General features: G+C 33.6%; 2 protein-coding genes across 3 annotated transcripts; one reads left to right on the top strand and one right to left on the bottom strand.

The window, feature by feature from the left end:
* Positions 1-27,103: 27,103 nt before the first annotated feature.
* On the bottom strand, positions 27,104-98,268 carry LOC129234504 (suppressor of tumorigenicity 7 protein homolog). 2 transcript variants are annotated; one of them, XM_054868504.1, is made up of 15 exons: positions 98,092-98,268; positions 96,109-96,191; positions 90,386-90,572; positions 81,750-81,920; positions 80,806-80,884; positions 75,623-75,677; positions 75,418-75,517; positions 72,892-72,989; positions 60,090-60,204; positions 58,284-58,356; positions 58,100-58,202; positions 47,709-47,859; positions 44,072-44,164; positions 31,807-31,946; positions 27,104-27,271 (listed from the first exon to the last, which is right to left on the bottom strand). In XM_054868504.1, exons 1-15 carry the CDS (start codon positions 98,240-98,242, stop codon positions 27,176-27,178), a joined length of 1,695 nt encoding a protein of 564 aa, XP_054724479.1. In that variant the 5' UTR covers positions 98,243-98,268; the 3' UTR covers positions 27,104-27,175. The 2 variants fall into 2 exon arrangements, with proteins under 2 accessions (XP_054724479.1, XP_054724480.1); XM_054868505.1 differs by having other exon boundaries at positions 90,392-90,572.
* A 7,436-nt stretch (positions 98,269-105,704) lies between these two features.
* On the top strand, positions 105,705-238,728 carry LOC129228557 (activating signal cointegrator 1 complex subunit 2-like). Its single transcript, XM_054863243.1, has 19 exons — positions 105,705-105,821; positions 111,302-111,379; positions 117,378-117,541; positions 121,534-121,605; positions 124,723-124,837; positions 130,265-130,462; positions 170,509-170,732; positions 173,412-173,492; positions 173,831-173,938; positions 179,264-179,350; positions 188,687-188,761; positions 189,653-189,809; positions 197,326-197,472; positions 199,184-199,287; positions 205,866-206,009; positions 221,542-221,767; positions 231,126-231,243; positions 232,958-233,106; positions 238,503-238,728. Exons 1-18 carry the CDS (start codon positions 105,774-105,776, stop codon positions 233,083-233,085), a joined length of 2,274 nt encoding a protein of 757 aa, XP_054719218.1. The 5' UTR covers positions 105,705-105,773; the 3' UTR covers positions 233,086-233,106; positions 238,503-238,728.
* The last annotated feature ends 1,972 nt before the right edge of the window (positions 238,729-240,700 follow it).

Here is a 240,700-nt window from a genome sequence, read left to right as displayed (position 1 = left end):
GCACTTTCTTTAATTCGTTAACTTTTTTCGATTCTTCTTCATAATGTTCTTTCTTTGACATTTTTAAAGAGCGAAATGTCACATGAAACGACACAATGCGGAGTTCCGCACGGGTCGACTAGTACTTGCTTTACTTCGTAAAAGGAAGTAAAAAGAGAATCTGTGGATATATATGAAAGTTTCTCTGAATTACTGTAGGGCAATTAATTCCACAGAAAAGGGGGAAAGGTCTCAGAATTTTAAAATAATCTTTTTCTCACAATTTTGGTATCAATGGAAAGGTAATTATCTAAAGTGTATGGAAAAAACAAAAATATGCAAAAAAAAAGCAAAATTAATTAGAGTTCTGAGGCTTCAAATCAGGTTGTTATGATCGTGTTCTTACGAGTAACTTTTTTATACGACTTAAGAATGGCTGTTTGATACTTGCATTGTTGCATTTTTCAAATATTCTCTCTAAAACATGCTTCTCAGAACTCTCTAGAAGAGTTATATACAAAATAATTGCACTTTAACTGCAAAACTTCATTTTTAGGGATTTTTTCATATAAGGCATTTTTGTAATTCTACGTCCGACACCAAATTGGCTGAAAGTTTATATTATGTAAAACTGAGTGGAGATTTTTACAAAATATTTTGTCTGCAAATAAAGCTTTTATATGCAATTAAAAATAATCATTTAAATTAAATTTCAAAAAACTAGTTATGCTTAAATAAATGGTCAGAAAAATTTCTACGTCCGACACCAATATTTTCCCAACTGAAACTAGGTTTATAAGTATACGAAAATTCCTGGTTAAATGAAATAATTCACACATGCTATTCATGCCTAATTATGTATTTATATTTATATTTTACATAACATAAATTTAAAGAACATATACAAAATATTTTGACTGGGGAAAATATCTGAAGATAAGAAATGAGTCACATATGTTTATCAATAGCGATTAAAGTAGTTATGTATAAAATTATGACTATTAAAGAAGCATTAGGGTTCTCAGTTCAAAAATAACACTCCTCCCTTCCCCAGTTTTCACTTAAAAACTCTCAGGTATTTTTGGTGAACTCACAACAACCCCTGTTTGTGCCTAGAAATGCTCAGTTTTGTTTTCAACAATTTGTAACCAACATCCAAATTTCTTATTATTTGTTAATAAGTTAGATTTTTCTTCATTAAAATTCTACAAATCAATCTTCATTTCTTTTCACCCTAGAGATTGAGTTTTTTGTTGTTCACGTAGAGATTGTAAAAAAAAAAAAAAAAAACTTGACAAAATGCGTCTAATCTCTCTTGTTCTCGTTATAGTATTTTATTTATTTTATGAGTGAAGACTTAAAATACAAATTTCCTGGAATGGTATACAGATATTGATACATTAGGGGTGTCCATCTCCCCAAAAGCAATGAGATCCCTCCTGCCCCCCCCCCCCCCCCCAAATCCCTCAAGAACACCCGCAAGAATAATATTTTGTCCGAAAAACAAAGAAATGTCTTGAAAAACATTCCTTGTAAACAAGTTTTATGACATAACTTAGACCATGACCCTCCCCCCCCCCTCCCTACATTCTTTTTGCATAAAATTTTTAGTTTCAAATTATTTCAATTTTCACAAAATTATTTGATTTTTCACAAAAAAAAATGGAGCCCTGGGAAAAATTCTGCACAGACTTCTGTTATGCATATTTTCCCCTTTTTTATGCTTTAAAATACCATAATATATAATTCCATAAACAAATTAAGAGTTAAACAGCTTTTTAAGATGTTTATTTCATGTCGGATATTGTCTGCTTTGCACATTCTAAGTCCGACACCAACTATTCTACGTCCGACACCAAGGGAAAAAAAATTTTTGTGCTATTTATCCGTAAATTAATTTGGTGAAAAAGGAAAAATTATTCATATTTCAGCTTTACTTTTCAACATTCAAGTAGTCAAAAAATCTGAAAACAGTTCATTGAGCTGAAACTTGGGTTTCTTCAACGTACGTCAATTTTCAGTTTCCCTTTCATCTACGTCCGACACCATGAGGTTTTTCATTTTTAATATTTATAGTTTGAATTTTTTTTCAGAAATTCTATAAGTTTTTGTATTGTTCTTACATACATAAGTATTGAGAAAAAAAAATGGCTCAGTTCATCCATTTTAACTCTGAAAAATATGAACCTTTATTGGTGAATTTCGTGCAAATTCTACGTCCGACACCGTGGAATTGCCCGTAGTATTTAAATTCAAGTTTCTTTTGAGTAGGCTTTTTGGTCGTGTCAGGCTAGCAGGACTGATGTCTATGTTTCTTCCGAGGTTGCTAAATCTTCTGAATGTAGACGAATCGACAAAAAACAATGGATCATTTGCTAAACCCCCCCCCCCCTCCTTTTTTTTTTTTTTTTTTTTTGAAGTCTTGTTGACAGTTTAGAGTGACTGACTCACAAGCGTAACATTTTTAATTTGGATTTTCTTTGCATAATGCTCCAAAGATTGCATCATGGAATCGAATATTAAGCAATTCATATACGAGTGAATGATGCAGGAAAACTCGATTGAAGGGAAAAAGAATAAAGGAGTATTTGTAAAACGTTCAATATTATGAAAATTAATTTGTTTTCGATCAGCTTTTCCATTTATAAATGAAAAATAAATGTTCATGACCTTTCTCCTGTGCAACTGCACAGGGAAAAAAATGTTTGCGTTGAAAGAAAAACAGGACGAGCAATCGAGACAAAAACAATGATTTCAAAACAATAACGATTTCACGAGTCATGTTTTTTTTCAACGTATTAAAAAACGCTTCTGAAATACATTTTGCTTGTAAAATTTAAACCTTTTAAACTGATGATATAATTTTTAATATATAATTCATACATATATACAAAATAATAAGGGCAGAAAATTCAAATTTGTTGACCCGCCAAAAGCGACTAGAGGCGTTTGTGATTTGTTTAAAAAAAAAAAAAAAAAAAATCTAATTCATTTTCAATTTTTTTTAAACTGAAATTTATTGGTTACCAGTGGGACACACGTTTGGACGTTAGCTTTAGAGCTCTTAATTTCAATATTGTATCCTCTGAACCTGTTGTTGTAAATTTATTAAATGCGTTTGAATTTCAAAAAGTAAGGTAACAAGCAGGGCCCCTCGATTAAGATATCGAGGGGCCCTAGGCTAAATACTTTTAGGGAGCTAGCTCCCTTTATTCAAACTTAATAACTTTAGCCGTTGGCTGAAACAATTTTTGCCATAGACTAAAATAATTTCAGCCATTTGGGGGACCTAGGCCAGGGTCTACTTGGCCTATTCAGCAATCAGACCCCGGTAAACAGAGCTCTGACAGTTGTGCAGAATCTCTGTATGAATAAAAATCACGCTGAAGATAACGAAGAAGAGTACGTATGATACAAACGATACCGGTGGATGGAGCTGGGTATCCAGGAGAAAACGTCAGTTAGAAGACGGCTGCGTTAACGGAAACATGTCCTGCCAATGAAACAAGAAATGTGATAAGGTTTTCGTGGGAGGTATTGGACCAGTCACGACCTCGCACCAAGTGATTTCCATCTCTCTGGATCTTTAAAGAAACACGTGGAGGTATGGCATGGAAGAAATCATCGTCCAGAATGTGAAACCACTAGGACTCGACCTAGTGGCCGATGCATCGGCGCCGATGTTTCAACAATTTAGCCATCGGCATCGGCGGCCGATGCTAACTTGCAGGAAACATCGGCCCATCGGCCTTAAAATACATTGAAAAGCCGATGGAATTGGACGATGTTTTTGAAAAAAAAAAGTACCTTTGCTGTTTTACTTTTTAATACAAAGTAAAGAGAGTTATTGTTTTCATATAAAATTGTTTACTTAATTTTCAGTATGAATTTCTATATTAGTCACCCCTGAAAGAGTTTTTAATACTGCATTCAGGTATCAAACAAATTAATTATTGCGTTGTTTCTTGCAGCTGAATGTACGTATATATCTCTCATAAGTCATAACTCAATGATGGTAAGCTGTAGAAGGTTCAATTTTCACATGTGGGGTATGCGTACGTTCCAGTTGCGCACTTCCTTTTTTGTTTTCGATCGGGTGTTCTAAAAAGCCGGTTTACTCATTTTTTGTAGCTATTAATTACTTATTTCAATGCAAAACTAATCTAGCGTCTCAGACTGATAATCATGTAGTGATATATTGCCGAATTGGAGATCATGGAAACAAATATGAGATGGCGAAACCGGTTTCCGTGTCATTTTGGTAGATTCCTGTTGAATCGACGGTAATTTTAATTTTTCAATACTTGTAATATGAATCACAGTAATGCAGTCTTTTCTGTATCGCTTCGGCGGAGTTAGAAGTTTAGGGCCCGTCGAAATACATTTTGGGGCCCTATTTCTCTATCACAGAAGTTGTAAAACATTTATCATAAGCATTTTTGTAACTCCTACGGTGCCCCTATGGTTATGGGGCAACATTTGCTATGTTTTAAACCCGTCATTGCACGTCAAAACAAACTCGGGTGCAAGTTTTAAAAGGTTTTTTCTGATCCATGTTTATGACTATTTTGAACTCTATTTTTTACGACTATTTTTTGAATTTCCGAGAACACTTGCGTGCCCCTCCTCCCACTCCCTCAATTTCTGAAATTAAACTCTAGTTATACTTCTGAACTCTTTAAATTAACACCAACATAATTTAATGTTTTTTAACTATTTTTAGTGTACCTAAATCTATACATTATTACAATATTACTGAAATCTTAGTTATATGTTCAATTAAAAAAAACAAACAAACAAACAAACCAATTGGTTATTAAACAGTCTCTTTGTTTTTCGTCCTTTTTTTTTTTTTTTTTGGCTGTTCTTTCTCTTTCATCATACAGCAGTCAAAAAAAGGAGAAGCATAACTACACCCTATACATATTGTACGTAGTACGATCCAAAAGTTCGGGGACAAGCTGTATAGAACCTTACCCAGAATAATTCACATTACCGGAACACATCCACCTTTAAAAGGTCACCTTGAGGGACTACGTACTTCTGCCAGTGATCATATAACTTTTGGAGACACTCCTGAAAGCCATTTTTCGCAACCTTCTGTGATGAAGCTTTATCTTCTCCTGACGGAAGAAAGCGGTGCCTATACAAATGTTTTTATGCTGGGAACAGGTAAAAGTCACTCGGAGCTAAGTCCGACGAAACGTTATTTGTTTGTCATACCAGAGTATTGACCAATCGAACCGTGCATCCTCAACATGAAAGTCGCCTTCTTCCCCACGATGAAGTTAAAAGCGGCTCTTACAGGAGGTTGCAAAAATGTCTTCCAGGAGTGCTTCTAAAAGCTATACTAACGTTGGCAGAAGTGCATAGTCGTCCGAGGTGACCATTTTGTAGATAGATGTGCTTCGGTAATGTGAACTATTCAGAGTAATGTTTTATACAACTTGTCTTCGAACTTTTAGATCATACTACGTACGTATGTGTTTTCAACTTAATATTTCATAACGTTTTTGAGTGACACAAGTTTACACGCATGATGTCATCACAAGAGAATTTGCGATAATTAACTGAGGAAGCGTTCAAAATGGATATTTCGGTCACCTATATGTTCTTAAGTACATATGCATGTACAAATGTGCCGGTAAACTTGTGAAATTTAAATTCGGTGATCGTAAAATAGAAATTTAGGTCGAAACCTGATTTTTTTTTTTTTTTTTGTGATTATACGATTCCGTATTCGTAGAAAGAAAGTAAAATAAAATGAATCAACGATCCTTTAAATCCCTGATATCCCCCCTTATCAATTTATTTCTATTTGATTTTTTTTTTTTTTTGCCATCGGCCGACGGCATCGGCCATCGGCAATCGGCCATTTGGAGGAAAACAATCGGCCATCGGCCGTCTTTGAACAATCGGCCAACAATCGGCATCGGCCCATCGGCCAAAAAATGCCATCGGTCGAGCCCTAGAAACCACATCAAGATGGCTTGCTGAACCGCATCATTAGTTCTGGACAGTGTTTCTTTCAGGCATTTTGCTCCAGGGGAGGGGGCACTTTAAAAGTTTGGAGGTGTTAAAGACGAATATAAGGAGAGGGTCACCCCCTCCCCCTCTCTCTCTCTCTAAGAAATAAATTCAAAATTACCCACTCTTCAAACAAAAGAGAAACGAACATAGGCATTTCTTTTACAGCCCGCCAACGATGACTCAAAACAGCTCACTATGCCCGTACCCTCCAAACAATAATTGTTATCCAGGTCCAGGATACTTTTGATTTCCAACCAGATTGCAGCATGAGTTCCCACAGAGTACATTTCCTAAGGTCGCAAACCAGACCACACCTACAGGACCTCACCAATGCATTGTTTGGAGTTTACAACTCTTTGATACCACAGGTCCAACCAAGGTTCCAACCATGCTATCACAACAGCAATGAACAGACTAAAGAGGGGGAAAAGAGCTTTTAGCAGTTTGTTGGCAGAGAGGGACCTATCATTGACAGTGCCGAAATGGAGGTCACAGAGGCCGAACCGCTCCCCCCCCCCCCCTCTGCAGATAGATTTCAGAATTTTCTATTACTTCCACATTTTTTTTTTCATTCAAAAACAAGAAAAAAAAAAACTCCTCATGGTAGTGTAAATAGATTTTTTTTCTTCAGTGTGTGTGGGGTGGGATACTTCCCCCCTCCAGGAGAGATACTCGAAAAGAACAGTGGTTCTGAACTGCTGATCTACCAAACGTTTCTTCTTTTACAGGGCTCATAGCAAGTGAGAAGAAATATATAGGAGTTTAACAGGCAAAATATAGGAGTTAGATAGCAAAATATATAGGAGTTTGGTAGAAAAACAATATAGAAAAACAATAGGAATTTCAAAAACGTATAGCATCTAGTATGTTTGGAGCCCTAAAAAAATATAAAAAACAGAGAGCCAGTATCAATGCAATTCCAGAATTCATGAAGTCATAGCAATGAAAACAGAAGTGAGTCACAGAAGTGAGAGCAAATGAATTTTCGTACCCATGGTTACTTATATTAATCCTGCTCGTTTAAGACAACTTTGATTCAATCAAGCAAAATTGTTTGTGCGTGTTTTTTTTTTCTTTTTTTTTTTTTTTAAACGTGGAATTCACCATACAATTTTAGAGAACTTCATTAAATTTTCAGTCAAACGAGATATCATAAGAAGTGTACCGCCAAATGATCCATTCTCTGATTATTTAAAGAATTTTTTCCTAAAACAGTATGAAAAAGTAGTTATAAAATTCAGATTTTAGCTTACGTACTTCGGAAAAAACATCTCTTATTGATTGCTAAAACTAGGTAATAATTAATTTGACATTCTTTTTTCAATGTCATAAATCTACCCATAGTTCTCAATATTGGCACCTCATTGCTTCAATGCTAACACTAACGATGAAAAGTTGAAAAGTCCATTCAACTTCATGTTTCTCTCATCTCACTGGTTTTGTTGGACATATCATGAGAAAATCATTACAAAAAGTGTGCTACACTCTGCCTCCCCATTTTTTCACTATTTACAGAAAAAGAAACTAATTTTTCTAAACGAAGGCAAAGAAAAAAAGATTGCGCTAATGCATCACGTTTTTGGGAAATGGTCAGTCTCATAGGCTTGATTCATTTAAGCGGCAAGTTTGACTCAAATATTCTGCAATTTTTTAATGTTAAGACTGGATTTCACTTCACTTTTGAGGAATTAATTCATTAAAGTGACTGATTCAATTACCTGCCGCTCACTGTAATGGCATTATCCATAACTTACAGTTAATGTGTGTATTTATATGCACGCACATGAATCAAGGGTGAATTTTACCTAATCTGCAAAACGAAAGGGGGTGTTAGAAAGCCTAAGTGGAGCATAGATCCATCTATTATCCTCTCCAATTTGTAACCCTAACGTAGTAGATAAAATAAATTAAGCAAAAAAAAAAACAAATTTCTGAGAAGAACGAATTCTGAAATCTTCGGAAAATCTACATAGAAAAAAAGTACACATTTGAAAAAAGCAGACAAAATCCTATAAAATGACACTTTTTTTACTGAGATAGTTACATTTTTCAGCGAGCAACAAGCTTTGAAAAATTTGAAGTACCCAAATTTGAATTAGTACCAAAATCTGTACGTACCATTTTCGAAAACAATCGTTTGAGCTACAGCCGATCATTTCAACTACATGTAAGATTATATGTGACAAAACTAAAAGCTTTCAAAACCTTTACAGCAGTACACTTAAAGTTAACATGTTATACTATTAAAATTACAAAGTAAACTCATTGAAAGAAAAGGAATTAATTGAATACAAGTTTAAAGTTGCAAGTAAAACCTTCTATTTTGTATATTTCATAAGAATAATCAAACAGAAATTTAGTACAAATGCCAACATTAAAAATGTAAGAATGCACAGTGCAGGAGAGAAAGAAGAAAAATTGATCAAAAGTTTTCGCATTTTTGGGTCGAATTTAACACCTAATGAAGAAAATATAGGAGTTAGTAATAAAATATAGGAATTATAGGAGAATATCTGACAAATTGTGAAAATATAGGAAATATAGGAGATATAGGAGGACTATGAGCCCTGTTTTAAGATCCAAATGATGGAAATAGCTTGGTGCAAGGACGCCCATATAGGGGAGCAGGAAGGGGGGGGGGCTAGAGCCCCCCCCCTAGAAATTAGAACTTGCTCTTGCTTTTAGTACTTTTTTCCTTTCAAAAATGTAAAAACATTTCTTCTCCAGCAATTAATGAATAAGTTATTAAAAATGTCAAATTTTAATGACTCTAATCTGCCCTGAAATGTGCTTCCAAGGGGAAAATATCCTGCTAAACCATGGTTAAAATATCTGAGCCCCCCCCCCTTACAATTTTGCATATGGGTGCCGGTGGACGGTCGGAACTGAGGGTGATTCAATATCCTGTTAGTGGACACTAGAGGTGGGTAATGTCGTTCTTTTTGACAGGGGCGTAGCTAAGGGGGAGTTTGGGGACAAACCCCCCCCCGAAACGTTAGTCTCAAAAAAAAAAAAGAGAAAAAGAAGAGGGAAGAGAAAGAAAAAGAAAAAAAAATCAAAACGACTTTCTTCTGAATAACAAAGGTCAAAAATTCACTTTGTTCCCCCCCCCCCCCCCCCCAATGCCATTGAAAATCTGCTCCATGTGTGACCCTCAAGCATACAGACGCCTCCCTCTACTGAGACAATTTTTTGATAATTGAGTGAAATTTGACACTGTCATAGATTCTGCAAATTGTTAAATATGTTTAATTTTATGAGCCGCGCAGTGGGAATATTGCATACAGTCGAATCTGTATGTTTCGAATTTCACATTAAAGAAAAAATCGAGATAAAGAGGTTTTGAAATACGGGGGCTTTAAGAAACTTTTTATAGAAATTTGAAATATGATGGTGAAAATTTGAAATCGATACTAAAGACAATATGGGCTCTTGATTAAAATTCCTCTTTATTAGTTTTGTTAGGTATTTATTCTATTATTACATTGTCAAGTGCTTTATTGAGAGTTTAAGGAATCATTTTGACAGTAAAAGAAACTTTAAGTATATCTTTTTCAAGAAAAAGTCTTTCATTGCTTTTTGGTCTCTGAGTTTTTTTTTTTTTTTTTGGATTCATTATTTATCCTTTTGAGGTTAGCAATTGCTGCAAATCTAACTTGGCCAGTATTCTACGATTTTCCTTTTTTCATCACTTAAAAAAAACTTATACTTTTTTTTTCACTCTTATCATTTCGGTTTTCTAAGGAATCACAATTTTAAGAAAGAGAGCAACCAAAGAACAGTACTAATCCAAATCACAGAGCGAAATGGTTTTTAACTTGAATGACCTTTAACCATGAACTTGAAATGTTCATCTTGCATGTCAAACCTGTGAATTTAACCCCTTTACTCTTCTTCCAAGAAAGTGCGCGAAACGACTGTCCTTTGGTTAATCTTCCTGGAAAGCCTATTCGTGGAACGCATTTCTCCCTTTTTTCCACTGCCTCCTCAGCTCTTGAAGACAATTGCTCTGTTTCTGAGTCAAATAAAATGTTTTTGTTTGCTGCTTTAAAGATCTGGGCTTCGAATCCGAAAATGATAGCATAACCGGAATTCGAGACGATCGAGGTTTTTGTTGGTCTGGTCTCGTGTGTGTCATAGGTCATAGTCAAAACGACCTTTGCTAACCAGAGTATCCATTGCAATCACATTGGTTTTTCAGCCAGTATTTACTGCGTATTCTTTTGGAACCGTACAGTCTGTTTAAAATAGTACATTCTAAGTGAAAGTTGTTGCATAATAAAACAAGCTTTTTTCAACTCAAAGAAAAAAATTAAAATGACGAAATCATTGCTCTAAAAAGAGAAAGTTAACGTCGTCTGAAGAAAACGAAGTACAGTCTGCAAAGCAGCGTTAGTCCCATCGGACCCTTCTGTAGGTAATTTTATTTTAATTTAAAAGAAAAACTGCATAGAGTTACATGAATAAAATGTTTTAAAACGAGATGAATCTAGATTATTTCTATTAGCTTGGTTCGGATTAAAAAGTAGAAAATAAAAAAGACTTCTATTTATAATACCCGAAAATTGCTGTTGCTCTCTCAAATAGATATTTATGTAAATTCTAAAGCAGCTAATAAAATTAAAAATAAATATCTTTATAGATATATCTTTATAAATATAATATCTTTATAGTCTGACCACCGATGAGATTGAAAGTCAAACATCCAGTTTACAGGCGGAAATGGAAGTATCTATTAGCTTTCAGGGATGCCAGCTTTTGTAGATGTGTGTTAGCCTCTAAATTAAGCAGTACAACAACAATGAATGGGACACGCTCATCAGATATTTGATTTAACCCAGATTTGGATAGACTGGTTTTGACAAGATGTTGCTAGAAAATTTCACTTTAAATTAAATGGAGGGAAAAGAAAAAAAAGTTGAATTTTCCATAACATTAAAAAGATAAAAAATTCTTTGCTTTTGTTTTGTTTGACACAAGTATTGGAATTGGGGCACCCCATTCCAAAGTATGTAAGATTCAAATCCCACTTATTTTTTTTAATACTAAAAAAATTTACACACACACACACACACTATATATATATATATATATATATATATATATATATATATATATATATATATATATATATATATATATATATATATATATATATAAGAAGAACCCCCCCCCCCCCCGAAAGTCGGGTCTAGCTACGCCTCTGCTTTTTGATGATCCGTTCATCAGAGGATCGTTCATTCTTTTGATTCGTTCATTCAACTCGTTCATTTGAACGACTTCGTTCATTTCAAAAAGTTCTAGATGATCTCTCTGCACGACATACTCACGAATACTTGAAACGTTTGATTAGATCATGAATATTCTTTCAAGGGAAAAATAACTAAAATGATCTAAAAGTAAGAAAATATCCATATGAAAAATGAATAAAAAAACTGTATTCATGTTTAGATGTATAAATCAATTATAGTTCATTTTGTAAGATATTCTCAGATGCCAAATGGTGAGATATGTTTTCCATTCCAAAAAACGGCAGGTTCTATTTCAGCATGTCAAAAAATTAGGTCATTAATTTTTTCCAGCTACAGCACTGTATTGTATATATACAATAACGTGACAAATACATCGATAACTCAGCCGTAGTACTTAATTTAATTATTCGGAGAACAGGAAAAAAAATTGCAACTTTTTTAAATGGGGAAAAAATTGAACAGTAATAATCCTTATTAAAAATCTCTGGAAGTTGAATGTAAAAAAAAGCGACTTGGAAATCGCCAAGCAAGTTAAAATTAAAGCCAAATCAATATATATGGTAGTTTATAGGGATGTTATAGAAGACAAAAGGATCGTTAGGAAAAGTGATAAAGGATATTGTTAGAAATAATTTTTTTTGACAGAAAGCGCAAGAAGGATTTTAGCAGGTGCGTGGGAAAGAAGAAATCTGAGATTGATTGAGAGTTAAAAATTTGAAGATGAATGTAATTAAAAATATTTTTAAAAAAAAACGCGATTTTATCGCAAGTGCATAAACACAAGGTTCAAAACTGCTCACCATTCAAAAGAACGGTCGTTCATTTTAAGGATTCGTTTTTTTTTTTTTTTTTTTTTTTTTTGGACCCGTTCGTTCATGAATGACACATCTCCAGTGGGCACCCAGCTCCATCCACTGGAATCGTTTGTAAGCTCTGATCATCTTTGTTATCTACAGTATGATTTTTAACCAGAGTATCTGCATACCCGTTAGAACTCTTGTTGCCTTTCTTTTTGACTCCCCCCCCCCCCGTATATACTTTGCTTTTATACTAATTATTTTTAGTATCAGTTAAAATTTAAAAAAAAAAACGAATAGTTGGACGTTCCACAGAAAATCCTACATTTCGTCTCAACTCTGTATTTCGCGTGGAATTTGCCTCAGAACATACCATGCGTGATTTCTTAGCAACATAATTTTGCTTACTTCACGTTTTGAACTTAAATTTTGATCTGTAATGTGCGGGAGGTCCTTGCAGGGGCGCCCCGATGGGAGGTCACGGGACGTCTCTGTCACCTTCCACAAATTTCCTTATTCGGAAAATTTTGTCTGACAATTTGGCGAAATCATCATTATTCGACAAAATTCGGAGTGCTATTCGGTGAAATTTGGAGTGCCATTCGCAAAATCATCATCATTCGACGAAATTTGAAGTACTATTCAGCAAAATTATCATCATTGGGCGAAATTTGGAATCTCAATCGAAAAATTGAGAATATCTGCAATCCCAAAAATTTAAGTTCGGGGCGCCCCTGAGTCCTTGAGCAATCCACAAAATTTAACAAATAAAAAAAATAGAACCGACTTCAAAATTGCTCTAAAAAGTGAAAAATAATTTTATTCTTTAAACACCATCGATAATACTTTTAAACATAATTTTTGAAGTTGGCGCAAAAACGATCGATAAAATCATTCACAGCCATAACTCAACTACAAGTATAAATTTAACCACGTCCAGTTTCTTCACTACCACATGCATTACGCAATGATGACAGCATATTTGAGTAACGATATAAATGTTTCGTTCCTAAGTTTGGATGATTTTTTGATAAAAATATGAACGAAGCATGGTTACAATGGATTTTACTTTTTGTTTTTGCGCCAACTTCAAAAATTATGTTTAAAAGTATTATCGATGGTGTTTAAAGAATAAAATTATTTTTCACTTTTTAGAGCAATTTTGAAGTCGGTTCTATTTTTTTTCAAAATTTTTTTATTTCATTCTTTTTAGTGCAAATGTAGATATTTCAGTAAAAGTAAGAAGTTACCTAGTAAGAAGTGCGGCTCTATATCACTGTATTGCTTTAGAAAAGCCTTTATTCAAAATTATCATTACAATTACTATTAATGTTACAGTTATATGGCACCAAACTTTTATAACAATGAGTTTCATATTGTCGCGTAGATGAAGATAGCGAAGACAATGTGAAAGCCAAATGAAGCGAATACTCGTTAGTCTCAACTCGAGATCTTTATTCAGAACCACGAATGAAAGTTACATCTCCTTATATACAACTTGAAAAAGTGCTGGAGCTTTCCAGACTTGAAAAGATACAGAAATTAATAGAACATTCGAGAAAATACGGCAAACAGTAGAAGCGAAATTTTAGTAAAATTCACTTTGTCCTAGTCGGGATTTGAACCCGGGTTGCTCGTGTGGGAGACGAGAATTCTACCACTGAGCCAGGGGCGGCAAATAGGGGGGTCAAGAGGGGGCGGTTGCACCCCCAAATTTTTTGAGCAGAATGATAGAAAATGGGTGAATTCCATCATGTAAGTCGGAAATCAATGTTCATTAAAGGAAATCTCGCCGGTTCTCAGTAATTATTTGATGAAACTCGACACATTCTCAGACTAGAAAAAGTGTTTTTCGTTATTTGGATGATGACTTAGAAATTAATGAAGTATTTTCGGCTTTTTCAGAACATAGAAAACTGATAGAGAACCATGGTTAATTTTAACTAAAGAAGACATTGCCTCATATAGGCTAAATATTTCACACTTGTGTGCCCAGTGTAACGATGGTATGACCAATATGAGAGGCTCGTGAAAAGTGGTGTGAACTGCATGATTTTCACAAGAAAATTCCTTGATATTTTACATTCACTTTTACGCTCATTTTTTAAGTGTATATTTATTTGATGAGGGTTAATCGATTTCTTCTGCTAGAAACACATTTCAGCTGCTCAATACATTATAATGCTTTCAAAGAAACTTCTTAAAAATGCATGTGATTATTGAATAAAAAAAGACATATCAACCAAGTACCTTTTATGGGACTCTATAATTATGCAATCGCGGAGTGGCACAAGATAATCTTCGAGAGTTAAAACTATAAAAACATTTCTCTATAACTTCAAAGCTGTGATTTGACGAATGGAAGAATGATTGCAAAACGATTCTTTCAATGGTGAAAAAGCTCATGCCCTTTAGAATATATGACCTCGTTTTAATTTTTATCCAATTTGTTTGCATCGGGAAAAGGTTTTTGAAAAATGCTTTGCTCTATCAAAATCTATATCTTCAGTCCGCCACTCGACTACTCAAACCACAGTTCAATCTACAATTGATCTGTGCACCATACTACCACAGTTCAATCTACAATTGAAACTGAAAATAGATTTTTTTTTTTATAGATTTATATTTCAATCAATCGTGAATTTTTCAAAGAAATTCTTCCTCCGAGCCAATTTTAAAAGGGCGCAAAAAAAAAAAAAAGTGACAAAAATCCACATGATGATGTGAAGTCAAACATTGATTTTTGAATATTTTGTATGAAGTAATAGATTCAGTTTCGAATGAAATTAACACAAGATGTGATAATAATTATTTTTCTGTATGGTTGGCTGGGATTATGGTTATTTGGATTGGATTTTGAAAATGAAAAATAAAATGTTTCAACTGTGAGTAAAATTTTTAGCATGAGGCAAGAAAAATTACAAGCAATATACCGAATGAATGGTTTACACATCCAGAGACTGCAGTTTCGTCTTTGTTATGGACTCATCAGTCTGGAACAGTGAATAACAGAGCTGGTGGCAGATGATATCTCATTGAAGCTGAGAGCGCCGACATGACTAGATTATTCAATGATGAAAAGTTTAAGCCCCTCAAATTTTTTGAAGTAGCCTGGGTGATTTTGAAGAGCAAGATATAAAAAGTGTTTTCATACATAACTTTGTTACTTCAATTATTTTTAACTATTACAATCAGCTCAGCTAGTTGAGAAAGTCTTTTTTTTATGTCTCAGGAGGTTAGAGAAATATTTTCGAAGCACAAAGGGGAACAAAATACCTTTTCATTTAGCTGAACTGGCAAAATAGCACGACCTTGGGTACGGATAGATTAGTAACACGATTCCCTGCTCTTCCGAATCCCAAAAATCATGCATTATAACTTTTCCAGAAGGTATAAAAACTTTAGTAGCGAGATGTTTTGTATGATAACTTTTTAGTCAATGAATCAAAATTTTAATTGTTTCTAAACACTAATTTTATTCATACTAAACCGATTTGATGACAACTTCTTGTTAGCTAATGTGTGTTTGGTTTCGCTTTGGGGTTATACATATTTAAGAAACTCGACCCCTCAAATGAAATGGTGAAATGCCGCCCCTGCACTGAGCCACCGTTATCCACGGATGAAAAGAGCGAACTTCGCTACAATAGTGAATACTCGTTAGTCTCAACTCGAGATCTTAATTCAGAACCACGAATGAACGTTACATCTCCTTATATCCAACTTGAAAAAGTGCTGAAACTTTCCAGACTTGAAAAGATACAGAAATTAATAGAACATTCGAGAAAATACGGAAAACAGTAGAAACGAAATTTTAGTAAAATTCACTTTGTCCCACTCGGGATTTGAACCCAGGTTGCTCGTGCGGGAGACGAGAATTCTACCACTGAGCCACCGTTATCCACGGATGACAAGTGCGAACTTTGCTACAATATCATTTTAATCATTTAATAGGGAAATTTACTGTTTTTTGCCCATAACTTTTTATCTAAAGACCAAATATGGTCAAACAAAGTAATGGGACCTAAGTTGAGCCATCCTCTATCCATTAAAAAAAGAATCATCAAAATCGGTTCACTAGGTGAGACGCTATGAGTGGACAAACAAACAAAAAAAAAAAAAACATACATACGGTATGAACAGATAACCGCCTCCTTTTTGAAGTCGGTTAAAAAAAAGAAAATTTGAAAAGATTTTCTTTCTATTATTTACATAAATATGCAACTAAATAGTACCGCACATAAAACTATATTATGTAAATACCATTACAAAATGTCTGAATCCAAATTTTTGGAGTGCATCCCACCTCACCAATTAAGGGTTAACTGAATTTATATATACCCCATTCCCTTTTTTTGTAGGGGGGGGAGGAGTCACAAAATTTTCTTTTACGGATTTTCCCTTCAATAAAATCATTTGTAATGAATTCTCACACAGGCACTCTCATAAATAAGTTTTCATGATTTAATGTATTCAAATTTACATACTGCTCAGGTTATTAAAGGAAAAAGCAAATGACATATGCACAGCACAATGAAAACGATTTACTGAAAGCAGTGGTCACACATTTTAATATATTTACAAGGCTCTTTGGTTCTTTTAGTTTTTTTTTTAAAAATCCCTTAATGTTTAAAATAGCAAACATTGTCAAGGGCAACTGGAAGTTGACGCAAATACAGAACAAGGTCAAAATAAGAATCGTGATGTCCGTTAATAGCAAAACCTCTCTGATGGGTATAATTACGATGCAAAAGAGGAAAAAGAACTGTTTGTGTAAAGCTAAAAAATATTTTCAAACCAGTTTAAATTAATGCGTTTTTGCTGAAGCGCTTCAAGTATGATGTTGCTAAAACTCTTAGTTAATTTTATGTTAAGGCAAATAATGTTAAAATGTTGGGACATCAATTTGAGAATCGAGTTACAAATTTCAATCGTCATCCAAAGCATGTGGTGAATGGCTGGTGGGAGATAAATCGTATTTGTTTCGGGAGTCGTCCTTTCCCGGGCTAAACCTCAGAATCGGTGGGACGTTTTCGAAGCGATATTTACTTGAAGAATAAAATTTTTGCATGTGTGAATCATTGTTATTTTTTTTTTCCAACTATAACACGACCTTACCGATAAACAAAACCACTAAAAGACATGTAGAATTATTAATATACTGAATAACACCAGTCATAGACAGTGCTTAAGTAACACCACAGTAGAAGCACCTCTCTTGTGGTGTTGACTTAATTTCTAACAATAACTAGGTTTCTGTAGCCATCACGAAACGTTCTTGAATAGTTTTCTAATAACTTCTTGGCTCTCAACATATAACCGCTACTAATAAGTTGGCTATTCGCAAAAGTAGAATCAAGAGCGAAAATTCAAAACCACTTTAAAAGCCTTGCTTGAATTTTAATTAATTGTTTTATTCGTTAACAAATACAAGTCTGTCACTGAGTTCCGCTCTTCAAAATAGTTGATTTTGTAGGCTGTAATATGAAAAAGAGTTGCCAGATGCAAAAAATAATTTCTAAAGTAGTCTCCCATTTCTTTCTAAATAACCTTTATGATACATTAGTGCAATGATATTTCAATAATTAGATATATCACCACTCACAGCAGGAGGCTGACCTATACGCGATGGGAGAGGGGGGGGGGTTCAAATATTCTAAAAATTTTCTTTAAAATAACAATTGAAAAAAAAAATCCCAAGACTTTACTACCACTCTTTGGAAGGAACACAGAACAGGTACCGACACTTTCCAGTAAAATTTATCTTTGTCTGACTGTTAACTAAAACAACAGTAAAAGCTGGCTGCATAAAAATAAATAGAAACACCACATCATTCGCGATATCTCTGATCACATGAAAATTAGCACTTTCATTCAGGAAGCAAACTGAGTAAAAATAGCAGCAGCGGAAAAGAACTTTTTGTAAAAGTTGAGATCTTAAAAACTAACCCTTAACAAAAATTCCGATCTCAAACTCGGAATTTTTCGTACAAAATATGGACAGCACACAACTCTCATTGTGAATATATTTAAAACATTTCTTTTTTCTACTTGAAAAACGCCTTTTTTTTCGAAAAAAAAAATAAAAGAAAAAAAAAAAGCTTTAAAACGTTCCAAATTTTTTCGCGCTAGGAAAAAAAAAAGAAAGGAGTTACATGTATAATACCTACTAAAATATAGTATTTTAATCGTTTCGTCACTAAAACAGTAGCCGTTTTTACGATTGCTTGCAAAGTAGTCGTTCTTTTGGTCCTATTTTGGCTAAAATGCTCCTCATTGCTTTTAAATCAATCGTCAAAACTATCAAAAATTGCTTTAGTCGCCTGTGGCAGCCCTACAAATAGAAGATGGCAGTCAGATAAAATTTTTAAATAATTTAGATTTCTCCGATCGTATGCAAACCCTAATTCACGTGAGAGGTCCAGAACCTTACTTACACTTCGCCAAAAATGGTTTTAATTCCATTTGTCTCTGCGAATTCGGTTTTTAGTTAATATCTCTGGCAACTAAAGCAAGACAAACATGAAATTGGACAAAGCGAAATCCTTCGAATTTTTGATAGATTGAATACCTATCTACTGATCGATCTTGAAACGCTCGAGGTCAAAATATTTGAATTTAATTCACTTTTACCTTGATGATTTCATTAAGAGTAATTTCTTTTTATTATTTTTATTATTATTTTTTCAAAGCTGGACACTTTTTATAGTTGATGTCTGCAATTTTCGTACAAATTTCAGGATGTGTTAGTGATACTATGATAAGAAAAAGTGAAGTTCCTTTTTCTAAAAAACTGATTTGTTTGTCCTTGAGTAGGGGGTCAAAGTTTAAGGTCGTAAAAAAAAAGACCTAAATATATAACGGCCTTGCTTCAAAAGCAATGAGTGAACCAAGCCAAGTCTTTTAAATGTGGATGCTACTTGATCAATATTTTAGTGGCTCACTCCTGGCTTTGAGGGCAAAAGTCAACTGAAACTGCTACTTTTTTGCTTTGTTTAGGCCTGGATATCTGTTAAAGCCGTGAGTAACCCTCAGAAATAAGTATATGATTAACTACTCACCACAGTATAGTACTAGAAAAATGTAAAATAGCTTTCGTTTCTCTTGGCTTTAGTAAAACGGTCTCAAACTCGATGATTTTTTAAAAATCCCCAAGTTTAGAGATCAATAACTTGTTTTTTTTTCTTTGACGTTATATTTATATTTTGATTTTTGAGCCTAATTTAATAAATTTGTTTATTTATAAAAGTTTATTACTAAGTAGTGTATATTCAAATTCTACTGTAATTATGAACTCAATCTCTTACCCAACTGCAATCCTCTTCCTAAAATATAGCATTGATTTATGATCATTATGAAGTCAAAAATAACAAAAGATGCATGTGAATTGTCACAATGTTATATCACGGTGATTCCACGTCTACTGAATTACATTTCTCAAACTGTCCCTGCTCGATTATCCTCAAATGGGAGGAAATTTTAGAGGTGTAGAGATGTTTTTGAAATTAATGTATGCAAATTTTCAGCTTTCGAGATCCGAATCCTGAGCATCTAGGACCTCCAAAATATAGTGCTCCAAAATGGCGGATCAGATTTGTGAGAAGAATTGCCATGTTGTGGTCAAGGTTACAGAAAATTTTATAACACTGGAAGTGCATGAAATTTTGGCAGCTTACAGTACATTTGGTTGTTGATTCGTTCTAGTACTTACGCGAGTTTGAGCTCATAAAATTTTTAGTAGCACGCACATAAACTCGCGAAAAAACGCTCTTTTATACTGAAATCATCATTTTTGAGACCGAATAATTAAGTAAGATGATTAGATCTCATGGTTGTCTGACATGAGTCTAACACTACACCACGTAGAGCATAATTACAGCTCTTGCTACAGCAGTAGGCAGTACCCCCTCTTAGTAAAACGTTAGGTTCTGAAACGTGCGGGGAAGCGTACTTGTCTCCCAGCATGAGTGTGTTTAACTTCACAAGGGTGCTCTCCTTTATCTTCCATGGTTTGTTCCATTGGTGGCTTGCAGCAAGTCTCAGGAGTCAGGTTGGAGTCTTTGGTCAAGTTCTGGTAATGATGTTGTTCCGAATCGTTCAGAACGAAAGCTGGCTTTAAGCGATTAATGGATATGAATTTATGTTTTCCATCAATCTGCAGCTTGAAAACTTTGTCCGTTCTCTCAAGAACCTGGAAAGGTTCATCATACGGTGGTTTCAGTGGGGGTTGTACGGCATCATGGCGATAAAAGATCGGTACTTGGTGTCATGATTGCTTGTGGGGACTGGAGAAGACTTCTGCATAGTCTCCTTCAATTGTTGGCAGCGTTCAAGTCCTTTGGAGTAGGCGAGAGGAATTCTCCAGGCAGCTTCAGGGCAGTGCCGTAGACCAGCTCAGCTGTTGTAGCTTTTATTGTCTCACGGAATGCAGAACGCATTCCCAGCAACTGTTGGCAAGACCTCTGTCCAACGGTCAGTTAGGTGAGCTTTTAAAGACGCTTTCATTGTGCGGTACAAATTCTCGATCAGTCAATTTGACATTGGGTGATATGCAGTCGTATGTTCAATTCCCAATAATTTCAGTAATGAGTTAAATTGTTGGCCTTCAGGTAGACCAACGGATGTGGAATGGTAAGTTCGGGAGAAATGAAGCAATGGAAACTGAATTTCAATTTAAATAACATTTTATTCAAAACATGTGTAAAATGTAAATAGGCGGAAACAATCAAACATTTATAAAAAGCACATCCCCTATTGACAATTCAAATATAATAATACCCCCCAACAAACAAATATCACAGAGAAATATCACAAGACTCAGTTACTTAAGAAAACCATCATCAGTTCTAAAACGTTCCAAATATTTTTAAAAATTTTACCCTACGCCATGCCACAACGATGGTAGCTATCCAGAAACCTATTTAAAAAGTTCATATCACTGGACGTACATACTTTAAACTTGGCACACATAACAACAAAGGCAACATCCATCTGTCAGATGTTCAGACGAGTTGAAAACGTTCACTCGTGGACAGCAGACCAAAATCCATGGTCAATCAATTCCAGGCACACCCATGCCACTGAAGAGGCAGCACAGGAAATTATTTGCCCAGCTTCAAGCAAAACAGGAACCATCCACTAGCAGAGGATGCCTCGCCGTATAGTGGGTTCAATCCAGTCCGACCGGCTCTGTAATCAGGTATATGCCAGACGAACCTTGCGGCCCTGTTAGGCCTAATACTTAAAAAAACATCAACTCTTCAAATTTATATTCCTTAAAAAAAACTCCTTCATTACTTGTAGGGCGCTGTTTTAGAACATCCTGCACCTTTAGCAGGCTATTGAATCTTGTTACTACATATCTCAAAACCTCCAAGTCCTCTGCGTGGATAAATCAATCTATTGAGCACACATGCTCAAATCAAAACACACCGTCTGCAGAATGGAACCAAATCATAAGAGAATGATTGATTGATTTACTTTCTATTTAAACCATCTCTGTTACCCCCAAGCAATGACGTGACGTCGTCAAAATTTGCATCTGTTGCATCTCAAAGCAACTCACAGTTAATCCTTTTAACTGTTGCTATTTCTTAAATTTACTTTCTTGACTGCTTTCAGCAGAAAGATCCTCAACTCTTGAGGCCTGACGTCATGTCCGTCGATGGGCGAAACACGTGATTGATTTGTTGGGTGTTTAGTCACTTGAGGATTTCTGTACGCTCGGGGTTTACGCACGCTGGCCTTTCAACGACATTTAAAACAGGAATGTATTTCTAGAATAGTTTGAGTGAACAAGTAAGTTTTAACCAATTTAAAATACATTCTAGCTTTTTACGAATCTCTCCAAGAACCAAAATAAATGGCTTTTGCCAACATAAATAAATAGGATTGAAATTGTCTTCCTTGGTCGGATGTGACAATTTGGGGAATACCAAATCAGGCTACCCAAATTTCGTAGAATACTCTAGCTACCGTCTCAGCAGTTAATGTCGGTGATTGAACAAGCTTCGACCCAATGCGTATGACGATCAATCATTGTTTGGCAATATGTATATCAACGAGAAGGAGGAAGAGAGCCAACGATGTCAATATTGATATGTTCAAAACGCTCGTCCGGAACTTTAATGTTATGCACTGGACAGTTGGTATGGCGGCATACTTTGGCATGGGATTCAAGTCCGTGTCCAAATTGTGACATCTTTTTTTGTTGCCGGCCACACGAAACGGGATGTTAACAGTTTGACTGTAGCTTTGGCGCCAGTATGAGCTAGGTATGGAGCATGTCAAAAGCTACTTTACGAAATTCCAAGGGAAGGTATGGACAAACATTTCTTGTAGAAATGTCACAAAGAAGTTGAACTTCGGCTCCAGGCAGTAGCATTTTTTGAACTTTCAAAGTTGTGTCTGATTTTAATGTCCTGCAGCTCGGTATCGGTGTTTTGAGCTTCAGTCACAGCTATGTAATCTAAAGTAGTCGGCAGCTCTAATGCCTCAACTCTTGACAAAACGTCAGCGGGTATATTGTCGGAACCATTTACAAATTGAATATCGGTAGTAAATTGGCCAATATAATCTAAATGTCGTAGCTGACTCGGTGAGCATTTATCCAACTTTTGTTGAAAAGCGAATCAAAGAGGACGATGGTCTGTAAAAAAAGTGAACAAACGGCCTTCGATCATGTGCTTGAACTGTTTAATGGCAGCGTAAATTGCGTATAGTTCACGATCGTAAGTAGACCATTTTTGTTGTGGTGAAGACAACTTTGAGAAAAATGCAAGAGGTTCGATACTTTGTACGTTGTCAAGTTTCTTTATTTGAGTTCCAATTGCTGTATCACTAGCATCTGTAAAAAGCGTTAAATAAGCTTCAGGGTCAGGATGAGATAAGACTGTGAGCTAGCCGTGTTTTACAAGCTTCAAATGCGGACTTCTGGTCTTTAGTCCATTCCAAATTACACTTCTTTTTACCTTTTTTGCCTTTTAGCATTTCATTGAGAGGCGCTTGAATAAGGGCAGCATGTTTAACAATTCTGTGATAGTAATTCAACAATCCTAGAAAATGCTGGAGTTCTTTCACAGTTGTAAGCAATGGATATTTTAAAATAGGCTCAACACGTTATGGTAGCGGTTTGATACCTTTTTGATTCACTAAATATCCTAGGAAAGATAACTCGGAAACGCCTAAGACACATTTGTTCAAATTAATGCGAATGCCATAGTCTGAGAGTTGTTTTAGAACCAACTCAAGATGAGTCTTGTGCTCTTCTTCAGAATGGCTTGCGATTAAGATGTCATCTAAATAGGCAAAGGTGAATTCCAAACCTCGTAAAACTTCATTAATAAATCTTTGAAAGGTTTGAGCAGTGTTAGATAACGCAAAAGGGGTGTAGAGGAATTCGAATAACTCGAAAGGAGTGGTTGTTGCGGTTTTTGGGACATCGTCAGGATGGACCGGAATTTTGTGGTATGCCCGAACTAAGTCTACTTTAGAAAAAATAACTTTACCATGCAATTTCTTATGCTTAATTTCCTTCATTTTAGGGTATGGCCGAAATACGTCGCTATATTTGTTTAAAATATATTTGTAAGATGAGTCGCTTGCTATTAAGGTTATTTGTGGAGTGTTATCAAGTGATTTTTTCCCGCTACTGATCAAGTTAGTGAGTGGATCCTTAAGGCACCCATAATTCAAATCTATCAGTAATCCGTAATGCTTTAAAAAATCTGCGCCAATGATAGGCTTACTCAACTCTGCCAGAATAAACAGCCACTGAAATTTTCAACGCAAGTTTAAACTCAACGTAAACATTTTAATTCCATATGTTTTAATTGTGGAGCCATTACCAGAAAATAAAGTAAAATTTGCACTATCAGAGTTGCAATTTTTCCTCTGAAAAGGCAGTACGCATACGTCACTTCTGCTGTCGACAAGACAAGTTAGTTTTGAAACTGGATCTTGTACAAAAAGGAGACTCTTATTATTTGGCATGAAATCACATTGCGCCAAATTATGTGATTTCTTATTTAGTTTTCCGAGTTTTTAAAATGACAAGGGGATTTGCAATGCTTTGCATTATTTCCAAACTTCCAGTGATACCAACTTTGCATAAAAGTAAAAACTCTACAGGTCATGGACCCAGAGTATTGCAGAGTGACCAATTAAAATATAAAAGTAAAAAAGTGCAGTAAGTAGAAAGAAATATAAAACTAAAAATTGCAATACGGAAAAAATGGATAAAATTGCTGGAGATTTGAGTTTGATAGAAAAACTAAAAGATCAAAATAATTTTACAGTGTGGAAATTCCAGGTAAACATAGTTTTTAAATTGCATTCATTATTTAATATTATTGTAAACGGATCTAAAAGAAAAGATGGTTTAAATGATAATGCACTTACTTTATGGTATAAAAAAGATGCGCAAGCACAGAAAATAATTATGACAAATATAGACAAGAAAGTTATGATGCATATTTTAAATTGCGAAAATAGTTATGATATGTACAAAAAGTTTTGCGGAATTTATGAACGCGATTCTGAACAACAAAAATGTAGTTAATTGCAAGAATTTTTTAATTAAAATTTTGATTCTGAACATGATATTGCTCTGCACATAAGTAAATTAGAAAATATAGCATACCGTCTAAAAACGCTGAATAAAAAATTGATGACGAGATGGTAATAGCTAAAATTCTTTCAAGCTTACCAGAAAAATATAAACATTTTCGAAGTGCATGGGAATTGACCGCTAAAGATGATAAAACATTGGCTAACTTGACAGAACAGTTGCTGAATGAAGAAAATTCTATGAAAAAGTCTAAACTTTAGGAACAAAATCTGACATTTAAAGTACAAGAAAAAGAAATGCTTTTGATGTAATTCTAAAGATCACCTTGCTAGATACTGCCCTAAAAGTAGGACTCGAGAAAAATATGTCAAAGAAAATAAATATTACAGAAATAGGACTTTGCATTTTACTAAAATTAATGCAACTCAGAAAAATAAACCTTGTTGCGGCATTTGTAAAAAAACTAAGAACGTAGAAAATGACTTATTTTCGAAATAATTCAAAGAAACATGTCTCATTTCTTGCTCCAAATGAAAAATCTTATCAGAAGTGGATAATTGATTTGGGATCATCCAGCCATATGGTAAATAATGAAACAATGCAAGAAGATGTTGCAAATGTTTCAACTGAAATTGGTCTTGCCAAAACCTCGGAAGTCATAGAAACGAAATTACTCAAATGGTTGCAATGGTTCCAAAAATAAGAATGTTTATTACCTATTGAAATTAAACAAAAAAAAAGCTAATCTATGGTGGCGTACATCAAAATAACTTCAAACTGCCAAAAATATCAAAATATTTAGTAGATGCAAAAAGATTGAAATCTCAAAAACGACAAGCAACTTTCCACGAAGTCCGAGCATGTTCGATGTTGTCACGGTAATGAGAAAAATAAAGTAGTTTACTATCTAATGAAATTAAACATAAAAAGCTAATCTAAGGGGGCGTATGTCAAAATAACTTCCTAACTTCCAATTGCCAAAAATATTAAAATATTTACAAGATGCAAAGAGATTAAAATCTCAAACACAACAAACAAGTTTCAGCAAAGTCTGAGTAAGTTTAATATTACCATTATTCCGAAAAAAAGTAGCTAATTATCTGCTGAAATTAAACATAAAATAAGCTAATCTAAGGTGATGTATGCCAAAATAACTTCTGATTGTTAAAAAATATCAAAATATTAACAAGATGCAAAAAGATTGAGCTCGCAAATACAGGAAGCAATTTTTCGCAACCCTGCATATCGAACACAAGTTCAGAAAATAGCACTGATTCAAAGATTTTCTACTGATTTCAAGTGCTAAAAAAACTTTCATTTTTTCCAAGGTTTTAAAACTTTTTCAAGGTTTACAAGCACTTGAAAACGAATTTCAAGCATTTTTGAAGCGTGTAGGTGTACCCTGGAGAAATATTTGTAGCTCTGCTTCGCGATTTGACGTCATAACTTCTCCCCCAAACCTCTCCATTTGTTAGATTTTCATTCTGCAGCGGCTGAAGGAGAAGTAATGACTTCAAGCGAAATACGGGAAAGTCAGGTTCAATAGAAAAAAAGGCGCCACGCAGAGTAGTTGGGTGTAACTAACATCAGCATGCAGTATCTTTTAACGCGATGAAAACTTTTAAAATCTGATTTTTAAGTAAAAACAATATAAAAAGGGACTAATTGGACCAAATGTTAAAAAGCCGCCTAAAGTAGACTTTACACTGAAAAACAGGACTTTGGCGGGAAAAGCGGATTATTTGGGAGCTCTGCATCAAATTAACACTTTTTGAAATCAAATTTGTAAAAATGTAACTGTACAAATATAACAGCGCCATGTGATTTCAACATAGGAATTGTAGGACTATAGGTGCTACTTGCTGATCATAAATAAAAAACATGAGTAGTATTAAAATTATCAAGACAAGTAACAACATGCCATAACTCCATCTTAGGCTTCTCGTTTCTTTGGATATGGAAATTACAGATGCAGATTTTGAAAACATGAAATTTATCACCGACTTTTTTCTTATATTCTTCCAACTATCACATAGCAAATAATAGCACTTTAAATCATAATTTGCTTTAATACTTTTGTTTTTCAGTTTTTAAAATAAAAAACATTACAAACTATTCTAGTATAATGTATAATACACATGTGTGTATCAAATTTACCTATTGTTCCATAATTTAATAACGTTTTATCCCCCATTCACACTTCACATTTTGTTGGTAAAATACCCAGTTTTTGGGTACTTATCCAGGGTTTGGGTAAATACACAAATATATATACTTACCCACTAGGTATCTGCCCGATTTACATCCCTAACCCTAAGCACGTGTTTAATCAGAGGTTGACCTGTAAGATGTACATCACTCCACTCATAAAGTGAAGATTGAAGATCGAAAAAGAAATCGATGGGGTCAGACATGCAACTTTGTGATTAAAATGAATACACATTAGTCAAAATAAATTGAGCTCATTTCATGTCAAGATTCATAATTTAATGGATGATTTTTTTTCAAACAAAATGATTGATGAGATTGAATTTACATTGAAAGAAGTTTCATATGCGAGATAGCTGATGTAAAAGACTTGATGGCAACATGGCTTCTACTTTTTCCAGTAGATAACCCAGTGGTAAAGACAACCAGCTAATAGCCTAGAGAGAAATTGAGATACCTAATCAAGAATTTCATTAAAACTTGGAAATAGACAAATACTTCAGATACATAAACATAAAAAATAAACATACAAACTTCATTTTGAATAATAATCATTTTTAATGTGAAGTTCAGAATCTATTTATTTAGTTATCAGCAGCAGGCACTAATAAGTTGCTTTTAAACTGTTAATTAACAAAGTTGTAACTTGTATTTAATTTACTAACTTAAAAACTAACAATAACTGTACCTGAAAGAGGAAAAAGTAGAACTAACAAACATGCAAAGACTATATTTTTCATGAACCATACCACTGAAAAACTGCTTAATTAGGAAAGTTTCAATGTGCAAAGAACTTTTGCTGTTTTGATGCAACTGAATTCTGAAATGCGTAAAAAATCAGGCCTAGTGCATAAAAGTAATAACAAAATGTGTAGATATGTCCCCTAACGCGTAAAATCTGTCGCTGTCAGGTATGCCATAGCCAAAAATTGTCAAATACTTTGGTAATGATAGAGAAAATAGGTGAGGTGAAACCATTACTGAAAATTCTTTAACCAATTAATTACTTTTACTTTCAACAATATATAATCTCGATCTAACTCGACCTATGGTCGAGAAACTTAGTTTCTACCTCCAAAGGAAAAAGGTTACAACCTGTTAAAATTAAAATTAGAAAATCGCATCTCCATTAAAATTATTGATGTTTTATTTGGCATTGCCATAGTGACATCTTTTTGATTCGCATGTTTCTTCTTTCTTATTCACAAACCTTAAGGGTTTCGATTTTAACAAAAAATCTTAGGCTCAATTCAATTCAGGCATCGAGCAAAAGAGCAAAATATATTACTAGAGACCACGAATATGAAAGTGACTTTTCAAACGTACAAAAGTGCAGTTTCGCAATGATCAGGAGCCCCTTAGCCCTTAAGGCTTTGAAAGCTGATACAAGTTATTTTGAAATCCAGGGAAGAGATGCTTTTTGATCGAAACTCTGTTTCTTTCTAAAGGACGATTTAAATGTTTGCGAATCAAATGAGATTGAGCAGCAGTCTTCGGCATGGGCGGATTTATGGGGGGGAGGGCAGAGGGGGGCAATGCCCCCCCAGTTTTGGGAGGACTTGATGTAGTAACAACACATTTTCCAAAAAAAATTTCACATTATTTTTTTTCTTTTTTGACTAGTTCAGATGGGCATGGATGAATTTATAAGAGGGGGCCATAGGGGCAATGCCCCTCAGTTTTGGGAGGACTTTAAATAGTAACAACACATCTTCCAAAATCTTAAAAACGAAAAATCATTATTATTTTTTCTTTGTTTGAATAGTTCAATGAAAATGAAGTGGATAGTGAATGTCCTTTTCTGATGGGAGAAAAGAAAAAAAAGAACATTAAATACAAATAGTACAGCTGTCACTAGGGTGCTGAAAATGCCTAAATTCACTATTTTGGACTGAAAACCATTTGGGCGAGTATACAAATGAAAATATAGTGAAAAAGAGCTATGCATTCAGCTGCAACACTTATAATAATTAACGATTATTTTTAAATTAGAACCTAAAACAAAGGGAACCCCCCCCCCCTCCCCCATTTGCACTAACAGAACAATCTGCTTGTTATGATTTGTTTTCTTTCTTTTCAGAATGTTTATTTTCAATTTGCGTGATTTCAAAAACTAGATATTTTGTGTTGTTACAGATGAAAGATTTTGAAGAACCTTCTGGATTCACACGTTCAGATTGGTAAAATTGTAAAAATCCTTTAACCGTAAAAACTGACGAACTTTCGTAAAAATTACAAAAATCTGCAGGTAATAGGGCCGGATTTGCCTATAAGATAAACAAGCTATAGCTTCGGGCCACTGCTTTGAAGTGGGTCCGTAACTCGTAAAAAATTGCATGATTTGTTCCTTGAAAAATGGAAAGTGCTTGAGAAAACCAATTTCATCTTCAAGTGCTTGAAAACCTTGAATGTTTGGAAAAGCGTGGCAACAAACCTTAAATTTTAAAATTTCTAACAAATGGTAGGGGGAGGAATGCCAAAATATGTCAAATTCAGCTCCTTGCTACATCCTGCATCAAAAAAGTAAAAATCATGGTTCTTATGTTTGTAACATATTGCTTGAAATAAATTTTTGTGACTCACATGTTTCATATCTTGCTATTTATTTAATCCGAATGCAGTATTTTGGAAATTCTTTTGTATTGATTGCTTTTATCTTGCTTCTACTGCATATTGTTAATCTGTTTAGCCCAGAAAAAAAAATGATACACTACCTCCATTCCTTTTCGTTTTCTGCACTGCTTATAATTTAAAAGAAGGTTACTGTAATGAGAATTCTATAGTTTATTTTTTCTTTTAAACTTAAAATAGCTGTTTTTTTTTTTTTTACAAAGTTTGAATAATACTGTGCAACTGTATAATCTAGTGCTTAATTTCAGAGATTGGAAAGTGCAAATGAAGTGCCTTAAATTATTAAATGTTCTAAAATCCTTGAAAAAAATTGGCACAGTATAACCTACTAGGGCTCTTGGGCTAAAACATCCAATCTAACCAACCAAACCTTGAAAATAATTAGACAAGTCTTTGAAACTCCTAAGCAAAGTGTGCTTCGATTTTATTTCTTATCAAGTGTATAAGTTATGAATTGTTCTAATAAGTAGTATGTTACTCTCATGTTACATATTTTCTAATCCTGTACAGCATTTTTTTAAAGTATTGACTTACATCACAAAGCACATTTAAATCATAAAACTTAAAAAAAAAAAATGTCTATTTTTTCCCCGAGATTTTTGTTTTTCCAATTAACCCTTATTAGGCTTCAAAATGCACAATTTTACATCCATTTTACAAAATTTCCTCCGGGGGAGAAACCCCCGGACCCCCTAAATTTGGGGATATTCTTTATCCCACTTAAAAGGGAGCCCTGCGTCACTCTCTTGATACCAGTCACCTCTCTTAAGGTCAATTCAAAAAGGATAGCAAGAAAACACACATTAATGAAAACAACACACCAAAGAAAAAAAGAGTAAAAGCATGGCCTTATGCGTCGCAGGAAAACAGACCAAAAACATGGGGGGAGGGGCAATTTAAAATGTTGCTCAAAAAAAAAAAAAAAAAAAAAAAAATCCTGCCTTCCCAGGAACTCGGTCCTAAATCCGCCTATGGTCTTCGGAGGTTGGTGAGCGTTAGCTAGCAGGGGCAGAGCCCCCTAGTAATGTAGAAAAAAAAGTTGCAATACAGGTAAAAATAATGACAAATAAATTCAGAAAAGGATTTATGTCAGGCACACAGTAGCTGTTTCTGATGCAGCATTTTCTTTTGAACATACGTCTCACTTATCAAACTTTTGAGTCAACCTCTCAAACTTTATTTTCTTTTTTGTTGATTCTTTTTTACTTCTCTTCCATTGTTTATAAAGTAGAACAGCTTCAGAAACAAAAATTCTTTCCATAACACATAATTTTCAGTGAAAATAAGAAGTTCTATTAAGAAATAATTGGAATGATTTTGAAATAACACTGAAATTAGACAAACTTCCAAGGCAGTTTTACAATTTGTTACACACAAACTCTATACATTCATGAGCAACTGCGTGTGTGTGCACGTTTATATCTACACATAAATGCATATACAAATTTGCTTTCAGGCGTGCCAACTTTCGAAAACTGAAAACCTTGAGGCTCATAAAAGGGTTTTTGGAGGAGGAAGGGTATTGGAAACATAAACATATTTTAAAACAATTTACAAAAAGGTACAAACACACAAACAAAAAGGTTCAACTTTTTTTTAAAATCAGGTTACCATAGTAAAAATAATAATGGAGTATTAATTATTTTTGTATCTGACAAAATTAACTAATGAAACAAACTCGTGATTTTAACCAGTTTACAAAAATGCACAAATAAAATTATTACTTTCTTTCAAACCAAGTTAACATAATCAATATAATTAAAATCAGGTTCAAGCATTTCCATATCTATCAACATTAATTTAAAAAACTAATTAACAAAACAAATTAGTGTATTTCAGTACAAATATAATTTATTTTAAACTGAGAATATATTGCCATAACCAATATGGTAAATAATGATAAAATGAAGTTGAATCATTCACATATTTAAGAACATTTATTTGTGAATCACATGGATTTGAACACATTTACAAAACTTCACAAATACTATATGTCTACCAAAACAGATTCAGATAATACACAGAAATTAAAGTTAATCACTTACATATCTATTTGCTTTGAAGAATATTACTTGATTAAGCAATGTTTGAAAATCCTTCTAGTTTTTTTAATTAAAAAAAATGCTCCGAAACGATTGATTTGACTGTCATTATATTATTCAAAGTTTTTTCAGGAAAGAAGACCTACTTAAACTGGGCATGAGCATTAGTCACTAAAGATCCTTTTAAATTCCACGCTGCTAGTGAGGCAGTTTCACTTTGTGCTAGTTAAAATTAAAGTAGTCAAGGCACCTAGAGAGACATGTTGACGCAAAAGTTAAGTATATGGAGAAGGACTCACATTTTTGGCAAAAGTTCCCATGGGTTCAGGATACTGATGAGTGAGCAGCGCTAGCAAAGCAGTGAAGGAACACAGCCCGGCAGTAAACAAGATAAAAAACGGGAGCTCCTTTTTGGGATAAACAGACACTTCATGAAAGGCTAAATTGAAAATAAATATGCACATTTAAAATCATCAAATGCAGCAATGACAGTACATTTGAAGAAACTAACATAATCAGCATTTTTAACTTGGACAATTCAAACAAATTGAACTAAAATAAACTTCACAACACAGCTAGTTCAATAGGCGCTAAAGGCAACACTTTGATACTGGTAATAGATATAATATTAGCAACAGAAAATTTGAACAAGAAGGATTGAAAATTATTTTTGAACCAAAACAGCCAAGGGCCTCTTCAGGGGTACTCCCCAAAACTCCCCATTAGTTTTGGGATTTTAGTTGAAAAATAATTTTTAATCCTCTTTGTTCAAATTTTCTATTGCTAATAATAACAGTACATTTATATAGGGTGTATCTGTACCAGGGTTCGAAAATATCCAATATTTTGATATATATTGGATATTTTGATATACATCCGATGTTTTCAATAAGCACAAACTAAAGTCTTCGAAACAGTAAATGAAACCTCAAATCATACTTTATTTTCTTGTATCATTATTACAATATGTAGACTTAAAATTAAGGTTTCTTTAATTACCATATATATAACAATTCATTTTACATTTTTATCAATTTTAATGTAATTAATTTAGCATTAGCTGTTTTGCTTGTTTTTCTTCTGTTAAGCTACTTGTACACAGTTGTATAATTTAGAAATAAAAAATATGCATTAGTTGGTGCATAGTCATAAGACATTTTCTTTTTTCCTGACCAATGTCAGGAAAATTTAATATTTAATTAGGCACTTTTAATACAAGTTATCGTCAGACTTAGATAAAAAGAAAAGATTTCTGCGAACACAAATCTTAACTGGAAAATTTTTTGCAAATAATTATTTTGCCTAACTCACCCTTGAATAAAGAATTAAATTTATATTCAAATATGAAAGAGGCCAACTGAAGAAAACTGCCAAAACCATTATTTTTTTCAGAACATGAGCTTTAAAAGGCTTTTGGAGAAAGGCTTCAACAGAAATAAATTGGGATCTTTTTGAAAATTCCCTTAAAAAATTAAAATATATATATATATATATATATATATATATATATATATACAGTAGGCTCTATGTTTAACGACTTTCTCTATTTAACGACGACTTTTCACGGTCCCAGATGGTCCACTCTAGTGTTAAAAGCATTCTATTTAAGGACGTTTTCTACTTAAGGACAATTTTTTGTAGTCCCTTGAAAATTGTTAAACAGAGAGCCAACTGTGTATATATATATATATATATATATATATATATATATATATATATATATATATATATATATATATATATTAGTGATGTTCCGGATATCCGTATCCGTAGATATCCAATGGAAAATAAAGATCTGTATCCGCATCCATTACTTTTTTGGCGGATCTTAAATGGATCATTTCTATTCTAAAATTTTTTAAATATTTGAATAAAAGACTTAAATTCCGTTTAAATTAGGTTTTATTCCCTATTTAAATTATAAGGTATCATTTTTGAAGCCTTCCCCCCCCCCTCCTTGTTGCAAAAAGGAAGGGGAAATAAGTTTTAAAAGTGTGTATCAGTGTGTCTTTTTGTGGCATCGTAGCTCCTAAACAGACGAACCGATTTTATAGTTCATTTTTCGTTCAAAAGATGACTTGATCGAAAGTATTCTTATCTTGGCCTTGTTTTTGTAGAACTTTAATTACCGGAGATATTAATTAAAAACCGATTTAACGTTTTTCACAATTATGGTAGTAAAAATTTACTTGTCTGTTAAAAATGTTGGCCCTAATTGAGAGAACGAAGATTTTGCGTTTGATATTTATTTGAAACTTCCAATTTATATATAGTAGGCACTAGAATCTTGTTAAGTAAATTTTAAATGCAATTCTAAACCTTTATACGCATGATTAGTAGTGATTTCATAGTCGGAAGATAAGGAGAAAAAGCTCAATGATTTAAAATTTTTGCCTGCTGTCAGGTCATATGTTAACAAATGTGTGTTCTGACCCGCGAAATTCATCTTAATATGAGGTCGGCTCTCGGGGACATGTTTTGTTTAATTTTTAATTTAATATTAGTTTTTGTTATTGATTTGGGGCTTCTGTTATTCTTTATTTTTGTTTTTCTCGGGATCCTTCACTAAAATGTGAGACTAAATTCTCTATTTACTGTTTGCAAAGGTGTTCCTGGTTCTGTATTTCATCGGTCGAAGAAGTTCGGTGGAGTGGGTCAGCGTTCATTTATGCTGAAATAAAATGGGAAAAATTATTTTTAGCCTGTCCAATAGCAGCTTTACACTCCTGCTCCTGTATCCTACATTTATCGAGTAAGCTAGAAATAATTTTTCACATTCCATCTAAGCATTAATGCAGCGCCAACCCATTCCTTCCAACTCTCCCTCAATTTTAACGGAGATTTCTTTATAGTAACTCATAGTCTTGATTATATTTTTGCCGCAGTTGACATTTTTTGAAGAAACTGCCATTATTCTGACGGTTATACCTGCCGTGACAAATTTTACACTTGGATAGTTGACTAGGGTAAAAAAAATTTTTGAGATCCGTATCCATATCCGCGGATCTACTTTTCTAACGATCCAGCACATCACATATTAAGAGCTGGCTAAATAACTTTTTTTTTTCAATATGTATATATATATATATATAATATTCATGTTAGCAATTTGAAAAAAAATTCCTGCAGAGCCAAAAATTTTCTGCAAACCCAGTTCGTGAGTTCGTCTATATTATGCAAGACTGTACACCATTAACAATTTAAAGGAAAAAATAAAAAGGAATTAAAATACAAGGGAATATTATATTACTTAGTTACATTAATGATGCATTAATACATCATAAAAATATAGTACATAACTCTGGTTATTTTTAATAATAAATCAACAAAATTACCATGAGTAATTTTTAGTTTTATATTGATAATATCTTGGTTGAAAAGATAAATATCGAAAATATCAAAATATCATGATATTTTCAAAATAAATATCGGATATATATCGTGATATATATCATTATATATACTGACTGATATATATATATCGGCGAACCCTGATCTGTACAGCGCTTACAGGCTTTCAGGGCAGATAGAGTACATCTATACAATGGGAAATCACATAGCAATGCATGGTCGGAAACACTTTTCTGACGAGATATTGACGACACAAAGCACAAGAAAGACGGGACACGAATAAGAGGAGAAAACATGTTTATTATTTTTAATACAGCAAAAATGCTGGTAAGTTTTAGTCTGGTGTACACAATAGATGTCTCTACGTAAACTGAAGCATCAAAGGACTGTGCATGTGAACACGCGGTTTTTGTTGCCTCGTTAGCTATGAAGCTTTATTTCACCTGCCGGCAAAGTGGTAGTAAGATGCATCACGGCCCTTGGTCGTAATCTCAAACACCTACTTTGATAATCCTTGGTGCCTTAAAGCTTTTTTTTCTTAGTTTTTTGTTGTACTTAAGGATAATAAATATGTTTTTTTCTCTTCTTCATGTCTTGTCTTTTGGTGATTTGTGTCGTCACTACCAGGAAAGCCTTTTCGACCATGCTATGCTATGTGGTTTCCCATCGTCTAGGTGTACTCTATCTGACCTGAAAGCCTGTAAACCCTGTACTGATACACCCTGTATACATAGACACGATAGACTCTGAAAAACCCGGACTAAAGTAGAGGATGGCAGAATCATAAATGATGTCAATTTTGTTGAAACATGAGTGCCAAAGGTATAGAATACATGTCATTTTTGCACTGCAATTCCTCATTGGATGGGTTTCGACGATTTTTTAATGAAAAAACCCCCAATTATTAGACCGTATTTTTGTGATTTGAACATCTGAGAGTTTATTGTATGTACATTCAGATCCCAATATAGCGAAAAACAATGGCAAAAACCCCTATTTACCGAATAATAAACCCCAAATTAACAAATTATTTCAACAGATGAAATTTTTTTTTTTTTTTAAATTTGAGTTAGGAAGTATTGTATTGTTTTCCAAATAATATATCCATATTGTACGAAGCAGAAAAAGTCTTTTCTTAGAATCTGCAATTTTTGACGCGCAAGGGGGTAACCAATGAATAGCAATTCTGATGCAGAAAGCGATAATAAAACTCTCATTAAAACTGTTACTCTTTTAAATGCTTTACATGGCCATGCAACTAAAAACATATCTCATGCTTCATGCCGCAGACTGTCAATGAAAAATGACACAGTATTTTCTTCTCCCCATCAAGTCGAAAGAGACCTATCTCGAGTCAAGTATCAAGGAAATTATCAAAAAATCTATAACATAGTACTTTAAAATTTCAATTAACTATCATGTAATAAGTCACAGATCAGTGTTCATACAAAATTTTAGAAATAAAATGAAGAAGTTTAGGAGGAGTTTTGAAGGAGTAAAATGAGATTTTGAAGGAGTGCTAATGGGCTGTCATTGAATGATGTTGCACTTTTTTTCAACATATTTGGCCCTTTGCCACAAAGTGTCACACTTCACCAACTCCTCCTCTTGTCACATGTCATATTTTTTATAAACATTGTTAGAATAACTGTGTGATGTCACTTTTTGTCACCTTCTCTCTTCCCCTTGTCATGATTTCGTGAACCTGCCTTCCCCTCAAGGCATGACATCACTTGTGGATGATCCTTTTCACAATATTATAACTGTGATTTACTAAGCAATTGAATTTTTAATACAATCACTAAATATAGTACATGGTACTTACGTATTTTTAAATATTTAAATAACACTAGTTAACACTAAAAATGCATCCAGCTCAAAAATAGCAATTTCCGAAGTATTTTGCCTCATTAAACACAAAAATCACCATAAAAAGTTGAGATTAGCTCTAGTTTTCAAGCTACCCAAGCACCCTCACTAATGCTCTTTTTCCCCCCAACAGACCCAACCCCCCCCATGTCCTAAACTTCAACCCCAGGTTGGGACAGAAAATCTCACTACATAAAACCAAAATGGACTTCAAGAAGTTTAAATCTTGGGAAGAGAAATGCCCAAAATCAGCCTTTAGTGGATCCCCCCATTTCTGCTTCCACTCATGCTCATTTTGCTGGGGCTGGGAATAATGAAGAACTTCGTGAAAGCTGTGAACAAAGACAATTTTCCAATACCTAATAGGGCTCGACCGATGGCATTTTTTGGCCGATGGGCCGATTGTTCAAAGATGGCTGATGGCCGATTGTTTTCCTCCAAATGGCCGATTGCCGATGGCCGATGCTGTTGGCCGATGGCAAAAAAAAAAAAAAAAAAAAAAAAAAATCAAACAGAAATAAATTAATAAGATTGTCAGGGATTTAAAGGATCATTGATTCATTTCACTTTACTTCCTTTCTACAAATAAGGAATTGTAATCACAAAAAAAAAAAAAAATCAGATTTCGACTTAAATTTCTATTTTACGATTACCCAATTTATACTTCAAGTTTTTTCGCCACATCTGTACATGCATATGTACCTAAGAATATATAGATGACCGAAATATCCATTTTGAACCCTCCTCAGCTAATTATCGCAAATTCTCTTGTGATGCGCATAAAATTGCGTCACTCAAAAACGTTATGAAATAGTAAATTGAAAACTCATACGTATGATCTAAAAGTTCGAAGACAAGTTTTATAAATCCTTACCCTGAATAGTTCACATTACCGAAGCACATCTATCTACAAAATAGTCAGTTTGAACGACTATGCACTTCTGCTAACGTTCATGTAGGTTTTTTAAGCACTCCTGGAAGACATTTTTCGCAACCTCCTGTAAGGCCTCTTGCGCTGCTGCTTTAACTTCATCGTGGGAAAGAAGACGATTTTCATGGTGAGAATGCACGGTTTGATTGGTCAAACAAATAAAATAACGTTTCGTCGGAGTTAGCTCCATGTGACTTTTACCAGCAAAAAAACATTTGCATGGACGCCGCTTTCTTCCGCCAGGAGAAGATAAAGCTGCATCATAGAAGGTAGCAAAAAATGGCTTCCAGGCGTGTTCCCAAAAGTTATATGAACACTGGCAGAAGTACATAGTCTTTCAAGGTGATCTTTTGAAGGTGGATGTGCATCGGTAATGTAAACTATTCTGGGTAAGGTTTTATACAGCTTGTCCCCGAACTTTCGGATCGTACTACGTACAATCTGTATAGAGTGTAGTTATGCTTCTCCTTTTTTTTGACTGGTGTATGATGAAGGAGAAGGAACAACAGCCGAAAAAAAAGAAAGAAAAAAAAAGGATGAAAAACAAAGAGACTGTTTAATAACCAATTGATTTGTTTTTTTTTTAAAATTGAACATTCAACTAAGATTTCAGTAATATTGTAATAATGTATGGATTTAGGTACATTAAACATAGTTAAAAAGCGTTAAATTATGTTGTTTAATCATTAAAAAAAATAATAAAACTTTGAAACCGTCAACAAATTACGCAATTAAAGTGGGAAAATTGCAAGTAGACATTTTTTAGTCATCAAATTAAACAAAAAAAAAAAAAAAATGTTTCAGATAAATTACACTATTAAATCAAAATAGGAATATTTTTATACTTATTTAAAATTTATGAATAGAAAAGTTTGCATTTTTCATGAAAGCTATAACTCTGGCATAAATTTTGCTGAAAAAAGAAATAGCCATGAAAAGAGCGAGGTTCTTTAAACGCCGCTACAATAAACAAACTCAATATTTACACCAAGTTAATAATTGAATACATATACTACTTGGTCTGATGTTTGCACACGTAATATTGAACAATTTGATTGTTTAATCTTTTATGAAACTTTTCAAACAAGTTCAAATTAAATGTTTCAATTTAACAATTTTCTGAAATTTAAAAAATTGCATAATAGAAAATCCTTGAAACTTTTCTATAAAAAACGAAAATATCTTATTCATTGATTTTATATAAATACATAAAAATAGCTACTTACAACAGAAAAAAAATCGATCGCTATTATTGATGCAAAAAAGATGGCGCATTAAGAAATATAGGTGAAACAAGTATGAGAAATACGCAAAATGACATTTCTTGACTAAATTAAATAATCGCTAAATATTTAAGAAATGCTTGAAACGACGAGGGAGGGTTAGGGGGAGTCACCCTCTGATTTTGGAGTAGCTCACACTTCGGCCTCATTTTTACTTCCTTTTACAAAAAAAGGAAGTATGTATTTGCGAAAGAAATTTCACTCAAAAATCAGCCTTAATTTCCATTTTGCTCACCCCTATATGAATGTTGACTGTTTTTGTTTTTGTTTTTTTTTTTTTTGAACCCGACCACCCGCGGATAAGTGCCTGAGAACGTATAGACCCCGAAATATCCATTTTGACAATCCCCGAGTTAATTACAACGAATTTTCTTGTGACGTCCGTATGTATGTATATCGTATAACTCAAGAACGGTATGTCCTAGAAAGTTGACATGTGGTACGTAGACTCCTGGTGGGGTCTAGTTGTGCACCTCCTCTTTTGGTTGCAATCAGGTGTTTTTAGAGGGGACTTTTGCCCCTTTTTTGTGGGAGGGGAATCATTGTTAATTTTGATGCAAACTCAAGTGGTGTTATAATTTGGCGGACACTTGAAGATAATTTGCCAGTTTTTTGGTCGCCAAGTTTTGTTACCAACTTGGCGACAAATTTGGCGATTTAGAAAATATATATATATTTTTTAATCTGGTTTCAATTTGGCCACTGTTGGTGATATTTAAAGAGTTTTAACTATTGAATCACATTAAAATTGCCAATAATGGGGAAATAACATTAAGTTGGGGTAAAAAGAATTCATATGATGCACACTTTAGCTAGTTTTAGTACAGAACCGCAACCACCAACGCCTCGGAAGAGTTTCTGAATCTACTTCAGCACTTCCGAAGAAAAAATTCAAGTCCCTTTGATTTCCGAATTATGTCACTATTCAAAACGTCTTTATTCAATTTCTTACATTAATGCTCTAATGTCTTCCTAAACAATAGATAAAGTTTGAAAAAAATCTCTAGTTTTATGAATGGTATTAGTTTTAAACAACTCAGAAGTACAACTAGAGTTTAATTTCAGAAATTGAGGGAATGGGAGGAGGGGCACGCAAGTGTTCTCGGAAATTAAAAAAATAGTCATAAAAAATGGAGTTCAAAATAATCATAAACATTGAGCAGAAAAACCCTTTCAAAACTTGCACTCGAGTTTGTTTTGACGTGCAGTGGCGGATTTAAAATATAGCAAATGTTGCAATTGCGCGAGAGGCCTCATAACCACAGGGACACCGTAGGAGTTACAAAAATGCTTCTGATAAATGTTTTACAACTTCTATGATAGAGAAATAGGGCCCCAAAATGTATTTCGACGGGCCTCAAACTTGTAACTCCGCCGAAGAGATACAGAAAAGATTGCATTACTGGTGATTCATATTACAAATATCGAAAAATTAAAAATTATCTTCGGTTCAACGGGAATCTAATAAAATGACACAAAAATCGGTTTCGCCATCTCATATTTGTTTCCATAGTCTCTAAATCGGCAATATATCACCAAATGATCGTCAGTCTGAGACGCTATATTAGTTTTGCATTGAAATAAGTAATTAATAGCCACAAAAAATGAGTAAACAGGCTTTTCAGAACATCCGATCGAAAACAAAAAGGGAAGTGCACAACTGGAACGTACGCACACCCCACATGCGAAAATTTATCCTTCTACAGCTTACCATTTTTGAGTTATAACTTATGAGAGATACATACGTACATCCAGCTGCAAGAAACAAAGCAATAATTAACTTGTTTGGTACCTAAGAATGCAGTATTAAAAACTCTTTCAGGGGTGACTGATAGGGGTGTCATACTGAAATTTAAGTAAACAATTTTGTATGAAAACAGTAACTCCCTTTACTTTGTATTAAAAAGTAAAACAACAAAGGTCCTTTTTTTTTTTGAAAAACATCGGCCAATTCCATCGGCGTTTCGATGTTTTTTAAGGCCGATGGGCCGATGTTTCCTGCAAGTTAGCATCGGCCGCCGATGCAGATGCCGATGGCTAAATTGCTGAACCATCGGTGCCGATGCATCGGCCAGGCCGATGCATCGGTCGAGTCCTAATACCTAAGAGGAAATTTTCTAAGATATATTGAAGCGAAGGTTAAGGAGAGAATTTTTAACAACCCTTCAAATATGCAGGGTTATGAAAGTAACAATTTTCGGAAAAAAGAAATTGCGAGGGGAGAAAAAAAAACACCTGAGAAGTCTTTAAAGGTGCATTACAAGTATTTCTAAGCAGTAGAGAAGACGAGAGCTGAAAACAGTTGGTCAAATAATCCCTAGTAAAGTTCTGCGACTATTGATGAATGATGTGTCTCTGAAACTATTTTCTTTTTTCACTACTTCCAGGATATTTTGTTAAAAAACTGAAGCTAAGAGCAGTGAGCATGAGGAAAAGTTCCACCAAGATATCTTTACAATGGAGCGCAGATATCAGGGGCATTGGGCTGAGTTAATGCTAACGAAATGCTGAACTGTTACAGGAAATGGTCCTTCTTTGACATACAAAAAGCAATCGAAAATGGAGCGTTTACAGCAATAAGCCAAAAGTAACTACTGCTTTCTGAAAAATAAGCATTGTTTAATAAAACAGGACCTATTTAATGACATTTATTGCACGGGGTTTTTTTTTGTTTTCCTTTTCAACATTACCTTTAAATCAATGCATGGTTGGCGTGCATATTTCTCCAGTGGGCTTTTATCTATCTTGAAACACACAAACACAAGTGTGACGACCAGCAACAGACTCTTGGCCCAGGTAGGCAGGTCCTAGTCAATTCCTTAGTCCCCAATGAAGATGAATGGCCCTCTTAAAGCTATCCACCCCCTTGATCATTACCACCTCTTCCGGTAAGCTGTTCCAAATGCCCACAACCCTACTAAAGTGGTAGTTTTTCCCTATTTCCAGGTTAGCCTGAGATTTGAATAGATTAAAACAATGACTCCTCGTCCTGCTTTCTGTGCAAAAATTTAATCTATTAACATCACTCATTTCGATAAATTTAAACAACTGAATCATGTCCCCTCTGATCGTTCCTTTGCTCTAGGCTATAAATATTAAGCCTATTAAGTCTGGTATTGTAATCTAAATCTGAAAGTCCATTTATGAGTCTAGTTTCCATTCTTTGAACCCTTTCCAATACAGAAATATCTTTCCTCAGATAAGGCGACCAAAACTGCACAGACAACTCCAAATGGGTTCTTAATAAACTCCTATATAAAGGCAGAACCAAGAGCCAATAAAAAAAATCCACTAACATGTTTTTCTCAGCCCAAAATTAGTAGGAATTGACTATCTTTAACCAGAATGCAGACAAAAAGAAGGAGTATCGAAGGAGCGTACGAACCCTGTAATTATAGAAATTTTTTGCTCAGTTGCTTTTTTGGGGTTTTAGATAAAGGTTTTTTTACGAATTACCCAATATTACGAATAATTAAGATTTAACATAAAAAATTTCAGTTCCGGGGAATTTGTTAAATCAGGGTCCAACTGTATATGTAAGTATGATAGGGGTTTAGTGCCAGAAAGATTTTCTAAAACAAAACAAAGAAATTTCTAAAAATATTGCATTTGTTTTGGAATGCAAGAAACCACTTTAATGGGGATAGGCATGGTGTACATAGCACATACGCAACCCCCATGGCTTGGGGGGAGGGGATGAAAGAGGTATGAGGGTGCATGCTTTGAAATATAACAATATGGAAAAATTTATATAAAAAAAATTCTTAAGGGGGTGCGCAATCATAAATCTTGCGGGGGGAGGCACAAAGTCTATGCACACTACTGGAGATAGAGTTATGAGATTCTGAGCATCATTAATAAGCCAATCAGTGATTGCTGCTTAGCATCCAGAAGCTCAAAACTTTTCTGCACAGAAAAAGCAGTTCCTTATACATCTGAAACACAGGTATGCTATGACTTTGCAAATAAGGGCTTCTAATGATGTTAATTTTCACATTTAAAGAACATATTTTTTTACTACCCATTAAATGTCCAATTAACTAAAGTATTGAACAAAATTTTAAATACAGAACACTTTCAACGCTTGCCTATGCCCTGGTTAGAATTTATCTCAATAGTTTTGAATGCATTTAAATACTTTGTATAACTTACCAGGAATATACTAAGTTATATGGATTTTTTTTTCCACATACTATTCTTTACACTGCTAAGTTGGTTACTATACAATAGATACTACACATTTAATCTTTCTCATTCACAACTTTCACTCCCCCCCCCCCTCCAGTATGATACAGTAATGTTTCAGAAAAAAAAAAAAAAAAAAATCCAAAAGGAAAAATTACAGTTTTTTGGTGCAGGCATATTATTTTTGTGAGGCGGGAAGAGGGTGGGGGTTGGGGGGGGGGGAGTATTCTAAAGACATGTAATATGATACAATTATTTAATTAATGAAATAAATAAATAGCAAGGATTATAAAAAAAATCAAAGAGTTCAAAATTGAAGCATTTTTTACAACATGTAGGGTAAGGTCACCAGTAACAGACAAGAGTCCAGTAACAGACTCATAAGTTTGGATTTAAATGATAAGCCTTTTAGTAGGGTAAAACTGACTTTTGTGTCCCATTAATATTGCGCAACCAGAGTGTTGGAGTGAATTTTATGAGCCAGTTGGTATTTACAAGGACGGTTGTGAGCAGTGATAACGTCATCAGCTGGTGTTTCATGTTCATTTGAATTTAATAAGTCTTTAGTTCTGAAAATAAAGAACTTTTGCACATTTTGAGACAAAGGGAATTTTATCTATTGCTCATCTTTTTAACCTGTCTTACTGGGGGTCAGACCTTTTTTCGAAATTGAGCAAATAAAATGGAAATAACTCAGAGGATCCAGAAGCAGTCAAACATTAGATGAGATGTTGTTGCATGAGAGAAAACTACTTTAAAAAGTCTAAACACATTAAAAGGCTTAGAAAAGTGAGTTAACCTGAGAGCGATGTCTTAAGCATGTCTGTGACTGGTATCGTTACCCTATATTGTACACATTGTACACGTTCTTGAAAATAAGATAGCTACAAAAAACGTAATGGAAAAAATAATAAAGCGAGACGGATAAACATTTTAAAAACTTACATGGTAGAAGTTCTCGATCTGTTGTTTCTGTGCATGTTGGGTAAGGATAAAAAAGATGACCCTTTTCTAATGGATAAGGAATCATTCGAAATGCTGAAAAAAAAATTGAATTTTTCTCACGTATACACAATGTGACTTTTACATCAACACCAACTGCCACAAAAATGATTACAAAAACACACACATGAAGCAAACATTAACCAAAGTTAAGAATTTTAGTGGTTGCATCAAAATTACATTCTAGTTCAGAGTTTACACAGTTCCAACCCCCCCCCCCTGCCCCTTGCTTGAAACCACTAACTTTATATTAATGCAAGCTCTAAGATAACTTCCCTGTACACCAAAGTATTATTTGCTACTTTTATCACTGAAATTGTAAATGTATGAACAGAACAGAATTAATGTCAGTATGTGGAAACAATTAAGTAAAACTTTTAACATATATTCATTTAATGTATGTGTGTATATGTACAGAATATACAGGGTGTTTTAGTTAACTGTTTTAGAAATCCTAAGAAGGGTAGGGTGCAATGTGGGGTCGGAAATGTTTTCTCGACCTGAGAAATTTGAGAAATGCCAAGAGTATTCCAGACGGTTCTGAGTTCCATGCGCAGGTGATGTAAGGTGTGCATTGTAGCCGAGGTTGAAAAAAACTTCTAACACTTACTTGCACCCATGTACCTTTTACTTGATTACTTGTATTATCACAAAGATTTTACACTTATGGTCTTTTCTTTATGTTGTTTTGGCATTCATCACTGTTTCAGGCAAGCGTTTCTGACCCTGGATTTCTAGACTATTTTAAACTGTTACGTTGAACCCTACCCCTTTTAGAAGTTTTGAAACAGTTAACTGAAATACCCTGTTTATAACTAAATGCAATAAACAAAAAAGAAAAAAGAAAACCTTCAGTTTAAAATCGCACAACTTGCAAAAAAGAAAAAAAAAGCAAATTTCTGTCAAAAACTGATTTAACAATTTACAAAAATCATATTTTACTCAAAATTAATGGCTGATTGATGATTGGACTAACTTCGATAATTCTTGTGTTCTGAACAAAAAAAGATACTGACTTTTCTTTTTTAACAGTAAAAGTTCATGTACATTTATATATGGATTGCATGTATCTTTTATATAGCTTCATCACTTTTTACGTTTTCTAAGAAAATATAGCTATTAAATACATTTTAATTTGCAAAGAAAAATAATTTTTTTCAGAAAACTCCCTGGAAAAAAGTTTTTTCCCGCTGTTTCAAAATTTCCGGAAATTTTCCATCTCTAGACTGAGAATACAATACTTCCTTCACTTCACAAAAGGAACTGGAAAAGAAAAAAAAAAAAAAAAAAGACAGCCAGCAGCACTATTTTTTTTCCCTTTTCCAAAAGAAGTTAAAACAAGGAGAATGGTTGAGGGAAGAGCTTGACATACAGCCTTTAGCAAAACTGTTATGAAGTGTACCATATCAAATCAAATTTTATAAAAGGAGGATACTTATTGATAAGCATTTTTTTTTTCTCCAGATATTTACATTAACTTTAGTTAAAAGTAATTTTACACCTAAAAGTTAAAAAATTATGTTTCAAAATGCAAAATTTCACTTTGAAATCAATTATAATATAATTTTAAAAAAGGAAAAGTCCTCAGAGGGGTAGATTTAGACACAAATTGAGTTAGCTTTGTGGCCCCTTCACAAAATTCTATATTGCAAAAGTGGCCACTTCACAAAATTTCATGTCTTAAAAATTAAACCTTTCACAAAATGTTATTAGTAAAAAGAGTCCTAAAAAAACTTATACTTCCATGTTATTCCTAAAGAAGCCCTTTTGGCCAAAGGGATTTCAGATTTAATTTGTGACAACTAAACATGCTCTTCATGATATGACAGGAGTTTTTTTTTTTCCATAAAAAATATATAAAATAAAATACCCAAAAGCTAGTTCCTTTTTTTCACAAAAAGATTAAAGTTCACAAAAATTGCCCCTTTTCACAAAATTTCGCAGCCAAATTTTGGTGTGTCATGTATTTACAAATAGCATATGATAACTAAAATATTTTGGAACCAAGATCTAATTTAAACTTTGAAGAATGTACCTCCAATTTATCTGAAAACTTCATTTCAATTATTGAGTTAGCAATAGAGAAACATCTCTCAGCACATTTTCAAAGAAAAGTTCGATTCCTAGTGCATTGTTGTACATTTATGTGTCACTGACATATTCGAAGTAGTTCATCAAATCTACAGGGTGTACCAAAAAGAATCATCAGATTTCAAAAAATCATAACTATAGGCCGCACTGGACAAAATGACAAATCCTTACATTTCTGGCCTCCAAGGTCACCGGACCTTACTGTATGTGATTTTTTTCTTGTGGGGATTTATCAAGGACTCTGTATATGTGCCTCCTCTACCAACAACAATGGATGATCTAAGGAAGCGCATAACAACAGCAGTGGAATCCGTAACTCAGGACATGCTCGCTGCAGTGTGGGACGAGTTTCAATACCGTTTAGACATATGCCGTATATCTAAAGGTGGACATATGGAACACCTTTGAAAATGGAAGGACATATGGAAACTTTTTCAGTTTCCCTTTCATCCAAAAAATTTGTAATTGCATATGTTTATTACTGTTCGAAATATAGACATGCCAAATCAGATGATCCTTTTTGATACACCCTGTATACTAATAATATAAAGCTGAAGAGTTTGTTTGAACGCGTTAATCTCAGGAACTACTGGTTCAAATTGAAAAATTTTGTTGAATAATCCATTTATTAAGGAAGGCTATAAGCTAGTATATAACATCACTCTATGAGCAATAGGAGTGGAGCAGCAATAAATTCAAATTAAATCAATAATAATCATGATGCATTTTTGTTGCATCAATAGCTCAAACTTTTGTTGCCCGAATAGCTTAGTCAGTAAAGTGCTCGGTCAACAATCCTTGCATCTTGGGTTCGAACCCGGCTGTGGAAGGGACGATTTTCAGCGTTTATTAACCGGCTTATTTAAAAATAAATTTATAAAAATCGAGGGTTTTCAATCGTTTTTTTTTTTTTTGAAAAAATTTTTTTTGATTGTCTTATTTAACGGAAAAACATCGATGTGGACAAGGGTGTGTATTTTTTTTCTATAAATATATATCATATATAGAACAGAGCATGATGTACATAAAATAGTTTTTTAATACATTGTCTTATTAACGTGGGTGAAACAGCGAGGCACAGTTAAAAATAAAGGAAAGTATAAATTGTTTCTCAATTTTATAACTGACCCAGGCAATGCTGGAGATTATTGCTAGTTATTTATAAATCTTTGAGCAAATTCATTTTGTAATGTAAGTACTTCACTTTAAATCCTCCTGAGGTTTACTCTCAAGAGAGAGAGAAGAGTGGATACTGCTACATTTCTTTTGAAATTTTTCTTACGCACTAGAAGAGTGATGACTTATAATAGATTTCATTTTCAGATACATGCATGAACTTTTCATTGACTTATGTTTTTAATCAATTACTAGTTTAAAACACATCTTCTTATAATATCTCATCATAAACTGAAAATTGGCCTGTAGAGCTTTCAAGAATGGTCAGTTTTTTTTTTCTTCTTTTAATTAAAATGAATTTATTGTTACTTACTGCCTTCCCATGTGCAATGCAGAAGATTTAAAGCTCCTTCAACCCTTTTCCAATGTGGCAGATGAAAAAATGCATAAGCTATGGCTTCACTATCACCTCTTTTTAAAATATGTTCAGGAGGTAATATAAGACTTTTCATTTCTAAGAGATACTACAAGAAACATTTATGTTAGAAAACAAGAAAAACAAAGTAATTTTAATTTCTTTCTGGCAATGCTTGCAAGATTTTTTTTTTTTAAATGCCCATCTTTTTTTTTACTTGGCAACTGCATTATATTTCTAGCAAAATTAAAAGCAACAGATTTCAAGCAAACATTTATAGCATATTTACTCTTGTTATTAAAAGAATTTAAATGCAGGAATGAAATTAAAAAGAAAAAAAAAATTGATAAAAAAAACATGTTTCTGACAAATTAAAGTTTTTTCATCAAGGACTGCAGCCAACAGAACAAAAATGTTCTTACTATCCTTGAATTTCAATGCTCAGCTTATAATTTTGCATACATTCCACATTTTTTATCCATATTAAATACTTAACAAAAAGAACACTAATAAATCATAATATATAAAAAGTTATAACCATAATACATGAAGCAATCCTTGAAAAAACTATGTAGTTAGAATGCATAGTATTTTAAGAAAACATGCAATAGTACAAGTGAATGAAAGTTTTTCAAAATATTGCAACATAATAAGTATAAATATTAATGTATATATACATATGTATACATTAGGGGTGATTTGGTGTAGGAATGTACCAGAATTTCTTTATGATACTGCTTTTCTGGAAAGATAAACTTTGCTTTCACATTAAATTGATCATGAATCAGGATTCAATTGATGTTCTGTTACTGAAAAATTTATGAATTCACCCCAGATATACACAGTAGCTGAAATGCTTCAACAAATTTAGAAGGATGATAGTACTCATCTAGACTACCAATAATTATGCAGGAACATATGGTCACATTTGCAATGCTGATGCGAGCCATGCAGTGGCGTAGCTAGGGTGGGGCCGAGGGGGTGGTCTGCCCTGGGCGGCACTTTTTTGGGAGTAGCAATTTGACACTTTTGCTGTGAAAAAAATTAAATTATCATACTTTCAATCTGCTCCCTGTAGGCTAAAAAACCATTGCTTTCCCTTTGCAAAAACAACAGATTAAAGGGCGGCAGTGCGCAGTGGAGGGACCTTTTTTTTTCTTCAGTAGAGCGATGAAATTTTGTAACTTTTCGTAATTAGATTAAGTTGATACTTGAATTTAAAAAAATTTTCTGGTACCTCTCAATGAATCAAATATAGTTTTTTTTTAAAGGAAAGTTACTACAAGAGTAAGAAATTGAGCTAGGGTGCATTCAAGGGTGGATTTGGGGGTAAAAAACCCCTCTGAAGGCAAGAAATTTAGAGAAATCCTTCTCCAAAATATTTTCTCGATACGCCACTCGGAAGGGTGCTAGGTGCTATAATCTATAATGTTTGACTTAACAGTTTAACAATGACACAACTAAATAGGAAACAAATAATATCAAATTATTGTTTTCTAAACTGTTTTGATTCACAAGTTTCTTATCTTGAAAACGTAGGAATGTTTACCCCCCTTTCTTTTTTGAGTGTTCTTTCTGCTTGCAAATAGAAAATATATTTGAAAAAATCATTTTCATTGTGCCAGTTTCTGAAAGAACTGGACTAAGTTGACTTGAAAAAGTATCAAAGGAGAGGGGGTCAAAATACTAATTTATATAACAGTGAATTTCACTGAAAAGTTTTTTAAAAATCATTTTCTAAATATATTCTTTTTATTTTGTAGCCTGTGCCAAGTTATGGACGTAGCATAATCATTGTTACTCTAAAATGTTCCAACTGTTGTAAGGCAAAGGAATATTATTTTAAACAATTTTAAACTATTTCAGGAGGAGGTCCAGCTACGATTCTCCCCTAACTTGGCCAATCATAGCCTAAAACGGCATTTTTTGGGAGTTCATCATCAAAACATTTCCTGTAGTGTACCTCCCTCTTTAATTGTATACCTCTCCAAAGATAACTTTAAAATTTCGTGCTTGGAGCCGCAACGTCAAAAATTTTCCAGTTAGAGGCAGGCCTCAGTCCAAACCATCCCCTTCCCCAAGCATTATCAAATATTGCCTATATCTGAATTTTTAGGTCTTCAATTTTGGAACATTTCCCAGGTAGAGACCCGAGAGCTTCGATCACCTCGTTCCTTTCTAGTGTCCCAATATATAGCTTAAACTGCATTTTTAGGACTATAAAATAGAACATTTTCCGGGGGAGATCTGCCTATGATTCACCATTAACTTGGTCAAATTTAGCCTAAAATGGCGTGTTTCACTAGTTCAATTTTCAAAAAAATCCCGGTAGAGAACCTCCTTTATCTAACAGCATCAAAGATAACTTTGAAATTTCTTTTTTGTAACATCAATGTCTAAAATTATCCGGTAACAGGCTTCTAACATTTCCCTCCCCCTAACGTTACCAAACATTGCCCATTTATGCATTTTTGGTCTTCTGTCCGTCTTATAATTACTGAGGAAGAGCACCCACCCTCTCTTCCAATGTCTTAACATATAGACTAACTTCAAAGCTTCAAACGTCAACAAATTTATAGAAACGCACTCAAAACGCCAGTCCTTCTCATTACATGAACAAATAATATAAAATGCATTTTTAGGACTTCAATTTTGAAAAATTTCCTCGCCATGCTGTTAAGAAAACTCTCTCTAACGTCACTTCCAAAGAAAATCTGCAATGGCGTCTTCAAACGCTCAATTTCGAAAATTTCCAGGTGGAGATCCCTAAATCCTCCCATCTAACATTACCAAAAATGACAATATTGCTTTTTAAAACTCAAATTCCGGAAATATTTCGGGTAGAGAGTACCCTCCCCCCCCCCAAACCACTTTCCCTAACGTCATCACAGGGACAACTTATTACGTCTTTTTTAGAAATTTTGATGGAACAACCTCTTTTGTCACCCCCAAACGTCACAAAATGGATTATAACTATTTCTTAAAGAAAGGGCGGCAAACTGAGGAACCACCCCGGGCAGCAGAAACTATAGCTACGCCACTGGAGTCATGCACACGAAGTCGGAAACTGACTGGTGTAAAACAGGTCAAAAATTTACTATGCAAAGACTTATAATACACAATTTTAAATTTTAAGACAGGTTTAAAGCAGTTGTTAAAAGTTAAGGCATGTAGCTGTAATATACAAGCTACAAAAACAACACAGAGATCAACAAAAGCTTGGGATAATGACTTGTAATTGCTTAGATTGACCAACTGTCCTTATGCTGCATGTAATACTGGTGCAGTACGTAAATTTTAACACCTGCTTTCAAACCTTTTTAAAAACTAAAACGTTCTCTAAAATCATCCTTGAGCATTAAATTTGAGACCTGTTTACATCCATCAGCTTCTAGCCTCATGTGCATATAGTGCTTCATCATTGCATTAGCATCCATATGTTCCTAAGTAATTATCTGTCATCTCGATTGGGTACTATATTGGGGCTCTTAAGTTTGTTGAAGCTTTTCAGTTACACCTGTATACATATATTTTAAAAATAAATAAAAAGAAAACTTTTCTGAATGATTTCAATGAAATATCTTTGGCATAAGAGGACTTTTAACTTAATATAATTTATCAATTAATCACACATAACTACCATACCTGAGTTTTTCAAGCTAAAAAGTGTTCCAAAAAGAAACAAAGAATAATTAGTACAAAAAATATCCAGTCCAAAAGAAATTTCTGGAAAAAAAGTAGACAATAAAAATTATTGTGAGAGATTGTGATTTTCGTTCCTTAATAATTTAGCTTTTACGAATACTATTCATCACACAGTGACAATGGATCATGTAGCTTGCTATGCTACTTACCAATAACAAAGGGAATTTTAAAAAAAAGCCAGCCCCAGACAAGTGCATAATAAAAGCAATAACCAATCTTAATTGTTCAAAAAAAAAAAAAAAAAATCCAAACTTGATCTTCTCAATATAATAACAATGTTGATTTAATATAAATACTGCATCAATTCTCTTTATTTTTGTTAAAATTTTTTTAATGAAATTCAAATTTTTAAAAAATGTGTCAGTGTTTAAAAAAATAATAATCATATCAATGAATTTATTTCATGTTCAAATGATGCGCATCAACACAAATGGGTGATTCTCCAAAAACTTAAACCTGACATTTTTCAGTCACAAATTTTTTAAAAATAAAAATGCTGACAATAATCTGAAAAAAATTATACTTACTCTTTGTTAGGAACTTATTAAGGGGAAAATAGAAGGAACTCTCTTTAACTATGATACACCCTCAAAACAGGGGGTCAAATTTTTATACAGCAAGAGATTGACAAGCAGCACCAGGAGAGTTACAAAATGAATTTCTTCATTAGTTATTCAAAATGTAACTATAGTAATAAAGAAATAACTGAAGCCTAAATCAAAAAGTACAGTTATTAAATGACAAAACATTTATGTAAAACTTCCCATAACAGACATCCCAATTTCTTCTGAGTACAAGTCCCATATAGGATTTTCTATATTATACTCTGAATAGCTTACACACCAAATAACGGACATTCATTTCAACGAAAAAAAATCTATTGCTTTATTAAAACTTCTTTAAGTTAGCCATGCACATTATGATAAAATTTACAAAAAGAAACGTTACTTTCTCATTACTTGCGAATTGTTTTATGGTAGAGGTGCAGATTAGCGGTCGCCACTCGCCAATTGGCAACCAAAAATTTTTAATGGCTACCAAAGATTTCAGCGCCGATCGCCACCGGGTGACCAAAGGGGAAAAAAATCCCCCCAAGTTGAAGTTATCGATTGCACTGTGCTTTCGGATCCAGTTTTTCATGCTGTGGTAATCACTAGTGTTCCCGCTAGCCCGTTTTTGAAGGGCGCAGCGCCATGCCCTTCTTTTAGATCGCGAAATGCGCCCTGCCCTTTTCAAAAATAAGAAATTGCACCTTTTGTTTTTAAAAAAGGCCTCAACCATCGTTTCGACCTGCCGCGATATCGGGGCAATTTTATTTGTCCAGCGATCGTCTGCAAAAACGCCAATGTCTTATCCTTGTTCCCAGAATTTCACCTTGAAAACGGCCCCATAAACAAAAGGGGAAGCAAATACCTAGGGGAAGAAGGGATGAGATTCTCAGAATTCAAAGAGGCTTATCAGTAGGAAACAAAGGCATGTTCTTCCCTTCTACTGAGGGCTTGTTTTTGTAAGGTTGTGGGAAGGAGTGGGGTCTTCTGGGAAGGGAGAGATCTTTGCTTCATTCCTTCCCATCCTTGATCTTCTGAGAATCAACAATGAGAAAGGGAATAGGACAATTTCCTAACATTTCAGCCCTTTGTGTCCGTTTTTCGTCTGCACGTGGAAATTAGGCTTAGCTAATTATAGCGCATTGCTAGTGATTGTGCAGCAATCTTTTAACATCTGTTTCTGGAAAGTTAACTTTCTGATTGTTTCCTAAGAAGAACATAGTACAAAGCTTACTGGGCTAAAATACAAGGGTATTTTTTTAATATTTCGAATTTTTAACCCCATCCCCCCCCCCCCAAACCGTTTGAAATGGAAACATCGCATTGACAGGACGTTCATTCAATTCTTTCCTTTTTGCTAAGTATTTTAATTGTCTTTGTATATGTGATTCATACAACAGATTATTTAAAACACTTATTGACATAATAAAAAGCATACTTTAGACTTATTTGCTTTTTTCTAACTGAAATAATCTTGCACTGTTTCTTTTTCATTCATAAATATTATACAACTGATTTTTGAAAAAATCACAAAATTAAAATGGCAAAATATTAAATTTTCACAAAAATTGTCTGAGATTAAAATCTTAGCTTGGCCCAAGCTGTTTATGCATTGCATTTAGGAGCGCATACATCTGCGAACACATTTGTGTTATGAATTTGAACAACTACAAGACTAGGAAATAGAACTCAAATAAAATCTTTTTAGTTTTGCAACTTGCTACCCCTGCATTTTTGAAGCACTGCACACAGTATTTTAAGTTAATTATTCTATTTGAAATGTAATATATTTAAAAAAGAAGAATTTATACTCATCACAATTTTGATGTCTACTAAAATACTTAATGGCACAATGCACATTACTAGGCAGTTTCTTTGGTAGGAAGGGGGGGGGGGATCAGTTATTAAATACTGTTCTTCTTAAATTGAAATTCAAAGGGTTTTGAATTACCTAGAATTTTTTTTTTACTCTTATAGGTAGTTAAAATTATGGCCTGAAAAGTGTTGAAAAACACCCAAAGCCAAGTTTCAGCATTAGCTAAATGTTCCTATGGAGTGTGGAAAATGTGCTTAGCTTAGTTGGCTTATGTGTGGGGGGGGGGGGTGAGCTAACCCTATTCGGAACACAAGTGCGTTTTCAGGATGAAATCACATTTAATACTAAAGTCAGTGGTGACGGCGATCAAGGTGGGGGGGGGGGAGGTCATGGTGCACACTAGACTATTTGAATTTTTGCAAGGTGTTTTAAGTGTTATTTCTCCTCTTAATTTTTTTTTTTTTTTGGGGGGGGGAGGGTTGAACTGCGCTCAGTTCTTTTTGAGTGGTGCATCATTGGTCTTGGATGGGGGGGGGGGGGGACACCACGTTGAAATAGTGCCCTTTTTTAAAAAAGGGCCCCTTTCAAAGGCCAGCACATTGCCCTTTTTTTCCTAGAGTAAAAATTGGTAATCACTCATCTAGACGCGACGTCACTTACTGACCTTCAAGAAAAGTTGAAATGTTGCCCCTCTCCTCGCTGATTCGTTGACCACGCGGGGGACTGACCCCCCCCCCCCCGCGGTCCAGCAGATATGATCCCCGAACCCAATTAAGGTCAACACCGCAGCATCTGCAGACTTGATTTCAGTTCTTCAAAAGAAGACAACCAGCATCAAGTCAGTTCATTTTTCATTATTATAGAAAAAAAATTTTTTTTTTTTTTGGAAAGATTACTGTAACGTGTGTGACAAACTAAACATGGCATCAAATACATTATTTTTCTGCTGTATAATACGCTATTGATTTAAAAATCAATTTTTAGAAGTACCAAATTACTTTAAAGTGGCCGACTTACACCGGTGTCATGAAACTTTTCACGACTTGCTTCGCGAAAATCTGCTTCCCTTGTTCCTTTTACATCTTGCAAATATTTTAATATATTTTTTTTTTTTCAATCTGAAAATATTTTGACAGATGCAGCGTTAAATTAGCTTATTTAATGTTTAATTTTCATGACTTTATTTAGGGAGCCATATTAAATTTGAAATCGTACTTCGTGCGAAAAATTGCACTTCGTGATTTAGATTTCAATCCTTTTACACCTTGTAAATATTAAAAATATTTCTTAAAATCGGAAGTTATTTTGCGCAGGCTAAATTTAATTAGCTTATTTCGTGTTTGATTTTAATGAATGGATTTATTTTTGGATCCATGCTTCCTTTGTAATCGTACTTCGCGGGGAACTGCACCTCGTGGTTGAGTTTTCAATAGTTTTGCATCTTGTTCATTTCTTAATATTTTTGACAAATGAAAGTTATTTTGACGTATACTACCTTAGATTAGCTTGGTCTATGTTCCATTTTAATAAAAGAATTAATTTTGAAGCCACGCTTCCTTTGTAATCGTACTTTGCGGGGAATCGCACCTCGTGGTTGAGTTTTCAATCCCTTTGGATCTTGTACAGATTTTAATATTTTTGATAATCGGAAGTTATTTTGGCACAGGCTGCCTTAAATTAGCTTATTTTTATGTTTATTTTAAAGATTTGATTTATTTTTGGAATCGTGCTTTCTTTGTAATCGTACTTCGCGGATAACTATAACCTCGTGGTTGAGTTTTAAATCCTTTTGCATCTTATACATACCTTAATATTTTTGACAGACGAAAATTATTTAGACAAATGCAACCTTATAATAGTTGTTTTATGTTCTATTTTTATAAAACAATTTATTTTTGAAGCCATGCTTCCTTTGTAACCGCACTTCGCGGGGAGCTGCACCTCGTGGTTGAATTTTCAATCTTTTTGCATCTTGTACAATTGTCTTCATATTCTTTATAAGCAAAAGTTATTTTGATGTGTGCTACCTTAGATTAGCTTGTTTCATGTTCCATTTTAATAAAAGAATTTATTTTTGGAGCCATGCTAACTTTGGAATCGCACTTTGAGGATAATTGCATCTTGTGCTTTAGATTTCCTTTTGCATCTTGTACCAACATATTTTAATTTTTTTGGCAGTCGGAAGTTGTCAGATTTATTTTAAGTTTTTTTTAAATAAATAATAAATGCAATTATTTTCGGGAAACGTGCCGACATTGCACACCAGTTTTGCTAATTTTTTTGCATTTTTTAAATACTTCAGAAGTTTTGATAATTGAAAGTTATATTTTAATAACTAAAAAGTAATAAATCCTGTTCATATATTTATTTTTACAGGCTTTATTTTAATCAATTTAATTTTATCCTAAAATATTAAATCTAAACATATTTTTTTTTGCTGTTGAATTTGAAATGTATTATTTCTATTAACGATACTAAATGTCGTATGTTGATAGGCAGATTTCTAGAGTAGTGGATAGCTACTTTATTATTAGTTCAATTCTAATTCAGACTTTTAAAATAACCATTTGTTCGCAAACTACAAATATTTTTCTAGTTTGTTTTAATTATGTGGTTTTGAATTTTAAAATTTGGTCCTACAAATTTAAATTTGCAAATATGTTGGCTAGGGGGATTCCATGAAAAGTGAAACCAGTAGGTCAAACAAATATTAGATTTTTAACATAATGTGTTCCTCCATCCTATTTCAATCCAAATCATTCTCAGATTTCTTCAATGAGAGAAGGAAAATACTTACCAATCTTCACTGGTACTGATTTTTATTGTGCTAAGATTTTTAATACATGGATATATAAAATATATGTACAGTGAAGCAGAGTTTATACGTTTTTGAAGGGACTATGAAAAAAGTGTATAAGGGGAAAAACGTACAATGGGTATGCATTAAAATGTATTGGATTCTGCAGGGACCAGTTCAAAAAACGTACCAAAGAGAAATGTATAAACGGTGCTTTTCTGTATATATATATGTGTGGGTGTATGTTTGGCTACCAAAAATTTGAAGTGGCTACCAAAGTTTTTGGTGTTGGTAGCCACTGGCTACCAAAGAAAAATACTAGTCTACACCTCTATTTTATGGTTCAAGAAATACAAACACAAAAAACAAAAAGGGAATCAGCAATATTAATAACATATTTTACTTTTAATTTAAAGCAACTGCGAAATTTATAGCAACTTCATTTACATACTCGAGCAACATTTAGAAAAACAAATGTCTAACCAATAAATCTCTTTTGGAACGCTTCCTCTGAACAAAAAAAAAAAAATTAAATAAGAATGCGCTGATTAGAGAATTATTGCACTGATATATTTTTTATTTATCGTTTGTCAAATTTAACTTCCTTTTTTTCAATCAATCTTACTTTCAAACTAATGTAATGGAAATAAATCCTTCTATTCTACAGGATGCATTACCAATGTTTGAGAAATAATGCTGGGAGAATGATTGCTTTAGAACACGAGAGTTTTCAACAAGTTCCATACAATTTGCCTGTTATGTAGGCCCAAGATTATATTTAATGCAAATAATGTTATTTTTCTATTCTAACCTCTTAATTCAAACACACACTATCAGTAGAGTTAAAATTTTTCGTTTAATTTAAAACAAAAATATTGTCCAGGAGAATTACAGCGAAAATGTTTCATACCCTATTTTTGAACTTCAAAATTTTAATGAGAACAGCAGACAAATCATATTAACAAAATACTCAAGGAATCCAACAAAATGGTGATAATAAACAGTTTTATAGAACAGCAGATTAAAAATTCCTTTTTTTTATCTACAATAATTGAACTCATTCCTACAACAGGAGAATGACATGAAAATCTGGGGACAAAGTTTAAAACGATGTACCTTGATCATTTAAATGATTAAATTTATTTAAAGAATGCTATTTTACACCTTTAAGTATGCTTAATTTTGTACTGCAAATTGAATTTGTGGAATGTTGATACAAAATTTTTAAATAATTTAAGTCCATTTGAAAAATGGATGGGGACACGCCAAAAGTGTGACTTTCTGGTTATTCAAAAAATTTTGTAGAAAAAACTAAATGAATTATTTTTAATAAGATTAGAATAACATCAGATAAGTAAAAATGAAAACACTTGCTAGGTTAAACAATTTTTGTGTTAGGCTACGGGGACATAATATTGTTAAGATTTTGGAGAATCACCCAAAAGACAACTGACAGGATTTCAAAAGTATCAAGAAACTATACTTTTGGCACATGGGGATTGAACTCCACCGCTCGATGAATGGCTTCAACAGCATTCATTTCTGCCGTACTCAGCCCTCTCTTTGATGCAACATCAGGTGAAAATCTGCTAAATGGAATGAACATGAGAATCATACAGACATTTAATACAGAAAAAGTAGAAACATAAGAAAAAAATTGTGCTTACTTATCACTGACGCCCCTTGCTTTGAGCAAAGCTGCTGTATAACAGATTGTTGCTGACTTAGGTAAATTAATGTCTAAAAATAAGTTAACATAATTTAAGCAAACCAGTATGGAAAAAAATGGTTATATTAATTTTACAATTTCTATATATTTCTTTCTTAAAAATAAAAAAGAACCACTGTATTGATATTTAGACACATTATATGTAGATGTGATGTGCAGTAATATTCCCATCAATTTTTCTGAGGGTATACTCCCAGTAATCCATTATGCACAATATATGTACGCAGTGGCGTCACTAGGGGGGGAGGGACAGTCCGCTCTGGGTGTCACTCATCTGGGGGCAACACCCAAAGTGGAATTTAAAATTTTCGAAAAATATGAAGCTAAAATGCATTTTTAAGACTAAAGATTTGAAAACTTTCCAAGGCGAACACCCCCTTTTTGCTGACTTTTGTACATTAGCCCCACTTAAAATTTCATAAAACATGAATGAAGTTGTTTCTGAAAACTTAATTTCATGTTTGCATGTTTACATATGAAATGAAATGAAAGAAAGGGGGGCTCAACCAAACCAAGCACTGCAACCAGAGGTCTATTGTACTAGTCTTCAAACAAAAGTCCTAAACAGGGTTCATACTCTTCAAGGAGAAAATTCAAGCACTTTTCAAGGCCAAAAAATTATTCTTCAAGGCATATTATACTAAAAATATTGCATGCAGATTTCATATGCTGCAAACATAGAAACAAGGCAATAATACAAAAAAAAGTCACATTAGCTAAATACATTAGAAACATTTTCTGTAGTGCATATTTTGTACTAATCCTAGCAATTGCAGTGGCATATGCATTTGTCAAGAGGTCATTCTCATCATTGTGGCTTATCATAGCATATTTAATGGCAACTATGGATAAAAATTAGTTTCTCAATATTACTCTAATGCATTATTTTAGCCATATTTTTACAGGCATCAATAAAGAGTTTTAAGCTTTGCAAAAACAGTTAGTAAAAAAAGAATTAGGTTTAATGCTTTAAAAAAAAATATTACAATTTTTTTTTTTTGTTCTCTATACGTATGTATTTTTATTTCATTATTTTTACTTACAATTGGATATTGGCTGAATATTCAAATGTAGAGGTCACTCTTTTTACTCATTGGATCCCTTGCCGATTTTATCTACATTTCGCGAACCCAGTACCAAGGGCTAGTTCCAAAACTTGTAAGGCAGTAATATTTACATTCAATGTTAAAATGAATTAAAAGGTAAAGTTTCATACAAGGCATTCTAAAACCATCAGATAAAAGCAAATAATGCAAACGTCAAGGGATGAGTAAAAGTTTACCAGATAGTAGTTTTACATTGTAAATTTTAGAATGCTTGATATTGAATGTTTTAAGTCCACTTCAACATATTTGATATCTAACTTGGAGAAATTGACAGTGTTTACTGCAGAGTGGACAATTAAAAGAAAAAAAAAACAATTTAACTTTTTTCATATTTTTATTAATTTAAATGGCAAAAAATGCAATTCTGGCAATATTACAACATACAATGTGTACAAACATTACTGTACGGAGGCAAATGGTTGAACCTAGATTAAGACCACTTTCTCATGAAGTAAAATAAGATTTGAACTAATTTCTGATAGTGTAAATAAACCCCCTATTAAAAAAAAAAAAAGATAAATATCACCGTTTTTGTCCTCAACAGCTCACATAAGTCATACTAACTACTCAGCTTTCTTGATTGTACAACATTAATTGAAGTTAAAAACTTTATGGGAGAAAAAGAAAAATTGACATACCATCATATTTGGCTAAAACTGCTTGAACATCAGCATATGCTTGCATTTCTAATTGTGCTTCAATCAGATTTTCATGAATATTGAATACATTCATCATAGGAAATTCTTTAATCAGCTAAAAAAGTAACAAAGCTACTAATGCATTTCTCTATAATTTTACATTGAACAAGAAAATAAACTGTTTGAATCAATATCTAAGAAATAAGTACTTGAGAAAAGTTCAACAATAATTCAAAAACGGGGGGGGGGGGGGGGGAGGGGAGGACTGTAAAAAGATTTCTGAAAGGCATGTGTAATTTCACATAAAAATAAGACTGCAACTCTTGACACTTGATTCTTAAACCATTACTATTCTTACATTCAATATGTAGCAAAAAGAAAACAAATCTTGAATAGGCAAATTAAAATCGACACACAACCAAATACATAAATAGTAATGCAATGTTTAAAAAATCAAATTTTAATCATTTTAAATAGTATATTAGTTTAACAGCACGTGTATTAAAATAGTTTTACTTACAGGCATTTAAAACCATCAAAACATAAAAACCTTTAATTCTAATAATACACAATAGGCTAATTAACTTTTCATATTCCAACATACATATGTTCTAACAACAACACAGGATATTACCAAAAAAAAAAAAAAAGCTTTTGAAAGCTTGTCACAGTTTTAAAAAGAGCACTTCTTTAGTTAATTACGACTGAATTAAGCTAGAGCAGTGGTCAGTAACCTTTCTGGGCTTAAGAGCTACTTATTTATAAGATGTGAATATTTTTCTTTGAAAGAGTCGAACATTAGTATAGACATCACTAATACAATAAAAGGAACAATTTAATAATCATCAGCTGCGAAACTTGCATTCAATGCGAAAGCAAAGCATTTATTTTACCTAGTAGCAGGACATAAAATTTAGTGTCTTAAAGAAAACACAGCAACTTTTTTTTAAACTAATTAAATTAAATTAGTTCAAAACCGAATTTTAGAGAGTCAAAATTCAAATGAAATGCAAAAAATAAAACTGAAATGCAGTTATGAAACAATAGTGAGGTTTTTAGCAACTTCAAGACTTCCGTCATTAAGAGTCATTTCTTTTTAAAGCTGGACACTTTAAATAGTTGATGTCTTCAATTTTCGTAAAAAGTTCAGGATATGTTAGAGGTGCTATGAAAAGAAAAAGTGAAGTTTATTTTTCTAAAAGACTGATTTGTTTGTCCTTGAGTAGGGGTCAAAGATTAAGGTCATGAAAAAAAGAGCTAAATATATTATTGCATTACTTCAAAAGCAATGACTGAACCAAGCCAATTCTTTTAAATAAGGATACTACTTGATACTAGATACATGCTAGCATAAATATTTCGGTGGCTCACTCATGGCTTTAAGGGCAAAGGTGAATTGAAACTGCTACGTTTTTTTTTTTTCTTTTTTTTGCCTTGTAAAGGCCCGGATATCTGCTAAAAGCCGTGAGTAACCTTCGGAAATAAGTACAGTAAAACCTGTAAAGTTTACCACCTTTGTAAGTTGACCACCTGTCTACGTTGACCGCTTTTGTCAGGAACGGAATTTATCCTATCTTATATAATGAAGGAAAACCTCTGTAACTTGACCACCTCTCTATCTTGACCACTTGTCTATCTTGACCACTAATGTACACCAAATTTGGTTTGGAATACAGTAAAAAACCCTTTGTAAGTTGACCACTTGGTTTATTTTTTAAAACTTAATGTAGCAAATTCTTTTATTTTATATTATTATTTACTTTAAATCTTTCCAAGAATATTTTCGATGCCAGACCAGCATTTTACCAACTAAATAAAACAGCAGCATAACTAAACCTCCTTGTGAGTTTAACCACATGGGAAAACTACTAAGAACCCTTTTATTCTCCAAACTTGTTTTTCTTTTCTTCTGTTTGAGATTGCCTTTTGTACTCTCTGTTCAATGAAAACATGTGTCAGTAGAAAAGTACAAAGTATTTTTTTACAGTTGCAATATTTTGTGGCCACACTGGAATTGTGCTAAAGAGTAAAGTTACTTGCATTGCAGTATTTCTGGTGCAAGGGATTAAGAGATAGGACACATTTTCATTTTCAACTGCCTTTTTGAACTATGAGAGACCATCTTGTTCTTTGTGTAATAGTTTTACGTAAAATGGCTTCAAAAAGAAAGTTAGTTGAACTTGAGATTGATAAAAAGTATGAAATATTAAAATTAATTGAAATGGGAGAAATCCAGAGAAAATTAGCCGACACATATGGAAATTCTAAAACTAGTGTCTAATAAGTGCGCCAAACTTCAATAAGGAATTATTTTGTTTAACAATAGATCATCATGGTTATAAATGTATATGAAAAAAAAAAAAAAAAGCGAAAATTTTGTTATTTTTGAATAGCTATAAATTTTTAGGAACTATTAATATCAAACAAGTAACTTTTCATAAACAATAAGATATAATTTTTTATTTATTTATTTATTTTTTTTAATCAATTTACTGAAATTTTAAATTTGCATGACACATAATACGTCAATCTGAGAAAATTATCTTTAAAAATATTTGAATAACATTTTAAATTTTTGTTTCAAAGTAATGTTAAACAATGAAAATGAGTTGAACAGAAAGAGTAAGTGTCAATTAGTCAAAAAATGAAAACATGATGCAAGAAATGATTAAAAAAAAACTTTATAAGTTGACCACCTGTCTAAGTTGTAGGACTCGACCGATGCATCGGCGCCGATGGTTCAACATTTTAGCCATCGGCATCGGCGGCCGATGCTAACTTGCAGGAAACATCGGCCCATCGGCCTTAAAAAACATTGAAAAGCCGATGGCATTGGTCGATGTTTTTGAAAAAAAAGGACCTTTGTTGTTTTACTTTTTAATACAAAGTAAAGGGAATTATTGTTTTCATATAAAATTGTTTACTTAAATTTCAGTATGAATTTCTATTTTAATCACCCCTAAAAGCATACTGCATTCAGGTACCAAACAAGTTAGTTATTGCGTTGTTTCTTGCGGCTGGATGTGCGTATGTATCTCTCATAAGTCATAACTCAAAAATGGTAAGCTGCAGAAGGCTAAATTTACGCATATGGGATGTGCGTACGTTCCCAGCTGTGCACTTCCCTTTTTGTTTTTGATCGGGTGTTCTAAAAAGCCTATTTACTCATTTTTTGTGGCTATTTATTACTTATTTCAATGGAAAATTAATATAGGTCTCAGACTAACGATCATTTGGTGATGTATTGCCGAATTGGAGGTCATGGAAAAAATATGAGATGGCGAAACCGGTTTAGTTTCATTTTGTTAGACTCCCGTTAAAACGACGGTAATTTTTAATTTTTCAATATTTGTAATATGAATCACAGTAATACAGTCTTTTCTGTATAGCTTCGGCGGAGCTGCAAGTTTGGGGCCCGTCGAAATACATTTTGGGGCCCTATTTCTCTATCACAGAAGTTGTAAAACATTTATCATAAGCATTTTTGTAACTCCTACAGTGCCCCTATGGTTATGGGCCTCTCGCGCAATTGCAACATTTGCTATTTTTTAAATCCGCCACTGCACGTCAAACAAACTCGGGTGTAAGTTTTAAAAGGGTTTTTCTGCTCAATGTTTATGATTGTTTTGAACTGTATTTTTATGACTATTTTTTGTATTTCCAAGAACACTTGCGTGCCCCTCCTCCCACTCCCTCAATTTCTGAAATTAAACTCTAGGCTGTACTTCTTAGTTGTTTAAAACTAACACCATTCTTAAAATTAGAGATTTTTTTTTTCAAGCTTTATATATTGTTTAGGAAGAATTTAGAGCAATAACCCCTTCAGTCGGAATTATGAAATATTGGACCAATAATTTTGATACTTGGTACACAGTGTACTATGGTAAAGGGTATCTTATTGACAAAATTTTGAGTTTGTAGGAGAAAAATTAAGAGAGTTATGGCACGTCCAATATTCCTGACTTATATTTTTGAAATCAATATTTCATGTACAAAAACGATAAAATACCGAAAAAACTTCATTATAAAATGTTCTACTAACAATTATAAAACATAATATAAGTGTTTGAAACTATTAATTAAAGATTGTATATTTTTAAAAAAATCAGGAAGAAACCTCGCTTTTCAAATGAAAATCCATTGTTGGAAAAATGAGCCACTCTCTATCTCTCAATCCTTATATGTCAGTGTTGTCAACCCCAAAACGAAAAATTACTTCAAATTATAATAAGTAGAATGTAAAGAGTCAACTACAAAAAAAATCAACTAATTAAATCAATTATTAAATGATTAGCAGCTGTTTAAAAGTCTGAAGGGGTTAATGTAAGAAATTGATTAAAGACGTTTTGAATGGTGACATAATTCAGAAATCAAAGGCACTTTTGAATTTTTTCTTCAGAAGTGCTGAAGTAGATTCAGAAACTCTTACGAGGCGTTGGTGGTAGCGGTTCTGTACTAAAAAAATGAGACTGTAGTTGGGGCCGAAGTTTAATATTGTGAGTTACTCTAAAATCGGAGGGTGTCCCCCAAACCCACCCTCGTCGTTTCAAGCATTTCTTAAATATTTAGCGATTAATTCTTTTGGCTAAGAAATGTCATTTTGCATATTTCTTATACTTGTTTCAATGATCCTTCAAATCCCTGACAATCTTAACAATTTATTTCTGTTAGATTTTTTTGAGCAATCACGATTGCTTATTGTTCTCATTTGACTGTCCTTGACGTTAGGCTGATTCCCCCTCCCCCCGCTTTCCTCTGCCGCACTCCCGCCCACCGTCCTCCGCAGGCACGGCTCCTCCGGTCCTGAGCAATGTCCCCCGAAATCCGCTTCTCCTGGTCAGTGGCGTCCATGTCTTACACAGCTCACACACACACACACACGCCTATGTGCATACACAAGTCTATGCGCACACGAGCCTACACATGCACAAGCACCTACACACAGAGAGACATACATACCTACGTGTGTGCACTGGTCTACGCACACACAAGCCTACATATTCGTGCGCGCCTACACACACACACAACTATACACACGTAACCGCCCAGGAGAAGGGCAGGTTTAGGGGGTCAGGAGCAGTTTCTGGAAACAATAACTCCAATAAGTAGTGTCCTGTCGCAACTCGTGATTGCAAAAAACATAATTTGAATTAAAAGTATCAGAATTCATATTAATCTTTTCATTTGTTTTTTTGCCATCGGCCATTTGGAGGAAAACTATCGGTCATCGGCCATCTTTGAATAATCTGCCAACAATCGGCATCGGCCCATCGGCCAAAAAATGCCATCGGTCGAGCCCTACTAAGTTGACCACCAAAGTACTGCACCGCATGTGATCAACTTACACAGGTTTCACTGTATATGATTAACTACTCACCACAGTATAGTACTAAGAAAAATATAAAATAGTTTTCGTTTCTCTTGACTTTAGTAGTTAAACAGTCTCAAAGTCGATGATTTTTTTAAAATGCACAAGTTTAAAGGTCAATAACTTTAATCGCGACGAGTCAATGACTTTGGGACACAGTTGTGGTTATAGTCCGAGTGGGGTAGTTTAAGGTCCAGGTTAGAAATCCATGGCAACTGATTAAGTTTTTTAATTACGCAGTCTCAAAGTTGATAATTTGAAACAAAAAGAATCAGTTTTAGGTCAATTACTCTAAAATGCCCGAGTCAATAACTTCGAGCAAGAGCTGTAATTATGCTCTACGTGGTGTAGTTTTAGACTCATGTCAGAAAACCATGAGATCTAATTATCTTACTTGATTAAATGGTCTCAAAAATGATGATTTCTGTATAAAAGAGTATTTTTTCACGAATTTATATGCGTGCTACTCAAAATCTTATGAGCTCAAACTCGCATATATACTAGAACGAATCAGCACCCAAATGTATTTAAATAAAGTACATTTTGAACTTTAAGCTCCGAAAATTTCATGCTTCCAGTGTAATAAAATTTTCTGTAACCTTGACCACAACATTGCAATTCTTTTCATAAAGATGATCCGCAATTTTAGAGCACTATATTTTGCAAATCCTAGATACTCAGGATTCGGCTCTTGGAAGCTGAAAATTAGCATCAGGTTAGTTTCAAAGACATCTCTACGCTTCTATAAAATTTCATCCCATTCAAGGATGATCGAGCGGGAATAATTTGAAAAATCATGTCAGTTGACGTGGAATCACTCTGATAATCATTATCAGACCCCGAAGTAGATGTTTTTTTTTGGGGGGGGGGGAGTAAGAAATAAGGAATCAAAAATTAGAAAAGCAAGGAAAGTAGGGAAAAAAATCGCTTAAAAAAGTAGGAAAAAATAGGAAGAGAAAGGACTACACACACGTCAAGAGAGGAAAAAACGCGTAAATTTTATTTCTAATGTAAAATAAACTAACAGTAGTTTTGATTTAAAACTGTCCCAAAAGTAAACTAACAGTACTTTTGAAGTATTAAACGGATTTAATAAAAAACCAAATTGCAAAAAAAAAAAAAAAAAATCGAAAGAAACAAGCTGAAAATTATCAGTATGAAAAATAAACTGGTGGAAACAAAGATATTAATTACAAAAATATGAAAATAAAATTCAAACATAGAAACCTTTCAACAATACAGTAATAAAATTTTTAAGTGAATAAAATGCAATGTAGTGATTGCAAAAAATAATAAGAATAAATAAATAAATAATAATAAAACTATTATTTTGGTGCAATAAAACCATTTTTGTTGAAGATTTGTTTTGTCAAAAACAAAAGCATTACTTTGAGAGCATCCATTTATTATTTGAAAATACTAACACTTTCAGCTTCTGTTGTCATAAACTATGATACAAAAAGCAAAGTAAATATTAAATTAGTTTTAGTTAAAAATAATCAGCAGCTGACATGCATTCTTGCATAAACACGGACAGATGTTTGAATTTGGAAAAAAAGGGGGGGGGGGCAGTGGCGTACCGAGGGTGGGGGCGTCCGCTCCAGGCCCTGCTTTGAAATAGGGCCCTAAATTTAAATTTTTGGTTTTCACCAATATTGTCGCATATCTTGGTTTGAATGCTCAAACAAGTTGGCATAATAAATCATAATCTTTTTAAAGAACAAATATTTGTTCACAGTGACTCCTCTTCGGGACAAATGGAGGGTTTATGATACCCAGGCTCCGCTTTGACATAGGCCCCAAAAAATTCGTTTTCTTTTTCGCCAGACCTGCTTTATGTCATGGTTTAGACAAATAAAAAGTTGTCTTTTTATATAGAATGAATATTTTCTCAGTGCCTCTTGCCTAAACAAAGAGAGGGCAAATTATGTCCCACAGGTCCCGCTTTGACATAGGCCCCAACATTGTATCTTATTTTTTTCCAATAGACCTGTCATATACATCATGATTAGAAATATTAATCAGTTACCTATATATGCGAGTATATATCATAAATTTTGTTAAATATGACTTTTTTTCACAGTGACCCGTCCTAGTGTACAAAGGAACATGAGCGCTTGGGCCACGAATTTAATGGGGGCCCCAAATTTTTAAATTAACCAAACCTATAAAAATCGTTTGCTTTTTTTTTCATTAAGTGCTTTCAGCAAAGTTTTATGCATTTTTCTTCAAACAATTTATAAAAAAAAAAAACGAATGCATAACAGATGCATGTTTATAATTTTTGATTATTACAGTATACAGCTAAAATATCTGTTTTATGTTTTGTTTAGTGTATTAAGACTACGATGGTCTAGTCTTAATTCATACACTATTTTTGAAACCAAATTCAAACATATAACCAAGAAAATCCATTCCTAAATGAGCAGTTGTCTATCCTTTGTGGCGTTGGAAGAATCAGCCAGATAAATTTTTCTTTTTACCAGCTGCACTTCTGTGGTTTTAAGTTTCGTCTTCTGCCCGAAGCTATAACTTCTAAGAGCAAATCGGACGGACCCCTTCTGACTCAAGCAAAGAGGACTTCCTTTTTGCTATGCCCCTTTCGACAGCATAAAACTGTTTAATTGGTCAATCCTTTGGGACTTTTGACCTTGACTGCATAATACCTCCTCCCATCCATTCTATACCCGATTGCAAGCTTACCTGACTATGGAGAAATGAGCTGCAGCCAAGCGAAAGAAATAGTTCCTAGCGCTTTGTCCGATAATCGGGGGAAATTATGCTCTTCGCTTTAGTAATCGGTTCTATATTTTGAATGCCCTCATTTCTACACATGCATAAAAGGTCAGTAAAATGTAGTTACTAATATTTTTGAAAAATATTTCAATTCATGAGTACTAATTGAATTTTGTAATGAAGAAGTGCAACTTCTATACAACTAGATTAGAATTAGCTGCTTTAATTTGTTTTATATGTTTTTAAATATATACTTGGATGTTCAGATGCAATAAATTTTTAAGATACAATATAATTTTAAGGCTTTTTTCTGTTTTTGATATTTTCTGACAAAGCACAATTGTATTAAAAATATAGTATTTACTTAATTTCACTTAAAACCATGTGTTTTAATGTGGTATTTACAATAGTGTCCGAAATCAAACCAACACTACCTGAAATATGTAAAAATGTACCACTTAAAGTAATTACTATAATATATGGTACGTACATAGTTTGAGAAACTTCAGTTTCAATACCAGATAGGCCCCCATTTCAAGTAGTGCCCCAGGCTCCCATCCGTCTTGGTACGCCACTGGGGGGGGGGGGGGAGACTGAAAATGCAGAACTAAAATTAATTTGTTCTTAAATAAGAGGCATACTAATATTATTAAGAGAGAATGCAGATTTTTGTGTGTTTATATGTTTGAGGTTATCTCCAGAACCACTGCACCTATTTGAAAAATTCCTTTACTATATTAAAGGTGCTTTCTTACTGAGTGACATAGGCTAGTTTGAAAAAATCCGATAAATAGTTCTTTTTTTATTCCAATTTAGGCCCAAATTTCGCATAAATTTCCGAATATGGGAGTGAAAAATTACTTGCACATATTAATATTATATATCATTGAAAAGGGTTTTTCCACATGTATTCATGAATGTAAATAAAAATTACTCACATGTGTTAGTCTTTCCCAGATATAAATGAGGTAAAATTTAAAATATCATGAAGAAGGTTGTTTAGAATTTGTTCTTCAGATTCAAATAGCATTACAGCCATTTTGCGAAGTTAATTTCCTTACATTCTATTTTATTTCATTCATGAATTCATAGCTGCTAACCTCAAGATTAGACAAATAAAAGCTTACAAGAAAAAACTAGCAGTACCAAATGGGGATGCAACAGAATCAGGAAAATTAAAACTTAAAAAATACAACCCTGATATCCTCCTTTAATTTCTATTGTTTGGCCTAACTGATAATAATAAAAAACTAATCTTTAAACCCAATAACGGAAACAAACTTTCCTTGAAGCACGTGATCAATGTGGAAATGTTTCAAAAAAAAGAAGAAGAAGAGACGTTTTACCTTTATTTAAGTAAATTTTCTTTGATAAGAGGTTAATTTATATTCAAATTCAATAATAACAATAAAGTAGAGGCAACATTTCAACCAAAAAATAAATAAATAAATAAAAAAAATCAGCAGTAATAAAAAAAAATAAAAAAAAAATCCCAAACTCTCTCTACACAATTTCTTAATTTCAAATTTCAAATTTTAGTCTAACAAAGGGGAAAAGAAACAAATAAATACTGACACATTCTGATTTAATTTTATACTGCATAGGCATTAATTTAAGACTAACAGTATCGACGACAGTGAGGGAAATACCAGATTCTCCAATCTTTTGTATATTTAACTGTGCCCAAATTAGTGTTTTTTGAAAATATAATGACCAGAATAGGGCAAGTAAAATTGAAAAGCAAAATTTTACTGATATTGACCCAAAGTAAAATTTGTAAGTAACAAAAATTGAGATTGCAAGCACGAGCCATTAACCTAAATTCTCGATCAAAAAACGAAACCTACAACAAGAGATGCTCATTTTCTATCGTAAATGTTCTTTACTCTTCTTTTTTTCTATTTATAGTGTTCATTTCCAAGAAAAACACAGCAAAACATCTCTTTTATTTATTTTTTTGAAAGCATGGAATAGGATTTCCGTGAAATCCAAATTATTTTCCTCTAAAAGTAGAAGGATCAAACTTTAGAGCGAATGCACTGGTATTAAAGTATAAAACAAACGTTCCCAATGTAGGCACATAAAAAGCCAATAGGTAGAAAATCACGTTACCACGTTTGCAGTTAAAACCGATACATTGCCTAACAATTTCCAGAGTTAAATATCCCAGATTTTTTCCTTTTTCCAGTGCTGTTTTAAAATTCCCTGAGATTTCCTTATTTTCCAGGTTTTTAGAGTGGTTACCCTGTTCTTACTTGAATATTTTTAGATTTTAGTTGAAGATTAAATTATAAGAGGATCATACTAAAAGATAATGAAGCATGTTTGGGAGATAAGTTTTGACTCGGAAAACTAGGGCTGATTTATTAAAACAAATACCGGGTGGCCCAGCGGGTAATGTTTGAAACAAAGTCCAATAGATCGCGCTAGGTGCAAGTGAGTGAAGCCAAACTTGGTGCGCATGCTCCGTTGAGTGGGCAATTGTAAATGTGATGTTCCTTCAGTGTGCGGTGCACTTTAGCGTGTGATTCTCGTTAGTAAAAATGAACAAAAATATTTGACAGAAGTTCGAGTATTTATTGTGCAACAAATGGCCAAATGTGATGAAAATGTGAAGGCAGAGTTCAACGAGCATGGCAGAAGAAGTTCCACAACAAGAATTGGCCAAACAAAAGGACTATGGAAAGGTGAGTCATTTTGTGCGTTTGACGGTACAAATGTTTTCCTTTTTGCTTCCATGTTTGTTCTGAAAAATGTGTTTCAATCTCCTTCCTTGTAGACTGTATGCCAAGTTCAAACGTACTGGATCGGTGGAAGATGATAAAAAAGCTATGGTTACAGTCACAGACGGTTTTTCGCTGCCGATAAGACCCGATCTGCAGAACTGCCTAACTGCTGTCCTTGTTAAAGATGGCGGTCATTTCGAACCTTTATATCATTAATAGCCCAATATGTCCTTTCAATATAAGCAATTAAATTCTTCTCATGTCTCTTGTTTGTTTTTATTTTTTCATTTGTTTCAAACATTACCCGCTGGGCCACCCAGTAACTTGTGATATGTGATGCCAATGTATATCACTCAGAGAAGAGAAGTAGAATAAAATCTTTTTAAAAAGCTTTAGTTTAACTGAATCTTGAACTCATTTATTTGTTACTAATTAGAAAAACTAGTGTTTCTAATTTCCTTTTATATGTGGAATCAGATTAATAGTAAAATCATCAAAATAATATTTACCTCAAAAATAATATTTTAAATATCTTGAGAAGTTGCTTTAACACAAACCTAACAAGATATAATAATAATAAATCTCGGCCAGTCAGTTTTATGACAGGACATCAAATCTCTTTTAACCTATAGGACAACAAAAAAAGGTCACACAAAGAAAAAAATATATTTAACACTGCTTTTGAGCCTATAAAAAAGCTTTTGCAACTTTCTCTATAGTTGAAAGAGTTCGTACAAATATGAAAAACAATCAAATACTTTTAAAAGTTTAACTACCTAAATTTTCTACTTCAATATGAAAAATTGCACCGAGTGTTCAAGCATTCGATAAAAGGAAATGTAGTTTTACTAAACTATCAGTTTCATTATCATGAAAAAAAAATAAGACCAAGATTTTGCAATTGTTTGCTACAAAGACAAAACATTAAAATGACACAAAAAACTTCAATACTTTCCAAGCATAAAACATTAAAAAATAACAATTGACAAAATTTATATCAATACATTTTCTTCAGTACAAATCTCTTATTAGACCTGACCTCACATACTTCTCAGAAACCTAGACATTGACACCAAACAATGAAAATGCTCTTGGTGTCTTTAAACCACCAAGATACCTTCCTTCCCATCTTTGGAAGAAAGGATGTTGATGGTGTTTGGCACAGGCATTCTAATTTAGAGCTGTATCATGCTTTAGAAGAAACGGATGTGGTCAAATTCATAAAAATAGAAATTGGCTGGCCATGTTATAAGATTAAATAAAGAACGATCAACAAACAAATTTTTTTTCGATAAACATAGGGGAGTTAAAAACAAGGAGTCCATCAAACCTCAGACGGGTTGATTGCTTTGATAAGGATTTTTCCACCATTTAAGAGTGAAAAATTCGCAAGCCATGGCCAAAAAGAGAGAGGCCTGGAAGAAGATTCTTGAGAAGGCCAGGACCCACACAGGGCTGTCGTGCCACTGAGGATGGAGGACATTTTCTTCTAAGAATAGCGACCATCTGAACATCATTTTTTTGTCAGTCCAATTTACAGACATCATTGCAAAAATAATTAGTAATTGATATTCTCAATTGATGCACATTTGAAGAAATATATATACTTAAAAAAATAAAACTTTTGAATGGAAATCAGCCATTGCTGATAGTTAAAAAGGGATTCAATAATCAGAAGCAAAGATTTTACACAATGAATAAATTTTGCCTTTTGGACATCAAAATCAGTTGACTTTTCGACTTTTTATTTTCATTGATCCTTTCTTTGTATAACACCATCACAAAATTGATGTTCTACAACAGCAAACAAAACTTGAACTTAAGCGAACTGGATTTAATAGGGAAAATATACATTCTTTATAATACTATATGATTGGATATCTTTAAGTAAATTATCCTAGACTTTTCGTTTTTGATAAATTTAGCCCTTTGTTAGGAAAATGGACCATTTAAAATTTTAAAAGGCACTTACATCTCTCATCATTTTCACAGACTCTCGTAGTTTTCCTAATTTTCGTGCACACATTGCAAGTCTTCTTCGAATATAAACAAGCACATTTGTATCTCTCCCTGTGGAAAAATATAGCAATAAATGAACATTTTACAGGTGCTAGAAAATTTAAATTTTCTTTTTATTGTAAAAAACATACATGAGGAATAACATACGGGCTGGTGGGGGGGCATACGGGCATAACATACGGGCTTCAAAAAAAGTGGGAGTAAAAAAAAAGCTAGAGTATGAGGGAGGGGTTCTTAAATCTAATCCGGGGAGGGGGGAGAATAAGATTTAGGGGGCCATAAAAGTGGGCTTTATCATTGAATTTTAATGCCATTACTGATTGTATGACCTCCTCAAAAATATCCACAATAGACTCCCAAAAGTAGGGAAAGTTGGGTTCGACTTCCTTCTTCCAATTCAAAGTTTGAATTTGAAACTACAGTAAAACATGTGAAGTTGACCACCTGTCTAAATTGACCGCTTTTTTTAGGCACGGAATTAGTCCTTATGTAAATCAACCTTTGTAAGTTGACCACTAAAGTAGTGCAAAGCAAGTGGTCAACTTACACAGGTTTTACTGTATTGATTTTGTAGAGTTCGTACTCAATTTCAGAAATAAAATGAAGGAGTTTTGAAGGTGTAAAATGAGATTTTGAAGAAGTACTTTTGGGCTGTCTAATGTCTATAAATATCACTTTTTTTGAACATATTTGACTTCTTCCCCCTTTGTCATAAAGTGTCACACTAACTTTACTCCTCCCTTGTCACATGTCATATTTTTCATAAACATATTCTTATAATAACTGGGTGATGTCACTTTTTATCACCCTCTCTATTCCCTTGTTACAATTTCATGAATCCGTCTCCCCTCAAGGCAAAACATCTTTTATGACTAACTTTACCATGATCTCCTTTACCATGCACATTAAATTCGCCAATTATGTACCCTTTTTTATTTTCAGAGAGTAGTTTTCCGAGCAGTTTCCTTTTCATTTTGAAAGTTAAAACAATTTTATGAAAGAATGCTTTTAAAGCGATCTCCAAAAATCAGAAAAAATTCTAAAATCCAGAATCATTGTGGTATTGCTGATTTTAGATATTTGAGGTTCAATATTCTGCTAAGTAATTTTGAGGCATTTTACCGCATATCAGTAAAGCATAAAAAATTTAGAAAAACAACACAAAAGGAACCAAATATGGTCTTTCAAAATCCGCATAAATACCAGAGGTGGCACTAAACCGGAGCAAGTGAGAAAACTTATTAAAAGAAGTCTTATCAAAGGTATATTATATGAATTAACGCTATCGCTCATTCAAAGTTTTTTATTTCATTTTTTATCTCGTTAAATGCAGCAGCTCTATCTAAACTTCCTGTAGAGTGTGCACTCCGTCCCCCCTTCCTGTAAATGAAAAAAAGTGGCAAATGCAATCAAGAAATGTGCAAAATTTTTTGTTTTGGTGATTATTCCCCTATCCATTTCACATCGTCCCTTCTTTCTTTAATAACATTTGTTGAATGTAATGAACTCCTCGAAGATGTTATGCAGAAGCTTAAAGTCGTCTTTCTGTTTTGTAACTGAGATTTATCTTGAATCATTTTATTTTAACTTCTATAACGGAAGATTCTTAAGCGAATTTCCGAAAAGTTTGTCAATTATTGCATTCCATTCCTTTTTTTTCCTGCTTTTGTTTGCAACGAGCCATTAAATCTTGTAGTTTTTTGAGTCGATATATGGTTTTTCATACTGCCATCTGATAATACGCTACCAAGCGGCAGACAAGTTTTATAAAACATGAATGAAATATATGAAAACTTAATTATGAATAAAATTATCTTCTTTTCTCATATGCAAAAAATTAGTCTGTATCTCCACATTCAATGTGTTTATTTTTTTTCCTTGACTGCGAGTGACTCAGCTCCCCCCTTCGCCCTTGTGACGAAGTTAACAGGTTGTCGATCAAAGTATTTTAAATGACTGTCATAAAGAAAAATTATGTAGTCTTGAAAGAAAAAAGGAGTTTTGAAATAGTTAAAACCAAATGAAGAAGTTTGAAGGGTCCTTCAAAAAAATTTCTTAAATGAAGGAGTATTGGAGGAGTTTTGAAGGAGCGTACAAACCCTGTATTGAAATAACAAGAATCTAAATCCATGTTTTTTTCTGGAATGATGAAATTTTCTTGTTACTTTTGGGGGAAAAATCAATCTACATTTAAAAAATCATATTTTGTTCAATCGTTAATTTTGAATTTTTTTATGTGAGGGTACAAGACTTGCTTTTCGAAGTGAGAAGGCGGCCTGTACACAATACCAAAAATGTTAGAATATCTTGTATCATTTTTGTCGCATTCAACTAGTTGCATCACTCTAGTTTCACATAGTTGCCGCTCACAGTAGCAATATCAAAAGCAAAAATATTTCTTCCATTTACCCAAAGATACCAAAAACAGATTAGCATACATACATGCAAAACACTAAACAAAATACAACTACTTTCTTACTATGCAAAGTTTCTTGTGAAGGACCTTGATGTTGCATTTGCTGGCTTTTTCTGTAATTAACTTCTGCAACTTTTAAAGCTTGTCGAAAAAGTTTTTCAGACTAGAAAGGAAAAACTTTTTAATTGACACATTGCTAAACAACAATTTTCGAATTGAATATAAACATCTAAATAAAGAAAACTTTAAGTTATTTAAAAAAAGTTACTTCCAAAATTGTTGAGGACTCTTCTTCTGCCAAGAGAATATAAGCAGGTGCACATCTTCAAAAGGAAAAAATAATAAAATAATTATAATAACTGAAACACAAGTTCAAAACAATGTGTAAAAGTATTTAAAACATGAATGCGAAAATGCCAATTTAATAACAGAAAAAAATGATCAATTTAAAATGGGAAAAAAAATAAAAATAATAATAATAATTTTCATCAAAGCATCTAAATATAAAATACACAAAAATGTCTACAATACATAACTACACTGTACATATGGATTAAAACAATTTAAAAAGTCATTTAAAGAATGAAAGAAAAAATTTATTTTTTTTCCACTGTGCATATTTATTTATTTTTAAATTTGCAATGGGGTTGTGTAAGGCACGTCAGCTTGCAGACCTAGTGCAATCCCAAATTGGCATCCAGTCTTTTCATATGCAACTATTCAGATAGCCACATAAGCACTACAGTAGACCCTCGTTTTACGTCGGTTTATTTTACACGGCTTCGATTATACACGGTTTGACACCTTTATTTTATTTTACGCGGATGAATTTTGGTTTTACACAGATGCGACAATGCAAACAGATAAATTTTTCCCCTCTTTCAAAATCCAAACTACTCAAGATTCCAGATTACGCGTAATCAACTGAATTTTGGCATGCAAATAATCGAGCTTGGGCTACTGGAGACATTTTATGCAATTGGTTCCAGAGCCCTTTTGTAGAAGTAAAGTTATTGAACTCACACAGTTCAGAACTTGCTGACAACGGAAGCCAAAACCAACGAGGATACCGAAGTCGGTGACACACAACCAAAAACGTTCAAATTGATAATTTTGAGCCATTCCTAGACAATAGAAATGATCTTCCTGATTTGTTAGTGAAGGAAGATTCTATCATGGAAATGACGCAAGTTATCATGGATGCGTTAATGCTCCTGCAAAGAATTACAGAGAAAAATTCTTAATAACCACCAAGAGACTATCATAGCCAGCTTCACTTTATAAACAGGACACAAAATTAATTAATGTTTTCTGTATGCATGTTGTGCATAAAAGTCGATACAAGCACACATTAAACTTATTATACAATTAGTCATCACTAGAATGAAATATTTTGTTATCTATCGAATCAAAACCCTATTTTAACACTAGTGTTAGGTTATTTACTTGCTTGACCCCCTTCCCGTAACAGATGCCTTCCCGTACATAAGCCGTAACAGATGTCTAGTCCTTTCTGTATTTTTTGGTGGAAATTTGGCATGTAGTAATCAAATTTTTTCCTAAAACAAATTCTAACTAAAAGAAAAACAAGTTAGTATATTTTGTTATACTCATAATACAGTTTTATACTGGAAGCTTGTATCAAAAAAATATATTTATAGTATTTTCAATTCAAAACAGAAGAAGAAAGCATTTTACAGTCAATATGGCCAAAAGACAAATTTACAATATCACAACTTTTCACAGGGGGGGGGGGGGCGATTGCAAATATCGTAAGCGACTGCTAGTAAAGAACATTTTTATGGAGTTTCTTGTGATCAATATTTTGTAGAAAGACTGATAGATGGGTAATAGGGGAAAGGCTAAGTTGAAATTCTTGAAAAAAAGGACTTGTTCAATCATATGAGTGGCTAAGATGATGTAGAGGAAATAGAAATAGTTTACCTTTTATAGCTCAATAATTTTACAAAGATATGATCTATTTTTAAACACTTTAAAATCCTCTAGCAGTTAAAAAAATATATAAAAAAAAAAGAAGGAAAGAGAAATTATCGATTAAAAAAAAATCTTGTTGTAATTGCTTTTCTTTTGCGAACAGTTTTATTTACAAATTTTAAGGCTGTTAGACATTCAGTGAAACACATTAATAGATGCTACAGAAAAATATTATCAAAGGAAGTGCTGCAGAGTTAGAAATGCCAACAGTTTTTATCATTTCATATACTACAGCTAGGGTACACTGAGGGTGTAAACTACTTGAACAAAATACTAGTAGCACAAAATTGTTATCTTTATGCTAAAAATCAATCTTTTAATACGTTTAGCATCAACATTGCTTTTAAACGTCATAATTAGCAAATTAAAACTAAATTTTGTAGTAATTTTCTGTATGGTCTATTATTTTGGAGGTTTTCATAGGCTGAGGGTCCCTTGGTCTAGCTCTAATGGCAAAGAGAGCTCTGCTTTTGTGTACACTTATTTGTATGTTTTACAGTGTAATTCTGAATTTTTATGTTAGGATGTATAGGAAATTTAGAAATGTTAATCAGTTAGCTCACAAAGCAATTCTAATTATGGTAATTTTGTTATTAAAGTAATATTTTTGAAATCAAATGATATGTGCCGGAAGGTTATTCATTTTTACATGATCCCAATTTAAATTTATGAATAATTTCTTTTGCTTTTAGAGGAGAATCTTTTATTGAATCTATATCACATTTCCCGCAGGTTGCATTCATTCAGTCAGTTACCGTGCTTTTAATATTTTTTTTTAAATCATCTAAAATACATTTCAAAAATTCAATTATACTATTAAATTCAGCTTGAATAAATCAAACTATTAGAAAGTATTTTTTAAAAAAAATTTCGATGGATATTTTGTGTTGCATGTTTGTAATATCTGACGGTTGCCAATATGTCAGCGAGTTACCTACTTGTTGTAAATACTGCACAAATTTTTATTTTAGCAATACAGTGGTTACCGATTTGTATGCATCACATTTGTTCTAAACAGTTTTGATTCCATAAAGCGGCTAGTTCAATAAAGCTGGATTTTGTTCTGTTTCTGGCAATTTGATTCATTAAAGCGGTTGACTCAATTAACCACTGATTCAATTAACTGGAGTCCACTGTATGAAATCTAACAAATGTCCAGTCGAGTCCCGACTTATGCGAGGGATGCGCTCCAAGACTCCTCGCATAAGTCGAAATTTCGCGTTGTGGAAAAATGTATTTCAGACAATTTTTTTAAAAAGATACCAAATATTTATAAACACCCCTCAAACTGCTCTAAAGCATTCCTTAACCATACACTACAGTTTCTTGCATAAAGAACTGAACTTTTACTGTAATTAAAAATAAAAAAATGTTATTCAACATGAAATACTTTAAGATGAACAAAATGAATTACCAATGGGAATGAAAGATGTGAAATTAAATTGAAGAACTATATTAGTACAGTAGATACAGTAACAATATTTAAGAGTTAAAAAATGAAGATAGTGATGATTTATGCTCCATCAGATTGTTATTCTTATCTAATTCTACATTTTTAAATACGTTTGCTTTGCCTTTATAATGTTTCAATTTGTGGCAACATCTCCTCTTCATGATCTCTTTATTAATCCACAGTACAAGAGCAGCTTCCATTTTCATAATATTTACTTTGGTAGACTGCTTTGCAAGCTTCAATATTGAAACTAAGTTCTGAATTTTTACGGATATCTTTTAGTTTTTAATTTTAATTGTACGTATGGAAGATTCACTCATACTTATTGTCGCACGACCGTCGAAGTTTTGTAGTTTTTCAAGCATAGAGAATTTTAGCGTTTGGTACATTTTTTATCAGAACCTTTTTTTCCCCCATCTTCACAAACTTTAGATGAAGGTGACACTAAAGTGCCATTATATTTCAACAGCTTCTATAGTTAGAATGAAAAAAATAAATAAATGAAAGATGCTGAGTGGTTATTTCATGCACTAGACTAGTTTGGTGTGGAAACTTTGGCTGTCAGTGATGCTGAAAGGGATGCAATAACATTCACGAAATCAATACTTAGCCGCCAATAACAAAGCTAATCCTTCTTTCAAAAAAATTCGTGTTGTGGGCGAAAAATTCGCGTTAGCTCTAAAATTCATTACTCGTGAAAAATTTGTGTTATAGCCATTTCGTGTAAGTCAAATCACGTTGTAGCGGGAGTTGACTGTATTTCCATTGCTTACCTTTTATGTAAACTTAGTTATCTGTTTTGCTGCTTAATTTTGAACATTTGCATTAGTATAGTTAGAAAATTTCAGAAATGTCAGTCAGTTACCAAGTTGTTCTAATTACTGTAATTCTTTATTGTAGCAATATTTTCCAACTCAAATGCCATAGACCAAAAGTTTATTCATTGTTCTTTGATCCTGATTTGAATTTAATAAAAAAATCCTTTTACTTTCAGAAAAATCTCTCATTGAATCAGTATTACTTTTCACATAGGATGCAATCATGTCAGTCAGTTACCATGCTTTTAAAAAATTTTCAAAAATCACCCAACATGTGTTAAGGAAATTCAATTATACCATGAAATTCAGCTTAAAAAGCACAATGATTGAGGAGAAAATATTTTAAAAATTAATATTTTGTGGTTTATGTTTCAAAATACTTATTGTTTTGCTCTGTGAATGTCAGTCAATTACCTGTGGAATTACCCTAATACAATATTGTTACAAGTCAGCGTCAACTTCAGGTACTCTTGGAAAATGATGATTATTTATAAAAACCTAACCTTTTTATATAAACCTTAAAATTTTTCTATGCTACATGGAATAAGGAATTGAATGATTAATGATGAGACTAACAAATCAATGAAAGCGATGATGAACAAAGTCATACTCGACAAAGGATTTTTCAATTATAATAGCCAATGATCGAATAAGGCACATTTAAAGAATGAAACTCGCGCCACAGCTTGATAAGTTGATAATATGTTTTGGCAATGTTTAACATGCAGAGAAAGACTTTGTGACAAGGCTGAACTAAATCCGGTAGCTTAACTGTTTTACTTGGTAAAACTGTCATTTCAGGAGAATGAAGAAACAAAAAAAAAAAATGGTTAGCAATGAACGCTATCTACTGGAGTTAAGAGAAAATCCATTGCAGTTAGGGTTACGATTTCAACTATCAAAATATCACCAAACAGGCAATGGCTTTGTTCAAATATAGAAGCCATTTTCACCTGGCATACCTTGATGGGCAATTTTCTAGTATAAATATAAGTACCAGAGAACCATTTTTACACCTAAATTTACTACACCCATTTTACCCAAATTTTCTGTCAAAACATAGACTTTAGTTTTGAATGGCAGATCAGTTAGAATGTCGATGCATTTTTTAAAACAAAAGTAACTATTCATCCTAAAAATATTTTTCAATTAAAAATTATTGATTGGGAAAAAAAATCAACATACTCTGCATTTTTTTCCAAGGCTTGATGTGCAGCTTTAACCCTTGCTTCAGGATCTCTTTCTCGCCAAGCTGTTTGCATTACTGGAAAAAAAGAGGAAGATATTTAATGCTTCCTAATTTCATGTTTCAGTCATGGGAATAGGAAGAAGTCGAGATCTAGCGAGTATGGTGGTTGTTTCTTTTAGTGTCTAATCAAGCTTAAAACAAAACTTAAAATTGATCTTTTGTTTATACATTTTCAAGCAGTAAACAATCACTTTGCGAAACAGGTTGTACCTGACACACAAATGACCTCTACTGAACAATAGTGGGGACAGATGGTCAACATCTGCCACTTTACAGGTGCAGTGTTTTGCTTTGTCATTGTTGCCAAATCGGCAATTCCGACTTCATTCGCTGAACTGTACTGTGAGAGGTCGGCACGGCCGATTATTTAATCTGGGTGATTAAACTTAAGTTTAAATGGCTTAGACATAACATGGTGGCCAAGTTTAGGCTTATCACTGGCCATGACTGTCTCACAAAACACCTGCACAATTTTCAAATAATTTTAAGTCCTTTCCTGAAGTCTTTTTGATCTCAAGTGGATCAAGGGTGCTGATCATCTCATCCTTAGCCAGCCCTTCCCAAATGCTCTCTTGAGTACAGATACTGGGAGGCCAGGGGCCTTTTTCATTCTTTGACTAATACTACTGCTTTCATTTTTTGAATATATTTGTTTATTTGCTATTCCAGTTGCTTTTCTATATCTGTAGTTGTCATTCAATCTTGCCATTAAAAAAAAGTAAATTTTGCAGTAATTAAAACTGTTTACCAGCAATAAATAGGGAAACAACATCAATAACATTAAGCAAATATATATATACATAAATTAAAAAAGAATGCAATTTATAAGTCAACTTATATTAGTAGAATAATTATGCAAATTGGAGAATTTAATACATACTTTCATATTCTGGTTTGTTACCATCTGCTTCACATGTAAAAAAAGTCTGATGATCTTGAGCAGATAAATTCATATCATAATAGGTAAGAGGTTCTTTATTAGTTGTCCACAAAAACCTATTATATTCCGAACCTCGAAAAAGACTGAGTGGATTCCTCCAGACTTTGCATTCTGTTGAAAGAAGTATAAGATTACTGATCTCATTTCACATTAGAATCATATTTTCACAATTTAAACAGGTCAATTTAAACAGGTGGTCAACTTACAAGGGTGGTCAATTTTACAGGTTTTACTGTACAAAACCAGGATATTTTCTTGAAAATTATTGATGAACATAAGAACGAAATAGATAGACATAAAGAATATAATAACATTGGGTTTAAAAATATAACTAATAACATTGGGTTATAAAAAAAAATAAACATCTAATTACTCTTTTGAAACTCAACAGTATTTCATTAAATGTGCTACAAAGAATTTTTTCAACTTTTGCAGATGTAAATAATGAATCTTTTGACACTTTTGGAAGAAGAAGAACTTAAATTCATAGCAAGTTTTATACAAAAAAGATTGGCTGATGACATCAATAAAAATCTTACTGATTCTTGTTACATTTTCTATTAAAACATCTCAATTTCTAGCAACCAAAGTATACTCTTATTTTTCTGAGGCAATTATATATACAATCTATCATCACCAGCAGAATGGTGGGAATCACTGAAGAGATACAGTGATTTAGAAAGTATTTCTAATTTTGCATATCCAACTTTTTCATTGCCAGCCTCATGAGCAAGTACAGAACTTACATTTTCAAGAAGCAAACTTAGAAACAGGCTTGGACTACAAACTGCATCAAAATTGATAATGGCTTATAAAACCTTAAATTCTGAAGATCAACAGCTTACTGATGAAACATAAATGCATACCTGCCAACATTCAAAGAAAAAAATCCAGTAGATTTTTTTCAATGTAGCGCAATATCGCTTTTTTCCATGTTATTGAGGGGAAAATAGGGATTTTTTATAATCTCTTAAAGTACAATCATATGCAAGTTCCTTGAGTCATATGCACAGAGTTAAATTAATGAAAATAATAAATGGAAGAATAAAAGTTAAAGTAATACTTTTTCAATGAAAAGTTATTTAGGGAAAAAAAGAATTTCAATTATCTGTAAAAATTCAATCATAGACAAGTTTTTTCAGGTCTTAAACAAGATTTAATCTACTTTTTTTCGGCCGCAAAGTGCCCGATAATAGCGGTCGTTTTGTGTAGAAGAAGAAATGTTGTAATTAAGCAACATAGGCTTAGCGATGAGTGCGCGAAGCGAGATCGCAAACGTAAACAAGAACTGATGTTGCCAGATTCCAATGTGCTAAAGTTTGAAATTGAGTAGGAAACTTTCAAACTATGGAGTAAAAGCGCTAAAACGATGTAAAAATTTATTTTAAAGGTGTTTATTTATCATTTTCGAGAAAATCCCTAAATGGAGGGATTTTTTTTAGAGATTAATAAAAACCGGGAGATTTTCAATAAAAATCGGGAGACCGGGAGAAATGTCAAAAATCCGGGAGTCTCCCGGAAAATCCAGTAGAGTTGGCAGGTATGTATATGACAATTATTAAATCTTTTTCAGTCTACACGTATTGAATACTATATTAAAAATTTCTAAAAATATGGTGAAATGCTAAAAAATTCTTTTTTCTTACTCTGCATCATTCAATAAATTTAACTTCAAAATATTTTTACTGTTATATTTTTAAAATTTTTATGATTTTTGTGTGCTGCATGTTTTTTTACAGATATGTTAATGTCATTACATAATTAAATATTACATAAAAACTAAACATTACATAACTTATGTCAGGGATAAAAACAGCCCAAAGTCAAAAAAGAGGAAAAATTGCGTGGCTTAAAATTTGGATTTTTTTCTTAATATTAAGCGAAAATATATTGATATTATGCTGTCTTTCAAATATTAATAGAAAAAAAATGTTTGTTTTTTTACTTGTAGAAATGCTAGCATATAAAAAAAGCTTGCATTTTATTTAAGATTTTAACAGATATTTCAATTCTATTTATCATTTTCAATTTCACACAGTCCACAAATTATATGAAATTAAAACTATAATGTGACGTCAAATTCTATAAAACTTTTATATAATTAAACACTAAAACACAAGCTGAATCATTAGACACCATAATTACAAAATGACATTATCAGTGTTGCCAACCTTGGAGAAAAAATTTGAGAAGCACCTGTGGTGATTTTGAGAAGCATTTTGAAGTTTTGTAGAGCAGCTGGGTATATTGTATATAAAAAAAAAAAACTAAAACCAATTTAAAACTGTTTCTGAGCTTGGATGGTCATTTTAAGCATTATCATAAATATAACTACTTTAAAATTAATAAAACAGCATTAAACACTATGTCATGCTTGGAAAGTATATATGCATCAGGGGTCTGGCTAGAGGATATTTGGGTCCATTAACGGACTCTTCACAAAAATCCAATCAACCAAAATGGACCTCTGTCTGCTACTGTCAAATAAATATAATCTCCATCAACTAAAATGGACCCTTTACAAAATTCTGTTAAACAAGAAGATCTTTCACTAATTGTTTATTAAAAGAGCAGATCTCAAAGCAAAATAACGCATATTTCACTGTATGAAACCGATAATTTTTGGAACCTTTTTTAAAGTCAAATTAGAGGGATCAGCTTACACAAAATCTCCTTATATTGCAAAGAAACAAATATTGCCCTCTTGTGATGCTCATGCAAGTGATAAATAATTGCTACTGTCAAATAAATATAATGCTTGTTGTTTGTTTCTTGGAAAGAAATTAACAGATGAAAATGTCTAGTTTTAAGTAATTTTGTTTGTTTTACGACAGCTAATTAGCAGTGGTGTTGTAAACTTTTCTGAAAAAGCGTTGGTAAGCACTTTTCTCCTGCTCATGATTTAATAAACAATAATAATAATATATATCAGCGAAATGAACTTAGAACTGTAAATAGATAGTAAGGGTGGGGAAAAATATGATTGCTTCAAATAGGGTTACCAACTTCAAAAGTATCACCACTTAGCGTCTGGCTTAAACCTGTATAATGATTTGATTAAAAAATATTCTCATCATTTTACCAGCTTGTCAATATTTGCGTTTTTAGGTGCAGTATGATGTTTAACTGTTATTTTGGGAGAAAATTATATGGGTTTGATTTTTCGATGCTAACAAGGATGATTAACTTTAAACATTTTACTTTCCGTTTTTTTTCTTTAGATGTATACATTTGGAAAAATGCAATCTTTTAACTTCCGATATGAAAATATTTCGTTCTTTTTTCAAGCTTACTTTGCTTTATAGCAAAGCAAATAAATGGAAGTAAATGGAAAGTCTCTATTTTTGTTAGAAGGCTCATTTTAAGTTTTTAAAGCAATGTTCCATTTTCTTTTATGAACCAAAAATTAAAATAAAATGCTGAATTGTTGGGGTTTTTTTTTCTTTTGCTTCAACTGTGTCCACAGATATTAATGATGTGTTTATCATAGGCCTCTAAAATGCAATTTTAAAATAATTTTATCAGAAATACTTCTTTTAAAAGACTTTTTAATACTTTTGAGAATTGCGATTTCTTTGCATCCACTATGGGAATCTGATTTTTCGAATTTTTGATGTTTAATATGCTTTGTTAAGATGTAAACAAATAAAATCTCTTTTTATTTCCGTTAAAATCACGGAATTTATAAGCTTTAAAAGAAATTCTGTGCTTTTTAAGAGTGTGTTGGGTCAAAAAGTTAATGCTGAACCCCCTTGTCTGAATTTTATTTTTTTGTTTCAATTATTTTAAATACTGTACAGAAATATTTCTAGTATAATTTAATATAATTTAGAATGGTAGATAAATATTGATACTTGAAAGAGTGATGCCGACCCCCCCTCCCCTCCCACGCTAAAGACTAGAAAAACACCCCAGAATGATATTCTATATTCTCAAAACAGAAGAGGAAAAACTCAACTTTAAGTTTAAACAGGGGTAGAAGTGATCGACTTGTCACATATAGGACATTTTCCACAAAAAATATAGGACAAATATAGGACACATTATATGAATAATTTTGCTATGAAAAAAGAAATAATGCATATCAGATATTATTTAGTTACTTTTATCAATGTTTTTGTTTCAAAAAAAACTTCAAACAAAATTATAACTTACATCTCAAATGATTTTCCTGTAGTTGAAAGAATAATTTTTGAAAAAAGTGTACTTTATAGACTAAATAACTGAACAAAATTTGAACACAGATGATTTTTATTTTTATTCCTCACTCATGACCCAAGTAAAAATTCCACTATTATTTGATTTTATGCCTAAACAGAACCTTTTACCACTTCTATTAAGAACAAACAGAGCTTGAGGAGGATCCTCCTGACGTTTTTCAGAGTTTTCTTTACGCTTGAATGCTTTAGCATGCTGCCTTAAATGGTTGCAAAGTGACAAACAGTTGCAAAAATGGCAAAAAGCGGTAAAATCATCTTTTCCTTTACTGCACATGCACCAAAAGTTGTACAATTAATGTCCTCCTGGTTCAACCACTCAACACGAAATTGTGTTAAGCAATGCGATTTCGCCATTATAATTCCACTTAATACAACAAACTACGTTTTAACGTCATAAGGAACTAACATTCGATGATCCCAAAATTTTACAAAAAGAAAAGGTTGCAAAAAGAAGATTAGAAAATTCCAATTAGAAAATGCACTAAACACAAAAATATACCAACGATTTGATTTGATTTGATTTATGGTAACACACATTGGGGAATATAGCTATTCTCAGTGGAGAAGATTTTACCTCTAATAATCCACAACCTTTCTCCATATTTTATTTCCAGGACAATACACATAAAAGATGTACATTACATAGGAATAAAAGAACACTCATGGCTACAGATGGGAATCGAACCTGCGCCTCTCTGCTTACAAAGCAAGTTGGCAAAACCACACGGCCACCAAGGCCCCTATACCAACAAAAACGAAAACCCCCCATGATGGAAAACAAAACAAACAGCTGTTGCCCCCCAAATGCAAAATTCTAAAACCAACTTCAGACTTAGTTCTCGAAACTCCACCAACTATAGAGTGATGTCACATTGCTGTCGCCAATGAGAGAAGATGCCTGTTGCAGGATTTAGTCAGTTGCGTTTTTTAATTTGAAATTCGTTCGGGTACGTACTTTCAGCGAAAAATCCGATGTCAGAAAGTTTATTTACTGTTCTTTTTTAAAGATATATAGGGTAAAAAAAGGGAATATAGAAAATATAGGACATTTTTGAAAAATATAGGAATTATAGGACAATTTTGATGCTTTTTTTGAAAATATAGGAAATATAGGACTACTTCGACCCCTGGTTTAAATGATGCAGCTTGTGCCATCTCTAAATTCTAAAATTTCCTTTTAACTTTTTTTTTTTTTTTTTTTTGTGAAATTATTTAACCTTTCACAAAATTAATTCATTTTTCACAAAATTATTTGATTTTTCATAAAAAAACGGACCCTGTGAAAAATCCTGGACAGACCCCTGTGCATCTTTAATTTCTTATACAGTTGGCTCTCTGTTTAACGACGCTCTAGTCAACGACTTTCTCTACTTAACGACAGCTTTTCATGTTCCCAGATTGTCCACTATAATGTTAAAAGCATTCTATAAGGGCGCTTTCTACTTAAGGACGATTTTTTGTGGTCCCTTAAAAGTCGTTAAACAGAGAGCGAACTGTATTTACATGCATATGATAGTAAAATAGCACAATATAATTAAAATAAATTAGAATTCAGTAAAATCTTCAAGAGCTATATCTCTTGTAATTATTAAAACTAAATCTGACAAATGATGTTGGCTTGAATGGGCATGGCATATATATATGTATTACACAATTTTACACATGGGAAACGGAGGACTGGCATGTTTCTGGAGTGATCTCTTTGGATATGGATTTGTTTTCTTACTTTTACGGTGATAACTGGAAAGAATTCTGTCATGTTGAACAATGGAATGGTTTTATATAAATGGATCTCAAGGTAAGATAATTTTGTTATTGGCAGGTACTCTCCCATGGATGGCTAATTATCGGAACTTGTTTTCCTAATTAGTCAAGGCGAAACCCCCTGCTTTTAGTTTTAGGTTTGAGCTCTTGTTTATTGTTTATAGCTTAGCATGTGGTGCATTTGCCCAATGTTACTCTATATTGCATGTACTGGAACTTAAACATTCTCTTTTAGTTCATAGTTAGAAAATTTTGGTCTTTTGACCATATTTAATGAGTCCTCCCAACTGCTGAGCTCTGGATTCATACTTTATCTTTTCCTATTTAATAGCTATTTGCAATTTTCCCTTTTATCATCATTATTTTTATATAATTTGTTTAATATTTGGAATTTGGCTTGCTTATTTTATATAAGAAAGGTTGAAAATAAGTCTACAAAAAGGTATTGTCTAAGCAGTAGAAGGGCATAGCAGATAAAAATAAGAGAGTGTTAAAGAAGCAGATGCAAGCGGATTTCAAAAGCTACATCTAACGATTGCACTGTCACTCTCCAGCATTTTCCCACCAACACCAAGTTAATTCCTTCTTTCTACCCAAGAAAGAACAATTGACTAAGCAAAAAACCTGATGGGAAGGTCGGGAAGAAGGGAGGTGAGGGGGTATTTGCGGAATCACTCGAAAGTGAAAGTGAAAGGCGTGGCAAAATAATAAGCGTACAAGTCTTCAGCAAAAAATAAAATACAAGAAGAGTTGAAAATAATAGTCTACAAAAAGTTGTAAAAGTCTGAGTGGTAGGATGGCACAGTGGACAGAAATGAGCAAGTGTTATGGAAGTGGATGCAATCAGATTACTAAAATGCGTTAACGCTGGCGATTGCTACATCATTCTCGAGCCTTTCCCTTCCCCCTCTCAGGAAACTAAGTTCCTCTCTTTTTTTCTACTTTAGAATAACCACGTGAGTCAGCAAAAATCATGGCGGGAGGGGGGGGGGAGGCGGAGATTAATCACTTGAAAACCGTTGGCCAGGAAATGAAAAAGATACAAAAGAAAAAAAAGAAAGGAAAAACGCGAATCAGAAGATTTTCATCCCTGGTACTGACGAGGTAAACGATACTGTGCCACTTTTTGTATCATAAACGACATCGTATGGTTATCGTTTTGCCAACAGTTCTGATATCTCCCTATATCGTTTCATGTCGTCACCCCGATAACGAGACTGATGCATGCCATCTTTTAAAATTGGTTTTTAAAACCTAAAAACCCGGAAATAAAAGAAAAAAATACAAAAAGTGGAAAATCACTGATCTGCGGAAGATTTTCATCCCTGTTATGTACACTGCATGTTTTTACAAGTATAATAATGCAGGGTTAGCACTCTTCCAGCAGATTAAGAAATAGGCCTTAATATGGTCTTTTTGAGGCACATTTTTAACTATATGAGACTCTTTTACGCCAGTGTCACTACAAGAAACTTTTCAAGGAGGAAGATTTTCGCTTATAAACACATACATAGAAACATACAGGTATACAGTAGGACCTCGCTATAAGGTCACCCTTCGAAACTTTGTGAGAGTGACCTGTGTCTTTATAACAAAATCATATAATTTTTAAAAATGATTATGTATATAAATAGCAAAATTCTTTGTTATATCTACTATGTTCCACATTATCAGTTTATTAGGTTGTAGCTTTTTAGCAAACGTCTATGCCGTTTATTAAAGGTTGAAAGGTTTGTTAAATCCTAAAAAAATGTGCCTTTGATCAACTTTGAGGGCTTTTGATGACTACATATGGCATTAAGAGGGGCCCCTACAAGCAATACTTGAAAATAGGCATTTACACAGGCTTTTGAGGGCCTGTCGAACCCCTGTAATGCCTTATAAATTAGGAAAAATTACTTTATTAGGATTGTGGGCATTAGGGACATATTACAGGGAGAGGTTGTAATGAACAAGGGGGTAGATAGCTTTCAAAGTGCCACTAATCTTCATTTTCTTTACAGCATAGCTGGTCCCAGAACCTGTTGCTGATCATCACATTTGTAATTGTATGAGAGGAACGGATTTCATTTCATGGTAACAATTTCTTTATTAATAGCAATTAGTTTACCACACATGGTTTTTAATATTTTCAGACTCCAACTTTTCAAAACCTTTTATTTCTACTTTTTAATTTTAAAAATACATTTATTATGGGCAGAGAAACTCTTCTATTACAGATAAATATCTTAAAATTTACTGCTTTTGTGTTGAGCTTTATAAAGGCCATTGCATGCATTATAACTTATTAATGTTCATTTGTTTTATATACATACTTTTATAAGCTTCTACTATCTTATTTTTTTAATTTTCACTTCAAAATATATTATATTATTGTTTAAGAATGTATATTAATGCTATTTTTATATTGAAATATTACTTGAACGGGAGGAATCTAGATTATAGTATGTATTTATTATTTTTAAACTTTGAATTCTCAACTAAGTACTTTCAATTTGCCGAAAAAGTCGACAAAATTACATTTTTTTTTCTAGGGTGGACAAAATAGAACAACCCTGTATAAGGAAACATATAGAGTAATTGAAATCTTACCAGGACCTGATTGCTGATTGCTGCTGGAACTGCCACATCCATTTCCATTTCCTTCATTTCCCGATGAACCATTAGAAGCAGTATCCCCATTGTTATCTCCACCTCCCAGCCAAGGAGATATGTGGTTCAAGGACACCTGTTCGATGAATGAAGTCCCATATTTTCGAAAATACCACCATTCGAAAATCTGCAAAAAATGCAAGGGTGCTTATTAAAAAGTGTACCATTTTACATGAAAAGCAATAAAACAAATAAATGTTAAACATTTTGCAGATTACCTTTTTAGCATAATAAAAACAATTTTGAGGTGTTTAAACCTTTAAATTATTTTATCTAAAATTTATTAAGAGGCTTTTTTACTTTTCCTAAAGCAAGACTAAAATGATAAAATTTAACTGATTATGTTAATGTAGCATTACAGTCGAATACTTTTAAACTGTAAAAACATGTAAATGCAATTCTCCATAAAATACACTACTTTTGAAGCAAACAATAAGTTGTTCAGTAAAAAAAACTCTATATTCTTCTGCGTAAACGTAATAACAGCAGAACATTCAAGACTGTCACTAAGTATTTCTTCTGTGAGTAAGTGAGTATTTTCGTGTAAGGAAGGTAACAGCATTTTTTAAAATGTTGAAGTAAATGTCATGTAGTGGAATCATGTGGAAGGATTAATAATTTATACTTAGTAGTTCTTTTATATCATTTGTCTAATTTATCTTTTTTCTTTTTTTCTTTGAAATTACTAAGTGGACTTCATGTGAAGCTTTTTGTCTTGAAACAAATCTAACTGAAACTTTTAACTGAATCTATTTACACAAAAATAAGCTAACAAGACATGGTTATTTAATGAAAAAGATCTGTCTGTGATCGGCAAGAACAGATACAAGAGAGGGGTAATCGCCCCCTCCTTGAGTCGAAATACAAGAAGTCTCCCATAGCCTATGTTTCACACTGAAGTTCCAAAAACGTAACTGAAGACGATCTTCAATGATGTTAGGAAAAAGAGGGCTCTACCTCGGATTTTTTTCAGAATTGTAGGCTTCAAAACACTTTTGTAGCATATCTCTTGAAACATCGGAACTTTGTACAGGAAGTTTTTCAAAGTTGGAAAAATTCAATTTTTACGATCTTAGATTATTTTTGCGGCTCTCCCATGAATGTTTTTTTTACATTTAAGTCTAAACAAAAATAATAATAATAAAAGGACTTTAAAGTAAACTAGTATGTTGTGGCTATCACAAAATTTTCTTCTATATATTTTTTATGCATTCTGACCCCACCCCATGCTTGAGGAGAAAGCAATATTCCCAGCGAAAATAAATTTACACACATAAAAAACTTGAGGACCGTCCCATTTTCCGAATAATTGCAAAAGCAAATCAAAGAGCAAAAATTGAAAGTTATTTTAAAAGCCTTGCTTGAATTAATTACAAATTTTATCTGTTAACAAACATAAGCGATGGCAACAGTTAAAAATTTTAAATCATTGAGATAATATTTCCGATCATTTCCATACAGTTAAAATCACGAGAATACACACACGACAGTCTATTCTGATTCATCTTTCTTATTGTTGCATTAATAAAGCAATTTTGATTCGAAAAAAAAAGAAAGAAAAAATCAGCACCTCTTGGAGCAATTAGTGCCAAAATTGAAACAACGCTTGTTTACATATGGGTTCACTTTTATTCCAAATTTCATCCAGAACGTAGCATTACTTTTTGAGATACAGCATTCGTAATGAAAAAGAAAGAACGTTTGATTGCACCATCCTCTTTTCAGCTCTTGAGGCCAAAATAAAATTGGCTCTTGTACCTTCTAAAGGCAACTTGCCGATAAATTTTTGTTTGATTCTGTTCATTATTTCTTGAGATATAGCAGATACAAGTGACAATAAAAAACGTTCTATAACTCAGCCCCTGTCGGAGCTATTGACATCAAAATTGAATCAGCACCTGTACACGTTAAGGGCAACATATGGACTAAATTTTGTTTGATTCTGCCTGTTACTTCCTGGGGAACAGCAGGCATGCATAACTCACGAAGCTCCATTACTTCACCCTCCTTGGAGGAATTGGTGCCAAAAACCAATGGGCACAAGTTCACATAGGGGCACATAAGTGTACCAAATTTTCTTTGATTTCATGCGGTAGTTTTTGCTGTATAGCGGCCACAAAAAAAACCGGTCACACACACACACAGACATTTTCCAAAAATGGTCAGAATGGACTCAACACACCTCAAAACTTTCAATTCCATCAAAATTCAAAAATTTGCAAGAAACCAATACTTTCTTCCATACATTAGATATAGAAGTAAAAATAAGGTTCTGTACACTCCTCCGGAATATTTAGGAAGTGAGAGTTCCAAAAAACCTTATTTGAGAAGTTCTTTCATGATGTTGGGCGGTTTAGGTTTTCTGAATTTATAAAAGGGTAAATATCTGAAATCGATCGCCCTGTCCTTGAATACTTCCTGGATCAGTCCTTGGTCATCGGTTCATTAGGTTTTCAGAAAAAGTGGCAAGTAAGGGATCTACTAACAACTAGCCCTATTAATGAAAATTTGAATTTTCATATCAGTTATTGACTATGTATTTGGGCAGTTCTCAAAAGGTGGGAACAAAAAAGTTAACTTTGAGCAATTTCAAAAATTTTCGAATTTGATATCAATTTTGCTTTTATTCCATAGTATGCATACCTAGAACACAATATATGAACATGAAAAGACAGCAGGTATTTGTAAAAATTATTAATCAGCAAATTAAATTAGCAGTCTGTAGGTAACACACTTTGGACTTTGTTGTCCTGTAGGTAACGGATTTTGGACATCATCATAATGTAAGTTTCACCATTTTTGACAACTGTTAATCTGATTTTTAACTTTTCCAATGAAAATTTAATTTACTACTTTTTGAATTTTGCAATTTAATGATAAAGAGGATATTAATGAAGTACTTGAATGGCTATGCATACTGCTCTTTACATATAATAAAGTTTTGGAATGATTTTGAAGAAGTTGATGAAAGGTAGAAAAAAGCTTCATGGAAATAATTATACAAACTTGTAGTTTGATTTATTGGGACAAATAAGGAATAAAAATAGAGACAAATACGACATATATATTTTTAAAGGAAAAATAAACAAAATATGCTTTAAGAAAGAATGTAAAAAGTGACATCAGTTTTAATAATGAATATTTTTTCTAATGTCATAAGAATTAAAACGATGTCTAAAAAAAATTATTGAAAAAAGAAATTCGTATTTCTATTTGGAGATCGTTAAATTATGTTTATAAGAAAGAAGAGAAAAAAAAATTCTAAAATAATAAAAGCGGTGTGGGGGGGGGGGGGGGTTTCCAAGCGCAGGTGATAAAGGCGCCAAAACTGGTGCAGCTGACGATTAACTACATTTGTCAAACTGGAATCTCCCTCTGGTAACCTTTAGCTTATCGTATACTGTGTTGTCGCCAACGGAGGTTTGCTTGACGATTTTCGCTCAAAATGGCTTTCGTTCGATCATAACCAGCCATGTTTCTACTGTAATTTATGTATTGTTCAATGTGTAACGTATTAATTATGCAAAATACCAATGGATTAAAGAAGATAACATCATAATAATCTTTTTTATTGATGTTAGAAGACACTGGATTACAAAAAAATTATAAATAAACGGACAGAATTATCGGCGTCAAGATCGTAACGCCATTTGGACATCTCACATGTATGTTTAAGAAAAATTATTTTTCTTCTAAGATACTGCATAAAAGCTTCTGAAAACACTTTTAAACAATTAAAAACTGATTCTGAGGATCGATAAATACCTTTAAAATGAAAACATCATATACTTAGTTCTCAAATAATAGCATTGTAAAGATCGTAACTTTTGGACATGCATCAAATTTCAAACTTACTTTTTTCTAAAATCGTTTACAAAGTAAATAATCTGTCTTTACTTTTGTTATTTGTGTAAAATATTAACAAAAAATTATTCAGTGTAAGATTCATGCCTTTAATTTTCTTTTTGAAACGTATGGAAATAATTTAAAAAAAAATTTTTAATGGTAAATTTGCTCAGTTAACGTTTTGGTATGTCCAAAATTGTGCCATTTAGCAAAGAAAATATTTTTAAAAGGCATTTCAAGAGCTTTTTTTCTATAATTTATGTCAATTCTTGTCTCTATACAGCATAATAATTTACCTCAAAAATTTTAGAGTTAATTAAAATTAAAGTTATTTGGTGTTGAAGCTTCAAAGTTGAAGTCTGTGTTTGCTCCCACCTTTTGAGAACTGCCCATTTCTCTAATCTAAATACCAAACATGAAAGCATAATACTTCAACTTATTCCTGACAATACAAATTACTCAAGTTATTTAGCATTCATAAGAGAGTGAGTGTTTCCCCAAGTATTTTCTCAAGTGCTCAGCATCCTGCACTTTGCTAAAGCAATCTTTTAGGTGCTCAAGGGGGGATTCAGGAGGGCCAAAGGTCAGCTGACCCTCCTGTGACAAGAATTTTATAATGATTATTAGTAAACTTCAAAAGAACAATAACTTCTACTGACAACATTTTTACAGAGCACTTTTCCATCTCGAACCATGTCGTTCAGAAGCAGATATAAAAAACCATTTTAGGGGAGGGGGGTCATGCTGAAGAATGACCCTCCCCCCCCCCCCCCATGATTGAATCTACAGGTTTGGGTACAAAAGATTTCTGAAACTGCTTGGGGGTCAATAAAAAGCACCAAATCGACTAGGAATAAAGCACCTAATTGGGGATAAACGTTGCAAATTAATTTCATAAGCAACGAAATAAAATAATAGTTCAAATACTTACTTTCAAAAATAACTAATGAATTGAAAAGATAGTGTAATCGTTTACATTTTATGCATAAAGTGTTTGAAAACAATGTGGACGGATGTTTATGCCCACAATTCAAGGGGGGAGGGGGGGGGGCATGACTCCCAAGACCATCCCCATGTTATCTGCCACTGATGTCGTGTGTAGCTGTATATGTGCGTGTTTTCCAACTATAGTTCTTGGTAACATGACCAGACAGGCTGCCAAATAAAATATGACTTTTCATGAAACTTTGAGGGAGCAGACTGTGCCACTGAAATTTTTGAGAAAGGAGGTCAAGGGGTCATTTGAAAGGGATTTGATCTTATTTCTCTAACATATATGGGGATTCACCATCCCCTGTAGGGAGAATGGACACCCCTGCTTTATTACTGATACTTGTTTACATAGGAGGTATAATGCTGGCCATTGAAACTTGACCTCCCCTCCTTTACAAAAAGTTTTGGATCTGTTCTTGAATGTGCTGGCCTCTTGTTTTGCATCACTCATTAAAACCTTCTAGTCCCTTTTGATGTTTAAACAGCATTTAATCCCATAAGTAAGTCATCTTTCGCAAAAGGCAAAAATCATGTACGGCTGGTTATAGAATATGCCTCCCTCATTTTATTTGTCCACTAGAAGGCAGTGGGAAGAATGAAAGAAAAAATCCTATTGAAGTGTACATCAGGTTTTATACATGTAGTAAGTACAAAAAGAATAAATAAAATCACATCTACAACAGAATTATTTTGAGAAAGTGCATGTTTAATTGAATTAGCATAGTCTTATCAAGAAACATCCTGCCCTGTCTCTTTGTTAATCAAGGGAAAACATTTCATCTTCAAAACATAAACTCCAAAGAAAATTTAGAAATAGCTTTTACCAATATAAGACCAGATATTAATGATGAGGTTCCAGTCAATGCAACATAAAACTTTGGGGTCAAAGTGTTCAGAAACATGGAAGCTGAAAAGAGAAAGTCGAATGTTAGCACACTACAAACAAAATTAAGAACCCAATTTTATAAATGATTGACGTTTTTAAATGTTTTCTCATTTATGAGACTTATCAGCACAACATTAAAGGAAATTATATGAAAATTGTAACCTTGATAATGAATATCATTGCTTGCAAATCTATGATAGAGAAGATATAATGAAACATACCCCCCCCCCCCCCCCGGAAACATCTCTTTTATCATTTTATTTTCAATTTATTGTTTTATTACTTAAATTGACATTGATTACTTGTCTAAAATGTATATAAATAGAGGTCATTGGTATAAATAAAAATTTATCGCAATTGAAAAGTCCGGCAACCCTTTTTGCAGCCCTTGCAACTGAGCCAATTGGTCTCCGTTTTAGGGAAACTATGCATTAAAGCAATGTGTAATAAAAAACAGAATAAATAGATTCTTTAGAAAAAATAACCAAAACAAGAATTTTTTATTTTTAGCTGAAAACCACTATAAGATATCAGTAGTAACATGAAGCTAACCCAAATGATTGAAAGTTACCTTAAATACTTTTAATGTACTTTAGTGAAGTGATGAACAAATGTAACACAGGTCAAAGCCTGAGTAAATTAGGAAAAAATATTTCTAATGTTAAAAGTACTACAGAAAGATTGAAAATTGTCTTACGCCCAAGTCTGGTGAGGACAGTTTAGCTACTCAGATAATTTTAGAAGATTATTTGAATGTTTTTGAAGATCTAGTCTATATGCCTGAAAAAGCCTCTATAGTGAGTAAGTAAAAAATGAGTGCATAATGGTGTAAAATCGGACTTGCCAGATTTCTGAAATGTTCAACCAGGACTCCAGACGATTAATACGTAAACATAATACACTAAGAATAATTATACTTTGCATGGAATTATTTTATAAAATGATGTGAAATAAAATATTAACTGATGATATATTTTTTGAGGCAGGGATAGTAAAAAAAAAAAGCTTTGAAAAGAGAAAATAGTGCACAAATGTCACACAGGATACAGTGGAATTGCTCTACATTGTTTACTTGCATAACACATTTTCAGTTTTTTGAATGATCTTTTGGTATGTTTTTTCAGTTTTCAGGTTCTCTCAGCGCCCTGGCAAGCTCTATATAAAAGGTTCAATGTTTTAAATACTTTGAGGCTAATACGTAATTGCTTAATTAAAGATCAAAGTAAGACCATAGCATGCAGTGTCAAAACTTGCATTGTGGTCAGGAAATTAATGTCAGAGTTAAGGAGCAACAAGCAATGAGAAGGGTCACAAAAGTCCTTTCAAGCATTAATTTTTAAGAATTTAACGTAGGTATAAAAACTTTATTCACCAATTGATCAAATATTTATATAAAACAAAGTGATTCAAGCAGAATTACAAGAATACAATAAATTGAACGGTGTGAGAAAATAAAAACTGAATATAGTTAGTTATAGTAAAATGTGTAGTTAAACAAAATATTCTATTTGAATCAGAAAATTATTCGACCATTAACAAAATAAAAAAAGTTCATAAAAAATCATATAGCGTGTTAAACGGAGAAATTAATATATATGCCGTGCTAAAAAAAATGATTATTTTCTCAAAATCAATAAAAAACAAAACGCAGAGTATAAGGAAATTAATCTTTTCCTTCCCATAGCGGGAAAAAAAACACCGCTTTGTTTTGACAGCTGATATGGGTAATTTTGACAGAGGACTTGGAACTAAGTTGACAGTTGAATGTCACGACGAAAACTAACAAACAAGAGTTTTATTTTGAAAGTCATACATGATATGTAAAATGAGAATGAATTTTGACTACTGGTATCCAAATAGTAGCTGCTAAAAAAGCAGAACTAGTGTAACATGTTTTTTCGTCGGCTCGTAAGACACATACCCATGTTCAAGTTTTCGTTAATTTTCAAAGGTCCGCGTAATACGTAAATGAGGAAAACAACAATCATAAGCCAAAGAAGCCACAGATATGTCCACGACCAAGTTATCCAACGTTTCGTTGTTGAAAATAAATAACTAAAAACCCGCGCCATAATGCAACTCCATGTTGACTTGGTAACATTTGACCAAGCGTTGCCATACCATAAATGATCGTTTTTGTGGGAAACTTTTTTGACGTTCGGCAACGATGGAGCATGGATGTGATTTCTTCTTCGATAAATACATTTAAAAAAAAAACATAACCACTTAGAACAAGAAAAAAACTCAAAATTTTAGTGCATTTAAACAACATTTGAATTAAAGTTTATGTAAATTCCTTGTGAGTAATAGTTTTCAAGAAATAAGTTTGTATTTGTCAACTTCGAAAACAGGTAGCGGCCGGTTGGTAATAAAGCTTGCGTTCGATGAACCTCACCATTCGACTGATGAGTAACCTGTTACTAACCGCAGCGTTCTTGGGAGCTACCGGTTAACATTAACCACTGACGTCATTGCTGTCATGTGATTAACCAACTTGCACAGGGATTCAAGTGAAACACGGCCGATCGCAATGCACCGTTGCAATCGCTATTTCCCCAATTTGAATTCAAGTGTAACATTGCGATTGTCTTCAGTCCCGATTCCCTCGCAAAATTTGCAATTGCTCTCGAGCTCTTGTAAGTCTGGAAAATCCCTCGCAAGTGCAGAAAAACATCAATGGCGTCTGTTTTGAATGCAAAGTTGATTTTAGAATTAATGGAATGTAATGGTTGAAAATTTTCAATTCTAAATTGGCAACTCAATGCAAGACTCGTTTTTGTTTACCGTAGCATTTTTGCAGTAGCTTCATTTTACATTGGAAGTATAATTGGTTTTATTTACTTAAAATATGCGATAGTTCTTCAATTTAACATTGTTTTCATCCACAAATGCAGTACTTATTTTAATTATGACTTAAAACTTGATGGCATAATATTCTGCATAGTCATTATACTACTTCGTCGTTTTGAAGAAATCAACGGAATTTTTTTCCGGCTGAACAACAAACTTGACGTTAAATCCCGGTTATCACAAATTTGCCATTTCAACTGCGCTTGCGCGCGGACTTCTGTTTTGATTTAGTGTTGCTTCTTTATATTTAGGCTGAATGAGAGTCTCACCAAATTAATGAATGCGATTAGAATATTTTCACAGCGATTTCGTGATATATTACATGAAACTACGGATATGAATAACTGATAATCTTAAGAGAAAAATGACACTTCATTATTTATTAGTTTAGAAATATTTATTTAACATAAATGTAAAACACATTGTGTACTTCAAAATTGATTGGAATATTAGTACAGAAATCCGTCTTTTGCGGATATTTTACGTTAGGCGTAAACAACTTAGTATTATACATTTTTATTTAAGCTGAGGTTTCGGCTTTGTATTAGAAGTGATGCTGCAATTCTAGTACGCTCTTCTGAGGTTAAGAATTTGGTCCAAAAAAAGGACAGACAAATCAAACACCGAATCCATTAATAATTAAGACGCAAAATTCAATCTTTACCGAGGCCTAAAAAGTAAATCAGAGCAAACTTTGTGAGTTCTAATTTTTATCTGTTGCTATCTCATATTTATTACCAAATTTAAAATGTTTGTAATTAATTTTCGGAAGATTTTTGTAATCAGCTAAGTCGGCGCGCAAGCGCAGTTGAAATGGCAAATTTGTGATAACCGAGATTTAACGTCGAGTGAACAACAATACAAGTTGAATTACGACTGTGATGAGAAATTATAATTTAATTCTCTTCATTGTTGTAATTTTACTAGTTAGTACTATACTAGTTGAGAAAGAAAAAGAAAAGGGATTGTTGAAAGTGAGTAAATTTGTTTAACGTTCACTATCTTACTAATATAAAATCTCAATTCTAGGCTAGTATTTTTCAATTATTTGCTAAAATTGCATTTACTTGCGCATTATGGTACAATAACAAAATGCATCAAACTTAGCTACATGCCCCCCCCCCCCCGTATAAGTTCCTACTATGACATGCATTGTACTCCCATTAAAAGGTAAATAAATTGTGAAAGTCTGAAATCTGGTAAATGTCGACACTAGTCAGTGCATATCAACATACACATACCAAAGGCATCGGTGATATACTTAATATTTCTGGTGAATCGCCAGTAAAAGTCGACATTCTTTAATTTTGGTGTTTTGCAGTAACATATATGTACTGCATATCCATGATTTTAAAAAAAGTAATTGGCAGAAACATTTCGCTGTAAATGAATGAAAAAATAAATGACGATCCAAATACCGTTGTTTTTTTTTTCCAATGAGGAAAAAAATAATGGCAGTACTTCACAAAGGTGCATATGCAAAATGTAGTCAGACAAGGGGGGCAAATTTGGAATTCAGTCGTTTAATACTGGTTTGGGAGGGGGGGGATAGTGAAAAGCGAGCAGTGCCAGATGTTTAATTTTTCTGTTATTTTTATTTTTATATATGTCTGTGGCAAATGTTGAAACTGATGCCCTCACTAGTGATGGGCATTATCGAGACCTTTTGATAATCAATATCTTTCCAATTCGAGAACTTGAGCGATTGATAATCCAGATCTTTTGAAATCGTAGAACGCCAGCTGAGTCAATCAATAACCTAGAATTTGTGATAATAAGAGTTCTCGAGTGATTCGATTATGCCCATCACTAGTCCTTACCCGTCTACCTTCAAGGTTTTATATCAAGTTTGAACAAATTTGAAGAAAATAATTATGGTGAATTTTGCCACCTTTCAGAAGTTGCCGCCTGTAGCAAGGGCTTGCTCCCATATATGTAGTACAGTCCAACTCACTAAAAACAAGTGCAAAGAGACCGCAGCATTTGCTTGTTATATATACCAGAGTGCTCGTAAAAAAAGGGTTTGTGGAAAAAATCATGAAAATTTATACATACTGAGTTATTTTTATATTTCAATATAACACCAAAGTTAGCTATTTTCTTTGAACTGTCTTATTTCTCTCTTTCTTGTTATTTTTTCAAGGATTTCGTGATATGAAGAATATGGCCAATGGCATCTGCGGCTTAAAACAGTTTGAATTTTTTCTGCGCTTTAGAAACTATTGAATACTGTAAGCTCCGCTTAATCGGGTAATGGATAAACGAATAACCCGTTTATACGAATAAAACCTCCTGGAACCGAATATTTCCCCATAGATGTAATACTAAAGATCCCCGCTTAATCGAATAATTTCCCCGGATAATCGAAATTAAGCAAGAACACTTATTGTTTGCATTCGACGAACCTCACCGGTTGACCGGTGAGTAACGGGTTACTAACCGCAACGTTCTATTATCTTTCGATTACCATTTTAAGCTGTTGATTGGTTGATTAAAGCATGTGATCAGTTAACTGGTTGAGCTGGTCGCAAGCAAGCATCGAGTTAAACTATAAAGTAATATTTATTGCCAACTGTCTTTACATTAAGAAAAATAGCGCAGTCGATAACCTGATTAAATAACACAAATAAATATTGTACACAATTTAGACGATGATAAATTGACAAATATTTAATGTAAGATATGGTAGACAAGGAGGGGGAAAAGGGTGTCAGAAAGTGTTCCCAAAAGATCTTGAGCGAGCAATCGCCTATTATGGAATTTTTCAAAAAACAATGTTGTTCTGAAAAAAAGTGCCAAAAATAAAGATTTCATAACTGAAGTTGTAAGCTACTTTTTATAATTTTCATACATACTTGTAATATACTTGTTTATAAAAGAAATTATTTTTTTGTTTATTTAGCTTATTTCTAAAACTTAAGAAATAACACTAATTATTTCCCTTAAAAACTTGTTTTTTTATTATTATGTTTTAAGACAAGTTGTAAATTTAAAAAGGTAAATAAAATTTCCCCGCTTAATCAAATAATATTTCTTGGAACCAACGATATTCGATTAAGCCGGTCTGACAGTATGTCCAAGGCTTAAGGCTTAGAGCTACAATATCCTTGGAAGTATATCTCGGAAATGATTTAACATTCGCTTCAACAAATATAATTTCTAAATCCTCCTAAACTCCACAAATTTTTTTAAAAAAGGCTGTGTCACTTTTTCTCAGGATTTATGTCTTTTTTTTTTTAATTCAAAATGTTAATGAAATTTTTCGAGAAATAGAATAATGTTTTCTGCAGTGGAAATTGACAGAAATTTTATGACTGACAAAAATATTGCTCGCTTGAAACGGGGTTTGCTCGATAAGGTGAGTTACGCTCTTATAGGCTTAACATTGTACCAGCCAAAGGTTTTTGATTCCCTCGCTAAATCCAAGTTCTCATTAAATCAGGGCTCGTTATAAGCAAATTCGACTGTATTAACCTGATACACTACAAGAAATGGTTCCGTAGGTAATTTAGACCTTTTAGTAAATAGACAAGTGCTCGAACAAGATGTGCAGAAACAACTTCTGCCGTAGCCTCTGATAGGATGGAAACAGCATTGTATCCTCGTTGGCTATGTTTCTGCCCATTTACTTCAAAATTTGCACAGTCGGTGGCTGCAGCTGAGTTTTGCATCTAGTTATATTACAACATGCTTCCTTCGCCCTGGATCCGGCACTTGATGTACGAGAGAATAACCTGCAATTGTACCAGACAGTCCGGTTATCACATCCAAAGACTGCAGTTTGGTTCTTATTAGAACTCATCAGTCTGGAATAGTGTGAACAACCGAGCTGGAGGCAGATATCATCTCATTGGAGCTGAGAGCGCCAACAAACTGGTAGACAAAGTAAATTTATCTCACCAGTGGGTGTCCGCAGCATGGTGCGGTTCGACTTGTGGCGGGTTATACAGCATGTAGCGCCGTAATACTACATGACGTACATGGCTGGTTTTAAGGCCAATGTATGCCTTTACGTGCGGCGATGATGGGAAAATTGTATTACAGCAATGCATTTGAATTTTTAAATCTCAGACTTGTTTACGCAGGGCCAACGAGAGACCATTGCAGCCTAGTCGAAAACTAGGGGTCACAGCTCAGAGTTTTATGAGGAGAGTGGGGGCTGGGGACCAAACTAACAACAGGTTCGCCTTGGCTCTCAGCTGCCCTGCTTTTATCCCAAAAGCAAACCAATTCCCACTATTACTCCGTATCCCTGAAACAGCTATAGTCTAGAGGGAAAAAGATTCCAAATTCTAGAATTTCAAAGTTTCCAACTCGTATCTCCTAACCTAAAATTGGCCTGACACTGCAACCCCGATTATTAGTAAACCTTCACCTCCATATAAAACATTTCTCGTTATGCTACAATGCCCAAAAACACCCCTTTGTGTCCATTTCCAGGGCTAGCAAGCCCCTTGTGAGCCAGCTTCAAAGTTTTTGCCTGGCATATGGCTGTCCAAAGAGAAGGATGAGCAGGGCATCCCCCGCCGGGTGGGAGTGAAGACATGACAGCGAGCTCTAAACTGAGCTTTAGCTGCATTAAAATGTATTCTTTTTACTTTTATTCAGTACTAGTGGTACCCACACCACTTTGCCCATAGTAGAAAATTAAAAGGTCTTTTGGTTCGTCTTTATATTTAAGTAATGCATGGTGAATTTCTCGCCAATTCGCTTGCCCATGTGACAGTTCCGCGTTATGATGATTTCGTAATTTACTATTCCACATTGTGATAATTTGTTCGGAGAAATTTTCTAAAAATTGGAATAGAAAAGAAACAAAATTGAATTTTTAAAAAATCGCTTCGAGGTGCGCACCCTCATGCTACAAACTTTGCTAAATTTCATGAAAATTGGCCAAATGGTCTAGGTGCTATGCGAGTCACAGAGATCCAGACAGAGAGACTTTCAGCTTTATTATTAGTACAGATTTCATTTAAAATACTAACACATTCCTGTCTTTTTTAATAAAAGGAAAGATAACATGGTCAGTCTCTTCGGACGGCCCTGCCCCTGCTTTCCTACCCTCTGTGCGGCCTTGGTCAGGCCCGGATCTACATACTCGCAGACCCTGCAGTGTGTGTGGGGAGGGGGGCATGCCACTGAAAGTGCCCCCCGGCCCTTATTGACATAGAAATTTTGTAGGCAGTTAGCCGCCGTGCTGATTTTTGGCAGGGGGCCTCAAAATTGATAGATTCGGGCCCGGCCCTGGTCATACTGTGTTCTTTCATTGTTCGTATTACAGTACATGTAGGTGTTATTAGTTTTATAATTTTGTATTTGAATAAAATTTCTTTTTTGAAGCTACACTTATTTCAGGGTAACAAGAAATTAGTTTACATTTTACTGATGAAAAAACAACTGACTTCCCTTAATAACAAAGAAGATATACTGCAATCAGACCTGTTTAAACGAAATCAAAGAGACCTATTATGATCTAGATGAAATAAAATAAGTAAAATACAGTAAAAATGTGTTTAGTTGAAGTAAAAAGAACTTATCTCTGCACAATGTGTGTCAGCATTTCAAAACTGGATGTATCTTATCAATGTGATTATTTGTAACTATTCTAGAAATTGGCTCCATTTTTTGAATTTAAACTTGTACATAACCCAAACTATTAACAAAAATCCCCCAATGGGTGGGGATTGTGAGAAAATTATTTGAAAATCTTTGATCCTCATCAGATTCATTCTCATCAGATGATTATCAAATCGTAATTTTCCTTTAAACATCATGCGTTTTATTCAAAACAAATACAATGTGCATGTGGAACATATAGAGCATTTCTTAAACGGCAACATTTTTTATCCAGTTTGCTTTCTTTTCCGACTGTAGAACTGAAAGTTGAAAAAAAAAAAAAATAGCACGGAATATATCCATTACGCGAGCGAACATGAATTCAACATCAAAACAAATATTGCATCACGATTTTAACCATCTCAAACCCAGGGAGCTCAAACCTAATTCTGTCATTGGTTGACATCAGTTAATCGCTCCAAGTACATGCGATTATCATCGACCAGTAGCTCCTACCCCGACTTCTCACTTGCGATTGTCCAAATTGTTTCTATTCTATTCTATTCTATTCAAGAGTCACAACTGACTACAACTGTATTTTATGTCGAGGTCTGCATACTAGTGCCTTGCCTCCATTATTTTATATACCGATAGATGGCAGCACCATCACCGGATCGAACAGTTAATGAGAATTTAGAACTAGTCCAAGAGCTAATAGCTACCTGGTACTAGCACCCCCAGAGGTATCGTTTCACTTGGAGGACATTGAGACCACGAGCATATTTAACGTCGCCCAGTCCCCTTTAATGACGACGGTGGGTCTTCGACCAGCGGGGATCGAACCCGAGCCCCTCCGGCCCCGAGTCCAATGCCCTACCGATCAGGCTACCACGGCCCCCAAATTGTTTCACTTGAATTCGACTGCCAACAGCGATTGCAAATCTCGTCGATTGCGATTGTCTTTTTTGCGATTGTGTAGTGTTTCACTTGAATCCGGCCCTTGCGCAGATATGACGCAGTCGAATAACACGGTTACTTACCGGTTGACCGGTGAGATTCGTCGAACGGAAACTTTGAAGTTAAATGAAAACATACTTTGTTTTGTTTTTGTGTTAGCGACTTTAATTGGCTGTACGTTGAACCGTCTGAATCATGGTTTTGTAGTTTCTGAATGAATGTGAAATCTGAAGTAAAGGCATGGCAAGTGCGGTTTTTAATAACTCAGAAACCTCAAAAAATAATGAGGTAAGCATCAAAATTAAAGCTTAATTTTTCGATGTTTTGCTCAATGGTAAAATATGTCCAAGGTGTTTTGATTGAGAAATTATTTTTAAATTTCACATGCACAGATGATAAGCCAATTCTCATTTCTGTCCTAATAAAATTAATATGTTACTATGTCGTTACATTTTTGCTTTCTTATTAATTAACGTAAGAGATAGACACTTCCAAACAGTTTTTTATTATTGTGTTTAAATATGCTCTTTAAGTTTTGTCGAATAAGTTAGGGAATTTCCTTTTCTGGACATTAAAAGATAATTTTCAGTAGAATTCCGTTTTCTGAAACATTGAAATGAAGCAGAAAAGGAAGTTTTCAACGGAAGGAACGTTTAAACAAGCAAAATCATAACATGGCATATGTTAAAAACAAGCAATACCCACATGGTTGTCAAAAACAAGGTTAGTGTTGTTACAAGCAAAGCGCTGGAGTTGTTTTAAGTTTATTACCTAATGTGGGCAAACAAGCTAAAGTGGATTTATATTCAGGGCCGTGCTTAGTGGGTGGCAAACTGTGCAGCCGCACAGGGCCGCTAAAATATTTTGAAGTTAAGGGGCCCTAAAATATTTCTGTGTGAAAAAATATCTTCTTTCTAATGGCACCAAGGAAAAGAAGATGCAATGGGACAAACTTGAGCTACATCGCATTAAAAATAGGCTATTTTTTATGTGAATGATTTTGACAGCCACTTCGAATGCCAATATCTCTTAGAAAATCAATATCAATATGCTTTGCAACTATAACCCATTAAAAGCATGTTTTTCGACAACAGAATTACAAAGTAAGAGCTTTTGGACAATTTTTGTATTTTGTTCAGAATTTATGATTCAAAAGTCTAGGAAAAAGTTTTTCCACTGCGTTTTTCTTGGGACTTTGCATGCGTGCTACACAAAAGTTATTCATAAAATACTCGAACGTATTGACAACCAAAAGTACTTTGAGCTCCTAAAATTTCAGGCTTTCAGTGTGATAAAATTTCTCGTATTCTGAACTTAAACATGGCAATTCGTTACGACAGACAGAATTTCAAACTCATTTTTCTATCCTTATTCGAAAGAAAACCATTGAAGAAAAAACTTATTTTGAAAGGAAAAAAATCTGTTCCTTTTTTTCGAATGGTTCAGTAAAATCACTCCTAACCAACACCCCTCTTATGCGGACAGTTTTTAATTCTCCTATTCCAAGGCAAATAGCATTATTAAACCTCTGTCCTGCTGACAGCCCTCTATTACGGACAAAAAAATGTGTCCTGTTAGGGCCCGCATTAGAGGGTCTTTACTGTATTAACGAAAAGAAGATGCAAGGTGACAAACTTGAGCTACAACGCTTTGAAAATAAGCTATTTTCTAATTGAATGACTTTGATTGCCAATTTGGATGACAATATCTTTTAGAAAATAGATATTTAAGCTCTGAAACTATAACCAATTAAAAACAAGTATTTTTAATTTGTAATCACCAAGTACGAGTCTTTGAGTTATTTTTGTTCAAATTTTACAACAACGTAAAATCCAGGAAAAAATTTCCCCACCGCGCTTTTTCAAGAGTTTGCATTCGTACTATATAAAAAATCTAATGAGCTATGTGATAATGCATATCCGCTATGCACCATGACAAGCTCAAACTTCCAAAAATACTTGAACATATTAACAGCTAATTGTACTTTAAGCGCCTAAAATTTCAGGCTTCCAGTGTGATAAAATTTTCTGTAAACTAGAGACGTACCGAGTACTCCGTAATTACTCGGTACTCGGCCAATTTGCCGAGTACTCAGTACTCGGCCAAATTCTGATCAGATACTCGGCCAATACCGAGTAGTTGCAAAAAATTGAATATTGTCCAAGACAGATACCAAAATTTATATTAAAAAAAAAAGCAAGCATTATATTCTGCAATAATTTACAATTAAAATTTATAAGTCAAATTTAAATTTTGAGAATAATGAAGTTTGTAATGCTTCAATGGTATAAATCTTTCTTTTAATGTCCCCAAAGTTTATTAAACTTGTTTATTAAAAATTATGCAAAAAAAGGCAAGTATAGAAAATATGGAATTTTTATATTAAAAACAGATATTTGATACAAACAAAAATTAGTTATAAAAAATATAAAAATACCTTTGCTTAAAAAATTAAAGGAAATAAAACAATGTTAAAAGCACAGTGTAGGAACACTGCAGATACGTGTTTTGGAAGTTACAAGGAATTCCTTTTTCTATGCACAAAATGGGAGCTCGTGGATTTAAAGGCATCCGACAAAAGTTGGATTATTTTGTTGAATGTCTTTACCTTCTCTAGCTCACATGTTATGCACTGAAAAAGACATTTGTAAGGGGGGGGGGGGCAGAAACATGTGTCTGCGGTGTTCTTGCACATTTGTTTTATCTGCTTTAAAAAAATATTTATGTTTGGCGAACTAGAACTATAATTGATTGGTATACAGTGAAACCCCTCCTAACGGACACCTTTCTTATGCGGACAATTTTTAATTCCCCAGTTCCAATGCAAATAACATTATTAAACCCCTGTCCTGCAGACACCTCTCTATTGCGGACAAAAAAAAATTGTCCTGTTAGTGTCCGCACTAGAGGGATTTTACTGTAATTTGTTTTAATTCCAACTTGATTAATCATACCTTTTATTTATCTATTTTTAATTTTAAAAATCATTTTTTGGTAAAATTTTTGACAAACAAAATTGTTTATATAATGCGTAATTAAATTTCACCAGGAATATAGTTTTAAAAACTATTATATGGACAAGGAGGTCTATACTACTATTCCAATAAGTTCAAAATTCATCACATGTGTGTCGGTGGTTCTTGTTAAAACATAATTGGTACTTGGTAACTCAACCGAGTCGTGAAAGGCCGAGTAACTCGGTACTCGGCCGAGTAGTGAAAGGCCGAGTACTCGGCTACTCGGCCAAAGTGCTACTCGGTACATCTCTACTGTAAACTTGGTAGTTTGGCACAAAAAGCTGTTCCCCCATTTTGGATCACGTTTTTCGGAGATCCTAGATTCTCAGGATTTGGATCTAGGAAGCTGAAAATTGGCATAGGTAAGTTTCAAAGGCATCTCTACACCTCTATAAAATTTCATCCAAATCGAAGATGGTCAAACGGGGACCCCTAGGTCAGAGGTCACTTGACATGGAAACACTTTTCTATATTTGCTAGTAATAAAAATAGTGAAAAGGCAGAAAAATTTTTTTTCATTCTTTTTCCAATTGTTGTTCTGAAGTTAGATTTCAATTTCGTATTTCATACCGGCTGTAAACAACGCAATTATTTATACCAGCCTTTGTAATTACTTATGAAAATCTCGAACTAACTTATACAGCTGGGTGACACACTACAGCGGGTTATGTTTTGGGAGAGTATAAATATATAGCAAAAATGTTTATTTATCAACTATTAAAACAAATTTCACACAGGGCCGCTAAAACTCTAAGCACGCCCCTGTTTATATTATGACTTTGTTGATGCTGTTACTTCTTTTTTTTTTTTATTTTAGTTTTATGAGCTTTGTCATGCAGCATCTTGCAATCGTGTGGACAAAATACTGGTATAGATACATGTGGCTGGTGCATCAAAAAAGTTGAAGGTCGAAACCCAGTTAGCAAAATATCTAGCCTCCATATTGCATAAAGGTTGATTGACATGCCAGAAAAATCATCATGCATTAATACTGCCTCAGTATTGTTATGTTACTCTATTTATGCTGTCAGCAGGCTGCCACAATATTAACTGACAAGGTGTATGCAGCATAATATCAGGAAAATATCCAGGGGCTGCGTTTGTAATGCTGCATACATATTGATATGACAGGAAAATTTTAAGATGTTGTCATGACAGTGTGAAATCAAGCTGTAGGCAAGATGATCTTACTTTTGTAATCTTGCATACATATTGATATGACAGGAAAATATCAAGATGTTGTCATGACAGAATGAACCAGTCTCTAGACAAGATGACCTTCGAAGGAAGGTCCAGCTAATCTATTGTGTACTAAATACCTTGACGAGGACAGCATAAAATCTACCATCTTGACGGAGTCAACTTGTATACAATGTTCATATTGTAAGGTAATATCAATATTGGTATTTGAAGATGAATGCAATGTTGCCTACATGTTATAGCATGTTATTCCACGGTATTTTTGACATTTATGTAGAGTCCATAACGTGACCTTTTTTGCCATAACTTTTTAATTTACTGTTTGATCAGCTTATCATTTTATTTTGATCTTTTCCTACCAACACACCAGCTCAAATTAAAATAATTTGCAAATCAAACGGTAAATTAAAAAGTTATGGCAAAAAAAGGTCACGTTACGGACTCTACATAATGTCGAAAATACCGTGGAATGCCCCAATCTTTATGCAGTATGAAACACATCAATATTGATACCGTCAGTATAATATCAAGACCTGTCAAAGTTGATGCAAGAAATTTTGTTAGTAGGGAATAGGTGGGGACAGGGCCCAGTTAAGATATTAGGAGGCCAGGGCCGAACATATTGGGAAGATTTTAATGTGTGGGAAATCAAATTTTGATGCCAATGACTATGCAAGGACTGTTTGTGATGAAACATTTGCATACTTAAACACAAGAGTAGGGGGAAAATCTATTTTCATAGGGTTTCCATGCAGCTACAGGGTTGCTAAATTATAATTATTCAGAAAAAAATTATTATAATCTAACACAATTTCCCAATTCTGAATTATCGTAATATCTCTAACAATTTTTTGGGACTTTGTATAGTCAAACCTTATAAACACAAAAATTCACTGGGAACCAGCAGTGATGACTTTAGGGGTGCAGCGCTATCCAACTACTCAATCTAATTGTTTGTTGGGGTGCTGACACATTCAGATTTAAAATAAGTTGGGGGGAAAACACACATAAATAAAGCAGAAGATCCTAATTTTTTTCCTTTCTGTTTAGAAATTAAAACATTCTAATCACTTGGGAACTCTAGACCATGGCCTAGTTGGCAGTCAGGCCCTGGGTGGAAGGGGCTAATATTTTATTTTATAAAATTAGCTACCTATATATTATTCTATTTTAACGTCATTGCTAGTTAAATGACCTCCTGTAAAATATTTATTACATGACCAATCTAGAATTGTATACATTTAGTTCTTACTTTCAAAAAATAAATTTTAAAATCATTTTTTGATCCATCATTCATTTTGAATATTGAACGGACAAGGCCTCTTTACTTTTGAAAATGAATAGGCAGTTGCCCCCATTGCTTCCTAGACAAGCTGCCTAGAACAATTAATCTCCTATTTCTTGAGAAGTTCATAAAAATGTGAATATTTGAAAGCGACAATACTTACAATCAAATATCATGATACAATTATGATGATGTAGGGTGTTTTCTATATTTACTTACTTACTGCATTAAAAGTAATAATATTCTACATTTTTTTGCAATTGTAGTCTCCTAGTCAGCCGCTTGAAACTCGAACTATCACCATCTTCGGCAAAAATGGATTACAGAAAACTGTTCCTGCTTTGGTAAGTAAAAAACTGATTATAATACGTATTTTTAAATCCCTCAAACTTTTTTTTTTGTCTTCTTTTGCAAGTTTTGTAATTTTTTCAGTGGAAATGATAAAAACAAGAACTAATGCTCAGAGAGGAAATGCAGCAAATAATGGACTTTGTAAATGTTCGTTGAATGGCAGTACATTTTAAAGTGTAATAAATATCATATTACAGTATAGGACCCTAATTCAGAATTCCAAGATCTAGACATCTTAAGAAGAACTTTTTTTATTATTTATTTTTTTCCCAGTTTCTTTTTTAAAAAAAAAGTCAAAAGATAGTGCGACAATCTCGAATTTTTCATCCAAGTAGCTAGTAATCACTGGGGTGAGATTAAGGATAAATGAACAAGTAAGAGCCCTATTCAACCCATCTATAACATCTGTTCTAGAAACAAATTTCTATCCCCTCCTCTACTGCTTTATCTTAGATCTTTAAAAGAAAGAAAGTAGAAGTAAACAAATATTTAAAAGCTAACAGAGATTTTAGGAGTGTAACAAGCAATTGAATGAATTTGTACCGAAATAAGACTATCAGTAAATGTATCAATTTAATGAAACAACTTACTTCCCAACTAGAACAATAGAACTTGATTCCAGAGGAACACATTATACAGCTGTATAAATTACAGGAACTGTTATACAAAGAGAAACAAATGTTTTAAACAACTTATGATGTTTAGGGTAAATTGTATATTTTTCATCTTTAAGATTTTCAATTAAATCACACTTTTTTCATTGCTTATTATGTTGTTGTTTTATATTTTTACATTCAGATTCGAAATCTGAAAATTTTTAAATACGTTACATTGGCGGTCTTAAACATTCCGAATTTGGGGTTCCATACTGTATTCTTATGCAAAGGGTGAAAGTAGAAATTGTAATTTTCCAACAATGTTGACTTGTAAAAAAAGATAAGTGGCTGCAGCTACCTTTTGTAGAGCCTGTGGAAAAATTTAATGCAAAAATGTTGAAAATTAAAAAGAAATTCAGTTGAAACAGATGTTTAACTCAATCCCGCATGATGTATTACTTATTGTGTGGAGGAAAAAAGGTACTTTTAGAGAAGGACACAGCATTTGCAACAGAAAACTTTTGTCCCCAGAAATCAAGGTTTGAAGCACCATTGTTGTCCCTTGGAACTAGGTATTGCTTTTGAACTTGTTTAGTATAAATTTTTGAAAAAATGTAAGCAGGGGTTGATGTTTGAATCGACTGAATAAAAATAAAAACAAAATATACTTAGTACAAACATTGTACACTTATGGTGCAAATGATAATCATTAAAATGTTAAAATATATGCTGTATCTCTACAGAAAAATATATGTTCATCATAAAGTAAGTATTATTATACAGTTACCAAATTTCGAAAACTATAGTCATCATTTAACACTTTGATTGCTATGAATGAGTCATCCAATCTTTGGAGCAAATGTCATATGAACCCCTCTTAGGGACTTTTTCCTACTGGTTAATAATAACGTATGGTTGTTTTTTGCCAAATGCTCATTTCCACCCTGAATTTAAATTTTTTGGCAAGGAAATTTTTTGATTTACTGATACTAGGGATTCTCAAATTCGGTGCTGTGGCATCCGGGGGTGCCGTAGGAAGAGGCAAGGGGTGCGGCGAAGTTTTCATGACATCAATATTATGAAAGAAATTTGGGTGCGCAAAGAAGGCTATGTGAACAAGAAAGACCATCCAGCGCCCCATTTTTTGGTGTAGCATGACGAAAATTCGTTACATTGAAACTTCAAAGTCATTATGAAGCCTAATTGATTGTAAAGCGTTATCAAAACTACTTTAAATTGGGTGATTGTAAAATAAAAATTTGGGTCAAAGTCTGATTTTTTATTTATTTATTTATTTTTCTTTTTGTAATTGCAATTCTCTATTTGTAGAAAGAAAGTAAAGTAAAATGAATGAATGATTCTTCAAATCCCAGACAATCTTAGCAATTTATTTATGTTTTATTTATTTATTTTTGCCATCGGCCATTTGGAGAAAAACAATCGGCCGTTTGGCCAAAACATGCCATCGGTCAAGCCTTAGTAACTGATAAACAAATACTCCGCTTATATGAAGAAAACCTCCCAGAACCGAATTTTCCCCCCATAGACGCTGTTTTAAGATCCCCGCTTAATCGACTAATTTCCCGGATAATCGATTAATATATACCAGCTTTCACAAATATTTTTGTTGGGATTTTTTTTTAATAATTACAAATAAGTTAAGTAAAAACAATTGTTGACATAAAAGTATAAAACATTAATTTTCGTAATCAACGGGCGAGAAAAAACTTTAATTTTCCATTAAAACATTTCCTCTATTCTATCTCTCTTTTTTTTTTTTTTGCCATTACAAGAAAAAACAAGCTGATGTGTGCATCACATGACTTCCTTTTACTCCAATTTAAGGTCATTTTCCCAATATTGGCAATTTTAATGTGATTCAATAGTTTACTTTCTAAAAATCACCAACAGTGGCCGAATTAAAACTAGATTTTAAAACAAAAAAATCGCCAAATTTGTCACCAAGTTGGCGACAAAACTTGGTGACCAAAAGACTGGCGATATATCGCCAAGTGTCTGCCAAATTGTAACACCACTTGAGTTTACATCGAAATTAACAATTTTCCCCCCACAAAGGGGCAAAAGATCCCTTTAAAACCACGCGAATGCAACCAAAAGAGGAGGTGCACAACTAGACCCCACGAGGAGTCTACGTACCAAATTTCAACTTTCTAGGACATACCGTTCTTGAGTTATGCGATTGCACATACAAAGATACGTACATACAGACGTCATGAAAAACTCGCCGTAATTAACTCGGGAATCGTCAAAATGGATATTTCGCGTGTCTATACGCTCTTAGGCACTTATCCATGGGGGGTCAAGTGGAAAAAAAACTCAACATTTATTGGGGGTAAGCAAAATGGAAACTAAGGTCAATTTTTGAGTAAAAATTCTTTCGCGAATACAATACTTCCTTTTTTGTAAAAGGAAGTAACAATAAATAGTACCGTCGATAATTAAATTAAATAACACAAAGAAATATACACATTTTAGATAATACTAAATTGATAAATAAAAACTGAAACACGGCAAATGAGAAGGGAAGAAAAGGAGTTAGGAAAGTGTTCCCAAAAGACATTGAGCAAGAAATCCACTATCACTGATTTTTTTTTAAAATATTGTACTGAAATAATGTGCCAAAATGAAGATTTCATAACTCAAGTTATAAGTTACTTTTTTATAATTTTCATGTGTATTAGAATAGAATACAAATTATTAAACTACTGTTTACTTAGCTTATTTAAAAAACTTTTTCCCAATAACATTAGTTATTTCCTTTATATAGCTAATTTCCTTTATATAACTAATGATTTATTTTTATTACATTTTAAGACAAATGTTGTAAATTTAGAAGCGTTAAAGAATTTTCCTCGCTTCTTTTATCAAATGCCCCCTTAATCGAATAATATTTCTTTGAACCGATGATATTCGATTAAGCGGGGCGGACAGTATTCCCTTGCTTTTATTTTTTCTCATTTTTTATACGTCATTTGATTAATATGCAAAATCTAGAGTCAATTCAACCCTAAATAGGAGAGAAATTTGGTTATGAATATGAACCTTAGAAAGGCTTTATTTAGCACACTTGAACTTACATAATAGAGATGGACTTGGGTTCCATAAGAACATTTCAATTCGTCAAAGAGTGCTGCAAGTCAAAAAAGTCGGAGAACCCCTGGAATAATATATTGCAAGTATGGCGACATCAATCAAATGCTAGTTTACCTTGCAGACATTTTTTGGAGTTTTTAATATACATTTGTGACTGCTACAAAACATTCTTCAATTAGTGCTGTAAACTGTCTAATTTAACTCTTTATTTGCAATTTTGGCTGAATACCTTTACACATACACGTCAGGGGCTGTCATAAAAATGATATCACACTTGTTTTTATCATATTTAAATCCGACCCTTTTGTGTGACACTTCACCTTGTCAACTCTACGTAATAATTATATTGTAATAAAAAATGGGTTTTCTCATATTTCATGTCACCCTCCTCCCCCCTTGTCGTAAGTGTCATTGATTTCACAAACCCTCCCTCAAAGTGTGACATCATTTATGGACAACTTCAATTTCATTTTTAGCTAGACCTTTAACATTTCAATTTTTTTTCATTTAATGTTTTAATATGTACTAATGCTGTGGGAGTACTGTCTGTCTACCTTAGCTGAGACCTCCCGCCAACTTGCGCATGAGTCAGGTCTGCTCTGATTTTATCAAAATAGAGAAGGAAACCCAGAAGTAACAGGTGCAAAATAACGTGTTCTGTTCAGCAGTTCTTCTAAAGCTGCATCGAAAAAGACAAGAGATAGCGAGTGCAAGCGGAAAGTGCCCATCCTCAAACTATCACCACTTTTTAAAATGGAATCAATCCCAAGTGCTAGTCTTTGCTTTTCGAAATGGACAGTACACCTAATTTTTCATTATACTTGGACTAGTTTCTTAACATAGTTGGCTACTCTTATATTCAGGGTTGGGTTGTGGACTGTCCAAAACTGGTTTAGGACAGGACAGGTGGTTTTTACCATCCAAAATTGTCTAAAACTGTCCAAAAGTGTCCGAAACTGCCTTAAACTGTCCAAAACTATGTTAAAGTTAAAGGGGTGTAATCTAATCAATTTGTTTTCACTGCAATATTCATGATGCATAAATAAAGATATTAATGAGGTTTAATTAATCAGTATTTGATAATATTTTTCTTCAAAATGTTCATTTAAAAAACATTTTACTTAAAAAAAATTGCCAATAACTTTTTCACAAAAACTTATTTAACAGTTGGTAGAGTTTTGAAAGGAAATTCAACACTACCAAGACAACTAATTTCAGTTCCATTCATTACGCAAAGGAATATTATTAAATATACAATATTTAGGTGCAAGAAAAAAGCTAAATTTTTTAAATGGATTTTGCAAATAAGTTTTACATGATTTTTTAACAAAAATCATTTTTTTACATCTTAGATTAAAGAACAAGAAATTGATGATTAAACACTTATATTATAAAACTTGTGCTATTCTTTTTTTAGTTTATGTTTTTAATATACATTCTGTTACTAAAAAAAATTGTAATTTATTGCATTTAAGTCAATTATTGCACTATATTTTGAACACTTTCTTTTGCACACATGCATAAATGTCAAAAAATTTAGTTTATGCAAAAAAAAAAAAAAAAAAACTCCTGCATACAAATTGAAATTTTTAATGAAGAATTTAATTTCTACTTAACTAGATTAAAATCAGCTGCATAAATAAGTTACATATATATTTATACCTGAATGTTCACATTGAATAAATATATTAAATAGTCAATAACATAATTTTGACACTTTTTGTTCTGTTTTTGATATTTTCTCACAAAATAGTTTTGGACATTTTCGGACACAAGGGTTTTGAACAGGATGGTAAAAACCTTACCAACCCTGCTTTCATTTGCACACATGCATAAACATAGAGAAATTTTGTTTCTATTATCAAAAATAAATAAACATGCATAAAAATTGAAATTTTTATCAAGAAGTCAACTCCTATGCAACTAGATTAAGTTGAATGTTCTCATTGAATAAATGTTCAATATAAAACATTACTTTGATACATTTTATGCTGTTTTTTGATGTTTTCTCACACAATACTATTTTTCTTAAAATATAGTTTTTGACACTTTCAGACAGTTTTGGACACCAGGGTTTTGGACAGGACAGTAAAAACCAGGGTTTTTACCATGGTTTTTACCGTAGTGTCCAAAACCTTGCCAACCCTGCTTATATTCTTATGCTGTTTCAATAGCATGCAATTTAAAACCATTAAAACTATTTCTTTATGCGGCATCCAAATATTGAACTGTATTGTGTCATGAGTGTCAAAGTATTAACATGTGCTTTGAAATTATTTAGCATATTGGCTTCATGGAAACTCGAACATATGTGAGCTTTCGATTGCCGCCCAACTCGCCTGAGGAGGAAGAAAGTCATTTAACAGCAGAAGAAGAGGAATGGCTGGAGGCTATGACATTTTTTGCTGAAGACCTACGTTGGATTCTCAAATTGCCGTATCACAGGTTATAAAATATGTCTATTTATTTGTTCTATGTAAGATTTTTTCAAATAATTTTACTAATGCATAGTCTTCCTGGGGTTTCGAAACTACCTTGAATTGCTGAAAATTTGGGTTATAAACGTTTGAATAAAAAAGTTGACTTATTACCACACTCAAGCAGGGTTGAATTATCAAGTAATCTGCTCTCATCTAGGATCAGGGCTGCCAAGAGGGGTGGCAGCAGGGACAAAATCTTTGGGGCCTGCAAAGATATTGAACTCGGCGCTTCTGAATACAGAAGAAAAAAACGTTTTTCAGAGCATTTTGCATTTGATTCATTAGCACACAAATCAAAAGTATTGTGCTATTCATGTATACAGAGAAATATAAGAGAGCAATGTTATATAGGCATAAGAGTTTTCCGAATTGTTGCGGAAATCAGCTTTTTTGAAAGGCTTTCTGGTTGTTTAGATTTATCTAAATCTGTTGAAAAATCACGACCACAAATGTAGAAGGGTGGGGAGATAACTTTTAAACAGATTTCTTGTAGTTTAAAAGAAGTTATATCATTTCAAACTCATATATGGGAAAATTGAATTTGTTTCAGAAACACGCCAGCATTGAGAGTGCGTGTGGCTGAAAATGGAGCGCTGACTTTGAGATTCCAATCTTATTGCATCTTGAAATTATTTCTATTCTTCTGAAAGTCAAAAGCTATTTTGACCTTTTGCTACCTTTATTCTGCTTATTATTATTTTTCATTTAAAGAGCTTATTTATTTTACCTTTATTTTTGTTATCATTAAATCATTAGTTGTTTTTAACTTCTCTTAATTTTATTATTTATTATTTTCTTATAAAAATATTTTTAATGCATTTAATAGCATCTAAGTATCTAACTGTTGATCGGCTTGTTCTTATTGCAGCAATTTTCAATCCGCATGGAGTTCAGCCGTTTTTTCAAACCGGCACTTTCTATGCCTGGTTATAAGATAAATAATTAAGTTAGTGGTGAGGACAGCCATCAAGGGTGGAGAGGAATTTGGGGGCTTGCATATCAGCATTTTGCTTCGGGGCCCGGTAAAGCTGTCGGCGTCCCTGTCCAGGACTAGTGATTCATAGAAAGACCATCATGGTAGATGGCTCATGCCCAGATGAACCAGGAATGAGAAAATAATTTCACTTGAATATTGATCTATTGTCAAACACAAGTTCACAACCCTTAGTTCATCAATGATATCTTTCTTTTAGGACTTTTCTTCAGCATACATAAAGAAACACCTGTCGCACAGTAGTGATAAAGATGGTCTTATTTCCTTGTAGAACTCCAGTTAGCTGTAACTGGCCTCTTCTAGTCATATTAGAATGTTTGCATTCTTTGGTATGTCGTAAAGGCGAATCTGTAATAATCATTTATGCAGAAAACATTTAATGTTATTATGGAAAAAGAACATTTGATGTTCTCAAAGCAAATGTAATTTTTTTTTTAAAAAAGGATATTCTATTGAGCTTGAGGTGAGCAAGTATAAAAAATACTGAACAATGTAAGAGTTGAAATTTTGGTTTCCCTGGAGCACTATTTGTTGCCATTTCTGTTCTATTTTATTTTCCCAGCACTTCTTTTGCTGTTTTATTGTTCCGTGTGCATAAGGTTGTGTATTTACGTAAGGGATTTAAAAAAAAAAAAACTTTTTGCTAAAATCAAATTAGGAAGGGTTTTTACTGGTGGAAGTGAAAAAGATAATTACTGAATGCTATGTTACAATATGTATTAGTAAGTAGTTGGATTTATTAGAATTAAATAGTTTAATACTTTAACTTTTAAATTCTCGGAAAGAAATTTGTTGAGTTTTCGAATATAATGTAAAATTTACATATAACACAGGGTTCGTACGGGTCATGGAAATCCTGGAAAGTCATGGAAAATTAATATTTTTCTTAAAAGTCATGGAAATTTAAAGTCATTGAAAAATTTGTTGAGCAATAAGAAAGTAATAGTAGCTAAAAGCAGTGGTGTACCCATAGGGTATACTCTATATATGCCATATACTCTCAAACATTTTTTAGACATATAGCGTATAACCTCAAGCTTAAAAAATTTACATATAATGACATATTACGTATGATCGCATACACATATTCTGCCTAATGGATTACTGGGGGTATAACCTCAGAAAAATAGACGGGGACATCTCTGGCTAAAAGAGCAATAAAAACCTTGAGTGATTTAAAAGTATTGCTTGTAAAAAATATTAATACTGGAAAATTGAATGATCCCAAAAATAAATCTGCGTTTTGGAATCTTGTTTGATCCGCTTCTGTAACAGCCACCTGCCTTTTTCTTTTCTTTTTCTTTTCTTTTTTTTTTTTTTTTAATGTGATTTTACTACTGGGACAGCGCTGATTTTGAATTCACCATTATTTTCAGCACTTCTTATATGTTATACTATGTAGTGGTGGAATTACATGTTCCTGATTTCGCCTCGCTCATTCAAAAAGTAATTCAGTTGCATCTGTGTTCATTTTCAACCGCTCATAAAAAATTTTAAAAAAATCTTTAAATTTATCAAATTATCTTAATTTGTTGAAGGTTTTACTTTTTTCAGGAGGTAGAACATTGAAATGGGGGAATTCTAATACTCTAAAACAGTGGTTCTCAACATAATGCTCGCAAAACTGATTGATGTGGTCAGCTGAAATATCTGGTTTAGATAAATGAATTTACTGGAAAACGTGGCTTTACTTTAAAGAATAAAAATACCATTAAGTTACATGGATGGTTAGATGCACTGTTGGCACCTAGGGGCAATATTTTTTATAAAGTAAATTTATTATTTGAAAGTTCAATTACTCTTCCAATAATTAGCCTTCCAACTAACCTTCCCTTATTGGAACTTGTTTTCTTAATTAGTCGAGGCGAAACCCCCTGCTTTTAGTTTTAGGTTTGAGCTCTAGTTTATTGTTTTTAACTTAGCAAGTGGTGCTTTTGCCCATTGTTACTCTATATTGCATGTACTGGAGCTTAAACATTCTCTTCTAGTTTATAGTTAAAATTTTGGTTTTTTGACCATAATTAATGAATCCTCCACAGCTGATGAGCTCTGGATTCACTCTTTATCTATTCCTACTTAATAGCTGTTTGCATTTTTCCTTTTTATCATCATTTATTATTTATAATTTGTTTAATATTTGAAATTCTGATTGCTTAATTTTATAAATATATATATATATATACAGTCGAATCTCCATATATCAAACTTCCAGGTATCAAAATGTTCTATATATCGAAAAAATCTCTATATATTGAATTTTTTTCGAGACATTCTTAGATTTTTTTTTCCACTTTAGACTATTTGTCTCATGAAAAATGAAGGTTAGGAGGGAAAATTATGTTCATTAAAGGTTGCTACAAAACTCATAAGGAATCTGGGGTTGAGGTGTGTGCAGATAGGTCGTTGTTTCGTTCTGGCGCTCTTAAATTTCCTCAAGTTTATTTCAAATCTTAGTTGTAACCAGTAACATTGTAAAATCAGTTTCAAGTTATCCCTGTCTGTTGATTATCATTCCCAGTCTTTTTAGCTGCAGTAAAAATCATTCAAGTTAAGTAGATTGATTTTTTACTTTTTTCTGGATTTCATTGTCAAAACGAAAATCCAATAACGTTGCAGATCAAGTCGAATTGCCGAAGAATGAAGATGTATAAAGGCGCAAAAATGTAATTTCTGTTATTTTTTTTTAATTATTAACTTTCATTTAATCTGATGCTCGTATAAATTAGAAATTGGTTTTCGTACATGAAAATTAGCTTTAGTTTTCATGTTTAGGAGATTTTTAGGATAAAATAAGATTGTTTCTATACATAAAAATTTCGAAATATATCGAATTGTTTTCCGGCAATTCGATATATGGAGGTCCGACTGTATATTTATATATATAAATGTGTATCTATGTTGTAGTTAAGGTTAGATACTGCAGTATTGATAATAATATCTTGTTTTATTGATGCATTAATTAGGTTTTGGTCTCAAGTGACGTATGATGAAAATTTGCATCGTTTCTTAGAGTCTTACCTTTTTCAAGCTCAAAGGTATCTTTTTATCTACACTTTTGAAAAAAAAAATAATCTAATGATTATATACTTTTTTTCCTTTCAGTTCTTAGCCATGGGCACCTATATGGGGGGGGGGGGGGGGCAAGTGGGGTCTCAAGCCCCCTCCCCCTTTGAAATTAGAGCTTCCTTGCTTTTAGTATGTTTTTCTTTGCAAAAATATCAAATTTTAATGATTGTAATCTCAGGGTGTAAAACTGGTCAGTTAAAGTTGGTATTTAAAACATTGGTCAGTATTTACAGAATTTAGTCAATAAAGTCAGGTGTTTTTTTTTTTTTTTTTTTTGAAAATTTACTAAATAATTTTAAGATAATATTCTCTGCCAATTTTGTTATCATTTTCTGATAAACTTTAAAAAATGCCAAAAAAGAAAAAACAATCAATTATACAAACAATCAATATTGTATAATATATTTATATTAATATAGGAGCCTAATTTCGCCTACCTGGTAGTCTGTTTTACTTGATAAAGATCTTTGCTATTCTTTTATTCCATTGGGATAATCTAGTTTTATGATAAATAAAACCCCCTCCCTCCATCCCCACCCGTTGATATTGGTATATTCTTTAAACATTTTCTTTTTTTGCCCAAAGTACAAGGTAAGATGAAGAGTTTTACAAGCAATAAGGTATACATGACAGCTACATTTGTGTACAACATTGAGATCAGTAAAAATTTATTAAACAAAAGCATCATACAAGGGTACCCACCTGGGGGGGGGGTCATGGCGCAGGTTGCGCCATTGAAATTTTTAGGGGGGTTTGTTTTGAGGGGTTTTTTCTCTTTTTTTTTGGGGGGGGGAGCTCTTTTGCAATGTTTAGAGGGGGTGCACCCTTGCTCTTAAGGAGGTGGGCACCCCTGCATCATATGTTGAATTTATTTAGAAAAACAGAAAATAGGGTATCCCATAATTTTGATACTTTTTTTCATAGGCAAGTGGTGCACAAAAAATGGAGGGTCAGAAGTGAGGAGTGTTAGAAAATGGCACCCTAAAGCTGATTTTTTTTTTTTTTTTTTTTTTTTTTTTTTTTTTTGTATAATTAGGCTATATTTTTAGATGTTAGTATTCCTTTACTGATTAAAATATAAAAGTATGTTAGGTGGTCTCAAAAATCAGGACTATAAGAAAAGTCCATTTATTTGGCAATTTGAATGAAAATAGACTTTCTCGACTATTAGTGAGTATTAGAGGACCATCATATTCCAATACAGTATTTGCTAGGCAGACTAAACTTTAATTTAGCGTGACAAAGCGCCTACTGATGCATCCTATTCAACAAATCTGTAGTATAACATGAATAATATTAATATCAAGGAATGGCCGTTGGTTAGTCGAAACTTAAATCCAATATTAAACGTGTGGCAACATCAAGGACAGATAAAAGGGAAGGGCGATCGCCTCTTCCTTGAGAAGCCCTGCACCGGTAATTTCTCTGAATTGAGGTCCAAAACGATAGTGTAGGTTATCTTTGATATGGCTTTAAGGAAAGGAATATGGTTTAAATCTAGCTCCCGAGAACTTTTTGAATTTTTTTTTTCAAAAGGTCTTATTTTAAGCGGTCTTTGGTGATATCTGGAGAAAAGCAACATAATTATTGCACAAATATACAGATTGTACATTTTACCTTGCTTTTCTCCAGTTATTTCTCAGCACAGGGTTATTTCACGATCTTTGGTGATGTTTGGAGGCCTTCCGCCAGGCATTTTTCAAAATTTAAGTCTTGAAAGACTGGATTTTCTCGGGTAGTGTTAGGGGAAGGAATGAGTTCAGTGACTTTCCTCTGATAATTTTGCAAATCTGAATTTCCAAAAGGCGCAATTTTAGACCACCTTCAAAGATTTTAGGAGGAGGGGGGATTCGAAACATTTCCCCCGAATTATTACGAAATTGAATTTATAAAACGCAATTTTAAAGTACATGTAGATCAGATATGCTGGAGAGGTAATGCTAAAAAACACTAACCCACTCCTTGATAAATTTCTGGATCCGCCATTGGGCAACATCGGGCACCAAAATTATATAAAACAGGAAGCCAATATTTTTCGACACAGAAATAACTTGATACTTTTGATGACAAACCATATGTTTGAAGTAACTAGAGGTAATAGAAACACAATTTCATATTTTCATTTGTAATTGTGTTTCTCAACCTGAAGAAAAATCAAAAATTAAAAAGTGTTTGTAATTGTAGGACATACTAGTTTCTATTTTTTTTTTAAACAAATTCAACACATGGTGTTTTTAAAATAAGTCACCCTAGTTTGTGTTTCACATACTGGTTATCATTATATAGACACATGATATAAATCCCTCCATTCGTATTTTTACTGTGAATTGTATTTTATGCTTGTATCTATACTTTTGCGACGGTGTAGTTTTTGTACGTGCAAAAATATTTGCTTATTAGTAATTATTAAAACAATCTTCTAAATGTGTTCTGAGTTTTACTGAAAGATGTTTTTAACTCAAAATTAACAGGAATAATTTGTATATTTTTTCCATTTTGTATTTCCTAATTTCTGAATTTTTCTTAAAGTTGTTTTCCACTAAGTTTTCAAAGGAAAAAAATGAATGAAAAACTGCTTTCGATCACTTAATGATATTTTAAACAGTTGCAAGATCTTTGAATTTATTTTCCTAGTTTCAGAAAAGTTTTATTCATTATTCAAAAAATATATGAATTGAACTAAACTTTCAGTGAAAATTTGTACCAAATTAGCTGTATATTATGTTGCTGCATATTACAAACAAAGCTAGTATCTGATTCATCTAGTATGATACTCTTTTTTGTTACACCAAAGTTTGTTAATTTTTTAAATTTTAGTCAGTATATGGTCAATATTTAGTCAGTATTTTTAAAGTTTTAATCAGTAAAATTTGTATTTTTGACCCTCCAAACAGTTTTACCACCTGAATCTGTACTGAAATTGGTTTCCATGGGGAAAATATCCTGCTGAACCATGGAGAAAATATCTGAGCCCCCCCCCCCCTTAAAACGTTGCACATGGTCGCCCATGCTCTTTAATAAAATTGAAAATAATATTATAAAGTTCTTTTTGAATAAATTTTTCTTTACGCTTTTTTTTCTTCCAGAGATTATGATACTAACAGCTTGTGTTCCAAAAGTGAACTTTTATCTTTGTTGAAAAAGATACACAAGTTAGTTTTCTTAAATTTTCTTCGAATGTCAACTTATAAAGAATCTAAAGTAAGTTTTTATTTTTCTTCTCTCCAAGTTTAAGTATTTAAAATGATGATAAAAATGTAAAAATTATGATATTAAGATATATACTGTCAAGCAATCATGATTATTTATGTAAATTCTTTGCAAATAAAAAAGCCAGATTATTTTGGTTTGAATACTATTTGTAAGAAAAGCAATTTGATTTTCTCAAAGTCATGAAGATAGATTTTATGAATTAATCGTTAGTGAATGTTTAACGTTCATATTTGTCCCTAATTTCTTGATGATTATTTAAATAACTAAGGATGAGAACTTGTTATTTCATTTCTTCATAAGGAGAGCTTTCTGTAGTGGAAATATTGTTTTAAAAGCTGTAACTATTAAAAATTGCTACACGTAGATAGAACTTTGCATAGTTAATCAAAGAAGTAATTTTATTATTAGGATTAAACATGATTAATCATAAATAATCAAGAATAAAATTTTGTAAATTTATTTCCTCATAAGTATAGTTTTCTAAGATAAATAAATTAATTGATAAAGGTAAAACTAAAATCGTGTATTCTTAAGCACAATTTGTGTACATAGAAATTATTTTGTGATGTCTACGAATAAATTATAAGCCTTATACGCATTGCATACTTTAAAAACCAAAAGGTCAGCACATACATTGCTTAAAGCTTTAAATAAAAGTTTTAGATTGTATAATGATCTGATTGATGTATCATTGAAAACACCAATAGACATAGGAGTAGTAGGCTTTAAGAAAATCATTAAATTTTTCATAGTAGACATTAATTTTTTCTGGTTTAATTTTCATAGGAAAACAATTTCTTTATTTACTGAAAATCATTTTAATTAAAACCTTTGAATAAAAAGACATGTTCTAATAGTCTTTTCCAATCTTAATTAATTTCTTATTTTTGGCTGTACAAATCAAAATAATCAAAGTATTCTTTTAACACATTTTGATTAAGACTTTGTCTTTAAAATTAATGGTTATTGAGTCTTCCTTAATTATATCAGGATTGAAAAAAAAATGACAGACAAAAGGTGAAAAATTGGTGTTAAATTTTAGCTATATATCTGCATAGAGTTACACGGATTTTTTTCTGTTTTCAAAGTTTGATGCATCTTTTTTTTTTCTTGCTCTAACTGTATTGGGGATAAAATATGTATGCCAAAAAGTGCACCGTTGTTAGAACTATTTTGCGCTTACACTCTAAGTGCTCATGAATCGCTTTAGTTATTTTTTTCTCTTTACATTAAAAAATTCTCCACAGTTAATACAAATACAAATACAAATGTGATAGCCAGCAACAGGCTCTTGGCCCAGGTGTCCTGGCCTAATCAATTTATTAGTCCCCAATGAAGATCAGTGACCCTCCTTAAGCTGTCCACCCCCTTGCTCATTACCACCTCTTCCAGTAATCTGTTCCAAGTACCCAGAACCCTACTAAAGTAGTAGTTTTTCCTTATTTCCAGGTTAGCCTGAGATTTGAATAGCTTAAAACAATGACCCCTCATCCTGTCTTTCTGTGCAAAAATTTAATCCATTAACATCATTCATTTTGATAAATTTAAACAACTGAATCATGTCCTCTCTGATCCTCCTTTGCTCCAGACTACACATATTAAGCCTATTTAGTCTGGTATCATAATCTAAATCTGAAAGTCCACTTACTAGTCTAGTTACCCTTCTTTGAACCCTTTCCAATACAGAAATATTTTTCCCCAGATAAGGCGACCAAAACTGCACAGCATACTCCAGATGGGGTCTTACTAAACTCCTATATAAAGGCAGAAGAACCTTCTTGGATTTATAAGAAATAGATCTATTGATAAACTCTAGCATTCTGTTGGCTTTGTTACTTGCAATGCTACACTGTTGACTAAACTTGAAGTTTTGATTTTTTAAAATACCCAGATCAATAACATTTTCTGCCTGACTAATGATTGAACCTTGTAAACGGCAGGGGTGCAGAAAATGTTTTTAACACCAACATTTCCCCCAAACTGTATGAAAATTTCCCCAAAATTTTACAATATGCTAAATGTTTCAGATAAAAATTCATTCCTATTACTATAGGTAGAGACAGTTTTGGGGGGGAAAAAAGCAATTGCATCTTTAAAATTAATAGAATGAACTAGTAGCTTTAGAACTCGGTATCTAAAATGCAAATTAAGGAAATGCATGTAAGTTTGAATTAAAATATCATACCTACATTTATTTTAAATGTAAATTATTATCCAACAAATAGTTGATGAAAATATAAAGAGTGGTGATGCAAAAGGAAATGCATTCAAAATACACTTGCAGAAAAAAAAAATGGATTTTTCTTTTTTTTTTTAAATTGAATCTGCAAAATTTTCCACAGATGGGGCAAATTTCCCCCGATCCTAGATCGCCGGATCGGACATATTCTGCACCCGTGGTAAACGGTAACTCATACACTTATTTCCATGACCTAAGTGTAAGATTTAGATACGCTGCGCATTGCATCAGTAATGCATACTTTATCTTATTACTCATAAGTCAAAAAGCAAATTAAGTAGTAAGATGAAGTTTTAGCTGAAATACGATTTTGAGCTGAAATTGTGACGCCTAAAAGACTGAAGAAAAAAGTAAAAATTAAGACCATGAACTTTGTATTTTTTTCTTCATGTAGTATTAAAAAACCTTAGTTAGTCTGCCCTGTAAATTCATGTACCTAATAAGGAAATTATGTTAATTAGTACAGGGTTCGTACGCTCCGGGAAAACCGGGAATTGTCAGGGAAAATGACACTGTCAAAAATATCAGGGAAAAGTCGGGGAGTTTTCAAATTTTGTCCTCCAAAAATTTTTTTTCCATTTTTTCTCAAGGAATTAAGTACTATGAGATCTAGTTTTCGTTTTTATTGTGATTTCACGAAAAAAATTGTAAATTTTATCTAAACCGACGCTGGCGCATAAAAACTGCAATCGAAAAATTAACGTTTTTTTTCACAACAAAAAATGCACCAAAAGAGCGAAGATTTTCTTACATGGAGTCAGTAAGGGGAATGCATTTCTTTCTACTGCCTAAAGTTTTAGATGGGTTGCCACAACATTTTGTTTGTTATGAGAAGCTTTCACCCACCAACAAATCGCGCCAAATTAGAATCGAAAGTGTTTCAGACGAAATTTTTTCCTGTTAAGTTTAAATATCAATTTTTCTCGTTTTTCTTCAGAAGTTTGAGATGAATCAATCGAAAACTGGCTTTTAAAAGCCTAAATGAATTAAGTTGTTATTTCAAACAAATACCAGCTCATTTATGAACAGAGAATGTTTGTTTAGTTTATGAAAAATTAAGTACTGAAGAAAAAGTACTGAAGAAAAGATGAAGTAGTATCATCAAAAGTACTTAAATAGTAGTTTATTATTAATCATCGAGTGCTGATCAGCTTAGTTTCACTTTTACTCTTAAGAAAAAAGACCCTTCATAAATTGTAATGAAGGATTATAAAATTGATAAAATTACTTGTAATGTATATTTCTAGCCATTAAAAAAAAATATTCAAAACTGCTTTGAAAACTGAATTTCGCAGTTATTCATTACTATTTTTATTGCATAACAAATTAATTTGAAAGAAAATTTATAAACTTAAATTAACTCCATGTATGCAAAGTATAAACTATAGGTAATAGCTTTTGAGTCAGACAGGGGTGATTGTGTTCCGATATTTTACTGGATTTCCGTTTTTTTCATCTTGATTTCTGGTATCTTCCTCTTCGAAAATACCGGAACTCCTATATTTTCAGAAAAACCCACTTTTGTAAAATTTAGGTTGATGTTTAATGAAAAGCCGAAAGTCCAAATTGAAGACGTTTGGTTTGGTATAAAGCTTAAGCTACCGTCATATTTTGCAATCTCTATGGTAATTGTTGAAGAACAGCTGGTTTGGGAGATGGAATAAAGGCTAGATAAGAAGAGGAAGGAGGGTTACTTGATATTTTCCCCCTTAATATTTTCTTTTCAAGATGTCCAATAGCGTTTCTCTGTTGCATATCTTAATATGCAGATGATGTAACTAGGAGTGCCCATTTCCCCCGACTGCGATGGCACCCCACAATTCTACCAAGCCCTCTTTTTCCTCAAAAATTGCCACCCACTAATAAAAAGACTTAAATTCTTCTAAATTCATTTCTCCAAAAGTTTCTGTGGTATAATATGCCTCATGAAACCCCCCCCCTCCCCCCCGACATGCACACAAAAATCCTTGTTGTAGCTATATTATTAGAATAAATTGCTAAAATATTTATTCACCAAGATGGCCTATGGCTTTTCTCTGTTGCAGATGCTTATGTAATAGAATTTGCAATTCCCCCCCCCCCCCCATAAAATGAATTTAACGACCTATATATATCGAAAATTTCGATATTTGGAGAGCGATATATCGTGGTAATAAAATTCGGATATCGCCCAGCCCTATTGCACAGTGATCATAATACATGCTGCCCCTTTTGCCCCCAAACTTATTTAATTCTGAAATCTTTATGCACTTTTAGTAAATGAATGTAATTAATTTTTAGGGATTCAGATACAGTGGATGAAAATTAAACATTCTTTGAAAAATTTTAAGAAATGAGAAAAATTAAAAGAATTTAATTCCCTCCACGCACATGGACGTATTAAGTTCATTTAAAACTTCGAGTTTTAGCCCCAGCAAATAATAATGTATACGTAATGTGTATATATATGCCCATCAAAACACTTTTTCTTCTTGGAAAAAAAGTTCAGGTATTTTTTCATGGAGTCACAATCACCCCTGGTCAGAGGAAATCTTGTATGTTTATTAATGAGGTCAGTAATGATCATTTATTATTCACCATTTTGTTTGTTTCATTTTCTCTCATTCTGTGTAGTTTTAAAAATGTATTTTAGATTAAATAATTCTTAATATTAAGATGAAAAATTTATGTTTATTTCCTCATTTTGTCTTTTTTCTTACAGTTTACATATTTAACAAGTTATGAAGTTTTTTATTTCATTACTTTTAACAATTTTTATTACATTTTTAAGATATTGTATTTTGAGCTTAATTTTAAATGAACCTGGAATTTTATTAAAAACAACCTGCAAAACCTGGAAAAGTCAGGGAATTTGTTTTGACCACAAGTGTATGAACCCTGTAGTAACATTGCATTGGGTAAAAAATAAAATTAACTTGTAAAACTTGCATTATATTAAGAAAAAAATATAATTTTTCCATGCTATTCATCTCTAAAGCTGGCTACTATGTGTAAATTGTATTTTATATTTTCCTATAGTGTGTGGAATTCTTAGAAACACTTAGGAAGAAAAGTTTAGTTGCTCAAAAAAAAAAGTTTAAAAAAAAAAAATCCTAATTGACTTTACTAAATTTCAGCTTGCAAATTGACTGAAAACATCCATTTTGTTCATAATTTTAACTGAAATTTTGCTTTAGGACCACCACATTACCCCTCAAACATTTGCTGAGCTTATTTATGACAACTTCATATTTGATGTGCCAAAAATTCTTGATTTGTGTGCAGTTTATGGATTTCGTAATCAAGCTATACTAAGCAAAATGATCAAAAATATTTTTTCAACTCAGCCTAAGTACTTGAATGATCTCCAGGAAACAACTCAGTGCATTTTGGAGGTATGACTTTGCTTTTGTCTTTTTAAAATCTAGATTCATTTCAAATTTTCTATAAAACATGCTGTTATGATATTAGAGCTTATTGTTTGTTGTAAAGACTTATGTTAGTATATTCAGTAAATTACCGCCCATTAGCCAGGGCTAAAGCAGAAATACATGAAATACACCACCAACTCAGTCATTTCCAGCCGAGGACTGCAGTTTCGTGCTTATTAGCACTCATCAGCCCGGCATAAGAAAGTGACTGAGCTGGAGATGGAAAACCTCTTATGGAAGCCAAGAGGGCCAAACAAACTGGTAGCTAATGTAGAATTAGCACAGACCAGCCGAGTGACCAAAGCAATGGTTCGGTTCAACTCGAAAATTGATGGCAAGGCATGGTATATTCAGTAAATTACCGCCCATTAGCCAGGGCTAAAGCAGAAATACATGAAATACACCACCAACTCAGTCATTTCCAGCCGAGGACTGCTCGGCTTCGGTCACTCGGCTGGTCTGTGCTAATTCTACATTAGCTACCAGTTTGTTTGGCCCTCTTGGCTTCCATAAGAGGTTTTCCATCTCCAGCTCAGTCACTTTCCTATGCCGGGCTGATGAGTGCTAATAAGCACGAAATTGCAGTCCTCGGCTGGAAATGACTGAGTTGGTGGTGTACTTCATGTACTTATGTTAGTAGTTCAAGCTAATTTTAATCAGATTTAGTTTTTGAGGTCTGTTACTGTAGTTGGTTCAAACCTAACCTGGTATCATTGTAAAGGCTACACAAATCCTGATCACAATATTACATTGCCGCCAGGCCAGGTTTGCATGAACTATAGTTTTTGACATGATGTGTCAAAAGTACTTAAACTTTAAGTTAGGATGATGTATATCTCATGCGTGTTATGACTTAAATGACCAAGTTAGAAATATATAATATTAATTGTACTAATTCAATCAGTCACATTTAAAATTATTGCATTATAAAAACTGCTGTACTGAGTACTGTACTCTGATTAGCACTGCAAACAGTGCTAATCAGAGATCTGTATCAACAACAGTGGAATTTGAACTTGGGAGACTCTTATTAGCAGTGTTTTGTGATAATTTTGACAGAAAAATGATTTTTAACACATAAATAACTTCATGAATAATATTGTTACAAATTCTGTAAATAGTAATTATTGTAGTAACGTAACCTGTAAATAGTTTCCCATAATGAATATACAACCCCTTAACATATATCTTAAGTATACAACCCCCTATTCTTTTTTTTTTTTTCTTATTTCATTCACTGATTTTATCAATGAAAGTGTAGTTGTAGAACGTTGTAGCATTTTCTGGAATCTTTGAGAGATTTCTTTTCGGTGTGTATATAAGCTGTTAGCGATGGATAAAAAGTTTAGTTTCGATTGAGAATTTGTTCTGAGAGTGTATTAGCTCTGTTTATTGCAAGGCATTTCGCTGTGTTGTTTTCGTATTTGGAAGTAAATACTTGTGTAAACGTTGAGTTTATGGTGTTGTGTGATAATTGCTTAATTGCTGATGAATAATTTAGCAGTTGTTGACGATATTTCCTGTACATAGTGTAAATAAATTTCCTGTGTTTTTATCAAGAACTGTGTCATCCTTTCAAGAAAGTTGGAAGTCTCACCGAATCCGTTACAATTGGCACCCAACGTGGGGCTACTTTAGGACTTTTTTTGGAGTAAGTGTGACTTTGGACATTTTTTCATAAAAACTTTTTGAATTTGGACTTTAGTTTTATGGTGATTACTCGCGCAATGGATGAACAATTAAAACAACTTCTTGATGCAATCAACTCTGTTAAAAATGAATTGGCGGCTAATCAAGACCAATTAAAAAGTGATTTGACTGCAAGTTTTACTGCAAATCAAGAACAATTAAAAAATGATATGGGGGCTAATCAAGAACAATTAAAAAATGATATGGCAGCTAATCAAGGACAATTAAAAAATGATATGGCGGCTAATCAAGAACAATTAAAAAATGATATGGCGGCTAATCAATAACAATTAAAAAGTGATCAGACTGCAAGTATGTTGGCAAATCAAGACCAGTTAAAAAGCGATTTAACGGTGCTGAAAAAGTACTTAACGTCTAACCAAGAAGAAATTAAAAACAACCTTATTTCAGCAAAGACTGTGATGGAAAATAAATTTAATGACATAGAGCATCGAGTTGATGCTATTGAAGAAAAATTTGATACCGTTGAAAGCCGATTCAATGCTGTAGAAAATAAATTTGAAGAAGAAGATAGAAGATTTCATCTACTTAAAGAAGAGATCTTTAAGGACGTGGAAAGGAGATTGGCGACCGCGGAAAGCAGCTCTGTACAGTTTGGCGCTCCCACATCGGTTGCTCGACCGTCCATTAAACTTGCCACATTTGATGGGAAAACTTCGCGGCAGGTTTACAAAACTCAATTCATGATAGTGGCGGAAGCGAACAGATGGAACTCTGCTACCAAGGCCTGTTATCTTGCAGCATCCCTGAGAGGTGACGCAGCAGACATTCTCCAGACCCTTCCGGACAGCCAGCGCCTGGATTTCGCCGCCCTCACATCTGCATTGGAGCTTCGCTTCGGTGAGAAGTGCCAGAAAGATTTCAGCCGACTCCAGTTGAAGTCCCGTTTCCAGAAAACCGGGGAAACCCTGCAAGAGCTAGCGGCGGATGTCGAGAGATTGTCTCATCTTGCTTTTTGCGACTGTCCTGCGGATGTTCGAGACAACCTGGCACTCAACTACTACATCGACGGGGTTCGAGATCCGGAAATCCAGAAAGCTCTACGGATGGCGGATGTCAAAGACCTGAATTCTGCTGTTGTGTATGCGATGAAGTTGGAGGCCGCCCAGCAAGCAACCCGCAAGGATCGCCATTCAATCCGCGGCGTGAAAACTGATGAGCCTGATCCGGTTTCGTCACGCTTTGCTGAACTGGAAAAGCAAATAAAAGAAATTGCAGGAACCCTCAAAAGGATTTCGGCTCCCAAGGACCAAAATGGACAATCACTTAAGTGCTGGAAATGTGGCGGCGAGGGTCACTTACGAAGAAACTGTGAAGCTCGCCAAGAAACCAGAGGGAAGAGCACCTCTCCCTCGCAGGTCCAGGAAAACTAAGCCATGGCAATCTCGCGGGGCGGAGGTCGCCAAATTGGAATGAGCCCCATCTTAAAGTTTTCCAGATTTCATCGGCGAGTGGCGGCAGTAATGGACTGTTTGTTTACGCATATGTAAACGGGTTTCCCTGCAAAGTGATTATTGACACTGGAGCCAATGTTACAATCATTAGAACAGATGTGGCTCGTCAATTTGGACTGAACATTCTATGGACGCCGCCCTGCGTTACCCTCCAAACTGTGATGGGTGACAAGATTGAGATTGGAGGTAAAGTGAACTTAGAAATTGTGTTTGGAAATGCCACTTACCATTATACGGCATTCGTTGCTGCTATCACAGACCCCTTCATTCTCGGATTTGACTTTTTAAAGAAGTATGACTTCAACCTCGACTTCAAGACTAATGAACTGCACTCGATGAGAGAAGACATAGCCATCTTCAACGCTGAAAATGATGTAAAATCCTGTTGGGCTAAATGCCTTTATTTTTGGTTCTTGAAGGATTTCACCAATATTGTTTAAAAAAAAAACATTTTGTGACTTACCTTTTGCCATTCCGGGAGAAAAACCTTGCGCGGGAAATCCCATCCACCTGCCACCGACACTCAAATGTCCGAGTTTGAATCGGAAGTGTTCGGAAAAACATGTGGCACGCTATGATTGGTTGCCGTCATTCGGCAGACGTCGGTAAACTTCCGACAGAGCACATGTCGATCACATGAGGAAATCATGTTGAGGTGTTGAGTGCTGAATGCCAAATTAAATAAGAATTGTGCAACCTGCAAGCTGTGTTTTCTTCGGGTTGTGTTGTTCTGGCAATATGCAAATAATGTAACGTCACATTGTTACGAGAAAGGCCGAATCTGGCTATAAATACGCAGACCGGCCGTAGCTCGATCGCTTGGCACCGCTACTTTTCTTTCACTCGTCTTGTGTTGTTGGTGTTTTGTGAATGTGTTTGTTAATGTCATCATAAATTTTTCGCTACTGGCCTCTCAGGTGAGGTCTGATATTTCTTGAATAATGCACTGCTGATGTCTTCAGTTTGGAAAGCGCGTGCTGCGATGACATCTATCAAAGTGAAAAGTTATAATTTTCCCTGATGTGGGTCGTTTGTTCTCCGGGGAAAGAGGATCGTGTCCATCTTCGATATGTTTTTTCTCCTGATGTGGTGAACTGTTGCTCACGTGGTACGAACTGACCAGCCTGCAATTCTGGTGGAAATTGCTATGCCGTCCATCTACCGGTGAGGTGTCACCATGGAACATCGACAGGACTTTTGATCCATGCATGGACTTATTGTAAGATCTCTTTTTTTAAATTTTTCTTCGGGGAACAAATCATTGTGTTGTAATCATTTTCTCAATATATGTTAAATAAATGTTTTTCAGTGTAAAGAATGATTCATGTTTTATTTTCTTCGGGCAGACCACTACCTCAAATTTTTAGTTGGAAATGAGTTGCCTAATTTTCAGCTTAGCTGTAGGCCATTAACCTCAAATTATATCCAACAAGTGGTAGCAGAGTCGTGTGGTTTACCTGCCCGGAGAAAAATGAATCATTTTTTATTATGGAGAAAGATTATAGAAATGTTGAGAAGTTGGGCTCCCATAATTGGGCTACCTGGTCCAAAGATATAAAAATGGTGCTCATAGAAAGGGATTTATGGGAGATTACCCAAAAGAAACCAGAAGGGGAGTTAACTAGTGCTGACAGAAAAAGATGTGGCCAAGCTTTAGCCATCATCTATTTAAACTTGGAAAAAGACATAAAAAGGTTAATTGATAATTTGGAAGATCCTAGTGAAGCTTGGAAAGCCCTTAAGGCAAATTTTGAACCCCCATCTTTGGCCAGAGTAGCCGCACTATGGGAATCCTACTTCTCTTGCAAAATGCAAGAAGGTGAAACGGTGGGATTATTCGCTGCAAGGTTGGGGGGAATTTTTAACCAATTAGTCGAAAATGGATAGATTATGGAAGAAAAACTCAGAACTTTTCAATTGATACGGCATTTACCTCCAAATTTCAGCAGTATTGTTCAAGCCATCTACAGATGGGAAGGAGAGAGATTTACTTTCTCGAAAGTAAAAGACGAACTACTGGCTGAGGAAGGTAGGATTAGGTATTTGGCCGAAGAGCCTAATGTAGAAAATTCGGCAATGTTTTCAAAACCCGGAAACTCCGGAATGGCAGATGGTAGGAGTAAATTTCTTGCTAAAAATAAAGTTTGTTACATTTGTAAAAAGAAAGCGCATATTGCGTCGAAGTGTTGGAGCCGTAATAAAGTAAAACAGGATAAGAATTTTAAATTCAAAACCAAAGAAGACCCTCAGGCAGGAATGTTTTGTTCAGTAAATGAAAACGAAATTTCTGCAAACACTACCTACCCAAAACGTTAGGATACATGGCTATTGGATAGCGGCAGTACATCTCATTTTTGTCGAGATAAGTCGTTGTTTGCCGAGCTAGAGCCTGTACAAAACACACAAATGGAGGTAGCTGTAGGAAACGTGAAGAGCCAAGTAGAGGGCATTGGGAAAGTGATTTTTAAAATTGAATCAGATGGAAGATTAGTTACCATCACCTTCAATAATGTTTTCTATGCTCCAACACTGCGACGCAACCTAATTTCTGGTTCTTGTATAGACAGACAGGGCTATAAGCTCAAATGGTTGCCCGGAAAGATCTGTGTTTTTAATCAAGAAAATGTTAAATTATTTACAGCAAATTTAATAAATAAACTTTATCATGTTAAACCAAATTTTTATTTTGATTGTGAAAATGTTAATTATACAAAAGTTTTTAAGACCAAGGACCCGTCTGAAGGGGCCAATATGGTCAGTGTTGATATGGAAAAATGGCATAGGAGATTTTGCCATATAAATATGGAAAGTATCACCAAAACGAGTAAACTTGGTGCAGTCCAGGGACTAGAGATTAAGAAGGGGCAGAAACCCAATTGTGACCCTTGTCAATTGGGAAAAATGAGGAAGTGCTCGTTCAGGGTTCGTACGCCCTTGAAAAACCTTGAAAAGTGTTTGAAAAAAAAAGTTCATTTCAAGTGCTTGAAAACCTTGAAAAAGTTTTAAAACCTTGAAAAAGTTTCTTAGTGCTTAAATTCTCCCAAAAATCAACGAATTGTGCTTAGAAGTTTTAAAAAAGTATTTCACCAATGCAATTTTCTGAACATGTGTTCAGTATGCAACATCGCGAAAAATTGCTTCCGTGTTTGGGATTTCAATCCTTTTGCATCTTGTAAATATTTTGATGTTTTTTACAACCGAAAGATATTTTGACATATGGTACCTAAGATTAGTTTATTTTTTGTTTAATTTCATTAATTAACAAAGAAATTAATTTGGAAACCATGACAACATTGACCTTACTCGGGTTTCGCGGAAAATTGCTCTTGTGTTTGAAATTTCAATCTTTTTGCATCCTGCAAATATTTAAATATTTTGGCTAATCAAATGTTAATTTCGCATATGCTACCTTAGATTAGTATATTTTTTGTTTAATTTTAATAAAAAACAAATAAATTTATTTCATGGGAAACATGCCACGTCGAACGAACTCAGACTTTGCGAAAAATTGCTTCTCGTGTTTGAAATTTCAATCTTTTTGCATCTTGCAAATATTTAAATATATTCACTAATCGGATGTTATTTTCATATTTGCTACCATAGATTAGCATATTTTATGTTTAATTTCAGTAAAATATAAGTTTATTTTATGGGAAACATGGCAACATTAAACTTAATTCGCGAAAATTTGCTTCCCTTGTTTGAGATTTCAATCCTTTTGCATTTTGTAAATATTTTTATATTTTTGGCAATTAGTAGTTATTTTGACACTGCTACATCAGATTAGCTTATTTTATTTTTTATTTTAATAACTAAAGGGTTAAAGAATTAATTACCTTGGTCTTGTTTAATTATTTGCTAATTTATTTTTGCAATTTTGAATGATTATCTTTACCGAATTTTTGGTCATAGCAGATTTTTTTTTTTAAAATTGAAATTTTAACATTTGAGCACCTAACAAATTAACTTAAAGTTTGTATTTTTAATATAAAGTTGATTTATATAATTTTATTTATAAGTACATCATTTTTTTATGTCTGCTAAAATAATTAAGGTGTATAACAGGGGTGGTTGTGTTATGATTATTCACTTGAAATCCAGTAGTGTTCGTTTTTATGCTTTTACCTTCCTATATCTCCAACTTTCCCCTTTTCCTCAAATGTTCAAAATTACTACTTTATTAAGGTTGTGGGTACTTGGAGCTTACCGAAAGAGGCTTTAATCAGCAAAGGGGTAGATAGCTTAAGGAGGGTCATTCATCTTCATTTGGATCTAATAAATTGACCAGTACAAGCCTAGCTAGGCCCAGTGCCTGTTGCTGGTTATCAACAGGCACTGGGCATGGTATTTCTATGCAAAATATTTTGACTTAATAAACTATTTTATGAATTGTATGCATAGCAAAAGTTGTTGTTGTACATATGTATATTCAAGTAATAGGGGTCTTAGTTTTAAAAATTATTTCCCCCCACCCACTCGCCCCATTTTGCTCTTTGAAACTTTCAGGTAATTTTTTATGAACTCACAAATCACCTGAATATTATTGCCTTTCTAAATTTAAATTCTAATTTCAACAATAACCCATTTTTTCCCAAAATAAAACTACTTTTGTCATAATATATGTCAACTTCTTGTGAATCTTTTCAATTTCGAAATATGGCTCTATAAATCTGAACTAGCACATTTATTGTCTATTGCAAGTTAATCAATGAAAGCTGAATAGGCTCAAGTTTGCATTCAGAGTATTTATCACTGCTTAAGCTGCTTTTGTATATTTTGAGGTGTAGAGACTGGACTGTGGACTTTCATAAACTTTTCTTACTTCCTAATTTTTAAATTTACTCGAGGACAGTTGAAATGCCTTATTGTCTGAACAGCTAATAAATACATACGAATAATTGATTTACATACTTATAAATGATTTGCAAACCTAATATTTTTAGAACTTAATAGTGAAAACTGAAATAACTTTCTGGGTAGTGTTTTTGTCCTAACCGCCCTTAAATTGTAATAAACCACTGTATAGATATTGGAAATAAATGTTGAAACCCGGGGGGGGGGGGGGGGGGGAGTGCCTTCAAAAACTCCTCTCTGGCAATGCCATTGAACTTGGGTATTTTAGTTTCTTCCCATAAAAGTTAAAAGCACTTATGAAAGGTTTTTTTTTTTAAGTATTAATTTGCTGATTCTAGAAAATATACAAACCTCTGACTGCTGCAACCTTTGAAAAACCTCAAAATTAAACCTCTTGGTATCTGCTTCTCTTTATGACCAAACTTTTCAAACATTTTCAGAAAAACTTTCAACGCAGTAGATCTTTCATCAAAGCGTCTCTCGTTGAAGAAAAAGCAATTTTGCTTTCCTATAATTTTTTGTATTATTGCCTTATTTCTATGTGTTTGTAGTAAATGAAATCTGCATACAATATTTTTAGTACAAATTTATGATATTGCCTTGAAAACAAAATTTTTTACCTTGAAAAGTACTTGAAAAGTGCTTGAATTTTTTTCTGCCTAAAGGGTATGAACCCTGTCGTTTAAATCTATGCCAGAAAGGCGTACAAATTCTGCACTTCAATTGCTCTACATGGACCTGATGGGACCCCTTCAGACCGAGTCCTTGGGGGGAAAGAAATATATTTTTATAATTATAGATGATTTCTCAAGAAAGTCATATGTTTTCTTTTTAAGAACAAAAAATGAGGCATTTAATGTTTTTGTAAATTTTCAAAAAAGGACTGAAAGATTCCTGAACTCAAAAATTTTGGCTATCCGTTCCGATAATGGAACAGAATTTGTTAACAAAGATTTTGAGGACTATCTCACCAATCAGGGAATAAAGATAGAGCGGACCAACTCCTACACCCCGCAAATGAACGGGGTAGTAGAAAGATATAATTTAACCATAATGAATGGTGTGAGGTCTATGCTCAATGACTCTGGATTGGGGGATGAGTTTTGGGCTGAAGCCGCTCTTTGTTTTAATTATGTAAGGAATCGGACGGTAATAGGAAATATGGACAAGACCCCTTTTGAGCTGTTTTCTGGGCGTAAACCTTCAGTGAGGCACCTACGTATTTTTGGGTGTACTGCCTATGTAGGTCAGCCTAAGTCTAAACTAAAAAAGTTAGATATGAGGGCTACCAAGGGGATTATGGTCGGATACGCCTTACATACCAAAGGGTACAGAATCTGGGATCCTGAAACTAGAACAGTCACAGAAACTATTAACGTAAAGTTCAATGAAAATGAAAAATGGGGGGAATTAAAAGTCCAGAATAAGAATGAGAGAAAATTTAACTTTATCAGGCCTACAAGTGAAGTTCAACTTGAACAGGAAATCCAGGAGAGCGTTGAGCAAACTCCCTGTGAAAAGATTAAATGGGTTAGAGAAGCCAAAAAGAGAAAGACCGGGGATAGGACTGATATTTATTATACAATTGCCGGTAAAAATAAAGTAAGGTTAAATTCACTAAAACAGATTTTAAAATATTGTAGTGAAAATAAAATAGAGTATAAACCAAAACTTTTTGACTTTTCATCTAAAAATCCAACAGTAGGGGAAATCTGTGACGACAGTGAAAGTTTGGGAGAAAGTGAAGAAGCAAGTTTAGTAGAAATTTCTATACCGAATTCGTATAGGCAATGTATGGCTACCCCGAGGTGGACAACTGGAAACTGGCCATGGAGTCTGAATTAGATGTCATTAACCATAGAGAAGTGTGGGACCTTGTACCCCCACCAGAGGGGAAACCAATTTTGGGAAACAGGTGGGTCTACGACCTCAAGGTGAATGACAAGGGTGAAATTGTAAGATACAAGGCCAGATTAGTTGTAAGGAGGGACCGTCAGTCAATTGAGTCATATTCTGAAGTTTTCAGTCCAGTAATTGAGTTTTCACTTGTAAGAGTTTTCTTTTCTATTTTTATATGTCTTTTAAAATGGTGTCACTCACAAATTGATGTAAAAAATGCTTACCTGTATGCTGATTTAGAGGAACAAATCTACATGAGAGAACCAGAGGGTTTTGTCAGTAAAAGCCACCCTAACTTTGTCTGTAAATTGAAGAAGTCTCTCTATGGATTACACCAGTCCGGAAGAAACTGGTTCTTAGAAATAGACAGTGTTCTTCGTGGTTTTGGTTTTCAAAAATTAAAAGGATGTAATTGTGTATACCATAGAGACAAAAATACTTTTCTTCTTATTTATGTAGATGATATAATAATTCTAGCAAAAAATGAAAATTTAATTAAAAAGGTAATTAATGAAATTAAAAGTATGTATGATATTAAAGAAATGGGGGAAACCAGAAAGCTACTGGGGATTGAATTTGTGGAAGAAAAAAATAATCTTTTTATTCACCAAAGCTCTTACATTTCGAAGGTCTTGGGGTTATTCTCTGATTACTATGTGCCAAATTCAACCCTCCCAATCTCAAAGGGTACAGTTTTGTCGAAAGACGACTGCCCGAAAACTGAGGAAGAAAAAAGGGAAGCAGAAAAGCTCCCATACAGAAATTTGTTGGGTTGTATGGCATACATAGCGGGAAAGACCCGACCTGACATCTCTTATGCGGTGAATATTTTTTCCCAATTTCAAGTAAATCCCGGAAGGAAGCATTGGGATTTTCTATTAAGATTGCTAGGGTATTTAAAGTATACAATATCATACAAACTAAATTTAAGCTCAATCAATAGTGTAGATCTACGGGGATTTTCTGACTCCGATTACGCCGCTAATCCGGAGGATAGAGTCTCAATGGGAGGATCAATTTTGTGTATTGATCGGGTCCCAATTAATTGGAGGACATTTAAACATAAATGTGTTGCGTTATCCACAATGGAAGCAGAATATATTTCACTTGGTGAAACTGCAAAAGAAATGGTCTGGCTGAAGAGGATAATTACAGAAATTTACAGAAATAAGTGAATTAAATATTGAAAACCTCCAGCTTAAGGATACAATCACTTATTGTGATAACACTGCAACAATTGATTTTTCTAAGTCTCCCATTGAGAATTCCCGTACAAAACACATTGATGTAAGGTACCATTTTTTAATAAATTTAATTGAGCAAAAGATTTTTTTGATTAAATATGTGAGGACAAATGTAAACATCGCGGACATTTTCACTAAACCCCTATCTAAGAATTATTTAAATAAACTTTGTAAAATTATATTTAATTGGGATTAAATGAGGGGGGGGGGCGTATCAAATTTTTGAACTGTTTTCAAATGTATTTTTTGTAAATATAATATGAATGTAGTTAAATGTTTTTAATGTATATAATGTGGTTTTTGATGAAATTCCTTCAAGAGGGGGGAACTTGTTGGGCTAAATGCCTTTATTTTTGGTTCTTGAAGGATTTCACCAATATTGTTTAAAAAAAAAAACATTTTGTGACTTACCTTTTGCCATTCCGGGAGAAAAACCTTGCGCGGGAAATCCCATCCACCTGCCACCGACACTCAAATGTCCGAGTTTGAATCGGAAGTGTTCGGAAAAACATGTGGCACGCTATGATTGGTTGCCGTCATTCGGCAGACGTCGGTAAACTTCCGACAGAGCACATGTCGATCACATGAGGAAATCATGTTGAGGTGTTGAGTGCTGAATGCCAAATTAAATAAGAATTGTGCAACCTGCAAGCTGTGTTTTCTTCGGGTTGTGTTGTTCTGGCAATATGCAAATAATGTAACGTCACATTGTTACGAGAAAGGCCGAATCTGGCTATAAATACGCAGACCGGCCTTAGCTCGATCGCTTGGCACCGCTACTTTTCTTTCACTCGTCTCCTCGTCTTGTGTACTTGGTGTTTTGTGAATGTGTTTGTTAATGTCATCATAAATTTTTCGCTACTGGCCTCTCAGGTGAGGTCTGATCTTTCTTGAATGCTGATGTCTTCAGTTTGGAAAGCGCGTGCTGCGATGACGTCTATCAAAGTGAAAAGTTATAATTTTCCCTGATGTGGGTCGTTTGTTCTCCGGGGAAAGAGGATCGTGTCCATCTTTGATATGTTTTTTCTCCTGATGTGGTGAACTGTTGCTCACGTGGTACGAACTGACCAGCCTGCAATTCTGGTGGAAATTGCTATGCCGTCCATCTACCGGTGAGGTGTCACCATGGAACATCGACAGGACTTTTGATCCATGCATGGACTTATTATAAGATCTCTTTTTTTTAATTTTTCTTCGGGGAACAAATCATTGTGTTGTAATCATTTTCTCAATATATGTTAAATAAATGTTTTTCAGTGTAAAGAATGATTCATGTTTTATTTTCTTCGGGCAGACCACTACCTCAAATTTTTAGCTGGAAATGAGTTGCCTAATTTTCAGCTTAGCTGTAGGCCATTAACCTCAAATTATATCCAACAAATCCGCTCATCAAATAATAGCCCAAACAGATTTATCGATTCCCTCAAGGTCAGAATCATTAATACCTGGCTCCATTGAAGAAAGCAATAGTTTTCGATTTGGACTCATTGAATACCCTAACCTAAGCAATAACCTAAAAGGAGTGCTGGTAGCATCTACGCTTGTGGACCTTTCTAAGGATGTAATTCCTGTGAGAGTCGCCAACGTGAGTGAAAGGCCAAGGAATGTCCGGAAAGGTGAAGTGTGAGCAACCTGTATTCCAGTAAACAGCATCATTAGAAGAATCAATTCCCGGAAGACTGTCTTCTGAGTCCTTGACATCGAAGTTAGTTGGGAGTGCGCCATTATCGAAAGATCGAAGAACTGCTGCGGAACAATTGGTGGATGACTTCAAGCATCTGTTTTCATCAGCATCGGAGGATGTTGGCCGAACGTACGAATTAACGCAGCATAGGATTTACACTGGAGAACACCCCCCTATTAAAAAGCATCCAAGACGACTACCATTCGCCAAGAAGGAAGAAGTTGAGACCCTCCTGAAAGAGATGAAGGAGAATGATGTAATCGAACCTTCATCCAGTCCTTGGGCTTCCCCCATCGTCTTAGTCCGAAAGAAAGATGGCTCCACCAGATTTTGTGTCGATTACCGACGGCTGAATGAAATCACCAAGAAAGTTAGTTACCCTCTTCCACGGATAGACGACACCTTGGACACTCTTTCCGGACACAAGTGGTTTTCGACCCTGGACTTGAAGAGCGGCTACTGGCAGGTTGAAATACACCCTGAGGACCGAGAGAAGACAGCGTTTACAACTGGACAAGGCAGTGGCGGATCCAGAGGCCTGTTTTGGGGGGGGGGCGATTTTATCCATGGGCGATTGGTCCACAAAAAATTTGGGGGGGGGGGGGGTCAGAGAAGTCACGGGAGGGGGGATGTGGGCAGCGCCCTTATTTATTTATTTATTATTTTATTTTAAATTTTATAAAATTGGGCTATGGTATTTTTGTTGTTGGTTAAATGATCGTCTCAAAAAAAAAAAAAAAAACCCTAGGGACACGACCTGAAATCTCGAGACAAATATCAACAGTATACTTCCTTCTTTCGATTCAAAGCTCCAATTTAATCTTCATCAAAAAACGTGACAAACATTTAAAGTACCCTTATTAAGTCAATTCTTCTTTCTTTAAACACGTGAATCAATCAGCACCAGCATTTTCCAGTCGATCTATAATTTTGAAGTTAGAAAAACGGAGGGGCAGTGCCCCTTTGTTTTTGAAAAGGAGGGGCAGTTGCCCCCACGAGCCGCCTATGATTCCATCCCATCCGTTCTCACATGCGCTCAAAAGTATCGGACGCACAAAAGCTATTTCGTTGTGAAGATCATTCATGAGCTTTTAAATTGAGTCTTACAAATAAAGGAAATACATTCCCTTATATCGCCATTTTTTATATATTTTCTCTCATCCTATTATGGAATGAAAAAAAAAAAACATTCTAATGTAACGGGGGATTTTCAGACATCGATAAGACATGGATTTATGAGGCATTTCTATGAATCTCCTCGGTAATACATTTTTGAACAAAAATAATGTCTAATGATTGCCGAAAAAATGAAAACAAGCAACTACCAAAATTCACTATAACTACAAATAGCGGCAGTAAAAACGCGAAACAAAAGTTTAAATAAAGATATATCGAAATAAATCTTGTAACAAAAATTGCTTTTATGATAGAACCAGAAGCAAATAAAGCGGTTAATTTTCATGATACAAAACATAATTTTCCACTATTTAACCAGTATTAAAATTAATTTAGGATCAAAATAAAACGTTTTAAGTGTAGTTCATAGGCGGATTTAGGACTGAGTTCCTGGGGGGGCAGGACTTTTTTTTTGGAGCAACATTTTTAATTGCCCCCCCCCCTCCCTCTCCCACGTTTCTGTCTGTTTTCTGTGATGCATAAGGCCATTCTTTACTTTTTTATGTGTCATTTTCATTACTATGTGTAATCATGCTGTCCTTTTTGAATTGACCTTAAAAGAGCTGGTATTAAGAGAGTGATGCAGGGCTCCCTTTCTAGTGGGATATAGAATATCTCTAATTTTAGGGGGCCCGGGGGTTACTCCCCCGGAGGAAATTATATAAAATGGATATAAAATTCTGCATTTTGATGTCTTATAAGGGTTAATTGGAAATAATAGACAAATTTTTTTTAAAAAGTTTTATGCTTTAAAAGTGCTTTGTGATGCAAGTTAATACTTTAAAAGAAATGAGATTTAGAGAATAGGTATCAAGAGAGTACTACCTCTTGATGGCTGAATTTGACACATTTTGGCATTCCTCCCCCTACAATTTCTTAGAAATTTTAAAATTTAAGGTTTGTAGCCACACGTTTAAAAATATTCAAGGTTTTCAAATACTTGAAAATGAAATTAGTTTTTCAAGCACTTTCCTTTTTTTTAAGGAATGAATCACAATTGTTTGGGAGTTAGGGGCCCACTTCAAAGCAAGGGCCCTAAGTTATAGCTTTTTTATCTTATAGGCAAATCCAGCCCTGCATGTAATTCACTCTTACCTGCGGATTTTTGTTTGATTTTTTGTAATTGTAACGAAAATTCGTCAGTTTTTACAGTTTAAGGATTTTTACGATGTTACCAATCTGTGTAAGGTTTTTATCGGTTTTTATCAAATTTCAGCAAATTTTTCCAAAACTTTTGATGACTGAATTACTCAGATTTCAATAATGACAATAACTGTCTAATTTAGACTTAGATGATTATGACTTACCTTAATTTTTTAGAAAGTAAGGAAAATGGTACTTTCCCTCTAAGTAAAAAGATTCAATTAATCAGAACGTTCAGATAACTGAAGTTTGATCAGTTGCGATAGTATTTACTTTTCTTTCTCAAAAAAAAAAAAAAAGACCAGCCGAAAATTTTCCGAGCGCATGAAGTACAGTTCTAACTATTAGTTTCATATATACAAATTTTTTCCTTTAAAAAAATAAAGAAAACACAGTTATAAAAACATTTCATCAGGTAATAATGCGATCTTACAAGAGTTGTGCTACGGTGTTAACTGTTACATTTGATAGTATTTTGCTGTACAAAAACCTTTTAGCTATGTACTTCTTTTGCAATAACATACATTTCAAATCAGCTAATTTCATTTGAACGTGTGAATCCAGAAGGTTCTTCAAAATCTTTCATCTGTAACAACCCAAAACATCTAGTTTTTGAAATCACGCAAATTGAAAATAAACATTCTGAAAAGAGAGAAAACAAATCGTAATGAGTAGATCGTTCTGATAGCGCAAATTGGAGAAGGGAGAGGGAGGGTCCCAAAAGTCAATTATTATAAGTGTTGCAGCTGAATGCATAGCTCGTTTAGCCTATATTTTGCCCAAATGGTTTTCAATCCGAAATAGTGAATTTAGACCAATTTTCAGAACCCCAGTGACAGCTGTACTATTTGTATTTAACGTTCGGTTTTTTTCTTTTTCTTTTCTCCCTTCAGAAAAGGACATTCGCTATTCTCTTCATTTTAATTGGACTATTCAAAAAAGAAAAAATCATGATTTGTTTTGTTATATTTTGGAAGATAAGTTACTAGTCCCTCCTCCTTTAGTTACTAGTAACTCCTCCTTTAGTTACTAGTAACTCCTCCCAAAACTGGAGGGCATTGCCCCCTTTGCCCTCCTCCCTATAAATCCACCCATGCTCTTTTGAACTACCGTATATACTTGCGTATAGGTCGATCTCGCGTATAAGTCGACCCCCACTTTTTCAGAGAAAAAATCCAGAAAAAATCTAAAACCCGCGTATAAGTCGACCCCCATACTTTCCAAAAACATCGCGAATTATTTTCAAAGAAATTTCAAAATAATGAACACATTTATTTACAAAAAAAAATAGGAATTAAGTAGGAAAACATTTCTAAAAGCCTTCAAACTCGGATTCCGAATCGGACGCAAAAAAAGTTCATTAAAGTCCGCTTCCGTCATCACCGCGTCATCGTATACACGTCGGCTGCAGAATCGTCAATGATATCAGAGGTTGCGTTTGACGAACCTCACCGGTCAACCGGTAAGTAACCAGTTACTAACCGCGTCGTTCTATGATCAACCGGTTACCGCGGCGGTTACCATTCAAAGCATTTGATTGGTTGATTTAAGAACGTGATCATTAGCTGTCACGTGATTAACTAACCGGTCGCTCCCGGTCGTGCTCGTCGAACGCACTCTCAGTCTGAATGACGTGACTGTTGACGATAAATGTTTTCATACGTTTCACGATATTTGTTAATTGCTGATTTGATCCTTAATAAAGAGGAATAAAGTTACCTTTATTTATGTGCATTATTTAGGTTTTTTTAGTTATTATTTTTGAATAAGTTTACTTTTTCACACGATCAACTTATCAGCAACTACCTGTAACCGCACATCGGCATTTCTCGTAGCTTCCCAGCTCTCATTGATCGGAAAAAAAAATTCGGAAAATTTGACCCGCGTATAAGTCGACCCCCCTTCCTTTGATCTCATTTTTTGGACTAAATTTCTCGACTTATACGCGAGTATATACGGTATTCAAAAACGAAAAAATAATTTTTTTTTTTTTAATTTTTGGAAGATGTGTTGTTACTACATAAAGTCCTCCCAAAACTGGGGGGGCATTGCCCCCCTCTGCCCCCCCATAAATCCGCCCATGGTGTAGTTTACTTTTGTTTGAATAAGATTTTACTAGGAAATGCGAAATACAAGAGACAGAAAAGATCTTTTAACAATTAAAAAAAAAATTGATCTGTTAAAAAACCATATTCTGTTACAGCATTGTTAAATTACACTTAATCAGTGGCGTAGCAAACTTGGATGTCAACCGGGTGGTAATCTGGGCTATCACCCCTCACCCCTCCCCATCAACCGAAGGCGAAAAAAAACCTTATTCAATGTTCGATGAAAGAAACGAAGTTCATACAATATTCATAAACAAAACGAAATTGTGTCCCCCCCCCTCCCCAGGAGGGATATCATCCGAAATAAACGTTTCCCTCGTATTGATTCCAATGCATTTGAGAGATTATAAAACATATGCAAATTTCTGTTGGTATTTACATTTTTCCGGAACTCTTACATGCGTTTTGGGTGTCTCCCCCCCCCCCGCCCCACTCCATATGAGTACCAGCCGCCTCAAATGCCCTTCTAGTGAGACCAATATGTTTGATAGAAAAAAATTTTTTTTTTTCATGTTGGAAATAAAATTCAGAATTGAAACATCGAAATTTCTCATATTCATGTTAGTGTCACACTCTAGGGGGTGTCACCCGGCTTAGCCCCGCCCTGCAAAATAATTTTTAATATAAATTGAAATGTTGGGGAATTTTTTTTTTAGAATTGAAGCATTTAAATGTTTGAAAAAAAGTTGAAGATCAATTTCAGGTGCCACCTGGGGCAAACCCATCCGCGCCACCGTAGCAATGCTTCTGACTTCATCAACTCACATTTATATATAAAATAATTAAATTTATCAAATAGATAAAGGAGAAAAAAAAACCCGTATTTTCATATCAATCAACTAAAAAACCGCAAATTAACCGTTTAACCGCCGAACTATTGACGGATGATCAAATTTGAGTAATTTTTTGAAATTATGTCTATTTATGTCTAGTAAATACAGAAATAAAATAAAATTTCCAGAAAAAAATTTTTTACTATGATTTTCAGTGTGTTCCATTTTTGGAACATTGGCGTTTTGCATGAAGTTTTTTTTTTTTCAGAGAATTTTTTTAAACTAAGAGGTTTTGAATGCGGTTTTTATCTTAGCATACTTTATTGCGGAAAAAATAATATTTTAAATTGCATTTGTGTACATATCAGAATTCAGAAAATCCAATACTGAAATATCTAATGCCCATCATATGAAAGGAAGCGTTGCTGGTGAAGTCGTTTGTCGCAATGGAAACATTTCTTAGTCGTATTTTTTTGCACACCGCGCAACGTCCTTGGGATGCAGATATAATATAATGTCAGTCATTCTTGATTGTTTATGTAAATGACAACGAGGCCCTGGAGGACTTTCCACTCGTACTTTTCTTCTTAAGAGGTGAGTTGTTATTTCTCTTCGGAACTCTAAATGCTTCATCTTGACTTCGTGTAAATCACAATGAAGTAACCAACTAGCTACAACTGAAATATTCAGCGCATTACTAAAAAGATTCCACCACCATTTTTTACTCCTCAAATGAGGTCTGTAGCTCCCTAAAAGTTTATCCAAGACGTCCACACCCCCCATTCCTTCATTGTATCTCTTGATAAGATGAGGTTGTGGCACATCTATCTTGCATTTCTGCGCATTTGAGTAACAGATTCAAGTGGCAGTTTACAGATGCAAGTGGCTGATGTGTATAACAATTAGATGCTACTGTAACCACTGCATTATCTTTCCAGCTGCACATGTACACTGATCCATCAGATCGATAGTCAAAATTTCCGCGATCTTCTTTAGAAAGGGCTTTTTTGGATTTCCGTGGACAATGGCCAGTTCGGTTTTCACGAATTGTTCCTGTTGCTCGTACACTTTTTTTTTGATAGCTGAGAAATTAAGTCATATGATGTAAAAAAGTTATCAAAGTATACTTCATGCTTAGACGTGTCAGTCAAAACTGATAATAGATCATTTACAACTCTGGATCCTAGTTGCACAGCAGGGGATCCTTTTTTTTGCCTGAATAAATCTCCATGGAATATGGGTATCCACTTGAAGAGCACAGCATCCAAATTTTGAAGCTGAATCTTATTGGTTTTCATCTAATAAACATTTTACATGAATGCCGACCGTAGTAGGGAACCATAGATTCATCTATGCTTAATTTTTCATGAAATACACCAAATTGTTGAGGGTTTTTACACAATTCTTCGTAAATAAGGAAAACTTTTCTTAGTTTGTCATTTTGTTTTAATTCATGGTTGTCCATCAAATGAAAGTTGTTTTTTATTTTTCGAAAACGATTTTGAGGCATAACTGTTAGTACAATTGGCACAGATGTATCTTCTGCACTGCTCCAATACATATCTTCAGAAGGAACAGAATGGTACCCACTCAATAGCAACAAACCAAAAAATTGTAGGATTTCATCTCTGTCAACATCTATTCTTCCTCAGTGATATTGCCTAGTTCATCAGGGGGTAATTGGCATATATCTACATCTGACAAATCCGAATCTGACAATGTCTCTAAATAAGCCACAGCTTGTTCTACAGTAAGAAATCTTGTAGACATTTTTTAACATTTATGAACAGTTGGTATACGTCAAACAGAATTTCGTTTCGCCCGAAAACAAAGCTAGCGAATTATTGAACTGCATTTAAAATATGAAGAATAAAACTCTCACTAATATTATTTTTTATTATTACGTGACAATGCAGCTGTCCGAGCAGGTGTGGATTCGGAGCCATATAGTCCGTCAAACAGAAGACTGTTATTATTTTCTTTGCTAACGAAACGTCATATCCTTTCAAAATATAAACTTACTTGGTTTTGCCAACATCTACATCAGAGTACATTTAAAATGAGAAAAAAAAAAAGAAACATATATTATGAAAAATGAAATTTCCCTTTAGAAGTCGAACGATTTACTTCTTGGAAATTTGACTCCCTAAAAGCGCCAATGTTCCAAAATTGGAACATGCTATTTTGAAGGGGTACACCTTTCGGAAATATCATTGTACATTTCTACAAGCATTTTAAAATCATACATTGAAGTATTTTTCACAACTATAATAAATATCATCACATTTTCTGAAAAAAACCAATTTTTGGTAAATTTTATAAGAAAAAGTTGCAAAAAGCTAAAAAAACACTCATCTTTGAAAAATCGCAATAAATAATTGAAAACATATAAACAATCAAGCAGGAAATCAAAAAATACTTTGAAATAAGACTAAACTGTGTTAAAAAAAACTTGTTTATTTTAACGTTATTTCTTGGGAAAATTTTCACTTAAATATGATGTTCCATTTTTGGAACATTGGCGGGTAAACGGTTAAGGGAATATGTAATACCCCTGTTGGATATAATTTGAGGTTTATGGCCTACAGCTAAGCTGAAAATTAGGCAACTCATTTCCAACTAAAAATTTGAGGTAGTGGTCTGCCCGAAGAAAATAAAACATGAATCATTCTTTACACTGAAAAACATTTATTTGACACATATTGAAAATTGGTTACAACACAACGATTTGTTCCCCGGGAAAAAAATTAGAAAAAGAGATCTTACAATGAGTCCATGCATGGATTAAAAGTCCTGTTGGTGTTCCAAGGTGACGCCCCACCGGTCGTTGGACAGCATGGCAATTTCCACGAACTACAGGCAAGTCGATTCACACCGCGGGAGCAACAGTTCACCACATCAGGGAAAAGGTATACCAGGGATGGACACGATCTTCTTTCACAGGAGAACAAAAGACCCACATCAGGGAAACTTAGAACTCTTTGCTTTGGTAGACGTCATCACAACACGCAGTTTCCAAACTTAAAACATCATCAGTACTTTTCCAGGAAAAACCAGACCTCACCCAGAGGCCAATAGCAAAAATTTAGGATGACATTTGACGAACACGTTCACGAGACACAGACAGCACAAGACGAGGAGACGAGTAGAAGAAAAGTAGCGAAAGCGAAGCGATCGAGCTCCTGCCGGTCTGCGTATTTATAGCCAGATTCGGCCTTTCCAGAAACAATGTGACGTTACCTAATTTGCATATTGCCAAAACAACACAACCCGGAGAAAACACAGCTTGCCGGTTGCACAATTCTTATTTAATTTGGCATTCAGCACTTAACACCTCAACATGATTTCATCACGTCATTGACACGTGCTCTTTCGGAAGTTTACCGACATCTGCCGAATGACAACAACCAATCATAGCATGCCGCATGTTTTCCAAACACTTCCGATTCAAACTCGGACATTTGAGTGTTGGCGGCAGGTGGATGGGATTCTTCGCGCAAAGTTTTCTCTCGGAATGGCAAAAGGTAAGTCACAAAATGATTTTTCTTTTAAACAATATTGGTGAAATCCTTCAAGAACCAAAAATAAAGGCATTTAGCCCAACAAGTTCCCCCCTCTTGAAGGAATTTCATCAAAAAAAACACATTATATACATTAAAAACATTTAACTACATTCATATTATATTTACAAAAGATACATTTGAAAAACAGTTCAAAAATTTGATACGCCCCCCTCATTTAATCCCAATTAAATATAATTTTACAAAGTTTATTTAAACAATTCTTAGATAGGGGTTTAGTGAAAATATCCGCGATGTTTATATTTGTCCTCACATATTTAATCAAAAAAATCTTTTGCTCAATTAAATTTCTTAAAAAATGGTACCTTACATCAATGTGTTTTGTACGGGAATTCTCAATGGGAGACTTAGAAAAATCAATTGTTGCAGTGTTATCACAATAAATAATTGTATCTCTAAGCTGGAGGTTTTCAATATTTAATTCACTTATTTCTGTGATTATCCTCTTCAGCCAGACCATTTCTTTTGCAGTTTCACCAAGTGAAATATATTCTGCTTCCATTGTGGATAACGCAACACATTTATGTTTAAATGTCCTCCAATTAATTGGGACCCGATCAATACACAAAATTGATCCTCCCATTGAGACCCTATCCTCCCGATTAGCGGCGTAATCGGAGTCTGAAAATCCCCGTAGATTTACACTATTGATTGAACTTAAATTTAGTTTGTATGATATTGTATGCTTTAAATACCCTAGCAATCTTAATAGAAAATCCCAATGCTTTCTTCCGGGATTTGCTTGAAATTGGGAAAAAATATTCACCGCATACGAAATGTCAGGTCGGGTCTTCCCCGCTATGTATGCCATACAACCCAACAAATTTCTGTATGGGAGCTTTTCTGCTTCCCTTTTTTCTTCCTCGGTTTTCGGGCAGTCGTCCTTCGACAAAACTGTACATTTTGAGATTGGGAGGGTTGAATTTGGCACATAGTAATCAGAGAATAACTCCAAGACCTTCGAAATATAAGAGCTTTGGTGAATGAAAAGATTATTTTTATCTTCCACAAATTCAATCCCCAGGAGCTTTCTGGTTTTCCCCATTTCTTTAATATCATACATACTTTTAATTTCATTAATTACCTTTTTAATTAAATTTTCATTTTTTGCTAGAATTATTATATCATCTACATAAATAAGAAGAAAAGTATTTTTGTCTCTATGGTATACACAATTACATCCTTTTAATTTTTGAAAACCAAAACCACGAAGAACACTGTCTATTTCTAAGAACCAGTTTCTTCCGGACTGGTGTAGTCCATAGAGAGACTTCTTCAATTTACAGACAAAATTAGGGTGGCTTTTACTGACAAAACCCTCTGGTTGTCTCATGTAGATTTGTTCCTCTAAATCAGCATACAGGTAAGCATTTTTTACATCAATTTGTGAGTGACACCATTTTAAAAGACATATAAAAATAGAAAAGAAAACTCTTACAAGTGAAAACTCAATTACTGGACTGAAAACTTCAGAATATGACTCAATTGACTGACGGTCCCCCCTAACAACTAATCTGGCCTTGTATCTTACAGCTTCACCCCTGTCATTTACCTTGAGGTCGTAGACCCACCTGTTTCCCAAAATTGGTTTCCCCTCTGGTGGGGGTACAAGGTCCCACACCTCTCTTTGGTTAATGACATCCAATTCAGACTCCATGGCCAGTTTCCAGTTGTCCACCTCGGGGGTAGCCATACATTGCCTATACGAATTCGGTATAAAAATTTCTACCAAACTTGCTTCTTCACTTTCTCCCGAACTTTCACTGTCGTCACAGATTTCCCCTACTGTTGGATTTTTAGATGAAAAGTCAAAAAGTTTTGGTTTATACTCTATTTTATTTTCACTACAATATTTTAGAACCTGTTTAAATGAATTTAATCTTACTTTATTTTTACCAGCAATTGTATAATAAATATCAGTCCTATCCCCGGTCTTTCTCTTTTTGGCTTCTCTAACCCATTTAATTTTTTCACAGGGAGTTTGCTCAACACTCTCCTGGATTTCCTGTTCAAGTTGAACTTCACTTATAGGCCTGATAAAATTAAATTTTCTCTCATTTATATTTTGGACTTTTAATTCCCCCCATTTTTCATTTTCATTAAACTTTACGTTAATAGTTTCTGTGACTGTTCTGGTTTCAGGATCCCAGATTCTGTACCCTTTGGTACGTAAGGCGTATCCGACCATGATCCCCTTGGTAGCTCTCATATCTAACTTTTTTAGTTTGGACCTAGGCTGACCTACATAGGCAGTACACCCAAAAATACGTAGGTGCCTCACTGAAGGTTTACGTCCAGAAAACAGCTCGAATGGGGTCTTGTCCATATTTCCTATTACCGTCCGATTCCTTACATAGTTGAAACAAAGAGCGGCTTCAGCCCAAAACTCATCCCCCAATCCAGAATCCTTGAGCATAGACCTCACACCATTCATTATGGTTAAATTATACCTTTCTACTACCCCGTTCATTTGCGGGGTGTAGGAATTGGTCCGCTCTATTTTTATTCCCTGATTGGTGAGATAGTTTTCAAAATCTTTGTTAACAAATTCTGTTCCATTATCGGAACGGATAGCCAAAATTTTTGAATTCAGGAATCTTTCAGTCCTTTTTTGAAAATTTACAAAAACATTAAATGCCTCATTTTTTGTTCTTAAAAAGAAAACATATGACTTTCTTGAGAAATCATCTATAATTATAAAAATATATTTCTTTCCCCCCAAGGACTCGGTCTGAAGGGGTCCCATCAGGTCCATGTAGAGCAATTGAAGTGCAGAATTAGTACGCCTTTCTGGCATAGATTTAAACGAGCACTTCCTCATTTTCCCTTATTGACAAGGGTCACAATTGGGTTTTTGCCCCTTCTTAATCTCCAGTCCTTGGACTGCACCAAGTTTACTCGTTTTGGTGATACTTTCCATATTTATATGGCAAAATCTCCTATGCCATTTTTCCATATCAATACTGACCATATTGGCCCCTTCAGACGGGTCCTTGGTCTTAAAAAATTTGATATAATTAACATGTGCACAATCAATATAAAAATTTGGTTTAACATGATAAAGTTTATTTATTAAATTTGCTGTAAATAATTTAACATTTTCTTGATTAAAGACACAGATCTTTCCGGGCAACCATTTGAGCTTATAGCCCTGTCTATCTATACAGGAACCAGAAATTAGGTTGCGTCGCAGTGTTGGAGCATAGAAAACGTTATTCAATGTGATGGTAACTAATTTTCCATCTGATTCAATTTTAAAAATCACTTTCCCAATGCCCTCTACTTGGCTCTTCACATTTCCTACAGCTACCTCCATTTGTGTGTTTTGTACAGGCTCTAGCTCGGCAAATAACGATTTATCTCTACAAAAATGAGATGTGCTGCCGCTATCCAATAGCCATGTATCCTCACATTTTGGGTAGGTAGTGTTTGCAGAAATTTCGTTTTCATTTACTGAACAAAACATTCCTGCCTGAGGGTCTTCTTTGGTTTGAAATTTAAAATTCCTATCCTGTTTTACTTTATTACGGCTCCAACACCTCGACGCAATATGCCCTTTCTTTTTGCAAATGTAACAAACTTTATTTTTAGCAAGAAATTTACCCCTACCATTTGCCATTCCGGAGTTTCCGGGTTTTGAAAACATTGCCGAATTTTCTATATTAGGCTCTTCGGCCAAATACCTAATCCTACCTTCCTCAGCTAGTAGTTCATCTTTTACTTTCGAGAAAGTAAATCTCTCTCCTTCCCATCTGTAGATGGCTTGAACAATACTGCTGAAATTATGAGGTAGATACCGTATCAATTGAAAAGTTCTGAGTTTTTCTTCCATAATATATCCATTTTCGACTAGTTGGTTAAAAATTCCCCCCAACCTTGCAGCGAATAATCCCACCGTTTCACTTTCTTGCATTTTGCAAGAGAAGTAGGATTCCCACAATGCGGCTACTCTGGCCAAAGATGGGGGTTCAAAATTTGCCTTAAGGGCTTTCCAGGCTTCATTAGGATCTTCCAAATTATCAATTAACCTTTTTGTATCTTTTTTCAAGTTTAAATAGATGATGGCTAAAGCTTGGCCACATCTTTTTCTGTCAGCACTAGTTAACTCCACTTCCGGTTTCTTTTGGGTAATCTCCCATAAATCCCTTTCTATGAGCACCATTTTTATATCTTTGGACCAGGTAGCCCAATTATGGGAGCCCAACTTCTCAACGTTTCTATAATCTTTCTCCATAATAAAGAAATGATTCAATTCTCTCCGGGCAGATCAACCACACGACTCTGCTACCACCTGTTGGATATAATTTGAGGTTTATGGCCTACAGCTAAGCTGAAAATTAGGCAACTCATTTCCAACTAAAAATTTGAGGTAGTGGTCTGCCCGAAGAAAATAAAACATGAATCATTCTTTACACTGAAAAACATTTATTTGACACATATTGAAAATTGGTTACAACACAACGATTTGTTCTCCGGGAAAAAAATTAGAAAAAGAGATCTTACAATGAGTCCATGCATGGATTAAAAGTCCTGTTGGTGTTCCAAGGTGACGCCCCACCGGTCGTTGGACAGCATGGCAATTTCCACGAACTACAGGCAAGTCGATTCACACCGCGGGAGCAACAGTTCACCACATCAGGGAAAAGGTATACCAGGGATGGACACGATCTTCTTTCACAGGAGAACAAAAGACCCACATCAGGGAAACTTAGAACTCTTTGCTTTGGTAGACGTCATCACAACACGCAGTTTCCAAACTTAAAACATCATCAGTACTTTTCCAGGAAAAACCAGACCTCACCCAGAGGCCAATAGCAAAAATTTAGGATGACATTTGACGAACACGTTCACGAGACACAGACAGCACAAGACGAGGAGACGAGTAGAAGAAAAGTAGCGAAAGCGAAGCGATCGAGCTCCTGCCGGTCTGCGTATTTATAGCCAGATTCGGCCTTTCCAGAAACAATGTGACGTTACCTAATTTGCATATTGCCAAAACAACACAACCCGGAGAAAACACAGCTTGCCGGTTGCACAATTCTTATTTAATTTGGCATTCAGCACTTAACACCTCAACATGATTTCATCACGTCATTGACACGTGCTCTTTCGGAAGTTTACCGACATCTGCCGAATGACAACAACCAATCATAGCATGCCGCATGTTTTCCAAACACTTCCGATTCAAACTCGGACATTTGAGTGTTGGCGGCAGGTGGATGGGATTCTTCGCGCAAAGTTTTCTCTCGGAATGGCAAAAGGTAAGTCACAAAATGATTTTTCTTTTAAACAATATTGGTGAAATCCTTCAAGAACCAAAAATAAAGGCATTTAGCCCAACAACCCCCCTCCCCTGTAGCAAAAATAAAACGTATGTATGGCACCAGTTATAAATATGCAGGAATGATTACACCTTCGAACGATATAAAACAAACGCTGAGAAAGAAATACGCTTTCAATTTTTAACATTTATCATTTAAATTTTGAGCATAAATGAAAAAAATTTAATGTATAAATTTTGAATTTGAAAAAAAATTAGATTATTCTTCAGAAAGTGTTCAAACAAAAACGATTTATTTTGGTATGCAACCTAATAGTAAAAAAAAAAAAAAAACACGAAGTCTGTTGGGGGGGGGGGCGATCGCCCCAATCGCCCCCCCTGTGGATCCGCCACTGGGACAAGGCTTATGGCAGTTTAAAGTGATGCCCTTCGGCCTCTGCAATGCACCAGCTACGTTCGAGCGTCTTATGGAGACAGTGTTAAGAGGACACTCTTACGAATCCTGTCTGGTCTACTTAGACGATATCATCATCGTGGGACGCAGCTTCGAAGAACATCTGGCAAATCTTAGGAAGGTGCTGCAAAAGTTTAAGGAAGCCAATCTGAAGTTAAGCCCATCCAAATGTAATTTGTTCCGCCGGGAAGTGAACTACCTTGGTCACATCATCTCTTCTGAGGGTGTACAAACAGATCCAGAGAAGGTATCTGCGGTCAGGAGTTGGAATCGTCCCGAAAACATCCATCAGTTGCGAAGTTTCCTGGGGCTCTGCACGTACTACAGGAAGTTTGTGAAGGGTTTTTCCAACATTGCACGACCTTTGCATAAGCTGACGGAGAGCAAGCAAAAGTTTGAATGGTCCAAAGAATGCGAAGATGCATTTCTACGACTGAAGGAGGCTTTAACATCAACGCCTATCCTCGCCTATCCTCAGCCTGAAAAATCCTTCATCCTGGACACTGATGCGAGCAACGAGGGAATTGGAGCTGTTTTATCCCTAGAAATTGACGGAAATGAACATGTAATCGCTTACTGGAGCAAATGCTTATCAAAGTCGGAGCGAAATTACTGCGTCACCAGAAAGGAGTTACTGGCCATAGTGAAAGCTGTAGAACACTTCCATCATTACCTCTACGGCCGAAAATTTCTGCTTCGGACAGATCATGCCTCATTAACTTGGCTTTTGAACTTCAAAAATCCGGAAGGCCAGATAGCCAGATGGATACAGCGGCTCCAGGAATATGACATGGAGATCAAGCATCGAAAAGGGTTATCTCACGGTAATGCTGACGCTTTATCAAGGAGACCCTGTCCTGAGAACTGCCACTATTGTTCCCGAATCGAGAAACAGTATGGAAGACTAGCCCTACTGCCTATCAGGTGACAGTGACTTCAACATCATCAGAACCTGATCCATGCAGTGACGACCAAGTTCGAAAAGATCAACTTGAAGACCCCGACATAAAACCAATTTTGGAGTTCATGGAAAGTGACAGTCGGCGACCTAGCTGGCAGGACGTTTCCATCTTCAGTCCTGCAACAAAAAGATACTGGGCTTTATGGAACTCGCTCCATTTACGGAACGGCGTGCCACACCGAAAATGGGAATCTGACGACGGCAAAACATCTAGGTGGCAGTTACTACTTCCCCAATCAAGGGTTTCAGATGTTCTGAAAGAAATACATAGTAGTGCGACTGGAGGACATTTTGTTGTCTTGAAAACCCTCAATAAAGTTTGGAAGCGCTTCTTCTGGAGCAAGGCGAAGGATGACGTGGAGAAGTGGTGCCATTCTTGTGACGCCTGTGCTGCTCGTAAAGGACCGAAGAAGAGAAGCAGAGGGAAGCTACATCTGTACAACGTTGGAGCTCCTTTCGAACGAATTGGGATCGACATCCTGGGTCCTCTACCAAGAACTGCTGATGGGAACAAATACATTCTTGTTTCCATCGACTACTTCACCAAATGGCCGGAAGCATATCCCATTCCAGATCAAGAGGCTACCACCGTAGCAGAGACTCTAGTCCAACATTGGATCTCGAGATATGGAACACCTTTGCAGATTCATTCCGATCAAGGGAGAAATTTCATTTCTGCTGTGTTTAAGCGCCTATGTCAAATTTTCAGAATTGAGAAAACTAGGACAACACCACTACACCCACAATCGGACGGCATGGTGGAGAGATTTAACCGCGCAATCCTGAATAATCTCTCGCTTATGGTATCCAGAAATCAACAGGATTGGGACAAGAAGCTACCTTTGTTCCTGCTGGCCTACCGCAGTGCTGTCCATGAGACTACTGGATTTGCCCCATCTCAGATGCTCTTCGGACGAGAGCTTTGGCTACCTTGTGATCTCGTCTTCGGTCGTCCTCCGGATGCGCCTGCATCGCCTGAGGAATACATCCAGGATCTCCAGGCCCGGTTGGAAGACGTTCATAACTTCGCACGAGAGCGAATCAACATCGCGGCGGAGAAGATGAAGACCCTGTTGGATATAATTTGAGATTAATGGCCTACAGCTAAGCTGAAAATTAGGCAACTCATTTCCAACTAAAAATTTGAGGTAGTGGTCTGCCCGAAGAAAATAAAACATGAATCATTCTTTACACTGAAAACATATATTTGACACATATTAAAAATTTATTACAACACAATGATTTGTTCCCCGAAGAAAAATTAAAAAAAGAGATCTTACAATAAGTCCATGCATGGATCAAAAGTCCTATTGATGTTCTATGGTGACGCCTCACCGGTCGTTGGACGGCATGGCAATTTCCACGAATTGCAGGCAGGTCAGTTCGGGCCGCGTGAGCAACAGTTCACCACATCAAGGAAAAGGCACACCAAGGATGGACACGATCTTCTTCCACCGGAGAACAATTAACCCCCATCAGGGAAAACTATAACTTTTCACTTTGGTAGACGTCATCACAACACGCGCTTTCCAAACTTAAGACATCAGCAGTGCTCCTTCAAGAAAGACCAAACCTCACCAAGAGGCCAATAACGAAAATTTATGATGACATTTGACGAACACGTTCACGAGACACAGACAACACAAGACGAGGAGACGAGTAGAAGAAAAGTAGCGAAGCAATCGAGCTACTGCCGGTCTGCGTATTTATAGCCAGATTCGGCCTTTCCCGAAACAATGTGACGTTACATGATTTGCATATTGCCAGAACACCACTACTCCGTAATCACACAGCTTGCAGGTTGCACAATTCTTATTTAATTTGGCATTCAGCACTTAACACCTCAACATGATTTCATCACGTCATCGACACGTGCTCTTTCGGAAGTTTACCGACATCTGCCGAATGACTGCAACCAATCATAGCGTGCCACACGTTTTTCCGAACATTTCCGATTCAAACTCGGACATTTGAGTGTCGGTAGCAGGTGGATGGGATTCCCCACTCAAGGTTTTCTCTCGGAATGGCAAAAGGTAAGTCACAAAATGTTTTTTTTTTAAAAACAATATTGGTGAAATCCTTCAAGAACCAAAAATAAAGGCATTTAGCCCAACAAGTTCCCCCCTCTTGAAGGAATTTCATCAAAAACCACATTATATACATTAAAAACATTTAACTACATTCATATTATATTTACAAAAGATACATTTGAAAAACAGTTCAAAAATTTGATACGCCCCCCCTCATTTAATCCCAATTAAATATAATTTTACAAAGTTTATTTAAACAATTCTTAGATAGGGGTTTAGTGAAAATATCCGCAATGTTTATATTTGTCCTCACATATTTAATCAAAAAAATCTTTTGCTCAATTAAATTTCTTAAAAAATGGTACCTTACATCAATGTGTTTTGTACGGGAATTCTCAATGGGAGACTTAGAAAAATCAATTGTTGCAGTGTTATCACAATAAATAATTGTATCTCTAAGCTGGAGGTTTTCAATATTTAATTCACTTATTTCTGTGATTATCCTCTTCAGCCAGACCATTTCTTTTGCAGTTTCACCAAGTGAAATATATTCTGCTTCCATTGTAGATAACGCAACACATTTATGTTTAAATGTCCTCCAATTAATTGGGACCCGATCAATACACAAAATTGATCCTCCCATTGAGACCCTATCCTCCCGATTAGCGGCGTAATCGGAGTCTGAAAATCCCCGTAGATCTACACTATTGATTGAGCTTAAATTTAGTTTGTATGATATTGTATACTTTAAATACCCTAGCAATCTTAATAGAAAATCCCAATGCTTTCTTCCGGGATTTGCTTGAAATTGGGAAAAAATATTCACCGCATACGAAATGTCAGGTCGGGTCTTTCCCGCTATGTATGCCATACAACCCAACAAATTTCTGTATGGGAGCTTTTCTGCTTCCCTTTTTTCTTCCTCAGTTTTCGGGCAGTCGTCCTTCGACAAAACTGTACCCTTTGAGATTGGGAGGAATTTGGCACATAGTAATCAGAGAATAACTCCAAGACCTTCGAAATATAAGAGCTTTGGTGAATAAAAAGATTATTTTTATCTTCCACAAATTCAATCCCCAGGAGCTTTCTGGTTTTCCCCATTTCTTTAATATCATACATACTTTTAATTTCATTAATTACCTTCTTAATTAAATTTTCATTTTTTGCTAGAATTATTATATCATCTACATAAATAAGAAGAAAAGTATTTTTGTCTCTATGGTATACACAATTACATCCTTTTAATTTTTGAAAACCAAAACCACGAAGAACACTGTCTATTTCTAAGAACCAGTTTCTTCCGGACTGGTGTAGTCCATAGAGAGACTTCTTCAATTTACAGACAAAATTAGGGTGGCTTTTACTGACAAAGCCCTCTGGTTGTCTCATGTAGATTTGTTCCTCTAAATCAGCATACAGGTAAGCATTTTTTACATCAATTTGTGAGTGACACCATTTTAAAACAGGGTTGGCCGGATTGGACCCAATTGGGTTGGATCCAATGGGTTTTTTTGAAAAAGCCCATTTAAAAAAACCCTTATTTAGCCCACTTTTGGGTTTTTTAAAACTTTCCAAGAAGTTTTTTTAAAAAATTAATTTATTCAAATACTTTCATAATTTAAATTCTTTTTTATTTGTTCTTCACCACAGCCAATAGACATAAAAAATGAATTTTGAACTTTAATAGTATTTCTTCACTCTTAACAGCATAAAAAAATACTTCAAACATTTTAAATAAATGTATAACTTTTTTCTTCAACTGATCAATAAATAGCTCAAATTATCTTGACTAAACCTGATTAAGTCCTGTAACGTCTGATTTTCTCAATATTTTTAGATTGTACAGAGGAGACTACTCTAGCCGAATGGCTTTCGTGTGAAATATTTTCCAGAAACTAACACGTAACAAATCTCGAATAAACAAGGTATATTTTTTAAATTAACAGGTTTTACGAATGGTCGAACAGAAAACAGAATAAGATGTACAGTATTTTCATTATCTTACAAAAAAGTTTAATATTTCTTACTCTGTACACAGAAATAGAAAAACAGGCAACATAAAATTCAAATAAATGTCTTGATTAAGCTGGAATTCAATAAAAAGGGATTTAAACTACTTGAGGTTCTACAGTATTTTTGCATAACAAAATGAAATACAATAAAGTAAAATGGAAAAAAAAAAAAAAATTAGTGATTACAAACAAACAATAGATTTTATCATTCGAGAAGTAACTTTGCCTTAACTGTTAGTAATCATGGAAAGTAAAAAATCTGAAACTTCACCAATTTTGGGTTTTGTCGTCGTTTTTACTTTTCTTCAGAAAACGCTGAATTTTAAAGCTTTTTTTTTACCCCAAGACAATTTTTTTGCTTTGTCTATATACTTACACTACAATATGCTACAAGTACCCCATGTTTTCCCTAAGAAAAGACAAAAAAACCCACATTTCTTTTAAAAAACCCAGCTTTAGTTGGGTTTTTTTGGGTTTTATTTAAAAAAACCCAAAAAAAACCCTGGGTCCATGGGCTTTTTTAAAAAAACCCGGGTTTTTGCCAACTCTGTTTTAAAAGACATATAAAAATAGAAAAGAAAACTCTTATAAGTGAAAACTCAATTACTGGACTGAAAACTTCAGAATATGACTCAATTGACTGACGGTCCCCCCTTACAACTAATCTGGCCTTGTATCTTACAATTTCACCCTTGTCATTTACCTTGAGGTCGTAGACCCACCTGTTTCCCAAAATTGGTTTCCCCTCTGGTGGGGGTACAAGGTCCCACACCTCTCTTTGGTTAATGACATCCAATTCAGACTCCATGGCCAGTTTCCAGTTGTCCACCTCGGGGGTAGCCATACATTGCCTATACGAGTTCGGTATAAAAATTTCTACCAAACTTGCTTCTTCACTTTCTCCCGAACTTTCACTGTCGTCACAGATTTCCCCTACTGTTGGATTTTTAGATGAAAAGTCAAAAAGTTTTGGTTTATACTCTATTTTATTTTCACTACAATATTTTAGAACCTGTTTTAATGAATTTAATCTTACTTTATTTTTACCGGCAATTGTATAATAAATATCAGTCCTATCCCCGGTCTTTCTCTTTTTGGCTTCTCTAACCCATTTAATTTTTTCACAGGGAGTTTGCTCAACGCTCTCCTGTATTTCCTGTTCAAGTTGAACTTCACTTATAGGCCTGATAAAGTTAAATTTTCTCTCATTTTTATTTTGGACTTTTAATTCCCCCCATTTTTCATTTTCATTGAACTTTACGTTAATAGTTTCTGTGACTGTTCTGGTTTCAGGATCCCAGATTCTGTACCCTTTGGTACGTAAGGCGTATCCGACCATGATCCCCTTGGTAGCCCTCATATCTAACTTTTTTAGTTTGGACCTAGGCTGACCTACATAGGCAGTACACCCAAAAATACGTAGGTGCCTCACTGAAGGTTTACGTCCAGAAAACAGCTCGAAAGGGGTCTTGTCCATATTTCCTATTACCGTCCGATTCCTTACATAGTTGAAACAAAGAGCGGCTTCAGCCCAAAACTCATCCCCCAATCCAGAATCCTTGAGCATAGACCTCACACCATTCATTATGGTTAAATTATATCTTTCTACTACCCCGTTCATTTGCGGGGTGTAGGAATTGGTCCGCTCTATTTTTATTCCCTGATTGGTGAGATAGTTTTCAAAATCTTTGTTAACAAATTCTGTTCCATTATCGGAACGGATAGCCAAAATTTTTGAATTCAGGAATCTTTCAGTCCTTTTTTGAAAATTTACAAAAACATTAAATGCCTCATTTTTTGTTCTTAAAAAGAAAACATATGACTTTCTTGAGAAATCATCTATAATTATAAAAATATATTTCTTTCCCCCCAAGGACTCGGTCTGAAGGGATCCCATCAGGTCCATGTAGAGCAATTGAAGTGCAGAATTAGTACGCCTTTCTGGCATAGATTTAAACGAGCACTTCCTCATTTTTCCTAATTGACAAGGGTCACAATTTGGTTTTTGCCCCTTCTTAATCTCCAGCCCTTGGACTGCACCAAGTTTACTCGTTTTGGTGATACTTTCCATATTTATATGGCAAAATCTCCTATGCCATTTTTCCATATCAACACTGACCATATTGGCCCCTTCAGACGGGTCCTTGGTCTTAAAAACTTTGGTATAGTTAACATTTTCACAATCAATATAAAAATTTGGTTTAGCATGATAAAGTTTATTTATTAAATTTGCTGTAAATAATTTAACATTTTCTTGATTAAAAACACAGATCTTTCCGGGCAACCATTTGAGCTTATAGCCCTGTCTGTCTATACAAGAACCAGAAATTAGGTTGCGTTGCAGTGTTGGAGCATAGAAAACGTTATTCAATGTGATGGTAACTAATTTTCCATCTGATTCAATTTTAAAAATCACTTTCCCAATGCCCTCTACTTGGCTCTTCACATTTCCTACAGCTACCTCCATTTGTGTGTTTTGTACAGGCTCTAGCTCGGCAAATAATGATCTATCTCTACAAAAATGAGATGTGCTGCCGCTATCCAATAGCCATGTATCCTCACATTTTGGGTAGGTAGTGTTTGCAGAAATTTCGTTTTCATTTACTGAACAAAACATTCCTGCCTGAGGGTCTTCTTTGGCTTGAAATTTAAAATTCTTATCCTGTTTTACTTTGTTACGGCTCCAACACTTCGACGCAATATACCCTTTCTTTTTGCAAATGTAACAAACTTTATTTTTAGCAAGAAATTTACCCCTACCATTTGCCATTCCGGAGTTTCCGGGTTTTGAAAACATTGCCGAATTTTCTACATTAGGCTCTTCGGCCAAATACCTAATCCTACCTTCCTCAACCAGTAGTTCATCTTTTACTTTCGAGAAAGTAAATCTTTCTCCTTCCCATCTGTAGATGGCTTGAACAATACTGCTGAAATTTGGAGGTAAATGCCGTATCAATTGAAAAGTTCTGAGTTTTTCTTCCATAATATATCCATTTTCGACTAATTGGTTAAAAATTCCCCCCAACCTTGCAGCGAATAATCCCACCATTTCACCTTCTTGCATTTTGCAAGAGAAGTAGGATTCCCACAATGCGGCTACTCTGGCCAAAGATGGGGGTTCAAAATTTGCCTTAAGGGCTTTCCAGGCTTCATTAGGATCTTCCAAATTATCAATTAACCTTTTTGTATCTTTTTCCAAGTTTAAATAGATGATGGCTAAGGCTTGGCCACATCTTTTTCTGTCAACACTAGTTAACTCCCCTTCTGGTTTCTTTTGGGTAATCTCCCATAAATCCCTTTCTATGAGCACCATTTTTATATCTTTGGACCAGGTAGCCCAATTATGGGAGCCCAACTTCTCAACGTTTCTATAATCTTTCTCCATAATAATAAAAAATGATTCAATTTTCTCCGGGCAGGTCAACCACGCTCTGCTACCACCTGTTGGATATAATTTGAGATTAATGGCCTACAGCTAAGCTGAAAATTAGGCAACTCATTTCCAACTAAAAATTTGAGGTAGTGGTCTGCCCGAAGAAAATAAAACATGAATCATTCTTTACACTGAAAAACATTTATTTGACACATATTAAAAATTGATTACAACACAATGATTTGTTCCCCGAAGAAAAATTAAAAAAAGAGATCTTACAATAAGTCCATGCATGGATCAAAAGTCCTATTGATGTTCTATGGTGACGCCTCACCGGTCGTTGGACGGCATGGCAATTTCCACGAATTGCAGGCAGGTCAGTTCGGGCCGCGTGAGCAACAGTTCACCACATCAAGGAAAAGGCACACCAAGGATGGACACGATCTTCTTCCACCGGAGAACAATTAACCCCCATCAGGGAAAACTATAACTTTTCACTTTGGTAGACGTCATCACAACACGCGCTTTCCAAACTTAAGACATCAGCAGTGCTCCTTCAAGAAAGACCAAACCTCACCAAGAGGCCAATAACGAAAATTTATGATGACATTTGACGATCACGTTCACGAGACACAGACAACACAAGACGAGGAGACGAGTAGAAGAAAAGTAGCGAAGCGATCGAGCTACTGCCGGTCTGCGTATTTATAGCCAGATTCGGCCTTTCCCGAAACAATGTGACGTTACATGATTTGCATATTGCCAGAACAACACTACTCCGTAATCACACAGCTTGCAGGTTGCACAATTCTTATTTAATTTGGCATTCAGCACTTAACACCTCAACATGATTTCATCACGTCATCGACACGTGCTCTTTCGGAAGTTTACCGACATCTGCCGAATGACTGCAACCAATCATAGCGTGCCACACGTTTTTCCGAACATTTCCGATTCAAACTCGGACATTTGAGTGTCGGTGGCAGGTGGATGGGATTCCCCGCGCAAGGTTTTGTCTCGGAATGGCAAAAGGTAAGTCACAAAATGTTTTTTTTTTTTTTTAAACAATATTGGTGAAATCCTTCAAGAACCAAAAATAAAGGCATTTAGCCCAACAGACCCGATACGACACAAGGTCTACTGGACATGAATTCAACGAAGGCGACAAGGTATGGTTATGGAATCCCATCCGACGGAAAGGTCTGTCACCCAAATTGCAGTCGCATTGGGATGGACCCTACAAAGTCCTTAACCGACTAAATGACCTCGTAGTGAGGATCCAAAAATCACCTAATGCAAAACCTAGGGTTGTACATTATGATCGGTTAGCCCCATACTATGGCCATAGTTCATGAGTATTACGTAAACAACCATAATTGATAACATAAAAGTTGTAGATAATTTTTTTTTTGCTTTTAATGTTTAGTAATATTTCTTGTTATTATTGTGTTTCCTATGCATTATTGGTTATTATTTAATGTGTGTATTTGTGAACTTGTGATAGAAGTTTGCACCCTTTCTGGGGATTGTACTGCCCGGGACGTGCAGTCCTTGGGAAGGGGGCAATGTTACAAATTCTGTAAATAGTAATTATTGTAGTAACGTAACCTGTAAATAGTTTCCCGTAATGAATATACAACCCCTTAACATATAGCTAAAGTATACAACCCCCTATTCTTTTTTTTTTCTTATTTCATTCACTGATTTTATCAATGAAAGTGTAGTTGTAGAACGTTGTAGCATTTTCTGGAATCTTTGAGAGATTTCTTTTCGGTGTGTATATAAGCCGTTAGCGATGGATAAAAAGTTTAGTTTCGATTGAGAATTTGTTCTGAGGGTGTATTAGCTCTGTTTATTGCGAGGCATTTCGCTGTGTTGTTTTGGTATTTGGAAGTAAATACGTGTGTAAACTTTGAGTTTACGGTGTTGTGTGATAATTGCTTAATTGCTGATGAATAATTTAGCAGTTGTTGACGATATTTCCTGTACATAGTGTAAATAAATTTCCTGTGTTTTTATCAAGAACTGTGTCATCCTTTCAAGAAAGTTGGAAGTCTCACCGAATCCGTTACAATATGTTTGTGAAAAAACCTTTTGTATCTGCATTTAGGCTGTGATATAAATCACTTTGCCTTCAAAAGTACTTGTCCACAAAAGGTATTTTACTGATATTCACGGTGCAAATGCATTAGCTATTGCTTCACATTGCAAGTTTCTTAGCTTGGTCTTTCCCTTACTTTTACAATCAGTATGTTTTTTTTTTTTTTTTTTTTTTTGTGGGGGGGGGGGGGATGTTATTCTGTTGGAAAAAGAAAGTTATTTTTAGCCGTTAATAAAATATTCTGTTTAGTTTGTTCCGTTATGTATGGACTTTGCTAGCAAAACTTCTTCAGCTTGAAGATCCTGATGTTACCAGACATGAAAGTTTTCTTCGTTTTCACAGAAATCCACTTTAAAATGGCTATTTGGCTATTTTTGAACCCTATCTAAATCTTAAAAAATCATGACCGAAAGTTACAGTGATAATTTTTAAAACAAATTTTTTGTAATTAAAATTAATTTTAATTATTTCTAACACTGTAAATGGAAACTTGATTTCAGAAGCATGCCAACCTTGAATTTGTGTTTCCCCTAAAATCGTATGTCATGTTTGAGATTTTATTCTATTTAGATCCTGTGTATATATTTTAGTGATTTTGGAAATTGACAGTTATTTTTGCATATGCTACCTTTAAAATACTTATTTTGATTTTGATTATTTTGTTTCTTCCCTTTATTTTTCTTATTGCTAGATCATTGATATTTTTTAAATTATTTGTCTCATTAATTTAATTATTATGCATTTTTAAGTATTTTTATTGCATTTTAATTATATCCTCATTGTATCTAACTGTGGTCATTCTTGTTGCAATAATTGTCAATGCTCATTATAGTCAGCTTGCTAAAAACAACAAAATATGTATTATATGCAGTCTTGCATAATATAGATGACCGCAAGACCGGCGTTGGCAGCAAATTTTTGGCTCTGCAGAATTTTTTTCCAACTGCCAATGGTTTTTTTTTTTTTTTTTTTTTAAAGCTTTTCATTTTATCTAAGTCTGATTATATGTGAAAGTGATGTAACCAAGAGTACTAAAAATAGCAATTTATCAGTTGTGCAAGTAAACTATGTGTGCGCTGTCAAAAAGTGTATTTTACTCTTATACTGTGTGAGTTTTTCAATAAAAAATTCCCGGAAGAAAATAATCAGTTTACCAATAGCTATTTTAAAATGCTGTTATAAAATTCAGTATAGCAACAATCTGAATTAATTATAGAAATTCAAAGATTTAAAAACAATGTGAAAGACAAAAAGCTGTTTTCTTTTCTGAAATTCCTTCGCTCTTCCATATTGCACTTTGATTTTTTACTTGACATGATTGAAATGCTACTTGCCCAACCAAATGCAAGCCCCTCTGTTCTTAAAATGAAGCAACATTGGCTATTTTAAACTCTTTTCAAGCAATGTAATATATTTGCCTTAATCAATGAACATCTATTATAGCTATCAACACAAAAATAAATTTCAAGTAATGGCTAAACTATTAAACTGAAATATTCTGCAAATATTCTTTTTAAAGGCAGGAATTGTTGCAACTTGGATTGCAGTGAATTCAGATAATACAAAAATAACCTTATTTTTAAGCAATGACATTGCTTATTGTTCTTCACTTGACCCTTTTTGGTGTCTTTTGATTTTATTTTCCCCCGCCTTCTTTTGCAGAACCACCGTCAACCAGCTTCTTCCCATGCTGTTCCTCTAGCGAAAACTGTCTCCAAGTTGCGTCCATATCCTACACACACACATGCATATCTACACCTACACATATGCACATACACATACACAAAAACACACGTCTACACACACACACACACACCACCACCACATACGCACACACATTCGTGATAGCGAAAAACATAATTTGAATTCAAAATGTCAAAATTCAATTTTTTTTTCTTTTTGAATTGACAGTAAAAAAGGCAAGAAAGAAAAAAACTTACTGAGAAGAAAATAATACTTTTTTGATCTCAAATTCAGTTTTTCCCCCTACCATTAATTTTGCCAAAAACAGATTAAAAGTAAAATACATTTGAATGAGTTATATGAAAAAAAGTTTACAGTGCTTAATACAAAAACACAAATTTCATCATTTTAGTTTTAACTATGCAAAATATTTTTGAATTTAGAATTTGTTTTTCATTGTCTGAAAAAAAAAATTATGTGTTATTTTAGGCTTTCAGTAGAGCTGAAGAAAGGTTATTTTTGAACATAAATGAAAAGTATAATGGTTGTCTTAAACTAGAAGAAAGAGCTTCATCTAGGATTGGAGCATTATCAATTGAAACTCTCATGGATGTTATAAGCTACATTGCTGATACTGGTGGTACGTTGTACATCTTTGCAGAAATATATCCTCAAGCAAACAGGATGCTTTATGTTAATGGTGCTGTTAATAGGTAACTAAACCTTCTATGTTTTTACCTTCGTCTTGCCTTTTTCACTCTTTTACTGTTTTTGTATATGTTCCAATTCATTATGTTCTCCTGCTCTTTCATAAGATGAATGCTTTCAAGTTTTATCTTACACAGGGGTGTTTGTTCTACCGCAAAAACAATGGTGCACTCCCCCCCCCCCCCTCTCCCTTACATAAGAACAAGAGAATCTACCTGCCATGTGATCCCTTCAATTCAAATATGTTTAACGGTTTAGCGAACACTCTGAATCAGGGTTCGTACGCTCCTTCAAAACTCCTCCAATACTCCTTCAGTTAGGAAATTTTTTTGAAGGGCCCTTCAAACTCCTTCATTTTAGTTTTAATTCCTTCAAACCTCCTTCTTTTTTAGTTCAAGACTACATAATCTTCCTCTATGACAGTAACTTAAAATACTTTGATCGACAACTTAGTCCCAAGGGCGATTGTATGAGGGCAGTTTTAATGTAGTGATTTTATTTATTTTTTCATAAAGATTTACAAATTGATCATAGTTGAGTCACAAAAGTTGAAGGTGAAAATATTATTAGATGACTGAGATATTTCATAAGTGAAGTAAAACATGCTTAAATGGTGCTTGGCTATTTTTTCAAGTTTTATGTGATTATTGTTTTCCCCTCCACCTCAGCAGCAAAAGTCAGATTGTCTAATTATCCTCATAAATGTAATATCCAATGATCGAGTAACGCTGACATGACAACATCAGCAATGAAACTCGCACCACGGTATGATAATTTGATAATGTGTTTTGATAATGTTTAAAATGCAGGGAAATGCTTTATTTTGATAGGACTGAGCTGTTTTACTGGTGAGACTCATTTTAGGAGAATGAAGAAACGTAAAAATGGTCAACAAAAAACGCTATCTACTGGAGTTTACGGTTAATCCACTGGATTTAGGGTTAAAATGTCAACTATCAAACTATCACCAAACAGGGCAATGGCTTTTTTCAAATGTAGAAGCAATTTTCACCCATCATACCTTGACGGGCGACTTTCTAGTTATTTAAATATTTAAAAATACATAAATATGTTGTTATTATACAGACAGTTAATTGTAACAATATGTTTATAAAAAATATGACATGTGACAAGAGGAAGAGTTATGTGAAGTTATCTGAAGTTATGATAAAGGGGGAAGGGGGTCAAATATGTTGAAAAAAAGTGTGACATCATTTAATGACAGCCCATTAGTACTCCTTCAAAATCTCATTTTACTCCTTCAAAACTCCTTCATTTTATTTCTGAAATTGAGTACAAACCATGTGAATTGAACAAAACATTTTTTTCTTTTCACAGATTATATCTATTCACTGATTACATGTATGATTACAGTATAAATTTTCAATTTGAATGTAGTTTTCTAATTTTTTCTTGGATAAATACTTTATTTATTTTTTTGGGGGGGGGGAGGATGCAGTCCATAATAAGGTTGTCAAAAACAGAGCATATGCTCAAAATAGTATTTCTTTCGATTGATATTTGATACTAAAAATATCTTGAAATTTTATCGAAATTATGTCCTACTTTTTTAAAAATCCCTCCTCTGACCTCTGATGTTACATGCCGGTAGTAGAATTTATAAGACTTCATTTATGTAGTTGTTGTAGTTGTTTTCAAAACAAGGTGCATTTTAACACATAAATTTTTTTCCAAGTGTGCATATATCTTCATAGGTTTTTTATTAGCTTTCTTTTATATGTTTGTGGAAAAAAAAACACAACTTTATTTGTTGAGACTTTTTTTAATGGACAGTCACGTGTTCACCAAAAATAGTAAATATTTTTTTAAAATCTTGTTATTTGCATCAAAATTCAAAGCTTCTCACAACATGAAACTTGCGATATATGTGCATTTTTACTTCCTTTTACAAAAAAGGAAGTATTGTATTCTTGAAAAAATTGTCACTCAAAAATCTACCTTAATTTCCATTTTGCTCACCCGCAAATGAATGTTGAGGTTTTTTTTTCGACCCGACCATATGTGCATATATACCTAAGAACAAATAGATGCCCGAAATATCCATTTTGACGATTCCCGAGTTAATTACAATTCTTGTGACGTCTGTAATTACATACGTATGTATGTCACGTAACTCGAGAACGGTATGTCCTAGAAAATTGAAATTTGGTACGTAGACTCCTAGTGAGGTCCAGTTGTGCACCTCTCCTTTTGGTTGCATTTGAGTGTTTCTAAAGGGATCTTTTGCACTTTTTGGGGGGAAATCATTGTTAATTTCGATGCAAACACAAGGAGTGTTATAACTTGGCGGACACTTGGTGATATATTACCAATCTTTTGGTTGCCAAGTTTTGTCGCCAACTTGAAAACAAGTTTGGCGATTTTTTTTAAAAAAATCTGGTTTCATTTGGCCACTGTTGTTGATATTTAGAGAGCTAACTATTGAATCACATTAAAATTGCCAGTAATGGGGAAACAACATTAAATTGGTGTAAAAGGAAGTCATGTGATGCACACATCAGCTTGTTTCCTGCAATTTAAAAAAAAAAAGTCCTTATTTTGAGTTATAAAATGATTATGGGTTATTTTTTGAATGTAAAACTACAACAAAAAAAAAAGGTAAAATTTTAACTTTAACTGTTATAACAAGCATAATGAATCTTGTTTCTGGTTTCATATTCCAGGATAGCAACATTTTACGAACAAGTATTTCCTGCAGTTGAAAAGCAAGTTAAACTACTGAGCAAAAGAAATGAAAATCACAGGTATTTATAATTTTTGTACAGGAATATTCATGCATTATGATTGACTTGCATTTTATTGGAGAACTGATATTTTTTAATCATGTTTACCTAAACTCAAATATTAATTAAACAATTTAGAATCATTTTGACTTGGTGATAAAACATATTCTCCAGTTTTCTGCCCTGCGAGCATAAAAAGCATATTAGCTTGATCAAAATATGTGATTAAGACACTTTTTGAAAAATAATTCTTTCAAAATACAATGACTGATCTTGATTTGAACGTTTTTTGAAGTAAGTAATTAGCATGTGAAGACGAACTCAAATAACGTGTAGTTAAATAACTTTTAAAATTTCAGGCTTTTTGAAGACCTAAAAAAGAAAATTGTGCTATCAAAATCATTTCTCTTGAAGTTATTCAGATGTATACTTAATTTTTGTGGTATTGAATCGGTTCTCAATTCAAGGTAAGTTATTTATTTAAAAATCTGGAAGCTCTTGGCCCAACTAATTTTTGCTCAAAAAGAAAATGTTAGTAAAAGGGTCATTCCCTGTCAAGTTATCCAAAGTTTTTTCCCTCAACTTTGTCTTTTTTTTTTTTTTTTTTGAAAAATCTCAAAAATTTGTGTGTATTTTATCTTTGTGCTCAATGGAATCATATTTTTATGAATTTTTGAGTAAAATTTGACTTAAGAAGTAATGATATTTTTCAGATTCTAATTAGTTAAATATGGGGTTATCTTACTGATGATGGTCTAGTAAGAAGTAATTAATCATGGCTATATTTGAAATGAGCCAACATGAATTTGTATATGGGTAAACTGCCCTCCCCCGCCACACCACCATTTTTTTTCAAAACTTTATTTAAAAAAAAAAAAAAGCTGGTATGTGTAAGAGTAATAATCGTAATGAACTGAGACGCTGCCAAACATAAGTAGTGACAAAGGCCTATAAATGGGAGGGATGTCATAAAAACTAAAAGTGAGGAAAATTTTAACATACAAATAGAACCACACTCATTTGCAGCTCCAAGGAAAGTAGGACAGTAGTGTGAGGGGAGGATGGCAATCTGGAATGATGCTTGACAACATGGAAGGTTATGCTTAAATTAGCAAAATTTGTTTGATACATATCTGTTTTTAATATATGTATAACTAGATCTCTTTGCATTACTCTATTTTGCAACAAAAATTAAAAAGAAGACTTGCAATAAAGAAAAGACAAAAACAGTTGCACTTCAGATGTTGTAGGAAGACAGTTATGTGGGCAGACATATGATCTGATACTTTGGTTTATTTTTAGTTTAATGTAAAAAGAGTGGAAACACACTGAAGCAACAAGGGGGGACACTACTATTTTGCTATGATCTTGGAGTAAACTACTTATTTCCTCCCTGCAAAATTGAAGGTTGGTGCAGGGCTAGGGGATGAAATGAATTATAACTTTCCTTATCAGATATTGAAGTAATCAAGTTCATTTTGTGAAGTTAGGATCAAAAAAGAAACACTTGGTCTGAAAACAAATACATATGGTGTAAAAATAATCCTCAATTCAATCCCCAAGTGAAGTGTGATGCTAAAAGTTCACGCCAGCTCATTTCAAGCATAACTATGTTTTCTTACAACTCACTAGACCATCACCAGTAAGATAACCCCATATTTAACTAATTAGAATCTGAAAAATATCATTATTTCTTAAGTCAAATTTTATTCAAAAATTCATAAAATATGATCTTATTGAGATCCTAACTTGAAATTTTGCACAAACAAAGATAAAATACACACAAATTTTTGACAATTAAAAAAACTGCCATACCTTTTCTGAGAAATTTAAATTTTTAAATTAAATTTCATATTTTTAAGATGAAACTTTTTATAAAGTCAGTCATGTTGCATATCATATTTAACAGCAATTAATGTACTTTAAACGCTTTTTACCAAACCTTTCTATCTATATTTGGTGCTGAGTTATCATCCATTTTATGTTCAAGCATTCATGAAAAAAAGAGGGTTTTTCTAAAAATCAAAGTCTCATAAATAAAAAAATAAAAGAAATAAAAATCTAAAAATTTGGACCTCTTATTACCTCAAAGGGTACAATCGATGAGCCAAATTTCAAAGAAATAAAAAAAGGTGAGGGAAAAAAATTCTCAAATGTCTCACTTGACATGGAATGACTCAAATATAAATTTTGTTGTTGGTGTGTATTATTTTTAAAGTAGACAGAATCAAATAAAATGCAGCTCAAATGTAATACAGATTGAAATTTCTGATAGACATGACATAGAGGTCAACCCTTGAATGACTTCTGATCTGTGTTAATTAGTGCAAATTTTTATTACTTCGCAGTGACTTCTTTCCTTAAATAGCATCAAAATGTTTGTGTTAATGCTATTTACTAAATATGCAACTATTATATGCCATTAAATAAATGAGTGAATCTTCAAAAGTCTAACATTTTCTAATCACAAAATCTTTAAAAATAAAAATGCTTTACGTTTTTTTTATTCCAATGTTTACTGAGTTTAATGAGGAACTTGCTGTTTTTTCATTTCTCCAAGTGTAATTTGTTAGCGTGACTTAGGTAAATAGACTACTCTGAATAGATCTTATTTCTAGTGAACAATAAGCAGTGCCAGGGCCGGATTTGGAAATGTGGAGGCCCAGGGGCAATGAAGGAGTGGAGGCCATTAATCAGGGATCGAAAAGATCATCATATTTTCGAAAATAACTTTGATATATATTCGAATATTTTGATATATATATGTATATATCCAATATTTTCGATCAGCTCAGCACTTCAATTAAATAGGGTCTGGTGGGGGAAAGTGGTCAATGGGGTAAAGTGGTCATACGTCAAATAAATGACTATAGCTTGGAAATAAATGTTCAAATGAATGTAAAAATTTTATTTTAGATTTGGGGAGTTAGAAACTACATTTTTAATACAAAATTTCCAAACCTGGCAAAATTTTATTTGGTAAACAAAATATTTTGTGTAAATATGAAAATTTTAAAAATCTAAACATCTCTTTTAACTTCTTTGGGAAATTTTGTCTGTTAGAATTATGAACAGATTGACGGCACAGGAAGCTTCCTACATGTCTTAAGATCGCTTACTCATTAGCAGTTAGCTGAATATATTTTAGATCATTTTTTAGAACAATTTTAGTAAGATGGGGTAAAGTGGTCATAATATTAGGCTTAACAAATATTGTTCTTCTAATGTCACTTAAGAGTTATGTATAAGGCAGATATGAATTAAATATTAATTTCACTTAATATGTATTGTTTTTACCGTAAATGGGGTTAAATATACGAGTATATGCATATACTCGTGTAGGCATGTATACAAACGTATTCACATAAATGCACCAATAAATACGTATATGGGTATCTGCGATATGGGTATTTTTTATCTATGCAGACTTACATTCGACTATGCAAGTATATACTTGCTTTTACTCGTATGTATACGAACACTTATATACTCAGGTAGACACGTATATACACGTACGTACTCGAGTAGCTACTTACATACAAGCATATGACATACAAGTATACAGGATTAGTTTAAACTCTTGGGAAAATTTTTACCAGGTGTTAGAGGGGAGGATAAGAAGCAAGAATCCCAAGGAACATATGGTCACAAACACAATGCTGACGCGCTACATGCACGCAAAGCCAAAGACTGATGGATGCAAAACAGGTCACAAATTTGTTACACTAAGACAATTTTGCACAACATTTTAGGTTGTAAGAAGGTTTTAAAGCGATTGAAGAAATTTGCGGCCTGCAGCTGTAATGCATGCGCCGCAATCACAAAGCACTCTCTGTTTTAATAACGAGACTTTTGAAAAACTTTCATCCGTCGCTGCGCCTTTGTCGCGATGCGTGTATTAGAACTACTACGGGCCGTAACTTTTAAAAAGTGCTCTAAATATTCTTAAAAACTAAATTTTGAGTAAAATCATCTTTGTGTAAAAAATTTGTGACCTGTTTTGTATCCATCAGTTTCTGGCTTTGTGTGCATGTAGCGCGTCAACGAACATAAACTCCTTATTATTCTTTGCTTTTTGTCCTCACTTCTCACACCCTTTAGATTTTTGCTCAAGAGCATGGATTCACTCTGTAGGCATACATGTATGTAAGCATATATACTCGTGAATACATATATGTACTGGTTGACGAGTATGTACGGACACATAAATGTACGTATATACGTTTTTTCAGGTATATAATTGTGTTTACACGTATACATACATATATACTCGTGCTTCCATATATACGTGTATATACGTGAGTAGACACGTGCAAACACGCACTGGATGAATCCACGAATTAACTCGTGTATACCCGTATATACATTTATGTACAGTTATGTATATACCAACATGTACACTTGTACATATATGCGTATATACGTCTACTATACACGTATATACTCAGGTATGCACGGTATCTACTCATATATGAACGTGATTACTCATGTTTACACGACACGTATATACTCGTGAATACACGCATATATTAGTGCATATACTTGTAACCATAAAAATAACTGAAATATACAAATATTAGGGTTATTTAATACGGTTTTACATTTATTTTTAACTATGACCACTTTACCCCATGCTATGACCACTTTCCCCCATCCCATGGGGTAAAGTGGTCATAAATACAAAAGGGAAAAGAAAGTGTTATAAAACTAATTAATTTTTTTTTTCTAAACTTCAGTGTACTGTGTTCTTTAATAATGCAATGTAAAATAACAACAAAAAAAGTTGACGTGTTTAAATTATTTGTTGTATTTATTATCCACCAAAGTTGAAAACCTACGATTTTATGACCACTTTACCCCACCAGACCCTATATCCTGAAGTTACTGCTATTTATTTTTTTACATTAATATCATTATAGTTTATATGGGTGAAAAAACGTAAAATTTGCTGACCCATGAAAGTTAGGATATTTTTTAAAAATTTTATTGTGAGGGCCCCTTTGTTGTGGAGACCCCAGGGCAGTAGCCCCGTCTGCCCTCCCCTAAATCCCACCCTGTGCAGATCTTACGTTCAAGGAGTCATCAGTAAATTGCTTAAATGCACATGTTTACGATTGACATGGCTATTGAATTTATGGGTTATAGCCTTATTACATTCGTTGATTAAACAGAAAGATAGTCCAGAGCTAAACAATCTTACTCTCCCTATGAACATATATTTTCTAACAGTAGCTGTCAATGGTGTCACTATGGGGGGGGGTCTGCCCCAAGTGTCACCCATCTGGGGGTTGACACCCAAAGTGAAATTGCAAGTTTTTGAAAAAATACAAAGCTAAAATGCATTTTTAAAACTACAAACTTGAAAACGTTCCGAGAGTGGGGGGGGGGGGAGCTGTCACCACAAATTACTGCCCAGGGTGTCACCCATGCTAGGTACGCCACTGGTAGCTGTATCCCTCTCTCAACTGTCTCCAGCTTTAGATAAACATTTTTGAAATGTTTTCTAATTTTTATCAGATGTGAAAATATTGGAAATAATGTAGTTGACTTGGCAGACATGATAAAGTACAGTAGTTTTAGTGCATTATTGTAAGAAAAGCAAATTGCTTTATTCATATTCAAAATAAGTAAAATGTGGGGCACATTGACGTGGGTTTAGTTACATGGTAATTCCTTGAAATAATTTGGATTTTCTTCTGAACACCTTGGATTTTTTTTTTTTTTTTGCTGAACTCTGTTTGAACCCTACTGATGTTTTCAAGCATTATTTGACTTGTAAACACATCCTTCAGGTTTAATGATAATGGAGAAAATTCATCTGGAGTTGCGCAAACTGAAGACTTTTTAGGAATTTTTATGGAAATCACATCCGAAAAAAAGTAAGTTTTTCTGTTCTTCCATTTATGGTTGTTGATTTAGTTATGTTATTTGCCATGTTTGGCTGCTAAATCAGTTCAATATTTGCTATTGAAAGAGAGTAACTGAACTCAAAAAATACTATATTAAATATTAATAACTAAAACATGATACATTCAGCTCGGCTGCATATAAGAGTTTTTGATAGCAGTGTAACCCCAGAGAGTGACTTTTTTTAAAGTTAGTGAATTAAATGACATGATTGTGTTATAAATGTGCATCAAATGCTAATCTGTTTTGTATAATGTAAATGTATTTAAATTCCAATACAATTTTTCTGCTTTGACTACTATCTCGGTTATTTTAAAATTTGTTACATAAAGCATTTTTATTAGGGCTCGACCGATGGCATTTTTTGGCCAATGGGCCGATGCCGATTGTTGGCTGATTGTTCAAAGATGGCCGATGGCCGATTGTTTTCCTCCAAATGACCGATTGCCGATGGCCGATGCCGTTGGCCGATGGCAACAAAAAATTCAAACAGAAATAAATTGATAAGATTGTCAGGGATTTAAAGGATCATTAACTCATTTCATTTTACTTCCTTTCTACGAATAAGGAATTGTAATCACAAAAAAAAAATCAGATTTCGACCTAAATTTCTATTTTACGTTCACCTAATTCATACTTCACAAGTTTTTTCGGATTATCTGTACATGCATATGTACCTAAGAGCATATAGATGACCGAAATATCCATTTTGAACGCCTCCTCAGTTAATGGGGTCGTTTCCAAAATTTTAAAAGTATTTTTTTCTGAAAGAGCATGCTTAAAAACAAAGGATCTGACCATTTTTTAAATAATTTGTTTAAGTTTAATATTTTTTAAAAATTTCTTAAATCGGTGTACTTTTATTGTTTACGTTTCTGTCTGATGACATCACAAATGATGAAATGCCAATCAGTGTTGCCATTCACAGCGCAAAATATTTAATTCACATCTTTACTCACGTGTATTGGCAACGATATGGTTGATAGCAAGCGTAGAGCGCAATTTTAATTCGCTTCTTGATTATCATAACGTGGAAACGCGGTAGAAAGATGCGCCAAAGAGCATCATTTGTGATGTCATCAAGACCACGCCTTGTTTGAAAAAACAAGACATTTTAAAAAATTAATTTAAAAAATAACTGTTGGGAAAATGAAAGTCTTTTCTGGGTCCATGTTTATTTATTTATTTATTTTTTGCATATTCTATCAATTTCAGTGACAAAAAGTACTACCTTTGACTGAAGGAAACAACCCCATTATCGCAAATTCTCTTGTGATGTCTTCATGTGCGTAAACTTGTGTTACTCCAAATCGTTATGAAATAGTAAATTGAAAACTCATATATATGTAATATGATCTAAAAGTTCGAGGAGGACAAGTTGTATAAAACCTTACCCTGAATAGTTCATATTACCGAAGCACATCTATCGACAAAGTAGTCACGTTGAACGATTATGCACTCTGTCAAAGTTCGTATAGCTTTTAGAAGCACTCCTAGAAGACATTTTTCGCAACCTCCTGTAAGGCCTCTTGCGCTGAAGCTTTAACTTCATCGTGGGGAAAAAGGCTACTTTCATGTTGAGGATGCACAGTTCGATTGGTCAATACTCTGATATGACAAACAAATAACATAACGTTTCGTCGGACTTAGCTCCGTGTGACTTTTACTTGTTCCTAGCAAAAAAACATTTGCATTAACGCCGCTTTCTTCCGTCAGGAGAAGATAAAGCTGCATCATAGAAGGTAGCGAAAATGGCTTCCAGGAGTGTTTCCAAAAGTTATATGAACACTAGCAGAAGTACTAGTCCTTCAAGGTGATCTTCTGAAGGTGGATGTGCTTCGGTAATGTGAACTATTCTGGGTAAGGTTTTATACAGCTTGTCCCCGAACTTTTCGATCGTACTACGTACAATCTGTATGGAGTGCAGTTATGCTTCTCCTTTTTGACTGCTGTATGATGAAAGAGAAAGACCAGCCCCCCCCCCCCCCCCCCGCCAAAAAAAGGAAGAAAGAAAAGAAAGGAAGAAAAACAAAGAGACTGTTTAATAACCAATTGATTTGTTTTTTGTTTTTTTTTAATTGAACATATAACTAAGATTTCAGTAATATTGTAATAATGTAAGGACTTAGGTACACTAAACATAGTTAAAAAACATTAAATTGTGTTGTTTAATCATTCAAAAAAATAATAAGAATAAAACTATGAAACGTCAACAAATTACGCAATTAAAGTGGAAAGATTGCACGTAGACCGTTTTTAGTCATCAAATTAAACAAAAAAGGTAACACATAAATTACAACATTAAATCATAATAGGAATATTTTTATACTTATTTAACATTTATGAATAGAAAAGTTTGCGTTTTTCATAAAAGCCATAACAGTGACACAACTTTTGCTGAAAAAAGAAATAGCCATGAAAAGAGCGAGGTTCTTAAAACGCAGCTACAATAAAAAAACTCAATATTTACATCAAGTTAATAACTGAACACATATACTACTTGATCTGATGTTTTCACACATAATATTGTACAATTTGATTGTTTAACCTTTTATGAAGCTTTACAAAAAAGTTCAAATTAAATTTTTCAATTTAACAACATTTTTCTGAATTTTAAAAAATTGCATAATAGAAAATCCCTGAAATTTTTCCATAAAACAGGAAATTAAACTTTTTAATTGATTCAATATAAATACATAAAAATAGTTACTTACAACAGAAAAGAAATCGATCGCTATTAATGATGCAAAAAAGATGGCGCATTACGAAATATAGGTGAAACAAATATGAGAAATACGCAAAATGACATTTCTTGACAAAATAAATAATCGCTAAATATTTAAGAAATGCTTAAAACGACAAGGGAGGGTTAGGGGGGTCACCCTCTGATTTTGGAGTAACTCACACTTCGGCCTAAACCTCGGCCTCATTTTTTTAGTACAGAACCGCTACCACCAACTTCTCGGAAGAGTTTCTAAATCTACTTCAGCACTTCCGAAGAAAAAATTCAAAAATCTCCTTGATTTCCGAATTATGTCACCATTCAAAACGTCTTTAATCAATTTTTTAAATTAATGCTCTAAATTCTTTCTAAGCAATAGATAAAGTTTGAAAAAAAAAACTCTAATTTTATGAATGGTGTTAGTTTTAAACAACTCAGAAGTACAACTAGAGCTTAATTTCAGAAATTGGGGGAGTAGGAGGAGCTGCACGCAAGTGTTCTCAGAAATTCAAAAAATAGTCGTAAAAAATAAGAGTTCAAAATGATCATAAACATTGAGCAGAAAAACCCTTTCAAAACTTGCACTCGAGTTTGTTTTGACGTGCAGTGGCAGATTTAAAATATAGCAAATGCTGCAATTGCGCGAGAGGCCCCATAACCATACGGGCACTGTAGGAGTTACAAAAATGCTTATGATAAATGTTTTACAACTTCTGTGATAGAAAAATAGGGCCCTAAAATGTATTTCGACGGGCCTCAAACTTGTAACTCCGCCGAAGCAATACAGAAAAGACTGCATTACTGTGATTCATATTACAAATATCGAAAAATTAAAAATTACCGTCGGTTCTACGAGAATCTAATAAAATGACACAAAAATCGGTTTCGCCATCTCAAATTTGTTTCCATGGTCTCAAATTTGGCAATATACGTACGCACACCCCACATGCGGAAATTTATCCTTCTACAGATTACCATTTTTGAGTTATGACTTATGAGAAATACATACGAACATCCTGCTGCAGGAAAAAACGCAATAATTAACTTGTTCGGTACCTGAATGCAGCATTAAAAACTCTTTCAGGGGTGTCAAAAGTAGAAATTCATACTGAAATTTAAGTAAACAATTTTATATGAAAACAATAACCCCATTTACTTTTTATTAAAAAGTAAAAGAGCAAAGGTCCTTTTTTTTTCGAAAACATCGTCCAATTCCATCGGCTTTTCGATGTTTTTTAAGGCCGATGGGCCGATGTTTTCTGCAAATTAGCATCGGCCGCCGATGCCAATGGCTAAATTGTTGAACCATTGGCGCCGATGCATCGGCCAGGCCGATGCATCCGATGCATCGGTCGAGTCCTAATTTTTATATTGCTTTCTATTTTAAGTATAATCTACGATTTTTTTTAAATATATTTATAACCATTAAACATGTTTGAACATTCTGATTTTAAATTCTTTTAAACTTGATGTGAAATAAATAAAAGTTTATTAAGATGAATATTGATGGTATGAGTATTGATTTGATATTTATCAAGTCTCCAGGAAAGTTAAATATTTTATTGAAAACTATGAAGTTGTATATTTTTAAGGTTTTACTTTAAAAAAATATATATTCTGTTGTATTAGTTTTCTCTGCTTTTTCTAGATTTGCTCACAAATTAAATTTTCTGCTCATTCTGTGACAGAAGTTGACAGTTGTATTAATTGGTCTATCTGATGTTCGTTAAAAAGTTCATTTATTCTTTTAGAATATTTTCCTTCTGGACTTTTAATCAGCTACAAGACTTGTCATGAGGTTTTACTGCATTTTCTATAAAAAAGTTTTAATACATTCTTGCTTTTCTTTCTTTCACAACCTATCAGGGGTGAATATACAATATATCAAACATCACAATTTCAAGACAAACTCGGAATACAAGGACTTTATAATGCAGTGGTTTCCAATGTATGGCGCCCTCCTTCCTAATGAGGTATAGAATTAATTTTCAGAATGCACATAGCTATTGCCAAAATTTTTGAGCGAAAAATAAGCAATATCGAGAAAAATAAGAATTGACAAAATATCACTGCTGACATGGGAAAACAGCGATATCTTTTCAATATCAGCAAGCTTTGAGTTAATCACTCAAAAACAAGCCAACCATCGCATTAAAATTGTATTAATATTTCAATAATTGTTGACTATAAATATCTACTTTTCTGTAAATTTGTATGATGTTTTAAGTGTCTTAAAACTATCAATATTATTGATATTGATAGTTTTACAACAATTGAATAATCTCAATAGTACTCATATTACAATACACATAACTAAATGTATCTAGTGTATAAAAACTACTATACATAAAATCAGTGGCATAGCTACTTTCTGCCGCCCGGGGCGGTTGCTCAATTTGCCGCCTTTATGATTATTTTTCTCGCAGAAGGAAAAAAAAAGGAATTCAGAGCCCTACTGAGACATTCCAAAAGTTAAATCAAAATTTTAAACAATTTTTAGTAACGCTTATAGAAAAGACGCTTGGAGTTCCCTCCATTTTTTTTTTTTTTTGTTCTTTTCAAAATTAAAATTAATTTTATACATATTTGGTGATATTAGGGGGTCAAGACTTCTCAAGGAAAATTCCCGAAACTGAAGTGTTAAGAAAGCAATTTTAGGCTATCTTAGGATACGTGAAGATATTGGAGAAGGTTCGGGGGGCGCTGTCCAGAAAGCTTTTCAACAAAACTGAAAAACGCGTAAATGTAAGCTGTATCTAGTGGTGTAAGGGTCTCCCCTAACTCCAACAAAGACCGGATTTTTGTGCCGAAATATTTTCAAACTTGAAATCTATTTTAGTCTATCTTTTATGACGTTAAAGAGAGCTCTCTGGAAATTTTTCGATGTCGAAGTTTTAAAAACGAAATTGTAGGCTATCTTTGACGGCATAAGTTTGCAAATGCTTCCACAAATGTTGGGAAGTCACATGGTTTTTCCGTCTCCCCTTGTAACTTTTTGAAAATGACATCCTAAAAACGCGACTTCAGCCATTGTTTGACGGACAACGTTATGAGAGAGAGTTCAGAGGGAGGTTTCCCACCCGAAATCGTTTTCGAAACTGTTGCTCATTTTAAGCTCTTCTCCACTGAGAAAAAAAGGCTTTGCGGTCTTCCCTTAGATATTTCTAAAAACAAAATTTGGAGCCAACTGTGATCAGGTTAGGTGATTTCTTGCACATCTGGAGTTTCTACCTTAGAATTTTTCTGAAGTTTAAGTTTCAAAAACCCAACTTTAAGCTATTTGTAGACATTGGATGAGATGGGGATTTTAAAGTTCAAAGTTGGTGTCCTAAATACACACTTTAGACTATTTTTAATCATTATACAGGAAGGGTCAAGGCTTGACCGCCCTCATGAATTTGTTGGTGTTGAAGTTATAAAAACTCAATAATCAATATTAGACTAAAAGATGAGATATGAAGAGATGGGGTGGGCGTTATCCCTCGGGAATGTTTCGAAACTCAAGACTCAAGGCCTAAAAGTGCACTTTTGGGTTGTTTGGTGACGTTAAGGTATAGGAAGATTCGGTTGCTCTTTCCAAAAAATGTGACATTTATTGAGGGTTTAACAACGCAATTTTAAGCTGTCTTCGTTGGGTCGAAATTCTCCGATCTCAAAACACATATTAAAGCTATCTTTGCCACACTTTAGACAACAGGGGGGGAGTGAAAATAAAGCCCCTTCAAAAAGCTATTTCAGGCTATGTTTGTACAAATTAAGGTAGGATGGGATCGTAAGTGGCTCTCCTCCAAAAAATTTTCGAAATCAAAGTTCTGAAAATGCATTTTAAGCTTCGCGACAGTAGGAAGCATCGTAAAGGTCGGAATTTTTTTTTCTAATTTAAAGTTTTAGAAATGCAAATTTAGGGTCTATTTGATTTCTCAAAGGTAGATAACTCCCTTTTGGATCCGTGCTTGAGCAACTCACCTGATATTAACAAACTCAGAAGTTGCCACCCAGGGTACGAGCAAGACGCACCCCCTCCCCTTCCCTACATCTGGTACTGCTATATTACCAAATTTCGATGATTTTCTTTTTAACTAATAGAGGTCGAAATGTGAAAGGCTTTGCCTAGAGATTATTTTATTAACTGAAAACCTTTCCTTAAAATGAATGACTATAAATGTGAAACTCATTGTTAAAGGAATTAGTTGATATAATACAGTAGTACAAGCAATTATTATTCGAGTTGTGAATATTTTTTTTTATAAAATGAACATAAAATTCATTGTTTTAGTGAAAATTTTGTAGTCAATGACCAATCAAAGCAATTGTTGAAACAGATAATGCTATCCTGAAAATGAGCAAGAAATCGCCCACCATTTGAGACCTCTCTCCTTTTACTCTTGTTTTCACTTCCCTTTTAAAAAGTTTTTTTTTTAAATATGTTGGTTTCCTAGGAACTTACTTAAAATCAAGTGGTAGCTTCCTCATATAACGAAAGGTTATAAAATTTATTGTTTCCTCCATAATAGTTAACGTTAATAGCAAAATAAAGCAAAAAGAGACAGCAAAAAAGAAAAAAAAACATAGTCCCTTGACTTTACACTACCACCTCCCTCAGTTTGTAGCTTCAGACGAAGGAAGAGACAAATCAACGATGATCCGCAAGAAAAACTCATGTTTTGTATTAGAATAGTTTTATTATCATAGTCATACTAAAACTTTACAATTCAAAGACTTTTTTCTCTTTTGCTTCCTGTAATAGATCCAAAGCATGATTTCCTTATTGGAAAAACGCGTTAAATTTTTTCGCATCAAAAATGAAATTGCCGCCCCCCAAGAAGTGCCACTCGGGGCGAATCGCCCCCTCCGCCCCTCCCTAGCTACGCCACTGCATAAAATATGGTATTTTCTTCAAACCTATCAAATAAATTATGAGACGGGGGCAGTATTTATGAAAGCAGATTAATTTCAAAATTGAAGTAGCGAGAGGGCAGAATAGTTTTTGTATGAAAAAGGGGGATGCAAGTATAAAAATTTTGAAAACCACTGTTTTAATTGGATAAAAAAATGTCTGTGAGACAAATTATTACGCTTAGTAAATCTGCAAAGAGTTATTTTATATTGTGTTTCATTTTTTACAGCTTGTGTGGATAATTTTATTATAATTTACTTGCTTGATTATGCATTACTATACAAACCTCAAGAACCATCAAAGTTTAATGGCCATGTAATGGTTCTTTTTCATCATGTATTGAAGCAACTTTGATGAACTGCATGTGTAGTGAATATTTTTATTGTAAAATGTTATTAATTTAATGTTATAATAATACAGTGAAACCTCTCTGAGCGGCCACCTGTCTCAATGGCCAGATTTTTGCGGGACGGATTTTTTAGCCCATAAACTTATTGTTAAAATGCCTAGCAACGGCTACCCAACCCTTCTGAATGGTCGCCAAGTGGATGCGCCCATTCCATTTTTCAGGAAAATCTATTCATTTTCTGTTTGTAATCTGCAGCTTTTTAGTTCAGAGAGGAGAATTCTCATTGGCCTTTAACGAACTCGATAATTTTGGAGTAAAAATGTCATTCATATTTATTTTATTAGTTGGTCAGTGTGTATGTGTAATCTGGGTTGCAAACAATTCTGTCGGAGATCATTTTTTGAATCTTGAACTACGTATTTAAATTCTGAGCTATATGAAAGTGAAAAATCAGTGAGAGAATTAATAGAGTATGATTTCGAATTTTTTCCTGCACGAAATAGCAATGGAGAGCTTTGATAATTACCCTGCCGACTGAGACAAACATTTTCTGGTTAACGAGTCAGCCAAAATAAGCGTTTTTCAATCAAATCTAATATTAGTTTGGGATTGGCTTAAATTAACTAATCAGTTCGCTGTGTGTACTATTAACATCTTTTGAAAAAATACATTTTTATGCCTTTCAGGCACTAATTCGGTCTCTGAAAATCAATTTACTAATACGTTTAGTAATCATGAGCAAAATAAACTTTTAACTGAAGTGATTTTGAGGATGATAAATAAAGTCATCAAAAATTCAGATGCAATGACAAATAAATTGGTTAGATCAATTTATTTGTCAATTTTGAATTGAAAAATATTTGAATTGCAACAAACAACATTCTGAATTCGATTTTATGAAAAATTGTTGAAGAACATTGAAAACTTAAGACACAAATTGTATCCTTTCTTCGAAAAATGTAAACAATAATTAAATAATTTTCTATTTCCTTTTTAGAACAGTTTCAAACATCATTATATGTATTAGACTTGCTTATATTGTGTATTATAGAATTATATTGCAACTGTGCTGAAAACCCTTTAAAACGGCCACCCCTCTGAACGGACGAAAATTTTCGGAATAAAGGTGTGGCCGCTCAGAGAGGTTTCACTGTACTGTTCAGGACCCCAATTTTAGAATCTTGAAACTCAGAAGACCCGAAATCCAGTGTTTTATTCCTTTACTTTAAAAAAAGTTTCTAAAAAATAATAGATTTTAAATGTTCAAAATTGTTAAAGTTGTACTTGTTGTACTATTATTTGTTTACAATATATAATTTAAAATTTTTCTTCAATTTCAGCTTCTTGCATGATTATAACGCATTGTACCCATTTGAAACTGATTTAGAGCTTTTCAACGAAATGGGAATCAACTTGTATCCTTTTTTGATTCAAATACTTAAAATTCTAAGGTACATTTTTTGTTTTGTAGATGGTATTTAGCATACCCCCTGTTGTTTTGAAATCTTCATCCACAGGGCCAGTGAGAGCCAAGACCTTTTGTCAGTTTGGTTGCTGCCCCCCCCCCTCCCCCATAAAATTTATCACACTTATCCAAGTGGTCACTCTACCCATCCCTACGTGTGTTATCAATAATCCTTTCTATCTCCAAAATTTTCAGAGCATCAACATATTGAAAGACTTTGATGCTGTACTCCAGACAATACAAATGTGGCTACCACTCCTGTTAGAGCTCATAAAAACTAGATTTTCTCTTAAAAGTAGGGCAATTCAAGGATCAGTTGAAATACTTTGATGCAAACTAGTGCTTAATTAATATTGGTTTGACAGTATCCAAATCTGGCGATCAAATATTTGAAATCATGTCTCTTTTCTGTTTTGAATTTAGTAATTTAAATGAGATTTTTGCTCTCGGTAACTAAATTATGGATGAGAAAAAATAAACAAAAGTGAATCTGAGCTTTAAATTGTCAGAAAACATTCTTTTTAAAAATGAAATAGTTTTCTGTTCGCATAATTAGCACTTGATTACAATTAATGTTGATGCTTTTATAAATTAGACTGACCTTTATTTAAACTGATATTTTTTTGTTTTAGTAGCAATTGAAAAGCTAATTTGTTGTTTAGTTACACTTTTGGTAACAAGAAAAGTGGTGGCTAGAAGAAAAGAAGTATCCACTCTCTCTCTCTCTCCTAAATCTGCTTCTACTTACCACTGCCAATTAGAAAAATTCACAATGTTAATCTCTACCTTGTCCCCAACGGAAAAATAATGCAATTTTGTTATTTCCTTAATTCAATATTAGAGACTCCGAAAGGTTGAATTATATATTTTCAAGTATACATGATTCTCCAACTGTGTTTTCAACAAATTTTACATCAACTGCTGAAAATGGTGCTCGCCCCAAGGAAAAAAATGCTCAAAATAAGGATGACAGGCAAAATGCAGTGAAAAATTTGCATGTAAGGTTTTATTTTTTCTTTCTTTTAATCAATCATATAAAATTTACTTGGTGTGATAGAATTTCTATCAAACTACAAAAGAACAAAGTACCAGGAATAAATACTGAATGAAGCGGCTCATGACCCAGTTATCTGCTAAAAATAAAATATTTGTCATTTATTGTAGTCTAATATAATTTCAGAGTTTGCAGTTGTCCTGATATTCCTAATTTTCTGGGTAAAAATTTTTTGTTCTGAATTTTAGCTTATTGTTCTTAACTTCCTGATTTAAAAAAAAAATTGTTTTATTTATTTCTTAAATAGAATGCAGTAGTGTCAATTCTACATCAGAAACTAAATATTCTACTCCAAAAAAAAAAGTTGATTCTCTCAAAATTTGATCCATACAAGCCCGATTTTTTTATTTGACCAAAGTGCATTCTTGTGGTTCAGAGGTTCTACTTTGCAGTTGTTGCTTACTTTGTAAAACAACTTGCTACATTTGACTTACATTACTGCCGTCAAATCCTGAAGCAAGAACTTTTAGGTTTTGGGGAACAGAAATTCAAAATCATTACAGAAGTTCTCGACTGGGGTCCACCTTTTCATTTCCTCATTCTTTTTTAAACTATCTGCTATTAGAATGAAGTAAGAAATGAACTATTACTACTTTAGAAATGTCTCTTTAACAAGTTAAAACTGTCACAATGCATCGCGTTTAATTTTGAAGAATTATTCAAAAATCCTAAAAGATAACTATCTAGGCCGTGGAAGTGGAAGCATCGCAGCCGCACATAACCTCAGATCAACGACTGCCTTGAATGCCAAAGAACAAAAATTTAAAAGACTTACCCCGTGTTGAATGTATGTGGACGATAGGAATGACACTGTGATTACCGTACACTCTTTATTTCATAGTAAACTTCGAAGTAGGCAAGATGACAGGATTATTGTATGGTGATCAAGAGGAAAAAAACATAATTCACTTAATAAAAAAAACACAAATGGGCAAGCAACATACTTAAGAGTTCAAAAAAAAAAACGTGGAGCTGGAGCTTACAAAGTTCGTTAAAGATCGGAAAATGGGAAGTTCATTCGGATGGGTTGTAAAACATTCAAGTTAAAATGGGTGCAGGATGGACAGTTCGATTCGAAGATACGGACAAGATAGTGGGGTGTATTCAGGGATGACGCAGATATCAACGATGTCAGTTGCAGGCCAAGTCACGCCAAAAAAATGGGGCATCCGTTGGTAATCTCATGGTGGAGACGTTGAAATCCTCATATACTTAAAATTTGATTTGGGTAAATGCAGCTCCGAATCATCACTCACCGCTATGTTGTGCATAAAAATATGGTCGTTAATGAAGGGCTCAATTCAGGCACATTCAGTGTGCCTCCATCAGAAGCCATCGTATGCACAGGTGAAACACTTCCTATGCTATCATCATTAGTTGCTATGAAGTTTAACGTTCTTGGTTAAATAATTTGGATGGTATAAAATAAAAAAACTTCATCTCATTTTGAGGTCTTAGACATATGGCGGAGAGCCACGGCCGTCCAAGGACGCCGCACACTGATGCTTCCGCCTCGCCATAGTTGGAGAAAAAAACAGGAGCTGCCTAAAACACGACCGATCGGACTGGAAGCTGCAAGCAGAGTAAAATCGAGTGGAAAAAATGAATCGGCGAATGAGCGATCAGATCCGGGTACGCGGGGATGCGCAGGAACCAATGAGTGCATTTGGCGCCCAAACAACGAAGGGAAGGGACGCTACACCATTTTAATGGCGGACAAGAAAATGAAAAAATCGGATCAAAAATTGTCAAAAAGCTAGACGATTGGAAAAATGAATAAATCGCATATTTGATATCATAAAGTGCGCAAAATTTAAAGGGGAACGCAGGAAAAACTTGGAATGCACAAGAAAATAAAAAAAAACAACGAAATGGGGGAAAAACGATTAAAATGACAGAAAAATGGGAAAAAAATAAATGGGTAAAAAATGTGATATGCATTATCACAAAAGCACTTGTTTCACTGTTAATTATTTTCTAATTAATGGCTCAATCACTTTCACTGTGAAAAATTTTTGTTTAGTAAAATAAAAGAATTTTTAGAAACTTTCAAACAAAATCTCTAACATGTAAATTAAGTTTCGATAATAGTTGTAATAGAGTGGTAAAAGATTTTTTTTTCTTTATTTTTCTTCTGGTATTCTGACATTAAACAAATGGTTCGCTAAAAATTACTTCCCATGTTAGCGATTTCAATCTTTGTATTCCACAAATGTTTTACTTATTTAAAAAGTCAATCTTAGTATGTGCTACCTTCCATCAACTTATTTTATTCTTTATTTTAGTAATTTTTTCTATCTCAAAACTGAGCTATTTGCAAATCACTGGTGATTAGCAGTTTTACAAACAATATTAAACTTTAAAAGAAGATTTGTTGAAATATAAAAATTAAAACTTTTCTTTTTTCCTATATTAGTATGATTTTAATGTACGGCTATACCTGTATGCTAAATACAAAGTACAGTGTGAGAGGATCACCTTTTTTCGTAGTTAAATTAAAACAGGAATACAAATTTTCACCTAAAATAAATACATAGTTTTGTAGCTGTTGTGCATCCGACCTCGCCAACTTATCAATACTGGCATCAGTAAAAGCATTTTCGCAAAGCATTTAATAAAACAGAGACAAATATTGACATAATACAACATTAGATTATGTATGTGTAATACTAATGTAAGAATATGATAAAATTTATTATGTTATTGCAGTATTTAAATAAAGCTAATTACCTCAATTTTAACATTAAATTGGATATTAGTTTATGGAAAATATACAAAATCTAACTAAAGATGAAAATGAATATTCATATAATTTTTGCCAATAAAAATCTTTACTGAACTGTATAATAATATCCTGATAGTTTCCCTTCCTTGAAAAAATAGTTCAGGGATCGTACTCAATTTCAGAAATAAAATGAAGGAGTTTTGGAGGAGTTTTGAAGGAGTGAAATGAGGTTTTGAAGGAGTACTAATGGGTTGTCCTTAAATGATGTTGCACTTTTTTTCAATATATTTGACCCTGTTCAGTAAATTACCGCCCTATAGCCAGGGCTAAGGCAGAAATACATGAAATACACCACCAGCTCAGTCATTTCCAGTCGAGGACTGCAGTTTCGTGCTTATTAGCACTCATCAGCCCGGCATAGGAAAGTGACTGAGCTGGAGATGGAAAACCTCTTAAGGAAGCCAAGAGTGCCAAACAAACTGGTAGCTAATACAGAATTAGTACTGACCAGACAAGTGACCGAAGCAATGGTTCGGTTCAACTCGAATTTTGAAGGCAAGGCAGGTATGTTCAATAAATTACCGCCCTATAACCAGGGCTAAGGCAGAAATACATCTGGCTGTGTATTTCATGTATTTCTGGACATTTCTCTGGACCCATCCAGTCACATGGTGATCTACATCGTTTTGACCGCCGTGAGAAATCATTAAGCCACTCACTCAAATTTTGCAATGCACATATTTCTCCCCTTATCAGACTTCTTAAACGTAGAAATTCAACAGTATATGACTCCTTGTCCATTCGAAAATAACTTTTCTTTGCTTTTTTCGACTCCATTTATACAGCACATTACAAAATAAACAACAAACGTCATGTTTCAGAACTCATTCTGCACCGCCTCGTTCTTTATCCACGGATCGAAAAAAACTGGAGGTGCTGATGAGCTTACAGAAACGAAGCTGGGGTTGCCAGATCTTTCCCGAGAGGAAGCGGATTGAACCGAAACAGCTTCTTTCTGCCACCAGCTGGGGGAAAAATTACCTATTGGACAATTTTGACACAATCTGGCAACACCGCTTCCGCATAAATGCTCGGAAGAAAAGACAAGGCAAAATGGCCAGTTGTGTTTAGGAGGTAGCTTGGTGGAACAGATCTCTTTATTATGCTACTTTTCAAGCAAATCTGAGTTTTTTTTTATTTTTGGAGGACTTTTTGAACAAACAGTTATGATTTGATTGAAAAAACAGTTCCAAAGCGAACCGTAGCAAAAACTGTAAAAATTTGGAGTCTATCCATAAGCCCGTAAAGTTTAAGTGACATCCGTAAATTTTACTGATAATTTGTAAAAGTTGGCAACTGATAATATCAGTAATGTAGCTCTATGTACAAGAAACTGTCCGTTTGAGTTATCTATCAAATTGCGTTGGACTTTCTGATGTCAATGCTTCCAGATTAAAAAAATTAATACAAAATAATAATTTAAAAGCACGCAAGAGTGAACTTGATAACAATACATGATGTGAAGTTCAAAACCATACCTTACATTGAAGATAATACAGAGTTCAATATTATGTATAAACAGTGTAAATATGTAACTACACAGTACACACATTGAAAAATATTGCAAGTACCCTGATTTTTGTCCTGATGTTTTTGTAATATACAGTATATTCTCCTGTATAAGTCAATCTGGCGTATAAGTCGACCCCCTACTTTCAGGAGAAAAATCGGGGAAAAAACAAAAACCCGCATATAATTAGTCTCTATTTAAAAAAAAAAAAAACGGGTGCGTTTTGCAGCTAATTTTGAATTTAAACCTTGTAAAAAGGAGGAAAATGAAATATAATAAACATTTTTGTGTTAACCCATTCTATAATCAGCCCGAAACCCCTTAACGCGCATGCCGCAGATAACGAACAGAGTTGCTTTTTGCTACGTTGTAATAGCGCTTTTTTCCCTATTTTGCTCTCGGGATTTTAATGTTGTTTTTGCTGTTCAGCTTGCATTCGAAAATCGCTTCGCTTTATTAGTTTTTTGGCACTGAATTAAATAGTGCAATAAAATACAAGGTTGCTAATATGTGCTGAAATATTCATTAAATTTACACAGTACATAACGGGAAAATAATAAACAAAAGAGGATAGGATGAAACGCAATTATTTTTATAACGCTAATTATTTTATTGATTTATTTTTCCTTTTGCTTTTATCTCAGTATATCATTCTTTTCTTTTTATACACTTAAGAAATCAAAACTGTTAAATGTAAGATGATCTACCTTTCAAAAGGGCTCAACAAAACATTCTTCAAACAATTGACTGATTGATCCAACCTGTGAGAAAGGGATTTGAATGGACAAAAACGCTTTAACTGTGGGAATGATTTTCCAAGCGGATAAAAAGTATTCTTCGGCGCCTTTTGATACATTGTGACCCTTCAAAACGACCAATAAACACAGAGACATCTCTTTGCTTTTCGGTTCTTTTATCGTAATTGCGATGACTTTTAAATCCCTTCTAAGTGTCCAGATATCAGTTGCTCAAGCGTGGGAAGTATTTTAAAGATAAATTATTACAAAAGATCAAAACTTGCGGCTAATCCCTTATTTCCCTAAAGGATACTTTTGTGCATGCAGCTAAAAGCCCCCAGCTGAGAGAGGAATAACAGAGACTGCCTGGGCAGATTTCCTAAGGAGATGTCCCCCTTGGTGTCTTGCGGTCAACCCTACCACATTATTTTCTTACAACAAAACAGTTTGAATCAGAAAGGAATTTCAAAGCAAGCTTTACTGCTTGTATTTGTGAACATGTCTTCAGAAGAAAAAAAAAGAAAATCTTGCTTGAAATCGAGTCAGATTGTTTTTCTTATTTTAAAACATATTTGGATAGATTTTAGTTAATTTCATAGGATTATTTACTAATTAAGGCAACTTGATTATTGAAAAGAAACCAAATATTTTATTTCTATTTTTAAAATCTCATAAAAGAAGGTGCAATTAAATTATTGGAGCTATTTTAAAACAATAAATAAAATCTGAAAAAGAAAGGGAGAAAAGGAATGTTTCGTTTCGTATGAGTAAAGCGAAAATAACTCAAAATATTATCATTTCATTTGTACTGTAGTATATATTTTATGTTTTTCATGGTCAATTATTACATATAATCAATGCGGTCGTCATAATTTTTGTTTGTGAAATTAAAAATATTCAAAACTGTATCACTAAAAATCCATCAAAGGATGCCGCGAATATAAAAAGTTAAAATTTAAGTTTGGAAATATCACGATTTAAAAATAAATAAATAATAAAAAATAATAATAGTATACAAATAAATAAAAAGCGTAGTAAACACATTATAATTTTTAAAAAAAATACTCGTACAAAATTAAGATGTTTAAGATAATTTTTAAAAAATGTTGTGTAAAATAAATTATAAAATTTGAGGATTTTGAACAATTTAGTGAAGGTTGCTTGTGTAAGAAGGTGGATTTTTGATAACAAGAAAAAAAAATCTGTTTATTTGCTTTATTCAGGCATAGAAATATTGTTAAATGTGTAAGGAAATATTTTCACACTTGTTCATCAGGAGTTCAAATGCCAGAATGCTTAGAAACAAAGCTTGCACGAAAAGAAAAAATATAATGCCTGATTATTTGAAGCATTATACGTGTCCCATCCAGGAGTACTTGAAAGGTTAATATCTCAGTAAAATAAAATAAATTACAACAAGTTTCGTGAAATACTGTAAGTTACATCCCTTTTGTCTAAGGAAAAGAGCTTGATTACCGCTCCCCTAAAAGCACCAGAACCCAACAGAGAAGCGCAATAACAGGGTTCTGCCCCTGGAAGGATCGCCGACACATATTCGGCCGAGGCAAAAACTGCTAGAAACGCCGTGACGACACAGGTTCGTCGAAGGCAGTTAGGAACCACTTTCTTGCGACGAGCCTGAATCGGCCGGGGCAGTATTAACACAAACTGCGCAGCCAATCCTGTATCGGCCGGGGCAAAGAATGGGTTAAAAAATGTCGGATATTTTATTTGTTTGCACCAAAAGGGTTCACTTTTGCGATCGCGATTTTTGTAAAGGGTTTGATTTCACTGTTACGATTTTTTGTACTTGTTGCTTTTGTTGTGATTTTATATCAATAAAATTTTATGCTTTTCTCATACTACATTATTTTTAAAAAATGGCGTTAATTCGCCACTATCAAGAAAATTTGCGAATACGGCAATCCCCGCACTTTTTGTGTAGTTGGCCGTTTACTCTAATTATTTATTCTTTATTTCGCAGTCAGACCATGTAAAATCATAACAGAATGTTTAAGTATTTACTTCTTTAGCACCTTCTTAAAAGAGGTGGACAAAATCGGGGAAAATGTTCACGTTTTCAAGTGATTTTTTTCTAAGGAAAAATCAGAGAAAATTTTCGGAAATTATGCCCTGGGGTATAAGTCGACCTCCTAACTTTAATATTCATTTTCTGTTATTAATTTCTTGAATTAAACGCAGGTATATACAGTAGTGTTTTTTTTTTTTTTTTTTTTTTTTTTTTTTTTTTTTTTTTTTTGCCACTACAAACTCTATAATTTATTTATACTAAGCATTCTAGCATATTGTTGTTAGTGACTAAGCATGCACATTGTATATTTGTTTGCAAATGATTTTTTTCCTGTTATTTTCAAAATAATAAATGAATTTCCTTTTAAGTGCTAATTTTTCTTCCTTTATTATGCAGGGCATAGCCGCTTTGTTGAAACCGAATGCTCCTCAGGAAGTAAATGGCAGTTTAGATGAACTGCAAGAACCTTGTGAAGCATTTGCTACTGGTGAAGTTGATACAATACGCGATTTATTTCCACATTTAGGGGATGGTTTCATTATCGTAAGTTGTTCTGTATAAAAAAAGCACAGTTGAACCTTGTTGTCATGCCACCCTGAGAATTGCCTACAAAGTGTCGTCATTACCCCAAATGTTTAAAATGCATATATGTTAAATATAAAAATGTTAATCATAAGATAATCAACTAAAGTAAATAATAAAACCTAATGATAATCAAAATCAAATCAAGAGTTATTTTAGGTACTGTAAGTTTTTGTTTTGTCTGAAATTACAGTGTATTTACAGGCAAAACAAAAATTCTCTGTCGAGTTATGCAAAACACATTTATACAAAATATTTCAAGTGCAAACATTCTTCTCTTTTTTATAAATAAAATGTTAGTTTTTTTTTTTTTTTTTTTTTTTTTTTAAGAGATTTTAAATAAACTTGAGGAAAAATAATTGCCAAATCAACATAAACAAAAATGAGAAAAATGGTATCATTACTTTATGTTAAAAAATTATTAATAATTGTAAAGAGAAATTTTGAATAAAGACTCAAATTATTTAGTTATTTTGTGCACATAAGATGTATCGTAATACGATTGAAACTCACAAAATCCTTAAAAAAATTGTTAAATGAAGGTTTAAATTTTGTAATAATTTATGCTGTTTGTAGACAAGACATATTTTAAACTCATTTAAGCACTCCATTTAAATTACTTTTAAAATGTCACTGTATTGTAGTTTATTCAGCTAAATAAATAGTAAACAGAGTAAGGAATAATCATTAGTATAGAATTGAACTTACTTAATACTTTTGGAAAGTAATGGTTTTTGGTAAAGCTCTTTTCAATATATTAAGTAACAAGTGCAGTTTTCATTGCGCTAAAAATATTCACAAGGAACAAATTGAAGGTTTTTGCAGAATAACGCACATTTATTGTTTGAACATAAATGTTTATTGTAATATAAATGGTTGGATTTCGAAAAATTTTATTAATCGCATATTAAAATTAAATGAGTTGAAGTGACCAGTTTGCACGCTTTTCTTTCTTCAAAATATCTTATCATAAAAGTTTATCTCTCCACCAGAACTACCCGAACACATATTCATTTGGACGGTAAAATGTGCTTCGCATATGAATGCACAATGCAAAACCAGATTTAAAAAATTTAAACAAAAATAAAAAATACTGTACCGATAGCTGTGTTGTAATATTTTGTTGTTGAATTATATGCAAAATTTTTCAAATTAAAAAAAGAAAGGAAGAAGTGCAAGAGTTAAGGTTTACAATTCAGCACCTTTAACTCAGAAACTGGTGTAGCTCACCAGACGAAACATACTGAACATAGTTTATTAATGCAATAGAATACATATACATGCATTTTCCATTCTCCCTCAGTAAACACCCCATTATCTGAAAATTTTTGTTTGGTTCCCCGAATGTTCAGAATAGAGAAAGTCCACTGTGTCTAATTTCAAAATGTTGCAATAAGTTACAAAACTTCTTTTATGCAAGGGGTTTCTTCAGTTTCTTCGCTATTTGATGAAAATGCTTATATTGCTGTTTTCACATGTTGCCTCAGATTCTTCTGGTTTCAGTTTATCAAACTGTTGTGCCAAAAATTCAGAGAATGCTTTTTAAATAAAATTTCCTTGCGTTTTAATATCATTTTCCAGTATGTAAAGTGAAAATCCCATGTTTTGTTCTTTACTTTAACTGCATTTTTTTCCCCATGTTTGATCCATTGGTTTTTCATTTGTTAAACAGGAATGCCTGGATTATTATTCTTATGAAGTTCCTAAGGTGATAAATGCTCTTTTGAGTGATATTCTTCCAGAATCGCTGAACAGTTTGGATAGAGATTTGGAAAGGTAGTGAGTGGAAAGATTCATTTACATTCCTCTTGCTTTTTTTTTTTTTTTTTTTTTTTTTTTTTTTGAATTATGCATTTTTGCTGTTTAAAGCCAATGTTCAAAACCTTTTAAGAAATGTTTGTTTCAACTCTTTGCAAAGAAATTTTTACACAATTTATGAATGATGAAAAATAAATCCCCTAAAAGCAGATAATTGACAAGTTGTTATTAATCTAAGACTTAGGAGCAAAATTAGATATTTTAATGTTTTACTTACTAATGAATGCAGTGAAATATTTTTAACTTAAGGGGTTACATTACCTTCAAAACATTTTTTTAATTAAAGAAAGTTATGTAATTCTTTGAAACCTTAGCATACATACTGATTTAGCAATCAATAATTTTTTTTTAATTAAAAATATATCTCACTTATTTTTAAATTCAAAATATTTAGGAAATTTTGAATTTTTAAAAACTTCTAAGGCTTTTTTGTTTTTGCACGTATTTTAAAAATGTCTTTTGCTAAATGACCATAATGATTTCTTAAAATCTGTGCAATCATTTGCTTACATATTTATTTGAACATTTTCCATAATTAATTATGTAAAAAATTGTAAAAATTTCTTAACAAATTTTGTTTTTAAAGGCTCTAAATACTTTATTAATTTATAAAATGCTTATTCAATGCACAGTTTTGTTAAATATATTATCCTGATTTCAAAAAGTATTACTTTAAAGCTGTATCTTTAATTTTAAAAAATCCTCCGGGATTCCAATAAAAATGAAAACACAAAATAGAAAAATGTCATCAAGAAAAAGCAATTTAAAGTTTTTCTTTTGCATAAGAACACATAGTGAGCATCACCTAAAGTAATGAGTCTTTTACCCTGTGTTTGAAATAATTTTCAGTTTTGAAAAAAGCAATAAAAAAAATTTGTATTGTTTGGTCATTTTTGAAGTAATGTAACTTAATTTTAAGAGTTGCAATCCATATTAAGGTCACTTCAAAATTTCATGCTGCCTTGAACATTATTCTTATGGGTTAAGGACGTATTTTTAATCACCCATTCAATCTTTTTTCATCCTTAACTCAAACTGTAATTTTGTCTTTCAAAGTATTTGAGACTTACCTCCATCATTAGAAAAAATAAGTTTCTTATGTTATTTAGTCTAAATAAAACATTTTTTAGTCTTGTCTATAAATATCATGTAAACATATTCTTTAATAACATATAAGTGAAATATAGTTTTTCGTTTAATTATTTTCTTAATCTTTTATCCAACTTTAAAATACCTGTGTAGATTCAACAAACTTCAAAAAAAAAAAAAAAATTTTATTTATTTTTTTTAATTTATTTTATTTATTTATTTATTTATTTTGAAAGTGGACAAAACAAGAAAAAGAGGACACATACTGAAGATTATTAGGGTTCTATTTCTATTTAAAACTTCTTTATACTAAAAAAGTGTGTTGGTTCATAATAATGTGAAGCTTAAAACTGATAAAATATGTACAATAGAACCTCGTTTATCCAGATCTCTCTGAAATAAAATTTGTAGCTTAAATTTTTTGTATGTTTACATAGGAAATTTTAAATTATGATAGTATGAACATAATTGTATGTACGCTAAACATCCGCTTTTTATTTTGCTTAAATGTACAGCTCCTGCTTAGATTATACACTAAATTATGGTAATCTAACACTACTGCAGCTAACGGTAAACACCACTGCAGCTGAACTATTGGGATAAAGGGTATACGCCCAAAATGTCGCGGCCAAAATGTCGCAGGCCAAAATGTCGCGGCCAAAATGTCGCCGTCCCAAAATGTCGCCGTCCCAAAATGTCGCCGTCCCAAAATGTCGCCGGTCCAAAATGTCGCCGGTCCAAAATGTCGCCGTCCCAATATGTCGCCGTCCCAAAATGTCGCCGGTCCAAAATGTCGCCGTCCCAAAATGTCGCCGGTCCAAAATGTCGCTGTCCCAAAATGTCGCCAGTCCAAAATGTCACCGGTCCAAAATGTCGCCGTCCCAAAATGTCGCCGGTCCAAAATGTCGCCGGTCCAAAATGTCGCTGGTCCAAAATGTCGCCGTCCCAAAATGTCACCGGCCCAAAATGTCGCCAGTCCAAAATGTCGCCAGTCCACAATGTCGCCGGCCCAAAATGTCGCCAGTCCAAAATATCGCCGGTTCAAAATGTCGCCAGTCCAAAATGTCGCCGGTCCAAAATGTCGTCGGCCCAAAATTCGCTAGTTCAATTGGTACGAAAAATTTAAATGTACGTCGATGCTTTTCAGCATAAAAGTTGCGAAAGAATATTAATTGCCTTTCAAAGTAAGTTCCTTCAAAAATTCCAAACGTTTTCTCCTGTCTTAATTCGTAAGCATCCGATTAATTCCAGAAAATTAATAGTTTTCAGAAAAATATACTTTTTTCTGTATACTATTAAGAACGTAAACATGCGAAAGGCTGCTGCAACGGATTTCTCTTTCTCGTTTAATCTGATTAATAATAATACTCAAGATGTAACGTAAAGGATCAAGATGTAATGCAAGGATTCAGACAAAAAATTGGTATGGAAGTAAAACTAAACTGTTCTAAAGGCGAATGAAAGAATAGTGAGGCGCTATGTGAATATGGCAAGAGAATAGGCGGTTTGTACTTTTTGGCGTAATGAAGTAAAAACAAATAACTCCTTCACTCTAGCATATTATTACCTTAGCGACAAGTCAGTAATTTAGGGGATCAGGCGGAATGGCCCCCGACTTTGAATTTTTTTTAAATATATACAAGTGGAAGTGCTTTTTATAGCAATCCTATGAAATTTGCATTGGTTATATGCCCATTATCCTCCCTCTCCCCTTTCACTAGAAAAATTCGAAATCACGGGCCAGGGTGGAAATCAAGTAGAAAGGTATCTTAATGAAATTTAATTTTCTCATAGATTTTTCAACATCACCCTAAGAACTGTAAAAAAAAAAAAAAACTGTACGTTTTCAGTGAGATATACGTTGGTTAAAGTAAGATCAAAACTGTTCTGAGACTTTTTCTGGAAATGAAACTGAAGAAGTTTAACAAGACTGCTCGAGACCTTCCTCTGAGAGGACATTTGTATGTCCTTTGCGACCGGGATTTTGGGACAGTAAAACAAATGTTTAACAGAGATGACAGATTATTGCCGTGGAAACTCTGTCTTATGAGTAAAATTCTGAAATTACGTCGAAATCTTCACCGTCAAATCTTTTGAAATCAATGAAACCCGTAATTGCTAAAACAGGTGTCTTTCACTCAGATTTTTGAAAAACGACTCTACGCGATGACAAATATTTTCAATTCTCAACATTCATGAAATTTATATATTCGATAGAACATCAAGGGGGACAATTTCAGAACAGCTATTTTATTAGAGGTTTTCAAGAGGATACTTTCATGCTTGCGAAGTAGCGCTTGTCAGCTGAATCACATTTTCCAATTTTAAATAGAAAAGAAAAAATTTCACAATGTAGGTTGAAATAACTGATATCAATGAGATTATTCAGATCAATTTTGACCTAGACTTATTTTTAAAATGAGTTTCAAAAAGTAATAGTTCTAGCTCAATATAGCTTGGTAATTCAGAAAGAAAAGAATACTGATAATAATAATAATAAACAAATAAGTTTTTCCCTCTCAGGAAAAAATGCTGTTTTAATTATTGAATTTTTACTACGCAAATTGTATAAGAATGCAAACTCGGTTTTTATTTAACACCCACGCTAGTTAAAGTGCTACAAAAATGAGAGGAATACACAGCTAATTTAGATTTTATTGATATCTTGCTCAACCTCTCATATTTAAATTCAGTACATTTTTCATTGTTTATTTAATTACACTGACTCACGTAAACGATTACGAAACTCAACTTAGAACGAAAATAAGGCTTGTTTTCGTTTAATTTCACTTGCATACTGCATTTTTGTATGAATCCTCGCATTACTTCTTGAGATATAGCAGTCACATAAAACGATTAAAAATATTCGGTGCTCCATCCTTTTGGGATGACTGAAGCCAAAAATAAATGAGCAACTCGCCCTTTAAGATATACTTGTAGACCAAATTTTGTCTTAACCCTTGTACAGTAGACCCTCGTTTTACGCGGGTGTTATGTTCCACGGAAATGCTGCGTAAATCGAAACCGCGTAAATTGAGACCTTATATCAAAAATAGGGATTAGGTTCCGTAGATAAAAAAATACTTCATTCTAGTGATGACTAATTGTATGAAAAGTTTAATGTGTACTTATATCGATTTTTATGCATAATATGCATAAAGAAAACAAACTAATTTCGTGTTCTGTTTATGAAGAAGAGCTGGCTATGATAGTCTTTTGGTAGTCATTAAGAATTTTTCCTCTAATTCTTTGCTGAGCATTAACGCATCCATGACCACTTGCGTCATTTCCTTGATAAAATCTTCCTTTACTAACAAATCAGAAAAAAGATTATTTCTATTGTCTACGAATGGTTCAAAATTTTCAATGTGAGCGTTTTTGGTTGTGTGTCACCGGAGTCGGTATCCTCGTTGGTTTTGACCTCCTTTGTCACTCCTAAAAGCTCTTCTTCCAGTGAGTTCTGAACTGTGTGAGTTTAATCACTTTACTTCTATAATGGAAAAAGCTCTGGAACCAATCGCATAAAATGTCTCCAAGGACCCAAGTTCGATTATTAGCACGCCAAAATGCAGTTAGTTACGAGTAATCAGCAATCTATAGGAGCTTGGGTTTTGAAAGAGAGGAAAATGTTACCTGTTTGCATTGCCGCATCAGCGTAAAACCGAAACTCATCTGCGTAAATAAAATAAAGGTGTCAAATCTTCAACCGCGTATAATTGAAACCGCGTAAAATAAACCTGCTGAAAACGAGGGTCTACTGTATTACTTTTTGAGATATATCAGTCACAGATAAAAAAAAAAAGAAAGGAAAAAAAACATTCGATTGCTCCACCCTCTGGTGTTATTGGCCCCAAAATCTGTCTCCCTGCTGCTTCCTAACATTTTATTTGATTCCGTTCATCATTTTTTGAGCAATGACAGTCACGCATATCGATGAAAACGTTCAGTTACTCCACTATCTTGAACGAATTGACGCAAAAAAACCACGTAGCCCTAAATCATATATGGGTACTTGCGGGTATCGTTCGAATTCTTACCACAGGTTTTGACGTAGAATGGCCCCAAAAAATCGGTCACATACAAACGCACACTATTCTTGAAGAAAAGTTTAAAAAAATTTATCGAACGTCAGAACTGAACGCCGTCAGAACGTTTTACAGTTGGTAGATAGCGAGTCACAAGAAATAAGATAACGTAACGCTTGTATTCTATTTGTTTGCTGAAAAACAGCCGAGAGTTGCAAATCAAAACGGAATAATCTTTTTAGAATTCATCAAGAAACTCAGTTAGTTCAGTCCCATTTTTAACGAAGACATTCATTAAAGGCAGTAATCATTTATTCTGCAAATTTGGTGTTAAACAGCATTTTTGTACATTTGCATTTTTCTTACCAACTGAATGAGCGAATTTTGGTTCTACGACATTTTGGCCCGGCGACATTTTGGACCGGCGACATTTCGGCTCGGCGACATTTTGTTCCGGCGACATTTTGGATCAGCGACATTTTGGCCCGGCGACATTTTGGACCGCCGACATTTTGAGCCGGCGACATTTCGGCCCGGCGACATTTTGGACAAGTGAGATTTTGAACCGGCGACATTTTGGACAAGCGACATTTCGGCGCGGCGACATTTTGGCCGCGACATTTCGGTGGCGACATTTTGACCCCGAACCGGATAAAGAGTTAGATTGACAGTGCTTTATTCAAATGACACATGTTTAAACCAGAAGACAATACCAATTATTTGTTTTGAAATGATGTGAAAAATTGTTGTGGTGTTTTTTTATTTCTGTTAAACAATTTTATGTAATTTTGCTACAAAATAGGATTTTTTGTCCCAATGGTGCGGTAAGTCTGCTCTTTTAGGGATTTGCATTGCATATTACCTTACTAGCCGGATTATCCGGATTTTGGACTATTCAAATAGCCTTTTGTTCCAGTTAGTCTGGATATGTGAGGTTCTATTGTATTTCCAAAGCTTGCTTGTGAAATTTTTGCATTTTGAGTGTTTGGGTTTGTTTCTTTTATTTCTAACTAGTATTACTCGTAACAGCACATGGTAAAAGTTTAATGGATGTTATTTGCAAGCCCATTGTTGCTGCAGTCACTTCCAAAGTAAGAAATGCTCTCTTTACTTACACATTGGGGGGAAAAAAGGACCGATTCTAGAGCACCAGGTATTATGTTAAAGAAGGTGATCTTGCCAAACAACCTATAACAACTATTGAATTTTTTTAAAAATGAAATGAAAAAATGCAAAAATAAAAAACAATTTCTAATGAACACTCAAAAACTTTATATGAAGAATTATGCACATTTTATACATAAAAATTATCCTAATGTGAAATTTGTACAAATTGTATGCTTTTATTTATACGTATAAGTGGACAACATTTGTTTGTTATGAAGTAAAAACTGTATCCTATGTTTTCTTTCTTTGTTTTAGAAGGGAATCAGCCTCTGTTAATGCAGAAATTTATGAAATTCCAAATTCCATTTTATCTGAACGACGGAGTATATTTGACTGTGATGAATTCGATGTTTTCTCTAGAAATGAAGTGGACATGAAAAAAATTCATAAGGGTAAAAAGTAAGTAGGGGAAATATCTAGGTTTCATTTATTTAATTATATTACCATGTTGCAAATCCAACCATAATTTATAACATAGCAAAACACAAATCTAATCGAATTTTAATGCAAGTCTTTTATTTAATGCTGTACTTATTTATGGAATTATACTTTACTTAAGTAAACCAAAAAGGAAATTATTGATCAATACAATAAGTGAACTTTAGATTAAATTTAATATAAAGAGATTTTGAATTAACAGTTACTTAAAAACTAGTTCAGGTTTTAAAAGATTTGAAGAGAAACAGAAATTCTTAACTTGCAATGGAGATCTGCAAAATGAAAGTCCTAATATTATCTATATAAGAGCGTAAAGTAAGTGAAATTGATAAATTTTGAAAAAAAAAATCAAGGAAATCAAGAGTTTTTAGCTGAGAACTGGGAATGCTCTCAAAGTTAGACTTCGGAACACTTTTGAAAAACTGGAATATATTTCCCTCCTTGAGTTTTATTTGTATTTTACAAGAAAGAAAATTTGATGCTGAAACACTTTGCTTCTTAATCACACAATAAAAAGTTTTACCAAAAGAATTAAAATACTAATTTATTTTTATTTTATTTTATTTTTTTTTTTTTTTGAAAGGAAAAAAGATTTGACCATGCTGAAATTGTTTGAGCAGGGCTGCCACTGCAGACTAAAACAGCGACTATTTTGAAGAGTTGCAGACTATGACGACTATTTCAGCCTTAATTAAGCCAAAACTTTTCATCAGCCAAACTTTTCTAATTTTGAAATCACTCTGTCTGCTAAATTATGCAAAAAGCTGCCAAATGGACTAGCTCGGCCTTATTTATTGCCAAGAATAAATAAAACAGCCCGTTTTTTTTTTTTTTTTTCTCCTGGTGCGGTCAGGCACCCGATTTCTTGCCAATAAGAAGAACAATGATAACTTCAGAGTAACAATAATAACAACAATAATGACGTTGTGAAGGGGAATATAAGTTTGGGGGTTGGCAATTACAACCTTGTACCTTGTACTTCCTGGTTGGGAAGGAAATGTGTAGTAGTTTAACTAATTCAATGGCAAAGCAAAGTTTAAAGGGGCAAAGAGGTTTTTTTTTAGGTGGCTTAGGTTACTCAGAATCATTATTTTCTGGCAACCCTGCCTTTTTTCTTTGCTTGATATTCTCTGCAGCTACAATATTTGGAGGATATTATGTAAGGAACATAAAGTACTCAGCCTTATCATTATTTTCATTTTTCTGTAACTGTAAATAAAACTGAAGTGTGTAAATGCAAATAAAAACTAATGATTGTTTTATCTGCAAAAGTGATTGTAAATTTAATTGAGTTAAACTTTTTTTTGTGATTTAAAAGCCTGACGTACCATATAAAATACTACAGTGTGTTATTAACATTTACTTATGCAATATCTCACTTGCTTCACATTTGTAAATACATTTGAACTTTATTTACTACTAGCTGTACCTGCACGGCGATGCTCATGCTAAGAATTTAAAGGAAGTCGGTTGAATAAAAAAAATCTACGACACTCCCCCCTGTTTTTTCACCAAGTTCGCTGCCTAAGGAGGCTGTTTAGATAAATTTAGCAACGGCATTAATTAATCAATATCTATCTTTTTTGTATTTTCTATACCTATTTCCAGTTGCGTTTTGTGTCATTTACCTTTTTACGCCAAAATTGCTGTACTCAAATATGTAACATAAAATAGATACAGCAAAACATCTGGCGGAAGCAACCGTGCTACCATAACCCACCCAATTAGCAAGTGAAACAAACTCTGGCCGATAAGAAATTGAGAATAAAAAGCACGGTACATCTAGGACAAAAAGGAAATCCCGTATCCTGTACGAAAAAGGATTCAACTCTCCAGCAGAAAAACAACACAATTAAAAAATACGGTACACCTAGGACAAAAATGAAATCCCACACCCTGTATGAAAAATTTAACTATAGAAAAGCTAACGTTTGAGAAAAGGAAAAAAAAAACTCTAGAATTTAAAAAAAATACCTTCCCCCCCCCCCTTCTGATGTCAAATAATCAGTAATCATATTCTTTAACTAAAATGCATGAACACCCTCTAAAAACCTAAATGGGAAATAAACAAATAATCCGCAACTCCATTGTTTATCGCTAAATTCGCCAAGCGACTTTCAAATTAAAAAGAAAATCAATTAACATTCGCACAATGAATTTAACAAAAATGACAACAGTGCAATAACTAAATCAAAAATCCACCGGTTCTACTATTTGAACGCAACCGTATACCGAAGATGACGTCACTGCAAGCACATTTAATCCATGCACCAAATATGACGTCACTGCAGAAACAAAAATCAAGTTTAACCTTGAAAATGAGCTCAATTAGGATCGCAATTAGAATCGCTTATATCTCCTGTTCTAATTAATTGAGAGAAATGGAACAAACATCATCTTGTTTGGAAAGGAAAGCTCTTTCCAACGACATATAATGTTAGGGGGTAGGGGAATTTTTTATCCCTAATTAGGCAAAAAACCTGACATTTCAGCTTAATTAGTTAATTATGAAAACATAATTAGAAATTTAGAATTCGGGCTTCGAGGTGCAGACCCCCGGGGTAGATTCAAATTTTGTGCCAAGTTTCAGGGCTGTAGGTTGTATAGGATTTTCTGGCCATCGGATAAAAACAAAAAAAGAAACAAACACCGTCACCTTTATATACAGGGTGTCCACCCTAAAAGTGGACCAATAGCTAATTCCTAAACCGTTAGAGATAAGCGTATAGTTTCATTTTGAAAAAAATCTTTAAATTGCGCAAAGACTCGAAATTCATGAAATTTTTGTCAAAAAATCAAATTTTGAAAAGTTACAAAATTTAACTTTTTATACAGTCTCCCAGTCCTAGCAATGATATTTAGTAAAACATTCCAGACACACTAACATTTACAACTAAAAAAATCACTCTTCTACAACTAAAATTGACAAGTAAATTGACTGAGACAAGACTGAGTAAACTGAGACAAAACTGAGTAAATTGACTGACAACTAAAATTGACTGAGTTATGAAGTTTTGAAAAATCAAGATTTTCGGAGATTTTATGACATCAGCGAGTTAGCTCTTAAGGGGATGTATGCGAATTGACAAAGTGTGTTAATAGGTTTAAATTCATTTTGGTTCTTGTTATCAGGGGACAATATTAACGGTTGAAAAGATTAAGCAAGTGCTATTCATAAAGTCAAAGTCTTTTTTTTTAAAGGGAGGGGGGTGGGTAACGAAGTGGTTTGTCCTTTTGTTTTAAGAACCTCTAATTTCCATCCCCCGAATATCACTAAGTAAATGGAAATTTTTTTAAAAGTTCAAATCAAGTAATATTTTTTAAACAATTATATTCTTTTTTTTATTTCAAAAAATGTCTTTGTTTAATGTCAGGGGATTTTTTAGGCAATCATGAGTTGCTTATTATACTCATTTGACCAAATTTGATGTTCATCTGATTTTTCAGACTGCCATGACGACTTATTTAGAGAGAAAAATTGTAGTTGTCATAGTTACAAATCATCAGTGGTTTTATTTTACAGTAGAAGACCGTTATAACGCACACCTTGGGACCAGAGCTTTTGCGTTATACAGGTTTTTGCGTTATATAGATCATTTCACAAATTTTGAAACTAATATTCAGAATATATCTATACATTAGCACTTCAGAATGAGTTTTATCTGCAATGAGTATTAAAGCACCAATATTACAATTAGTTGTTCACAAATAAATATGTTTCACAATCAAAAGAAAGTGCATTATCCTGCACTTCTGCTAGCTTCATGGTTTGCATAACAGCTGCATTTTCAAGAGGCATCTGGTATTTTCTATTTACTGTAAGTACTAATTTTCCTTTAAAAGCTTTGAATTAAGATGGAAAGATGAGAAACTATTTCAAAATTTGATTTGCCTTACAGTTTTAATGCTTGCAAAGCAAAACAGAGGGATTTTTTAAACTTCAAAACATATTGTTTACTTCTGAAAAGTTGTGCGTTTTTTAGAGAATTGTGTAATATAGGTCAGCATTATAATGGTCTTCTACTGTATTCATATTTTTTTCAGAGCTGAACACAGGCAGACTTTACATTTAAAAAAAAAGGTTTCTGTGTGTAAAATTACGTTTTTCAAAAAAAAACCCACCTACGTAGATAATTTCATCTTCATACAAAATTTCAAGATTACTAATTTTCATCATTTAAGATTGATCAGAAATAAAAATACATGATGGTATATGCTGTTAATAATCTTATGATAAGTGTACGTGTGGGTATCAGCCATAAAATCTAATTATATTTATTACCGCATCCTAATCACTACTTTTTTAACAGATACACGTCATATTACCTATTCTAGAAAGTTAAGTTAAAATTTTATGACAGTTGCAAATTTCTTAGTCATTTCTATTCCATTTCATTTAACGAATAGGCTTTCGCAATTCATGATTGCGAAAAACATAATTTAAATTCAAGATAGTTTAAATTAATTTTTTTTAAACATCTTGAATTCAAATTATGTTCCTCGCAATCGCGAATTGCGATCGGACCCTACGTGTTGAGTTTTTTGTTTCTACAAATGAAATGGAATGGAAATGAGAAAAACATTTGCACTCATCAATTAATTTATGAAACACGGAAAGCAATCGAATCAGTTTTTCAAAAAGAATAATGAAAATAAGACTAACGAAAATATTTAAGTTTAAGAGCACCTAAGCATTGTTTCAGAAAAAGAATTTAAGTTGTAACGAAAGATTCAAGCCACCACTTACATCGTGTGCACAACTTTTGTTTTTCTTTCTTGGCCAGAAACTTCCGTTACAACCATTAAATGAAATGCGAAAAAAAAAAAAATTAAGCATTACAAAATTATTGTCTGCCCTCTGAAATACCATAACAAAAGTTCTAAATACTTCAAAGTTTTACGGTTTTCCCTTTCTTTTAAGCATACTTTTTTTTCCTTTATCAGAACACAGTAATTTTGAATGCAGCGATAACCTTTTGCATAAATTTGAGATTCAACACCTTTTTTAAAATCAAATTCTCATATGGAAATTAGATATTATTGCAACAAAATTACAAACAAATAGATTTTTAAAAAAAATCCTTTTAATCATAAATAGATCTTTGAGCTTATAAATAGTCCTTAAAAAGTCTTTTCAATCATTGATAATGCTTACTAATAAAAAAAAATAAGAATTCCTAATGACAAGAATAAAAATAAATTTAAACATATTAATACACTTTGTCAATTTGCATATGTGCCCTTAAGAGCTCACTCGCTGGTGTCATAATATCTTCAAAAATAGTGATTTTTCAAAACTTCATAACTCGGTCAATTTTAGTCGTAGAAGAGTGATTTTTTTTTTTTTTAGTTGTAAATGTCAGTGTGTCCAAAATGTTTTACTAAAAATCATTGTTAGGACTGGAGGACAGTACAAAAAGTTAAATTTTGTAACTTTTTCAAAATTTGATTTTTTTGACAAAACTTTTCACAAATTTTGAATCCTTGTGCAATTTAAAGATTTTTTCAAAATGGAACTATATGCTTATTGCTAACGGTTTAGGAATTAGCTATTGGTCCACTTTTAGGATGGACACCCTGTATATAAATGAAAGGTTTTGGGGATGACCTGTTAATTTTTTTCAACCACATGTCATATTAATAACCATTATAATTATATGGGTGCTAATCTTAGCTTTGTATTACTTAATAAACATACACTGTTGAGTCTTCTTTTTTTTTTTTTTTTCATTATTTTCGTTTTATGGTAAATAAATAAACTTTAATGTGTAAATGTAAATAAGAGCTTTTGAGTGCTTTATATCCATAAGTGATTGTGAATTTAATAAAGGTTTTTAGAGGTTTTTTTTTTTTAATTTAAAAGTCTGTTGTACCTTATAAAATAAAAATAACAAGGGTGTATTAGTAATGCTTTGAAACAGAAACGTGTTTTAACTGCAGTTGACATATCGCACCCTGGAAAGGAAAGTGACATAACTCAAAATTTGCTAAAAGTGTAATAGCTAGACTTAAAATCTAAATTAAGTGCTCTTTCTTGCCACAAAACTTGCTCAAAGTTAGCTTATGTAACTGGTGCATGGTGCCTTATAAATAATATAATTAATACCGATACATCATTTTTAATTTTTTATAAATTAGAACAAATACTTCCAAACTCAAAGTATGCATTACTAATTTAAACAACAAAAACTAACCAGTAAACATCAAATTATAATTCTTTTGCACGTATTGTAATATTGGGGACTCAATCGCTTAAAACTATTAATGCATAAAACCTTGATTTTCTCCAATGCAATTTTTTTGAGCTGTGTCACTTTCCTTTCCATGGTACGATATGATAGATAGCAGATGGTTTCTTAACAGACCAGCAGAGGTTCCCAAACTTCAAACCTCCACAGACCCCCTCTATAAAAACTATGAACTTCGCGGACCCCCCCCCCCCCCCTTCCCTCCTGGCGTGCGCAAAAAAAACCCCTCTGACACAGTTAAATATATTTTTTTAAATATATTTAACTGTGTATTTTTTTTTAAATATATATATATTTTTAAAATATATATATTTTTTAAAATATATTTAACGCTTTTTTTCCTTTAAATTTATTTATTCATTGTTCTGTATATTTTTCAGAGCTCTTGTCTGGTATTCATTTCTTATATTATTATTTTGAGTTAGTTTGCATTCATAAATTTAAAAAGTACAAATAAAAAGTTTGTAAAGTTTAGAATCTCAAAACATTAAAAATCATGTTTAAAAAATAAGAAAGAAAAACTACTTGATACCAATAAAGGAAATGTTGACGTAAAGAGAAATCTGTTCTGGTAACACAAATGTGATGATCAGAAACAGGCTCTGAAACCCAACTAGGCTGTTCCTAGTCAATTTATTGGTCCCAAATGAAAATAATTGGCCTTTTTAAAGCTATCTACCCCCTTGCTCAATATAGCCTCTTCCGGCAACTGTTCTTAATACCCACAACCCTACTAAAGTTGTAATTTTTCTTCATTTGTATAGCATTAACATATCCATAAAAACATGCAGAGTACATAAATATTTTACTATGCGGTGACATCAATAAAAACTCGAAAAATGTAACAGTATAATGTTTTTTTTTCTATAAATCTTTGTTTTGTATATATGTCTCCAAGCATTTCATTCGACTTTTTCTTTGACTTGAATTTCTACTATTGTACAGTGTTGCTGGGGTGATATTTTGCTGCTCCTGAGATAAGTGATTTTTTACTGTAATTGTTTATTTTACTGCTTTAATTTCAGTATTTTTATTGTATTTTATTATATAATTAAGTATTTTTGTGCTTTTAAGTCTTATTTTTGATTTACTTGCTTTTTTAAAGTGTTTTTCTATTCTTTGTAGCTAAGCCTAAAATGTGCTGATTTCTTGTTGTTAAGCCTGAGTGCTCTGTTAAGTGTGTGACTTGTTTATTTTAATTTACTGCTTGTCTTAGGATTTTGTAATTCTTGTACCTTTTACTTCCAATGCTTTCTAATTCTAATAATTAGTTTTATTTCTTCAATTTTGCATTTTTGTATTGACTTTTAAGTGTATCATTTTGAGCTAGAATGGGGGTTATATGCATAATGAATAGGACTCGGCCGATGGTTCAACAATTTAGCCATCGGCATCGGCGGCCGATGCTAACTTGCGGGAAACATCGGCCCATCGGCCTTAAAAAACATCGAAAAGCCGATGGATTTGGCCGATGTTTTTGAAAAAAAAGGATTTTTGCTGTTTTACTTTTTAATACAAAGTAAATGGAGTTGTTGTTTTCATATAAAATTATTTACTTAAATTTCAGTATGAATTTCTATTTTTAGTCATTCCTAGAAGAGTTTTTAATACTACATTCAGGTACCAAACAAGTTAATTATTGCATTGTTTCTTGCAGCAGGATGTACGTATGTATCTGTCATAAGTCATAACACAAAAATGATAATCCGTAGAAGGTTAAAGTTTCGTATGTGGGGTCTGCGGACTTTCCAGTTGTGCACTTCCCTTTTTGTTTTCGATCGGATGTTCTGAAAAGCCTGTTTACTCATTTTTTGTGGCTATTAATTACTTATTTCAATGCAAAACTAATATAGCGTCTCAGACTGACGATCATTTGGTAATATATTGCCGAATTGGAGACCATGGAAACAAATATGAGATGGCGAAACCGATTTTTGTGTCATTTTATTAGATTCCCGTTGAACGGACGGTAATTTTTAATTTTTCGATATTTGTAAAATGAATCACAGTAATGCAGTCTTTTCTGTATCGCTTTGGCGGAGTTACAAGTTTGGGGCCCGTCGAAATACATTTTGGGGATCACAGAAGTTGTAAAACATTTATCATTCGCATTTTTGTAACTCCTTCGGTGGCCCTATGGTTATGGGGACGCGCAATTGCAACATTTGCTATGTTTTAAAGCCGCCATTGCACGTCAAAACAGACTCGGGTGCAAGTTTTGAAAGGGTTTTCTGCTCAATGTTTATGATTATTTTGAACTCTATTTTTACGACTATTTTTTGAATTTCCGAGAACACTTGCGTGCCCCTCCTCCCACTCCCTCAATTTCTGAAATTAAACTCTAGTTGTACTTCTGAGTTGTTTAAAACTAACACTATTCATAAAATTGGAGATTTTTTTTTTTCAAACTTTATCTATTGTTTAGAAAGAATTTAGGGCATTAATGTAAGAAATTGATTAAAGACGTTTTGAATGGTGACATAATTCGGAAATCAAAGGGATTTTTGAATTTTTTTTTTTTTTTTCGCAAGTGCTGAAGTAGATTCAGAAACTCTTCCGAGGCGTTAGTGGTAGCTGTTCTGTACAAAAAAAATGAGGCAGAGGTTGGGGCCAAAGTGTGATTTACTCCAAAATCACAGGGTGACCCCCCTAAACTTACCTCGTCGTTTCAAGCATTTCTTAAATATTTAGCGATTATTTATTTTGGTCAAGAAATGTCATTTTGCGTATTTCTCATACTTGTTTCACCTATATTTCGTAAATTGCCATCTTTTTTGCATCATTAATAGCGATTGATATGCTTCGTAATGTGAACTATTCAGGGTAAGGTTTTATGCAACTTGACCTCGAACTTTTAGATCATACTATGTACGTATGAGTTTTCAATTTACTATTTCATAACGTTTTTGAGTGATGCAAGTTTACGCGCATGAAGACATCACAAGAGAATTTGCGATAATTAACTGAGGAGGCGTTCAAAATGGATATTTGGTTATCTATATGTTCTTAGGTACATATGTATGTACAGATGTGCCGAAAAACTTGTGAAGTATAAATTTGGTGATAGTAAAATAGAAATTTAGGTTGAAATCTGTTTTTTTTTTCTTTTTTTTTTGTGATTACAATTCTTTATTCGTAGAAAGGAAGTAAAGTGAAATGAATCAATGATCCTTTAAAACCCTGCCAATCTTATCAATTTATTTCTGTTTGATTTTTTTTTTTTTTTTTTTTGCCATCGGCCATCGGCAATCGGCCATTTGGAGGAAAACAATCGGCCAACAATCGGCATCGGCCAAAAAATGCCATCGGTCGAGCCCTAATAATGAAGGAGGTTAAAAGTGGTAAAGGGGACAAGTGGATTTCTTGTGACCTATGTCAGATGTTCTGCTTGTTTAAGGGGAAGGATGAGTCTGAGAAGGATTTCATTTGCACTAACTGTGTTCAACTCTCAGAAATCAGAGTTAGGATGCTCACTTTGGAAGGTGAATTAGCATTAGGCTGTAGGAGTGTAGATGGGGTAAACACTCCAGAGGGAAAGGGGGAAGTTAGTAAAAAGGAGGTGGGCATCAGCTGTGTGTTAGATAGTGGGAATATTCCAGAGGTAAAGGGGAAAGTTATTGCTGAGGCAACAGACTGGGAAACAAAGGGTATAATTTTGGGAGATTCAATGGTGCATGAGGTGGGAAACTCAATAGGCAGACGTAAAGTTGCTAGATGTTGTTTGTCAGGGGCTCAAGTGAGAGATGTAAATAGGGTTGCTGAAAAGAAGGGGGTATTTAATAAAGAGGATGTAGTTACTTTGTAGGTGGGAACTAACAATGTAGGCCATAGTAACAACAATGAGTTTACTAAGGAATGGGATTCCCTGTTGGACAAAGCAACCAACTGTTCGGCAAATGTCCAAGTGGTTGGTTTGCTTCCCAGATATGGAGTGCATAGGAGTTGGTTAAACCAACAGGCTACGTGTATAAACCTGGTACTCAAGGAAATTTGCATTAAGCGTAGTATCAGGTTTATTGATGCATGGAATAAATGTAAATGCGATTGGATTGCTAGGGATGGCCTGCATCTGAGCTCTACGGGGTCAAAATGGTTAGTGGTTTGGTTTTAGAGGATTCAGAATCAAAAAACTAAGTTGGAATGGGGGGCATGCTTTAAGGAGCAGAATTCGAATGGGTACTAACTATTGGGATTTTAGTAGAAACGGAAATAGGGTGGTTAGTAAGAGATAAAATTTCAACAGTTGGGATTCAAATAATCGCGCAGCATTAAATAAAGGTAAGATGGGCTTACTTAAAGTTTTTTATACAAATGCTCGTAGTTTTAGGAACAAGATGGAAAAATTTAAAAGCATAACAATAGACGAGAGGTTGGATATTATTGGAGTTACCAAGACAGGGGCTACCGAAAGTGATGATGATTTATTATCTATTGCTGGGTATAATTTGTTTAGACGAGATAGAGTAGGTAAAAGAGGTGGTGGGGTTTTATTTTATGTCAGAGACAATTTAACTTGCAATGAATTGGTAATTAATGATAAACCTAATGGAATTGATATGATTTTGCTGGAGTTGATGAGCAATAAGGGCAATAAAATACGTTTAGGGAACATTTATAGGCCACCCAACTTAAGCCAGGGTCAAGATGAACAGATGTTTAGTATTATTAGTGACATTTCAAGCAAGGGGTCAGTCATTATAATGGGAGATTTTAATTTTCCAGGAATTGATTGGAATAATTTTTACCATACTAATAGCAGAGAAGAGGAATTTTTGAAAGTAATTGGTGACTGTTTTTTAGATCAAATTGTAACTCAGGGTACTCGGCAGGACGTGATTTTGGATCTAGTTTTCTGTGATATGGAAGGTTCTGTTCAGGGGCTATGTGTAGGGGAATACATTGGAGACAGTGACCACAACAGTATTAGGTTTGGGATTAAATTTGATACGCACAAAGTAGAGAATTTTAGGTTTGTGCCCAATTTCAGAAATACTGATTTTGTGGCACTTAGGCAGAGTTTGAAAGCAGTTTTTTCTTCTGGATTGGACAATAGCGATGTGAATCTTCAGTGGGCAGAGTTTAAGAAAAGCTAGCGAAAACGGTTGGGGATCATGTTTCTTTTAGGAGAAAGGGTGTCAACACTAAAATTTGGCCAATGTGGTTCTCCAGGGAAACTAAAGACGCTCTAAAGTACAAGCAAGCTGCTTTTCATAGGTTTAGAGAAACTCGTCACAGTGCAGATAGGCTCCAATATTGTAAGGCAAGGCGTAAATTTAAGTATTTGGTACAGATTCAGAAAAGAGAGTTGGAGCAAAGACTGGCAGATAACATAAACAGAAATCCCAAGAGGTTTTTTGCATACTCTAATTCGGGGAAAGTTCGAAATAGTCATATTGGGCCACTGGTTGATGAGCACTTAATTTTAATTCAGGACGATAGTGATATTGCTAATGTTCTTAATAACTTTTTTTCGAGTGTTTTTAATGATAACTGTATCTCAACAGTTGACACCAACAAGACACAAGCTATAGTACAGCTTGAGGACTTTGTATTTTCCAGGTATGACATTTTACTTCATTTGAAAAAAATTAAAGACACTAAGGCTCCGGGACCTGATAATATTTATCCAAAAATTTTAGTTGAATGTGCAGAGGAATTAGCAGATGTAGTCGTAAATATTTTCAATGCTTCTTATAACTCGGGGACAGTGCCAGAGGACTGGAAGCTGGCTAACATTACACCGCTCTTCAAGAAAGGTTCTAAAGGGTGTGCGGGAAATTATAGACCTGTGAGTCTAACTTCAGTGGTTTGCAAAATTTTTGAAACATTGATAAAAATTAAGATAGTAAATTTTCTAGAGACTAATAATCTATTGACTAGTTTTCAGTACGGTTTCGGGAAAGGTAAATCTTGTGCAACTCATTTATTACATTTCTATGATAAAGTTACCATGTCTTTGGACAATAAGAAGCCTGTAGATTTTGTTTACATTGATTTTCAAAAAGCTTTCGATAAGGTACCGCATGTTGCTCTACTTAGCAAATTTGCTGATCTAGGAATAGGAGGGAAAACTTTCATTTGGGTAAAAAACTGGCTGACCGGAAGGAAACAAAGGGTAGTTGTAAGGGGAAATTATTCTAATTGGAGTGAGGTTTTAAGCGGTGTTCCTCAAGGATCAGTGTTAGGGCCTGTTTTGTTCATTGTTTTTATGAACGATATTCCTAAAAATATTTCTGGGAACATGAATTGTTTTGCTGATGATGTCAAAGTTATGGGGACTGTAGAAAATGAAGAACAAGCAAAACAGCTGCAAGAGGATCTAGATCATATTACGAAGTGGGCTGATAAATGGGGAATGGCTGTTAATGTTGGGAAATGTCAAGTGCTACATTTAGGGCATGGAAATTAGTGTACAAGTTATTATTTGCAAGGTTCAGTCATTAGTCAGGCAGACAAAGTTACTGATCTGGGGGTCTTAATAAGTCAGGATTTAAAGTTTAGCCAACAGTGCAGCATTGCTAGTAACAAGGCCAATTAAGATTCTTGGGTTTATCAATAGATCTATTTCAAACAAATCTAAAGAAGTTCTTCTGCACTTATATAGAAGTTTGGTAAGACCTCATTTGGAGTATGCTGTTCAGTTTTGGTCTCCTTATCTTAAGAAAGACATTAATGTATTGGAAAGGGTTCAAAGGCGAGCTACAAGGCTAATAAATGGACTTTCTCACTTAGACTATGATTCCAGGCTTAGAAGGCTAAAAATGTACAGTCTTGAGCAAAGAAGAGACCGAGGGAACATGATTCAGTTGTTTAAATTTATTAAAATAAAAGATGTTACGGGGCTGAAGTTTAGCACTGAAAACAGGACAAGGGGTCATTGTTTTAAGCTATTTAAATCTCAGGCTAACATGGATGTTAGGAAAAATTATTATTTTAGCAGGGTAGTGGAACCTTGGAACAGCTTACCAGAAGGGGTGGTAATGAGCAATGGAGTAGATAGTTTTAAGAGGGCCACTGATCTTCACTGGGGATTGTAAATTGACTAGGACCAGTCTAGCTGGGCCCAGAGCCTGTTGCTGGTCGTCACTTTTGTATTTGTAATATATAATAGTGTAATCACGCCCAATAGCTTATCCACATTGTTAAATTTTATTACTTTTAAGTAAATTATGATCTAAAATTAGTTGCACCAATGTGTAATTTTAAAAAAAATTTGAATATATTAAATTCTAAAGTTAATAACTATTCTATTTTAATTGAATTATTAATTCATAACAGATATTAGAATTATAAACTAATTTTATTACACCGTAATAATAAAATTATGTATGGATAATCAGTTTATTTTTCATTTCCTCCATTTTGTCCAGTTTCTTCCCGCGTCTCAGACTTTTTATTAAAAAGTGGACAAAATACCAACCCTGGTTTTAGCTGGATAGCATTGCGAACCCCCCCCCCCCCCCCCCGGCATGGACTCGCGGACCCCCGCCCGCAGATCATAGTTTGGGAAACTGAATCATTGGGTTATTTACATTGGGTATTATACAGTGAAAATTGGCAAGAATTTTGCTTTGTTTTATGGGTATACAGAGCAGTAATGATGAAAAGTTACTTCATTTAAGACAGAAAAGTGACTAATTAGTACTTGAAAGAACAAAAATGTTTTTTTTACCTCCAAATTATTATGTTTTGAGTCATTTAAAAAGTATTTACCGGCTCCAATTTTTAAAAATTATTTTATAAATGTCTCTTAATATATGCTTAACTTTCATTCTTTTTATTGAAATAAGATCAGTATGAAACCTTGTCTGGAACACTATTTGTGTATAACTGGAGAGAGATCCACTTGTCCAGGAGATCCTGCTCATGTATCACGCAGCTGCGATATGTCTATTCATCAAAGAATATATGGTATAGTTTAATGTTAATACTATTTAAAAAATTATAGGAGACTATTTACCCAACTGCACGTGTGCAACGCAAAGGAGGGTAAAGTGTTTATCAGTCTATGTATGTATGTCCGTTTCTATGTGGCATTCTACAGGCCAAACGCCTTGGCCAATTTTGGTAATTCGTACGTCAATCGATTTGTCTTAACCTCGGGAGTGTCACTAAACACATGACAGTAAATTAAATTCCCCATATCAACAGCCAGTTGCCATTTTGTTAGTTCGGGATCGTGACGCACGCAGTCGCTGTGTCGCTCACTACCTGCGTGCGACATAGCGTGAGGCAAATGCAGGTAGCTTTCACTGCCTGAATTTTTTGTTTACTAGCTTCTACTAATTGGGGCCTCGGTGGCGGAGTGGTCTAAGCGATTGCTTCTCACATTTGAGGCGGTGGGTTGGACTTCCACCTTGCTCCGAATGTAATTTCCCCTCATTTATTTTTGTCGTGATTCAGCGGACTGAGTTTCGCTACGTGTACTTTCACAACAGGCTATTTTAGTTTTGCGAGAAAGATTTGATTGACGATGTTTGCTAGCTCGCGTCATCATGAGTTATACAGGCTGTTTATATAGCTGTGCTGTGGTTGACTTACTTCTCGCGTTTTTGCTAAAGGTCAAGCAAGCCCATGTAGCTTTAAGCCAAGTTAGGTCCTAGAGGGACTAATTAACGGTACCTTAGAGGGGACTAGTTAAGTAATTGCATGTTACTAAATAAACCTCACGATACAAACTCTCTCAATGAAATGACAAGATTGCGAATCTTGTAATCATAATGACTAAGTCAATGAAAATTAACTAAAAAGTGTAAAATAAAAATAATTATTAAATAAAAACAAAAAACTTGACTGCTTAAAAACCAAAAAAACTAAAAAAAAAAATGTATAAGCCCAGTAGTTTAGAATGCTATTAAGTACTACTGAATAACTGCACCATTGAAATAGTTTTATATTCGTACACAGATAAGGCATATCATAAATTCAAAAACAAAATAGAAGGATCAACAGTCGGGGCCCATTCCTTTTCGAATCAAGGAACCCCGTAAAATTTGAATGGGCCCTAAACTACTGGGCTTATACATTTTTCTTTTTTAGTTTTTTTTGGTTTTTAAGCGGAGTTTTTTGTTTTTATTTAATTATTATTTTTATTTATATACTATTTTCCTTATTTGGCGACTATTTTGCAGACTATTTTTCCTTTAAGAAGCTACTAAAACGACTATTTTTAGGAACATAACTCAGTGGCCCTGTCTTTGTCATAATTGGTTTTTTGGTAATTAATTGAGATGTTTTTGTTTTAGAAATAAAACTCCTAACCAGTATCAAGGTCCTGACCAAGTTGATGATTTTCTGAAGCAACTTATAGTGAACTATGGCTCTGAAGAGACTGAAGATTGGATTGAAGTGAACAATTATGAAGACGAGTATGACGACACTTACGATTCTGCTATGGTTGGACTAAAAGAAACTTTCATTGAAGATGAACCTGAAGATCGGAATGAAAATCCTTCTGAAGAAAAAGAAGAGGTTACATTTTTATCTCTGGTTTCTGTATCTATTATTTTAAATGTAATATCTCTCTCTAAACTTGTTACATAACACAAAATCGTTTTCTTTTTTTACATGTTGACCTAAGACTGAAGTAAGTTAAAAAGTTTCCAGCAGTTTCATCAAAAGCTCGCTGCATTTCTGACTTACTAGAAAAAGGATACATTTAATTTAAACAATCTGCTCGTATGTTTTAACTCACACACTTGAATGTAGTTAGTTGGTGAAAACCGTGAAAAATGCTAGTGTATAAATCAAACTACATATTTAATTTCAAAGACAAATCTTGTGGTTTGTTAGCAGCATTAAAGTTATTTATAGTTTTGAAAAGGATAATTTGATAAACTGGAAAAAAAAGTATTGATTTTTTCAAGAAAAGCAAGATTAAAAAATACCAGGAGCAAAGCAATCAGTTAGCCCCTTCATAGTAAGCTTATTTCCAATTGATTTGAATTCTAAATACACAAAACTGAAGGGTGATTCCGCAGTCACCACATTCATTATTTGCCCCTTTGCCAAATTAGTCAAGGGCCCTCTCCAATTTTTGTTGAGTTCAGAAACAAGAATGAAAATAAGTTTCTGACTGTTGTATTTTTACATAAAAAATTGAATTTTTATTTCAGTAATTTGAAGTTACTTAAAAAGAAATAAAAAACGAAATGTTAAAAGTGATAATAACGAAATAGTTTAAATAAAAGAAAAGAGGCATTATTAAAATAAAAAAAAAAATCATAGCCCAAACTCTTAACATTGAGAGGTTGTTGAAAACTCAAGTTTCAGTTGTGGTTGGTTGGGGTAAGTGGGACCCCGTTTAAGAATAGTTCATTTTTGAAACCTTATACAAAATTTTTGAAACAAAAAAATTAAACTTTTCTCTTATTTTATCTTGGACATTATTAATAAACAAAAGCGCATGATTATTTTCTAAAATAATGCTTTAAATATTCTTAACGTTTATGTTTTGTAAAAAATTGAATTGGTGTCCCACTTACCCCATTGTAAGGGGTAGTGGGTCACCCCCTTTTATTTAAATTTGAATGAAGCATATCTAAAAAGTAGGTAAGGTCGGGTCTTAAATCATAAAGTATGTAAATTTTTGGTGTGAATTATTTATTCGTAAAGGCATCCCTTTCTGAGATATTTACAGTCTTTTAAATCTGTATCATGAAAATTTTAAAACGAAAGACAAAACTATTTCATTTGTGAAATTTATTGAAAGCCTGTAGACATATATTTTACTTTTACATATAAAGGTGTGTTTAATGACTGTAATACAGTTGATTAAGATCAATTTCAGTAAATTAGCCAAAACTATAAGTTAAAAAAGAAATTGAATACACTAAATGACTGCGTCTATGTAAAGATGGCTAGGAAAGAACCATTATCACTTCATCCTCAGTAATTATTCCAACATCATCTGCACTATGCTAATAAAAAATTTCACTACTTCTATTCTTTCTTGCAAATTCAACAGTATTTTTCAATTTGTATCATCAACTTCCAACATTAGACCTACTTAAATCTTAATGATTTTCTTTCATGTACTATGTTTCACAAATACATAATCACCAGCATTGGCAGTATTTTTAGCTGAACTGTCAATTTCTACTAAGCCATCATAGTTGTCCTGTATTTCACTAATACAAATATTTAATCAGAGTTTCTTTTGATATTGAAATCCCCATTATTATAGGGTGATCCACTTTCCCCTTATAGCAAAAATGTACTGGATAAGTGGGACCCCTCCTCTTAACCACTTATTAATAATATTTTATACAAAAATTCTTGTTGCTGTGTTAACTTTAAGTTAAACTATACAGTTGAATCGTGCTACAACGCAATTCGACTTGCACGAAATGGCTATAACGCAAGTTTTTTCACGAGCAACCAAGTTTAGAGTTTTCGCTAATTCCTCGCCAACAACACCAAAATTTGAGGCAGAATAACTTCAGTAGAGAGCAGATCAGTTCTTTCATCTTCTGACGAGTTGATTGATGTGCATCCGGGCTGATAGTGAACTCAAGTAAACTTTTTGGAAACTGAGGATGCTCAGACCTCCGTAAAAACTCTTCAAATATGCTTACAAAATAATTGAAAAAACCATTTTACAGAGAAATTTTTTAGTTGAAGAGAAAGAGCATAGTTTTGAAAATGAAACATTACATGTTTTCATGTAATTCAATGTCATTTAAAAAATTCTAGTATCAGGGCTCATGCTAGGGTGTGGGATTGTTGTAGTATGATTCCTACAACTTTTTCAAAAATCCCTTTGCATCCTGCGCCAACTGTTTAATAATTAGTAGACCAGGGGTGCCCACAGAAGGGGATTATGGCGCAAGTTGCGCCATCAAAATTTTTGGGGGGGATTTTTTTTGGAAGCATTGATTTTCTTTAGAACATGACATTTTTAATTTTTAAAAGGAAAAAATATTTAAACTTATTCAACAAGAAATAGATGCATAAGTAATACTTTTTTCACGTACTCTTTCCAAAATTTAATACCCGTGTCTCTTTTCAATGAAGGGAACATCAGAGATGAGATGAAGTTGGTACCCGTTTCAAAGCTTGATTAGACGATTTGCTTTCTATATAATTTATTATAAATCTTTCGGAAGTAGCACAATTCTGCATGATGAATACGTGTGACAGTGATGAGAGGGAGAGAGATAAAAATGGCTAAAAAAAAAAGGTTTTCCCTGTCGGGTCATTCCATAGAGATGTCAACCTCAACCTCAGAAAATTTTTTTCCACAAAGCCTTAGTTGTAAACCATCATTTCATTCAGCATACTTTCTAGTTCATAAATCCAGTAACAGTTTGCAAAAATTTCATTTGGTGTTTTTCTTCTGACTCTAAACGTGCGAGGTTGTAGAAAAGGCTTAGCATGTGCAAAAAACATGCGTCTATGTTTTCTTGTGTAATGTAAAAATTTTTGCAAATTTTTAAAAGAACTATGTTTATTCTAAATGATTAGATGTTGGTCCAGTAAAATTTACTGTTCTTTTTGCATACATTATAAGATAAGTATTTTAATTAGTTTGTTTATTTCACTGAAAATATTTACGTTATGTTAGTCATGGAAATGTACTATTTTCTGCTTAAAAAGTAAACCAGATGATTGAACCAAACAGCATTTTTAATTTTCTTATATCTGTGTCATATCTACTTAAAAAGTGCAAAATATTTATTTTAGTATCTGTAGATATAAAATAATTAGTGTGACTAACGTAACATTTGAGCTGCGACTAACGTAACAGTTTGCATGTGACTAACGCAACATTTTAAAAATGACTGCTAATATTTAAAACTTATTTAATTTAATGTACATTTTCATGAACAATTTTGAATGTGTAGGCATTCTATATGGATTAAAAATATAAAGAGTGAAAAATACCAGTAATATTACATTGTAGACCTTCTGTTTACTTAGAAAATACTTTTTTAAAGGTCTTTAAAAAGATACTTCCAATTTAAAGAATTATTTAAAAAGAAAAAAAGGTGAGTAAAGCAAAATAAATATTCTGCTGAATGTGCATTCAACACAAGAATCCAAGTTTAAGAATTAAGATAATAGAAATACAGTCTTAACAAAAGAGAACATCTCTATTTTTTAGAAAATACATCTTCACTTATTATTAAAATGAAGTAATGGCTGCTCGTTGGGAAACATTTGCATGAGATGTTACATGATATATTGACAATAATCGCTGCTGCCATATATTTCAGAAAATGCAAGAGTGATCATTTAGTAATTCAAGCATTTGCGGTCATATCCGGAATTAAAATGCATTCTGCAAAAACGTTCGAATATTTTTTTTCAGTATTACATTTAATTCAAAAGGTTGCACAGCACTATTCGTTCGATGAATCAGTAAACCTTAAAAAATATTATGCCATTGAAAAGAACTGCGGAGTTTCTTATGACGGTAACTAGTATATTTGCAGAATACTAGAATTCGGTGAAACTATCAACTTACATAAAGATTTTTTTTTCTAGAGAGATATTTAGGATTTAATTAGCCCAAAATGATGTTATTCAGTTTGTAAAAGCAGTTTTTTTTATTTGTTTATTTTATTTTTGCTCATTTAAATTGAGTTAATTGAACTGAATCCTTCCATTCAATTTCTAACACTAATATAGAAAAAAAAGTAAAGAAAGAATCATAATGCAACACAAAGAAGGTTCCTAAAAAGTGTAAAAGTAATATAAGAGCAAGAGTTTAATAAAAAAAAATTTCATATGCATTCATTGCATGTTATTTGATGGTTACGTTAGTCACACACAGATTTTCGTAAAAGTACCATTAAGGGCCAAAAAAGATTCATCTGTAATAAATCTTTGGTACATTTTTAAAAATAGACTGTTTACTTCTTACAAATATATCGGCCAATTTTAAATGCCTGCGTAAGTTTCAGAAAAATTTACCTCGTAACATAAGCATTGTTTCTCAGGGTTGCAAAAATGTTACGTCAGTCACGATGACTTTTTTGGTGAAAAAACACCTGCCAGCGCTTATTTTACTGAAAATTCTTAGTAAAAATGAAAAATAGTCACCTTGTACATTTTAAATCTGCATATTAAACAGAAACACATTTATTTTTATTCCCGGTTTAAGCAAAAACAGTTTGAAAATCAGCTGCGAATCTTACGTCCATTCCATAGCGAATCTAACGTCACTATGGAATGACCCTGTCCTTAATTTTTTATTTGTAATAATTCTGACCACTATGAACTGGTCTTTTATCGATTTATTTGCACCTTGACAATCGTTAAGAACTAGTTTTGAAGTTTGTAAATAACATATTTCTAATCCCTCTAATCGACAATTACTGTAGTTTTTTTTCATAAACTAGCTGAAGTTTATGTAGAATTTTTCATTTCACTTTACTATCATATTCTCTACCATTTTTAAACTGATTGGTTTAATTTATCATTAGATGATTTTTATTAAAACTTTCAGTGATGTTGGTTTCCGCTGATGGAAGCATAGAAGGATATTTGATTCGTTAAAATTCTCGAGTTCTGATTTTCCATGTGTGCTGAGTAGCTGAATCAATTTTAAAGGATTTCCGAAGAATATCTGTCACAGGGTATCTGTGTGCTATCCATCCTTTTTAACTATGTAACTTCAATTTTGGAAAACTTTCAAGAGAGCGCCCCTCACTGTAACGCCCGAATAACACCATCTTTATCATTAAGAGTCATCTAAAACTGCGTTTCTAGAACTGCATTTTTGAAAAATTTATAAGAGAGAACCCCTGATCCCCCCCCCCCCTCTCTCCTTAACACAATCAAAGACAATCCTAGAATTGCGTTTTTGGAGTATCTATTTCGAAAAACTGCCGGTTGATTGGCACCGAAACTCACCTTCCACTAACATTATCAATATCAGGGCCGACGCCAAGGGAGGGTGGGGGGGGGGGGTACCACAACCCCCCTCAGTTTTTTATAAGTCTGGCTGCCAATTTCCTTTTGGCGATGTAACAAATGAAGAAAAGGGAAACTCTTTGTTGTTTTAAAAAATTAAAATAGTAAGTACAAATGAACAACTGAAATAATAGTGACAAAAAGTATTTTTTCAGTAAAATTTGAATGGAAAATGTAATGTTACAATAAAATTTAGAAAATCCATGATTCTCTTTTATTAAGATTATCAAAGTAAGGGCCGCGGAAATGTGCGTTTCAAACATTTTTAACGCAAAAAATAGTATTCAGTGCACTATTCACTAGGCCGCAGAGCGGGTTTGTCTGCCTAGTCTTAAACTATGGGCCTGGCTCAAACTAAAGTATTGTGCATGAGTAAAATTAGCATAATAGGAGGGAGAACCGGCGACAAAACTAACATGGTGCACACCTTGTCTCTCGGAGGCCCTGGTTATACAAAACAATGCTTCATCGTTCTTCAGTTTAAAAAAATATATAGATGAATAAATAGACTGGCTTCATAGGCCCTATGGCTTCATAGACTGCTACATATGGGAATTTTTTCCGCGGCCCCTAAGGGTCGCCGAAACATTCTCATACGTAATTTTTTTTTTTTTTTTTTTCCATGAAAAATACTGTTCTGAAAATCGTTGCTAAGTAAGACCTAAGGTATCGCACAAAATTACATCCGTTCAAAATGTTATAAGTTCTTTTTCTGGGGCCGCAGACGCTTGTATTTCAATATATATATTAGACTGGAAATTGACAATTTTACTATGGAAAATCCAAACAAATAATCGTGTTTGGCGAAGGAAAATTGGAAGGAAGTATTACCACAATATGTTTATCAATAATTAAAATTTAAAATGAAGACAGGAACGTAGCCAAACTGAGGTGGAGAACTCCAATTCTTCCTTTTTACGTCCACAAAGCTGGTCAGGAATTTAGTTTTTAAAACTTAGACCTTGAAAAAATTCTGGGAATACGTTCTCAAATCCCATTCCTTGCCCTAACGTCATTAAAGATAACCTGCACATGAGTATTTAGGGCTGCAGTTTCGAAAACCATGAGAGTGTTCCCAACGTAACCCCCAAGAAATGCCCTCTCAATTAAACAGTCATCATCATTCACGGCCGAATAAATTTTGTCTTTTGGACTTTAATTTTAAAAAACTCCCTGAGGTGTCCCGAACCTGTCCTCCTCCTAATATTACCAAAGATCCTCAAAAATATTATTGTCAAGGTCTCAGAAAATTTTTCGAGGCAGATCTCCCCCCCCCCCACCCCCTAACAGTATTTAAAATGGCTTACGATTGCGTTAGTTGAATTTCAATTTTGAAAATTTTTCAAGGGAGGACTCCGAATCTCTCCACCCATTAACATTAGCATTATCAAAAATTTTCTAAAACTGCGGTTTCTACAGATGGGAAATTTTTCGATAGAATGCCCCTTCTCTCTCTCGCCAACATCACCGAAAAACGTATTAAATCTCGTTTTTAGTGCTTCAATTTCGAAACATTTTTGTGCGCGAGCCCCTTCTAGACTCCTCTCCCCCTTACTCCTTCAGTGAAGTAAGTGAAAAAAGTTCAGTAAAGCTTAAATTACGTTTTCGGAGCTTTAATTTCAAGGAACTGGCAGTGCACTCCATTTTAACAAAAAAAGTCAACACCCATATTTTAAAGCTTTCATTTTCAAAAACTTTTGAGAGGGATGGCGTTCGCATCTCTATTCTCCTTAATATTAATATAAATCGTCTAAAATTGCATTTTTCGAACTACAATTTTCAAATTTTTCCCGGGGGGGGGGGGGAGAGCCTTCGGATCCCCCTTTACCTGACACAATCAGAAATAATTCACAATTGCGTGCTTGGAGCTTGAAGAAGTTTGGAAATTTGTCAGGGGATCACTCCGAGTCTCTTCCTCCTGTAACATCACCACAGATCGTCTAAGTCCGAGTTTTTCCATTAACAATCTTGAAAATTTGCTGGAGGAGAGTCCTCGGACCCCCTCTCATAATCAAATATAATGTACGATTGTGCTTTGGGAATCTAAATTTGGGTAAAAGATATCGGAAGAGAATATATTGGACCTCCTCTCTACTTCCTCTCCAAGTTAAAATATAGTCTAAAGCTGCGTTCTTATGTCTTCAATTTCGAAAAAATGCCAGGAGGTAGCCCTCCAACACCCCCTATTTCTGACTGAATATTCTCTTTACAACTAAATTTATACTGCTAGTACTAAGGTCCAGTAAAATGGCTATCCCTGCTAAACCAGAAGCTAAATCTCTCTCTCTCTCTGCATATTGGAACATGCGTTTGAAACAATTAAGGGGCTGTTAAATGCGTCTAAACTAATCACCAGAGATTGTCTAAAACTGGTTTTAAAACTAAATTTTCGAAAATTTTCTGGGGGAGACCCCCCCCCCCCCCGGATTCCCTAGCTAGGTGACTATTATATTTCCATTTCAAAGGTTCATATTTCATACATCTAGTAATGACTCCATTCCTAAACAGAAAGTTGAATCCACTCTCCCTGTAATTATTCATACATTTGAAAAAAAAAAAAGGTGCAGCAAAATTCATGGGTCTCCGAAACTTGTTTACTCAAGGTCCACGTTGTAAATTTTGGGAAGGCAAGGCGAAACAATCCAACAATATTTAAGTTCAAATGGATTTGTTAGTGCTAGCTCCTCCCCCCTTCCCGAGAATTCAACTAGAAATTAGACACTTTAAAAACTTATGTTTAACCTGATTCGAAAGCGAGAATTTTTTTTTGGGGGGGGGGGGATTTGCGCCATTGAGCTTGGGGGGGGGGAAGGGCACCCCTGTAGTAGACATATGTTCAAAAGATTGCAAAATCTATCATCTCAAATTTTTCTGACTTTCAAACTTATTTTAAAGAGACACCCAGTGTAAATTGGATGGCGGATGGTAATTTTAAACTGCCATCTTATTATGGATGAACAGAAGAATCGAGGAATTTAGAACAGGAAGAAAAGATCGAGAATAGATTTTTTCTTTTGATTTACTGAACACTCGAACACCTTTGGAGCTTTGAGCTTACCTTTTGCTCCTATTTACACCAAACAAAATGTATTTTTAAACCCGTTTAATGCTGAAGGTGCTCCAAAACGTGTTCTTTTTCAAAGTCGTCATTTTTGGGTTTTTTTTTTTTTTTTTGAACCATTGATATACATTTTTTGGTACAATTGAGAGTACAGCATTGGAAAACTACTTTTGAAAGAAAATATTGCCTGTGTAACCAACATTTGAAGAGATTTTAATGCTTAGCGGGGTGGTAACTTGCTTCTTGCTATAGTAAAACTTAATCTTATTGTTAGGGTTTTGCTCATGCTTCATTAGATGCATATATTTTTGCTCAAATAAATATCGATCTAAAATGTTAACATAATGAACTAAAATACAAAAAAAAAAAAAAAAAAAATCTGCTTAAAAAATTTTGTCAGGGTGAGAAATTCCACTTTTCTTTTTTCCCTAGTATGTTCCCTAAGTATATTAATAACATGAACCTTTCTATATAATTTCTTTTTTTTAATGGTCCCTTCTCAGTGTGGGTTTCATTGTTGTTGTAGCTCCTGGCACCCTTCATGTGGGATGCATGGTTAATTCTTATAATCAGATATAGCAGGTAGACCTAAAAACTGATAGGATTTTTATTACTCTGCTTATGACATTCAAAATCTGCATTTGACAACTGTGCAGTAGTGTACTTGTGACTATAAAAAGTCGTCCACACAAAGAGTCGTTATCGATCATCTTGCTCTTTATCATTTCATAGGCTTTTTACTGTCCATGCAAACTTGCAATAAAAATCACATACTATCAAAAAATTGTATTTTTTATTTCATTCCTAAAATTAAAACATTGATTTTAACACATTTATTATTCTTTGCAGCCTGAAACGGGAAAGCCTCCACCTCTTGATTTTTGCATGAATCCAGCAATATTGAGAGAGAAAGCAGAAGAAAGAAGACAAGCTAAAAATGCTGCAAGAAATCGAAGTGGCAATAAAAGTACATTTTATATTCATTTATATTTTTGTTACTTACCTGTCTTCTGTAATCAGGCATTAGGTTTCAAAGATTTCAAATTTCGCTTGCAGGCAAACAAAATACCTTTCTTACTTTTTTTTCCACTGCATATGGCTGGTTAATTGCTATTATTTAATTTTCTTCAATAATTTCCAGAATGTTTTACTTTAAGTTACTATGACCTTGTCAAAATAAAATGGAAGGAATTAAGTATATTTAAAACAAGGAGATTGAGTATTTGATTTGACTTCTCTAAGGAAAAATGGTATTCAATCCCAAAATAAAAAATCCGATTGGGCATGGAGAATTCTTTCACGATAACAAATTTTCTCAAGCTATGTATGATAGAATCATAAAAGAGTAATTGAAAGTTAGTTGCCTACACTGGCCAAGTGGAATGAAAATTTTCACACATTCATCTCATATGATCCCTGTTATGAGCTTGGTAGGGGAGAAAAAATTTTGATATGGAAAAACAGCTTGTAATTGATTACACTTTGAATTTATTCATTTTAAAAAAGGGGATGGGGGAACAAAAAGAAAGAAAAAAACGGGTTCTGATTTGAATTTAGTAGGTCATTTTACATAAGAATCAGCAGGAATAGTGTCAGGAGCAATTTTCATGCATTGTAATGTTACTTATCTGAGTTTTAAATTAAAGACAAGTATTCTTAAGGTGGTTCCCAGCAAGTTATTTTAAATCAGCATCATTTTTACAATAATAAACCAAATATTCAAATGAGGAATAGTGTTCTACTGTTCGTACCCTCTGTCTCCACAAGAAGGTAAAGCAAAGTATCTGCAGAAATGAAGTTTCCAGATATTTAAAGAAATGTGTTTTGGATTCCACAATTCTATACTTTCAGTAGGGAAATGTTGAGAATTGACGCTTTTTTCGTGCTTTATTTTCAGCGAGAGCCAAATAAGCATGCTTGTCCATTAAAAGCTAAAGTACAATAAATGACAAAAATTTTAAAAAAAAAAGAAAAAAAAAAGAAATTTCTGCAGATACTTCGGCTTACCTTCCCACTGCACTACTTATTTTTAACTGTAAACTGACTTTTCAGAAACTTTCAAATCCATTTCACTGTCATTTTACTTAGCTGTCATTGTTAACTTATCTCTTTTTTTTTTCTGTTCATCATCATGATCATCTTCATGAAATGATTTTCAATGTGGTCAAGGGTGTTCTTAACCTCCACTCCTGTCCCATGCACACATATTTTAATCATTCTAATAAAACTTTGTTAAAATATAAGAACATTTGAAAGGAAATTGCTTTAAAAAGAATAAATATTAAAAAATTTGTTGAGAATGATTTAGGTGTTTTGTTTTTCTTTGAAGAAAATATCTTTCAGAGTTTTTTTTTTTTTTTTTTTTTTTTTTTTTGTAGTTAAATTAACCGTATTAAACGGTCTTAAAAGGGCAAAGGTTTGCAATATGTATGAGCTTTCTAAACTTTGAATTGATAAAAAACAATTTAATAGTGTTTTTTTTTTTTTTTTTTTTTTTTGAAGCTTTTGTTAAACATCATTTAATTCTAACTAAGTTTATGAAATTTTTAAAAGAGAATTGAAATGTTTGTGTTCAGCAATATGACATTTAAATTTTTCTTGAATGACTTAATATTTATTTTTTATTGTTCTACTTTTATTTTATTTGAACCTAATGATAGTGATTCTTATCTTCCACTTAGATGTTTCACATCCAGAAAACTCAGAACATGGAAGGCAGCAGAAAGGCCGACATAAAGCGCAAGTGGGCAACCATAATCGAAGAAAACAATCCGACTTCAAAAAGTCCAGGGGAATGGGTCCAATTTGATGCAAGACATCCAATTTGCTGGTAAATCTTTAATGTTATAAATAAGTAAAAATAATAGTGATAAAAATTACATTCTATTGAACACAATATTGGGCAAAAATATGTAATAGATGAAACTAGAAATGAGATTTGCGTATTTTATTAAAAAAAGTATGCAACTTTTTCTTGTTTACATTCAAGAATAAGAACTTGGGTTGTAAGCTATTAATCACTTCCATGTTTAAATTATATTTCTGACACTTTGTAAAACTAATGAAAACAAAACTAGAATGTCAGCAACTAAAGTATTTTTAGTGTTTTAATCCTAACTGTGATTGTACTGATGAAAATAATTTTGGAACTTTTTCACTTTTAGACTTATGGTATTCTGAGATATTTTAGCTCTCCTATCCATAGAGTTACTCTCATAGTTATGTATGAATATTATTTAAAAAGGTTTTTTTTTTCTTTTTAAGTAGCATTAAGTAGCATAATAAGTAGATCTAAATTATTTGCAATGACTAATTCCTTTAAAAAAATTTAAAAAATTACCTTGATTTTTGTCCTGGCTTAATTTTTTCGTTACCTCTTTTTAAAAGTAAGTAAATAAAAGAGGAGTTGGCATTAGTAAATAAGAAAGAAGGTTCAGTGCCATCCAAATTGGAAAAATACCTCACTCTTTGAAAGCCCTTTCTTAGGATGTGATTATAGCTCAGGATTACAACAGAACCCAAATTTTAAATATTTTTCCAAGAATAACATGTTTTTTAAGAACATTTATACAACCTTAATGCATCCAAAAATGCAGCAAAGTGTCCCCCCCCCCTTGAGTCTTAGTTTTAAGCCATATTACCAATCCTAGTATGGTATTTTGTATGCACATTAGGACTTTTGATCTTCCCATCTGATGGAGGAAAACTGGCTGTACTTATGAATGCATTAGTGTACATAACTTGCATTTCAGGAAAATGTAATTATAATTAGTTAAAGTAAAAATTAATTATGTTTTGAAATATTTTACTATCTTAGTGTGATTATTATTGAGAAAATGATTTGACTCTGTATGAAATTAACTTTTTGTTATTTTTTTGCTTTCTAATCAAGAACAGGGGGTGCATACTTTTTGTGCAATCAACTAGTTAGAAAAAAAAGGAGCTTTTAAAAATGCAAGAAAATTTTTTTTGAATTCAAACAAAAATCTTTATATAATTGTAATTACAAATTTTTAAAATATCATCTAGTTATTGATTTATATTGATCAGTAATTTATGTTGCTGCTCCGAAAGCATGTTTGTCTGCTCCAAAATGACTTTCTTTGCTCCAAAACACAAACAGTTAGAATCACTGGGGGGGGGGGGGGACTTCTATATTAAAGAGAAAGTGACAACAACGACTGTTATAACTTTAACATTGTCAAAAAAATATTTTGTGTTCCATTCTTTAAAAAAAAATGTCTACTTTGCCAAAACAATGACTGAAAGGAAAAAAGCACTTGATTTTTTTTCCCTGTTTTTACCCTTGCTACTAGTAAGTATCTGGCTGGTTCTCCTTTCTAACTCACTTGGCAAAAAAATGCCAAATGAGCTATTTCTTGCCATGGCTGAACATTTTAAATTTTATTAAGAGAAATAAGGGTGACCTTCTCTTAAATTCAAGACCCTTTTCTTAAACTCAAGACTATTTGTACCAATGTATAAGAAAAGCAACCTAGGGGTTTTTTCCTCCCAGTTTCATTTATCACATACAGTCAACCCTCTTTTGTTACAGTTAATTTATTTCAGACTACCACAATGAATGACTTTCCACAATGTAGGATTCTTCATGAATGAAATACTTTCCTAGTTAGAACGTAGAAAATCCATTTACAACCTTTTAAATGCATTTTTTAAACATAAAAAAAGCCGTATAGACATAAAATAACACCCTTTAGTCATCATTAGGCTCATAATACTCAAAATGTGAGGAAAAAAGGCATATTAGATTTTATTATAACTTTTGTACTGTACTTTAAACCACAAACACTCAGTTCTAATGTTCAATTGCTAACCTATTAAACAGGGTTGGGTTTTGGACTGTCCAAAACTGGTTTAGGACAGAATAGGTGGCTTTTACTGTCCAAAAGTGTCTGAAATTGTCTTAAACTGTCCACACCTACGCTAAAGCTAAAGGGGTGTTATCTAATCAAATTGTTTTTACTGTAATATTTGTAAAGCATAAATATAGATATTAATGAGGTTTAATTAATGAGTACTTGATAATATTTTTCTCCAAAATGTTCATTCAAAAAATATTTTACTTAAAAAAATTGCCAATAACTATTATATAAAAACTTTCTTATGTAACAGTAGAATTATAAAAGGAAATTCACAACACTACCAAGACAACTAATTTCAGTTCAATTTATAACTCAAAGGAATGTTATTAAATGCGCAATATTGAGGTGAAAAAAAAAGCTTCATTTTTTAAATGGTTTTTGCAAATATGTTTTACATAAGGTTTTAATGAAAATTATTTTTTTAATCATAGATTAAAGAACAAGAAATTGATGATTAAACACTTAATTATAAAACTTGTGCTATTCTTTTTTTAGTTCATATTTTTAAAATAAATTTGGTTAATGAAAAAAAAACTCCTGTATACAAATTGAAATTTTTAATGAAGACTTTAATTTCTACATAACTAGATTAAAATCAGCTGCATAAATAAGATGTATATAAATATTTATACTTAAATGATCTCATTGAATAAGTATATTAAATAGTCAAAAAAGAAATAATTTTGACACTGTTTTTGATATTTTCTCACAAAATATAGTTTCTCAAAAAATAGTTCTGGATTTTTTGGACATAAGGGTTTTGAACAGGATGGTAAAAACCTTACCAATTCTGCTTTCATTTGCACACATGCATAATAAACATAGAGAATTTTGGTTACTATTATCAAAAAAAAATAATAATAAATAAAATAAATTCATGCATACAAATTGAAATTGCAATCAAGAATTCAACTTCTATGTAACTAGATTAAAATCAGTTGCACAAATAAGTTGAATGTTCTTATTGAATAAATGTTCAATATAAAGCATCACTTTGATACATTTTATTGTTTTTAACGTTTTTCACAAAATACAATTTTTCTAAAAATATAGTTTTGGGCACAAGGGTTTTGGACAGGATAGTAAAAACCATGGTTCTTACCGTAGTGTTCAATATCTTGTCAACCCTGCTATTAAATAGTACAACATGTTCAGGAATGAACTATGTGCTAATGAGGAAAAAGATATCCGTATTTACAAATGCACTTAGCCCCTTGCAATAACACCAGATTCTCAGCCCCTATTTTGTAGGACCCTTGCAATTTGGGCATGGTTAATCTGCCTCTGAATAATACAATAATATACACTCTGCAGAAAGTATTTAGTAGTTGAACACCAACAGCAATTATTGACTATCTTCAGCATTTTGTAGATACAGGCCGCCAAAGATGGCGGTCCTGTCATGATTTCTCACTTGGGATTTTCATCAAAATCCTTGAAGTACATTATCGCAGGAAGGGTATAATATATTTTGTTGCAGTTTGTTTTATTTAAAAGGATATTTTTTCTTGTTTAAAAACATATGTTACATTCTAAAATATGCACTTTAGTTTTTTTTCCAGTCTTTTGAAAAAAAAGTTTAAAATAATGTTTTTAATTTTTCTCAAATATGTCAATTTCAAAAATTTTAACTTTTTTTACAGTTTATTAGTACTGCTGAGCACTACATTCCCTGAAAAGGAGAGCTTCCACTTTTTCGTTTCACAGATTTTAGAGGCATTTGAAAAAGTGAGGGTTTTCAAGGAACTCTTTACATAATTGCAGACCTGAAAATTAAAAAAGAAAAAAAAAATCCGCAATAAGTGACCAGAAAACATTTTATAATATGCATTACATAATTGATATGGAGAAGGATTTAATTTGGACAAAATAGAGGATATTTTTTAAACATATAATAACTAACGAGTATTTTCAACCAGGCATGTGATTGATTTCATACAGCATACCATATCCCAATATGTTTATATTACTCCCATTTTACAATATTTACAAATGCTCATTTTTATCTCTTTGAATGTACATGAGACACAAGCTGTCTTTTTGCAATCAGAAAAAATGTTCATAGTTTCATTTTCGCATTATTTCATTTGACATTGTTTCGTTACTTTTTAACTCATCCATAGAACTTTCATTGGTCTGCACTGTTAACACAAAAAATAATCTCCTCCCTTAAAACATTCTTTCGTGGTCTCTGCTTTTGTCCACTTGTCTGCTGGCAGCAGCACATCTAAGCAAAAGGCCCCCGTATTTTCAGAATAATAATATCGGTGTGTGTACAAGTACAACTAGCTTAAGAAGTTAAAAATTATCATAAGAGACAGAAGCAGTAGTTAATTATAAAGTATAAACTAATAAAAAAAAGTTAACAACAGCTTATAACCACCTAAACAATTTACGTTTAAGAATATAAGCTCTGAGCGGCTGAACACAGATGTAAATTACGACACATTTTATAATATGAATTTAAAAAAAACCTATTTCCATAACATATCAATAATTAAAATCTTTCTTAATTTTTCTATATTCTTTCAGTTACTAATATTGCGGTTGCATAAAGTATAGATTTATTCGATATGAAAATTTGTTTTGTTTTTCGTAAACTAACTTGATTATTCCAATATTAGTTATTGAAATGCAAATATGATTACTTAACTTAATATTACTTACCTTTTCTCTCTACGATAATTAGCCAAGAAATGAATGATAAATATATTAATTGCTGTCGGACAATATTCGTTTTGTAAATTGAACAAGACATTGAAAAGGGTGGAGTGGCCTTTCTACGGAGTCCGTATCACGTAATTGTTCTCACAAAAGGAGAATGGAGGCTGGGTAGGGTTTGGCTGCTTATCGCACGTGCTGGCGTAAAATTAAACATGCTAATTCAAGTTTACTCTGTCAAATTTTAAAGCATGATTCAATTCAAAGCACTGAACGTTATACAAAAAATATTTTTTTCTATTTTTTTATACAACTTTGAATTATCTATTAACTCAAAATTAATTTATAGTAAATCTTGATGATGTCATTGCACGCGAATAACGTGATTGTAGTCGTTTTCATTCCACTCTTTGCCAGATATTCATATTTTCTTCCGAAATTTCAGATGCGTTCAGGAGTAGTGTGTTCCACTGTTCAAAATTTATCCGCACATTTTTTTTTTCGATCGCCTTTTATATGTAGAGAGGGGAAATGAATGTTCTTTGTTTCCTAGAAATGAAGAAATGTTAATATGAAAAAACCCTAAGCAGAACAAAATTTTAAAATCAATGATTATTTTATCATAGTATTATTAGTTAAGTTTGCTGTTAAAAAAATTAATTGGACATTTATCTATTTTCAGAATCTTTGTGTTCATTAATTGAAAATGGCGGACAACTCCATGCATTCAGAATGCATCATCTCTTTGAACAGTGTACAAAATGTACAATTTGATAATTTTAAAAGTTTTAATTTATTTCCAAAAATTAAAAGTTATGTATGGCTTATAGCTATTTTTGTATGGTGAACTTTCAGCTAAATAAATATTTGTAACTGTATATACTGTTGAAAGTAATAAAAAGATAATATTCTGCTTAAACACTGTTTTGAATTTTTAGTCGCTCTAACTTTTTGAAGTATTTGTGAAAACATTTTATATGGGACTGTTTTACAATTGAGATTTCTTTGCTTTTTGTACTGTCACTTTTTGTTTTCAAATCTCCTTATAATAATAATAAAAATATTCAATTCACATAGAGTACCGGATTTAACACCAGTATATCCAAGTCATATACTAGAGTTGCTTCCCTTAGGAAGACCTCAAGAAAATGATTTTTCTTTGCAAAAGGAGTTAATTGTTTAGTAATTTACTTACACGAGTTAACAAATAGCATGAGTTTAAAAAGAAAAAAAAACTGAATTCGAGAAATTTCATCCCAATATTAAATTTACAGGCTTTGGAGCTTCTTTAAGCTCCTGATTTTTCAAAACACTTTCCTAACAAGTCCTAATATTTTAATCTTTGTCCTATTTATCTTAAAGTTTTTGTTAGTGAACTTTGAATTTAATTACTAAAAAACTATAACCAAATCACCAAATCATAGCTCTGCTATGGTTTGGTCATAGTTTTGTTTTAAAAAATAGATATTGATTATTTTTTTTATGTTTATCATCTTTATTTTATGTTGTGTAGTTCATTAGAAAAATATAACTTAATTTTTATTAAGGTTCGGTTTTGACATCAAAAACCTGTTTTTGACTTGACACGTCAAAAACTAGTTGAAAACATTAAAAACCCCTTCAAAAACTCAAATACTGACATTATTGCTAAACACAGTCATTATTGAGATTTTTTTTAAACACACAAGATATTCTCATACCAGGGTTTAAGTTGAGTTCAGTCAGTTGTTCTTTAGCAAAAAACTTCAGCAAAATGATAAATTGTCAAAGGTTAATGGATATGTTATGTTTTTCTAAATGCCTCAATGTGTTTCATCTGTAGTTGAAAACTTAGTTCAAAACTCAGCTATGACATTTTTAGAAAAAAAAATACCCAGTAGTTAATAATACTAGTCTCCTACGGTGGCTCATGCAACCAATGGGATGATGTGCTTCTCCATTCCCCCAAAGTACCAAAGTGCACTGACCATGTGCTTTGGGGACCTCACCCATTTTTGCTGCCGGAGGTGGAGTATTAATTATTCAGCACAGAGGTACACAACGAAGGACCCTCTCCTGCACTATCATTTTAGGGTCTCTCGGGCTGACCGCTAAGACAGGGTTTTTCTCGTTCTTCATAAACAGCTTAAAACCACTTACGACTCTAGACGTCGTCTATTCAGATATCAATCTGGTCCTGTGGCGCCCTTCGCTTACTCACTGTCTCACCCCAATAGCCGCTGAACGTGTAGCTGATATGATCAAACATCCGTAAAGGGTAGACGTTTTACATGTGTGGATGCTACACCATCACAAAACCCTCCTCACTTACCTGGGCTTGGTACCGGCATAGGTACATGTTTGGTCACCCAAAGCCTTCCTCTCCTATGGCTGGGTTCCAGCAAAGAGGTATCCATCCCCCTCAAGAACAACGGCATACCCCCTCAAATATTTGGAAGTGCCGTCCAAAAATAAAGGAAGAAATGGCACCAACAAACACCCCTTAAAAATTTTAAATTGTACTTCTCATTGATCCCCTTTGGGCGCCGGGAACATTTTGGCACAATGTGCTCGGCGCCCAATGTTCCCGGTGCCCAAAATGATCGGCGCTCGATCTTGCTAGAACGAGAACAGGAGATTCGGGATTTCTCCATTGTAAATTTTGCAAAATTAATGATGTCCTAAGCAAAGAATTCTATAATAGGGTAGAGAGTGAGTCTGGCAACAGTTCCACGTTCCAGTAAGGGGAAAAATTAGAGTGGCAAAATACAAAACATTGTATTGAGTTCGAGTCGACTAAACGACTTTAATCCTGCTTTTTGCCTTTGTTTATGTTTTTAAAATGGTGAAATCTTGTTCATCATATTGTTGCACAAAGAGAGCAACTGCACTCAATCACAG

Source organism: Uloborus diversus, chromosome 1 (genome assembly GCF_026930045.1).
Source record: "Uloborus diversus isolate 005 chromosome 1, Udiv.v.3.1, whole genome shotgun sequence".
Classification (NCBI taxonomy): domain Eukaryota; kingdom Metazoa; phylum Arthropoda; class Arachnida; order Araneae; family Uloboridae; genus Uloborus; species Uloborus diversus.
This window is presented reverse-complemented; position numbering and strand designations above follow the sequence as displayed.

What these genes read in the sequence shown, in the direction of transcription:
- LOC129228557 (XM_054863243.1), top strand. Translation starts at nt 105,774, where the DNA reads ATGGCAAGTGCGGTTTTTAATAACTCAGAAACCTCAAAAAATAATGAG. An exon ending in ATGCAGTGAAAAATTTGCAT is followed by an intron (nt 189,810 to 197,325) that starts GTAAGGTTTTAT and finishes TTTATTATGCAG; the next exon opens with GGCATAGCCGCTTTGTTGAA. An exon ending in AAAATTCATAAGGGTAAAAA is followed by an intron (nt 206,010 to 221,541) that starts GTAAGTAGGGGA and finishes TTTTTGTTTTAG; the next exon opens with AAATAAAACTCCTAACCAGT.
- LOC129234504 (XM_054868504.1), bottom strand. Translation starts at nt 98,242, where the DNA reads ATGGCGCGGGTTTTTAGTTATTTATTTTCAACAACGAAACGTTGGATA. An exon ending in TTCACAAGAAACTTTGCATA is followed by an intron (nt 72,990 to 75,417) that starts GTAAGAAAGTAG and finishes ATTTTTCCACAG; the next exon opens with GGAGAGATACAAATGTGCTT. An exon ending in TGGGAACTTTTGCCAAAAAT is followed by an intron (nt 27,272 to 31,806) that starts GTGAGTCCTTCT and finishes ATTTCTCTCTAG; the next exon opens with GCTATTAGCTGGTTGTCTTT.